Raw genomic sequence first — 285,434 nt, forward strand, 5'->3', positions numbered from 1 at the left:
GGTAGAGGCTGAGGAGTCTGTGACCCAAGTCAGGGACCCACTGGGGGCTCAGTATACCAGGAAGAGCTGAAGTGGGAGCCACTGAGCTTCCTATGAAGCAATCACTGCTGTCGGTTTATACCAAGACCACAGCTTCCACCCACCAGAGAACAGCGACTGCCGTAGCTGCGGTGCCCAATGGCTAAAACCAGGTTGGCAGTTAGGCAAGAGACAGAAGATGACACTCGACCTTGAAGCCCCTGCCCTGGTATCCGAATAATACATAAACCTCAACACAGAACACCGCGAGAAGAAGACTGGGAGGAGAGTCCTAAGAGAGTGAGTTTAAAACTGGAAATGATTGCCTTGTCGTGAATTGGCATGGTTTATTATTTATCTGCCAGTAGTAGAAATGGAGGCCGAAGAACCAGGTTGAGAAATAAAGAAAATAATGTACTTCCTCACCTAAGTCTGTGGCCTGAGGTTGTAAACAAGCCTGCTGTACAAGGAAAGGTCAGAACGGTGGGCTTATGAGGGGAGCTCCAGCACCTTGCAAGGAATGACCTGATTTCTCGAGACTGAGTTGGAGGCCAACTCAGAGTTGTAACACCAACTCAGACATAATTTGCAAAGATCATGTAGTTGAAAGCAAAGGTCTGCCAATGAGCCAAGATAAAGTCAAATAGGGCATCTGATGGCTGTGGGTAGAGGAGGGGTGTGGAGGAGGGAGGAGCCTTACCTGGAGCTCCCTTCTACAGTGTGGAAGAGTCTGGGGTTCTAGGAGCCTCGCAGGATGTGTTCTGAGCTGAGCAATGCCCTACGTGCGTGCTGACTAAACTGGAGAAACTGGAACTGATTTGAGGACATAGAAGTATTACATCCATTTATCTTTGTCCAGTTTGGATTCAAAACAGTACTTATTTATGGACCATCCGTCCCAAACTATTTTTAACTTGCAAACCTAAGCACCATTAAAAACTGGGCCTAAAAACACATTTGAATGATTCCACCTCACCTAGGAACAGGCTGGGATCAACCATGATTCTCAATATTTTTGATCTTACCCGTCAATATGTATGGTGCGTGAGTGCCCAGTCATGTCTGACTCTTTGCAACCCCACGAACTGTAGCCTGCCAGGCTCCTCTGTCCATGGGATCTTCCAAGCAAGAATACCGGAGCAGGGATTTCTTCCAGGGAATCTTCCTCCTCCAGGGAATCTTTCTGACCCAGGGATTGAACTCCTGTGTTTCCTGCACTGCCAGGCAGATTCTTCATCACCGAGCCACCTGGGAAACACTTACTTGTCAATAATGAACTACCTTTTTCTTCTAAGAAGCTTATGCCACAAACTCCTGGGAATAGGCTGTGAAAAAAATGTCTCATGATGCCCATATACCTGAAATAAAATTTGCAGCATGTGCTTAGAGCTAATAACTGAAGGGATATCTTTGGGGCTCCTTGATCAAATTGCACTGGAAAATGTGAGTTGTGTGGGGAAACTGACAGTGCCAGAATTCAAAAAGGGTAGATTCTGCATCCATCTCTGAAGTTATAGATCTCAGGTCAGTTTTCTCTGTTGGAGCCTGATTTACCTGTGCTGTGACACATGGCTAGGAGCTAGTCATTTCAATTAGTATTGGCAATCTGAGACTTTCTGGTGATCAGGACCCAAGGTCCTGGAGTCTTGTGACCTTGTTGAAATTCTAGGCCATCGCTTTCTAATTGTGTGACCTTGGACAAGTTATTTAATTTCTCTAAGCCTAGATTCCCCTGAAAATAGGGGATACCTTTAAGTGAAGTTGTGATGAGAAATGAAACAATGCATGTCAGGTTTGTGACAGCTGGTGCCGGATAAGGACTTAATAAATGTTAGCTATTGCTGCAATCATTATTTTACTTGTTTTGTATGTAGGCAAATCTTGCCTTAAGTAAAACATAATGTATGAAAATCTAGATTTGCAAAAAAGGTTAAATGGGGGTTGTTGGCGTTACAAAAGGATTCTTCAGTTAATGAAAGAACTAATAACAGGATTTCTTTCAGGCAGTCCATTTCCCAGTATGTTTATCTTTTTAACTTTTAAAAATAATTTTTATCTATTTTTTATTGGAGTATAATTGCTTTACAATGTTATGTTAGTTTCTGCTGTACAACAAAGTCAATCAGCTATACGTACACACATATCCTTTCCCTCTTGAGCCTCCCTCCCACCCCTCCTCATGCCATTCGCTAGGTCATCGCAGAGCACTGAGCTGAGTCCCCTGTGCTATACAGCAGGTACCCACTAACGATCCATTTTACACATGGTGGTGTGTATATGTCAGTCTGACTCTCTCAGTTCCTCCCCCCACCTTGTGCCAGTATGTTTAAAATGATTTGATTCACACAAAACAGGGTTTATACATTTGAGGAACATAGTATATAAGGCAAAGGACATCTGTAATATACAATCACTCAGGACAGGTCTGAACCACTATGTCAAGTTAACAGTAACAGCCGTGGGTATGTCCCTCTACCCCTTATAAAAGGATTAGATGAATTCTCAGTGATTTCAAAGGGCAAAGCTGGGAACAATGGGTCGAAGACACAGCAGGGCAGGTTTCGGTTCAATATATAGGAACAGTACCAAACTACTGCTGTCCAAAACCTGAATGGACTGTCTCTAAGGTGGCATATTTCCAACAATTCATGCAAATTCATCTGTTCAAGTAAATTCAACATTTCAAGTAAAAACTAGATATTAACTTGTCAGGACAGTTGGAATGACTATTTCATGATATTAGGGAGGTGTTTCCTAATCCTAAACACTCAAAATATGCAACTATTAATAGATTGACTCTCTGCCTTGAATACCAGGAATAGGTTGAGGAAGGAGGTAGAGAGAGGCTGTTTGGGAGGAGGGGTGGAGATAAAGGAAATGAGCTGGAAAAAATATTGCTCCTCTGGTTTGGAAGCACTAGATTAAATGACTTGTAAGATTTCTTCTAACTTAAAGATTTTGAAACTCTCAAATTATTTCACCGCTGTTTACTGTTCGGTCACTCAGTCATGTCTGATTCTCTGTGGCCCTATGGACTGTAACCTGCCAGGCTTCTTTGTCCATGGAATTTTCCAGTCAAGAATACTGGAGTAGGTTGCCATTTCCTACTCCAGGGGATCTTCCTGACCCAGGGATTGAACCCAAGTCTCTCACTGGCAGGTGGATTCTGTACCACTGGCGCCACCTGGGAAGCCCCCAAATTGTTTCACAGATGCTATTTTAACCATATTCCTGGGAGAATTTTCCTATTTTAGTCGTGGAAAACTAGAACATAACACCTAAAGTAAGTGGTAAAATGGGAAAAGAATTAAGATATCTCGATCTTTTTGATTTTTGATCTCACAGCTTTTTCTCAGCTATGAGAATGAGAGTTGGGTAAACAGAAGATAAAAGTAGTCTTAAAGCTAGAAAGGGTGAAAATCAAGTCAACTTGGAGCACAGTGAAAAATAAGCTCAATCAAGTTTCCATATTACTAGCTTTAAAGGTATAGCACCATTCCTGGAAAAATACTTCAGAGTACTGTAATCAGCCTTCTTAAGTGAACAATGCAAAGAAATAGAGGAAAACAATAGAATGGTAAAGACTAAAGATTTCCTCAAGAAAACTGGGGATACCAAGAGAACATTTGATGCAAAAATATGCACAACAAAGGACAGAAATGGCAAGCACCTAACAGAAGCAGAAGAGATTAAGAAGTGGCAAGAATACACAGAAGAACTGTACAAAAAAGTCTTAATGACCTGGATAAACATGTTGGTGTAATCACTCATCTAGAGCCAGACATCCTGGAGTGTGAAGTCAAGAGGGCCTTAAGCATTGTTGTTGTTCAGTTGCTAAGTCGTGTCCGACTCTTTGTGATCCCCATAGGACTGTAGCCCGCCAGGCTCCTCTGTCCACGGGATTTCCCAGGCAAGAATACTGGAGTGGGTTGCCATTTCCTTCTCCAGGAGATCTTCCTGACCCAGGGGTTGAACCCGTGTCTCTTGCATTGGCAGGCGAATGCTTTACCAACTGAACCACCTGGGAACAAAACTAGTAGAGGTGATGTAATTCCAGCTGAGCTATTTCAAATCCTAAAAAATTATGATGTTAAAGTGCTGCATTCAATAGGTCAACAAATTTGCAAAACTCAGCAGTGGTCACAGGACTGGAAAAGGTCAGTTTTCGTTCCAATACCCAAGAAAGGCAATGCCAAAAAATGTTCAAGCTACTGGATAATCGTACTCATTTCACATGCTAGCAAGGTAATGCTCAAAAGCCTTCAAGCTAGGCTTCAGCAGTATGTGAACTGAGTGTGTCCAGATGTACAAGCTGAGCTTGGAAAAGGCAGAGGAACCAGAGATCAAATTGCCAACATCTGTTGGATCATAGAAAAAGAAAGAGAATTTCAGAAAAGCATCTACTTCTGTTTCATTGACTATGCCAAAGCCTTTGACTGTGTGGATCACAACAAACAGTGAAAAATTCTTAAAGAGATGGGAATACCAGGCCATCTTACCTGCCTCTTGAGAAATCTGTATGCAGGTCAAGAAGCAACAGGTAGAACTAGACATGAAACAATGGACTGGTTCAAAATCAGAAAAGGAGTATATCAAGGCTGTATATTGTCACCCTGTTTATTTAACTTATATACAGAGAACATCATGTGGAATGCTGGGCTGGATGAAGCACAAGCTGGAACCAAGTTTGGCAGAAGAAATAGCAATAACTTCAGGTATGCAGATGATACCACCCTTATGGCAGAAAGTGAAGAGGAACTAAAGAGCCTCTTGATGAAGGTGAATGAGGAGAGTGAAAAAGCTGGCTGAAAACTCAACATTCAAAAAACTAAGATCATGGCATCTGGTCCCATCACTTCGTGGCAACATATGGGGAAAAAAATGGAAACAGCGACAGACTTTATTTTCTTGGGCTCCAAACTCACTGCAGATGGGGATTGCAGCCATGAAATTAAAAGACGTTTGCTCCTTGGAAGGAAAGCTATGACCAACCTAGACAGCATATTAAAAAGCAGAGATGTCACTTGCTGACAAAGGGCCATATAGTCAAAGCCGTAGTTTCTGCAGCAGTCATGTACAGATGTGCAGTCCATGGGGTCACAGAGTCGAACATGACCGAGCGACTGAATGACATCTGTAATCATACAACTAAACCAAGACTGAACGTATGGAATCAGTGTCCTCTTTTAATGAAACGCCTAGAAGAAGAATCTTTGACCTGGTCAACCTACGTGTCTTTCAAATAAAGCTGATCATCTGGCCTTTGAACCGATAAGTTTACTTTGGCCATACGTGACCAGATCACATGGCTGTTTCCATTCCCAAGTCTTCTGTTATACAAAGACTACTTCCCTTGCGGTGGACACCAGCTGGCAGGACAAAGGCAGCCCTGCCTAGAGAGAAAGTAAAAAGCCAGTTATGAGAGGAGAACTACTTTGTGACATAGATTTCATTGGTTACCTAGGAAGTGGAGAAACTGGACACTAACAGGAATGGAATGCTACCTCCTGGGCTGGCCACAGAACCTGCTACTAGTAGATGAGAAATCAGTGCAAAGGGTGATTGTCAGCCAGGAAAAGCAGGAAGCTACCTAGTGTCACAATCAGTCATTCTAAGAAGGAGAGGAAGAAAACATGGGGGTGGGGGTGAAGAAATACTCTAGTTATACAAACACTGATACTGTCTTGGGGGGAGAATCTTTCCTTTGCTGTAGTCCAAGAATTGGCACAAAAGGCAGCATGCCTATGGCCTCCAGTGCCCTCCATAACCTAACCTGCCTCTGCAAGAGCATCCCTGTGTGACCCCTCAGAGGGAAGCAGAGGGAGGTGAGTCGTGAAGCTGCCCCAGATTCTGTGCTCCGGGTGGAGAAGGCCTCAAGAAGGTGAAGGGATGAGCTAATCTGAGCTTTCTGGCCCCATTTCCAAGGAGGAAGTGATTAGTGGAGAGGCACCTGGGACCTGCTCCATTTCAGGAAACCCGGTTATGGGAACTGGTGGGACACAGACTTGACTCAGGACCCGAGAGAAGCAGTTAACCCTTCTCTATTGCCTGCATGAGAAATAGGCTCTCTTAACTGTTTCCCTGGGGGAAAGAAACTGCTCAAGGGGGGTTAGTTTTGCAACAGCCTGAGAAAGAGGATATTTTGCACTTAAGCGCCCAGGGTCATTCCTGCAGGGCCTTTGAATGCTCTAGCGGAGCCTGGGAACAAGGTGGTTGCTGTTCAGTCCATAAGTCATGTCTGATTCTTTGCGACCCCATGGACTTCAGCACTCGAGCCTTCCCCGTCCTTTGCTATCTCCTGGAGTTTGCTCTAACTCATGTCCATTGAGTTGGTGATGCTATTCAAGAGGGTGGGAACAAGTTAGTTCCTAAGTATCCAGGAATGATATACCCAGAGAGGGCACACTCAAAAGGGAAAGGCAGTTGCACAGTTCCTGAAATATCACTGTCCACCTGGTAGCATTTCCTTGGGTGTTCTGGTTCTACTCAAACCCTTGGGTTTGGGTCAGAATCAATCCGGGGCTCTTCAGATAGGGTCTCTTTGGCCAGACTGGGGATTTCTTCTCAGAATAAACAGCATGTGTAAAGTGGGGATGCAGTGCCCAAACAGTGACCCAAATCCTGAGGTAAGTAGATGAATGCAAGCAGTCAATATGCCACTAAGTCTAAGGACTGGTTGTTGCTGGACTATAAAGAAGACTGAGTGCTGAAGAATCAATGCTTTCAAATTGTGGTGCTGACGAAGACTCTTGAGAGTCCCTTGAACTGCAAGGAGATCCAATCAGTCAATCCTAAAGGAAATCAATCCTGAATATTCATTAAAAGGACTGATGCTGAAGCTGAAGCTCCAATACTTTGGTCATCTGATTCAAAGAGCTGACTCACTGGAAAAGACCCTGACACTGGGAAAGATTGAAGGCAAAAGGAGAAAAGGGGTGGGCCGAAGATGAGATGGTTGGATGGCATCACCTACTCAATGGACATGAATTTGAGCAAACTCCAGGAGATAGTGAAGGACAGAGGAGCTTGGTGTGCTGCAGGCCATGGGGTTGCAAAGAGTTGGACACGACGTAGCCACTTAAAGACAACAATAACTAAAGACTGGGGAGAACTGGCCTCCTGAAGACACTGCTCATAAGACTGAACATGTTCGGAGCAGCATCCAAAAGCTCCTTCATTGACCTGGTTGACTAAAATGAACTTAACCTCACATAGATCATTTCATTTCTTTGGGCCTCAATTTTTTCATCTATCGGGTATCACTGATAACCTCTACAATCCTTTTTGTCTCTAACACTCCACTAGTTTGAGGATGGGCTCTGAGTAAATACAGTTTTAATAATGGGGAGTCAGTCCAATAGTATATAAGGTTCTAGACCCCAAACAGAATGGGGGCACACACTGATAGGTGAAATAAGGGTGGGGACTGTGGCTCATTCAAGCCTTAGTTTGTAGGGAGATGAATGTATCTGAGGTCATTGCCCCAGCTTTTGCACGGACGGGTTGGCTTCTCCTGGTCATGTTGATGTCCCTATACTGCAGAATCCTGAGACAAGCAGTTAGGCAGGTCACAACCATGTGAGAGATGCACTGCATAGCTGTATGGAAGTGGAAGGAGTGGTTAAGAGATTTTTATTTCAGGGGCTTCTCCAGTGGTCCAGTGGTTAAAAATCAACACAAAAATAAACTCAAAATGGATTAAAGATCTCAACGTAAGACCAGAAACTATAAAACTCCTAGAGGAGAACATAGGCAAAACACTCTCTGACATACATCACAGCAGGATCCTCTATGACCCACCTCCCAGAATATTGGAAATAAAAGCAAAAATAAACAAATGGGACCTAATTAACCTTAAAACCTTCTGCACATCAAAGGAAACTATTAGCAAGGTGAAAAGACAGCCTTCAGAATGGCAGAAGATAATAGCAAATGAAGCAACTGACAAACAACTAATCTCGAGAATATACAAGCAACTCCTACAGCTCAACTCCAGAAAAATAAATGACCCAATCGAAAAATGGGCCAAAGAACTAAATAGACATTTCTCCAAAGAAGACACACAGATGGCTAACAAACACATGAAAAGATGCTCAACATCACTCATTATCAGAGAAATGCAAATCAAAACCACTATGAGCTACCATTTCACACCAGTCAGAATGGCTGCGATCCAAAAGTCTACAAGTAATAAATGCTGGAGAGGGTGTGGAGAAAAGGGAACCCTCTTACACTGTTGGTGGGAATGCAAACTAGTACAGCCACTATGGAGAACAGTGTGGAGATTCCTTAAAAAACTGGAAATAGAACTGCCTTATGATCCAGCAATCCCACTGCTGGGCATACACACCAAGGAAACCAGAAGGGAAAGAGACACGTGTACCCCAATGTTCATCGCAGCACTGTTTATAATAGCCTGGACATGGAAGCAACCTAGATGTCCATCAGCAGATGAATGGATAAGAAAGCTGTGGTACATATACACAATGGAGTATTACTCAGCCATTAAAAAGAATACATTTGAATCAGTTCTAATGAGGTGGATGAAACTGGAGCCTTTATACAGAGTGAAGTAAGCCAGAAAGAAAAACACCAATACAGTATACTAACGCATATATACGGAATTTAGAAAGATGGTAACAATAACCCTGTGTACGAGACAGCAAAAGAGACACTGATGTATAGAACAGACTCTGTGGGAGAGGAAGAGGGTGGGAAGATTTGGGAGAATGGCATTGAAACATGTAAAATATCATATATGAAACGAGTTGCCAGTCCAGGTACGATGCACAATACTGGATGCTTGGGGCTGGTGGTGCACTGGGACGACCCAGAGGGATGGAGTGGGGAGGGAGGAGGGAGGAGGGTTCAGGATGGGGAACACATGTATACCTGTGGCAGATTCATTTTGATATTTGGCAAAACTAATACAATTATGTAAAGTTTAAAAATAAAATAAAATTAAAAAAAAAATCTGCTTTGCAATGCAGGGGATGCAGGTGCAACCCCTGGTTGAGGAACTAAGAGTCCACATGCCATGGATGATGCAACTAAGACCTAATGCAGCAAATAAAAAGTTGATTATTTCATATTCTGGCTCTGCCATTTACAAACTCAGTGTCATACAACCTCCTCTTTGGACCTCAGTTTCATCATTTGTAAAACAACTACAACAATACCTCCCTTATAAGGTTGGGAGGACTACTTAAGATAAATGAAAGGTGAAGGCCAATTAGCACAGCAAGTCCCCATCAAACTCTGCTGACTACAGTGGTTTATATGGCGGCAATCCCGATGGCAGGCCCTCAGGTCACAGGCTCCCTTCCTCACTTGTGCCTGTGTCTGGTCCCTGGCTACCTCTGTTAGGCATTCGTTAACTCTAGGATGATGCTCGATGTTCCAGTGCCTGTTCAGCCCTGAAGTTCACTCCAAGGACAAGGGCTTGAAGACCAGCTCATTCTACACTGGCACTGGTTCTCCACCCTTCCTGAGAATCCCAGTGTCATTCTCAAGGTGGGGCATTTTCTGCTGAGCCAACACTTGCCATAGGGAATATTTTAAACAGCCATCTTGCCATAGGAAATATTTTAAATAGCCATCTTCAGTATCTTGGTTTCTCACCCATCAAATAGTGAAGATAACAACGATCTCACAAGGTACTTGCGAGAGTAAAATAAAAATTATGTAAAGAGCCACTGGCTATCTGACAACAGGCTGTCAGTCATTCAATCTTAGCTCCCTTCCCCTTGCAATCACCTTCCTGAAGGGGACACTTGAGAGAGAAGAGAGTGAGGGAGAGGAAGGCACCAATGATTTCCCAAATGTCAGCTCTCTTAGCAAGTCCCAGATGGTATTATGATGAACTTACCATAAATATAATAAAAGCCGTTTTTCTCTACTAGGTCTACCTGTGAGCAACAGAGGTGGGGAGGGTGGTCCACAGCACTGAACAAAGAGGAAGAAGGCTATGACCCAGGGCTCAGTAGACATATACTCTGGAGCAGGACCAAAGCTGTGTATGGGACAGGCACTCTGCCAGCTCCCCTGCCTGTTTTGCCCAGTCCTGGCTTCTTGGAGCTGGGGTGGAAGAATTTTCCCTGAAGGAAAGCAGCCAACACCCTGCCCCACCCTCCTCCTTGGGTGGAGGACTCTGCCAGGCAGGACTCTCTCTCACTAGTTTTCTTTTGGATGTCTGAGGAACCAGCTGCCAAACTGTCAGTTTGGGCTCAAGCCCCTCTTACCTGTCCCTCCCTGACCAGCCCTGAGCTCACCGGCCAGAGTCTGGAGGACTACCTTTTTTTCCATCAGTTGGGAATGCTCTCCCGAAGCTTCTCCTGTGAGCTAGAGACTAAGAAACCCTGGTCCTGTCATTGGCATATTTAAGGCGCAAACGTGGGGGGCTTGTTCCTTTCCAGATCCTGACTATCGCTGGCTGGCACCCCGGGATTAAGCTGGGGACCTGCTCGGGACAGGTTGCCAGACAAAATACAAGTCTTGAATTTCAAAAGTCCAGTTTTGAATTTCAGACTGTAGCGTGCCAGCCTCCTCCCTCCATGGGATTCTCCAGGCAAGAGTACTGGAGTGGGTTGCCATCTCCTTCTCCAGGGGATCTTCCCGACCCAGGGATCGAACCCAGGTCTCCCGCATTCCAGGCAGACGCTTTAACCTCTGAGCCACCAGGGAAGCCCTTTTTAGTACATATATGTCCCAAATGTTGCATAGGATACAGGTATGATTAAAATATGTTTAAAACCTGAAATTAACACGTAACTCCTTTTTATTTGCCAAAGTCTGGGAACCAGAGGCTGGCTTGGGGCACCTGGAGCAGCCCCACCAGAAGGTGAGACTGTTTGTTCGGAGGTCAGGCACCGGCTTGGGTATTCCGCATCCGGCACTTCAGCCCCTCTCCAGGCGGAGGCAAAGGGCTGAGGGCTGCACCTCGCGGCGGGACCGTGGGAAAGTTCTTTCGGGAGGAAGGAGGAGTCGTGGCCTGGCCTCATTCCTGCTCGCCCACAGCCTCGGCTGCCACCCGCGGGCTCTCCCCATCGCCGCCGCGCGCCCAGCCATCCGCCCACGGACCGCCGCCGCCACTGCGGGGCCCTCCCCGCCGCGCCAGGCAGGTCCCGGCTGCGCTCCGTGTCTGGGGGGAGGGGGGCCGAGTGCGCAGGCGCAGCGGGCCGGTGGGCGGGGCGCGCGCGCGCTGGGGCGGGGGAAGGGGAAGGGACGGCGTAGGGCGGCCCGACGAGGGCGTGGGCGTGGGCGCAGGCGGAGGTCGTAGCCCCAGCGGGCGCCCGGCCACTGGGCGTGGTTGCTGCTCCCGGTGCGGAATGGAGGGGCCGGCCGTGGCAGTTTGCGAGGTGATGCCGGAAAGGGAGAGAAAGCAGAGGAGGACACTCTGAGGAGACGGGTCTTGTGAGGAGGCCGAGAAGTTTGGGCAGAGGGGTCTGGCGTTGCCTGAGGGAGAAGGAAGGTTCGGGAATGGTAGGATTCGGTTCAAGTCAGCCTGATCCTCGCGGGGTTGTGAGGTGCAGATGAGACGCGAGGCGTGGGAGCGCCTGGGCAGTCAAACCTGGGGGGCGCTCAGAAGTAGTCAGTGTGTGGGGGGAGGGGCATGGCCGTCCGCTGAGCGCGGGTGTCGCCCCCATCTGACGCCTAAGAAAGCTGCTAAGGAAGCTCCAGGGTTTGCCACACCTCAGAGGACGCTAGGGTTCGAGCTCGGGTGGCTCTCCCGTGCCGGGAGAGCGCGCGGACAGCAGGGATGGGCGCGCTGGGCGGGGGGAGTCGAGGCCAACTTGTGCTCAAGTAGGGGCGAGGGAAAGCCGGGTCAGGCCCGCGGGTCACCAGAGGTGTGAAGGGGATTCCTGGGCCAGGGCCCAGAGCAGCGGGGTGATGAGAACCTGCGGTTCGGACGCCTCAGTAACCCAGTTCAGGCCACCGTGGACCCGAGGTGCTCTGGAGGGCGGGACTGAACACCTCGCACAGAGTGGCCGCTTTCGTTCATTCGTGACAGAGTTTTCACAGCCTTACCTGATTGAATTCTTAACTACTGACCTCGTAGTTAACTGTAAACCGTAGACGGATTAATTACTAGGCATTCAGTTCGGTCGCTCAGTCGTGTCCGACTCTGCGACCCATGGACTGCAGAACGCCAGGCCTCCCTGTCCACCGCCAAGTCCCGGAGCTTGCTGAAACTCACGTCCATCGAGTCGGTGATGCCATCCAACCATCTCATCCTCTGTCGTCCCCTTCTCCTCCTGCCTTGGCTCTTTCCCAGCATCAGGGTCTTATTCCAATGAGTCAGTTCTTCATAGAAGCAGAACCCATAAGCTGTGGGTTCTATCCTAGATTCTGTCATCTGTAAAATCTAAACCTCCAACTTTCTTTGACAACAAAGAATCCAGGAAGATTGGGAAAACTACTGCTAGCTAGTACTTAATTACTTGTTTGTTGTTTAATCACTGAGTCATGTCGGACTCTCTTGCGACGCTATGGACTGTGGCCGGCCAGGCTCCTCTGTCCATGGAATTTCCCAGGCAAGAATACTGAAGTGGGTTGCCATGTCTTCCTTCAGGGGATCTTCCTGACCCATGGGTGGAACCCAGGTCTCCTGCATTGGCAGGCAGACTCTTTACCACAGAGACAGATCAAATAGAACCATAGGCTACAAGAAGTTGACCTGAAGGCACCTCGAGTTTTCCCAATTTTCCTGCCTTTGTTGTCAAAGAAAGTTGGAGGTTTAGATTTTACAGATGACAGAACCTAGGATAGAACCCAGAGCTTCTGACTCACAGGCTAGTGTTCTTTTCCCTACTGCTCTCTCATTATGGATAAAGAAACTGCAGGAAAATCTGAACAGAGGGAGCACAGTAAGTCGGAGGATGTGTGAGGGAAAGTGTTACTGTAGAAAAGCCTGAAAACCATCCTTACAAACTGGTACAAATTAGGATCTTAGTTCCCATGTTCTCATGCTGAGTTCTTTGTGCCTTTAAAAAAATGGGGGTTAATAATTTTTGCTACAGGTACCTCAGTGTGGAAGTGACAGTCTATTTTCATAAATAATCATGGAAATTAAATACAATATATTTTATTTTAAAATTATCAAGATTGAATGTTTTACCAAGATATCTTGGAGACCTGTTCAACTTACAATATTGTGTGCAGATGACTTTATTAGAAATAATAGCTAATATTTTTTTAAGCATTTACTATCTGCCAGGCACTGTGTTAAACATTTTGAACGTATTGTTTTGCTTACCTTCGGCAGCCATCACATGTGGTAGATTTGCCCTCACTTTTATTAGTGAGGAAGCAGTGCTACAGAGAAGTTAAGCGACTTGCACAGGGTCACGTGCTAGTGTTTGACTCATCAGGGTTTCAAACCCAGGTATCTGCTTCCAAAGTCAGTGCTCTTAACTAGTATTCTGACCCTGGGAAATGTTGATACAATGAAAAGTAAAGATTCACAAGCAGATGCCATGATTATTCATAATCTTCATGTTGACTTATGTTTGGAAAGGAAAAAGAAACAGGAAAAACAAACTCCCACTTAATTTTTCCAACTTATTATTTCCAGATGAATTTATCCTTTGAATAAAGCAATTTGTTGTCTTCATTTCCTGTTTTGGACATTGTTTTGAATTTCACTGTCTCCTTTTTATGTCACTCACCTAGCTATGTCTTCTGTTTAGACACAATGCTTTGTTCTTAACAAATGTAAATCTGACATTTTGCAAGCAAGAATATTATTTTTTGGAAATGAGAATTATTAACTGTCTCATACAAGTTTATTATTACCATGATTTTTAAAGACAATTGTGGTTTCTTTGAATTGTGCCCTTTCCAGATTTTGAAATATTTAATAATTTATCGGAGGTGTGAAACAGCAGGAGTATCAAAGGGAGCATTGCTAGAAGGACAGCTAGTGATTTCCATAGAAGCATTAAATTCTAAGCACCAAGCAAATACTCTTCACTGTGTAACAACTAGTAAGTGGAGGAAGAAAAAATATTAATTTCAATCTGTTTTGTCATGTTTTATGTTATATTTTATTTAAAAGTTTCAATTAGTGTTTTATCATCTTCAGAATTGTTCCATAATTAAACTTAAATTGTTCCATAATTAAACTTAAATGATTATGAAATAAGTATCTGGTGATAGATTTATAAATCTGTCATACAGGAAAGGTGAGTAGAATGACTTATCAGAAGATTATTTATTTTACTGGTTTAAATTCCGATTACTCAGAAACCATCTAACTTTTGCTCTTGGTTTTAACTTCCTTTTTCACAGCTAAATTACATTACTTTGAATTTTATCTCTTTTATACCCAGCCTTTGGTAGTTGGAAAAGAGCCAAAAAATGAAAAGAAATGAAATGATGAATGGTGCATACTTTGATGATTAATTTGAAAATATATGTTTCTTCCATTTGGCTCTTATTATTTTGTCATTTAATTTGCAGTTAATTTGAAAATACATGTTTCTTCCATTTGGCTCTTGTTATTTTGTCATTTTTTGCCTGTATTCTTGGAAAGCTGATGCATTGAGTGGCCCTGATAACTAATTTTCTTGAATTTGTGAAGTGAAAACTTTTTTGTCTTGCTTTTTTGGTGTGTATGTATAAGTTTATTGAAGGATATTTTGGAGTGAAGTTGTCCTGTTAGCCTTAGAGGACTCTCAACTGAGTCCCAGTTGAGACCGGATAGTAGGTTAGGCTCTACAAGACATTTCACACTTGAACTGAATGACCTGTCTTCTCTTTGTGTACCTGGCAGTAAACATCTTCAAGAGGGTGTGATAGTTTGGTTTGCTGTTAACTCTGCGTGAACTCCCTTCTGACTGGACAGAGTTCCCACCATTCCTGAGAGAGGTAGTTAGCTACACGGCGAGAGTGATGTTTTTCTGCATATGGTTGTATTAGCTTGTGCACTGATCATGATCCAATAAACTGTGGTCAGAGTGGCAGGGTGATTTCACTCCAAGCAAAGGACTTGAGCCACACAGCTTTTGGCAAGAAACTGAATTACGTAGACATTTTGAGCCTAATGGACCGCTTCAGTCCATCTAGTATAAGGAGCATTTCTCTTCTGTTTATTCTCTCTGATCTTTATATTTTTATTCTTTTTGGCAGGAAGAAAGGTGATATGTGCTTGTCATGAAACATTATAACATTTTAGAAACGTATACTATGGATGGGGGCTTCCCTCATAGCTCAGTTGGTAGAGAATCCACCTGCAATGCAGGAGACTCCAGTTCGATTCCTGGGTTGGGAAGATCCACTGGAGAAGGGATAGGCTACCCACGCCAGTACTCTTGGGCTCTCCTTGTGGTTCAGCTGGTAAAGAATCTGCCCGAGGTACGGGAGACCTGGGTTTGATCCCTGGGTTGGGAAGATTCCCTGAAGAACGGAAAGGCTACTCACTCCAGTAGTCTGGCCTGGAGAATTCCATGGAATATATAGTCCATGGGATCGCAAAGAGTCAGACATGACTGAATGACTTTCACTTCACTTCACTTTGTATTATGGAAAGTGAGACTCTTCAGTAATCTTACCGCATGAGATAATGATTAACATGCAGTATGTATTCTTCTAGATTTTTATATGCATATGTTCAGAGTCTCTCACCAAGCGGATAAAAAACCAGATTGCCAGCATTCTGGAATTTGAGAGATCGGGGGTGGGAGGTTGTATCTTAGCATTCAGTGTTTATGTTCACTCAGTCCATTTGTTTTTATTTTTTTTTAATGGAATTTAATTTTATTTTATTTTTAAACTTTACATAACTGTATTAGTTTTGCCAAATATCAAAATGAATCTGCCAAGTCCATTTGTTTTTAATGTACAACTTAAGTTCCCAGCCCAGAGACCCGTGTTTCTATCTTTTCACAGAATAACTTCTCCCCAACCCCTTACCAAATTTAGGAGGGACCAGTCCTTAGAAGGCTGAGTGGAGAAGGGAATTTAAAGATTTTCCTACTTCTTAAATTCATTTTTTCACCTGACTCCTTATTTTGGATCCCACCTCTACTTCCAGAGTTTCCTGATACTGCCAGTTTTGAGTTTGGGGGGATTTTTTTGTATATTTGGTATTGTTTCTTTACCTTTGCCTTTTTTGGCTTATAAGTCAGTTTTTTGGTTCTTGAGACCTGAATCCTTTCCCACTAGTTCTCTGGCTTTTCTGTTTCTATTTGGTTGGTGCAAATCTAATTGCAGTTTTGGACCATGAATTTTAAATCCTTACAACTAGGCTCAAACACATCTTTATTAATCGAAATCGGAACCATTACAATCAACAGATTTCTGCCAAATGAGAAATAAGTTTGTTTATTCCTATAGTGTAAAAATCTGTGCTTCAGGCTTCGATGAACTCTTGGAAAGCATTTTCTTCCTCCTGCTGGTTGTGGAGGCATTTTCCCTGCAAAAACTTGTCAAGATGCTTGAAGAAGTGGTAGTTGATTGGCAAGAGGTCAGGTGAATATGGCAGCCCACTCCAGTACTCTTGCCTGGAGAATCCCAGGGATGGCGGGGCCTGGTGGGCTGCGGTCTATGGGATCGCACAGAGTTGGACATGATTGGAGCGACTTAGCAGCATCAGGTGAATATGGTGGATGAGGCAAAATGTGGTCCAGTCATTCACCTTTTGAAGCATTTGTTGTGAGACATACAGTCGGGCATTGTCGTGGAGAAGAATTGGGCCCTTTTTGTTGACCAACTCGGACTGCAGGTGTTGCAGTTTTCCGTGCATCTCATCGATTTGCTGAGCGTACTTCTCAGATGTAATGGTTTTTGCTGTGGTTCAGAAGGGATTGTCCCAACCCAGGGATCAAACCAATGTCTCTTAACATCTCCTTCATTGGCAGGCGGATTCTTTACCACTAGCACCACCTGGGAAGCCCCAAGAAAGCTGCAGTGGATCAAATCGGCAGCAGACCACCAGTGACCGAGACCTCTTTTTGTTGCAAGTTTAGCTTTGGGAAGTGCTTTGGAGCTTCTCAGTTCAGACACTGAGCTGGTTGTCATATAAAATCCAGTTTTCATTGCACATCACAATCTGATCGAGAAATGATTCATTGTTGCATAGAATAAGAGAAGACGACCCTTCAAAATGACAATTTTTTTGATTTTTGGTCAGCTCATGAAGCATCCACTTATCAAGCTGCTTCTTTGTTCCAGTTTGCTTCAGATGCCAAGCAATCATAGAATGGATGACATTGAGTTCTTTGGCAACTTCTGTAGTAGTAAGAGGATCAGCTTTGATGATGACTCTCAATTGGTTGTTGTCAACTTCTGAAGGCCGGCCACTATAGTCCTTTTCTTCAAGGCTCTTGTCTCCTTTGCAAAACTTCTTGAACCATCACTGCACAGTCCGTTCGTTTGCAGTTCCTGCGCCACATGCATTGTTGATGTCGTGAGTTGTCTTCATTGCTTTACGATCCATTTTGAACTCAAGAAAATTGCTTGAATTTGCTTTTTGTCTAACATCATTTCCATAGTCTCAAATAAATATAAAATAAACAGCAAGTAATGTCATTAGGAAAAAAACCAAACCAAGAAATGAGCATTAAAGCAATGTATAACATAACTTCATTTATTTAAAAATGTATCCCAATATCAGATGGTAAAGAATCTGCCTGCAGTGCAGAAGACTCAGGTTGATTCCTGGGTCCAGAAGATTCCCTGGAGAAGGGAATGGCTACCAATCCAGTATTCTTGCCTGGAAAATTCTATGGACAGAGAAGCCTGGTGGGCTACATCTGTGGGGTCGCAAAGGGTTGTTGGATATGACTGAGCGACTAACATTTTCACTTTTTTTTACTTTCCAATATCGAATGGCAACAATGCAAACCTGCAGTAGCTTTTGCACCAACCTAAAACAATTTTATTAAAGTCCTCTCTCTTATTCTGTATCTTTGTGGGTTTATTACTTCTAAAAATATTCCTTTTCTATTGTTTTATTGAGATTTCAGGAGGGAGTGAAAGTAGATATGTATGTTCAATCTGCCATCTTTATCTGAAAGTGAGTGATGTCATTGGCCTGAAATCTCTGATGATGAAGAATGACATTCATTACCTAGTGTTGCTGTAACAAAGTACCACAAACTGGGTGGTTTCAAGTAAATTTATTCTCTTACAGTTATGAAGGCCAGAAGTCCACAGTCAAGATATCAGTAGGTTTGGTTCCTTCTGGAGGCTCTGAGGGAGAAATCGATTCCTTAGCTCCCTCCTACCTTCTTGTAGTTGCCAGCAAGGCCTTGGTGTTCCTTGACTTGCAGATATATTGCTCCAGCCTCCGTCTCTGTCTTCATATAATGTTCTCCCTTGTGTATATCTGTGTCTTCACATGGCCTTCTTATAAGGACACCAGTTGGATTTAGAGCCACCTTAATCCAGTATGACTTCATCTTAACTTGATAACGTCTATGAAGATCTTCACCCCACTCCAGTACTCTTGCCTGGAGAATCCCATGGGCAGAGGAGCCTGGAAGGCTGCAGTCCACGGGGTCGCTAAGAGTTGGATACGACTGAGCAACTTCACTTTCACTTTTCACTTTCATGCATTGGAGAAGGAAATGGAAACCCACTCCAGTGTTCTTGCCTGGAGAATCCCAGGGAAAGGGGAGCCTGGTGGACTGCCGTCTATGGTGTCGCAGAGAGTCAGACATGACTGAAGTGACTTAGCAGCAGCATGAAGACCCTATTTCCAAATAAGGTCATATTCACAAGTGTTGGGTCTTAGGTCTTCACAGTCTCTTTCAGAGGTACATAATGCAACTCACAACAAATCAGAAAATTTTATTGCTGGAATGATCCATCTGTGAGAAGCTGAGAAATGACTATATATAATTTTTCCTATCATTGTTGAAGGCTGTAACAATTGCAGTGTTTTCCAAAATGTGTGTTACAGGATGTTTATATGAATTTTGAGAAAGGAGTTATGCAGTCATCTAAACTTGGGGGTTGCTGGTTAAAATCAAATGAATTCTGTCATTTTAGATCTCAGAACTTTTAATATGCCAGAATGGACTGTGAATCTTTAAAAATGGGCTCTAGTATATAGCATTTCCCAAACATATGTAACCTTGTAGTTTTTTTTTAATTATCTTTTTTTGTTTGTTTTTATAACCTGACTTTTAAAAAAAGTTTTCTTTATTTAATTTTTGATGTTCTGGGTCTTCATTGCTGCGTGGGCTTTTCTCTAGTTGCAGAAAGCGGAGGTTACTCTCCATTTGCAGTACACAGGCTTCTCATTGCATTGGCTTCTTTTGTTGTGGAGCATGGGCTCTAGGGTGCGCAGGCGTCAGCAATGAGCTCAGTAGTTGCAGCTGCCAGGCTCTAGAGCACAGGCTCAATAGGTGTGGTGCATAGGCTTAGTTGCTCCGAGCCAGGTGGGATCTTCCCAGATCAGGGATTGAACCTGTGTGTTCTGCATTGGCAGGTGGATTCTTTACCACTGAACCACCAGGGAAGCCCGTAAGTCATCTTCTGTTCTATAAAGAGAATTTGGGGCAATGTTGTTACTTAAAAATACCTGTTCTGTCATCTTTGCATTTGAAGGATAGCACTTTATTACTTTAGTACAGAAAGATTGGAAGCATAGCTGAAAATCTGTGAAGCAGGCAGGATGATTGTTTTCCCTGCACGTGTTCACCCCAGGTGATCTATTTCCAACAATTTGTTGATAGGATACTTGTTAAAACTAAGAAAGGATGTTAGAGCAAACTGTGAGATGTGCAGTTGAGAAGCATCATGGACACACTGTGGGACACGCAGGTTGTGGTTTGTTTCTTGTAAACACTCTAGCTCCTCATTGATCTCTAGTGTCAGCCTGCCAGCAGTGTCCCAATCCCTGTCCCAGTGGCAAGTCACCTACTCCTTTAGGTCAGAACTAGTGTATGCCTGTGAAGAACACTAAGTTTAAAAATGCTTTTTGTTAAATTAAAAAACTGTTAAATTTTTGTTAAAGGAATTTTTCATTTAACTAAATTGAAATAGCCTCATGTATTAATAGCTAGTAGCTACTGTATTGGGCTTCCCAGGTGGCGCTAGTGATAAAAAACTAGCAGGAGACTTAAGCTGCTGGATTTGATCCCTGGGTTGAGAAGATCCTTTGGAGGACGGCACAGCAACCCACTCCAGTGTTCTTGCCTGGAGAATTCCATGGACAGAGCCGCCTGGCGGGCTGCAGTCCATACGGTTGCAAAGAGTTGGACATGACTGAGTGACTTAGCATGGCCGCACGCACAGCTACTGTATTGGACAGCACACATTTGGAGAATGATATTGCCTCTTACTCTAGATCTAGATTCTCAGCCTTTTTTCCCTGCCAGAAGAATACATATTTCTTGAGGTATAGACACGTTTCCATTGGTTCTTATGGCAGTGATTCTTAGATTCTTAACTATGGGGTCACATCACTCTGGGGGAAGGCACGTTCTATTTGGGGAAAAAAGCTTCCAGGTGGTTGAGATCTTCCCCACCCTCTTAGGGGCCTGTTTCCTCACTTACCCTCTAACCCTGAAGAATTATTGTTCTAGGTGTTCTAATGTTCTGATTTAGAACTCTGCGTACAGAAGATTCTTACCTGATAGTCTGGTAAGGAATAACTTTACTAAAGACTGAATTGGTTAAAAGAAAGACCAAATATGTTAATTGAATCTTATACTGGAATATGACTTATTGGCATGAGATACTCTGGTTATTAGCCACAGTTTGCAGTCTTCCTGTGATTTTTTTTCTATCAGGAATAGTAATATCCAAGAGGCAGCCCTGGTATTTAATATGGGTAAAGGAGTTGCTGTTTGGTTCTCCTCTCGATGAAGTTATTCTGCCCCTGAACAGTTGGAGCCTCCAGTACTTCTTTGGTGCTTTTTGTTAGTTGTTGTTCAATCACTAAGTCGTGGCCAACTCTTTGTGACCCCATGGACTGCAGCATGCCAGGCTTCCCTGACCTTCACTATCTCCCAAAGTTTGCTCAGATTCATCTATTGAGTTGGGGATGCCATCTAACCATCTTATCCTCGGCTGCCTCCTTCTCCTTTTGCCTTCAATCTTTCCCAGCATCAGGGTCTTTTCCAATGAGTCAGCTCTTCACCTCAGGTGACCAGAGTATTGGAGCTTCACCTTCAGCCTTTCCAATGAATATTCAGGATTGATTTCCTTTCGGATTGACTGGTTTGATTTCCTTGCAATCCTAGGGACCCTCAAGAGTCTTTTCCAGCACCACAATTTGAAAGCATCAGTTCTAAAGCATTCAGTCTTCTTTTGGTCCAACTCTCACATCCATACTTGACTACTGGAAAAACTATAGCTTTGACTATATGAACCTTTGTCGACGAAGTGATATCTTTGCTTTTTAATACACTGTCTAGGTTTGTTACAGCTTTTCTTGCAAGGAGCAAGCGTCTTTTAATTTCACAGCTGCAGTCATTGTCTGCAATGACTTTGGAGCCCAAGAAAATCTGTCACGGTTTCCACTTTTCCCCCTTCTATTTGCCATGAAATGGTGGGACCTGTAGGGAAAGAGCAAATTAGCTAAGAAAGTGATGAATTAGCCAAGAGAGCGATGGTCAAGCTCTCTCGCCCCATGGACTCTCGTGCTCTCACCCCACGTTCTGTAAATACCTGATTATGTAACAGCTCAGATCACTTGTAAGAGCTCTGTGCATGCACATCACAATGTACCGGCTTGGCCACACAGGCCACTTCTGTTCTGTAAACATATATAAGCTCCACCTGAAACACCATTGTGTCCGCATTATGGCTGTGTTGTGGCTGAGTTATGGTGTGTCCACTGGGTCAACCATGAGCGACTACAGCATGTCTGCTGTTGCTATGGCTGCTGTGCCAGTTGGGAGAGAATAAACATGTCTGCAGTTCCTCCGGCTCCTTGAGTTTTCTTGCAGCTTCCCGGCTCATGCCTCAGCGAACAGTGAGATACAGCAAGACAGGACCTGATGCCGGGATCTTAGTTTTTTGAATATTCAGTTTTAACCAGCCTTTTCACTCCTCTTTCAGCCTCATCAAGAGGCTCTTTAGTTTCTCTTCACTTCCTGCCATTAGAGTGGTATCATCTGCATATCTGAGGTTGTTGATATTTCTCCTGGCAATCTTGATTCTAGCTTGTGAGTCATCCAGGCCAGCATTTTGCATGATGTACTCTGCAAAGAAGTTAAATAAGCAGGATGACAATATACAACCTTGACGTACTCCTTTCTCAATTTTGAACCAGTCAGTTGTTCCATGTCCTGTTCTAACTGTTGCTTCTTGGCCCAAATATTAGTTTCTCAGGAGACAGATAAGGTGGTCTAATAGTCCTATGTCTATTAAGAATTTTCCACAGTTGCGATTCACACAGTTAAAGGCTTTAGTGTAGTCAGTGAAGCAGAAGTAGATGTTTTTTGGGAATTCCTTGCTTTCTCTATGATCTCTATGATGCTCATTAATAGTGACCAACTTTAAGATATTCTGTATCTATCAGCAGTGATTTCAGGCTCCCATATAATTCTTTAGATAAAATCCATTTAATTGCTTCATTTGTGATACTTTGTGTTCTGTTTCTTGCAGTTGCTGCTGCAGGAAGCATTGATGGTGGTTTGGTCCTCAAGAAGTTCCTTAAAGGTAAAGAATTATACCCAGCCTCTACAAGATTAAGTCTCTTCCAGTCAATAAATTTGGTATTTTCTGAAACAAACAATATAAACTGAAAGATAGGGTTGTCGGATACAGCAAATAAAACTGACTCCCACTTACATTGGAATTTCAGATAAATAGTAAATACCTTTTTAGTATACATATGTTTTATGCAGTAGTTTATCCTGTAGTTTATCTAGAATCCTACTGAAAGATGATCTATAAAATTGTATAGATACAGGAAAAAAATTGTCTAGGCTAAGGCAAGATACCTAGGTCACTGTTCTCTGAATACTTTGTGTACACCCTCAAGCAAAGTTTTCCCAGATATGAAATACAATCTTAAGTATTTGTTTCCATCTATCTCAGAGGAATAGTATATAGAAAATACTTTTACTATAAATCATTTTGGCCAGTGTTAACACTGTTTTACACATGTCAAAGTTGGTATGGTTTAGGCATTTTCAGTGACCTTGATTTTAGAAGTTTTTTTTCCTTTGACTTGAGAATAATCTACAACCAAAGGACATGCATTAGTTTAAGGAGACCAGAATGAGTTGAGAACCACTGTGCTTTCCTTTTTAATCTTTTATGGCTGTGTGGTTTGTAACTATTATCCAATGGGCCTGTCTTTTCCTGAGGGCTAAATTTACAACTTTTACAAAATAATTTTTTAAAAGAAACTCTTCCCACTTAAATCTGAAGTAGATTGTAGTGTTTTTTTAAACTTATGTTGTCATTCTTTAAGAAAATATGCCATGTATTAAATGTAGAAACAACCAAAAAGCTACATTAGAAGGGTATAATGTTATAAAATAAATGTTTGTGAAATGTATCACCATTGGGCTTTTTAAAATGGCATGGTTTCTTAATGCTTTTTAAAATACAATCAATTTAAAATTTTAATTTATACATAGATTTCCAGTAATTCAATTGCTAAAACCAAAGTATCTGCCTTTATCTTGGTCATATCAAAGAAAAAAAATATAAAGACATAAACATATAGGAATCATTCTGCCTTTTGAAATTCTTTTTTGAAGTAATTTTTAGTTTACCATGGGGATTTTAAAGTGCTCGTTTGTTAATTTAAGGGTCATCAGGTGTATTCCCATTTGCCTTTGAAATTTTCTTGGCCTTCTGAATCTATTGATATTTTCCACCTGTCTGTACCCTGGATCTCTAATAGACTTCAGCTTTTTGCTCTGTGGTTTTAACTTGTTTATATTCTGCTTGGTGTGCATACATTTAAAAGCAGTAATTATTAAGGAAATGTAATAAAACAAAAAAAATAAATTGAGATTTTTGTTCTTCACTCTATAGGAGATATTCTGTGGGAGCTTGGGTAGATTTTTCTCCCTGTGGTGACAATCAAAATGATGATTTATTGAGTACTTACTGTTTACTTAGCTTTGTGCTTGACATAGAGGGGTTACACTGGTAAACATGATATATTTGGTTTCTCCCCTTAATCCCACATTTAAGATATCTTAATTATTTAATTATACTGCCTTCCAAAGCCAATGCCTGGAAGAAAGAGGATTGGCTTACTGTCCTGGAGAGTTTGCTGCAATTCTAAGACTTTTAGGAAATCTGAAGTCAACTTTAAGAATCATGAATTGACTGCCTCAAAATCATCCAGTCCATTTATCAGTCTTTTAGTTCTCTGCTTTTTTGGATTATGCCATTGAGATGATGCAAAGAGTGGAAAGATCATTCTTAATGCTGCTGCTCCATTTAAGTGTGTGAAAGTGCTTTGAAAGAAATGAAAATTCATAAAAATAAAAGAGAATATGTCATTAACACCAGAGAGGAGAAAGACTATTTCCTGCAACATAAACCTGTATGGCACAACGAGTGGTTAGATCATACATAATGTATGATCTTTGACTAATCTTTGACTAATATTTGTGAAAGTGCTTTGAAAAAAGTGAAGAGCCATCTAAGTACAAGGAAATGGTTTTATGGTAATTGTTAACACTCAGGAGAAGGTATTGAGTATAGTTTATGGAATAACCGTCTATTTATTATGCTAATATAAACTTTAGGCAGTTTGTGTCTTTTTTACTTAATTTGTTATTTTAACAAATTTTGTGCATATTTATTTAAACTATTTTCATATCCATGTGATAAAGTTGAGGTGGCTAACGTTTGTATAAAGAGGAAGTACTGCACATCAAGTACACAATAAAAGTTGAGTCATTTGCTCACCGTCATCACATTTAGTGGCCAACTGTAGCCTGTCTTCTCTCCAGCTGTTAGGCCTCATAATATTAGCTTCCACTCGATAATGCTATTTATTCTTACTAATTAGTAACAAAAATAACTCAGTGAAGCTCACAAAGGAAATTGTCTAAGATTAAGATTTGAATCCCTTAGCTCTCTGGTTTATGTACCATTAATTATGCCTTTATTACTATTGTTATTTAACATTCCTATAACATTAGCAAACTGCTTTAAATTGGTCCTTTCACAAATCTTTTCACTATTAATTAACTTCATCAGTATGTCTCTGGTGGCTGATGGATTAACCATCAAATTTCCTGGTGATAAAGAATCACATACCTGTACAAAATTAATAGTATGCCTCTGAATTCAATTTGTTAGCTGTTAAATCCTTTTCATTGCTCAGATGATTTCTTTCAGTGTCCAAAAATAAGGTCTCCCCTCTCTCTAGGGGAACTTTTTCTCTGGCTCTTGAATACTTCAGATCAATTCCTATACAAACAGGCTCCTATTTCTGGGTGTTTTCTTTATACTGGATTAATAAACAACAGATGAGATGATTAGATAGCATCACTGACTCAATGGACATGAATTTGAGCAAGCTCCAGGAGATAGTGGAAGACAGAGGAGCCTGATGTGCTGCAATCCATGGGGTTGCAAAGAATTGGACGCAGCTTAGTGACTGAGCAACAGCAACAGCAATAAACTATGACCAAGATAATCTCCCTGGTTTCCTACCTCTCTAATAGTTTATGTTCTTTTAAAATTTTCTTTCTTCTCTGTCCCTAATGATCTGTACTTTGTCCAGTAAACCTTTATTGAATCTCTGCCTTGCCACAAGGACATTATAATAAAATACAGTGTGAAAATAAAATATTGTGTGATAAGTACTATGTAGTGCTTCTTTGGTAACACAGAGGGTATTCCCTAAAGTTCAGTCACCAATATGCCTTTTTTCCCTTTATTATTCTTCATCGTTATTCTACGTTTACTTCAGATATCTTCTACTTTTAAGGCTTTAACTGTCATTTCTGTGTTGACAAGGCTTATTTTTTCTCTCTCTCTAATGTGTTTCCAGCTTTGATTGTCAATTAAATTATTCTGTTTGAGGGTTCCTCTGAAATATCATATGCAGCGTATCTAAAACAGGGTTCATTTTGTTTCACTTGCTGTGTAATCTCCATTGATGTATCTCCAGTGATACTAACATTTTCATGATTCTCCAGGCTTAAAATTTTCAGCTTTTTGTTTTTGAGGGGAGGGGGAGGCTTCTCCTTTTCTTTTGTCCATTATCTAACATAATTGAATTTTTGGTTAGTTCTGCTTTTATAGTGTGGCATTATTTATTAAATTATATATTAATTTAAACATAGCTTTATGTCCCTCCCTTGTGCTGTTCTGTGCCCAATTGCTCAGTCAGTGTCTTGGCAATCCTTTGGACTGTAGCTTGCCAGGCTCCTCTGTCCATGGGATTTTTCAGGAAAGAATACTGGAGTGGGTAGCCATTTCCTCTTCCAGGAGATCTTCCTGACCCAGGGATCAAACCCACATCTCCTGTGTCTTCTGCATTGTAGGCAGATTCTTTACTGCTGAGCCATCAGGGAAGCCCCATGTTCCTCTCTTAATGACTCCCAATTGCTTATTAAAATAAAACACCTCAGACTCTATTTGAGGTTCTCTGTCAATTAGAATAATCTTCTGTACTTTGAAGGATGATGCTCATTAAGATAAATTCTTATGTGTTTAAAAATTCATATTCTTTCATATCAATATATGTACTACTATTCTTCATAGTTATCCATTTATGTAGAAATCATTTACATATTCCTTTATGAGTATACTTATCCATGTATGTAGAATTAATTCTATCATAAATATCTGTTTTGTGAAACATGATAGTTTTAACTTATTCTTGCCCAGATCTAGAAACTACTTCCTAACATGTCCTTAGTGAAGAAAAGAAGGAAAAGAAAGGTAGAAGAAAGTGATGAGATGGAGGAATATGAAAAAAGGCATATAAAAGGTCTTTATTTCACTGTCTCTTCTAAGCATATTATTTTTACTTGTTTTTTAATCTTATTTTAAATATTTCATCACTCTCATGTTTATTGACATAATTTAGCTCTTTGCTAAAATATAGTTTGGCCAGTTATTTTAAAAAAATGTTCATATATTTTTCCCAAATAAGAAAATTTAAAGCTGGTTTTTTTTTTTTTTCCTTCCCTTTCCCCTTCAGAAGACTAGATAGGAATACCAGCCCTTGAAACCAGGGAAGATGACTTTGCTGTTGATGTATGGTCATATGGTTATGATAGTTGAGCTTTTGCCTCTTTCCTGCATTCCCCCATTTGGGCATCAGGGAGAAGACTTCAGTTTTGTCTTCTTTTGTTAATTTGTTGGGAATGGAGGTGAGGAGTTGTGCTTTTCGTACATTAGAGATCTGATGTGTCCAGGCTTGCTCAGTGTTGAGTGAGAAACTCACACTGGTGAACTCTTAAATGTCTGGCTCAGTGTATATTTTTAAAATCCAAGATTCTCATATTCAAAAATTTAAAGTCTATTATAATTTTATATCTTACAAGGTCAACAGCTCTAAATCTCACTACTTATCTAACACTTTTTCTCCCACATATGTGTTCTGTAGACATGACCTCATTCTCGAGAGACAGGTCAGACATAAGTTGTCACCATTTCTATTTCAGAGATGAGGAAACTGCGACTTACCTCAGTCTCTGATATTAAGTTTAGAAGTCAGGGAAGGGTTTGTGGACTTAGGTCATTGTTTATCCTGTGAGTCCACACTTAATCTGCAAGTTTTTGATACATTCTAAATAGTCTCTTGATGCTAAATTTGCATAACACATGGCAAGATTTTATAAAGAGAAGATTGAAGATCAAAAGAAGTTAGAATAAATGAATTTCTCCTGTTTCTTTAATATTTAAATATGCCCTTTAATTGGCTTGAGGAAGTTCTCTTTTAGTCCTAGCTTGCTGAGTTTTTATTAGGAATAGATGTGGGCCTTTATCAAATATTTTTTTGCATTTATTGAGAAGATCATATGATTTTTCTTCTAGAGTGTTAATATGCTGAATTACGTTGATTTTCAAATGTTAAACCAACTTTGCATTTCTGGGATACATCCCAGTTGGCCATGATGCATTATGTATCCTTTTTTTTTTTTTTTTTTAATTTTATTTTATTTTTAAACTTTACATAATTGTATTAGTTTTGCCAAATATCAAAATGAATCCGCCACAGGTATACATGTGTTCCCCATCCTGAACCCTCCTCCCTCCTCCCTCCCCATACCATCCCTCTGGGTCGTCCCAGTGCACCAGCCCCAAGCATCCAGTATCGTGCATCAAACCATTATGTATCCTTTTTATGTATTGTTGGATTTGATTTGCTGACATTTTAAAAATAATTTTTCCATCTGTGTTCATAAGAGATACTTACAGTCTTCTTGTAATGACTTTGTCTTATTTTGGTATCAGAGTAATAATGACTTCATGGAGTCAGTTGAGATTTATTCTCTGGTCTTCAATTGTCTAGAAGAATTTGTGTGGAAAGTATTATTTCTTCTTTAAATACTTGGTGCAATTCATCAAATGAAGCTATCTGAGCTTGATTTTTCATTTGTGGGAAATACTTTAACTACAAATTCAATTTCTTAGATAATTCCAGGTCTAGGGAGGTTATTTATTTATTTTGAGTCAGTGTGGGTAGTGTTTACCTTTCAAGGAATTCGCTCATTTCATCTAAGTTGTTATATTTATTGGCATAAAATTGTTCATGATATACCCTTATTATCCTTCTATCCTTCTAACACTTGTAGAATATCACCTCTCTTACTTCTGGTGTTGGTATTTTATTTTTGTTCTCTCTCTTCCTCGCTTCCTCTTTCCTTACAGCCAGTCTGGCTAGAACCATATTCTTTCTGCTCTATTTCATTGATTTTCACTCTGATCTTTTATTCTTTCCTTTCTTCTGCTTGTTTTGGATTTCTTTTGCTTTTCTGTTGATAGTTTTCTAAAGTGGAAGCTGTAATCACTGATTTGAGACAATTGCTTTTTACACTGAAGTCATGATACTCTTTTAAATAGTTCCAAAGTTTTAAAATTGTATTTTTTGTTATTATTATGATTAATCTGGAGTTTATTTTTATTTCTGATACAAGTTAGGAATCTAATTTAAATCTTTTCCTTTCCCCAATAATTTGTGTTATTTTTCTGTCATAAACCAGGGCTCTGTATATGCTTGGATTTGTTTCTGGGTGTTCTAGTGTTTATGTCTGTCCCTAGGGAGAAATATCAATAACCTCAGATATGCAGATGACACCACCCTTATGGCAGAAAGTGAAGAGGAACTAAAAAGCCTCTTGATGAAAGTGAAAGTGGAGAGTGAAAAAGTTGGCTTAAAGCTCAACATTCAGAAAACGAAGATCATGGCATCCAGTCCCATCACTTCATGGGAAATAGATGGGGAAACAGTGGAAACAGTCTCAGACTTTATTTTTCTGGGCTCCAAAATCACTGCAGATGGTGACTGCAGCCATGAAATTAAAAGACGCTTACTCCTTGGAAGGAAAGTTATGACCAACCTAGATAGCATATTCAAAAGCAGAGATATAACTTTGCCAACAAAGGTTCGTCTAGTCAAGGCTATGGTTTTTCCAGTGGTCATGTATGGATGTGAGTTGGACTGTGAGGAAAGCTGAGCACCGAAGAATTGATGCTTTTTAACTGTGGTGTTGGAGAAGACTCTTGAGAGTCCCTTGGACTGCGAGGAGATCCAACCAGTCCATCCTAAAGGAGACCAGTCCTGGGTGTTCATTGGAAGGACTGATGCTGAAGCTGAAACTCCAGTACTTTGGCCACCTCATGCAAAGAGCTGACTCATTGGAAAAGACCCTGATGCTGGGAGGGATTGGGGGCAGGAAGAGAAGGGGACGACAGAGGATGAGATGGCTGGATGACATGACTGACTCGATGCACAAGAGTTTGGGTGAACTCCGGGAGTTGGTGATGGACAGGGAGGCCTGGTGTGCTGCGATTGATGGGGTTGCAAAGAGTCAGACACGACTGAGCGACTGAACTGAACTGAGGCCAGTATCATAGAATCCTTATTTCCTAAAGCTTTAGGATTGATCTTGTTCTATGGTAGAGCAAATTCTCCCTCCTTGTTCTTTTTTTACTTCTATTCTTTTTTAAAATTTTTAATTGGACGATAATTGCTTTACAGTGTTGTGTTGGTTTCTGCCATACACTACGTGAATCAGCCATAAGTATACATGTCTCCTCCCTCTTGAACCTCCCTGCCACCCCCTCCCCATCTTGTCCCTCTAGGTTGGCACAGAGCACTGTTCTTGTTCTTTTCCAAAATTGTCTTTGTTTTTTAAAACCAGGATCTTGCCTGTGAACTTTAAAATTAATTTTTATGAAAAATCTTATTGTGATCTTGATTGTTGTTATTTTGAATTTTGGGGCTTCCCAGGTGGTGCTAATGGTAAAGAACCCCTCTGCCAATGCAGGAGAATAAGAGATGCAGGTTCAGTGACTGGGTCAGGAAGAGCCCACGGAGGAGGTCATATTAGTACTGGGTAGAAGGGCACAGGTGATATTAGGCATCTGTGTCTTGCCTTTCTTTAATGAGATTACTTAAAATTCTATTATTAAGTATGATTTTATATAGTTTCTTGGTATTTGCTCCTTGTCAGGTTAAGGAATTTGTCTTCTATTTTTAATTTGTCAATAGTGTTTGTTAGAAATGAGCATTGTATTTTTAAAGTGCTTTTTATACATCTTTTGGGATTATGATATGGTATTTTAAATCTTTAATCTACTAATTATGATTATGGTGATAGACTTTCTGATAAAAAAAGTCTTGTGGGTTGTATAACAATTTTATCATATAATTATTACATATCCTAGATTTAGCTTTTATATTTGTATTCCTGGTGAGATTGGTTTATACTGTCTTTGCCTATTTTGGTATCAAGATTATACTAACTTTGTAAAATGAGTTGGATAGATTTATCCATTTCTGTTATCAAACCTTTTGTATCTGTTTTGTGAAAATTTGGTAAAACTACCCTGTAAAAAGGAGATGATGGTGTTTCTAAAAAGGAGATGATGGTGTTTCTATTAGCAAGATAGTAATGGAAGTAATAGCACAAATGAGGAGAAGGCAGTGGGACCCCACTCCAGTACTCTTGCCTGGAGAATCCCATGGACGCAGGAGCCTGGTAGGCTGCAGTCCGTGGGGTTGCTAGGAGTCGGACATGACCGAGCGACTTCACTTTCGCTTCTCACTTTCATGCATTGGAGAAGGAAATGGCAACCCACTCCAGTGTTCTTGCCTGGAGAATTCCAGGGATGGGGGAGCCTGGTGGGCTGCCGTCTATGGGGTTGCACAGAGTTGGACACGACTGAAGCGACTTAGCAGCAGCAGCAGCACAAATGGAGTAGCTATCATGGTCAACAAAAGAGTCCGAAATGCAGTACTTGGATGCAATCTCAAAAACGACAGAATGATCTCTGTTCGTTTCCAAGGAAAACCATTCAGTATCACAGTAATCCAAGTCTATGCCCCAACCAGTAATGCTGAAGAAGCTGAAGTTGAATGGTTCTATGAAGACCTACAAGACCTTTTATAACTAACACCCCAAAAAGATGTCCTTTTCATTATAGGGGACTGGAATGCAAAAGTAGGAAGTCAAGAAACACCTGGAGTAACAGGCAAATTTGGCCTTGGAATACAGAATGAAGCAGGACAAAGGCTAATAGGGTTTTGCCAAGAGAACACACTGGTCATAGCAGACACACTCTTCCAACAACATAAGAGAAGACTCTACACATGGACATCACCAGATGGTCAACACCGAAATCAGATTGATTATATTCTTTTCAGCCAAAGATGGAGAAGCTCTATACAGTCAGCAAAAACAAGACCGGGAGCTGACTGTGGCTCAGATCATGAACTCCTTATTGTCAAATTCAGACTTAAAATGGAGAAAGTGGGGAAAACCACTAGGCCATTCAGGTATGACCTAAATCAAATCCCTTATGATTATACAGTGGAAGTGAGAAATAGACTTAAGAGACTAGATCTGATAGATAGAGTGCCTGATGAACTATGGACGGAGGTTTGTAACATTGTACAGGAGACAGGGATCAAGACCATCCCCATGGAAAAGAAATGCAAAAAAGCAAAATGGCTGTCTGAGGAGGCCTTACAGATAGCTATGTAAAGAAGAGAAGCGAAAAGCAAAGGAGAAAGGGAAAGGTATAAGCATCTGAATGCAGAGTTCCAAAGAATAGCAAGGAGAGATAAGAAAACCTTCCTCAGCGATCAATGCAAAGAAATAGAGGAAAACAACAGAATGGGAAAGACTAGAGATCTCTTCAAGAAAATCAGAGATACCAAAGGAACATTTCATGCAAAGATGGGCTCTATAAAGGACAGAAATGGTATGGACGTAACAGAAGCAGAAGATATTAAGAAGAGGTGGCAAGAATACACAGAACTGTACAAAAAAGATCTTCACGACCCAGATAATCACGATGGTGTGATCACTCACCTAGAGCCAGGTATCCTGGAATGTGAAGTCAAGTGTCCTTAGAAAGCATCACTACAAACAAAGCTAGTGGAGGTGATGGAATTCCAGTTGAGCTATTTCAAATCCTGAAAGATGATGCTGTGAAAGTGCTGCACTCAATATGCCAGCAAATTTGGAAAACTCAGCAGTGACCACAGGACTGGAAAAGGTCAGTTTTCATTCCAATCCCAAAGAAAGGCAAGGCCAAAGAATGCTCAAGCTACCGCACAATTGCACTCATCTCACACACTAGTAAAGTAATGCTCAAAATTCTCCAAGCCAGGCTTCAGCAATATGTGAACTGTGAACTTCCAGATGTTCAAGCTGGTTTTAGAAAAGGCAGAGGAACCAGAGATCAAATTGCCAACATTCGCTGGATCATCGAAAAAGCAAGAGAGTTCCAGAAAAACATCTATTTCTGCTTTATTGACTATGCCAAAGCCTTGGACTGTGTGGACCACAATAAACTGGAAAATTCTGAAAGAGATGGAAATACCAGGCCACCTGACCTGCCTCTTGAGAAACCTATATGCAGGTCAGGAAGCAACAGTTAGAACTGGACATGGAACAACAGACTGGTTCCAAATAGGAAAAGGAGTACGTCAAGGCTATATATTGTCACCCTGCTTATTTAACTTATATGCAGCATATATCATGAGAAACGCTGGGCTGGAAGAAGCACAAGCTGGAATCAAGATTGCCAAGAGAAATATCAATAACCTCAGATATACAGATGACACCACCCTTTTGGCAGAAAGTGAAGAGGAACTCAAAAGCCTCTTGAAAGTGAAAGAGAGTGAAAAAGTTAGCTTAAAGCTCAACATTCAGAAAATGAAGATCACGGCACCTGGTCCCATCACTTCATGGGAAATAGATGGGGAAACAGTGGAAACAGTCTCAGACTTTATTTTTCTGGGCTCCAAAATCACTGCAGATGGTGACTGCAGCCATGAAATTAAAAGACGCTTACTCCTTGGAAGGAAAGTTATGACCAACCTAGATAGCATATTCAAAAGCAGAGATATTACTTTGCCAACAAAGGTCCGTCTAGTCAAGGCTATGGTTTTTCCAGTGGTCATGTATGGACGTGAGAGTTGGACTGTGAAGAAGGCTGAGTGCCGAAGAATTGATGCTTTTGAACTGTGGTGTTGGAGAAGACTGTTGAGAGTCCCCTGGACTTCAAGGAGATCCAACCAGTCCATTCTAAAGGAGATCAGCCCTGGGATTTCTTTGGAAGGAATGATGCTAAAGCTGAAACTCCAGTACTTTGGCCACCTCATGCAAAGAGTTGACTCATTGGAAAAGACTCTGATGCTGGGAGGGATTGGGGGCAGGAGGAGAAGGGGACGACAGAGGATGAGATGGCTGGATGGCATCACGGACTCGATGGACATGGGTTTGGGTGAACTCCGGGAGTTGGTGATGGACAGGGGGGCCTGGCATGCTGCGATTCATGGGGTCGCAAAGAGTCGGACACGACTGAGCGATTGAATTGAACTGAACCCTGTAAAAAAAAAAATTTGAACCTGGTATTTTGGGGGTGGGAAGAGGCGAAAAAGGAATTCTTTTTGATAATGAACGTGTTTTCATGTTGCTGCTAAGTTACTTCAGTCGTGTCCAACTCTGTGTGATCCGTAGACGGCAGCCCACCAGGCTGCTCCGTTACTGGGATTCTCTAGGTAACAACACTGGAGTGGGTTACCATTTCCTTCTCCAATGCGTGAAAGTGAAAGTGAAGTCGCTCAGTCATGTCCGACTCGTAGCAATCCCATGGACTGCAGCCCACCAGGCTCCTCTGTCCGTAGGATTTTCCAGGCAAGAGTACTGGAGTGGGTTGCCATTGCCTTCTCTGGTTTTCATGTTAAGTTTTCTATTTCTCCCAGAGTCAATTTTGGGTGTATCCTTGAACAACGTGGAGGTTGTGGTGCCAACCCCCCACACAATTGAAAATCTTCATACTATTATCTCTGCTTCAAAAACAGATGAATGGATAAATGACTCATCCAAGGACAGGAAGCTGAAACAGTTTAGATAAAATTAGGACTCAAACCCTAGTTCTTCTGATTTCACATATTGCAATTGCTAATCAGATGTGGACTTTTCCCTACACTTAAGTAAAGACCTGTAAAATGAAAATACAGATACTATAGTTATTGAAAAAAAAATAGGTGTGTAAGTGGGCCCACACAGTTCAAATGCATGTTGTTCAATGATCAACTGTATATATATTTCTTTTTAAAAATGCATGCTTGCACACACATATTATATTTTATTCTTTTCATTCATTATTCATTCATTCATCCAGTACATATTTATTGAGCACCTGCTATATGTTAGGTATTTCATCTTAATTTTCAAATTAATTGATATTAAGTTATTTATAGTATTCCTTTTTTATTTAAAAATATATGTACTCATCTCTTTGGGGTTCTTGGTTTTTGTGGGGTTTTTGCCTCCTCTTTCTCTTGATGGTGGTAATATAACACTAGTAGCAAGTATTTCAAGACCTGTTCAGAGTCACAAATCTAGCAAGTGATCGAGTGGGATACATGAGCCTAGACAGACTGGGTCCAGAGGCTTTGTCTTGGGCACTGTTCCATAGTATTTTGGTCTATTTTACAGTATACTGTTTTGCTAGAAGTTTGACTACTGTATTAGCTTTTCAGATAATCAACTCTGTTTATGCTCAACAGATGATTAGATACTAATTTCTTTTTTCCTTTGACAACTTCTCACTTCATTCTCATACCACTTGAAGAAATCTACAGCTTGGGTCATATTTGGTGGTTGAGTTTTCAAGGTTGTGTGAAGAGGCACGTGTAAGCTTGGAAGAATGATCGTGTTTTCCTCCCATTTTCAGCCTGCATCTTTTTGTCTGGAGTACTGTGAGGCTTAGGTGCATATTCCTTTGTTAGGGACTTTAGTGAGCACATCCTTGTTGACTCGTTTGCTTGCTGATGAGCCAACAGGTTATGCAGTGACAGCTCTTCATCTCTGCTTTTTGAGGGAGTTAATGAAGATTTGACACTGTTTCTGAAAGTTTGCTGATTCTCTGTTAAAATGTCCTGCTTTCTATTTCCTTCTTTAAAGCATGTCTGGAATTGTTTCCCAATGTGGAAATAATTAGCCAATTTAACTAATGACAACAAGCCACAGAGCCAACCAAAGAAATTTTCATCTTTTGGCTTAATTCACCTCATTTCTTTAAAATGCTCAGTATTACTACTTTGTTCACTGGTTAAAGGCAAGAAAACCAAATAGTTAACTTGTCTGCTGTGTCTCTTGGGAAATAACGATGATAAACAACCAAATCTTAACTTTTGCCATCATCAGAGAAATTATTTTTAAGTGGAACTTTTTGTTACAGAGCAACATAGCCCATTTTAGAAAATGAGGGGAAAATAGGGAAAAGGTAAAAACTTCTCATAAACTTCCATCGCATGCATTTTTAATATAGCTGTCATCACAATACATACACAATTTTGTCCTACTACTTTTTTCCACTTAACATGTGAGCATTTTTCATGTTATGACAGTCTCCTAGTAATTATTTTTAATGGATAAGTTGTCCATAAGAAGATAAATCATAAATTAATTAACCATTTTATATTTAAGCTTTTAGGCTTGTTCTTTCTTTTTTACCATTACTATGAATATCTGTATACTGTAGTGATTAAGAACTGATACTGTATGTCCTTGAACAAGTTATTTGATCTTTGAAAGTACCTACCTCATCAAGCTGTTTTGAGGATTACATGAGATAATACACATAATGCATGTCGCATAGTGATTATTCTGAGTAAATAGTTTTCAATAAGTGATAATTAATGTTAATGTCCCTGGGATAAGCATCTTAATGCATACAGCTTTTTGCTTAATTGAAAAATTTAGGATTAATTTCCCGAAGTAGATTTAACTTGATCAAAGTCTGTATTTTTATGGCTCTTGAAATGGCTTTTAAAAGGGTTGCATCATGTAATAGCGTTTGTAAATGAGATACTGGGCTTCCCCAGTATCTCAGTAGTAAAGAATCTGCCTGTAATGCAGGAGACATGGGTTTGATCTCTGGGTCGGGGAGATTTCCTAGAGAAGGAACTGGCAACCCACTCCAGTATTCTTGCCTGGGAAATTCCATGGACAGAAGAGCTTCGTGGGCTACAATTCCTAGGGTCACAAAAGAGTTCAACGTAAGTTAGCAACTAAACAACAGTAATATGAGATATTAACTTCCTGTACTTTGCTAGCATTAGGAATTTCAATGACTTAAAACTATTTTAGCCAGTTTACTAGTTAATGAACAAGTATATAGTTTTTGTGAAATATTTATTTGGCTGTGCCACATCTTAGTTGAGGCATGCAGGATCTTTTAGTTGGGGCATGTGGGATGTAGTTCCCTGACCAGGGATTGAACACAGGCTCCCTGCATTGGGAGTGCCGAGTCTTAGCTATTGGACCATCAGAGAAATCCCTGTAGTTTTAATTTGTATATTTTTTGAAACTTTTTATGTGTTTGCTATATATTCTTTGTTTTTTTCTGAACTTTTCCCATAATTTTAGGGAAAAACTTCTAGCTTAAAATAAATTTAGTCATTGTCTGTGTGCTATGGTTTGAATGTGTGTGTCCCCCTAAATTCATTTGTTGAGATCCTAATGGCCAATGTGGTGGTATTAGGAGATGGGACCTATGGGAGTAGCTTAGGTCATGAGAGTGGAGCCCTCACAAATGGGACTAGTGCGCTTAGAAAAAAGACTTGACAGAATTCCCTAGGTTCTTCTGCCATATAAGAATACAATGAGAAGTCTGCAATCCAAAAAAGAGAGCCCAGAACCTGGCCATGCTGGCTGGCACTATGATCTTGGACTTCCAGACTCCAGAACTGGGAGAAATAAATTTTTGTTGTTTATAAGCCATTCAGTCTGTGGTATTTCATTATAGCAGCACAAATGGAATAAGATACTGTGTAAGTTGTATTTTTAGGCTTGACACCATACTGTACAAATGATTCAGATTCACTGTTATAATGCCATTTTGCACAGTTGGCTATGGAATGATAGAGCTAATGTAATGACTTCCTAAATCTCATTTTCTTCTAATACTTTACTGATACATGAATATCACTGTGGATGTTCTTGAAGAATCGGAATATTATCTAAAAATGTCCTTTAAATCAGTGGTCCCCAGCCTTTTTGGCACCAGGGACTGGTTTCATGAAAGACAGTTTTTCCATGGACCAGGGGTGGGGAGATGGTTTCAGGATGATTCACATGCATTGCATTTATTATGTACTTTATTTCTCTTATTATTTTATCAGCACCACCTCAGATCATCAGACATTATTAGATCCTCAAGGTTGGGGACCCCTGCTTTAAACAACAGCTATTTGTTTGATGATGTGCTTTTCCAAATGAAAACTGTCTATACATATATACTGAATGTTTCTCTCTACATATAATATTCATAGAATTTAATTAACTCTAAATAGGCATATATAGTGATTAAAAACAAAAGCTTTAGAGTCAGCCAGCCCTAGTCTTAAATCTCAACTTTTACACACTATTTAAAATAGTTCTGTTTGTAATAGTATCAAAATACATGAAACACGTAGGGATAGATTTAACATAAAAAAAAATAAAAGATCTCTGCTGAGAACTGTAAAACATTGCCAAGAGAAATTAAACAGTATTTGGAGAGATATATCATGTTCATAGATTGGAAAGTTCAATATTGCTAAGATGTCAGGCAAAGGAGAAAGGGAAAGATATAACCAGTTGAATGCAAAGTTCCAAAGAATAGCAAGGAGAGATAAAACCTTCTGCCTTAAGTGAACAATGCAAAGAAATAGAGGAAAACAATAGAGTGGGAAAGTCTAGAGATCTCTTCATGAAAATTAAAGATAGCAAGGGTATCTTTAATACATTTCATGCAAAGATATTCACAATAAAGGACAGAAGCATTAAGGACCTAACAGAAGCAGAGGAGATTAAGACGAGGTGGCAAGAATACACAAAACTGTACAAAAAAGGTCTTAATGACTTGGTTAACTACGATGGTGTGGTCACTTACCTAGAGCCAGACATCCTGGAGTGTGAAGTCAAGTGGGCCTTACTACAAAAAAAGCTAATGAAGATGATGGAATTCCAGCTGAGCCATTTCAGATCCAAAAAGATGATGCTCTTAAAACTGCTCTCAATATGCTAGTGAATTTGGAAAACTCTACAGTGGCCACAGGACTGGAAAAGGTCAGTTTTCAGTTTTCATTTCAATTCCAAAGAAGAGCAGTGCCAAAGAATGTTCAGAGTACCATACTGTTGTGCTCATTTCACATGGTAGCAAGATACTGCTCAAAATCCTTCAGACTAGGCTTCAACAGTACTTGAACTGAGAACTTCCATATGTACAAACTGGATTTAGAAAAGGCAGAGGAACCAGAAATTAAATTGTCAGCATCCGTTGGATCATAGAAAAAGCAAGATAATTCCAGAAAAACATTTGCTTCATTGACTATGCTAAAGCTTTTGACTGTGTGGATCTCAACAAACTGGAAAATTCTTGAAGAGATGGAAGTACCAGTCCAGCTTACCTGCCTCCTAAGAAACCTGTATGCGGGTCAAGAAGCAACAGTTAGAACCAGATGTGAAACACTGGACTGGTTCAAAACTGGAAGGAGTATGTCAAGGCTGTATACTGTCACTCTGCTTATTTAACTTATATGCAGAGTACATCATGCAAAATGCCAGACTGGATGAATCACAAGTGGGAATCAAGATTGCCAAGGGAAATATCAATAACCTCAGATATGCAGATGACACCACCCTTATGGCAAAGCAAAGAGAAATTAAAGAGCTTGATAAAGGTGAAAGGGGAGAATGAAAAAACTGGCTTAAAACTCAACATTAAAAAAATGAAAATCATGGCATCTGGTCCTATCATTTTATGGAAAATGGAAAAAATGGAAATGGTGACTTGGGGAAAAAATGGAAACAGTGACAGATTTTATTTTCTTGGGCTCCAAAATCAGTGCAGACAGTGACTGCAGCCATGAAATTAAAAGATGCTTGCTCCTTGGAAGACAGATTATGACAAACCTAGACAGGGTATTAAAAGCAGAGACATCACTTTGCTGACAAATGTCCGTTCAAAGCTATGGGTTTTCCAGTAGTCATGCACAGATGTGGAGAAGGAAATGGCAACCCACTCCAGTACTCTTGCCTGGAAAATCCCATGGACGGAGGAGCCTGGTAGGCTACAGTCCCTGGGGTTGCGAAGAGTCAGACATGACTGAGCAACGTCACTTTCACTTTTCACTTTCATGCATTGGAGAAGGAAATGGCAACCCACTCCAGTGTTCTTGCCTGGAGAATCCTGGGGATGGAGGAGCTTGGTGGGCTGCTGTCTATGGGGTCGCACAGAGTTGAACACGACTGAAGTGATTTAGCAGCAGCATGCACAGATAAGAGTTGGACCATAAAGAAGGCTGAGCACTGAAGAATTGATGCTTTTGAACTGTGGTGCTGGAGAAGACTTTTGAGAGTCCCTTGCATAGTAAGGAGATCAAACCAGTCACTCCTAAAGGAAATCAACCTTGAATGTGCATTGGAAGGACTGATGTTGAAGCTGAAGCTCCAATACTTTGGCCACCTGATGTAAAGAGCCAACTCATTGGAAAAGACCCTCATGCAGGGCTTCCAGGTGGTTCAGTGGGTAAATAATCTGCCTGCCAATGCAGGACACATAAGACACATGGGTTCAATCCCTGGGTCCCAAAGATCCCCTGGAGAAGAAAATGGCAACCCACTCCAGTATTCTTGCCTGGAGAATTCCATGGACAAAGGAGCCTATTGGTCTGCAGTCCACGGGGTCACAAAGAGTCAGACACAGTTGAGCAACCAAACAACAACTGATGCTGGGAAAGATTGAAGGCGAGAGAAGTGGGCAACAGAGTATGAGATGGCTGGATGGCATCATCGACTCAATGGAAATGAGTTTGAGCAAACTCTGGGAGATCTTGAAGGGCAGGGAAGCCTAATGTGCTGCAGTCCATGGGGTCACAAAGAATCGGACACAACTGAGTGAACAACTATAACAACTGGTGGCTCAGATAGTAAAGAATCCACCTGCAGTGTGGAAGACCCAGGTTCGATCCCTGGATCAGGAAGATCCCCTGGATAAGGGAATGGCTACCTACTCCAGTATTCTTGCCTGGAGAAGTCCATGGACACAGGAGCCTGGCAAGCTATATATATATATAGTCCATGGGGTTGTGAAGAGTCAGACGTGACTGAGTGACTAACACTTAGTGTAAATAGAATTTTTATACGCGGGAAGGCAAAAAATTTATGTGACTCACTTATTGAGATTTTTTTTATTGGTGTTTTCTGAAACCAAACTTGCAAAATATCCAAGGTATGCCTGTAATTCATTTCTTTTTATATCTGACTAGCATTCCATTACATGTATACACTCTTCTTATCCATTCTGTTGTTGGACATGTGGATTTTTCCAGTTTTTGTCTATTTTTAATAAAGCTGCTATGAACAGCTGTTGTAAATCTTGTTTTGGACACATACTTACATTTCTCTTGGGTAAAATGAAATTGCTGGGTCATGGCATAGGTATGACCTATGTCATGGGTTTCTTATGACAGTTTCATAAGAAGCTGTCAATTTCCAAAGTGGTTGTACTATTTTACACTCCCACCAGCATTATATCAGAGTTCTGATTGTTCTGTATCTTTGCTAACTAACATCTGGTGTTTTTTAATTTTAACTATTCTGGTGGATTGTGAATTTAATTGACATTCTCTGGTGACTGATGATGTTAAGCACTTCTTCATGTGCTTAATGGCCACTCAGATATCTTCTTTTGTGAAATATCTATTCAAGTCTTTGGCCCACTAAGAAAAAAATAGCTTTATTGAAATCTAATTCATGTTTCATACAATTTATTCATTTATAATACACAATTCAGTGGTTTGGGGGTATATTATTAGTTTTTAAGTTGTGGTAAAATACACATCTGACATAAAATTTGCCACTTTAACTGTCTTAAAGTATACAATTCAGCATCACTAATTATACTCACAAGGTTGTACAACCAACACCATTATTTCTAAAACATCATCATTCCAAACGGAAACTCTGCAACCATTCTCTGGTAACCTCTAATCCACTTTCTGTTGCTATGAACTTGCCTAGTCTAGATAGTTCATATTTGTAGAATCCTATAATATTTGTCCTTTTTATGGCATATTTCACTTAGCATAATGTTTTCAAGGTTGATCCACGTTATAACACATATCAGAACTTCATTCCTTTTCATGGCTGAATAATATTCACATACATATCACAGGCTTCCCTGGTGGCTCATCAGTAAAGAGTCCATGTATTCTTGCCTGGAAAATCCCATGGACAGAGGAGCCTGGTAGGCTGCAGTCCATGGAATTGCAAAGAGTCAGACACGACTTGAGTGACTTCACTTTCACTTTTCACTTTCATGCTTTGGAGAAGGAAATGGCAACCCACTCCAGTGTTCTTGCCTGGAGAATCCCAGGGACGGGGGAGCCTGGTGGGCTACCGTCTATGGGGTCGCACAGAGTTGGACATGACTGAAGTGATTTAGCAGCAGCAGCAGCAGCAGCTGCAATGCAGGAGATGCAAGTTTGATCCCTGGGTCAGAAATATCCCCTGGAGGAGGGCATGGTATCTCACTCTAGTATTGCCGGGAAAACCCCATGGACAGGAGCCTGGTGGGCTGCAGTCAGTCCATGGGATCACAAAGAGTTGGACATGACTGAAGCAGCTGAACAGGCATATCACAGTTTGTTTATTTATTCATAAGTTGATGGACACTGGGTTGCTTCCACCGTTGGATTACTGTGAATAATGCTGCAATGAAAATTGGTGTACAAGTATCTATTTTAAATCTCTGCTTTCAACTCCTTTAGGCATATCCACAGAAGTGAAATTGTTGTATGACAATTCTATGTTTAGCTTTTTGAGGAACTCAAACTTTTTTCCATTATTTTACATTCCCATCAACAATGTTCAAAGGTTCTAGTTTTACCACAGACTTGTCAACCTTTGCTATTTTCATTATTATTTCACTGAAGGATAGTTGACATACAGTTATTAGTTTCAGGCATACAACATAGTGATTTGAATTTATATACATTACAAATTGATCACAATAAGTCTACTAATATTCTGTTACCATAAAAAGTTATTACAGTATTTTAACTATATTTCCTATGCTGTGCATTACATTCCTGTGACTTATCTTATAAGTAAGGCTTGTATTTCTTAATCCCCTTCACTTATTCCACCCACTTCCCATCCTCCTCCCGTCACCATCATCATCATCATCACCATCCTAGTAGCTGTGTAATGTTTGGCCCTCCTTGTCTTTTTTCTAAATCAGGATGATTTTTATTATGAAGATTTAAAGCTGTTTTTATATTAAGGATGAAATCCTGTTGCCTTACATGTTTTACAAGTATTTTCTTACAGCCTGGCTAAGTTACTCATTTCTTAACAGTCTTTTGATGAGCAAAAGTTGTTTGTTTGTTTTTTTAATTTTGATGAAGTTTATAAAATTTTTTCTTTTATAGTTACTTATTTCTGTGCCCTAAGATCTTTCCCTGCTCTTAGGTTAAAGGATATTCTCCTTTGTTTTCTTCAAGAATCTTCTTAGCTTTTATTTTTAGGTCTATCTTCCATCTCTAATTTTTGTGTGGGATGTATCGGAGATGTCAAGATTCATTTTCTTCCTTTATACACATCTGGTCATTCTAGGAACATTTTTTGGAGATTTTCTTTTCCTCATTGGATTGTTTTCTTGCTTCTATTTAAAAAAAAACAAATGACCGTGTTAAGTGTGAACCTATTTCTGACTCCTCATTACCATATATTTTCCTATTTTTTGAAAAATAACCATTATTTTCTAAAGTGGTTTGAGGGGAAAGTTGAGGGGAAGTACAAAGAATTCTCATAAGCCCATATTCCCATTTTTGGACTTAAGTTTTCAATTCATTTGGGTAAATACCAAGAAGCATGATTATTGGACCATATATTTTCATATAAAAATGCAAAACTGTTTTCCATAGTGGTTGCAGCCGTGAGTGAGAGTTGCTGTTGCTCCACATCTTTGTCAGCATTTGTTGTCAATGTCATCAGTGGGTTTTGGCCATTCTGATAGATGTGCAGTGGTACCCTGTTTTAACTTGCATGTGTCTAATGACATAATAATGGGAAGCATTTTTTCATATGCTTATTTGCCCTCTGTATATCTTCTTTGGTGAGGTGCCTGTTCAAGTCTTCTACTCATTTTTTAAAAACTGGGGTGTTTTCTTATTGTTGAGTTTTAAGAGCTCTTTGTATATTTTAGATAAGTGCTTTATCAGATACATCTTTTGCAAATATTTCCACTCTGACCTACCTTGAGATTGTCTTCCATAGAGCAGAACTTTTTAATTTTAATGAGGCCCAGTTTATCAATTATTTCTTTCATGGATCATGCCTTTGATGTTGTAGCTAACATGTTATTCTGTTCCATTGATCTATTTCTCTGTTTTTTTCACCAACACCACACTGTCCTGATTACTGTAGATTTAAAAGTCTTTATGTCAAATAGTGTCGGTCTTCTGACTTTGTTCTTCTCCTTAATATGGAATTGGCTACTTTGGTTCTGCTGCTGCTCCACATAAACTTCAGAGTCAGCTGGTTGATATTCACAAAATAACTTGCTGCAATTTTTATTTGGATTGTGATCACTCACCTAGAACCAGACATCCTGGAATGTGAAGTCAGGTGTCCTTAGAAAGCATCACTACGAGCAAACCTAGTGGAGGTGATGGAATTCCAGTTGAGCTATTTCAAATCCTGAAAGATGATGCTGTGAAAGTACTGCACTCAATATGCCAGCAAATTTGGAAAACTCAGCAATGGCCACAGGACTGGAAAAGGTCAGTTTTCATTCCAATCCCAAAGAAAGGCAATGCCAAAGAATGCTCAAGCTACCGCACAATTGCACTCATCTCACACGCTAGTAAAGTAATGCTCAAAATTCTTCAAGCCAGGCTTCAGCAATACGTGAACCATGAACTTCCAGATGTTCAAGCTGGTTTTAGAAAAGGCAGAGGAACCAGAGATCAAATTGCCAACATCCACTAGATCATGGAAAAAGCAAGAGAGTTCCAGAAAAACATCTATTTCTGCTTTATTGACTATGCCAAAGCTTTTGACTGTGTGGATCACAATAAACTGTGGAAAATTCTGAAAGAGATGGGAATACCAGATCACCTGACCTGCCTCTTGAGAAATTTGTATGCAGGTCAGGAAGCAACAGTTAGAACTGGACATGGAACAACAGACTGGTTCCAAATAGGAAAAGGAGTATGTCAAGGCTGTATATTGTCACCCTGCTTATTTAACTTACATGCTGAATACATCATGAGAAACACTGGACTGGAAGAAACACAAGCTGGAATCAAGATTGCAGGGAGAAATATCAATAACCTCAGATATACAGATGACACCACCCTTTTGGCAGAAAGTGAAGAGGAACTCAAAAGCCTCTTGATGAAAGTGAAAGTGGAGAGTGAAAAAGTTGGCTTAAAGCTCAACATTCAGAAAACGAAGATCATAGCATCCAGTCCCATCACTTCATGGGAAATAGATGGGGAAACAGTGGAAACAGTCTCAGACTTTATTTTTCTGGGCTCCAAAATCACTGCAGATGGTGACTGCAGCCATGAAATTAAAAGACGCTTACTCCTTGGAAGGAAAGTTATGACCAACCTAGATAGCATATTCAAAAGCAGAGACATTACTTTGCCAACAAAGGTCCGTCTAGTCAAGGCTATGGTTTTTCCTGTGGTCATGTATGGATGTGAGAGTTGGACTGTGAAGAAGGCTGAGTGCCGAAGAATTGATGCTTTTGAACTGTGGTGTTGGAGAAGACTCTTGAGAGTCCCTTGGACTGCAAGGAGATCCAACCAGTCCATTCTGAAGGAGATCAGCCCTGGGATTTGTTTGGAAGGAATGATGCTAAAGCTGAAACTCCAGTACTTTGGCCACCTCATGCGAAGAGTTGACTCATTGGAAAAGACTCTGATGCTGGGAGGGATTGGGGGCAGGAGGAGAAGGGGACGACAGAGGATGAGATGGCTGGATGGCATCACTGACTCGATGGACTTGAGTCTGGGTGAACTCCGGGAGATGGTGATGGACAGGGAGGCCTGGCGTGCTGCGATTCATGGGGTCTCGAAGAGTCAGACACGACTGAGCGACTGAACTGAACTGAACTGTATCTAAAGATCAAGTTGGGAAGGACTGACATCTTGACAACATTTATTTAATCTTCCTATCCATGACATGGAACATCTCTCCATTCAGTTCTACTCTCTTTCATCAGAGCTTTATAGTTTTCCTCATATAGCTCTTACACATAGGTTTTGGGTTGTTTTTTTTTTTTTTTTTTGCCTTATATCTAAGTATTAATATTTTGGTTTTTAACAGTGCTAATGTAAATGGTAATGTGTTTCTAATTTAAAATTCCACTTGTTCATTGCTTGCATATAGGAAACCAATTGACTTATGTGTATTAACCTTGTGTCCTGCAAGCTTGCTATAACGGCTTATTAGTTCATGTAAATTTTTTAAACCAGTTTGCTAATATCTACAAAAAGTCTCCTGATATTATGATTGTGTTGACTCCATAGGTCAATTTAGGGAGAATGGTTTTGTTGTTGTCATTCAGTTGCTCAGTCCTGTCTGATTCTTTGTGACCCCACGGACTGCAACACACCAGGCTTTCCTGTCCTTCACTGTCTCCTGGGAGTTGCTCAAACTCATGTCCATTGATTTGGTGATGCATCCAACCATCTCATACTCTCTTGCCCCCTTCTCCTCCTGCCCTTAATCTTTCCCAACTTTTCCAGTGAATTGGCTCTTTGCATCAGGTGGCCAAAGTATTGGAGCTTCAGCTTCAACATCAGTCCTTCCAATGAATATTTAGGGCTTATTTCCTTTATGATTGACTGGTTGATCTCCTTGCTGTGCAAAGGACTGTCAAGAGTCTTCTCTAACACCACAGTTCAAAAGCATCAATTCTTTGGCACTCAACCTTCTTTATGGTCCAGCTCTCACATCCGTACACGACTACTGGAAAAACGATATCTTTGACTATACGGACCTTTGTTGGCAAAGTGATGTCTCTGCTTTTTAATACCCTGTCTGGGTTTGTCATGTATGGATGCGAGAGATGGACTGTGAAGAAAGCTGAGTGCCGAAGAACTGATGCTTTTGAACTGTGGTGTTGGAGAAGACTCTGAGAGTCCCTTGGACTGCAAGGAGATCCAACCAGTCCATTCTGAAGGAGATCAGCCCTGGGATTTCTTTGGAAGGAATGATGCTAAAGCTGAAACTCCAGTACTTTGGCCACCTCATGCAAAGAGTTGACTCATTGGAAAAGACTCTGATTCTGGGAGGGATTGGGGGCAGGAGGAAAAGGGGATGACAGAGGATGAGATGGCTGGATGGCATCACTGACTGGATGGATGTGAGTTTGAGTGAACTCCGGGAGATGGTGATGGACAGGGAGGCCTGGCATGCTGTGATTCATGGGGTCACAAAGAGTCGGATGTGACTGAGCGACTGAACTGAACTGAACTGAACTGGGTTTGTCATAGCTTTTCTTCCAAGGAGCAAGCATCTTTTAATTTCATGGCTGCAGTCACCATCTGCAGTGATTTTAAAGCCCAAGAAAATAAAGTCTGTCACTATTTCCATCGTTTTCCCGTCTATTTGCCGTGAAGTGATGGGACCAGACACCATGATCTTAGTTTTTTGAGTGTTCAGTTTTAAGCTACCTTTTTCACTCTCCTCTTTCACTTTCATCAAGAGGCTCTTTAGTTCCTCTTCACTTTCTGCCATTAGGGTGGTGTCATCTGCATATTGATATTGTTGATATTTCTCCTGGAAATCTTGATTTCAGCTTGTGATTCATCCAGCCTGGCATTTCACATGATGTACTCTGCATATAAGTTAAATAAGCAGGATACAATATACAGCCTTGACATACTCTTTTCCCAATTTGAACCAGCCCGTTGTTCCGTGTCTGGTTCTAACTATTGCTTCTTGACCCAAATACAGGTTTCTCAGGAGACAGGTAAGGTGGTCTGGTATTCTCATCTCTTTAAGAATTTTCCACAGTTTGTTGTGGTCCACACAGTCAAAGGCTTTAGCATAGTCAATGAAGCAGATGTTTTTCTGGAATTCCCTTGCTTTCTCCATGATCTGGCAAATGTTGGCAATTTGATCTCTGGTTCCTCTTCCTTTTCTAAACCCAGCCTGTACATCTGCAGGTTCTCAGTTCACATATTGCTGAAGCCTAGCTTGAAGGATTTTGAGCATAACCTTGCTGACATGTGAAATGAGCACAATTGTATGGTAGTTTGAACGTTCTTTGGCATCGCCCTTCTTTGGGATTGGAATGAAAACTGACCTTTTCCAGTCCTGTGGCCACTGCTGAGTTTTCCAGATTTGCTGGCATATTGAGTGCAGCACTTTCACAGCATCATCTTTTAGGACTTGAAACAGCCCAGCTGGAATTCCATCACCTCCACTAACTTGGTTTGCAGTAATGCTTCCTAAGGCTCACGTCACACTCCAGGATGTCTGGCTGAAGGTAACTGACCATCCCAGTGTGGTCACCTGCGCATGCATAGCCCAGCCCTTGGTCAAGGGCTCATGGAGAACACAGGGAACTTCCACACCAACTTTTGGTACCCAATTCTGTGTAGCTCCTTCCTCTCCCGTGCCCTGCCTTGTAGATTTCAGGTACTCTCACAACCATGAACTCTATTCCCCGTCTCCTCAGCTTAATGAAATCACTGTGCTCTGCCTGAGCTCCAGGTCTGTCCTCCATGAGGAGGAAAATTTCCCCAGGCAGACATCCAGAGGTTCATCTCATGAGTTTCCCTTCTCTCAAGGGTCATAGTCCTGTGCTATTTATTATCTAGTGCCTAGTGTATTTCCTCCAGTTTTATAGTAGTTTTTGGTGGGAGAACTTATTTGATACTGTTATTTCATCATTGGAAGAAGTCCCAATATATGATTTTGATATGTGTTCACAGTGCCACAAGACTGAAAAATTTCTATCTACTTTAATAATTGAACAGTTGTATCAAGAGGTAGTTTGATGTTAATGATTATGTCATTCTTTCCCCCCTGTGTCCTTCCTATCTTAGCAAAGTGGTGCAAATGTAAACTCATTTTTTCAAAGGGCATGCTGGTTTATTTAGTAGTTCTTTAAGCAAAGGCTTATGCAAAGAGTCGGACATGACTGAGCAACTGAACTGAACTGATGGAATAGAAACATTTTAAGTTTCTCATTATTTAATAGTAGTTTGGCTCTCTAAAAGTCCAGATTCAAAATTAATTTCCTTCAGACGTTTGAAAATAGTACTCAGTTATCCTCTGGCATCTGGCATTGTTGATGAGAAGTCTAACTCATGTTTCTTTTGGCTAATTTGATTCTCTTTTGTAGCTTTTAGGGTTTCCTCTTTACCCGTGTTATTCTGGGTTTCATTGTGATATGTGTAGCTGTGTGGTTCAGTCATTATTCTGAAATTTTTTTAATTTTAATTTTTTTAGTGTTTCATTTGAATCAGTTCTAATGAGGTGGATGAAACTGGAGCCTATTATACAGAGTGAAGTAAGCCAGAAAGAAAAACACCAATACAGTATACTAACGCATATATATGGAATTTAGAAAGATGGTAACAATAACCCTGTGTACGAGACAGCAAAAGAGACACTGATGTATAGAACAGTCTTATGGACTCTGTGGGAGAGGGAGAGGGTGGGAAGATTTGGGAGAATGGCATTGAAACATGTAAAATATCATGTATGAAATGAGTTGCCAGTCCAGGTTCGATGCACGATACTAGATGCTTGGGGCTGGTGCACTGGGACGACCCAGAGGGATGGAATGGGGAGGGAGGAGGGAGGAGGGTTCAGGATGGGGAACACATGTATACCTGTGGCGGATTCATTTTGATATTTGGCAAAACTAATACAGTTATGTAAAGTTTAAAAATAAAATAAAAAAAAAATAAAAATCTATTCTTAATGTCTTTTATCTTTTCCTTCTTTTAATTGATATATAATTCAGATGTCATAAAATATACCATTTTAAAGTGTACAGTTCAGAGGTTATAAATATATGCACAAAGTTGTACAACTATCATTGCTATTCATAACATTACATTTTCATCATCCCCAAAAGAAATCCTGTACCCATTAGCAGTCATTCCTCTTACCCTTACCCCCTGTCCTTTGGCAAATACTAATCTACTTTCAGTCTTTATGGATTTGCCTATTCTAGATATTTCATATAAACAAAATAATATGATATGCGGCCTTTTGTGTCTGGCTTAATGAAGCATAATGTTTTCAAGATTCATTCATGTTAGTATGTAGCATGTAACAGTACTTCATTTCTTCCTATGGCTGAATAATATTCCATGTTTTGTTAATCTGTTCATCATTTGTTGGACATTTGGGTTGTTTCCACTTTTTCCTATTATGAGTCATGCTTCTATGAACTTTCAACTGCTGCTAAGTCACTTTAGTCGTGTCCGACTCTGTGCGACCCCATAGACGGCAGCCCACCAGGCTCCGCTGTCCCTGGGATTCTCCAGGCAAGAACACTGGAGTGGGTTGCCGTTTCCTTCTCCCTTTTAAATATGCTCTTAGAGTATCTGCCATCCATAGGGCTTTCATTTCAAACACTATCTTTAATTTCCAAGATTTCTAATAGAGTTTTTTTTGGCCATTGCTTTCTGTTTAATCAATGGCAGTGTATTCTTATTTCATGACTTCTTTTTCTATTTGAGGATATAAAATATAGAGCAGCTATTTTTAAAAATATATATATATATTTATTATTTTTGGCATGCTGGGTCTTTGTTGCTGCGCATGGACTTTCTCTGATTGTAGTGAGTGCTACTTTTCTTTTTTATTTTAATTGGAGGCTAATTACTTTACAATATTGTGGTGGTTTTTGCCATACATTCACATGAATCAGCCATGGGTATACATGTGTTCCCCATCCTGAATCCCCCTCCCACCTCTCTCCCCATCCCATCCCTCTGGGTCATCCCAGTGCACCAGCCCTGAGCACCCTACCCTGTCTCATGCATCGAACCTGGACTGGCGATCTATTTCACATATGATAATATACATGTTTCAATGCTATTCTCTCAAATCATCCCACACGAGGGCTATTTTTAACAAAAAGTCGTGGACTCTAGGGCATGAGGACTCAGTTGTTGTGGCTCATGGGCTTACTTGCTCTGCGGCAAGTGGAATCTTCTTGGACAAGGGATCAAACCTATGTCCCCTGCAATGGCAGATGAACTCCTATCCACTATACCATCAGGCAAGTCCTAGAGCACTTACTTTAAAGTTCCTTTCAGGTTGTTTTATTAATTCTGTTTCCTCTGGTATACACTCTGTCGGTTGATATGTGTCATATTTTTCATGTTATTGGTTTTGTTGGTTGGTAATTTTTAGTTAAGAGCTGATTTTCCATGATCCTTTTGTCCTGAACATATCCTACATGGCAGCCTTCCAGTAGGAGGTTCTCTGGATTGCTGAGCCCTTATTGGCAGGGCATATATCTTGGACTAAAACTTTGCTTAAGTGGCAAGATAAAAAAGCTGTTGTATCTTAATAGAATATACTGTTCTAGTCTCATCTGCATTTACATCCTTGGCTCTAAGGCCCTTATCCTGCATCACTGATGCTGCTGCTAGCTTCACTTGACTTGTAACCAACCCTCAGGTAGACAGGTACCAAATCTTTGGCTTTTGTTCATGTTTTGTTCTCTCTGTGGCTCTTGCTTTTAAACCTGTTGTTGCAATATTGGGCCTATGTTTTTTTTTTTCCAGTCCATGCCCCAAACATGGGACATCTCTTGTCCTTACTTACCACTGTGGACTCTCTCTCTTTTTCATTTCTGAAGATCAGGGAAGAATACAAAACGGAGTACAAAATGAAGTAGAAATGTATACCTTGGAATACAAAATGAAGCAGGGCAAAGGCTAACAGAGTTTTACGAAGAGAATACATTGGTCATAGCAAACACCCTCTTCCAGCAACATAAGAGATGACTGTACACATGGACATCACCAGATGGTCAGTACCAAAACCAGATTGATTCTATTCTTTGTAGCCAAAGATGGAGAAGCTCTATACGGTCAGCAAAAACAAGACCGGGAGCTGACTGTGGCTCAGATCATGAACTCCTTATTGCCAAATTCAGACTTAAATTGAAGAAAGTAGGGAAAACCAGTAGACCATTCAGGTATGACCTAAGTCAAATCCCTTATGATTATGCAGTAGAAATGACAAATAGATTCAAGGGATTAGATCTGATAGGCAGAGTGCCTGAAGAACTATGTATGGAGGTTTGTAACATTACACAGGAGGCAATGATCAAACCATCCCAAAGAAAAAGAAATGCAACAAGGCAAAATGGTTGTCTGAGGAGGCCTTACAAATAGCTGAGAAAGGAAGAGAAATTAAAGGCAAAGGAAAAAGGAAAGATATACCCATCTGAATGCAGCATTCCAAACAATAGCAAGGAGAGATAAGAAAGCCTTCCTAAGTGAACAATGCAGAGAAATAGAGGAAAGACAGAGATCTCTTCAAGAAAATTAAAGATACCAAGGGAACATTTCATGCAAAGATGGGCACAATTAAGGACAGAAACGGTATGGACCTAATAGAAACAGAAGAGATTAAGAAGAGGTGGCAAGGATACAGAGAAGAACTATACAGAAAAGATGTTAATGACCAGATAACCACAATGATGTGATCACTCACCTAGAGCCAGATATCTTGGAGTGTGAAGTCAAGTGGGCCTTAGGAAGCATTACTACAAACAAAGCAGGTGGGGGTGATGGAATTCCAGCTGAGCTATTTCAAATCCTAAAAGATGATGCTCTTAGAGTGCTGCACTCAATATACCAGCAAGTTTGGAAAACTCAGCAGTGGCCACGGGACTGGAAAAGATCAGTTTTCATTCCACTTCCAAAGAAGAACAATGCCAAAGAATGTTCAAACTGCCGTACAATTGTGCTCATTTCACATACTAACAAAGTAATGCTCAAAATTCTCCAAACCAGGCTTCAACCATATGTGAACTGAGAACTTTCAGATGTTCAAGCTGGATTTAGAAAAGGCAGAGGAACCAGAGATCAAATTGCCAACATCCGTTGGATCATAGAAAAATCAAGGGAATTCCAGAAAAACATCTGCTTCATTGACTATGCTAAAGCCTTTGACTGTGTGGACCACAACAAACTGTGGAAAATTCTTAGAGAGATGAGAATACTAGACCACCACCTTACCTGTCTCCTGAGAAACCTGTATTTGGGTCAAGAAGCAACAGTTAGAACCGGACATGGAACAACGGGCTGGTTCAAATTGGGAAAAGAGTATGTCAAGGCTGTATATTATCACCCTGCTTATTTAACTTATATGCAGAGTACATCATGTGAAATGCCAGGCTGGATGAATCACAAGCTGAAATCAAGATTGCCAGGAGAAATATCAATAACCTCAGATATGCGGATGATACCACCCTAATGGCAGAAAGTGAAGAGGAACTAAAGAGCCTCTTGATGAGGGTGAAAGAGGAAAGTGAAAGGCTGGCTTAAAACTCAGCATTCAAAAAACTAAGATCATGGCATCCAGTCCCATCACTTCATGGCAAATAGACGGGGAAACAATGACAGATTTTATTTTCCTGGGCTCCAAAATCACTGCAGATGGTGACTGCAGCCATGAAAATTCAGGACTGATTTCCTTGAAGATTGACTGGTTTGATTAATTAAAATTGATTTCCCCCCAAATAGCTACTCATTCTTTAAGGAAATTGTTAAGATTTCTAGAGAATTCCAATTTATTGACAAAACTTTTTCTCATGTATCTACATTTGTTTTCCCCATTCTGTATTGTATTACTACTTTATAGGATTCAGGAAAATTTTTTCTTATTTCACAGAAAGGTAATTGAATCACAGGAAAAAAAAAAGGGGGGGCATTGCCCTAGGTCAGAAAGTCAGTCAGTGGTAAAACCGAGGACTGATGCAACTCATCCTAGTTTAGTGCCAACTTCATTAAACTTCAGTGCAGCATAACCTTGCTGCCATGTTATCTTGGGCTTTCTGACTGAATTGTCCTTGAAAAACAAACTAATGGCAAGAAAAATAGTACCCATTAAGATTGGTAGCTAGAACTTGATCTTGGTAAAGTTCATACTTTCTGAGATGGTTAAAACTTTATTAGATACATAGTATGAATGCTTTAGAAAAAAGTTGTGCCATTATTATAGGATATATTTTATTATTAAAATTTTAAAGTTGAATTCTTGTGTAGTATCAACACTGTCAGCCTCATTTATAAGGTAGAACTTGTAGAGACTGATATATCTTTATTCATATTTAATTTTCCATTTAACACTATTGTAGAGGGGGACTAAGGGATAGCATTTTATAAAATGAGAAATTTGGTTTTTTTCCTTTTATAATATTACTGCCAGAGTACAGAAAGTAGGAAAGATAGTGAATACTTTGAGGTTCTGTTTGTTGACTATGATCCAGGACACACTGATACTTTGTGTAAAGAGTTCTAAATTGATGTATATAAATATACCAAGTAGTTAATTGACAAATTAGTGAGAGTTTGCTTTTCTTTGTTAAAGACTACCTCTTAAAGGACAGACCATACAGTATTAGATCAATGCCTGAGAGGGCTATTCTTGAATTTTTCTGCTTTAAGTTCTAAGTTAGCTCACTTCCTGGATTTGTATTATTAAACAGTGAAGTGAGAAATAGATTTAAGGGACTAGATCTGATAGAGTGCCTGATGAACTATGGACAGAGATTCGTGACATTGTACAGGAGACAGGGATCAAGACCATCCCCATGGAAAAGAAATGCAAAAAAGCAACATGGCTGTCTGAGGAGGCCTTACAGATAGTTGTGAAAAGAAGAGAAGCGAAAAGCAAAGGAGAAAAGAAAAGATATAAGCATCTGAATGCAGAGTTCCAAAGAATAGCAAGGAGAGATAAGAAAACCTTCCTCAGCGATCAATGCAAAGAAATAGAGGAAAACAACAGAATGGGAAAGACTAGAGATCTCTTCAAGAAAATTAGAGATAAGAAAATTAGGGAACATTTCATGCAAAGATGGGCTCGATAAGGGACAGAAATGGTACGGACCTAAAGGAAGCAGAAGATATTAAGAAGAGGTGGCAAGAATACACAGAAGAACTGTACAAAAAAGATCTTCACGACCCAGATAATCACAATGGTGTGATCACTCACCTAGAGCCAGACATCCTGGCATGTGAAGTCGAGTGGGCCTTAGAAAGCATCACTATGAACAAAGCTAGTGGAGGTGACGGAATTCCACTTGAGCTATTTCAAATCCTGAAAGATGATGCTGTGAAAGTGCTGCACTCAATATGCCAGCAAATTTGGAAAACTCAGCAGTGGCCACAGGACTGGAAAAGGTCAGTTTTCATTCCAATCCCAAAGAAAGGCAATGCCAAAGAATGCTCAAGCTACCGCACAATTGCACTCATCTCACACGCTAGTAAAGTAATGCTCAAAATTCTTCAAGCCAGGCTTCAGCAGTACGTGAACTGTGAACTTCCAGATGTTCAAGCTGGTTTTAGAAAAGGCAGAGAAACCAGAGATCAAATTGCCAAAATCTGCTGGATCATCAAAAAAGCGAGAGAGTTCCAGAAAAACATCTATTTCTGCTTTGTTGACTATGCCAAAGCCTTTGACTGTGTGGACCACAATAAACTGTGGAAAATTCTGAAAGAGATGGGAATACCAGACCAACTGATCTGCCTCTTGAGAAACCTATATGCAGTTAAAACTGGACATGGAACAACAGACTGGTTCCAAATAGGAAAGGGAGTACGTCAAGGCTGTATATTGTCACCCTGCTTATTTAACTTACATGCAGCGTATATCATGAGAAACGCTGGGCTGGAAGAAGCACAAGCTGGTATCAAGATTGCCAGGAGAGATATCAATAACCTCAGATATGCAGATGACACCACCCTTTTGGCAGAAAGTGAGGAAGAACTAAAGAGCCTCTTGATGAAAGTGAAAGAGGAGAGTGAAAAAGTTGGCTTAAAGCTCAACATTCAGAAAACTAAGATTATGGCATCTGGTCCCATCACTTCATGGGACATAGATGGGGAAACAGTGGAAACGGTGTCAGACTTTATTTTTTTGGGGCTCCAAAATCATTGCAGATAGTGATTGCACCCATGAAATTAAAAGACACTTACTCCTTGGAAGGAAAGTTATGACCAACCTAGATAGCATATTCAAAAGCAGAGATATTACTTTGCCAACAAAGGTCCAGATGTCTAGTTAAGGCTATGGTTTTTCCTGTGGTCCTGTATGGATGTGAGAGTTGGACTGTGAAGAAAGCTGAGCACCGAAGAATTGATGCTTTTGAACCGTGGTGTTGGAGAAGACTCTTGAGAGTCCCTTGGACTGCAAGGAGATCCAACCAGTCCATCCTAAAGGACATCAGTCCAGGGTATTCATCGGAAGGACTGATGCTGAAGCTAAAACTCCAATACTTTGGCCACCTCATGCAAAGAGTTGATTCATTGTAAAAGACCCTGATGCTGGGAGGGATTGGGGGCAGGAGGAGAAGGGGATGACAGAGGATGAGATGGCTGGATGGCATCACTGACCCGATGGACATGAGTTTGGGTGAACTCCAGGAGTTGGTGATGGACAGGGAGGCCTGGCATGCTGCAATTCATGAGGTCGCAAAGAGTCGGACACGACTGAGCAACTGAACTGAACTGAACTGATTTATTAAAAAGTATAAGACTATCAGTTAGAACTAGCAGCTCAGATTTCTGGCATTGGACATGACCTTGTGGAAATGAACTGAAAATACAAATTGATTTAGTGAATTTTCAATTTGTGTAAAATTGAAAACATGAGATTAAATGTCTTAACCCCATAAAGTAATTCTAAATGTTCAATCAATTTGCTGATTCATAGCCATTTCCAGTTGTATTTAAAACTCTGCAGATAATCTTTTCATCAGGGAAAAGCCTATTTGGCTCATCAGTTTAACGGACAACTCCAGAAACTCTGGTGCTTATCCAAACTGCTTGTTCTCTATTGTTGCCATTTCTTCTCATACAGATATGCAATCCGTACTGCCTGGATTCTTTGCGAACCTGAACTGGACTTCAGAGGAGGCCAGCCATTCTCAGGACACATCAGGGCTAAGACCCTTCCAGATGACTTTTGAGGCAAGTTTTGCTGTGGTTCTATAAATTAATGATGTTTTGATTCTTATTTTTCTACAAATGTAATAACAGGAAATAAAAGCGTAGGTCCTTTATAGAATAAAGTTGAAATAAGGTATTGGTTCCCAGACTTCCCTGAACAGATTTTAAATCACTTGGAAGCTTTGAAAATAGTGATGTTTGTGTTTTACTCTAAGAGGTTGTCATTTAATTGGTCTTGGGTGTTGGATTAGTCTGCTTGGGCTGCCATAAAAAAAAATACCACATGTTGGGTGGATTAAACAACAGAAACTTATTTTCTCATGCTTCTTTATGAAGTTAGAAGTCCACGTTCAAGGTATCTTGTCACCATTTGCTCACATGATCTTTCCTCTGTACATATGTGGAGAGAGAGCTTTCTGGTATCTCTTCCTCTTCTTACATGGACAGTCCTATCAGATTAGAGGTCCACACTTATGACCTCATTTAACCTTATGACATCCCTAAGGCCCTGTCTCCAAATAAGTCAAAATGGTGGCTAAGGCTGCAACAGATGAATTTGGGGGAATACAATCTGGTCCGTAAGAGGTGTGGCCTGGGCTTTGGAATATTTTTAGAATCCCAGATAATTCCTAATGTGCAGGTGAATTTGAGAACCACTGAAATAAACCATTATTTGATTTTGGACCTCCTGAAGAAGAAAGCAAGAATGGATGCCCAGTGCAGATCCTATTTAAATATTTTTATTAGGTTGGTTTAAAGATTTTTATTGATTTGTTTGTAGCCCTGATTTGTGAGAGTGACAATTGAGTCCTCCATTCCCATTATCAATTCTCTGATCTTTCCTTTCTTTGAACTGGTGGAGACAAAGAATACGTTAAACACTCTCCCAAAAAGCACGTGGGAGGCTGTTCTCCATGTTGGAACAATTATATCCTTCTTCTAAAAGGAAATGAACATGGAATCAGGACAATAGATATCCCTGGCTGTGCCATATCTTGTTTAGGGGAATGAAGGGTAAACAATTTGGAGCAGTTAATGGTTAGTCAAACAGAGGCAAAAAGAGAAGGGGGCAGCAGAGAATGAGATGGTTGACTAGCATCACCGACTCAGTGGACATGTTGTTGTCCAGTCCCTCAGTCGTGTCCAACTCTTTGCAATCCCATGGACTGCAGCATTCCAGGCTTCTCTCTCCTTCACTTTCTCCTGGAGTTTGCTCAAACTCATGTCCGCTGAGTCAGTGATGCCATCCAACCATCTCATCCTTTGTCGCCCCCTTCTTCTCCTGCTTTCAGTCTTTCCCAGCATCAGGGTCTTTTTCAGTGAGTCAGTTCTTCCCATCAGGTGGCCAAAGTATTGGAGCTTCAGCATCAGTCCTTCCAATGCATATTCAGGCTTGATTTCCTTTAGGATTGACTGGCTTGATCTTGCTGTCCAAGAGACTCGCAAGAGTCTTCTCCAGCACCACAGTTCAAAAGTATCAGCTCAGCCTTTTTTATGTTCCAACTCTCACATACATACATGACTATTGGAAAAACCATTGCTTTACCTATATGGACCTTTGTTGGCAAAGTGATGTCTCTGCTTTTTAGTACACTGTATAGATTTGTCATAGCTCTTCTTCCAAGGAGCTTTTAATTTCAGGGCTGCAGTCACCATCTGCAGTGATTTTGGAGCCCAAGGAAATAAAGTCTATCACTGTTTCCATTGTTTCCTCATCTATTTGCCATGAAGTGATGGGACTGGATGCCATGATCTTCATTTTTTGAATACTGAGTTTTAAGCCACCTTTTTCACTCTCCTTTTTCACTTTCACCAAGAGGCTCTTTAGTTCCTTTTCACTTTCTGCCATTAGGGTGGTGTTATCTGCATATCTGAGGTTGTTGGTATTTCTCCTGGCAGTCTTGATTCCAGCTTGTGATTCATCCAGCCCCACATTTCATATGATATCCTCTGCATGTAAGTTAAATAAGCAGGATGACAATATACAGTCTTGACATACTCCTTTCCCAATTTGAACCAGTCCAGTGTTCCATGTCTGGTTTGAACTGTTGCTTCTTGACCCAAATACAGGTTTCTCAGGAGACAGGTAAGGTGGTCTGGTATTCCCATCTCTTTAAAAATTTTCCAGTTTGTTGTATTTAGCATAGTCAATGAAGCAGAAGTAGATGTTTTTCTGGAATTCCCTTGATTTTTCTATGATCCAACGGATGTTGGCAATTTGATCTCTGGTTCCTCTGCTTTTTCTAAATCCAGCTTGTACATCTAGAAGTTCTCAGTTCATGTACTGTTGAAGCCTAGCTTGAAGGATTTTGAGCATTACCTTGCTAGCATGTGAAATGAGCACAACTGTATGGTAGTTCAAACATTCTTGAGTTTCCCTTGTAACTCAGCTGGTGAAGAATCCACCTGCAATGAGGGAGACCTGGGTTCGATCCCTGGGTTGGGACGATCCCCTGGAGAAGGTGAAGGCTACTGCTCCAGTATTCCGGCCTGAGAATTCCATGGACTGTATAGTCCACGGGGTCGCAGAGTCAGGGACTTTCACTGTCACTTTCGCTTGAACATTCTTTGGCATTGTCCTCCTTTGGGAGTGGAATGAAAACTGACCTTTTCAGTCCAGTGGCCACTGCTTAGTTTTCCAAACTTGCTAGCATATTGAGTGTAGCACCTTAGCAGTGTCATCTTTTAGGATTTGAAATATCTCAGCTGGAATTCCATCACCTCCACTAGCTTTGTTTATAGTGATGCTTCCTAAGGCCTGCTTGACCTCACACTGCAGGTGAATGACCACACCATCGTAGTCATCCAGGTCATTAAGACCTTTTTTGTACCGTTCTTCTGTGTTTTCTTGCCACCTCTTAATATCTTCTGTTTCTGTTAGGTCCTTTATGTTCCTATCCTTTTTTGTGCCCATATTTGCATGAAATACTCCCTTGGTATCTGTAATTTTCTTGAAGAGATCTCTAGTTTTTCCCATTCTATTGTTTTCCTCTATTTCTTTGGACTCTTCACTTAAGAAGGCTTTTTATCTCTCCTTGCTATTCTTTGGAACTCTGCATTCAGATGAGTATATCTTTCCCTTTCTCCTTTGCATTTCGATTCTCTTCTTTTCTCAGCTGTTTGTAAGGCCTCCTCAGAAAACCACTTTGCCTTATTGCATTTCTTGAATCTGAGCAAATTCTGGGAGATAGTGGAGGACAGAGGAACCTGGCATGATGCAGTCCATGGGGTTGCAAAGAATCGGAGAGGACTTAGCGACTGAAGAAGAACAACAACAGTTACAAAACTATTATTGTCAGGTAGCAAAAAAAAAAAAAAAACAAAGCCACTTGATTCCAGTGAACCAAGGAAAACAGTGCTAGAAAAGGAAATCATGTGTTTTACTCAGTCTGAACAAAAAGTGATAATTCTTATACCTAGCATATGTATTATTTAAGCCTCCTGACAACTTTATGAAGTGGCTAGGACAAGAATTTCAGAGAATTTGACTGTCTTTCCCAAGGTCATTCCATAGTTAAGTGACAGAATCTGAATCAAAGTCTTACTCATATTGATCAGTGCTGTTTCAATATTTATTCATTCCGTTAGATACCTCTGTTTGTTCAGGATAGCTTCACTGTCCTAGAAAGAGTCCCAAGATGTTACTTGATCCCAAGGAACTTGCAATCTAGGAATATCAAGGAAATGACAGATAAGTAAACAAATAATTACAATACAGTGTAATAGAGATTTTTCTGGGTATAAGGAGTTCATGAAAGAATAAAAAATTATCATCAGAGTGATAAAATTTCTTTTTTTTCCCTTATTGCAAAAGCAGTGTTTCTCTCAAGAAAATCTAAGTGTACATTGAGAGCATAGATAATTTGACTTAATCAAGGTGCATGTCTGGGTTCATATCTTTTCACATAAGAGTGGGATGTTTCAGTTTAAGGTTTCCAGAACGGTACACCTCCAGTCTGGCTGTGGAAATTGGTGATTGGAAATAAGTAGAGGTCAAGGTCATTGGAGTTGAGAAGGTCAGAGAATTTTGGGACCAAGTCCTCACTTAGACTGGTCATCTGCTTGGATGTGGAAGTCAACCAAGATGATGACAGGACTTAGAGTATAGAGGACAACTGCGCTTAGTGCCAGTTAATCAGTTGGTGATAGGTGGGGAGAGGTGAGAGTGGTATAACCTCAGAGGAACAAAGATTTCTGAAAGCATTTGTTCTGTTATATCTGATGGTCTTTGATACTTAAATGAAGAGAATGGGGAGAGGAAAAGGGGAGGTTGTGAAAAGATTTCATACGTGTATACTTCAGGTGGGGAGAAGGGTCAGGTAGCAAGGTTTACAGCAAAGGCTAGTGAATGGAGACATCCGTGAAAAGGCAGTAACAAGTGATCCACTGCTTTGGGCATATGGGGAAAGCTAATTCCAGGGAAGACTGAGGGAAAACTTCATTTAAGAGAGATGCTAGTGGGACTTCCCTGGTGGTCCAGTGGTTAAAACGCTGCACTTACAGTGCTCCCACTGCAGGGGGCGTGCATTGAATCCCTGGTCTGGAAACTGAGATCCCATGTGCAGTGCCAGGTGGCCAAAAAAAAGGTTGCTGGGTTTTGTGTTTATGCTCAGTCCTGCACCTTGGAGTCCATTAGGCTGGGTGATATGTCCTTCAAAAAACAATTTGATTTTGCAAGATCTTGACAGATTTATCCATTTTTGTATTCATTTTTGTTATAATAGTAAATGATACAATGACTAGAGATATACATGTAGACATAAAAACATCTATCTCTGTGTTTCTCTTATCATCCATCATCTGGGTATTTACCTATTTAAGCAAAGAAAGAGACGCTGAAATTCTCTTACAAAGTCATATAGAGCCCGTAACGGCATAAGTTTATATTTAAAAATATAAAATCCCTCCCATAATCTATCATATGATTAGACTTGTATTTAAGGATAACGACTGAAACATATGATTCAGTGGTAATTTTTGCTGCCCAGGACTGGCAGCATATTTTTTTCCTGATACCATATAAGTTCACTGTTTCTGAAGGTACGTTAGGCCTGGGTACTGGCTGTAAAAGATTGTGTAGTGTCTCTTCCTCCCTCCCCCAATCTCTCTCTTTCTCTCAATAATTTATCAGTAGGTCTTAAAAGGAGCTATTTGTTTTGTGTTAACTATCCTCTGCTGACCTGACATTATTTCACTTTATATTCTCAGTCTGGATTAGGTGCCAGTCATTCCTGTGTATTTTTTTAGCTTCTCTTATATGTTTAAATCATAAAGCTTCTTTACATTAGCATATAAATTATTTATTTCCTCTTTCTCTTCTACTTAAGTGTAACCTCTTCAAATTTAGAGATGGTTTTACTTATCTCTGTAAACCTAGGCACATAATAAACATTAAGTGTTTTATCAATGAATAAATACATATACATATTCAGTAATCATATGTAAGCATTGCCCATAAGGTTCCATAAGAAAGAATGATAGATTACATAATATCTGATTCATATAGCTATATACAGAAAATGAGCTTTCTTGGAGAGGTAGCATTGTATAGTGAAAGGTGGGCTTTGGAGTTCTCAGATCTAGGTTTGAATCCCAATTCTGCAAGCTAATTAGCTATGTGTGACCTTGGACAAATTAATTAGCTTCTTTAGTCTCATTATCCTCACCCATAAAATGGGGATATCTTCTACTTGTATGTAAACTGCTTGGCATGTAGCAGGTGTTCAGTAAATGATAGTTCCCATCATTATTAATTGTAGACCCTCCCTGGTAGCTTTTCAAGGAACTTTCACTTGTTTGGTTGCCTTACTGCTAGATATAATTAAGCCCTTTATATGATACACCCTATAATCACTAAGGTTACAGAAGTTTGAAACTGTTCCAAGAAATTGTTTTTGAAGTGTTAAGTATGGAAAATGCTTTAAAGAGACCATTGCTTTTCTGCATTTGAACATTTTATAATAAACATTTTAAAAATAAGGATATGACTGATATGTATGCTACAGTTAGTGTTTAATTACTACTACTTACACATGTTAATACTCCTAGATTTGCTTCCAAATTTTCTAATAATCCCCATCCATTTTTCTAATATTTTCAAATATTTTTATAATAGTTATTCTAATCATCCCCCCCATTGCACAGTTATTGATCTTTTTTCAGTGAACTTATAAAAAAGTATTATAATAATTTATTCTTCTTTATTAGCTATTTACATGGTTTTTCTTTATTGTGTTGAGATTTTGAGATTTGGGACCTTTTTTCTCCTTTAACATGTACCTAGTACATGAGTTTGTATTCTCTGAGCCACTAATAAAAACTTACTGATTTCTGACTCTATTTCCTCTTCATTAACTTCTCTAGTTTTTAGGAGACACCTTCTAACTATGGTTTTAAGGACATTATATTAAATGTAAAGAGCTTCCCTGATAGCTCAGTTGGTAAAGAATCCGCCTGCAATGCAGGAGACCTCAGTTCAATTCTTGGGTCAGGAAGATCTTCTGGAGAAGAGATAGGATACCCTCTCCAGTGTTCTTGGGCTTCCCTTGTGGCTCAGCTGGTAAAGAATCCACCTGCAATGTGGGAGACCTGAATTTGATCACTGGGTTGTAGTGTAGGAAAGTGGTTAAAGCTAAAGCTTTGGAGCCAGATCAGCAAGACCTTGGCAAGGTTGTTTAATCTCTTTGAACCTTTTTTTTTTTTATTATGGAGGGCTTCCCTTGTGGCTCAACTGGTAAAGAATCCATCTTCTATGCGTGGGAGACCTGGGTTCAATCCCAGTTTCATTCACTTTCACAGAACACAGACTTTCTGACTTTTGAGCTTCTGCTTTACAGCTTTTCCTTAAAAATAAATGGATGAACAGATTAAGGTTTAAAAATAGGTTCTTTTTAATGTCTGCTCCTTTGACTCCATTGAGATTCTTTGGTTTTTTAAATTTTATTTATTTATTTTTGGCTGTGCTGAGTCTTCATTGCTGATATGGGCTTTTCTCTATTAGTGGCAAGCAGGGGCTACTCTCTAGTTGTGGTGCGTGGGCTAACTGCAGTGACTTCTGTTGGAGTGGAGCGCAGGCTCTGAAGCACATGAGCTTCAGTAGTGGCAGTGCCTGGGCTCTAGAGCACAGGCTCAACAGTTGTGCTGCACAGGCTTATTTGCTCCAGGGCATGTGGGATATTCCCGGATCAGGGATTGAACCCATGTCTTCTGCATTGGCAGGTGGATTCTTTACCACTGAGCCTCCAGGAAAGCCCCATTGAAATTCTTAATACAGATTGACCCTCATTAGGATAGTAGAGTTAAGCTAGGATTACTCTTCTCAGCTCCAATCTAAATTACTTTTTTCCCCCTGGATGTCTGAAAAGCTTTCTGAGGTGTAGTTATTTTTATAAGAAGAAATATCATAATTTAATTCATTTGTGCCCTTGAGTTTGTGCTTATGTGGTGGATGTTTTTGTTATAGGCTGATGTAAAGCCCAGGACTTTGACGACAGATAGTCTGGTTATAAAGAATTTTTTACGCAAAATCATCACTGTGCTCCCCAAGGTAAGCTGTTCTTTCTGCACAATAATGATTCTCTTGTTTAAGTCATGTGTTTTTAAGAGACCTCTGCTCTGTAGGGCATGGGAACATCTGATTGGTTCTCTTTCTTTTTATGACAGTGATTAAAAGTTTTAATATTGAATTGGTTTGGTTCTTGTGTCTCTAAGGCAGGCTTGGTATTGGCCATGTGACATCTTTGAGAGCCTGTGGATATAGAGAGAACTTTGTTTTAGATTCATATTTTCACTGCCTTACTGTTTTATTGTATCACTTTGAATACCTCGTTTCCCTCCTTTGTGCTTCTTTTTTCTTTTAAACCTGGATAATAAACTGCTGATTATCTCCTTTTTTTCTAAAGTGACTATAAGAGTAAATAAGGAAATTCTGACTTTAAACTCAGGAGAGCTAAAATTTTTATTATTACCTGTAGTTATAAATGTTCATAAAGTCACAGCAATAAAGTATGCTGTATAACTTTCCCGGTTTTTCTTGCAGGTTTCCTACTATTTCTGTCTTAAGCAAGATTCGGTATTTATTGTTAGCCAGTCTCTATTCCAAATGTTCACCACATATTCATTCATTCAGCTCTCCCAGTACCCCTTGTGAAGTAGGTTTTATCATCATCATCCCCATTTTACAGCCCAGGAAACTGTGGTGCAGAAGTTAAATAACTTGCAGAGCCACAATTTGAAAGGAGACAGTCTGGCTCTGCTGCTGCTGCTGCTAAATCACTTCAGTTGTGTCCGACTCTGTGCGACCCCATAGACGGCAGCCCACCAGGCCCCGCCATCCCTGGGATTCTCCAGGCAAGAACACTGGAGTGGGTTGCCATTGCCTTCTCCAATGCATGAAAGTGAAAAGTGAAAGTGAGGTCGCTCAGTCGTGTCCGACTCTTAGCGACCCCATGGACTGCAGGCTGCCAGGCTCCTCCGTCCATGCGATTTTCCAGGCAAGAGTAGTGGAGTGGGGTGCCATTGCCTTCTCCCACTGGAGTCTCTTATTACCCATGATATTATGTAGAAAGAAAAAGTATAGGTTGAAGGTAGAAAATAATTACAACAGTAAAGTAAACTGGAGGGAGGACATTAGAGTCCGATGGGGATAGGAGAAGAAAAAAACAAAGAAAAAAAGCTTGGAATTTCCATATATGAAAACAATGGAAGAAATAGAGAAACGGATAGTTCTTTAAGAAGGGGAGAAGAAATACATTAGGAGAACAGCAGAGAACAAAGGGTAATATTTCCTCATCAGTTGAGTTCAGTTGTTCAATTGTGCAACCCTACGGACTGCAGCACACCAGACTTCCCTGTCTATCACCAGCTCCTGGAGCTTACTCAAACTCATGTCCGTCGAGTTGGTGATGCCATCCAACCATCTCATCCTCTATCATCCCCTTCTCCTCCTGCCTTGAGTCTTTCCCAGCATCAGGGTCTTTTCAAATGAGTCAGCTCTTTGCATCAGTTGGCCAGGTGGCCAAAGTATTGGAGTTTCAGCTTCAGCATCAGTCCCTCCAATGAATATTCAGGACTGATTTCCTTTAGGATGGACTGGTTGGATTTCCTTGCAGTTCAAGGGACTCTAAAGAGTCTTCTCCAACCCCACAGTTTGAAAGCATCAGTTCTTCGGCGCTCAGCTTTCTTTATAGTCCAACTCTCACATCCATACATGACTACTGGATAAACCATAGCTTTGACTAGATGGACCTTTGTTGGCAAAGTGTTGTCTCTGCTTTTTAATACGCTGTCTAGGTTGGTCATAGCTTTTCTTCCAAGGAGCAAGCGTCTTTTAATTTCATGGCTGCAGTCACCATCTGCAGTGATTTTGGAGCCCCCCAAAATAAAGTTTCTCACTGTTGCCATTGTTTCCCCATCTCTTTGCCATAAAGTGATGGGGCTGGATGCCATGATCTTAGTTTTCTGAATGTTGAGTTTTAAGCCAACTTTTTCAGTCTCCTCTTTCACTTTCATCAAGAGGCTCTTTAGTTCTTCCTCACTTTCTGCCTTAAGGGTGGTGTCATCTGCATATCTGAGGTTATTGATATTTCTCCCAGCAGTCTTAATTCCAGCTTGTTCTTCATCCAGCCCAGCATTTTGCATGATGTACATAATCTGTGACTAATTAGAATTCTAAGGTAGAACTCAGTGTATTTAGGATTCAGAATTTGAACACAGACAGGTGTTAACTATGTTTAGGGAAATTGCAGTGGAGGAGGGGAAGATGATATAAAGAGTATCTTCTTTAGGAATTGAGTATGGAAGCTTTTAATCTTTGTTCTGGTTCATGTTAAATATCACACCCCATTTATTTTGCAGATTAGATTTAATTTCAGTGTAAAGGTAAATGGAATCCTCTCCATGGAGATTTTTGAGTAAGTCCTTAATCCCTGACTTAAGTTTATGTAATGGTTCTACAGTTTTTCTGTTATTATTGTCCTATTTCCAGTGGGTTCACAGTTTGATTTCTTGACTCAAAGTCACTTTGAAACTTATTTTCCAAGACCCCCACATTTTCTTATTTTCTAGATTAGTTTTTTTAATGAATAAGTAGATTAAACCTTTCATGCCTTTCCCTTTCACTGGAATGAGTAAACTTAAAAATAACCATTTCCTCTTGGTTGTGTGTGTGCTCAGTCACTCAGTAGTGTCCAACTCTTTGTGACCTCATGGACTGTAGCCAGCCAGACTTGTTGTACATGGAATTTCCCAGGCGAGAATACTGGAGTGGGTTGCCATTTCCTATTCCAGGGGATCTTCCTGACCCAGGGATTGAACCTGTATCTCTTGAGTCTCCTGCATTGGCAGACCACTGCGCCATTCCCCTTGGTTAGTGAAGTGAAAGTCACTCAGTTGTGTCCAACTCTTTGCAACCCCATGGACTATGCAGTCCATGGAATTCTCTAGGCCAGAATACTGGAATGAACAGCCTTTCCCTTCTCCAGGGGATCTTCCCAACCCAGGGATTGAACCCAGGTCTCTCGCATTGCAGGCGGATTCTTTACCAGTTGAGCCATAAGGGAAGCCCAAGAATACTGGAGTGGGTAGCCTATCCCTCCTCCAGGGGATCTTCCTGACCCAGGAATCAAACCAGGGTCTCCTGCATTGCAGACAGATTCTTTACCAACTGAGCAATCAGGGAAGCCCCTTCCCCTTGGTTAATTGGTTACCAAATTTCAGTCATCTCTGGAATTGGTACTAATGCACCTAAATTTGTATCAGGCAGAAATTTGTCTTAGAGTCTTTAATATACGGCTTAGCTTTTCTTTACTTTGCAGGGCAGAGAATGAACCTACTTTGAACCTGTCGAATGGAATTGCTCTTGTCGTAAACTGTCAGCATTACCTGAGGTGAAGGGGAAAGCCTTGTTGTCCCACTCCATTTTTTACTATTATTATGAGTATGAATGTGGGAAGAAATTGAAAATGGTCTCAGTTGTCAATTCTTAGTGCCAAGTGTCAGAATCTCTGTAAGAAAAGTGAAAGTAAAAAAATGTAAGCCATCTGTATTGAAAACTATTATTATTCCTGGCTCCTTGAATGTATTCTTATTTACCTGAGGGCATGCATGTTCCTTCTTCTCTCTAAGCCTTAGTTTCTTCTGTGAATGAATCAAAACAAACTCTGCTAATTCCAATTCCATTTAGGCATGAGAAGAGAGAAATGACTTTAAAAGGTTACTTGCAGTCTTGGATAGAGAGATACTATGAATACAAAGGAATTCTTTGTATATTATTGTTTGTGTGTTAGCATTTTACATAGGCTTAGAAATCATCTTTCTTCCACCTCCACCTTTTTAGACTACAAAAAAAAAAAAAAAAAATCCATGGAGGAGGTGGAAAATAAATGGAATAGAACCCTGTGCTTTGCCTTCTTGTGCTATATCCAATTACTGCAGAATCCAAAGTGAACATGAATTATAGCAAGACAAAGCCTAACTTATGTTTAAGTCCAACTAATTTATTCTTTCTTCAGTAGTTTCTGCCTCTGCTTTATGCCCTGAATCAATACTGGTAGCCATAGGATCTTAAGGCTTGAAGAGGCTGCCTGTGGTTTCTCAATCTGTTTTCATACTCTTGCTCAAAATTACCTCTCCAATTAGAATATGTTTATTCCTTAATATTTGCAGGAAATAAAACCCTCATCCCATATCTTTCTTTAGTAATCTTCTAGCATCATACAATCCCTGCAGGTAGACAGCTTGCTATCATAGATTTACTGAAAGAGTTTAAGCCTCTAAGCTAGTGTTTATGGACATATTTCCCTGGGTGACCTGGTTAGAGAAAGGGGGAAAGGTTTATTAATATTTTTTTTCTGTTTATAAAAGAGCTCTCAGAAAGTAAACAAATACCAGATTTCACAAGATTCTTTCTAAGAGTGGAAGATGTTCCAGTTTTTTCTGATCACTCCTATCAAATAGTAACCTAAGACTTCTTCAGGGGAAAGTGCAGCATATGTAAAAGCAGACATCTAAGAATCACGAGGCCAGTTTTAGGCCATTTGTGATTCAGGGACCGCTGACCCATACCCCACCTCCACCATGCTGATCTTTGAATTATCTTGGAAACTTCTGCTCAGAACCACAGAGTAGTTATAGTAGAGGAAATAGACTTTTGAGAATATAAAACTGCCATTAGCGGGAGCAAAAGCAGGAGCCACGTTGCAATTCCTGAAATGCCAATTTGTCTACTTTTTCCATTGCCTGTGATTCACTGAGTGGGACACAAGTTACTTATTCCAGCAAAATTTATGTGGTGGATTATATGGTTATGCATATGCTAGAGGTTATAAAAAGAATCTTGAATTCCCTTTAAAATAATTTCTTAAGAGGGAAAAAGGCGAAATTTGTCTTACCTGCTTTTTTTTTTGACAGTACACCAAAATTTGACACAACTGAATTACCCTGCAGCAGAATCCATCCTGTGCTGGGACATCCAGTAATGCTCTTCATCCCTGATGATGTGGTGGGAATGGGCTTGTTGGGAGAGCTGACGCTGACTCCAGCCGTGGCTCTGTGTCCTTGCCCGAAGGTCTTTTCCAACCAGCTGAACAGTATCTCTTCCGTTTCCATATCCTTTTGATGACAGAGTCCATGAAAATTTTCAAATTCCTTGCCTTTGAAAATGGATTTTTATATTTCAATCCTAGGAAAGCTGCTAGCATATAAACTCTGTATGTATAAGCTGGTATGATTTGTATAAAAACAAAAATCCAATATGAAAGCTAAGCTTGCAAATTTGTTCAAGAAACTGAAAACTATAAAATATGACCCATGTGCCACCCGGTTTTCATATGGTCCAATGTGACCAGAGCAGGAGTGAATGATGCAAGTAGGAGCAGTGAGGCTGGAAAAGTAGTTTGGAGTTGAATATTTTGGATCTTGAGTGCCACACTAAGGAATGTGAATTTTATTGTGTGTATAATGGGAAACCAGTTAATGTTTTAGGAATCGCCAGCAGCCTTATACAGGGTGGGTGGGAGAGAAAAGTCAGTAATCACTAAGTACATAAGTAAGTGAACTGGGTGAGAGATATTAAGTGCATGAACTAAAGGTGTGATGAGCATGGAAAGGAGAGGTATCACTGGAAGGAATCAACAAAACCAGGTAACCAGTTCCCCGATTTGGCTAGGGAGAGATTAGGGGCAAGAAGTAGCTAAAGTTGCTGTCAACAGCCCTATATGTAGAAGATACAGGGTGGATATAGATATATGGAGATATAGATATATGGAAACAGAAAATAGATGGGGAAGGATTCTTTTGGGGGTGATAAAAAATATCCTAAAACTGATGGTGGTGATGGTTGCACAACTTTTTGAATATACTGAAACCAATTTAATTGTACACTTTAAATGGGTGATTTGTATGATATGTAAATTAAATCTCAGTAAAGCTGTTGGAAAAGATTTCCATGGATGGCTGACAGAATAATGATGCTGGCAACAAGATGAAAATTATAAATAGCAGATCTGAGAAGTAAAGAAGATTAGTTTAGCTTTACATATGTTGCATTTATGTTGCCCGCAGAACATGTTTTAAAAATAGCCATATAGAAATTTTGGTCTGGAATTTGGAAGTGGTCAGATTTTTAGAGATATAGAGCCTCAGTGTTTTTTCCATAGGTGAGTGATTATGGTATAGTATATGCTATGGCTAGAATGACACAGGAGTAAACAAGTATATTGTTTGAAGGATTCTCACACTATATGTGTGTGAACTTTAAGTGATATTTACATTTACTATGAATACTGTTATGGTTGAGTTTAAATCTGTCTCCTTACCTGTGTTCTGCTTATTCCTTGTATTTTATTTTCTTTTCCTTGAAGGCAGACTGGATAAGGTGTAGTTGTGTACTATAAAACCTAAAGCTATCCCTAAGTTAATACCACGAAGAGTTATAACTAGTAAGTCAAAAAGGGGGATAAAATGGAATTATTAAAAATACCCAATCCAAAATAGAATCCAAAAATAGAAAAGAAGAAAAAGGAAATAAAATACAAGGAACAAACAGAAAATACATAACAAGATGATAGATTTAAATGCAACCATAACAGAATTCATATTAAATGTAAATAGTTTAAACAATCCAATTAATTAAAAGACATTCACACATCCTGACTCTTCAGATACACCACTCTTATTCTTAGTTTGCAACACTTCAAAGCTCCCTGGCTCTAAACAGCGAATGTGTTGGCCTCAGCTCGTGCGTTAACGCCTTCGTGAGTTTGTGGGAGAGTTCACTTATAGACACTGCCTCCCTTTGCTCTGTTGTGACTTTCAATAATGTCCCCGTGCCCACTGAATTTTAATCTTCACACTTACTGCCTCCTGTTTACCTTATTAAAAAGAGGATTAAAACAGAAAAATGAAAGAAAATATATATTCTGAGCTTATTAGCTTTGGTCCAGGGGGACAAAAAGAGCTTACGCAGTGGTTCTTAACTGGGTTCTTTTGCCCTCAGAGGACATCTGGCAATGTCTGGAGACATTTTGATCCTTATGACTGGAGGCAGAGGTGATACTGGCATCTAGTGGGAGTGGGTGGAAGCCAGGGATGCTGCTTTAGCATCCTGTAGTGCACGGGACAGCCCCACAGTAAAGAAGCATCCGGCCCAGAGTGTCAGTGTGCCAAGGTCGAGAAACACTGGGTCATAGGGAGGGTGTGGGTGGGACTAGAAAGTCAAGGGGAGGAAACCATTTTAGAGGCCTGTCTTTCTTAGTCCTGGTTAGAGAGTAGGTTGGAGAAGGTGAAGCATTTCCTTCTCAATCTGAACATACTCGTACTCACTGGAAAATATTCTTTGGTATATGTTTTTAATTAAGGATGCATCACATGGTATTACAGTTTATTGGTTTTTATGTGTGTCTCCCATACTGTAAATCTGACTTGAAGGTAGGTATTAAATCTGTATATTCATGTTTGTATCCCCAGAATTTAGTATAGTATCGTGTTTAGCCTGTGTTATTAATACCATTCAAACCTATGATTTAAAGAGTAGGATCGATAAATAAACAAATTGTCCCCATACTGTACTGGTAGCTTACACTCGTTAAACGTGGAATAGATTTCTGAAGATTCTAGTGGTTCAATCTTTGGTGACTCACATCTATCCTTAATGTGGAAAGGGCTTAATATGTAATTGCCTGGCTTGCTAGTTTATTTCTGAGTGTGTGAACCAGGTCAGTGTTGCATTTGTTTTTTGCAAATGAATACATAATCAGAAAAAACTAACATTTTGGAGTTTTCTTTAGCCACTATACATATTTCTGTATGGACCTTCAGGTCTGCCTCTGATATTTCCAAATTCAGAGCAGCCAACTACTCCTGTCTTCAAAGACGCCTCTTATTTCATTGACTGGAAGAAATACCACTTGTGTATGGTGCCCAATTTGGATCTCAGTTTAGACAGGGGTAAATCTCTCTCTCTGTCTTTGTTTGCATAGGAATAAAGAACTCTGTAAAATATTAGAGAAATGCAAGAAAACATAAATAGCAAATATATATAAGAATAGGACCTAGTGATCTGATGGCTTAGGTTGAGGGTACAGGTAGGAGTCTGGCTAAGTCTGAGAGTCCACGTGAAGTGAGTCATACAGGTGTCAACAGGCAAAGCCCCACCAGAGCCTAACTGTTTTGGTATTACGTGTTAATGCTGGTTCCCCTCTCATTTCTACTGCCTCCTCTATTCCTGGTCTCCATGAAGTAGGCAATGGGCCTTTACTTTCTAGGGATTTGTTCAGAAGGTTTCTATTGTACCTTAATCTGTCAACTCTGGAGTTTTAAAAAGGTTATTAAAGTTGCAGTCACATCTTTGACCTATTGTGGAAGAGAAACATTTCCCAATGAAATCAGAAAAATCCATATAAAATTACTTAGAAAAAATATACTACTACATAAAGGCAAGGCAGAAGTATCAGCCATATAGTAATAAACCTGGGAAACTGACTGTGCTATTCATATAGAGCCTAACCACATTGGCTTTGGGTGAATCATGCTGAAAATTGGATGCTTAATAATTCGACCAACAAATGAAACTGAGAAATAGGAATATGCAACCATAAGCTGATGTCTAGGAGTTTTATATTCTTGAACTTGACTTTTGTTAGCCAGAATCCTTTGATATTTAAAAGACAGTCTGTTCAACTGGATCCTGAGGAATTTCACCAGTAGGGAGGAGGTATTCAGGGAGGAGTTATTCTAGAGTTATAACTGGTATGAGAAGATTGAGGCCCCCTGATACAGGGATGTATCTCTGAGAGAAAGAATCTTCATCTAGGAAGAAGGCCTCATGGTGAGGCTCTTTTCTCTTGAGTAGGTAGTTTTTCCAGAGGGTGGCATGAAAGGAGGTATCCTTGGACTCCTGTAGGTAAGTGGTTTCGTGAGGAAAGTATGCTTGGTCTTAATAAGGCTGTGGCCACAACTGTGGGCTGGCTCTTGTTTTTTATATTAAGAAAGGCCACAGACACTGAGCTAATAGTGGAGGTGAAGATTAGGTGCCCAGGCGCTGAGGAAGACATTATGTTTAACTGGCCAAGAAATGCCAACGATGGCCTCTGTCACTAGCCACTCAGACCTCTGGCAGCACTTATATAATGCCATCAGTGGGGGTGAAGGGTTTCCTCTGCTGTCTTGGTACCCGAGTCCAAATTCCATTTTCTCTTCCTGGCTTTGACCCTTGTTAGGGGGTCTTAGTAACTTGAATGGTGATTCATGTTCCTCTGAAAGTGAGGCAAGTGAATGAATGACATGTGTTATTGTCTGTTAATGTTTTTGTTTAAACTGAATTGGACCACATGGATTGTACTTTAAAAGATTAAGGTGCTAGAAAGTGACTGTAGGGATCAGATTACATGGGAATACAAATATCAGATAGCATTGTGGTTAAGAGCACAGATTTTGGGATTAGTCTAAACAGTTCCATCACCTACTGTCTCATGTCGGGCAATGTATTTAACCTATCTGTGCCTCTTTTCTTGTCCATAAAAGAACCTAAGACTAGGTCCCATACCATAGTGCGGTGAAATGTAAATGTTGAGATAGTTCACGCCAATTTCATGTGGTACATGGCATGTAGTGAGCATTCAATACAAGTTAGCTCTTTTACTAGTGATACCCACATCTTACTAGCCTCTTACTGCTGATACCTACCTTAGAAAGTAACTGGAGGAATGAATTTATTGTATAATGCTTCTCAGTTAATTCTAAGGAATGCTGTTCGGTTTGCATTTTACACACCCAGTTGTTATTTTGATGTTCTTGTGAGTCACTATTATTTTCTTCCATCATGTGGGTAGAGAAACAGATTCAGGAGGAGAAGGGAGTGTTCAAATTTAGATCTATCTCAGGCCCCTCTTTGTTTGAAGCATAGGTTGTTTATTCACTTAGCTTTTTGAGGGCTTTACCTATCTTAGGATATTCTGTAATATCTCATCCTCTAGGTTCGGTGCTTCCAGATGTGAGTTATCAGGTGGAATCCAGTGAGGGAGAAGATCAGTCTCAGAATATGGGCCCCCAGGGACAAACTGTGCTGCTTTTTCTCTTTGTGGATTTCTACAGAGAATTTCCAGGCCAGAAAATGGAACTCTGGGGTAGGTATAGAAGAATGGGGCTGCCAGTTTGGATGTGCTTAAATGTTAAGAGAATAAATAAAAGAGACTTGGGGACTTCCCTGGTGGTCCAGTAGCTAAGACTCGATGCTCCTAAACTCTCCAGTGCAATCCCTGGTTAGGGAACTAGATCCCACATGTGTCAACTAAGAGTTCACATGCTACGACTAAAGATCCCACAACAAAGATCAAACATCCCATGTGCTGCAGCTAAGACCTGGTGCAGCCAAACAAATCAATAAAAATATTTTTAAAAGAAAGGAGACTTTACATGAAGCATAAATCTGAATAGATATGCTTCTGTAGAATAACACATTTCAGTGAAAAACTTAAATAAGTTAAATTATATGCTCTGTGAGAAAGATCTATATCTTGAAGCATCACCTAGATGATGACAGTCCCAGATTTGGTTGACCAGAAATCAGCAGACACTTCCTGTTGGTCCCTACAGAGTATATTACCTTAGACAGGTAGTTCTCAACCTCAGCTGCACAATATATTACCTGAGGAGCTTCTAAAAAATGCCCACGCCTCATCCCTAGAGATTTGGGTTTCCTTGGACTGAAGTGGGCTTCAGGTGTCAGTATGTTTTTAAAGCTTCTCAGGTTGGAGTACTATTCACCATCCTCCTGCTTTCCCAAGTACAATCAAGAAAAGCTATCAGTCTTGGCCTTAACACAACATCTCAAATTCAGCACAAGGAGGTGTGGGAGTGCATTGGTGTGAATGGCTTTGTGGGACTGCCACATCGACCTCTGGAATAGGACAAAGAGTCCTTGTTCAGGCATACAGATGCCTTTGGCATTTATCTAACCGATAGGTAATAACCTGCTATCAGAAGGTTCTCTCTGTTAAAGCTGTGATTTACATCCTGTTTTGTGCTCCATGAAACACATGCATCAGAATCACCTGGAGTATTTGAAAATGTGCAGCTTCCTGGGCAAGGATTTACTCAGTTTTGCTAATGTAAATATCTGTATGGCTCAGGAATATGCTTTTTTTAACAAAATTCTCAGGTGATTCCTAAACATGGTACAATTTGAAAACCACTGAATATAAGAGTTGATGCTTTGATGAATTGTGGTGCTGGAGAAGACTCTTGAGAGTCCCTTGGGCTGCAAGAAGATCAAACCAGTCAATCCTAAAGGAAATCAACCCTGAATACTCATTGGAAGGACTGATGCTGAAGCTCCAGTACTTTGGCTGCCTGATGTGAAGAGCTGACTCATTGGAAAAGACCCTGATGCTGGGAAAGATTGAGGGCAGGAGGCGAAGGGGACGACAGAGTGAGATGATTGGATGGCATCAGTAACTCAGTGGACATGAGTTTGAGCAAACTCTGGGAGATAGTGAAGGACAGAGAAACCTGGCGTGCTGTAGTCCATGGGGTTGCAAAGAGTCGGACATGACTTAGTGACTGAACAAATAAGAGTGGCTTATGCATTTGAATCCAGTAAAGTCTGAGACATAAAGTTAAGTGTTCCTCAGTGCCCTCGGAAACTCTGAAGGAAGTAGCAAGAAGTGGAGCTTCTGAATGTCTGGGGAAATGTTCACAAGCCTCCCTTTCGGGGCTCCTGACATGTTTCTGTGTTATCCTTCCTTTGTGGGCCAGTGTTTTTTCTTAAGACTTTACTCTCTAGGCATTCCAGTGCTGTTTGGTGTGGCCCTGTTCCCACTGAGTCATAAGAAAAATGAGACAGCTTACAACCCCAGATCAAAAGAGCTGACATCGACTGGTTCCAGTTATTTGTTGAACCTGTGGGATTCTTCCTGCTGCCAAGCTTCCATGCCTCTCCTCCTTTTCCCCACCATGTAGATAATCTTTAGGAGAGAAGCACTGCTTTCCTGGGCTCCGGCTTGCAGCTCTTTGAAGAGCTAGTGTTCCCTGGTGCCCCACTGTTCCATTCATTAAGATGCTGGAATGGAAACGTAGAAGAGAGACAGTCTGTGAGGCTTCCAACTAGGAGGTCAAACGTGAAAATGCCTAGGGCTGTTTGTTACCTGCTTCTGCTCGCCTGGACAGAGGCTCTTAAAAGAAGCAGCTAAGTATGGTGGAAAGGACTTCAGGGTACAATCAAGAGACCTGGGGTTAATTTTTAGTTCTGCTATCAAATTCCTTAATGACTTTTGGGAAGCAAGTCACATGAATTATCTGATCCTTCCTTTTCATATATTTAACATGAGGTTGTTGGGTGAGGTGCTATCAAAGCCCTTCCAAGTCTAAAGACCCTCTTAAGATGTAAGATCTAGTATTTTTAGGCATTTTTTTTTTTTAGGTCTGCTATGTTCAGTCTTCCCTAGGATGATATAAAGTCTGGTACCCATCCTGAATCCTATTAAACATACTTCCTCAGAAACCAGGGTTACCTATCGTTCTTCTAGAACTGTACTAGTTTGCACACCTCTGTTTAGCTTGACTCTGAAGGCCTGCAGCATTTCAGGTAGTTGTAAGAAGTATTAGATGAAATTGAAATTCATCACTGCATCAGTAAACAGAGCAGTTATTATCTTAAAATTTCTGGGGCTTCCCTTCTGGTCCAGTGGTTCAGATGCTGTGCTTCCACTGCAGCAGATTGGGGTTCAATCCCTGGTCAGGGAAGTTCTGCATGCCATGAGGTGCAGCAAAAAATAAATTTTTAAAAATAAATAAAATTTCCTTAGACATCTGAGAGTTTAGGACTAGCTTTTGAAGAAGATGCACTGTAAGGGTAGGTAGATATAGACACATGTAGTAATTTTATAGATTATGTAGTGATTTTATTTTCTTTTCCCCCTCTTCTTTTTCATATCCTTGAAAGCTTTCTCCAGAGCTCCTTTTAGGAAACAGATTGTACAGAACTACAGTCTGTTTCCATGTGTCTTAAAAAAAATCACTGAATTGGCCTTCTGCCTACCTTGTCATGGTAACTTTTCTATGATTAACTCGTTATTTTGCCACAGTGTTAAAGGCATCTGGTGGTATAAGCAGTTTTAGGAATGAAACTATAGCTTTTCAATTAAATGACTGCTTTCAAAGGAGGTCTAACTGATTTCTTAAGGCTATTCTTAGGACCAAACTATAGAAAATAGTAATCCAAATGATATTGTCATAGCAATAGTGATATTTTCTGAGTATTGCAATGTACATCCCAAAACACTTCCTATGTATTATCCCAGTTTATCTGCACAGAATACCCATGATAGCAAGTGGTAAAAGCCACTTTCTGCAATAAAATGAGAAGCGTTTGAAGTGACGTGGTCACTATTAGTTGGTAGTAGAATCGACCGTGGAGTCTGTGTTCACTCCAGTTCCAGACCCCTTTTGAGCAGAGCACGTACTACCTTCCCCTCCAGGATAGCATCACGGTGCCTTGTGGTAGAAAATGTTCCTTCTGACTTCCATTTTAAACACAGCCCTGAGAAAAGCATGCCAGCCTTACCTTTGAGCAGACCATCCAGAGTAGAAAAGCACTGAAAAAGAAAGATTAAGAAGCATTTTCTCCAGGTACCCTGAAAAGTAAATTTGTCTTCCTCTATTATATTCTTCCTCTATATCAGGATCATCAATGCTAAAGTATTGTTTAATGATGTATTTTGCCCATCAACCTCACGTGTTAGCTTTTCTGAAGGATGCTGAGCAGTGGTGCCTGTGGTTACTTTATCGGAGATAATCCCCCATTTAAAAAGACTATACCAGAACTTCCCTGGTGGTCCAGTGGTTAAAAATCTGCCTGCCAATGCAGGGGACACAGGTTTGATCCCTGGTTGGGGAAGATCCCACTTGCTGCGGAGCAGCTGAGCCCATGCTCCACGACTACTGAGCCTGTGCCCTGGAGCCTGGGAGCCACAACTACGGAGCCCATGTGCTGCGACCACTGAAGCCTTTGCCTAGAGCTGGTGCACCGCAACGAAGAGTAGCCCCCACTCAGCACAGCTAGAGAAAAGGCAGTGCATCAGTGATGACCCAGCTCAAAACAAACAAAAATAAATAAGTAAGAAGACTACACCGGGAGTTCTCAGAGTCATCTTTGATACCCTGACAGCAACAGCGGTGCTCACCCGCAGTGACACTCCAGATAGTTAGACGTACTCTCCAGGAGGCTTTGCCTTTCCTTTCGGAGTCACTGGTGTCACTGTTTAGAGTATGGTGTATATTTCTGTTTCTGATGTGAATTAAAGAGGATCCTTCATCTGATTCTTCAAACATAATATTCTGCACTTTTAGTGAGCTTTCTGTCCTTTGTAAGTGGAAATTGGGTAGGTTTGTAAGTTTTGGGGTGTGTGTGTGTGTGTGTGTGTGTCTAAAAAAGCAATTATTTGTGGATGGGTGGAAGTGGCCTCTTCTGTCAAGAGGCCTCTTTGTCATCCTCAGCCGTGACTCAGAGCACATGAACAGCAGTCTTGAAGTGGTCATTCTCACTCAAGGTTACCAACATTCTCCCTCTCCTTAGGAGTCCACACTTTGCTCTCAACTCATCTCAGGGCCATCCTCAGGGAGAGCCACAGTGTGGTGCAAGGTTGCATCCAGGCCGCTGTGGACCAGGCCTTGGAGCAGCATCACCAGGCTGTCAAGGTAATAAGAAATCCACAGCTCCCTTTCTCCTCCTCTCTCTCAGAGAAAGACAGAGTATCTGGCAGACGGGGGCTGAGAGCCCTTCCTCCCTTAATGCTTCTTCCTCTTCTCTTTTGTCACCTGGGCTGATCTTATAAACTGCCTCTAGCCTTGGAACTCAGGCTTTAGTCTAGACGGATCACTGTAACCACTTGCTTAGTCTTACCTCCTTATAGGTGAGTTTGAGTAAAGAGGGGCAAAATAATAGACGGGGGAAATGGCTGACGATAAACCTTTTTTTTTTTTTTGAGAGCAAGTTTTATGTTCTTTTTGGAACATGTGACTGACTTCATTGTGTTTCTTCACAAGCAGAACGGGCTTGGTTCTGCCTGCCCGTCAGTTGGTTTTCAGCACTCCTATATGCCAGGGGACAGGAAAACATTTATAATGGAGGAACAGTGCACACTGAACTCAGGACTCTATATTAATTCTAGGTAGTTTTACACATTGAACTAACTTGTATATTAACTTACAGTGCCATTAATGTCTTCTCTCTCTCACACACTGAGGTGCTTTATTATTCTAACCATAGTGAAGTGAAAGTCACTCAGTCATGTCCAACTCTTTGTGACTCCAAGGACTAGCCTGCCAGGCTCCTCTGTCCATGGAATTCTCCAGGCAAGAATACTGGAGTGGGTTGCCATTTCCTTCTCCAGGGGATCTTCCCAACTCAGGGATTGAATCCAAGTCTCCTGCATTGCAGGCAGATTCTTTACTGTCTGAACTACCAGAGGGGCCCTAGAATATTTATTCTAGGTAGTTCTACACATTGAACTATCATTGTATATTAATTTATAGTGCCATTAATGTCTTCTCTCTTTCACACACCAAGGTGCTTTATTATTCTAACCATAAGTTCTAGACAAATTGATACCATATGCATGCACTTAGCCTGAAATTTAATTGAAGTATAGTTAATTGATAAGGTTGTATTACTGCTGTACAGCAGAATGATTCAGTTATACATACATGTACATGCTTTTTTAAAGAAAAATTCTATTCCATTATGGTTTATCACAGGATATTGAATATCGTTCTCTGGATTATATAGTAGGACCTCGTTATTTATTCTGTACATAAAAGTTTACATCAATGCACCTCTCTCTTATCTATATTTCCCCTGCTCACACATGCTTCTAGAGCTACTGTTTCAGTAAATCTTAAATTCTCCCTCCATTTGCTAATCCTTTATAGCATCACTTTGTCTTCATATCTGGCTTTCTGAATTCCTCCATCTTGTATACTTTTGGTAACACATTTATTACTTAACATGCCCTCCTTTTCAAGCAAAAAACAACCACACTGAGAGTAAAGCTTGAAGCGTTTTATTTTTTAATGGTAAGTATATCTGCTTTATTGCCCAGTGTCTTACTGCTTGTCTTTTCTGAATATATCTATGTCAATAAGTCACCTCTGTGAAAGGAGATAACATTTTTAATGTATTTAAATTCCTTAAGTGTCCTTTATATGTCACGATCTTAGTAAGTATTGTTGGTGGAAGGGGAAGCATTATTGAAATCCTGCTCTGACTCAAATATTTGGTCCCTTTAGGATTCTCTGAACCAGCAGTTTCGGATTATTATAAACTATGGTCTCCCCCTTCCTTGTTTCATTCCCTAGGCTCATCAGAAACTACAGTCCTCACTGTCAGTGGCTGTGGATTCCATCATGAGTATTATGACTGGAAGCACAAACAGCACCTTCCGGAAGACCTGCCTCCAGATGCTTCAGGTTGGTAAGGATTAGAGATGCTTAAAGGTGTGGGGTTTTAATGACATTCTGCTGCCTCTCTTAGTAATACGTGCAGTGCTCTTAGAAACATTATTTACTTTGATCCTACTATGATTCTACCTAAGTAAGTGTTTTATGATGTGTTCATTGAATAGAGAGTGATGTATGTACTATTTTATAAATGAGAAAACAAGTTATTTAGGATTTCTGTTTCCTTTAGGTCATACAGATGATTACAAGCAGAGCTAGGATTAGGTCATGAGTCCCAATTTCTTACTGAAGAGTGTTCTATTACATCATGGTGACAGAATATATTGGAAATAACTGAGCAACAATAAGCATTACATATGTTTGGCAGTTTGGAATAGTGTAACAAGGTTTGGAATCAGAGGCCTGAGTTCAAATCTTGACTCATTTACTTATTAGCTATGTGGACTTAGGCCTGTACTGAGCTTTTCTGTGGTTCATCTACAAATTAGAAAAAATAGTAGTATGTCACAGGGCTATTATGAAGTTGAGGGCTAAATGTGAATATGTGTAACACATGGTAGATTCTTTAATAAATGTTGGTTTCTTTCCTCCCTTCCTCCCTTCCAATGTGTGTTGACCAACTGGTATTATCAGTGGGGTAACATTCATTCCGTGTCAGTTGCTTCATTTTGTGTACTTTTCTCTTGAGAAAATAGTGTAATATAATTAATAAAATTTATCACTTAACTTTTGCATATTTATCTCATATATATTATATAATTATAGCCAAAGTATTCTATATTAATATATAATTTGACCTTTTCCCTTGTTTCAACAGTCTTAAAATACTGGTTAACCACTATTCCACTGTGTTGGTTTAATATAACTTAATAAACCATTCCCCTACTGACAGATATTTAAGCTGTTTACATTCTTTCTGCCAATAAATAGTTCAGTTAATACCTGTATGTGATATCTTGCTTCTTTTGAACCATTTCCTAGAAAAAATTTCTATAAATGGAGTTAATGGGTCAAAGTGTATAATACCTTTATAATCTAGTGCATCTTCTCACAGCTTCACCTTTCTGGGTCATGTGGGTAGCACAAGGTATTAAGAAGGACACTATACTGGCAATCCTAAAGTTAGCCCTAAATTTCATACTAACTGGCTGTGAGATCTTAGGTAGGTCACCTCTCCTGTTTGAATTTCAGATTTCTCATCTATAACAGTGTGTTGTATTAGGAGACTACTCAGGTCCCCTTTAATATCTTACAATTCTATACTAAAGTTGAGGCTGTTACCCATTCCTTATAGATGCAAACTACATTACTGTTCCTTTCCTCCCTGAAAGATTTATCTGGGGGAAAAAGTTCCTATATCAGCCTTCGTTGTTCAGTAGATACCTTTGCTCTCTTGGAACTTGTTTTAGAGGAAAGCAGTTTATGTAACCTCTTCACAGACAGATGGCTCTCTGGGATATATAATCTCCTACAGAGATAGGAGAACAAAGACCTTGTGTGATTGATCTCACTTAGGTAACAGAATCTGGAAGATATATAGGAGCCACAACCGCCTGTCCCATGTCAAGTATCCCCGACCTTCCTTCTGCTTACTCTGTGTCCATGGGAACTAGGGAAACTTCTAATACAACATGAAGGATGTCATTGGTTTGCCTTTCTATCTGTCTCGTCCTCTCCCCATATAAACTTCCTGTGGGTACTCACCCTTTGGTTGCCAGAACTGGAACTCAGCATGTTCTATCTCTGGCCCTTTTTAGGCAGCTGACACACAGGAATTTGGGACCAAGCTGCATAAATCATTTCATGAAGTCACCCAGCACCGATTTCTTTACCACTGCTCACAGGAGGTGAAGCAGGTAAGTGTAAAGTAATAATCAGTACTTTGGTGAAAATCTCCCATTTGATATATGAGAAACCTGAATACACAGGGGTTAGGTGTACTGCTTTAGGCTGCACAATCGGAGGGTAGCCTTTCAGCAGGGAAGCCTGTGGTTTAGAAAAACTTCATAGAACATAGTATTACATAGAGGTTAAGAGCATGATTAGCAATGTCACTTGAATTCCATTTCTGCCACTACCTAGTTTGCATGGTATTATTATAGAAGCTATTTATTCCAACTCTCAGTTTCTATAGCAGTAAAATAAAAATGATGCATACCTAAAATGATTGTTGTAAGGTCTGAATAAGAGAATTATGTGAACTACCAGCACATAGCTACTTTTATGATGATGATGATATGATGGAATTCTTATGTTTAGTTTTGCCAAATAAAAAACAAACTTTTATCTGTTCACCTTTTTGGATACCAGAGATATAGAATTATATTAGTTGGCGTCTCTGCCCTCAGGGGGCTCAAATAGTTACCGGCTTCTCTACTGAGTGATATTTCCTGATTCTAGGTGTAGGTAGTAATAGTGTTCAAGCTGAAGCCCACCTTTCTGACTTTCTTGGCAATAATCAGCAGTACTGACTTTTTTGGAATTGAAGTATAAGATGAGTAAATAAAAGAGATTAAGGGGGAAATTATGATGCTGTGGCGTTTGGCCAAGATAGAGTAACAGGGACCAGATTTACCCTCTTGCCTGAAACAACCAAAAATCTGGACAGTAACAAAGAGTACAGCATATGAAACAATGGTTCTGAAGACATTGGACCTCAGAAAATGGATGGGATAGTCATTCTTGAGAGACGGAAAGCAAATGAATTGAGCTTTATGATTGCCCTCACACGCCACCTAGAGAAAGCACAGAGGCTGTGGAACAGGGAGAGGGAATCCAGGCAGAGCCCAGTGGTCTCCCTGAATTGAGTAGATGAAGCTGGGGATCCAGGGATGCCAGTGCAGCTCAAGTTTTCAGGGCAGAGTAGCAGAGAAGAGAGAGCTCTCTTTAGTTCCTCTCTTTAGTATTCAGTTGAATACTGGTCAGTTCATTCATGTGAAAAAACTGTCCAGGTAAAGAACCACTCAGAAGGATTAAAGGGAACAATAAGCAAAGCTTACACAGGGCCAGGAATAGTGCTTATTCCCATCAACCAGAGAGGAAAGTCTTATAATTGATAAGCACCAGGTAAGATACTGGGCTTCCCTGGTGGCTCAGTGGTAAAGAACACTGCCTGCAGTGCAGGAGACACAGAAGATGTGGGTTCTCTCACAGGAGATGGCTGGGTTGGGAAAGCCCCCTGGAGAAGGGCGTGGCGACCCACTCCAGTATTCTTGTCTGGGAAATCCGATGGACAGAGGAGCCTGGCAGGCTACAATCCATGGGGTCACAAAGAGTTGGACACAACTGAAGCAACTTAGCACACAGGTAAAATGCCAAGAATAGTCTTGCCTCAGAAATGGAGAGAAATTACATCCACAATAAGCACTCCTTGGTTCTGCTTAACAAAGCTCAAAAGCAGCAGCAAGACCTAAAAGGATAAAGTGGTTTCCAACTAATTCAGTGGCATTTCAGAGAAAAATTCAAAAATATTTATAAGGGGGACTTCCCTGGTGGTCCAGTGGTTAAGAATCTGCCTTGCCATGCAGGGACATGGGTTCAATCCCTGGTCAGGGAACTCAGAACCCTCAAGCCACAGAGCAAATAACGCCCTGCTGCAGCTGTCAAGCCCACGTGTGCTCCAGAGCCTATGCCCCGGCTAGAGAGCACAAGTGCCGCACCTGCTGAGGCCCGTGTGCGCTGGAGCCCATGTCCCGCGGGAAGATCCCAGGTGCCGCAACGAAGACCCCACGCAGCCAAATGAATGTATTCTTAAAGAATATAAGAATGCAAAAATATCCAGCACCCACCAAGATAATGATCATACCGCCTTGAATTTGATAAAACAATTCACAAGCATGCTATGAAGCTGGAAAATACAGCCCACATGAAGAGAAAACTCAGTGGATTGATCAGTCAGTCAAAACTGATCCAGAACTGACATGCAAGATAAAATTAGTAAAAAAACAGTTATTCTTAAAATTGTATTCCATATGTTCAGGAAGCTAGATAAAAGGTTGACCATATTAGAGATATGAATGGTATAAAAAAGGCCCCAAACAGATTCTAAAGTGAAAGCTGATGTCTCCAAGGTGAAAACTGCAGTGCGTGCAGCGCTGGCCGCAGCGGCGCCTCACCTAGGGACACAGAGCTTAGAGTAGTGATGACAGAGCGCTGAGCCTCTGCGGGCTGTAGGTGACGCTGCACAGCCTAGCCCATGTAGAGTTAGAGAATCTGAAGAAGCAGCAGAGGCAGAAAACATGTTTGAAGAAATAATGGCGGAAGTGTTTCCAAATTCGATGGAATGTATAAATTATACAGATCAAAGAATCTTAAACCAAGCCCAAGAAACAAGGAAAACTACACCAAGGTACATCATAATTAAATTGGTTAAAACCAGTGGTAAAAAGAAAATCTTAAAAACAGAGACCAGAAAAACCCCAACAAGAACAAAACACCAAAACCCTTCTTTTGTTACAAAGATAAGGGTTACAGCAAGTTTCTCATCATAAACTGTATAAGCTAGAAGAAAATGGAGTTATAATACTGAAAAAAATAACCTGTCAACCTAGGATTCTTTATCCAACAAAAGTGTCCCAAAAATCAAATATGAAAAAAAAAAATAAGTGTCCTTAAAAACAAATAAAAACAATGACATACAGTGAAGCTTCCAACTAGAATAAGAAGAGCAAATTAAATATAAAGAGAAGTATGAAATAATAGAGTTGGAAGTCAGTAAAACAGAAAAACAATAGAGAAAAAAATCAGTGAAACAGGTGATTCATTGAGAAAGATGATTAATAAGAGAGAAGACACAAATTGCCACTAATATCGCAAATTAGAGAAGTGGCATCAAATATTAAAAGAATTATCAGGGAATATTATGAATATTGCACTAAATTTGACAATTTAGATTAAATGGAAATTTCCTTGAAAGACATAAATTACCAAAGTTCACGCAAGAAGAAAAAGCTTCTATACCTGGTAGCTTTATACTATTAAAAAAGTTGAATTTTTAGTTAAAAATCTTACCATCATATTCAGATTATTTTAAAACTCTCAAAGCTCACTAGTAAGAAAATAAACAACCCAATTTGTTTAATTGGCAAAATATTTGAACACACATTTTACAAAAGAAGATATACCACAGCAAATAAACATACAAAAATATGCTCAACATTATTAGTCATTGCTGCTGCTGCTGCTAAGTCACTTCAGTCGTGTCCGACTCTGTGCAACCCCATAGACGGCAGCCAACCAGGCTCCCCCATCCCTGGGATTCTCCAGGCAAGAACACTGGAGTGGGTTGCCATTTCCTCCTCCAATGCATGAAAGTGAAAAGTGAAAGTGAAGTCACTCAGTCGTGTCCGACTCCTAGTGACCCCATGGACTGTAGCCTACCAGGCTCCTCCGTCCATGGGATTTTCCAGGCAAGAGTACTGGAGTGGGGTGCCATTATTAGTCATTAGGGACGTGCAAATCAAATCCACAATTGAGTAACATTTCACATGTACTTAGAATAAGAAGACTAACCATACCAGGTGCTGGCAAGAATGTGCAGGAACAGGAACTGGAACTGTTATACCCTAATTGTAGGAATGAAAAATGATACCACCACTTTGAAGAACAGTTTGGCAGTTTCTTAAAAAGGTATATGTAACTTACCACACAGCCTAGCCATTCTACTGCTAGGTGTTTACCCAAGAGAAATGAAAGCGTATGTCCACACAGAAGTGTCTGCACCAGCATTTATGGCACATCTACCATTTCTGTAATAGCCCCAAACAGGGAACAACCCAGTGTCAACAGGTAAATGAATAAACAAACTGTGGCATATCCGTTCAATGGAATACTACTCAGCAATAAAAGGAATGAACTTTTGATACACAGTAGGTTGGATGAATCTCTAAACAGCCATGCTGAATGAGAAAACCTGAAAATACAAGAGTACATAGTGCTTGACTGAATTTATACACAATTCTATAAAATGCCTGTTACTGTATAGTTACAGACCAGTGGTTGTTTACAGATGGGAGGTGTAGGAGTTGGAAGGAGTGAGGAGTTATGAAGGGCAGAAGAAACTTTTCAGGGTGATGGATATGCTCATTATCTTGAAATAGTGATGTTTCACATGTACTAATACCTAGAACCTATCAAGCTGTATTTTATAAAGATGCAATTTATTATTTGTATGCAAGTTATATCTCAGTAGAGTTGCTGTAAAAAAATTACAGACACTGTTTTCTGAGAGAGTAACACCTCTTCTGCTTCTCTCCCTCTCCTGTTTGCCCGATCAGATGGGGAGGTTTAGACACCGAGGCACCCAGAGACCACAGCATCTCATGGGTTTGCCCGCCCTCCTCTGCTTTGTAACAGGGAAGCCCCTCTAAGTGCCGCCTTCACCACACTGGGTTTTCTTGGCTGTACATCCCGGCTCGAAGCACCTTCCTAGGAAAGCATCAGCTGGCTCACTGCAAATACTCTTTCTGGTTTCCCTGCAACTTGGGAAACTGCTGCCCACAACCTGAGCAAATAAAGGCTATTACCCATTCTATCAGTTTCCCATGGATATTGTAACAAATTACCATAAATTTGGGAACTTAAAAACAAAAGGAATTTATTATCTCTCAGTCTGGAGTCCAGAGGTGTGAAACAAGGTGTTGGCAGGACCATGCTTCCTCCACTGGCTCAAGGGGAGAATCCTTCCTTACCCCTTCCAGCCCTGGTGGCCCCAGCTGTTCCTTGACTTGTGGTCACACAACTCCATATGGCTGTTCCTTTTTGTCTCTCAAATATCCCTCCGCCTTTCTCTGGTAAGGACACCTGTCATTGGACTTGGGGCCCTCTGTAAATCCACAATGATCCTATCTTGAGATCCTTAATTATGTCAAAGACCCTTTTCCCAAATAAGGTCACATTCACAAGTACTGGTGGTCAAGACCTGAACATTGGGGGAGCCACTACTCAATTCACTACAGCCATCCACAGCTTCAAGTTTCTAGGCATAGATCGAGGGTGAGGTGTGTGGCATTATCACGGGACCTAGGAAACGGGCAAGATCTAGAAGTGTTCCAGCCTGGGAAGTCCTTTTGCTTGGGTCTGTCTGATAGCCCAGTGAGATCTGAAGAGGAGATGATCGGACCTCCTTTGCCCCTTTGTGTTTCTATAGTGATGGCTCACAGCCTCAGGGCCCTTTATAGCCCAGTAAGCTTGGCAGATGGCTCGTCTTCCACGGTAGTCATAGGTCATGGAAGGAGGAAACATTGAATCCCTCATCTGTGCCAAGATTTCCACCTTAGTCTCCACAAAAATCCTATGAGGTAGGTTGTAGTTTTCCCATTTTATAGATGAAAAAACTCGTTAGACAACTTCTCTAATTTGCCCAGAATCACACAGTCACTAAGTGGCAAGTCTAGGATTTATAATGAGGGCTCCTAGATCTGAAGCCTAGTAACATTTTTACCATATAGGACTGGATCACAAGCCTGGGAAGATGAACAGTGACCAAAGGCATCAAGTAGAATCCATACTACTTTACTCAAGATCATTACCTGCTCCCTCTGATAATGGCCATTTAGTGATAGCTTGTTACTGGCACACGAGTGGCACCTAGTGGCTATAGCTAAAAACTACAAGAACAATGATGCTAGGTCCAATTCTTTTACCTCTGGACCAGTCCCTCAGTTTCCACTTCTAAGCAGGCGAAATAGAATAGCTGACCTCTTGAGTAATACAGAATAAAACCATCTATGGCTATTGTATAGTTTATGGAGAAATGGAAGAAATGAAAGAATATTTAGAGTTTTATAGAAGATATTTGTGGAAAGGTCACTCCAGGAGTGGAGATTTTAAGCCTTGGTGTTGAAACAGAGGACAGTTGGCCATGAGACAAGACAGTAATCTTGGGCTAACTGTCACATTTGAGTGTGGGGACTAAAAACTTAAATCCAGAATAAGTAGGAGCAGTAGCAAGAAGAACTTTCTAAGGAAAGGTATCATTTCCTGGTGGTAGATCAGAATAATGTCTGATAGAGTGTTAAATTCAAGGAGGTCTATCCTGTGGAGAGGGCTGCCTCACCTGGGGAACTGATGATGAATGGGGGTGTACAAGATCCCCCTGGAACTCAGAGATTTATATCTGAATTTAGATATTTCTTTGGTGTGACCAGTTTCAAGATAAGGTAAAGGTTTGTCTATTACATGAGATTTTCTAGGCTGGAGTGAAGTAGAATAAGCTTTCTTTCAAAGAAGGAAAAAAATGTTTGGAAATTTTCCTAATACTATTTCTTTTTTTCAAACCTTTAAGGCCATCTTTAACTCTTCTATGTTCCTTGGAGTATAATTACTTAAAAATTAAAACTGGCTTTAGTAAACAATATATGATGGAATGCATTGAGCTATAATTCACATACTATAAAATTTACCATTTATACAAATTCAGTAGTTCAGTGGTTTTAAGTATATTCACTGTGTTTTCCAGCCATCACCACTAAATTCCAGAACATCTCCATCATACCAAAAAACAAAAACAAACAAACAAACAAACAAAAAAAATATATATATATATAAACTGTACCTAATTTGTAGTCAGTCTCAGTTCTCCTATTTCTTGTCCCCTGGGAACCACTAATTTACTTTTCTCTCAATGGATTTGCCTATACTGGGTATTTCATATAAATGGAATTGTACAATGAGTGGATTTTTGCGTCTGGCTTTTTTCACTTGGTGTAATGTTTTCAAGGCTCATCATCCACGGTATAACAGGTAATAGTACTTCATTCCTTTTTACAGTTGAGTAATAGTCCATTACTCATTTTAGTAATAGTCCATACCACATTTTAAAATCCATTTATCAGCTGATGGACATGTTATTTCCACTTTTTGGCTATTATGAATAATGCTGCTGTAACATTTTTTGTGTGTAGACATATGTTTATAATTGTTTAGCAGATAGCTAGTGAAAGGTTGTTGTTGAATCACGCGAATACACCGGGATTCTTGGCCCCCGGAGGAGAAGAATTCAATCCGGGGCCAGAGACAAGGCTTGATCGCTCAGAGCTTTTGTGTAATAAAGTTTTATTAAAGTATAAAGGAGATAGAGAAAGCTTCTGACATAGGCATCAGAAGGGGGCAGAAAGAGTACCCCCCTGCTAGTCTTCAGCTGGATGTTATATAGTCACTAGCAGTCTGTTAATGAAAGAAAGGAATGTCTTAAAATTCTGAATGGCACCAAATGGTTTATCCTGGGCCATAAAATGATTAACTTGAATCTTAAAGAAGGGCAGACCACCATACAAATAGTTTCATTTACATAGATTAGGGGAACAATATCTGAGTGTAACATACTGGTTTGTCGAGTAGGTTCTGGGCCAAGAGGCAGAACCGACTTGGAGGCAGAGTTTGGGGTAAAGGCATAGTACATTAGCATAGCTTAAGACAAACATTTCCATAAGAAAAAGGCATTGGTTATTATCTCTAGGCTCAAGAATAGCTAACTTCAGGCGAAACCAGGTGTCATTATGGCAACACAGTATTTTAAGAGAAACCTCCCTTTAAATTTGTATAGAGAAGGAAAAAAATATTGCTAGTTTGTTTCCTCCTGCCGCTTAAGAGAGATAAAAATGTCTGACACTTGCAAGCTATTTCTTCCATTTGGAGACCCCTCTCTCCTTGGGGACCCCTAGATTTCCTATCAACCTGCCTAGGAAATGACTCTCACTAGGAGGAGAATTGCCAGGTCATATGATATAACCTGGTGGTTCAGACAATAAAGAATCTACCTGCAGTGCAGGAGACGTTGGGTTTGATACCTGGGTCGGGAAGATCCCCTGGAGAAGGAAATGGCTACCCACTCCAGTATTCTTGCCTGGAGAATTCTATGGACCAAGGAGCCTGGCGGGCCACAGTTCATGCAGTTGCAAAGAGTCAAGACACGACTGAGCGACTAACACTTTTTTCACTTTTTCATAACTCAAAACTGTTTTCCAAACTGGCTGCGTTACTTTACTTTCCCACCAGCACTGTACAATGGTTCCAATTTTTCCACATCCTTATCAATAATTATTATTTATTACAATTACTACCATCACACTGGGTGTGAAGTGGTACCTCATAGTGGCTTTGATCTGCATATTCCTAAAGAACAATAATGCTGAGCATCTTTTCACGTGCTTATTGGCCATTTACCTCTCTTTGGAGAAATGTCTATTCAAATTTTGTCAAACCCATTTTTAAATCAGGTTGTTATTTTACAGTTGAACTAGGAGTTCTTTATTCTGGATACAAGTCCCTTATCAGATATGATCTTCAAATATTTTCTCCCATTCTTGTGTGTTGACTTTTCACTTCCCTTTAAGTGTCCCTTAAAGCACAAAAGTTTTTAATTTTGATGCAGAGGATACCTGTTTTTATATATTTGTATTGAAAAACAAGTAGCTCAGAGGATTGGGTTCTGACCTTTGTTTCTCTGTCCAAATTGAACCAAATAGCAGGGCTCTGAAAGGCTATGGTGGTGGTGGTGGTTTGGTCGCTAAGTCGTGTCCGACTCTTGCGACCCCGTGGACTGTAGCCTGCCAGCCTCCTCTGTCCATGGGGATTCTCTAGTCAAGAATACTGGAGTGGGTTGCCAGTTCCTTCTCCAGGGGATCTTCCCGACCCAGGAATCGAGCCCAGGTCTCCTGCATTTCAGGCTATACAAGACTATAAAATGTGCCCTGTGGTTTCCCGTGTTTGACCTCAGTCAGTCATTCGTTTAGCACTTGGCCTGTGCAAGGCACTATGCTAGCGTTAAGAGATACAGACGTGATGAAAGTGGAGTCGCGCAGTCGTGTCCGACTCTGCGACCCCATGGACTGCAGCCTACCAGGCTCCTCCGTCCATGGGATTTTCCATGCAAGAGTACTGGAGTGGGGTGCCACTTCCTTACTCTTCAAGGAATTTAAGATGTAGAAAATGGACTTAAACACGTAAAATGATGAAAGGGGGCATGCAGTGCCTATCTCAGAGCCCAAGGAGCAGAGCAGATAGTAGATGAGCGACTGGGCCTCAGGGAGGAAGGAACTGCCTGGAGTCAGCTGCAAGAGCTCGGAAGGAAGGAGGGAGCCTTGATGGCGGGAGCTGGGGAGGGGGTTCACGAGTCAGGAGGAAGAGAGGGTCCAGGTGAGGGAGGAAAGCCCCTGGGGTCCACAAAGCCACCAGGCCTCACTGGGGCTTGTTCATGCTTCTGCAGAACTCACCTAGGACTTCTAATTTTTTAAGCAGCTGCTCCCAGAGAGAAATGAGGCAGAGCAGAACACAGACGAGGCACATGAGAACAGCAGCCTGGAGCTCCTTGCAGGTAGGATTCCAGCTTTTCAGGGGAGCCCTGGATCAAAGCTGGTTAGTAAAAAACGTGACTTCAGAATTTCAGACTGTGCCTTACACCACAGCAGTGTCCTTCCAGGACATGGCTGGCTCCCATAAGTAGGGTATTCTGGGGCAGCGGCTATTGTACCGAAAGCTGGTACAACAGGTCTAGAAATTTGTTTGCATAGTTAGAGATAGCTGCACATGATGGGGTGACGCGCTCAATGCAGTCAGTTCTTTTGTGTCTTTTCTCAGTCATTTGTGTTGACACTGTGGCTCTCCCTGGTTGGGTTACTACTCTGTTTAGGGCTATGGAATCTGCTCCTGAGTGCAGACACCCCCTCAGCCTCCATGAATGTTATGGGGGAGGTAAAAATGTGTGTGATGTAGCAGTGATTCTACTGTCTTTACCCCTCAGGGCCTGCAGCAGCAGGTGTGCGTGTGAAAAGAATCATAGACACTGGTGCCTGAACCTGTATGGTGCAGGAGCCAGGCACTAGTCTGAATTCTGAAAGTATTATATATAGTAATGCTCTTAATTCTCAGAATGATACTATGGTACTATTATTATCCTCGTTTTACAGATGAGGAAGCTGAGGCCCAGAGATGTCAGTAAACCTACCTGAGTTCGCACAGCTTGTAAATGACAGAGCCAGAACTCGAACCCAGACAGCCTAGTCTGGCTAACAGAGCCAGACCAGTGGGGATGTACTGTCAGACAAAACAGTGCCTAGGCTTGAGGGAGCTGGGCGACTGATTTCAGCATCATGCTTTTTTGGTGAAACTTTCCAGGCTAACAGCACATGCCGCATGGTGTCTATGCTAAGGTCTTAAGATGTGTTTCTGAATCATTCTATTGAATTATATTTTAAATGTGGGGGCTATTCCTCCTGAAAAGAACTGTGCAGTGAAGGCTTGTATAAATTTAGATTTGGCAATTTAAAAGAATGGAAGCGTATCACCAAACACAGTTTAGTATTCACCACACGCAATTCAGTATTTGTGCAGTGAAAAGATAAAAGAGTAAGTTTCCTTAGAAGAAAGAGGGCTTCCCTGGTGGCTCAGATGGTAAAGTATCTGCTTGCAATTTGGGAGACCCGGGTTCAATCCCTGGGTCAGGAAGATCCCAGGGAGGAGGAAATGGCAACTCACTCCAGTACTCTTGCCTGGAGAATCCCATGGACAGAGGAGCCTGGCGGGCTACAGTCCATGGGGTCGCAGAGTGGGACATGACTGAGCGACACTTTCACTTTCTTTAGAAGAAAGAAATTAACATTTAATTCAGTACCTTCTGTGCACCCAGGGAGATGCGAAGCTTTTAGTGACCAGTCTTTCACAGTGACGCTTTGTGGTGGGGAACACTGATATACTTAGCAGGAGGAAGATCTGAATTTCAGCCTGCTGCCCTTAAAGCCCATGCTTTCTCTACTGAGTATTTATGATCTGGTGGACCCGCCCAGAAGAGTGTTTGAGCTGCTCTGTCTTACAGAGCTTCAACTCTAGTTGCTGTCAGTCCTGTGTCCCATGTTGGTAGCTATGCTGAAGAAGATCAACAGTGTGTGATGCCTCAGGTCCATTCCCTGAAGAGCCTTCAGTTTGTCAGTTCTTCCCAGTCTTCCTGGCTTACTGCTCAGTGGCTACTCCATTCTTTTAAAAATCTACCCAGTCTCTACCCAACCTCCTCATTTAGCCTCCTACTTCACTTACTAATCTCTTTTTTCCATCAGATGAGATCAGTCGCTCAGTCGTGTCCAACCCTTTGCGACCCCATGAATCGCAGCACGCCAGGCCTCCCTGTCCATCACCAACTCCCGGAGTTCACTCAGACCCACGTCCATCAAGTCAGTGATGCCATCCAGCCATCTCATCCTCTGTCATCCCCTTCTCCTCTTGCCCCCAATCCCTCCCAGCATCAGAGTCTTTTCCAATGAGTCAACTCTTCGCATGAGGTGGCCAAAGTACTGGAGTTTCAGCTTTAGCATCATTCCTTCCAAAGAAATCCCAGGGCTGATCTCCTTCAGAATGGACTGGTTGGATCTCCTTGCAGTCCAAGGGACTCTCAAGAGTCTTCTCCAACACCACAGTTCAAAAGCATCAATTCTTCGGCACTCAGCCTTCTTCACAGTCCAACTCTCACATCCATACATGACCACAGGAAAAACCATAACCTTGACTAGACGGACCTTTGTTGGCAAAGTAATGTCTCTGCTTTTGAATATGCTATCTAGGTTGGTCATAACTTTCCTTCCAAGGAGTAAGCGTCTTTTAATTTCATGGCTGCAGTCACCATCTGCAGTGATTTTGGAGCCCAGAAAAATAAAGTCTGACACTGTTTCCACTGTTTCCCCATCTATTTCCCATGAAGTGATGGGACCGGATGCCATGATCTTAGTTTTCTGAATGTTGAGCTTTAAGCCAACTTTTTCACTCTCCACTTTCACTTTCATCAAGAGGCTTTTTAGTTCCTCTTCACTTTCTGCCATAAGGGTGGTGTCATCTGCATATCTGAGGTTATTGATATTTCTCTCGGCAATCTTGATTCCAGCTTGTGTTTCTTCCAGTCCAGCGTTTCTCATGATGTACTCTGCATAGAAGTTAAATAAACAGGGTGACAATATACAGCCTTGACATACTCCTTTTCCTACTTGGAACCAGTCTGTTGTTCCATGTCCAGTTCTACCTGTTGCTTCGTGACCTGCATACAGATTTCTCAAGAGGCAGATCAGATGGTCTGGTATTCCCATCTCTTTCAGAATTCTCCACAGTTTATTGTGATCCACACAGTCAAAGGCTTTGGCATAGTCAATAAAGCAGAAATAGATATTTTTCTGGAACTCTCTTGCTTTTTCCATGATTCAGTGGATGTTGGCAATTTGATCTCTGGCTCCTCTGCCTTTTCGAAAACGAGCTTGAACATCTGGAAGTTCACGGTTCACGTATTGCTGAAGCCTGGCTTGGAGAATTTTGAGCATTACTTTACTAGTGTGTGAGATGAGTGCAATTGTGCGGTAGCTTGAGCATTCTTTGGCATTGCCTTTCTTTGGGATTGGAATGAAAACTGACCTTTTCCAGTCCTGTGGCCACTGCTGAGTTTTCCAAATTTGCTGGCATATTGAGTGCAGCACTTTCACAGCATCATCTTTCAGGATTTGGAATAGCTCAACTGGAATTCCATCACCACCACTAGCTTTGTTTGTAGTGATGCTTTCTGAGGCCCACTTGACTTCACATTCCAGGATGTCTGGCTCTAGGTCAGTGATCACACCATTGTGATTATCTGTGTCGTGAAGATCTTTTTTGTACAGTTCTTCTGTGTATTCTTGCCATCTCTTCTTAATATCTTCTGCTTCTGTTAGGTCCATACCATTTCTGTCCTTTATCAAGCCCATCTTTGCATGAAACGCACCCAACTTGTACTCCGCCCACTGCCAGACCCTTACCAGCATAGGGCCCACTCCTCCAGGGGGCATTACTCCTATTTTCTCGGTGCCATCAGTTATTCCTTCGGCACCTTCAGCTCCTTTTCTGAGTTCTCTCCGTCAGAAGGTCCATCTTCCGAAGGACATCGCCCTGATCTTGACCTTCTCCCACCATCTCCCTCATGCCGCAATCAGGATTCTCAAAAGAGCAAGCTGCATTCTGTTTCCGTCTCTCTCTTTTGTTCCCTCTCTAATCCAGGGCACTGCTTTTCCTGTGCCTCTGAACTGCACGGCTCTCGTTTGGGAAGGCCTCTTAATTACCAAATTGATTGTGCATTTATCTGTATCATACCTGGACTATTTGCAGCACTTGGCACTGTGAGACTGTGATGCACCAGGTTCTCCTCATCGCTTACCTTTTCTCTTTGACTAGCTTCCTCTGGCCACCCCCAAACAGTGCTCACACCGCACCCCCTCCCTAGCTGCTCTCTTCCATCCCAGGCGCTGACTGCTGCCTCTGGGAACGAGACTCATCAGTTGGTATGACGAGTCCAGGTCTCTCCTGAGCCTTAGATGGAGACCTGTCTGCTCCATATGGTGGACCCATATGGTCAACTTCCTCTCTCCTGGTATGTTGCCCTCTGCACACACACCCAAGATCAGTTCTTCTTTCTTTAGTCTGTGTCAGGATTAGTAGCACCACAGTCGACATATCTAGTTTTTCACATTAGAATCCTGAGATTCATGTGAGATGGCCCTCATTCTAATGATTCACATCCAGTCTACCACCAAGGCCTGTTGATTCAGCCTTATGAATACTTTTGACTCCTCCATCCTCACTGCCTTCACTTCTGGGGTCTTGAGGTCTTCCCTCCTCTAACTTGACTCTAAGCCACATGTTTGACAAATGATGATTCTGAAATACAAAATTAACAATGTACCTCATTTTAAAAGTCTTCACTGCCTTCCAGTTTCCTATAAATAAAAATCCATTTCTTAGCCTGCCCTGATTCCCACTGACCCATTCAGATTCATCTCCTTGAATCCCCATCTTGCATTTTATGTAGGATACTGCTTAATGCATTTGTGTGTTTGCCAAACTCTTTCAGCCAATTCCCTTCCTCGACCTGTCAGTCCAGTGTATTTCTCTTCATCCTTCAAAACCCAGCTCAGACATCTCAAGGAAACCATTCTTCACTTACAGAGATGGTTAACAGCTTCTTTCTGTTTTACCCCCTGGACTTTGTACACACTACTGCACCCTTCCTAGTACCTGTGAGCTGCACCTAGGAACAGCTTGTTGATCTACGTTCCCAGGACCTGCTCAGGAAGAAGCTATAGATCCAAACACCATAGATGTAAACTTAAAGTTTGCACTGCCAACTGAAGCCTGAGCAACAAAGGGGGAGAGAGGTGAGGCCAGGCTTTCCGGCAGGTAGGGAGGAGCTGGATGGTGCAGACTCCACGAGGAACGTGTCAAGTGACCGACTTGGCGCGAGCCCCAAGTAAGGGCTTGGTTCAATCCCAGATGTCTTTCCGGGCCCAGCTCTGTGGGGACAGGGAGACCCCAAAGCCAATGTGCAGCCTCAGCCTGATCCTGTAGACCCGGTGGTGCCGAGTTTTAATGCGGACAGGACCAGTTGAGAGGGTTCTGAGGTGGGAGAGCTAAGAGGGTCTGAATCTAACTCCTCCCTTTCTCCCAGGCTTTCCCCAAGCACAGGACAGGAGAGTGAGATTAGCGGGTTTGTTTTCTCCTAGGGACCGGAGAGCAAACAGAAAACAAGAGGCTTAAGAGAGGCAGCCAAGGCATGGAGCAGACGCGGGCCTTCCGCTCTGCTGGGGCCTTGAACCCTTCAGAGGCCGCCTCGCGCCGCGCCGAGCCCACCGCGGCCCCGCTGACCTTTAGCAGAAGCAGGACGAGCTCCGGGAGCGGCCTGGAGGTAACCGAGCTAAGGTCGAGTCGGGAGGGCGGGGACCCGGCCACGGCCGAGGGGTCCTCACCCGGGTCCCCTTTCCTCCTGCAGGACGCGCTATGGCTGCAGGAAATTTCCAATCTGTCCGAATGGCTGAGTTCTGGGCCTGGGCCCTGAACCTGCCCTCTTCCCCGCGCTTCCACGCCCACCCAGCCGCCACCCGGGTCGCCTGTTCTGTGTTTTTCAATAAACCTGCTCCGCACGTGCAGCTTCTGCTTCAGTGTGGGGGCGGAGTCGGGGGCGGGGCCGGGGGCCGCGCCGTCGGATGACGTCAGCCACGCTTCCGGCAGGCGCGGGATCGCGTCACTGCGGCGCGCCGCGGGTCCAGGCGCGATGGCGGCGCTGGGCGGGGACGGGTTTCGCCTGCTGTCGGTGTCGCGGCCAGAGCGGCAGCCCGAGTCGGCGGCTCTGGGCGGTCCAGGCCCCGGGCTGTGCTGCTGGGTGTCTGTGTTCTCTTGTCTCAGCCTCGCCTGCTCCTACGTGGGCAGCCTCTACGTCTGGAAGAGCGAGCTGCCCAGGTGCGGGGGCTGCGCGCGCTGCCGGAATCCGCGCCTCCGCGGGGCGGGGCTGTGGGCGGGACTTGGCGAACAGAGGGCGGGGCCGCGCCCTCAAGGGTGGCCGTGGGCCCCTTGAACTTACTGCCTCCTTCTTAGGGACCATCCTGCAGTAATAAAGCGGCGCTTCACCAGTGTCCTGGTGGTGTCAAGTCTCTCGCCCCTCTGCGTGCTACTCTGGAGGGAACTTACAGGCATCCAGGTGCGAAGGAGGCGGGGCAGAGGGCGGCGGGCGAGCGATCTCGGGACTCTAGGGGAGGGAGCCAGACTGATGCCCCCTTTCCTGTGGCTCAGCCAGGCACATCCCTGCTCACCCTGATGGGATTCAGGCTGGAGGGCATTTTTCCAGCAGCGCTGCTGCCCCTGCTGCTGACCATGGTGAGTGCTCCTGCTGTATCTTTCCTTCTCTGCTCTTCGTTGTTAGTGAGACCCTCCTTTTTTTCCTAATCCTTATTGTGCCCAGCTGTTGATTGATGAGAGACAAGAATTGTGAGATGGCCCAGGGCCCTCGGGTATGCATAGGTGGGAAATCCTGGCAGAAAACAGGAAGCTTGAAATCTGAGGCTGTGTCTGGACAAGGGCAGTGGATTATGAGCCTTTCCTTTGATCGCTCCTGTTTTTCTGTCCTCAGATCCTTTTCTTGGGCCCACTGATGCAGCTTTCCATGGATTGCCCCTGTGACCTGGCAGATGGCCTGAAGGTTGTCCTAGGTGAGTCCTCAGGGCCAAGGGAAAAAGTAGGCAGTCCAGGATAATGAGGAGAAGGGATCAGTGCGCTATGTTGGGACCTGAGATGTTCTGTTTCTCACCAGTAAAATGGGAACACATATCGGGTGGCCTCTAGGAGTTAGTTCCTAATGTCCAGTGAAGCCTGTAGGAACCCCTAGCAGTATTTGGGATGGACAAGAAAGCTTGTCCGTTGCTTCCCTTGACCTTGGTTTCCTAAAAGAGAGCTGGTCCTGGGCAAATTTTGATGTTTCCAGAATTTACTGTCAGGATACTTTGCCTCAGCTACTATTGCATTTCCCTTTCATTTTCCTTGAGATATTGTTTTATACTAGGTCTGATAAAGTTTGAATTTTAATCTGTTCTCCCAAGTATTTATGGCCAGGGAAGGTTGTGGGAGAGGGGCCCTTGAGGCCTCTGGGTCACTTTGTTCAACAGCTAGTCTCTCATGGCTTGTCCTGAATCCCCTCCCTAGCCCCTCGCTCCTGGGCCCGCTGCCTCACAGACATGCGTTGGCTGCGAAACCAAGTGATTGCCCCCCTGACAGAGGAGCTGGTGTTCCGAGCCTGTATGCTGCCCATGTTAGCACCGTGCACAGGCCTGGGCCCTGCTGTGTTCACCTGCCCACTCTTCTTTGGAGTTGGTGAGTTTGTCGTGCCTGGTCCTGTTGAGATGGTCCTAGCAAGGAACCAAGAATGGGAAATGGGGGCCAGGGGAGGGCATGTCCAGCAGGCTGGGAGGAGTGTGACCTGGTTCTCATCTTCCTCTCAGCCCATTTTCACCACATTTTTGAGCAGCTTCGTTTCCGCCAGAGCAGTGTGGGGAGCATCTTTTTGTCTGCAGGTGAGTCCTAGAGAGCTGGCCTGGGGCAGTCCTGGGTTGGGTGTGTGAGGGTGCCCCTGATAGTCACTCTGGAGGAAGAGTTGGGAACTGAGGGCTCTAGTATTGGAGGGGCTGCTGACCACGGGCTTGGGGCATAGAGAACAGCCTAGGTGTTGGGGCAGGCAGCCAGGGGAAGGGGGTGTCTCTGGCTGATGGGTGTGCAGTGCTGGGGCAGGAAGGGCATGCAGGTGTGGTCACTCGAGGCCTCCCCGTCTCCAGCGTTCCAGTTCTCCTACACAGCTGTCTTCGGTGCCTACACTGCTTTCCTCTTCATCCGCACAGGTTGGTCTCAGTCTCTCACGGGTCCCCTGGGGCTCAAGGGCCCACAAGAGTGGGTGGGAAAATGGGAATCTGTTTGTTCTAGGAGCAACAAGTTTCTTCTCCCACAGTCCTTGAGACAGGCTGAGCCAGGGTCCTCTGCCTGGTGCTGTTTGAGAGGTGGAAGCAGAGGCCGTGTGTGAGGGTGGATGGGTGGCTGTTGATCTCCTGTTTCGGGGGATGAGGGTCTTAGCCCTGGAAGGGCCTGGGGAGGTAGTGGGGCTGCTCCATGAGCTTCTCTGTCTCCCCTCCCCAGGACACCTGATTGGGCCGGTTCTCTGCCACTCCTTCTGCAATTACATGGGCTTTCCTGCCGTGTGTGCAGCCCTGGAGCATCCGCAGAGGCGGCCCCTGCTGGCAGGCTATGCCCTGGGTGTGGGACTCTTCCTGCTTCTGCTCCAGCCCCTCACGGACCCTAAGCTCTACGGCAGCCTTCCCCTTTGTGTGCTTTTGGAGCGGGCAGGGGACTCAGAGGCTCCCCTGTGCTCCTGACCCATGCTCCGTACACACTCCTATGAACTCTCACGGGCTTCCCAGCCCCTCCCAGTCAAGGGGTACTTCAGGGGAGGAGCTGGCGGGAGGCCCCGAGAACTCAGGAATTTTTGTAGGGGATTGAAGCCAGAGCTAGTTGAATCCCAGGGACCAAGAGAAAGGAGCAGACATCCCAGGATGTGGCCCCTCCTGAAAGGGCCGAGGAGCAGCCGGGAGTGAGGGGCCACGGGGCTGGGCCCCGGAGCCGAGCACTGCTGCCTCACCTGGGACTGCCGCTTCCCTGCTGCTCTGTCCCCCCTGCCTCTGAAAAGCTGCTCGGGGGTGGAATTTACAGAAACCCCCCAACTTCCCAGGGTTTTCTCATTGTCTTTTTGCATCAGGACTTTGTATTGGGATATTAAAGAGATTTAACTTGGGTAACATGGCCTTGGACCTTTGGGGATTAGTCTGTGTGGGGTCTTGGGAATATGCCCTGTGCCCCCAGCCTGCCCTGAACACTAACCTCTAGGCAGGTCCACCTGTGCCCAGGTCCCTGGAGCCCTGGACAGGATGGGGGCCTCTGGCTGCCCTCAGTCTGCAGTGTGCTTCCTGAGCCAGGCCCCAGGTCCTCACCAGGCGGGACTAGGTGGCACGTGCAGGCTCAGCTCATCTGGGCCCCTGCCTTCTACCCGGGTCAGAGTTGGGCCCGTGCCCTGCCCCCAGCAATGGAGCCTCCAGCCTCAGAGGGTGGATCATCCACTGTGGGCCTTCCACCAGGACCTCCTGGCGTCTGCCAGCCTCACACCACAGAGGAAGCAAGTCTAACCCGAAGAGGAGTCCGCCCAGGCAGCGGGGAGGGGCGGCCGTTCTGGCGCTCTCCACCTCACTCTGCCACGCGCTGTGCTCCTTTGGCCCCTGGAGGAACCCAGAGCAAAGGCCCAGAGAGCATGCGCAGCCCTGCCCAGCAACACTGTAACTCAGGGCTCTTTCTAGAACCTGGCAGTATTTTATTTGCTCTTCCTCTTGTTTTTAGAACGGTCCTTATGTTCTCATTCCTCTGCCTCTAGGACACCTCTCCCTGCCACACACACTTTCTAAAAACATTCGTCAAAGAGTATTATCCCTTTAGGTCCCATTCTAGACCTGAGGTTGTCATGAGTCCCCTTGCCTGAGGCTGGGGGTTGAAGAAAAGGATTCGGATGTACGTCACTCCCCAGGGTGCCCCCAGGTTGGCTATGACTAGACTGGCTCTGAACGGGCCTTGTGACGGGCGTGTACTGACCTCGCTGGTGAATTTTTCTCTCCCCAAGCCTGTGTAACCATTGTCAAGGAAGCCAAGGAATTGTGCACAGGCGGGTTTCAGAGGGCATGTCTGGGATCTGAGAGTCCAGAAGAGGCAGTCCAGGCCCAGCCCAGAGCCTCGGAGCAGCCCTCAGCACTCTGCAGGTGCTGGCAGGGGCCGGGCCCCGAGGTCAGGCTAGGGCTGTCCCTCCACGTCCTTCCACGCCTGCCTAGGAACTGCCCGGGCCCCACCCCACCACGACTCGCGTCCTGACCTCCCTGCAGGGGGTACATCAGCGACCCAGGTGGGCGGGGCTGCTGTCCCCCCACAGGTGAGGGCACTGTGGGACGGGCTTGGGGGGTCTCCTGAGGCCTAGTTGGGGGGGGTGTGGACAGGGCTAGACCCTGGGGCTCAATCCAGTGCTCCTGAGCTTCCCACACCCAAGGGTCTTGTCTCCAGAAGGCACATCTGCATCTAATTCTGAATCGGATGGGAAGTTAGTCCCTGCTTCCCAGGGGAATAAAGCAGTGTGTAATTGAGAAGCAAGTCTACCAACAGCCTGGGCTTGAACGCTGCCTCTTACCAGCTGTGGGGTCTTGGACAAGTTATTTAACTTGCCTGTGATTCCATTTCTGCATCTATAAAATGGGCAAAAGTTGACTCCTTGAGTTAATAGGTGTTAAGTATGTAGAACAACAACCCCTTGCCCAGCCCAGGCTCTTAGTAACTAGCTAACACCCTATTTGGGGTGTGTATACAACAGACACTTAAGAATCCGCCTGCAGTGCAGGAGACCTGATTTAATCGAGGCCAGGGTTTGATCCCTGGGTGGGGAAGATCCCCTGGAGAAGGGAATGGCAACCCACTCCAGTATTCTTGCCTGGAGAATCCCATGGACAGAGGAGCCTGGTGGGCTACGGTCTGTGGGGTCAGAGGCAGACATGAGTGAGCGGCTGACAGTCGTCACTGGTGTCCTCGGCGCCTTCCTAGGAGGAGGGGACGGCCCCCCACTCCCGTCTGGGGCAGCCCTGCCGCCTGTGCTCAGTGGCACTAAGACCGAGAGTGGAGGGCGGGGAAGCCAGTTTTATTGAGCAAAGTTCTGTGACCTGGGCCTCAGGTCTCCCCTGCAGGAGGTAGCACCCCTAGGTCTGCTCCCACGGGCCCCAGGCCCACCTGCACGCCCACCTGCAGTCTCCAGCAAGGAGGGGACCCTTATTTGGCAGGAGATGAATATGTGAGCGACTGTCGATCACAGGGAAAGGACAGATGGTGGGAGGTGGGAATGGACCGCCACAGGCAGTCTCTCCTGCCGAAGAGCCGCGGACAGGAGCTGCAGGGCCAGGCCTTCCTGGCCGGGCCTGCCCTGGCAGCACAGTGTCCTGAAGGCAGGGGCGGGGATGGTCAGGCTGCCGGTCTCGGGCATGGTCACTCGATCTCCAGGATGAGGTCGTCACCCTCCAGCGTCATGTCCTTAGTCACGTGGACCTTGCGGACAGTGCCCTCCACGGGCGAGGTCACTACAGTCTCCATCTTCATGGCGCTGAGCACACACAGGGGTTGGCCCTTGGTCACCTTGGCCCCTGCCGCCACCTTGATGTCTATCACCTTCCCGGGCATGGGTGCCCCAATCTGGCCCTTGACGTCCTTCAGGGCCTTGGGGTGGAAGTGCATCTCCTGCAGGCAGGGCGGACAGCACGTGAGGCCCCAGCCCTGCCCGTCCCCACCGCCTGCCTGGCCCGGGGCAGCTGTACCTTCATGGCCTGGCTGTCCTTGACCAGGATGGACCGCAGCTGTCCGTTGAGCTCGAAGAAGACCTGCCTCTGGCCCGCCCGGTTGAGGTCACTTATGGCCAAGGCTTTGATGTGCAGCGTCTTGCCTCGCTCCAGCTCCACCTGCAGGGAGGCCGCCGGGAGGCTCAGAGCTGGGGGAGGGGAGGGGCTGGCGGGGAGAGCAGCCCCTGACCCAGTCCCAGGCAGGCCGCCCACCTCCCCGGGTCTCAGCTCCGCACTTGTAAAGACCTAGCTCCCCAGTCTCTTAAGGGTACTGTGTGAACCCCCAGCTCACTAGGCCAGGGGACAGGCACATCAGAGCCCTGGCACCCTGGAAGTGCTGGGGTCCCTAGGGGTGGCCGCTGTGCAGCGCAGGTAGGTGCCAGAGCCACCGACCTCAAACTCCTCTGCAATCTTGGGTCCCTGCAGGAAGAGGCGCGTATTGAGGCTGTCCAGGGGGCCGAAGGTGGCAGTGAAGTCCTTGAAGTGGGCAAAGACGTCGGGGTACATGGCGGCTGAGAGCACGTCCTCCGGGGTCACCTCCTCCCCGTGCCGTTCTGTCAGCTCCTTCTCCAGCGCCTGCAGGTCCAGGGGTGGGAGGGAGGCTCCCGGCCGGCCCTCCACCCTCGGCAGGTCTTTCAGCACCTGGGATGCAGAGTGGATGGTCAGGCCTGGTTCCCAGACGCCCTTCACTGCGCCGCCCCCCACCATGGAGCCGGGCCTTCCTGACCTTGGAGCGAAGGGGCTCTGGGAAGCCCCCGTGGGGGATGCCGATGTAGCCCTGCAGGAACTCCACCACCGAGCGGGGGAAGGACAGCTCCTCTGCCTGCGCTTCGGCCTCGGCTCGGGTCAGCCCGTTCTGCACCATGAACTGGGCCAGGTCCCCCACGATCTTGGAGGAGGGCGTCACCTGAGGAGAGGGGACCCCTGGGTTTAGGGTACCAGGCACCTTACGGAGGCCCCGCGGCAAGGGTGGGTGGGCCTGGCTCACCTTGATGAGGTCGCCCAGCATCTGGTTGGCCTCCACGTAGGCTTTCTTGACCTCCTTGAACTTGGAGCCGAGCCCCATGCTGTGCGCCTGGAAGTGCAGGTTGGTGTACTGGCCCCCTGGGATCTCGTTCTCGTACACGTCCGAGTTGCCAGACTTCATGGTGGCCGTGCAGTCAAAGGCCGCGTACAGCCCCCGGGCCCCCTCCCAGTACTCGCTGTAGTCGAACACACGCTCCAGGGGCACGCCTGCAGGGACACCAGACAGGGAGGCTCGGGTGTGCTGAGTCCCAGAGGCCCCTCCCGGGACCCCAGGCCAATCAGGCCCCATCGCAGACGTGGGTGATGGAAGGCCTGGCCTGGAGAGGCCACCCTGACCTCCAGGACGGGCAGGGCTGTGGCTGTGCCTACCTGTGTCCAGGGGCGTCCCTCGGGTACAGGCCACCAGGGCCCCCATGCTGGGCTGTGATGTCATTCCAGACATGGAGTCAGCCGCCACGTCCACCACGTCAGCCCCCGAGTGGGCACAGGCCAGCATGGCTGCCACGCCCGCCCCTGACGTGTCGTGGGTGTGGATGTGCAGCGGGAGGTCAGGGAAGCGGTCCCGGAGGGAGCTGACCAGCATGGTGCAAGCCGTGGGCTTCAGCAGCCCAGCCATGTCCTGAGGGAAGCGGGGAGGAGAGACAGTGAGGGGCGGGCACACGGTGTGCCCAGCGGGGGTGAGGAGCGTCACGGCGGGGAGGCGGGGCAGGGGGCAGGCTCCCAGGGGTGGGCTGGGCGGGCACCTTGATACACAAGATGTGGGTGCCGGCTCGCACCAGCTCCTCGGCCAAGCCCATGTAGTACTGCAGCGAGTACTTGGTGCGGCTGGGGTCGGACACGTCGCCCGTGTAGGAGATGGCGGCCTCCACCACGCCACCAGCACTGCCTGCAGCCTCCATGCCCAGCAGCAGGTTGGGCAGGTAGTTGAGGGAGTCAAAGACTCGGAAGATGTCCATGCCATTCTCCTTGGCCACCTCGCAGAACCTGAGTGGTAGGAGTGCTCAGGATTAGCGCCAGCCCACCCCCTCAGCATATCCTTTGCAGGCTCCTGGCCCTCTTGCAGGCCCTGGGGAGTGAGATCTAAGGGCCGGGTCTGGCGGGGGCACCAGGGTGTGTCCATGGCGTGGCTAAGCCTCTCTCGGGCAGCCTGGGCCAGGCGGGGTCACCCCAGCGGCATCCGGCAAGCAGCAGAGCCGCCCGGTGCCAGTCACGGGCAGTGCGGCTCCGTCTGCCCGAGTCAGAAGGACTGCTGGGGATTGTTTGCTTTGCCAAGGCATGGCAGGCTGAGGAGATGGAGGCCTGGGTTCCAGCCGCAGCTCCGCACATGTGCGCTGGGGCTCATCTGCCCTCCGGGGGCCTCCCTGGAGCCCTCCCAGTTCTCTCGTTTGCCGCCCTGGCTGGGCACAGCTACTGAGAGGCTTGGTTTCTGGCCCACTGTGGGGCGTACAGGCCTCGCACTGGGGCCCGAATGGCACACCCCGCCCAGGCTCACTTGAAGACCACGTTGTCGGGGTAGTTGGTGTAGCCCACGGCATTGGCCCCCCGCAGCAGCATCTGGAATGGGATGTTGGGGACGAGCTCCCGGAGCTCCTGTAGCCGTCGCCAGGGACACTCGTACAGGAAGCGCATGGCGACGTCAAAGGTGGCTCCTGCACCGGGACCAAGAGGCCCAGGTCAGCCCCTTGCGTCCCGGGGGCCCTGCTACACCCCACAGCCTGGGCCTCCGGTCCTGACAGCACCCTGTTCATCAGGGTCCCTCGCGTCCTGGGGGCCCCGCCACGCCCCGCAGCCTGGGCCTCTGGTCCTGATAGCGCCCTGCCCATCAGGGTCCCTCGAATCCTGAGGGCCCCGCCACGCCCCGCAGCCTGGGCCTCCGGTCCTGACAGCGCCCTGCCCATCAGGATCCCTCGAATCCTGAGGGCCCCGCCACGCCCCGCAGCCTGGGCCTCCGGTCCTGACAGCGCCCTGCCCATCAGGGTCCCTTGAGTCCTGGCCCTGACCCCTGCAGACTTTCCTTTGCTGGCCCCTCGGGACCACTCGGGCTTATGGTGTCCTCTCTGTGCCCCCCTCACAGCCCTTACCCCCCTTCTCTGTGCCACAGCGCGCCAACAGGCTGGCATCTCCTCTCTCACCCTGAGCTGCCAGGGTTTCAGCTCTGCGACCTCAGGTCCGGCACCAGGTCCAGGAGAAGGGACACAGGTCACCATTTGCTAAACCCGCGAACGCCTTGCCTTGTTCACTTCCCACGGATTTCCCCAGGGTTCCCACCTCCAGCTTGTCCCAGAGAGTGACCCGCCTGCACTGTGGGGCCCACATCCCTCCCTCTTCCAGCCTACCTCCCCAGTTCTCTATGCTGAAGAGTTTGTTGAAGCTGTGGGCAACGTAGGGGGAGATCTTTTTGAGATCGTGGGTGCGCACGCGCGTGGCCAGCAGTGACTGGTGGGCGTCCCTGAAGGTCGTGTCCATCAGCAGCAGCCCCTCATGGTTCCGCACCGCTCGAGCAAAGCCCTCGGGCCCCTCCCGCAGCAGGATGTCTCTGAAACCCGTTGGGGGTGGGCCTAGGGCAGAGCGGGGCATTAGCACCCACCCTGCAAGTGCCACCGTGTCACCGCTGTGAGGTGGCAGAAGGGATCTCACCTACCTATGGGCACCACAGGGACGATGGGGTCCGTGGGGTTGGGGCTGGCCTTGACAGGGATCGGAGTAGTTGGGCCATTCACCATGACGTGTCCTGGGGAGAGTGGGCGAGGGTCAGGGCAGGCTGGCCCAAGCCTGAGTCGAGGGCAGAAGTTAGAGTGGCTGGGCCTGGGGCTGGGGGCACTCCTCCAGGACCCCGGGTCTTCCAGCTGGCCCCTGTCCTCTCCAGAGCCAGGGCCTCCTGGGTCAAGGCAGTGGGGACCTAGTGACAGCCACACGGATGGAGAAGCAGCCTCTGAGATCAGGAGCAGGGGCAGGGGGTCGGGGTCGGGGTGTGAAGCAAAGGAGGAGGCGCGTGGCCAGGCTGAGGATGGGGCGGGGCGGCCAGGTGGCTCTCTGGGTGGGGGCGGAAGCAAGGCATCTTGAGGGGAGAGAAGGGAGACTCGGGCGGACCGAGGTAGTGCAGCAGCTTCTGGGCCCGGTTCTGTGCGGGCCGCAGCTGGAACAGCTCTGGGTTCTCGTCGATGAACTGCGTGTCCACGGTGCCTGCCAGGAACTGCTGGTTGTTGAGCACGTTCTGCAGGAAGGGGATGTTGGTCTGCAGGACAGAGGCGGGTGGGCGGGTGTCACCGTGCAGTTTGGCCAGGGACAGGAGGGGCTGGATGTGCCGCCCCGGGGGCAGGGCTCCCCAGGCTGCAGCGCAAGCCTCCCCATGAAGTGGCCGTCCTGCCCCGCCTCACCACCCCACCCAGGTCCTGGCGGAGCCCCCAGGCCATCAGGGGCCTGAACCCACCCCCCTACCCTGCTCGCCTTGGAGCCTGTGCTGAGTCCCACGTCCCCACTCCTCAGGGATCCTTGGATTCGGCCTTTCCTGCAGCACCACCCCTCCCCGCCATGCTTCCTCAAAGGGGCCCCAACCTCCAGGGACCCCACCACCGCACACAGCATGCGTCCCTCCTTCCAGTTAAATCCACCCTCCTCCTGCCAGCCACACCTGCCGGGATGCCCTCTCCCTGGGCTTCCAAGACTTTTCGCTCCCCTCTGCCTCCTCCCTGGTTCCCCCGGGGCTCCTCCCACCCCTGCAAGACGGGGGCTGTCACCTGGCCCCTCCTCCTCACCCAGCGCTCTCTCCTGGGGTGGCCCGTTCTGGCCACCAGCTCCATACCCCACGTGGAAGTGCCTCCTGGGCACCTCTTCCCGAGTGCTCCTCACACAAGCTCTTCCAGTCCCAAGTCGGCCTGTCTCCCCCAGGCCTCCCCTACCTTCCGCTGCGTGCCTCACCACCCACCCGGTTCCCAAAACCTGCGCTCATCACCTTCACCACTCCTGTGCCACTGGACACACCAGACGACTCTATCACAGCCGTCTCTGGATTCCGTGTCCCCTCGGCCTCAGGCCGTGCCTTCTGCCGGGCTTCGCCGTCACGGCCACCTCTGGTCACGCCAGACTTGCCCTGTGCGCTCACACCGCCCCGCCTGCTAGCTGAGCTCCTGCTGGAGGCCTGAACTCAAAGACCTTCCCGGTCCTCATCTCCTGCCCTCACGGCGGAGCCGGACACTCCCTTTCTAGGACTCCACGGGACCAGCTGTGGGAAAGCCTCGCTCAGCCTCGTCATTTGCAATGCTCTCAGACCCGGGAGCGCTTTAGAGGCAGGGGTGCTGTCCAAGGGGCTGGTGCTCACGTGCTCTGCGCACAAGGGCCCTCCATTCTGCTCATTAAACAGCTGGGTGACAGCGTGAAGCCACGGCAGGGCTGAGCCCAACCTAGAGGCCAAGCAGGGGTCGGGTGGGAGTGCCTGGGAGCCCGCGCTGCGGGAGCTGCCCCAGGACACGACTGCGAGGTTAGTGGACGCGACTCCAGGGTGCGTGCGCCTGCGGCTGCACGCCTGCGGCCTGGCTGTCACTTCAGAGAAGGCAACTTTGTGGGTTGCACACGCGCGATCCTCTGGCACCTTCCATAGGAAGCCCAGGCCCAGCAGGCCCCAGGCCCTGAGGCTGCTCTGAGAGATTCTTTCTGTCCCCAGGGCTCTCGTCTCCTCCCCCGCCAGCACCCATGGCAGCCACCGCAGAGTGGGGCTGGCCAACATTGCCTCATGCCTGCCGGGTGTGACCAGCCTGCCTGTCTGTCCCTGAGACTAGTCTGTGCTCCTCCTAAAATGGGGACATTTCAGCTGGGCCAAGGCATGGAATCTGAGACAAGAAAACCAGTTCAACCAGCTAAAGAACCTAGTGCATCCTAGAGGTGGCAAGGATGCTAAGAGGCCTCCACGTCCCGCCCTGCGTTTCCCTTGGGTAGACCCCTCCTCCTCTGTAATTTCTGGAGGATGTCACCCCATCCGTCTTCCATGGGGGAGTAAGCTCCATGCGGGCAGGCAGGCCCCTATGGTTCCGGATCTATCCTAGCTCCCCGCCGAGCTGCACGTGGTGGATGCCAGTAACATGTTGAGAGTGAATGAAAACGTTCTTGATGGGGAGAAGAACAAGGGAGTATCTGATGCCACTGAGCAAGAGGTGACCTGGGCAAGGATCCAGAGCCTTCATTTTACATATTCAACAGCCGCGGAGGTCTGAGGAGTGGCAACAAAAAGCATGCTTTCCAGCTGCCTGAGCCCCTTACAGGTCACCTCCTCTCTTCCCCTTTCACCCCATGAAGCACCAACAATCAACACTCCTTAGCCTGAATAAGAAAACTGTCTCAGAGGTTAAAGAACTTGCCCAAGGTTACCGGGTGTACCAGGCAGGATTAGAAATCCAAGGAAATGGCAACCCACTCCAGTATTCTTGCCTGGGAAATCCCATGGACAGGGAAGCCTGGCAGGGTACAGTCCATGGGGTCGCAAGGGCTGCACACGACTTAGCGACTAAACCACCACTGTTTCCCAGAGTAGCCTGAGAGCTAGGAGATACTTGGGGGAGGTGGTAACTTCCTTGTTTCCCTGCTGGGCCCAGACGAAAGACGAGGGTGCGCGTTCAGCTTCAGAGCTCTCAGCGCTCCCAGCCGAGCCCGGATCTCGGAGGCAAAAAGCGGGGAACTCGACCCCGCCCCGACACACCGCGGGAGCCCCGTCTCGTTCCGGGCCACTCTTCCACGGAAATGGCCCGGTAGGAACAGAAAGGGAGGGAGGGGCCGCCGGCCAGGCCAGGACCCCTGACGCATAGCTTCAAACGGCGTGCCACCGCCGGCCTGCCGGGAAAGCGCGCCGCGCAGACCAATCGGGCCGGAGGCGGAGACCGGTTGGCTCCCGAGCTCGCCCGGTGGGGCGGGGAGCCTGGGAGGAGGAGGGAGGGGCCGGCACGGGGGCGGGGCGCGGTGCCAGCCCGAGGCCGAGCCCTCTTCGCCCCACCCCACGGGAGCCCGGCCGGGGGGCATCGCCCCAGCCCTCCCCTCCCCCCGCAGGGCCCGTGCCTGTTGGGGACCCTCCACGTGACTTGGTGATGCAGAACGGTTATGACCTTCACCGTGTGTCTGTGAACGCGAGGGTCCCAGCAACAGTGCGGGTTTGCACCCGGCCCTGCCGGTGGGTGCGGGGATGTGTGGGAGTGTGGGCATGTGTGGGTGTGTTGGGGAGGGTGCCCAGCGACATGTGACAAAGACTCTCGTCTCTGGGAGATGGTGAAGGGGCCCGCGAGCTGGCGCTTTGTCTGCCTGTCTGCAGAGTGACGGTTCGCGCAGCGGCAGCAGGCGCCCGTGCGGTGCAGGATGCCGGGGCGCCAGGGTGGCCGGGGGCGCGCGCGCCTGTGCCCGGGTGAGTGCGCTGCGGCAGCACCGGGGGGGTGCGCGGCGGGTCCGCGCCGGCCCGGGCCTCGGGCGTGACCAGGAGCCACCCGTGGGCGCTGCAGTGGCCGCGTGTCCGGGTGACCTCGGGAGCCGGCCTGGACCCGGGTGGATCCCCGCGCGCCCCTCCCCGTCCGCTCTCCACGTGCGTGTCCGCGGTGCGCGTGCTCGTTGGCGCGCACCCGCCAGCCTGTCGCTGCTGCCGCCGCCGCGAATCGCTCCGGGAAAAGGTGCCGGGAACCGAGTGAGCCGGGGCCGCGGGCCCGAGCGCCATGGGCCGGAAGGCGCGCGGAGCGCGGCTGGTCAGCCCCGGGCCTCATCCCCGCGGGAGAGCCGCCTGGAGTCGGCAGGGGCCGGCCGGGCCCACGGGGAGGCCGGCCCGCGCCCCCTGAGCTACGGACACCAGGTGAGGGGGCCGTGGGGGGCAGTGTGGGGAGCGGCCGGGGAGGGGCGGGGGCCCCCCGGGAGGGCTTGGGGAGGCACCTTAGCCGGCGGGGGAGGGGATGGCGCCGAAGGGATGCTGGCGAGTCCAGGGGACGCCAGGGGAAGGAAGTTCCGGGACCCTCCCTGCGCTCCCGGCCACCTCCGCTTCCTGCTCACGCCTCACCTTGTCCCCAGAGCCTGGGCTCCCCCTCACGGCTTGGGAAATGTGACCTTTATTCCGGGGGCCTGGCTCTGCAGGCCCCAGCCTGCTCTCAGCTTTGGGGGACCCCTTGGGCCTTTGACCCTGACCCCACCCCCAGGCCAGGCTCTGGAAGCTGCCCCCCACCCAAGATCAGCCCGGGGGCAAGTGGGCAGTGGTGCCAGCCCCACCTGTGCCTGGGCTGTGGCCCTTCCTACAGGGCGCTCACCATGGCCCCGCCGCTCCTGCTGCTGCTGCTGGCCAGTGGAGCGGCTGCCTGCCCACTGCCCTGCATCTGCCAGAACCTGTCGGAGTCGCTCAGCACCCTCTGTGCCCACCGAGGCCTGCTGTTTGTGCCGCCCAACGTGGACCGGCGCACGGTGGAGCTGCGGCTGGCTGACAACTTCATCCAGGCCCTGGGACCGCCGGACTTCCGCAACATGACCGGGCTGGTGGACCTGACGCTGTCCCGCAACGCCATCACCCGCATCGGGGCCCGCGCCTTCGGGGACCTGGAGAGCCTGCGCTCCCTGCACCTGGACGGCAACAGACTGGCGGAGCTGGGCGCGGGCAGCCTGCGGGGCCCCGCCAACCTGCAGCACCTCATCCTCAGCGGCAACCAGCTGGGCCGCATCGCACCGGGAGCCTTCGACGACTTCCTGGGCAGCTTGGAGGACCTGGACCTGTCCTACAACAACCTGCGGCAGGTGCCCTGGGCCGGCATCGGCGCCATGCCTGCCCTGCACACCCTCAACCTGGATCACAACCTCATCGACGCACTGCCCCCGGGCGCCTTCGCCCAGCTCAGCCAGCTCTCCCGCCTTGACCTCACCTCCAACCGCCTGGCCACGCTGGCACCCGACCCGCTCTTCTCCCGGGGCCGCCACGCTGAGGCCTCGCCCGCGCCGCTGGTGCTGAGCTTCAGCGGGAACCCCCTGCACTGCAACTGCGAGCTGCTTTGGCTGCGACGGCTGGCGCGGCCCGACGACCTGGAGACCTGCGCCTCCCCGCCCGGCCTGGCTGGCCGCTACTTCTGGACGGTGCCCGAGGGCGAGTTCTCCTGTGAGCCGCCCCTCATCGCCCGCCACACGCAGCGCCTCTGGGTGCTGGAGGGCCAGCGGGCCACGCTGCGGTGCCGGGCCCTCGGCGACCCGGCGCCCACCATGCACTGGGTTGGCCCCGATGACCGGCTGGTGGGCAACTCCTCCCGAGCCCGGGCTTTTCCCAACGGGACCCTGGAGATCGGGGTGACGGGCTCCGGGGACGCGGGGGCCTACACCTGCATTGCTACCAACCCGGCCGGCGAGGCCACGGCCCGCGTCGAACTGCGGGTGCTGGCTCTGCCCCATGGGGGGAACGGCAGCACCGAGGGGGGCCGCCCAGGGCCCTCGGACATCGCGGCCTCAGCCCGCACGGCCGCGGAGGGCGAGGGCACGCCCGAGTCAGAGCCGGCCGTGCAGGTGACAGAGGTGACCGCCACCTCGGGGCTGGTGAGCTGGGGGCCGGGGCGGCCAGCGGACCCCGTGTGGATGTTCCAGCTCCAGTACAACAGCAGCGAGGACGAGACCCTCATCTACCGGTGAGGGGGTGCTCTGCAGTCCAGGGCCCCCAGCTTGGGAGCCGCCCTCCTCTGAGCCGGCTCTGCCCGCTCCGGGGAGGGCTGGCCACCTCTCCTGCCTCTGCTCTCTCCTGGGGCTTCCATGCACCCCTTCTCAGCTTCCGAGCTGCCTGGGGGTCGTGGGGGCTGCAGGGGGAGGGGAGGGGGGAAGGGGGGAGGCTGTGCCCCACAAGGTCTCAGGCAAGGCTGGCAGGCGGGGCTCAGGGTGCTGGCGTCTGTGTTTAGGCGCACGGGCTTAGCCACATGGGCACTGCTGTGTGATTTTCCGCAGCCTCTGAGGCCGGCCCGGGGTAGGCCTGGGTGTTAACGGGCACACCTGTCTGCCCTGCACCATCTCCAGGGCCACACGTGCCTGTCTGTTTTCTCTGCCTTCTGAAGTGAACACACAGGCTCCTGTGGGCCTAGGGAAGGGGCTCTTCAGAGCTGGGACCTGGGGGCATGTGGTGGGGGGAGGGCAGTGGGCTGTGAAAGGAGCTTCAAGGCCTTGTGGCCCTGGGCAGGGGGAGGGTGCGGGGACGGGGGCTTGGACCCCAGGCCTGCTGTCTGATCCCCTGCCGTTGCCTGCAGGATCGTCCCGGCCTCCAGCCATCACTTCCTGCTGAAGCACCTGGTCCCGGGTGCCGACTACGACCTCTGTCTGCTGGCGCTGTCACCCGCCGCTGGGCCCTCTGACCTCACTGCCACCCGGCTGCTGGGCTGTGCCCACTTCGCCACGCTGCCAGCCACACCCCTGTGCCACGCCCTGCAGGCCCACGTGCTGGGCGGGACCCTGACTGTGGCCGTGGGGGGCGTGCTGGTGGCTGCCTTACTGGTCTTCACTGTGGCCTTGCTGGTTCGGGGCCGGGGGGCCGGGAACGGCCGTCTCCCCCTCAAGCTCAGCCATGTGCAGTCGCAGACCAACGGAGGCCCCAGCCCCACACCCAAGGCGCACCCCCCACGCAGCCCACCGCCTCGCCCCCAGCGCAGCTGCTCCCTGGACCTGGGGGACAGCGGCGGGTGCTATGGTTATGCCAGGCGCCTCGGAGGGGCCTGGGCCCGACGGAGCCACTCTGTGCACGGGGGGCTGCTCGGGGCCGGGGGCCGGGGGACGGGGGGCAGCGCCGAGCGGCTGGAGGAGAGCGTGGTCTGAGGGCTGGGAGACCGCCTTGGGGGCCGGAGGGTACAGGCAGGCGGCCTCCTGGCCTGGTGGGTCAGCGTGGCCAGAGAGCGCCCCCTGGCCCTCCCCTCGGTGCCTCAGGCAGGACAGGGGCCCTTGCCCTGGTTCTGGCCTGCAGTCAGGCAAAACGGGACAGGTCCCTGTGACAGGTGCTCACGGCCTCCAAGTGGGGGCTGCAGCCGCCAAGTGGAAGTCTTGTTTGTCTTTATAATAAAATTATTGGGGTCACCTCAGTGCTAGTCTCCGGTCTTGTCCTGCCCGGCTCCCTGAGGGGCCTGTGGAAGCACAGACAAGCGGGGTCAGGCTGGGGCTCCCAGGCCTGTGGAGGCGGCCCCAGCAGCCTGGGTGCCCGTGGGCCCTAGGGTGCCCCGGAGAGCAGGCAGCTCTGTGCCCACATCTATATGCAGAGGACGCCCCTTCCTGGAGCGTGCGGCCAGGACGCTCGCCTGGCGTGGGCATCAGTGCGCGCAGGGCAGCAGCGGGAGCCTGTGGGGGACGGCCCAGCCTTCCGGGCAACGGGACCTGAGCTGGTAACTCAGAAAGTCCCCACTGGCCCCTGCTGGTGACAGCGTCTTTCCCCATTGGCCAAGGTGCCTTCAGGATTTGTAATGTCAAACCAAAGGGGCTGGAATCACACCGCCCTGCTCTCAGTCTGGGACCCCTGGAGGGCTCCTGTCAGGGGTGCAGGCCCCGAGTGGGGTCTTGGCTCTCAGCTGCTCCTGACGCCCCTCTTACTGGACACCCCGGGGCAAACACCAGGGGGCACCAGGCCCCCATGGCCACAGCTCTGGTCCCCACCTCGAGGAACCAGGCTTGGGGCGGCGTGCCCTGCCCTGTCCCACCCTCTCCGGGCGCACATCCCCACCAGCCCGTGGCCCAGATGGCCTCCTCTGGGAGCAGCCTTCAACCACTGCTCCCAAGCGTCGGCTGGGAGGAAGCTGCAAACACACCCCAGGCACGCGTGGTTCTCCGCTGGTGCCAGGAGCACCCAGGCGCTTTGAGAACATGCAGGTGCCCGGGCCCCGCTGTGGAGGGGGGTGTGGCACCCCAGCCCGCGGGGCTGTACCTGTGCTGAGGGGTGGTGTGCCTTTCTGCCTAAGGCCTGCTGTGCCTCTGATGGGCAGCCTGGTGAGAGCTGGTGTGGTAAGGTGCGCGTGTATGCGTGTGCCGGCTGAGCTCACACACGTATGCATGGTGCTGACACACACGTGTGCCTGCCCGCCCAGCCCCGGAACACATACCTGGATGTGGCCCAAGAGAGAACCTGGTTTAAATAAAGTGAAGCAGGGTTCAGCGAAGAGGAGCAGGAGAGCGTGAGCCGCGCCAGGGCAGTGTGGAGGGCGGCAGGGCCGGTGCCCGGTCTGGGCACGCACCGGGGGGCACTGGGGCCCCAGCTTGCTGCCAGCCTCCCACCTTCCTTGGCCTCTGTGGCCCTGGCTCCCTCCTCCACCTTCTGGCGTGAAGGCAGTGGGAGCTTGGGAGCCCCCTAGCCTGTCGGATGGGTGGACAGTCCTCTGGCCCGGGGTCACCAGCAGGACAAGAGCACAGGGGTGGGCAGGTGAGGGGTGGGGTGGCCGGGCCCCCCGCTCGCCAGTCACCTGGCCCAGAGCAGCCCCAGATGCAGCCTGCTGCCATGCCACATCCTGACCACATGTGCAGAAAACAGCCCCTGACAGGGTGCCCCAAGGCTCTTCACGGAAGCACAGATCCCCCAGCGCCGGGAGACAGCCCTGTCCTGTGAGGGGGGCTGAGAGGGGCCACTGCCCCGTGGGCTCCTCCCTCCCGTCTGCTTTTTGAAAAGGTGAAGGGGATGGAGGAGGGCTGAGCGAGGACAGCGCTGCCCACGTGGCCCAGACCCGGCGCCCAGCCTGGACCCAGCAGGGCGGGAGCCACTGAGAAGGCAGGGGCTGCGGGGTGCCGTGCGCGGTGTGGGGACTCGGGGGGCAGCTCCCCCACCGTGGGCTGGGCAGTGTGGTTCCCTGCCCCCGGCCCTGCAGCAGGTCTAAAGTGGCGTATGCCCAGGGCAGGCCCACGGCTATGCGGAGGCACTGGCCTCGGACACAAGACAGCCTGCGGCAGTGACTTCACCTCCAGCTATGGACGCAGGTGACAAGGATGACCCAGAGGCCAGGGGCATCTTGGGCCTGCAGCCGCTCACCTTCACGCCTCGGACTCGGAACTCGGCAAGGGCTCTGCTCATCTTGGTGGCGGCCGTGGGGTGGTCCTTGCCGTGGGCGATGACCTTGACCAGCAGGGAGTCATAGTGGGGGGAGATGACAGCGCCTTGGAAGGCAGAGGCGTTGTCCAGGCGGATGCCCATGCCCTCCCCGCTCCGGAACACCTGCGGGCAGAGGTGGCCCAGTCAGGCCCAGGTCTGAAGCTGGAGTCGAGATGCGGCACCCCCGTGGCCCCAGGCTGGACCAGCATGGGCCGGCAGGGCGCCAAGAGTCACGCACAGGTGACCCCCAACTCTGGTTTGAGGAGTTCTGCTTCATTTCTGCCAGCAAACCGAGGGGCACCCCACCGGCTCTAAGGGCCACAGTCACGGTTTCCTCCTCCCTGAGAGGAGCTGGCAGGGTGGGGAGCATGGGCCCCGCCAGCCCCAGGCTCGAGGCCCCACTCACAGGGCTGACGCGGAGCCAGCAGGACACGGATGGGCCAGACCTGCCACCCGCCTGCTTGACCAGCCCTCTTGCCTTTCAGATTCATTTGTTCACTCATTCAGTCCACAGCGCGTATGCCCACCTCACGCCAGGCACTGGGGACACAGCAGCTAAAACAGAGGCCCTGCTCGAGCAGGGCTCCCAGCCTGCGGGCCGAGGGGACAGACGAAGGAGGAAATACACAGACGAGTGACCAGGGCGGTGCAGGACGGAGCCAGGCAAGGCAGGCAGGCTGAGGGGGCCCTTAACATCCAGTGATAGGGAAGGCCTCGGGGTCCCCCGCCTCCCCTCCCTGTCAAGTGGGAGACGGAGGAGCAGTGAGCCGATGAGAAACGCTGGGACCAGACGCAAGGAGATGCACGTGAGCCCACAGGCCCAGACAGGGAAGCAGAGGGCAAGGGTCAGAGAGGCGGCTCAGGGGCACATTCGGGGGCTCCCAGGAGTCCCACAGTAGAGACTCAGGGTGGGGGAAGGGGCTTTGGGCGTGAATGCCCGGGGTGGGGGCCTCGTGAGCAGCACCAGCCAGGGAGACGGGGAGCGGGAGGGACAAGCCGGGGGCCTAGGGACACGCACTGCACCGCGTTTCCGCGTCTAAGGGACACAGCCTGTGCTCGATAAAAAGGAACTTAATAAAATATTTAAGCGTGAACACTCAGCTGTGAGCAGGAACTGTCAGCTAAAAATATTCTGTGGTAAACCAGGCTCGGAGGATCCAGGCCTCGGAGGTGGAGCTGGAGCGGGGCTGCCCCTGCCCGCCGAGGGCAGGCTCGATGGGGCGCCCGCTGGACAGCGCTCCGGCCTGGGAGCAGGCCCCAACCTGTGGACCTGGATCCTTCCAGAAACAGCCTTGGCGGCAGCTCTGCCTCAAGCTAAGCAGCTGATGCGACTCTCAGAACCAGATTGTTCCCCACCCCGCCCGGCCGCCCCAGTCTCTCCTCTCGGGCTCAGTGACTGAGAATCACCCTCCTGTCCCCCCGCTGGTCTGCTTCCCCAGAGGCCTGGGCCAGAGCAGGCAGCGGGAGGGCCGCAGAGTGCTGACTTGGGGCCAGAGGTATTCTTAGCCGGGGCGTGAGGCAGGGCCGGGGGCCCAGCCGGCCCGAGGGCTCCTGCCTGCAGCCAGCCCAGAGGCGGGGGCGGGGGGAGCCCCCCCAGGCCCCCTCTCAGCCCCTGGCCCCCCATGCCCCTGCTCAGTCTCTTCCCTGTACCCACCATCTCCCGGACTCCTGCATGCATCCCTGACGGGTCCCCTGGCCCAGGCCAGCCCCTCCGCTGAGACCTCCGGGTCCTCATCCCTCGTGCGCCCGGCTCCTCCACCAGGCTGAAGGCAGGACCGAAGCCAGCGGGACCGCTCAGTGGGCAGCGAAGCTTTGGGTCTTTGTGAGACGAGTCGAGGACCTGGGCTCTGTTTCCGGGGATCCCGCACTTCGCTTCACCCAGCAAACCTCCCTGTCCCAGCCGGTGGCCTTTCCGGCCTCCATGGCAGCCTCTCCCAGGAATGCTCTCCCCTTTAGTGCTGGACGGCACCTGGCTCCCACGTATTCTAAGTCAGCTTCCAGTCAGCTCCAGTGAGGCGCCCCCTTCACTGCTGGGCCCACAGGCTCCCTCGTGCCCCCCGGAGAAGCGCCTTCGCGCAGACCAAGCCAGGCAGCAGGCTCCGGCGGAGGCGGCCTACCTCGATGCGGCCGGTGTCGGGCTGGAAGCTGCGTGCGGGGTCCTCGGTGGTAACCCGGCACTGGATGGCGCAGCCGTTGATGCGGATGTTCTCCTGCCGGAGGCCCAGGTCAGGCAGGCTCCGGCCCTCGGCCACGTGGATCTGGGCGTGGACCAGGTCCACACTGCAGGTGGGGGGAGGGACGGGGAGGGGGGCAGCGTGAGGCCCCCGGCCCTGCCTGCTGGCCCTCACCAGCCTCCTCCTGACCACGCCCGGGCTGAGAGCCCTGCAGGGTCCGCCTGAGGAGGACGGTGGCTGGAGGAGCAGCTGAGATGTTAGCAGCGCCCTGGGCTTGCCCCCCAGCTCCTCCCCCCACTCTGCCCTGCACCCTCCCTGTCCCCCTGCCTCCCCCAGACCCTCCCGAGGTCAGACCCTCCCTCTCAGAGCGGTACTGCTACTCTGTATGTGGTGGGTGGGGTGGGGGTCGGTTTGCCAGAGAACAGGGCTGTAATGAATGAATGGGGCCACAGCTAATGGAGGCTCCACACTTGTGGGCACCGTTGTGGTCAGGTGCCACCCTCCTAGGACCTGCATTGCAGCTAGGCTTGTCCCCAAGACCCCCCACCCTGCCCCAGAGAAGATCTCAGAGTACAACCTCCACACGAGCCTGGTTTTCTAAGCACACCCTCCCTGATTGCCATGCTCCTAAGGACAGCAACAAATTCAAGTGGAACAGCTGTTAAAAAACTCCGGGTTTTAACTTTATTGTCACTGAGGCTGTGGTAAGGACAGCCGGGAAACGCTGCTGGCAGACCCTCCTCAGTGTTTGTACGTCAGCAGCAATGATGACCACTGTGCATCGCCACGCGTCCACGCCGTGGACTGTGGCTGCGCCCTTCCCAAGCTTTACCTCCACAGAAATGCTCTGAGAGCCGCCAACATCCCCATCAGAGGACGAGCCTGAGGGTCAGAGAGGCTGCAGCCCAACCAAGCTCTATGCGACTCGTGACCTGGGAGGAACCTGCGCCTGAGTCTGTGTCTCTCTGACACAGAAGAACCTCTGCTCGGGAGCAAGCAAAGAGCTCGACCCTTAGCAGGACCGGCTCAGGGCAGGCTCAAGATTGATGAAAAATTTCCAGCATCGTGAAGGGGAAAGTCTCACGGGGCCAGAGGGTGAGGCTGGAGCATGTGGTCAACTCAGCCTTGACCTGGAGACAGGGAGGACTCTGGGGGCTCTCACACATGCCAGGTGAGGGCAGGTGCCCCAGCAGCGTCCTCAGTCTCAGGTTGGGTCAGAGGTTGAAGAAGGAGCAGTCAGGAAAGTTCCATGGTGGGACGGACTGGCCCAAGGCCAGGGCATAACACTTTGACAGCTCAACATATGTATTTTGAAACGAAGAGAAGCCATATTGTTTATAAAATGGGCAGGTTTTTTGGGGAAATGTCTCTATGTAATGCTTGTGGGAGGACCAATCGGTACAGGTGATCTAGAAAGCTCTTTAGGTGGTGGTGGTGTTCAGTTGCTAAGTAGTGTCCACTAGCTGGTCACTCTCTGTGACCCCATGAACTGCAGCGTGCCAGGCTTCCCTCTCCTTCACTCTCTCTCTAGGTGAGATGTTGCTTATTTATCGCTCAGGTAATCCTACTAAAGACGCGTGTCCTCAGAACTCTTCAGAGAGGTGGGCAAAGATTTAGGCCCAAAGATGTTAAGTGACACACCCTTAAAAGCCACAAAAGTAAAAAAACCACCTGATTGTTTAAAAATAGAGGACCATGGAGATCAGTTGGAAACCTCCCAGAAGGTGGAACAGTGTGCAGCCACTTCCAAGAATTGAAAAAATAATGGGAACCCCTTAGACAAACATGACATTTGAAATGTAGAATAAAAGTCATATACAAAACATCTCAATTGTGTCAAACTACTTATACAGTTAAGTAAATAAAGATGGAAAGAAACCAAACGATTTAGCGTGGGCTTAGGAGATACAGCACAGGGCTTGAGAGGACCAGCTGTGCGACCTCAGGCCACTCTCTTAACCTCTCTGAGCCCCGGTTTTGTCATCTGCAAATTGGGGCTGACTGATGCCTTGGGGATGCGCAGCGCACAGAGCCGCCCGCTGGGAGCCTCCCAGCGTCCTGGTTCCGAGCAGCGGGGCCTGAGACCTGTTCGTTTGCTCCTTTGTACAAACTCTCACAATGGCATGTGATGCTTGTATAATACTTTTCATAAAAAACGAAGTACACGGGTCCCTAACTATTCTCCATCAGTGGACAGCGAGCTCCCCAGGAACCCCCGACGCGGGTTTTACACGAGATGTGGGAGACGTCCTTCCCATCCCCGTCCCCGCCGTGTGCAGCTGCGCCTGGCCCCAGAGGCCGCCCCGCCCTGCCCCGCGCCGCTGGCCGCGCCCGTGCTCACTCGGTGATCTCCTCGGTCACCGTGTGCTCCACCTGCAGGCGCGAGTTGACCTCGATGAAGTAGTGCTTGCCGTGCTTGTCCACCAGGAACTCCACGGTGCCCGCGTTCTCGTAGCCCACCTGCGGGGTGGCTTCGTTAAGCAGGGGTCTGTGGTGAGCGCCCAGTGGGGGCGCAGGTTCATCCACTGGGCTGCTTCCATAGTAAAACAGACTGGCCAACCCCACCCCACCCGACAGCAGGCAGAGGGCCAGCCCTGCCCCCGGGGGGTGAGCGCCCAGCCCCCGCAGCTGGGCCCGGCCTGGACGTCTCCCCAGGCCTCCCGGGAGCCTCTGAAGGCTGCGCCCAGCTTGTCCAGGTGAGACCTGAGCAGAGCTCCCACCGGCCCAGATGCTACCCTCGCCCCTAGCGGTTCCTCAGCTTTGGGACATGGGCCCCACCCGTGTGTACCCTGGCCTCTCCTGGATCCTCCTGACGCTTAGAGGGTCTTCAGAAAGCTCCCCTCAGCTTTACTCTGCCATCGCCTCTGGTTACTACCCAAAGAGACGCCATCTCAGAGGGACCTCATCAGAGGTCCTGTACCTCAAAACACACGCCTCATTCTAGCGTCACTTCCGGTCCCACCAAAACCACACCCTAGACTTCACTCCCTCAAATCTGTTCTAGAATGAGACACTTCATAAGCCAATAAATAAGACCAAACTCAAGGCAAGAAAACTCCTATGAAAGAAGCAAAACCTCAACTATAATCAGACCCTAATCAACGCCTCACGTTAGCCATGGCTGGAGCCTCACTGGCTCTCTGTTTGGGGAAGGTCCCAGCAGCGTCTGTAGCCTGGGGCCTGGGCTGCCTGGGAGCCTGAGGGGGCTCAGCCCTGAAGGGGAGAGGCCCAGGGGCCCACTGGGCGGAGGGGACAGTGGACCTGAAAATACGCCCCCTCAGGGCTCTGGGAGGCCGAGGCCGGGGCAGGGTGCCTGGCCTCTGAGTGGGGCTGGGGTCAGGGGCACCAGAAGAAGAGAGAGCGGGGCCCCTGCTCCAGCCTGGCCGGCCCACGGGCGCTCATTCCGCAGCCCCCAGAGTGCAGACAGGAGGCGGCGGCCCTGAGGCGTGAACAGGGTGCAGTAGACGGGATGCCGGCCAGTTAGGCATGAGTGAGAAAGAAACGCCTGAACTGAGGAAGAAACGCCTGAACACCGTTCCTTAATCCTGACGGAAGCCCCTGCTGCCCCCCGGAAGCTTGGTCTGTGCTGAGGAGCGCTGAGGCAAGGCCAGCGGCTCTCTCTCTCCCTCCTCCTCACGGCCCTTCCAGTCTCCAGGCCTGGCCTCTGGGCCCAGTGCCTCCGCGACGGCACAGCGCAGATCCCAAGGGCCTGGCATCGGCCCCCTGCCTCCTGTCCTTCCGGAGTCGGTCACCCTGGGCCTCCCTGTCCTGCAGCAGCTGGCCACCCTGGGCCCCCCGTGACCGCCAGGTGTGAGGCTGTGTCCGCGGGAGCTCAAAGCAAGCCGGGAGCAGGCTCCTTGTCTCCACTTGGGGAGGAGGCCACTGCGCCGTGGCTCTCAGCTCTGTCCCCTGCCCCTCACCTGCTTTGCAAGCTTGACAGAGTCGCTAGTGAGCCGGGTGCGCAGCTGGGGGTCCAAGTGGGCAGCCGGGGCGATCTCCACCACTTTCTGGTGCCGCCGCTGGATGGAGCAGTCCCGCTCATAGAGGTGAAGGATGTTTCCGTACTGGTCCCCTGGGATGCGGGTAAGCCGGGCTCAGCCCCCAGGGGATCTGGACACCCCTGAATCCCCAGACGAGCACCATGGCTGTTCAGCACTGCTCCCAGGGGTGGCTCAGCAGCGGCTCCAAACAGCACACCAGGCCTCAGGTCTGACCAGCCTGGCACCCGCAGCCCACCTTCCTGGGGAAGGTTCCACAGAGGAAGAGCTCCTGTAGCTTTCCCAAAGCCCAGGAAGACCAGGGGCCCCCACTGCCTCATGCTGCTGCCCCCGGAACGCCCAACTCACCCAGGATCTGCACCTCGATGTGGCGTGGCTTCTCGATGAACTTCTCCACGAACAGCGCCCCATTCCCGAAGGCGGCCAGAGCCTCCGAGTAGGCTCGGGTGTAGTTCTCCTCCAGCTCCTGGGAGGGCAGGCGGGGGCCCAGGAGACGGTGGGGCCTGAGCTCTGTCTTTCCCCCAGCACCCCTCTCCCTGGTCCCTCTGCAGGTGGCCGCCCAGCCTCAGCTTCCGCTCACCTCGTAGCTGTGCACGACCCTCATGCCGCGGCCCCCGCCCCCGTAGGCGGCCTTGAAGATGATGGGGAAGCCGTAGGTGTTGGAGAACTCGTGGGCCTCGTGCAGGGAAGTGATGGGGGCATCCGTGCCGGGCACCACGGGCACTCCTGTTGGCAGACAGGCAGGTCAGGCCACAGCCCGCCAACCCCACCCAGACGGCCCCTCGCGGGAGCTAGGCAGCCCCCACCCTCACCTGCAGCGATGGCGATGGCCCGGGCCTCCACCTTGTCGCCCATCTTGCGGACCACCTCGGGGCTTGGCCCAATGAACCGGACCCCAGCATCCTGGCAGGCCTGGGCAAAGTCGGCCCGCTCCGACAGGAACCCGTAGCCTGGGTGCACAGCGTCCACGTTGTTTTCCTGGTGGGCGGGCGGGGGTGGTCAGAAGGGATGAGCACCCCTCAAAGCCCTTCACACAGCTCCCCAGCCCTGTGGCCCTCCTACCTGCCTCACCTCACTCGCTCCATTCACTCACTCATTTACCCATTCACTCATTCATTCCTCAGTCACTCATTCATTCAGTCACTCATTTGCTCATTCATTTGCTTAGTCACCCATGCACACAGTCAGTCATTCATTCACTCAGTCACTCATTCAGGTAGTCACTCACTCATTCATTCACTCATTCATTCACCTTTTCACAGGGACTTTCGGCCAGGGAGCATTGGAGATGGGAGGGAGAGCGGGGCAGGCACAGGACCCAGTCCCAGCTCTCAAGAGTTCCCCATCCCCACCTAGCCCCTCACCTTGGCGACCTTAATGATGTCTGGAATGTGCAGATAGGCCTGCACCGGGGCGAGACCCCGGCCGATGAGGTAGGCTTCGTCAGCTTTCTGTCGGTGCATTTGGCCCGTGTCCTGCTCCGAGTAGACAGCCACCGTGCGGATGCCCAGCTCCGTGCAGGCCCGGAACACGCGGATGGCGATCTCGCCTGGGGGGTGGGGACAGGGTAACAGGACAAGAAGTTAGATCCTGGAGTCCCAAGAGACGCAGAAACAGGGGCAGGAAGCTAGGGCAGGCCCCACCGGGCTCACCTCTGTTGGCCACCATGACCTTCTTGATGGGCTTGTACTCCAGGCGCCGGACATTGGGCGAGGCAGCGGTGGCGGTGGAGGTCCGGCGGATAGCCAGGAGCCTCAGGCTCCCTCGGACAGTCCGAAACTTCAGCATCTAGGAAGGGAGGTCACAGCCTGCTTAGAGCAGCCCCACGGCAGCCAGCACCACCGCTGCCTCAGTTCCTGGCCAGGCCCGGCATTCCCTGAAGGCTGACTGGCTATAGCGAAGGGAAGAGAGTCATCCCCAACCGGCATCCCAAACTCACCCTCATACTCTCATACTCTGAATTCTAAAGCACCACATTTCAAACTTTTACAACAATTTCAGAGGCCAGCAAGCGGCCCTGCGTGACCGCGGTGTGTAAGGCCAGTGTCAGTCCAGGCTGCCCCGGGCTTTAGAACCTCCGGCCCCACACTGACCCCTTCGGCCTCCCTCAGGGTTCTGTCTGGCTGGGCAGGGAGGGTGACAATGGAGCTCCCCAGGAGAGAAGCTGCAACAATGTGCCCTCCGGAAGTGCAGCCTCTACTCAGAAAAAATGCAGATTTCTTCAAACTGCAGGAACTGTCCTTTCTACAAGGGCTACTCAGTAAATTAGTCATGAAAGCCAGCTGAGGGCCAGTGAAACCTGCCAGTCACAAAAAGACAAATACTGCGTGATTCCACTTAGATGAGGTTCCCAGAGTCACCACATTCACAGAGGCAGACAGCGGGAGGGTGGGGGCCAGGGGCGGGCGGTGGGGGAGTTAAGTGTTTAAAGGGGACAGAGTTTCCGTGCCGCAGGACAGCTAAGCCCAAGCGCCACACCCGCTGAGCCCGCGCTCTGCCGCTCCTGAAGTCCACGCGCTCTAGAGCCCGCGCCGGCAACAAGAGAAGCCACCTCAATGAGAAGCCCGCGCACCGCACGCAGAGCCCCCCTCTCACCTCAACGGGAAAGGGCCCACGCGCAGCGAAGAAGACCTAGCGCAGCCACAGATTAATTCATTCATTCATTAAAAAATAATAAAGGGGACAGAGTTTCCATTCTGTGAGATTTAGAAGTTCTGGAAATGGCCAGAGGTGACGGTTGCACAAAGATGTGAGTGGATGTAACGCCACTGGCCTAACTATACACTTAAAATCAGTTACAAGAGCAAATTACGTCACACACATTTTTTCAGAATGAAAAGAATTTTTAAAAAGCCAACAGGGCAATCTCCCTCCCAGAATGCAAAACATCTTCGGAGATTGACCATCCCCCTCATTTCACAAATGACGAAAACCAAGGCCCGGAAAAGCTTTAAATGATGTGGTCAGAGTCACACAGCTTTTATAGCAGAGCCCAAACTGGCATTTGGTCCTTTTCGCCTGCTCCAGGGCCTCCACCCAGCTAAGCCTGTCATCTATTTCTTCACAAAGTTTAAATGCCTGACTCATCCATTTTAAGTAAGAAACATTATAGGCAACGCTGGTAGCTCAGGTAGTAAAGACTCCACCTGTAATGCAATGCAGGAGACATAAGAGATGTGGGTTTGATGCCTGGGTTGGGAAGACCTCTGGAGAAAGAAATGGCAACCCACTCAGTATTCTTGCCAGGAGAACTCCCATGGACAGAGGAGTCTGGCGGGCTACAGTCCACAGGGTCACAAAAGAGTCGGACACAACCGAGCGACTAAATCACCACCAAGGAACATAAAAATCTATTCAATAAATCAGATACTGCTAAAACCTCACAGTGTCATATCGTGGCCAACAAGACGGAGAAGGGGAAATAAAGACCAAGTAGAAAGAAAAGAGGAGAAAAGAAATAAGGAGATAAATAGAAGAAAGAGAAAAAGAGGGAAGCCCTTCAACCAAGGGGAGAGAAGGCAGCCCTTCAAGCATCAACCGCGCCACGCACAGCACCAGGCCAGGGCAGGAACGTCTCAGCTCTCACAGGAGGCCGACCCCGGGAAGGAGAAAAGAAAAGGGCAAAACCAGACAGAAATAGGTCCTTTCAGATCATGATTAGTGCCTCATGGGCAAGAAAACAGGTAATTTTTTGGCGAATTACTGGCAGGAACCTGAACGGGGGAAGCAGCAGCCACGTCCAGATCTGAGCTGCAGGGCACGCACCCCAGGAGAGTAACAGCCACGGCCAAGGACTCGAGGGCCGCCTCTTCAACCTGTCTGTGGGTCCGAGGGAAATAAGCCAAGGTCTAGCTGACACCAGTGGAGGAGATCACAGCAGGAGCCCCCAGGACCTGCTCACAGTCAGTGCCAAAGTACCAGCTGGGCCTCGGACATGTGACTTCCACACCTTCCTGAAAACCACTGAGCTTCCAACGGTCTCCTGTCAGCTCCCCCTCACAGGTCTACCAGCAGCACCGGCTGCACCAGCTTCCGGCTTCAGCCACCCACCCAGCTGGAGGGGAGTGCTTTCCCGGCAGAGCAGCCTGGAGCAGGCAGGCCCTGGTGGTCAATGGCGCACACCCCAGGGGGCCAGTGTGGGGATGGATCTTGCCCCCATCCTGGGCACCAGATGCCTGCTCTGCTCAGGGCTGCAGGCGGGAATCTGTGGGACGACGCAGAGTAGAAAGAGCCCAAATGGCCATGAGGGTCAAGTGAAGAAAGGCAAAGTGTTCTCCAGGACAGGTGTGAACAGCAGATACAAGTGGCTAATGAACTGTTGACAGTCCCACCTCACCAGAAATCACCACGTTCAAAGGGGAACAGGGGGTGTTGCTTGTGCCTATGAAACTAGCAACAGAGTTGTGATCAATCAGATTTAGTGCTGCTAAGGCCTCTGGGCCTTATTTTCTTGGGCTTCAAGAAATCACTGTGGACAGTGACTGCAGCCATGAAATTAAAAGATGCCTGCTTCTTGGAAGGAAAGCTATGACAAACCTAGAAAGTGTATTAAAAACAGAGACATTACTTTGCCAACAAAGGTCCGTCTAGTCAAAACTATGGTTTTTCCAATAGTCATGTACGGATGTGAGAGTTGGGCCATAAAGAAGGCTGAGTGCCGAAGAATCGATGCTTTCAAACTGTGGTGTGAAGAAGACTCTTGGAGTCCCTTGGACTGCAAGGAGATCAAACCACTCAATCCTAAAGGAAATCAACCCTGAATATTCATTGGAAGGACTGATGTCAAAGTTGAAGCTTCAATACTTTGGCCACCTGATTCGAAGAGCTGACTCACTGGAAAAGACCCTGATGCTGGGAAAGACTGAAGGCAGGAAGAGAAGGGGATGACAGGATGAGATGGTTAGATAGCATCACTGACTCAATGGACATGAATCTGAGCAAACTCTGGGAGATAGTGGAGGACAGAGGAGTCTGGTGTGCTGCCGTCCACGGGGTAGCAAAGAGTCGGACACAACTTAGCGGCTGAACAACAACAAGCCCACTGGGAAGCAGGCCCACAGGCAAGGTCTAGAGATCAGGGCAGCTCTCTGAAAGCAGTTCACAAAACCTATCAAGAGCCTTTAAAATATTTATGCCCCTTGGTCAGGCCATCACCAATCTAGGAACCCAACCCCAAAATATTCTAAAATGGGAACCAAGATGGATGCAGAAAGATGTTCAGATCAGCATTATTTACAATAGCAAATGACTAGAAGCCACTTAAAGAGCCAATATTAGGGCATCAATACAAACGAACATTATATAACCATGGAAAATGGTGGCAGAGTTTTGATGACATGGGAAATGCTTATAATATGATGCTTTTAAAAAAAGATAAATAATATGATCTCATGAAGTTTTATTTAGAGCAAGAAAAATAACTAGCAAGAACTCAGCATTCACTTACTCCTATGTTCTAGAATTGGCAAGGTGTTTCTTTTCTTCCTTATTCCTTCTCTTTCTCTACATGTTCTATGCAACGGTTTTTCCAGTAGTCATGTAAGGATGCAAGCTGCTGCTGCTAAGTCGCTTCAGTCATGTCCGACTCTGTGCGACCCCATAGACGGCAGCCCACCAGGCTGCCCCGTCCCTGGGATTCTCCAGGCAAGAACACTGGAGTGGGTTGCCATGTCCTTCTCCAATGCATGAAAGTGAAAAGTGAAAGTGAAGTCGCTAAGTCATGTCTGACTCTTCGCGGCCCCCATGGACTGCAGCCTTCCAGGCTCCTCCGTCCATGGGATTTTCCAGGCAAGAGTACTGGAGTGGGGTGCCATTGTCTTCTCCGAAGGATGCAAGAGTTGGACCATAAAGAAGGCTGAGTGCTAAAGAATCAATGCTTTCGAACTGTGGTGTTGGAGAAGACTCTTGAGAGTCCTTTGGACTGTAAGGAGATCAAACCAGTCAGTCCTAAAGGAAATCAGTCCTGAACACTCATTGAAAGGACTGATGCTGAAGCTAAAGCTCAAATACTTTGGTCACCTGATGCGAAGAGCCGACTCACTGGAAAAGACCCTGATACTGGGAAAGACTGAAAGCAGGAGGAGAAGGGGACGGCAGAGGATGAGATGGTTGGATGGAATCACTGATTCAATGGACATGAGTTTGAGCAAGCTCCAGGAGATAGTGGACAGGGAAGCCTGGCGTGCTGTAGTCCATGGGGTCGCAAAGACTTGGACGCGACTTAACAACTGAACCAAACTGATACGTTCTGTATTTTCTCCAGTGGGGATTATTATTTATAATCAGAAAAGAAAATAAAGAAATATATAGAGGAAACAGAAGACCTTTACAGAAAAAAGCCAAGAGGAGTTCCTGAAGCGTCCTTCTCAGTGAGGTGACTGGCCTTGGCTTCCATCCTGTGAAACAACCCCTTCTAGGGGGGCCGGCCTCCCAGAGGGCTCATCCCACCGCCCACTGCATCTTCCTCACCGGTTGGCCAGGGAAGCCCGCTACAGGTCTTCCCCCCCGTCTGCAGGTGGGCAGCCTCACAGCGGGTTCCACTGGCACGGAGACTCTCCACCCCCAGGGACGAGTCATCCTGGGCAGGGAGGCCTGCTCTTTTCTTCCACGAGGATTCGTTTATCCCTTCAGATTCTCAGGCACTTACGCATGTCTTATGAGTAAATAGGTCATATTCTCTCCCCACCCCTACCACACACACTTCCTGATCCCTTTTCCAATGAAAAGAGAGATCCCTGGAGGCTCTGGTCAGAGGGTGGGGGTGCGGAGGGAGGACCAAGAGCCTCCCCAGCTCAGTCAGGAAACAAGAACCATCCAGCCCAAGACTCTCATACTCTTTACATTTGACCCTCACAAGTGCTTTAGACAGCAAGGATTTCCTTGGCATCCTGCTTTACAAATCAAGAACCTGGGTTCTGGGCACTGGAGGTGGGGGACCTCTGAACACCCTGGAGCTCCGTGTCCCGTGCAGAGGGAAGCAAGCACAGGCCTGGACTTGACCTGGGGTTCGGGGGCAGGCAGGCAGATGTTCGCAGAAGGGGAAAGGTCACTATCGTTCGCTGAAGTCAGAGTGGTGGTTGAGAGTGGGCAGGGGGCAGCCACGTCCACCAGCGGCAGCCCAGTGTGAACCCGGAGTCAGCGGGCTGGGCCTGCCCCGCGCCACCTGACCTTGGGAGACCCAGGCACCCCAATTCGTCCTCTGTGAAAGAGGGCAACACCACCCCCAACCTGGGCAGGTCGACCTGGGCTCACTGACAGGGGCTGCCATCACCGTCTCCCCCCGGTCCTTCCTCCCAGACGAGCGTGGGGTGCGTGAAGGAAGGCCCTCTGTTGCCCACCCTGCAGGGTGCTCATTCCCGTCCAGACCAGCAAGGCAGCGCCGGCCCAGGGGGTCTCGCTGGACAAGGGTGCGCACGCGGACAGCAGACGGAAGACCGCCAGCTGACAAGGGGGCCCGGGACACTCACCCCTCACCAGCCAAGACCCGGTGCTGCTTCTGCTCTGCCTGAGGCGGTCACTGGCCCAGAATACAAAGTTCTCCCGCCCAGGCTGCCAGAGGCTGGGGCAGCTGCCAAGGCTGAAACTGGGGGAAGGGGCGCCCGGAGCAGGGGTGTCAGATGCCTGGGAGCACAGGGGAGGCAGGGAGGCTGGGTCACGCAGGTAGCAGGAACTATGCAGCCTGGGGCCCGGCTCCTCTATCCCCAGGGACCCGGACAGACCAAGGAGGAGGCATCCCGAGGCCAGCAGTGGGGGTCAGTCTGCAGGTGGAGCGGGTCTGGGCGGCTGGCCGGACGGGGCTCTCGTGGACGACAGAGGGCATGGGTCACAGGTCCCTAACAGAGGGCATGGGTCACAGCCCCTCGCAGCCTGGACGCAGCCCCGCAGCTCGGTTCCTGGCTCAGCCACACGTGACCCCACCCCCCATCGGCAAAGCCAGGCCTGGGTCTTGAGGACACAATGGTGACTAAAACCACCTCTGCGTTCCCAGGACATCTCAGAACTTGGTCAACCCAGCACCCAGCCTTCTCCTGAGTCAAATCCCCCTCGCCTCCCAGACCTGAGGCCCAGGAGGTCCGGCTGCCCGGCGCCTCCAAAGGCCTTTCCTGAACCAGCTACAGCTGGGAGAAAACCTCAGGACAGACTGGGCCGCCCCAGAGGCCTCCCTTCCGGGAAGTGGGGCCCTCGTGGGTCGAGTGTGTGATCGTTCACTCGGGGTGTGCTGAGTCTGGGGGTGTGGGTTGGGCTGATGGGAGGAGCCGGGTGGGCAGGGCTCCGGGTGGCAAGGCAGGAAGCCAGGCACCTGCTGAGACTCAACACCTGGCGAGACCCGCGTGGAAACAGAGGGCCTACGGGGGGAACAGTGGAGAAGGCCTCAGGGCACCGACTTCCTTCCCCTAGTTCTAGAGGCAGGAGCTGCCTCTGGTGTTCAGAGGGGCTCTCCCAGCCTGAGATCAGGCTCTGGCACCCTGGAGGGACCTGGTACCAGGCTCTCCTCACAGCGCCACTTTCTCAGCGCTGGCCTCCCCTCGAGCACTGCTCTGAGAGCATCCTCATCACCTCACCGCAGGGTAGGGACCCGGTGGCGGCCCCCGTCACAGGAGGGCAGTGTGGGCAGGGCCAGGCGCTCACCGCAGGGCCACACGGCACCTTGCTTTGGGGTTTTGGTTGCGGGATAGGAACCCAAAAGCCCTCAAGGTCGTTGACAGTTTAGTGGAGAATTGTCCTTAAAAAACTCCGAGTGGGGAGGGAGGTGGGAGGGGGGTTCAGGATTGGGACACGTGTACACCAGTGGCGGATTCATGTTGATGTATGGCAAAACCAATACAATATTGTACAGTAATTAGCCTCCAATTAAAATTAAAAAAAAAAAAACAAACTCCGAGGCCCCCGTTAACCAAACTTGACACCTTGGGAAGCCCTGGTGTTCCATTGCATCAGTGGACCCTCCCCAGGCTGCTGCAGATGGGACTCCCTCACGGGCTGGGTCTCTTAGCAGGGAGAGGACCCTCAGAGGCGGCCAGGGACCCGCCAGCCTCAGGTCACCTGCCTCAGGAATACCATGTGGCCTCAGTTAGCGCTGCGGATACACGTGAGTGAAAAACCTCCCTTTCTGATCTCAGAGGTGGGAGAGTGACAAGCAAGAGAAGGCCACGGCCACGGCCCCAAGATCCCTTACCTGGCTGCCGTTCCAGAGAGCCGACAGGCCCAGAGCGGCCCGTCTGCTATTTTTGCAAATGCCAGCTGACAGATCCCTTTCCTTGGCCCCGGGTTTGTAAGTTAGAGACAGGGAGTGAGGCGGCTTTGACTCTCACTTGGGACGGGTAAACAACGCCTCGCCAGCGAGAGCGAGCGGGGAGCTGGGAACACCTGTCTCTCCCCTGCTGCCTCTCAGCATGACTCCCCAGACAGTCGGCTTCGCTTCCAGCTCAGTCCCTCCCCGGCACTGAGTGGATCAGCTCAGTGTTCTCCTTCCAGAACAGAACAACGGCGACAATCCATCCGACGGTCCGGTCAGGAGCATGCCGACAACAACCTGCGGCTTGAGGCGGGGGAGGTCTCGACCTTGTGGGCCGGCCTGCTGACCTGCCCTGCGCTGACCTGCCCCTGCGGCTTCTACAGCCTCCACGCTGGCCAAGCTCCAGCTCTATCTGTGCCAGGCGCGCGGGGAGCAGCGCAGCTGGAAGGGTCTCTGCTCTTCCCAGGCCCTGGGATCTGCACGTACTCACTCAGGTCGTCCTCACAGCTTTAACAGAAGGAACCAGACATCGTGAGGTCAAGTCACGCTCCAGGTCACCCAGCAAGGCCAGTTCTGACCCCGATCTGTACACCTCCCTCCAGAGCAAGAGTGCTGACTCTTTAGGGCAGGGGTCCCTAACCTCCGGGACCAGATGCCTGATGATCTGAGGTAAAGTGGACTTAATAGAAATAAGGTGCACGATAAATGTCACGCGCTTGAATCATCCTGAAACCAGCCCCCAACACCCCGTCCATGGAAAAACTGTCTTCCGTGAAACCGGTCCCTGGGGCCGAAAACACTGGGGACCGCTGCGTCAGGGCAGAGGGAGTCCTCACCTCACTAAGGGAGGAAGTCGGGGCTTTCATCAGAAGCACAGCCTGCAGGCACTTGAAAACCAAAAGCCAAAAGCCCACTCCTGATGAAAACGTGTCACTGCCTCAACTTGGGCAGGAATCCCAGTGGTCTCAGCACTTCCCACCAGACAGCAGGCTAACGGCGCTGGCAACCGTGTGTCCCCGCTGAGCTACGGCAGCTTCAATTTGTCCAATAAATCATCAAGATGTCTCTAGAAGTCCCACTACGTCGTGACCTAAACTACATCTCCCAGGCTGCCTCTCGCAACCAGGAGCAGTGCAAAATTCCGCTGTTGAGCCATCACCGCCCAAATGGTGGTCCAGACAATACGGCCGCGGGGCTAGGGCAGCCACGCTGGGGTCAGGGTCAGCAGCCACCTGAATGACCGCTGTGGCCAAGCGGCGGGCCCAGGAGTGCTCCTCAGAGGGGTTGTATTACTTCCGCCCTAAATACCCGTTCTTCACACAGCATCTCCTGCAGACGCAGTGGGCAACTGTGGGCGGCAGACAGAGGAAAGGAGAGCCACAGTCCTGCTCCGGGGGTGACTAGCTGGTGTGTCAGCTTTGGAAGCCCACAGCCTGCACTGCCCATCCCCAGGCCACAAGTCCTTCGGCATATCCACCTCAGACGGGGGCTGGAGCCGCCAGACGGGAGGTGGGGAGGGGGCAGAGGGGAGAGTGGGTCAGAAACAGACCCCGGAATCTCCAAATTAACTAAGGAGGCGCCTTCCCATACAGTGACTTCCTACCCACTGCCCCCTACACCGGCACCCCCACCGGGCTCTGTCCCTGGCCCCCAGAGGCCCCCAGTGGCTGGCTGCCAGCAAAAAAGCAGGTCAGAACCGGAAAAAGAGAGTTCTTGGCAGAGGGCTCCACGCTGTGGCAGAAGCGAGCCGCTGACGGACGGGGCCCGCTCTCGGGGAGCCTTCGTTCCAAGCAGCTCCGTGCTGTCCTAACCGTGTCCGATGGAGGCCCCGGGCTGGCGGCCAGCGGGACAGATGCAAGGGGAAGACCGCCTGAGCTGCCAGGCTGCAGCAGCTGACATCAAAGCACCAGCGAGAGGACAGACCGAGGCTGCGATTTCGGAGTAGGGGCAGTTGAAGGGAGGATACGAGACACAGGGAAAGTGACAGAAGAAGAAGAAAGGGGCGTGGGGATACCAAAGGCGGGAGCAGACGCGGAGCGGAAACACACAGGGCCCGGGGCAGCACGGCCCGGCCCCTACCCCGAGAGGCAGTTCCAAGCTGCCCCGCCACCGTGTCTCTGTATCGCCCTGGTCAATCTTTGAGTCAGGGGGCAGGCAGAGGGGAGAGGGAGGTACAGTGACAACTGAAACCACGGGCCCTGTCTGGGCCAAAGGGACCTGTGGACGGGGAAGCAGGGAGGTTCAGGGAAAGAGGTTGTGAGGATCCTGGCAGGCAGGCGAGGGTGAGGAGAGGGCTTGTGGGCACAGCAGTGGCTGCCCCGTCCCAGCCTCGTATGTGGGCAGGGAGACCAGGTGGTGCTAGTGGTAAAGAACCCGCCTGCCAATGAAGGAGACCTAAGAGACGCGGGTTCAACCCCTGGGTCAGGAAGATCCCTCAGAGGAGGGCATGGCCACCCGCCCCAGTATTCTTGCCTGGAGAATCCCAGGGACAGAGGAGCCTGGTGGGCAACAGTCCATGCGGTCACAAAGTCAGACACAGCTGAAGAGACTTAGCACGCACACGTGCAGACCTGCAGGGAAAACACTGCCCCCTGGTGCAAAAGGAGCGCTACTGCCGACCTGCACAGGCGCCTGGACGCCGGCTGGCTCACAGAGGGAAGGCAGTAGCCTGAAATTCTCCACATGCTTCAAGACCACACAGAAAGGCCTTCCTGCACACCCCCACCTCCCCAAACTGCTCAAATACCCTTCTTCAGGGGGCCATTCGTCTTGAGCAAAGCTCTGTCACTCTCCCTGCCACAATCCACTGTCCTCTGGTTTGTGTGCGTTCTCAGCGAGGCTGTGTCTGGGAACTTGATGCTCCAGCAACTCACTGACCGTCTCACCAGATGCTGTGAGGGCTTCCTGGACGGGACTCTCTGTCTGTTTCGCCCCTCACTGTCTCCCTAGCACCATGTCCAGTGCCCGACACCAAAATGAGCTGTCTGGGAAATGAATGAGTGAATGAATGAATGAGTACTCCAGGCCACACGAACTTGCAGAGTAATGTGAGCGCCTAGACGAAGATAAATAAGGCATGGCCCCTCCTGGGAGCAGCACACGCAAGCCACTGGGACTGTCCCTGACACAGAGATAAGAGCCCAAAGTGTTGACAAGGAAGGTCAAAGGGACAAGGTCAGCAAACAAAATAGCTCCCAGATGGACAGTGGAAACCAGGACAGTGTTTCAGGGCCGAGTGGGGTGACAGGCACTAAAGCCTAGATTCTAAACATGGCTGGACAATGCTCTGCAAGGAGACACCTAAGCACATCAGGCGTACAGGTGGTCCGGAAAACTCCCCAACACCTCCATGGCACACTCACCCCAGCTGGAGAGTCACAGAGGATCTTGTCCCCCCTCGCTCACCCAGGTCACCCCAATTTCAAGGTGGAGGAAAGTGGACACCAGCGTTTGGGCTGAATTTTTGTTCCCCCCGAAATATGTGAGAGTGCCAAGCCCAGGGCTTCAGAAGGTGACTCGCTGGAAACGTAATCCGCAACAATGAGGTCGTTAGGGTGGGCCTCACCCAGTCTGCTTGGTGTCCTTATAAAAGAGGAAACGTGAACACCGAGAGACACAGGCGAGGATGTGGAGACTCAGCGAGAAGACAGCCTCATGCCTGGAGAGAACGCCAAGGGCTGCTGGAAACACCGGAAGCTGGAAGAGATAAGGAAAGATCCTCCCCTAGAACTGTCAGAGGGAGCGTGGTGCTGCAGACACCCTGACTTTGGACTTCCGGTCTCCAGACTGAGACCACACATCTCTGCTGGCGGAAGCCATCCCAGGTTTGGTACTTTGCTAAGGCAGCCCAGGGAAACAAACAGACCTGTGTTGCCCACAAAAGACTGGAACCTGTAGAGACCCTAAACTAGGGACTGGGGAGCACGCTGTGTTAAAAATGCCCCCTTGGGCTTCCCAGGAGGTCCAGCGGTGAGGACTCTGGGCTTCCACCGCAGCGGGAATGGGTTCCACCCCTGTCGGGGAATTAAGGTCCCACAAGCTGAGAGGTACACAGCCAAAAAATAAAAAACAACCCTTCTCTCACCTGCTCAGCTTCAAGCAGGTCACAGCAGGGGCCTTCAGAGCGTGGAGCTATTTAGGACTGTGATCAGCACCCCCTCTGGGACAGGGAAGGCCGAGTGGGTGGCAGCAAAAACGAGTCTGTGCTGAACAGTGCCGATGCCAACATACAGCTGCATTGAGAGTGGGCAGACTTGGCAGGAAGACCTCCTGAAGAAAGACACCAAGGGGATAAACCAAAGGATAAGGAAGGAGGCAGGTCAGGCATGGGGACATCAGGAGCAAAGGCAAAGGAGCAAACAGCCTGGCAAGCGTCCACTGAGGCCAGAGGCAGGCAGTGAGCTGCCCGGGAGATGAAGGGCAGACACTCGGACTCCAGGTCACCAGCCTGCACATATAGCAAGGGGCGCAGACTCACCCTCAACTCCAGGGAATACGACCCAGGAGGCCAGGCAGGGGAGGAGGGATTTGCAGTTTAGAGGGGCCGCTCTGGCTGTTCTGAGGAGCCTGAATTTGAGGAGGAAAGACTAGAGGTGGAGGAGGAACAAGGAAGATGTTCTAACACGCATGTTAGTTGCTAAGTCATGTCCGATTCTTTACGAGCCCATGGACGGTAGCCCACCAGGCTCGTCTGCCCATGGAATTTTCCAGGCAAGAATACTGGAGTGGATTGCCATTTCCTTCTCCAGGGGATCTTCTCAACCCAGGGATTGAACCTGGGTCTCCTGCATCACAGGCAGGTTCTGTGCCGTCTGAGCCCCCAGGGAAGCCATTCTAACACAGGCAAGAGAAAATGAGGGCAAGAAACACACTGGGGGTATCACCTCTGGACCTGTCAAACAACAGTGAAGAGGCCGCTGGCGAGGGTGGCTCTCGGTTCCTGTTTAAGGGGAGGGGTGAACAGGGGCGATGCCAAGTTAAGGAACATAGACGCGGAAGTAGGCAGAGGCAAGCAACTTCCATTTTGACCCTGATGAGCTGGAATTAACCGCGAGCTCTTCAGCTGGGGAAGCCAAACAGGCTGCTAGGCGTGAGTCTGCCATGTCCTGAGCAGGAGAAGGTCTGGGGGCCCCTCCTGCTGGGAGAAGAGAGCAGGATGGATGGATAGGGTGGCCAGAAACATCCACTAACCAGGACCAGCCAGGGCCACGGAAGTGTCATGAGAGCTGAGGTTCCAAGGAACGTTCAGTGTCTAAGGCAACAAGAGTCAGTGGGAGGCGGGGTGGTGTCCATTGCAAACTCTCAATGTCTGGACTGTGGTTTTGAACTGTGGTGTTGGAGAAGACTCTTGAGAGTCCCTTGGACTGCAAGGAGATCCAACCAGTCCATCCAAAGGAAAATCAGTTCTGAATATTCATTGGAAGGACTGATATTAAAGCTGAAACTCCAATACTTTGGTCACCTGATTCGAAGAACTGACTCACTGGAAAAGTCCCTGATGCTGGGAAAGATTGAAGGTGGGAGGAGAAGGGGACGATAGAGGATGAGATGGTTGGATGCCATCACCAACTCAATGGACATGAGTTTGAGTTAACTCCAGGAGTTGGTGATGGACAGGGAAGCCTTGCATGTTGCAGTCCATGGGGTCGCAAAGAGTGGGACACGACTGAGCAACTGAACTGGACTGAATGTCTGGACAAAGATGTCAGGAAGGTGGAAATAAGAAGAGAGGTGCAGGATGAGCTGGGTACTAGGATCAAGGGACACTTTTTTTCCCTCTTTTTCTTTCTTTTATGAAACATTTGAAAAATACAGACAATATAGCCAGTAATATAAGACCGATAACCCCAGAATAAACTGTTATCAGTACACTGACTTAAAAGCTCTGTGGTAACAGTCAGGTCTGGTGAATGTGTGAATCAAACACAGGGGTTCATTTCTACCCTTCTGCAATCCCACTAAAACATCAGTGAAAGGGAAAGTCGGTCATTCGTGTCCGACTCTTTGCGACCACATGGACTATACAGTCCATGGAATTCTCCAGGCTAGAATACTGGAGTGGGTAGCCTTTCCCTTCACCGGGGGATCTTCCCAACCCAGGGATCGAACCCAGGTCTCCTGCAGTGCAGGCGGGTTCTTTACCAGCTGAGCCATCAGAGAAGCCAATCAGTGAAAGGATCTTTTTTGTTGTTGTTGGCTGCATTGCGCGGCTGGTGGGAAATTAAGTTCCTCGACTAGGGATCAGACCTGGGCCCTCGGCAGTGAAAGTGTGGAGTCCTAACCACTGGACCGCCAGGAAAGTCCCCAAAGGATCTTTCTTTAAACAGTACAAACCCTCAAGGATAAAGAATGGGAAAGCCCAGGGCAGCAGATAAGAGAGGCCGTGAAACTGGACGATGCACAGCATGTGGGCAAGTGACAATGAGCGAAGGGTGGGGAGCATGCAGAGGCAGTCACAGCACGAGCGAATGTGAGCCGCAGCCTCCGGGGAGACTCAGGATTCACTGGGTTGAAGGGCTTCCCTGGTAGCTCAGTTGGTAAAGAATCCACCTGCAATGCAGGAGACCCTGGTTCGATTCCTGGGTCTGGAAGATCTGCTGGAGAAGGGATAGGCTACCCACTCCAGTATCCTTGGGCTTCCCTTGTGGCTCAGCTGGTAAAGAATCCACCTGTAATGCGGGAGACCTGGGTTCATTCCCTGGGTTGGGAAGATGCCCTGGAGAAAGAAAAGGCTGCCCACTCCAGCATTCTGGGCTGGAGAATTCCACAGACTGTATAGTCCATGGGGTCGCAAAGAGTCGGACACGACTGAGCGACTTTCCCTTTCATGCGCAGCTATAATCTACGGGGTTGAGGGGCCCGAACCCCTCCCCGCCATGCCAGCAGAGCCACAGGAACAGCAAACGGCCTCAGCCCTGCGGAGTCTGGGACAGTCACTCCCTGAATCCTCGCAACGACCCCTGCGACTGTCCCCCTGCGTTCCCCGGTCTAGAGTTGTGGACACTGGGACTCAGGCAGGACAGATGGGGTCACATGCCCAGGGCACGCTGCTAGGAAGTTTAGAGCTGGGTGGAGTGGTCACAGGCATCCAGAGCCCCACTCCTGACCCACCAGGCACTGGTGCCTTTCAGAAGAGAGACGGTCCCTGGAAAGGCACCCCCGCGGCATGCGACCCAGAAGGGTACCCCACAGGGCCGAGGATAGCAGGGGAGACCACAGAGTCCTCATTCTACAAAGCGGCTCTCACGTGGATGGCCAGGGAGCACCCTGAGGGCTCCTCTCCAGGAGCCCGCCAGCCCAGGATGGACGTCCCGTGGCTACTGTCATGCACTGGGTGCCTGAAGAAAGGGTGGCCTGCAGCCTTCTCTCAGGATAAGGACCACCGGTCCACAAGCCCCGCCGTGCCCAGACTTTCCAATCGGCTTTAGCATGAAGGGACAGCCCAAGTCATCAGATGTCTGAGGACAGAGCTGAAAAACCCCCGAAAACAAATTGGGAATAAAAACACGGAACTCTGAGGAGAAAGTAATAGAGAGAGCAGATACTTAGTGGGGTGAAGAAAAAAAAAACAACTATAATTAATCTCAGAGAAGTAAGAGAAGCTATTGCATTAAGAGGCGGCAGCTATTTTAAAAAGGCAACGAGAAAGAGCTCTAGGGAATTAAAAATAGCATCACAGACATTTTTAAACATAATAAATAGAAGAATCAGGAGACAGTCGAGGACATCACCCAGAAAGCATTACAAAAAGACTGACACATGGCAAATCGGAGAAGAGGTGAGAAAATGGGAGACTGAGTCCAGGGAGCCCACTCTCGGGGAGCCCCTGGTGGGGGGTGCAGGGCAGAGTCAGCCGGCAGCGCCTCTTGGAGCTAAGGGACGCACCCTTGGGTGGTGCAGACCCTCTGAGCCCCAGCTGATGCGAAGAGTGCTGCCTCCAAGTGAGATGGGGGCATCCTGTCAGCTTCCTGTATTCATTCTCGGTGGCTTAAAACAACCGAGATGTTCACTTCTGGGGGCCAGAAGTTCTGCATCTGCTCCGCCGGGCCCAGATTGAGGCGCGGGCAGACACACCCCCTCCAGAAGCTGCAGGGCAGTGTCTTTCCTTGCCTCCTCCAGCTTCCGGGGCACCTCTGCTTGTGGCCGCATCACTCCTGTCTCTGCCTCTGTCATCACTTCTAGAACCGCACCTCTCTTTTGAGGACAACTGAGACGGCATTTAGGGTCCCCGGATAAGCCAGGGTCACCTCCCCTGTCAGAACCCTTCACTTCGTCATTTCTGCAAAGACCCTTCTCCTTGATAATGTGCCACAGATGATGACCTGGACATCGCTAGGGGCCGTCATGCAGCGCACTAGACTCCCGAAGACAAGAAGGCGGTCATGGTGGCACTGAGGCACTTCTGAGGGAAACTCTCACCAACTTCAAATTGGCACTTGCCATGGGCATTTGCCATCTACCTCTACAAGGATTAAACCGTGTGCTGCTGCAGCTGGTGACCTTCAACACGTCCTGAAAGGAGTTCAGGGTAGGGAGCAGGAATGAGGCATTCTGTGCTCCGGGAGAAACCGGCAGGACAGGTCTTCAGACGGTTAGATATTTTCAGGAGCTGATTTTATGAGCCCAATTCTTGTATCTCCCCATATCTGGAAAAGGGCTAATATCCTTCATGGTGACGACCATTTCTCCTGACTAGCCAAGCTTCATGAGACAGTAGAAACCTTCTGGAAAGTATGTGCCTCATTGCATGTAATCCCCCCTCACCAAAATCACACTTTCCCCCCAACTCTTCATGGCAGTCTCAGGGCCACCTGAGGTGCTGTCTCCAGGGCTGCAGTCCGCATTTTGCTCCAGAGAAAATTTAACTCACAGTTCTCACATTATGCATCTTTTTAAAGTTGATACACTCTCCAACCTAGAATTCTCTACCCAGTTAGACTGTCAATCAAGTGTGGGGGCAAAACAAAGGTGTGTTCATACAGGACTTGGCCAAGGAAGTCTTCCCACCCACGTGTGCGTCTGTCCAGGAAGCTCCTGGGGGACGCGTGCTGACGAAACAAGGCAGTAAACAAACCAAGACGAGAGGCCTGGGGGGCACGGAAGGAAACCGGGGTCCTCAGGGGATGGCGCAGGCCCTGGTGGCTGCGGGAACGGCTGCTCCAGACAACAGCACAAGCCAGCAAGCTTCCCGGCGTGCGGCTCCGAGGGGGATGGGGGCTCTACAACAGACCAAAAGGCTGGATTACCTGATATCTCTGAAAGAACACGGAGGAGGTGGCAAGTTACAGCTGGTCTGGGGAAGAAAGAATGAGGTAAAAAGTAACTCAGGGAAACAGAAGTTGTACAGGGAAGTGTTATCATGTATACACTCAGTGGTCTCAATGGTCAAAATTTACTTCATTTTAATAAGGTTAAAACTGGAAGTGTACTTTAAAATGGTTACATGACCATGCGGGAAGGATTGGGGCGGGGAAAGTGGGCTGTGGGGGTGGGAGTAAAAGCAAGCTATACCTTGTGGCACCCCACTCCAGTACTCTTGCCTGGAAAATCCCATGGATGGAGGAGCCTGGTAGGCTGCAGTCCATGGGGTCGCTAAGAGTCGGACACGACTGAGTGACTTCACTTTCACTTTTCACTTTCCTGCATTGGAGAAGGAAATGGCAACCCACTCCAGTGTTCTTGCCTGGAGAATCCCAGGGATGGGGGAGCCTGGTGGCTGCCATCTATGGGGTCACACAGAGTTGGACACGACTGAAGCGACTTAGCAGCAGCAGCATACCTTGCAGAGGAGGAGCTCAGGAAATAGAGCCAATGGTATGGAGACAGGAGGGTGGGCTACGAGGAGTTAAAGGATGGAGCACCCCCAGGAGTTCAGCTCAGGTGAAAGACGGGCCTTGAACTGGATGAACAGTGCCCCCTGCTCTGAGTCCCAGTGTAGAACAACCCAGTGCCGGCCGTGGGCAGCCAGGAGGGTGTGGCTGGTTGGGACCCAGGGGACCATCTGAGGCACTGACCCTGCCAAGGGCTGAAATGACCAGTGGCTTCTGTGTCCCGGCTCTCTAGGCTGAGACATCACATTCTGAGAGGCACAGCCAGGGAAGGAGCAGCCCAGGGACGGTGGACCTGCAGTCAGACCTGAAGTGTGCTCCTTGTTCACACCCGAACTCCTGGTTAGCCACGGCTGCTCCGAGAGGCAGGATGAGACTTTAAGAAAGTCTTTTTAATAAAGACAGGATGAGATAAGCTTTAAGAAAAATAGCTGGCTGGTCAGGTCAGCAAAAGAGACTGATTAGAAAAAGAAATGACATTTCCCTCTGAGGAGGTTTAAAACTTTTTTCTGAATGAGTTGATTTAGGTCAAGTGCGTCTTCTGGAATAACAAAACATTAGACTGATTTATGAGATTTCTCGGGCTTCTCAGGTGACACCAGTGGTAAAGAATCTGCCTGCCAATACAGGAAACTTAAGAGATGTCCACAGAGTCGGATGCAACTGAGCACCTGAGCACACACACACCACGAGATCTCTTAAGTTTCTCTTCTGATTTAGCTGTATCTTGGGGTGTTCCTATAACAGGTTGTGTTAATATTCTTTCTTTAAAGAAGAAAAGCAAAAGTTAGATATATTTGGAATTTAGATATTAAGTATATTTTACTTTGGGCTTCCCTGGTGGTGCGGTGGTAAAGAATCTGCCTGCCAATGCAGGAGACACAGGTTCAATCCCTGGGTAGGGAAGATCCCCCTGAAAAGGGAATGGCAACCCACTCCAGTATTCATGCCTGGGAAATCCTATGAACAGCAGAGCTTGGTGGGCTGTGGTTCCTGGGGTCACACAGAGTTGGACACACCTGAAGCACGAATGTATTTCAGTTTAAGATGTGCCATGACAGACTTCCCTCCATGCTTCCCCTTCAGGGGGCATGGGTTGGATCCCTCATTGGGTAACCAGGATCCCGTGTGTATTGCCAAGAAATTAAAAATAATAATAATTTAAATAAAGTGTATGTGAGTCAGAGACTGGTAGTTCTTAGCACAACCTGGGCAGAGAAATGTGAGTGGCAAGACTGATTACTTCAGTCTCCTCCTGGGCACCTGACTCTCTTCTCAACCAAGATAAAGCCACTGAGCTAAGGGCTTCCAGATTCAGCCCACTGAAATGCAAACTGTTCAGTGAGAATTTGAATTTCAACTAAACTGCATTCTTAGAAAAACATACAAGTATATCCCATGCAATGTACGGCACATACTTACAGTGCCGAGTTACGGGTTTATCTGAGATTTGAACTTAATTAGCTAGCCCGTGTTTATCTGGCAACCCCAGCACACCAGCGGTGCTGAGGCCCCGACTGGATCTGAGAAAAACACATGTGAAGAGAATTCCCAGATGTGACCTAACAGGGCAGGGAGCACACAGCGGGAAGGCCTCAGGGGTCCAACAGCCTGGGTTCCGATCGGGGCTCCGCCAAGCCCACCTAGTTCTGGGCAGGCCGCATGACCTCCAGGCCTTGATTTCTTCACCTGTAAAATCAGCATCAATGACAGCCATGTGCAGAGCCTGCGTACAAAGATCAAACGAGTTAATGCGTGTAGCGTGCTCAGAAGAGTGTCTGGCACATAAATTGGCCTTTATTATAAATGTCAGTTTTCAGTATCAGCAGTACAAAGGCTGAAGTGGGGACCGGCCCTGCTTCTGACGGGCAGAGGTAGGCAAGGCTGAGGCCGTGAAGGGGCACCAGAGGCAGCCGGGTGAGGCCGGGCTATGCAAGAAGCACCTTGTTTGTGAAGACGACGCTTTGAAGCACAACCGGACCCCCATAGCCTCCTCAGTCAAAGCAAGCTGGACCACCTAAGAAATGAGGTCATCCCACTCAGGCACATCCTCTGGGTGAGGACCTGTGGGCTGCCCACACAGGTGCCGCTGGCCCTACTGGCTCCCTGGCGCTGCCCTTTCCAACGCTGGGCTCAGTGACAGTGAGCTGGCGACGTGAAACTGACCCCAGTGGGCGTCTGGACACGACAGAAATCAGCAAATGCTACAACTAGAGCCCTTTCCTCACCTCCCTGGGACCCACAGTTCAAAGAACAACCAGACGGGCTGAGCATCCCGCAGTGACCTAAAGAAAGGCATTGAGCGTGGCCTGGGTGAGGGGTACCCTTCTCCACTTTCCCTTTAGGCTACAGAACTCAAATAAAGAGGCTTCTGGGGGAAGTTGATAGTGATACAGTCTTACTTCAGGAAACAAGAAAACTCTCAGATAAGCTGTCTAACTTACACCTAAAGCAATTAGAGAAAGAAGAACAAACAAAACTCAAAGTTAGTAGAAGGAAAGAAATTATAAAGATCAGAGTAAAAATAAATGAAATAGAGACGAAAAATAATAGAAAAGGTTGATGAAACGAAAAGCTAGTTCTGTGAAAAGATAAGCAAAATTGATAAGCCTTTAGCCATAAAAAGGGGGGGAGGGCTCAAATCAATAAAATTAGAAATGAAAAAGAAGTTACAGGTGACACCACAGAATACAGAGGATCATAAGAGAACACTGCAAGCAACTGTATGCCAATAAAATGGACAGCCTAGAAGAAATGGACAAATTCTTAGAAAAGTATAATCTTCCAAGTCTGAACCGAGAAGAAATATAAAATATGAACAGACCAGTCACAACTACTGTAACTGAAACTGTGATTTTTAAACTTCCAGCAAACAGAAGTCCAGGACCAGATGGCTTCACAGGTGAATTCTATCAAATATTTAGAGAAGAGTTGAAATCAACTCTGAATATTCTTTGGAAGGACTGATGCTGAAGCTGAGGCTCCAACGCTTTGGCCACCTGATGCAAAGAGCCTACTCATTGGAAAAGACCCTGATGGTAGCAAAGATTGAAGGCAAAAGGAGAAGACGGCAGCAGTGGATGAGATGGTTAGATAGCATCACTGACTCAATGGACATGAATCTGAGCAAACTCTGGGAGACAATGGAGGACAGAGGAGCCTAGCGAGCTGCAGTCCACAGGGTTGCAAAGCGTCAGACGCGTCTTAGCGACTGAACAACCACCACCTATGGTCAATTAATCTACAACAAAGGAGACAAAAGTATACAATGGAGGAAAAAAAGTCTCTTCAATAAGTGGTGCTGGGAAAACTGGACAATTAGCTGTAAAAGAATAAATTAGAACATTCTCCAGTACTGTACACACACAAAAAAATTCAAGATGTATTAAAGACCCAAATATAAGATCAGATACTTAAAACTCTTAGAGGAAAACATAGGCAGAACACTCTTAGACATAAATCACAGCAATATCTTTTCAGATCCACCTCCTAGAATAATGAAAACAACAACAAACAAATGGGATCTAGTTAAACTTAAAAGCTTTTGCACAGCAAAGGAAATCATACAAACTAAAAAGACAGCCCTCAGAATGGGAGAAAATATTTGCAAACGAAGCTACCAATAAAGGATTAATCTCCAAAATACACAAACAGTTCATGCAGCTCAATATAAAAAAATCCCATCATAAAATTGGCTGTGTGCTGTGCTGTGCTTAGTCGCTCAGTCGTGTCTGACTCTGCGACCCCATGGACGGTAGCCCGCCACCCTCCTCTGTCCATGCGGATTCTCCAGTTAAGAATACTGGCGTGGATCACCATGCCCTCCTCCAGGGGATCCCCCAACCCTGGGATCGAACCCTGGTCTCCCACATTGCAGGCAGATTCTTTACCATCTGAGCCACAGGGAAGCCAGAAGATCTAAATATTTCTTCAAATAAGACGTACAGGTGACCAAAAAGCACATGAAAAGATGCTCAACGTCACTAATCATCAGTTCAGTTCAGTCACCCCGTCGTATCCAACTCTTTGAGACCCCATGGACTGCAGCAACACCAGGCTTCCCTGTCCATCATGCTAATTACCAGAGAAATGCAAATCAAAACTACAGTGAGATGCCTCCTAACACTGGTCAAAATGGCCATCATCAGAAAATCTAGAAACCATAGCTGGAGAGGGTATGGAGAAAAGGCCACCCTCCTACCCTGGGGGTGGGAACGTAAACTGGCAGAGCCACGATAGAAAACACTACGGAGGGTCCTTAAAAAACAAAACACGGAGCTGCCAGATGATTCGGCAGTCCCGCTGCTGGGTGTTTATCCGGAGACAACCACAATTCAAAAAGACGCGTGTACCCCAGCGTCCACTGCAGCACTGCTTTCAACAGCCAGGACACGGAAACAACCCAAATGCCCATCTGCCAAGGAACGGACGAAAGGGATCGGCGCAGATACACCAGGGAATACTACTCAGCCGTAAAAAGAGTGAAGTAACGCCATCTGCAGCAACATGGCTGGACCTAGAGACTGTCACACTGAGTGAAGTCAGACAGAGACAAATATCATATGATACTGGTTATATGTGGAATCTGAAAAAATGATACAAGTGATCTATGTACAAAACAGAAGCAGACTCGCAGACTTAGAAAACGAACTCACGGTTACCAAGGGGAAAGGCCGCGGGGAGGGACAAATCAGGGATTTGGGACCAACACAGGACACACTATTATATGTAAACTAGGTAATCAACAAGGACCTACTGTACAATACAGGAAACTCTGCTCAACATTCTGTAATGACCTATGAGGGAAAAGAAGCTAGAAAGGAGTGGATGATGTACGTGTATAACTGAATCACCTTCCTGAACACCTGAAACGAACACAGCATCGTAAATCAGCTGTGCTGCTGTTTAGCAGCGGAGATGTGTCCAGCTCTTTGTAACCCCAGGAACTGCAGCCCCCAGGCTCCTCTGGCCAGGAGCCTGGACAAGATTTCCTAGGCAAGAATACTGGAGTGGGTTGTCATTTCCTTCTCCAGGGGATCTTCCCAACCCAGGGACTGAACCTGCATCTCCTGCTTGGCAGGCTGATTCTTTACCACTGAGTCTCCTGGGAAGCCCAAATCAACTATACTCATATATATATATATATATATATATATATAAAGAGCCCTCTGTGTCTTTTGTAAGTCTCTTGTATAGAGTGCTTAATTCGGTCAAAACATGAGGATGAGCTAAGGAAGAAATGAATCAGAAACTCTCCCTACACTCAAGGCAGTTCAGAAACCATTCTGCAACACTAATGAAACTGTGAGAACATCACGATAAAGATTCCTTTGGTAATCTCATTTAACAATGTGAAAATTAGTCCTTGCTTTTTAGAGAACAGATTTCCTTGTTCATATAACCTTGATATCTTTTCTCTCCCCACCCCCACCCCCCCCATCTCTCTTTCTTAAGCAACAGAGGCCTTTGCAGGTTGAAATGTGAGGATTTACAACAACAGCTGTTGGATATACATGTCAAATGTCGATTCTATACCAGAACTTACCCTGTCCCTCCCCCATCCCAGATGACACACACTCCCCAAAACCCAATACCTCTTGTCCTCTGTCCCCAGAGAACTAGGGCTTCAGTCTGGGGGTCACTTTTGCCCTTCTCTTTCCTACATCTGGTCAAGAAGGCCCATCAGTTCTTCCTCTGAAGTCACTCACATCCTCCTTCCTTTCATTTCCACTAACCCACCCCTGATGGCACCCTGTTTACTACCTGAACTACTGTAAAAGCCCCCTATCCATGACCATTCATTGCCACTGGCTGGCTTTAGCTAGCAATTCACGCTGTATACCAGGGAGAACACCCCAAATGCAGGATTCCTTTCACTCTCTTTTTAAAAAACCCTGCTACGACCTTTATCACCCACAGGTAAGAATCTTGCCTCCTGTCATTAGTCCCACCTGCCTGTCAAGCCTCACTTCCCACCATCCCTCAGCCTCTGGGGTCCTAACACCAGCCAAACTGCTTCCTTCTCGTTCCCAAGTGGTCCAAGCACGCTCCCGTCTCCCGTCAGAGCACTCCCTCCACCGAGACACTCCCCACCTGGATGCCCTTTTCTCTGCACAAAGCCTGCTCCTGGCTGGGTAATTTTTTTTTTCTCTCCCGCCCAAAATCCCACCAAAACTTTGTTGTTGCTAAGTCGTTTCTGACTCTTTGCAACCCCATGGATTGTAGCCCACCAGGTTTCTCCGTCCTTCACTATCTCCCAGAGTGTGCTCACATTCATGTCCATCTCATCCTCTGCCGCCCTCTTCTCCTCCTGCCCTCAATCTTTCCCAGCATCAGGGTCTTTTCCAATGAGTCTGTTCTTTGCATCAGGTGGCCAAAGTATTGGAGCCTCAGCTTCAGTCCTTCCAATGAATATTTAGGGTTGATTTCCTTTAGGATGGACTGAGTAAAAGAAATTTTTGTTTTTAGATTTTTTTTTTTTAATTGGACCATTTGTTTTTCCAAGTCTTTACTGAATTTGTTACAATATTGCTTCTGTTTTATGTTTTGGTTTATTGGCTCTGAGGTATGTTTTATCTTGGCTCCCCAACAAGGGACTGAACCCACACACCCCCTGCATCAGGAGGCAAAGTCTTAACCAATGGCCAACCAGGGAAGTCCCAACAGGTTTTTGTCTTTTAAGCTGTCAATCCCCAAAGACAGGAAGACCAGGAGGGGAGACCACAGGAACATCATGGCCCTACCTGGCAGTGGGAAGGCTGATCATCTACCAATGTCCACCACAGAATCCAAGAAAGGGTAGGGAACTGTGAGCCAGGTCCTGGGATGAACAGGCTGATATGTACAGTGGAAGCTGGTGAGAGCTTCTGAGAAGCAGTTAGACCCTAGATACTCATGCTGCTGGAGACCACCCTCCCCTGCCCTCTCCTGAAGAACAGAGGTCTGCTCTCTGGAGAGGGCGAAGCTCAGGGTCTGCACTGGGAGTGCAACGCACGTCTGAGGGCCGGGGTACTCTGTCAGAAACAGGAGGGGAAGGTTAAGTGAGCCTGTTCATCCCGTCCCCTCGCCCACTCAGCCCCTAGAGCACAAGCAGCCAGCCCTTCCCCTCCTCCAATACCTGACCCAGCCCAAGAGGGAAGACCTCAGGATATTGACACTGAGGTTCCCCAACAAACAGCATGCCTCATCACCACTGTGCAAGCGGGAAGCTGGACTCCCAGGCAGTTTTTAGCCCCTACTACTAATTGTGAGCAGGCAACCAAAGATCCCTGGGCAGCTGAGAACAGATTCCTTCAAAGACAGAGACCAAAGAAAAGCAGCAGAAAAAAAGCAATTTGGAGGAAACAGTTAATGCAAGGAGGAAAAAACTTAAACACAGCACTAATATCCTCAAAGAAGCAAGAGATTACACAGGTGAGACAATAGGATGCTTGCATATATTTTTAAAGACCTAGTCAGAGAGCAAGAAAAGCTCTTGGAAAGAAAAAATATGATGGGAAAGACAAAAGAAAAAAAAAAATCAATAGAAGGGTTGGAAGATTAGGTTAAGGAAATCTCCTAGAGACTGAAACCAAAGGACAAAGAAATGGAAAGTAGGCAAGAAAGGGGAAAAAATGTGAGGCCATTAAGAGATCCAAAAATTAAATAACAGTTTCAGAAAGAGAGGACAGGGAAAACACAGGGGAAGAAATAATTCAACATACCCCCAGGACAGGAGGTCACGTTTCCACATGCAAGTATGCATTGAGCCAACAGGATGGACGCATGCAGACCCACACCACGCAAGGCATGACATGTCAGATGCTGTAAGCTTTCAGAAAGTGGGGGAAAGGGGGCACAAAGAACCCGAAATCAGCAAGGTTCGGGATTTCTCAACAGCAACTTGGGAAGATAGAAAGGTACAAAGCAGTCTTCAAAACTGCAAAGGGAAAATGATTTCCAGCCTGAAACTCTCCATCCAGTGGAACCATCAATTATGTGTGAAGGTGAAATAAAAAGAAAGAACAGGGCTGCTACGACTGACTTCCAGGTGATGCTTCTCAAGGAGCTACTATGGATGAGCCCCCACCCCAAACAAGGGGCAAACAGGCCGGAAGGGAGCAGGAGCTGCAAGAAGAGGAAAGCAGAGGTGCCCGCAACGCAGCACATAGAGGGGGCACCAAGTGAGGCATGGACTACTCAGAGCTGCTTCCCCGGGCCGCTTCCCTCAGGGGCCCTGAAGGAGAACGGAGCCAGTACGCGCGCTGATGGGACGCGGCCTCTGGGTGAACCTGTGATGAAGGCAGCATGAGGGACACTTGAGGCCCGAGGCCTTGCCCCTAACTGACATGGGAATACTAAAGTATGTGCTCCTCCATGACTGCTTCTCCAATGTTCCCAAGGTTCATCCGTGTTGCTACAGGTAACAGGACTCCATTTAATTGCCAAAGAACATCCCACTGTACAGACACACCACGTTTTGCCAACCCATTCAGCAGACATTTCGGTTGTTCCTGCTTTTTGGCTATTATGAATAACACCGTGGTGAGCACTGGTGTACAAGCTTCAAGCCCACATATGTTTTCCTCTCTTGGGTATATACTGCTGGATGGTATGGTAACTCTATGATTAACCACTTGAGGAACAGGCAGACTGTTCTCCACAGTTGGGGCTCCATTTTCTATTTCACCAGCAACATGTAAGTGCTCCAATTCTACATCCTCGCCAAAACTTGTTATCATCTGTCTTTGTGATCAGCCATTCTAGTGGGTATGAAGTGGTATCTCAGTGTGGTTTTGATTTATATTTCCCTGATGACCAATGATGTTGAGCACACTGGCCATGTGGACATCTCCTTTGGCAAAATGTCTACTCTGAGTCCCTGCGTTTGGATTATTTATATCTCTCTTGTTGAGCTGTAAGAGTTTAAAAAAATATATATTCTAGACACGAGTGCCGATCAGATACATGGTTCACAAAAACTTTCTCCCATTCTTTGAACTGCCTTTTCACTTTGATACTGTTCTTTGCTGCACAAACGTTTTTAATATTGATGAAGCCTCATTTATCTATTTTTAAAATTTTATTGTGTGTGTTTTTGCTGTCGTATCTAATAAACCACTGCCTAACCCAATATCACAAAGATTTATGACTGTGTTTTCTTCTGAGAGTTTTATACCTTTAGCTCTTACATTTTTGACTTTGATCCACTTTGAATTTCATGTGCGGTATGAGGTTGGGGTTCAGCTTCATTCTTTTGCATCTGGATGTCCAGCTGTTTCAGCACCATTTGTTGAAAAGACTATTCTTTCCCTATTTTAAATTATCTTGGCATTAATTGGGCTCTTGTTAGAGCTCAGCTGGCTATAAACGTAAGGGTTTATTCCTGAGCTCGCAATTCTAGCCCATGGATCTGTATGTCGGTCCTTATGTGACTGCCACAGTGCCTTGATTACTGTAGCTCTGCCGTAAGCTTTCTGTGAGTTCTCTATGTTCTTTTTCAAGATTCTTTTGGCTGTCTGGTTCCCTTACATTTCCATGTGAATTTTCGGCACATTCTGTCATCTGCAAGTAAAGGCAGCTGGAACTGTGAAAGATATGACATTGAATCTGTAGATCAATTTAAGGACAGTCGCCATCTTAACAATATTAAGCCTTCTCATCATGAACATAGGGAGTCCATTGATTTATTTAGGTTTTCTTTCATTTTTCAACAATGTTTTATATGCTTAGAAGTTTTTCACTTCTGTTAAATTTATTCCTGAATATTTTATTCTTTTTGATGATACTGTAAATGGAATTTTCTTCCTTTCCCATTGACTGCCTCTGTATAGAAATACAATTGACTTCTGTGTATTGACCTTGTGTCCTGCAACCTTGCTGAACTCCTTTATTAGCTTTAAAAGATTTTAGTGACTTCCTTAGATTTTCCTATATAAGATCGTGTCAGCTGTAAAGATACTTTTACTCCTTCCTTGCCAATCTGTATGCCTTTCATTTCATTATCTTTCCTAATTGCCCTTAATGACTAAATCTGAACTGGTGACTAATTTTGATTTGGAGACAGCCTCTGCCCAAAGGGCAGCGGCTGCCATGACCCTTAGGAGGGCCACACTCTGCTTGTCACACCTGTTGATTTGTTTCCACCAGGAACGAGCCTTTGGGAGGTTTCCTGGTTGGTTCCTCTCCTCTCACCTCCCTGCATCCCCCTTCTCTGCTCCAAGCCAGGGAACCTAAGGCCTGTGGATAGAGGCACCTGGGTCCCCAGACTGGCTGGCGTCCTGCAGGTTCAGCCAATGGGAGGCCTGAAGGAGAAAGGAGCCTGGGAGCAGAGAAACATGGGTTCTGATCTTCCCCAATCTTTACCCTCGATGCCACAGTCCTGAGTCGGGATGCATCCAGCTGCTCTGGCAGTCCCGGCTGGGCGCTCTTGCCTCCACACTGTCAACCCGCCCTGGAGGCTGGAGGAAACACTCACGATTTCCTCTCCGCCCCTACCAAGCCTAGAGGTTGCAATGACTTCCCACTGTGGCTCATCCCTGGGTGCCTCAACCTCCCTTGTTGGGTTCCTGATTGTCTTGGCTGATTAATTCAGTTTCTCAGAATCAATGCATGACTATCAACCATTCCCGGCAGCCTTTACTGCTATTCTGCTAAACACCCACGCCCCAAACATCCCTACAGAGGGAGGCCCAGAACCTCGCTCAGTGTTAAAACCTGGTTCCCTGGTAAACTGATCACCAACACACAGGCTCCACGAGCTGAGGACATGGTGAGGGAATTCGGTGGCAAAAAGCTTCCATTCCTGGAAGGAGGAAAGTAAACAGCCACCCAGACAGGACATGACCTTGACTATGGCTGCTGCTGCTTTCTCTCCTTTTTCTTGATTCCCTACAAAAGATATTCCTTTACGGCCCCTTGATCTGACCTTTCACTCTGCTTTGGAATTTGAGCACAAAAACTGTCCAGAGGTTTCCCAGAGACCAAGTCCTAGGCATCCGCTACTGCTGGTTTAATGCTAATGACCACAGTCACCTGGCAAAGCGTCAGGAGCACAGATTGTGCAGACTTTGTGCAAGCCGTTTGTGCAGGCTTGCTGCCGAGTGCCAGCCATGGCATTAAGAGCTTCAGGTTACCTCATTTAACCACTGAGAACCTTGTAGGGTGAGTAGTAGAGCCCCAGCTATGTAAGTAAGGGAACAGAAACTCAAGATTCAATAGGTTGGCCATGGTCTCCAAGCTCAAAGGCGCTCGCCTTCCATTCTTTCCATCATCCTAAGCTGTGTCTCAGTCATGGCCCTGCTCCCCAGGAGTCTGCTGTGGACAGATTTAAGGTCTACCATCCTGGGATTTCCCTGGCGGTCCAGTGGCTAAGGCTCTGCACTCCCAGCGCAGGGGGCCAGGATTCAATCCCTGGTCAGGGAACCAGATCCCACATGCCGCACCTAAAGATCCTGTATGCCTCAACTGAGACTCAGCACAGCCAAATAAAAAATAATGAAAATAAAGTATTTTGTAAAAGGATCTACCATCCTCCCTAGATTATCCGTCACCACCCTCTCTCGCCCCTGCCTGCCACCCCCAAACTATTCCTCCCTGACCATCAAGCTTGCCTCACGTGGGCAGGTAGGGCTGCTTCCCCCACCAGCTGGGCCAGCGTCACACCCACGCCTCGTCCCTCCAGCACAGCTTCTCCCGCAGGCGAACTGTGCCCACTGGTCCTGTGCCCATAGGTGGTGAAAGCCTGACTGAGCACCCAGCTGAGCAGAGCAGGAAACCCCCCCGGGTTGTTTTGAAGTTTCGCAGCGATGGCCACAGGCTCACAACCACACACCGGCCTTTACCCTGCAGGGCACGCCCGGGGAGGGGAGGGGGCAGGGTGGCCGCCATCCGGTCCGGCACCTACAACTGCAGGCCCTTTCACCTACTGGGCAGGTTCTGAGGAGCCAAGACTCCCTCTCTGCCCTCCAACAGCAGCGGGCGTGATCCCTTGAAGGTAACAGTGTCTCCTTCAACATCGAGAAGTTAGATTGCTGAAAATCCTCCAGGGAGGAAGGAACCTTCCAGCTGAGGACTTTAGACTTCATGGAAAAACAGTTTGGGGACCTAAGGTAGTAAATGAATTACGAAAACCTGGGCGACAGACTGCCTTTCCCACCTTCTCAGTCCCAGCCTAAACGTCCTTCTCCTGGAGGCCCTCTTAGTGCCTCCCACCCCTCTCTGAGGGAAGACGTCATGTCTTATGATAATTACAAAAACAATAATAATAATAGCTACAAATGTCTGCTGGGCTTCCCAGGTGGCAAAGGGGTAAGGAACCGACCTGCCAATGGATTAATGCTGGAGACGCAGGAGACACATTTTGACCCCTGAGTCAGGAAGATCCCCTGGAGGAGGAAATGGCAACCCGCTCCAGTATTCTTGCCTGAAAAATCCCATGGACAGAGGAGCCGGTGGGCTACAGTCCATGGGGTTGCAAAGAGTTGGACGCGACTAAGCACGCACAAGTGCCAGGTCTGGACGAGGCACCAGCCAGGTCTCCTGACACTTAGGAGGCGGGTATTATCCCATTTGAAACTTTACTGAGTGGCAACTTTGTTGCTGTTGTTCAGCAGCTTGCATACTATAATCATATTTAACAATATTCTTAAAGCTCTCTGCAGTTTATAAAGTGCTTTATCTTTTTTTAAGATTATTTTTTTGATGTGGATGATATTTTAGGCCTTTATTGAGTGTGTTATAATATTGTTTGCTTTATGGTTTGGTTTTTTTGGCTGCGAGGCACATGGGATCTAACCTACACCCCGTTTGGAAGGTGAAGTCTTAACCGCTGGACCACCAGGCAAGTTCCTAAAGTACTTTAATGGACACTCTCATTGGGCTTCCCTGGTGGCTCATCTGGTAAAGAATCTGCCTGCAATGTGGGAAACCTGGGTTCGATCCCTGGGTTGGAAAGATCCCCTGGAGAAGGGAAAGGCTACCTACTCCAGTATTCTGGCCTGAAGAATTCCATGGACTGTACAGTCCATGGGATCGCAAAGAGTCGGACATGACTAAGCAACTTTCACTTTCAGACGCTCTCATTTGCTACTAACAGGAACCTTGACTAGCCCAATGGCCAGCAGCATCTTCACAGTTTCATTTTCAAGACAAGGAGAATGGCCTTTCTGGCCCCATCTGCCCCCCCGACTCCAGCACCGCCTCCTTACCTCCCTGCCGCCTCAGTGTTCTGTCCTGAAGCCCACTTACCATTTCTGCCCACTGCGCCAGCACCCCGGGAGCTGGAGCTTTGGCAAGATAAAGGGGGAAAACAGCCAGGATCTGGGGGCGAGGGGGAATGGGTGACAGTTGGGTGAAGTCAGGCAGAAGCCTCCCCGCATTGAGGGCAGAGCCCTGGTGAAGTGAAGGCAGGGGCCACACACCTTCATACACCAGCTGTGGACCCAACACCATGTGATTCCACGCAAAGGGCAAGGTCTGACAGTCAGAAAACTCAGGTTCAATTTCCAGCTTTGCCACCATATAACCTTGAGGCTCAATCTACCTCTCAGCACCTGTGTGATACTGTAATCTATAAGAATCATATAACCTGGGTGGGTTTTTTTTGTTGTTTTTTCCAGGTTCCAGAGGGCAGAGCTCCTAAAGCCCCTGGAATTTCCTGAGTGGCATGGGAGACAGGAGCAACTTTTCTCATTCATAATTAGCCCCTTTCAATCACACCTGGGATTATGCTAATGCGGTGACTCCTGGGAAGCCCCTAGACAGCGTCAGGATGGGGGTTGGTTGCCAGAGGAATCAACCCTGCGATTAGAAGTTTGGAACTTTCAGCCCTACTCCCCTACATGGAGGGGCGGGACTGGCCTACCAGACCCGTGTAAGGGAACCTCCATAAAAACTCCAAGCCATGGACTTCAGAGAACTTCCAGGTTGGTGAATCCACCCGTGTGCCAAGAGGTGGCGCAGCCCCATCCGTGGGGACGGAAGCCCCTGCACCCCGCATCCTTTCAGATCTTGCCCTATGCACGTCCTGTGCACCTCAGACAGACTGTTCACGGCATCCTTTATAGTAAAACTGCTAATAGCAAAGTGCTTTTCTCAATTCTGTGAGCAGTTCTAGCAAATTACGGAACCTGAGGAGGAGTCAGGGGAATCTGATGCACAGCTGGCTGGCTGGACGTCCAGGAGGCCAGCTCTACAATTAGTGTCTGAAGCAGAGGCTGTCATGTGGGACTGAGCCCTTCACCTGTGGCACCTGCACCAACCCTCGGCGTCAGAACTGATTCAGTGTCAGAACTGAATTGAATGGGAGGATACCTAGTTGATGTCTGCAGAGAACTGGAGAATTGGTTAGTGCAGGGGAGAACCCCACATATTCAATGTCAGAAGTGTTATGAGTGAAAAGCAGTTCACACTCATCAGTCCACCTATAAAGCAGGCTTACCTGCCCAACCAAGAGCAGACTCACATAGAAGAGGCCCTGATGCCGGGAAAGATTGAAGGCAGGAGGAGAAGGGGATGACAGAGGATAAGATGGTTGGATGGCATCATTGACTCAATGGACATGAACTTGAGCAAGCTCTGGGAGATGGTGAAGGATGGGAAGCCTGGCATGCTGCAGTCCATGGGGTCGCAAAGAGTCGATCATGACTGAGCGACCGAACAACAACAATCTGCCCAACACAGAAGGCTGATGCGTGAGTGACCTGTTGTATCTGAAACTGCAGACCATGCCTTCGGTTTCATAAAGTGTAAACTGCAAAACGTCCTCAATGATTAGATTTCATACAACCAGAGCCATCAAGTGTTTATCAAGCACTGATTGCCTGTAACACATACTCGATGGACAGAGGATAATATAGAACATGACCTGTGTCTTCAAGAAACTTTCTGTCTGGCAAGGAGACAAGACCAGTACGTCTGAAATATAAGAACTATTTAACACCTGGTGTACGCAAAGGAGGTGGCAGAAGGCAGCTGAGGAGAGCTGGGTACGGTGCCACGGGGGAGGGGATTTGACTCGTGCTCAGAGGAAGGATCCACTCGAGAGGTCCTGGCAGGTTGCAGCACCTGGCACCTGGGGTGTTGGCGGGCGGTGGGCAGTGAGAGGCAGGGGCCTCCTCTTCCTGCAAGCCTGACTAGTTTAGGGTCAGGGTCAGGCGTCATCAAGTAGATGCTGATCAAGTGAAAAGTCTGGCATGGAATCAACAGAAAATGAAGTTGGAGAGGTTCAGTGAAATGAGAAGCAAAGAAAAGGCACTCATTCATTCATTCGCTATTGATTGAGCGTTTGTAACACGCCAGGCACTTGGACAGAGAGAAGAGGTCCCTGCCATCATGAAACTGACATTTCATTCCAGTCAGGAGACCAAATACACAAACAAGATTGTTCAAGATCCATCCAGATTAGTAAGTACTGACGACCTCATCTCTGATTCCTCCTCATGCCAGGCGTCTCTTCGAGTTGCCTGACCAAGAATAAAGTCAGAGGAACCACATCCCTTCATCCCTGGTCCAGGACACTAGGGAGAAAAGGCACATTCCTTATCAACTTCTGCTCCTGGGAAGTTTGGGACAAAACAAAGGGAACTGCATGTCCATCCCCTTCATCTATTCCTTGAACACAAACACACCACACACAGCCAGTCTCTCCCTTCTCCATCAATCTTTATCCTGTGACCTGGAGGAGAGTTTGGCCTGTTTGCAGTTGAAGATAAGAACCAGAAGCCATCTGGGGCCCGTTTCTGTTTTTCCTCCCCGTAAACTGAGGGAAAGGTTTTGTTCTAAGCAAATGGGAGAAGTCCTCCCTGCTTACACCTGAACTGTGAGTCTGCTCAAACGCCAGAAAGCTGGCCTCCCAGGAGGCGGTGCCACCTGCTTTCCATTCACTGCTGTCTAGGATACAATCACAGACTCACGTCCAGAGGAGAGCTGATCTTTCCCAGGCTCCTAAGGGAGAGCCAGGCCTTCCGGCTCGGGGCTCCAGCGCGCTTCATCCAGACCCGAGTGAGCCAAGGACGTGCATCTCAGCACGTGTGCGCTTCAGGTCCCTGGCCTGGTGCTGTGCTCAGAGCAGACGCTCCCCCTGACTGCCGCCAGCTGCACCATCTCCGCAAGGGACCCCAGGCAAAGGACCCAGGTGGCCTTTCCCCTAAATGCTGCCACCACACAAAGGCATTCTAGCCCAGAGCTCCAGGACCCACGGCCCATCTTCCTCTGTCCCTAGGTCTTGGGCAGAACCCCTTCTGACCGTCGGTAGGGTTTGTCTTCCTCCGGCTCCTCGGTTTTGCCCACCCCTGACCAGTGTCCCCACTGGCCCGTGAGCAATGGTCCAGCCCAGCCCTCCCGGGTTCCTGCCCCAGAACCCACCTGCCGTCTCCTTTCCCAAGTATGAGAAGGCTGCCAACTTCCAGAGAGGAGAGAAACAGCGGCCACAGTGCATGCACGCCCCCCCAGGAGAGCAACCTGGAGGCGCTGAGGGTGGTCCCCTTACCGCGGCAGCTGGTCCGTAGGGCCCAGGGAGGCCACACTGTCCTCGGTGCCGGAGCGAACACCCAAGTCTGGGCCCTCTGCCCGCTGCCTGTTTATAAGTGACGTTCTGGGTTAAGCCTCTGTCAATGACTTTCCAGAATTGCCCCCTCCCTTACAGCTCAGGGGAGAGAGAGGCTGCTTGTGAGCCAACTTCCAACTCATGACTAGACCTTGAACAGACTGTTTGAGAAAAGGCAAAAAACACAAAATCAGGTCAGGGGTGAGCTGGGAGGAGGCAGTGAAAAGCCGCTGCCCGAGGGTTCTGGCGGAAGGATTAAAGGGCAGTGTGTTTGGGTTTTACAGGGGGCGGAGGAGCAGGCCAGGGATGGAGAGCTGGGCAGGAGAGGGACCTTCTGGCCTAAGAAAAGGAGCAGAGGATCCCCCGGGAGAAGAAAAACTGAGGCATCTAATGTCCTTCTCCTCCTGCTGAGTCCTCGGGATGGCTCAGGCTGTCCCCTGGGAACAGGTGACATCATGTGGCCAGGAGACTGGATTTCTTGCAAGGGCATATGTCAACCTCGTGGCTCTTATGGGCTGTTGACCTGATGTGAGCAAGGGTTTTATTTTTTAAATTTAATTTTTGGCCACACTGTGCAGCTTGCCCCTGACCAGGGATTAAACCTGGGCAACGGCAGTGAAAGCACCGAATCCTAACCACTAGGCCACCAGGGAACTCCCTTAGCAAGGTTTTAAAATGCTTGCCCACACTACTGAGCCCACCCAGACCAGTCCATTTAAGGTACTGTTCTCCCAAAGACCGGGCCAATCAAGAACAGGAACAGAGCGCCCACCCCCTGGGCGCCACCCGCTACCACCAAAACAAAAGACAAACCAGCCTCAGCCCTGACACGTTCTTGGAGGAAGCAGAGTCAATAACTCACTGTCCTAACACTTTGCTTAGTGTCCAGAACCCAAGGTTAATTAGTCAGAGAGGGCTTTCTCTGGCTCCACGTGTCATGGCAAGTGGTGCCCAGCTAACGTGGTGTGCTGAGCCTGCTAAAGAAACGGGGGCACGCTGGCCCCTAAGTCAGGCAGAGGTCCACATCACAGGAGCCTCCGGGAGCCCACAAATTAAGTGAAAGCACAGAGGGGCAGGGAGCTTGCTCAGTCCTCTAGGATCCAGATCCTGACCCACACAGGTACTTCTGTTTCCACCTCGTCTCCATCTTTCTCCAGAGCTGACAACAAGTAGCCTCGTGACTCCCCTCTGGCCCACCAAGGCAGGGTGAGAACCACTCCTAGACCCTGCAAATTATAGGCAGCTGGAGATCCTGGGAGATGAGGCCAGAATGACATTCCAGTGAAAGGCTCTATCTGGGAACAGAAAAATGGTTCGTCATCTGTAAAACGGGGATTAACAACACATACCTTGCACAGTTGTTTGTGGGAGCTCAAAGGATCTGGTTATTATGAATAGCCACGTTCTATTCAACAGCAGCAGGAAAGAGATCCAGAGATAACCCTGGAGGATAAGAAAGAGGCTGACAGGTGGCCTGGCAGGGAAGCAGGAAGAAGTGTTCCGGGAAGAGGGAGCGTTGTGACCGGGAGGCCACCTGGCTTTACGAGTTCACAAGCCACGTGCGGCCTGGTGTGGCAGGGACACCAGTTGCCACAACAAGGCTGGAGAGAAGGCAGGCTCCCCACCCCTCACCTGCATCACAGAGACACGAAATCATCGTTCCTGCTGTTTTCAGTCTAAGTGGAACAGAACTTCCAGCACTGGAAGTTGCAGCAACTAACTTCCTATGCAGTTGTGAAACACCACCAAGGCCACCAATTACTACTTCTTCATGGCTGTTTTCTTTAACTTAGGAAACAGAAGTGGAGGAGGGGAGGAAGGGTCTGCCTCAGGTAAACTGATGGCAAAGTTACTCACTGCTGCTCTGGTTCATAAGGGTTGCTCGGACATGGAAACAACGCTGTTGACCATGGTGTGACAGACAGACTTCCCACCAGGGACTCTACAGAGGAAAGACACTGGTCTGCACTTGGCTCCCTGGATGGGGAAAGGTGGGCAACGAGAGGCAGATCCTGCTTCCATCCCAAGCCTCTTGTCTCGTACCACCAGAGCAGCTGGCCCCCTGTATGGCTAACGGCCTTGGTCCCCTGTTCTCTACCAAATCCAGCCACAGAGGCACTGCAAGTCTGTGACGTCTATGGAGCAAAAGCAAGCAGACAGACTGTCTTCCATTTATGCAAAGAGGAGGTCAGGTCATGTACATACTGCTATTTTCAAAATGGGTAACAACAGGGACCTACTGGATAGCGCAGGGAACTCTGCTCACTGTTATGTGGCAGCTTGGATGGAAGGGAAGTTTGGGGGAGAATGGATACATGTGAGTCCCTTTGCTGTTCACCTAAAACTACCACGACATAGTAAACTGGCTATACCCCAACACAAAACAAAAAGTTTAAAGTCTGGAAGAAAAAAAAAGAGAGAGCTAATAAGGAATGCCCACCAGGTAACAGAAACAGTGCTACGTGCTATGGAGAAACCAAGACAGAAGGTGATGACCCCTGCACTTTAAGAATTCACCATGCGGAAGGTAGAGACAAGACCTAGACGTGGCGAACGAGCTTCCACCAGCAGTTAATCACCATGGATTACACCACAGGGCGTAAGGTCCCAGGGGCTGTCTCCAGGCCTCTGTGAGCTCTTCACACCCTCAGAAGGATTCGACAAACCCACCACTTTGAGATGTCAGTTCTAGGCCAATGAGCAAATGTTTCTGGATTGACCTAACCCAACACTAGTGTTAAAGAGCCTCACAATTTCCATGAAACCCGCATTCTCCTCCTCCTCCACTGCGCACACCATCCAGCACCACACCTCCCCTCACCCAGCGCCGCACCCTGAGCTCTGGGAAGTGTGCTGAGCTGCAGCTCCAGCAAGTAATTCCCGCTTTGACTTAAAAGTTGACATGACCCTTCGAACCTTAGTTTCCTCATCTATAAAACGCAGAATGTTCTGAGTCATCTTATAAAGCTGCTCTGAGAGCTTAATGAGGTCATGGGTTTTTGAAATGCCTAGAGAGCCTGGCACATTAGAGATGACCAGAAAAGTGATCCCAAGGGTCAGTCCTTATAATATCAGAGTTAATCCTTCTCTCTTCTCATTACATCCTGGGGCTCAAGATAAAAGAGGCAGTGACACGGAAACAAGCCTGGGAGCCAAGAACAGAGCATCAGTCTCACGCAGGATGATGACTGGAAGGAGCTGTGAGTCAGAACAACCCTGGTCCTCCCTCTGCTACCCTTAACAGTGTTGGGCTGAGAGTCACTTTGCATACCGGGCTTCAGTTTCTTCAACCAATTAGGCCAGGGATAGTAATAACCATGCCTCCTTCACAAAGGCAGTGTGGATTTTACAAAATAATAAACCATAAAACCTTTACTGCAGCGCACTGTGCTACCCAAGTGCCAGGCCCTATGGAGACTCAGCCTAGTTGAGAGGAGAGAGTGGGGATGAGGGGTAAACAAGATGAAGGTAAATCAATACACAGTAAGACAAGTATCAAAAAGAATAAAATTCAGAGGAACAAATTTAATGAAAGAAATGCAGGCTGGTTTGCTGAAAATGAAAAAAGTATCATTGAATGGCTGTAGAGACCTAATCAAAAGGAAAAACTCCTCACGTTCATGGATCAGAGACTTCAGTGTTAAAATGGCAATACTCCCCCAATTGATCTACAGTTTCAATGCCTGCCATCTCTATCCAAAACAACAGCTGACTTTACTGGAAATTGACAAGATGATTAGAAAATCTACATGAGGGGACTTCCCTGGTGGTCCAGTGGTTAAGACTTCGCCTTCCAACACAGGGGGTGCAAGAGTTTGATCCCTGGTTGGGAAGCTAGGATCCCACATGCTGCTTGGCCAAAAAATAAAAAACAAAACCAATATTGTAACAAATTCAAATCAAGTCTTTAAAAAAATTGTCATTGTTCAGTTTCTAAGTCATGTCTGACTCTTCTTTGTGACCCCACAGACTGCAGCATGCCAGGCTTCCCTATCCTTCACTATCTCCCTGAGTTTGCTCAAACTCATGTCCGTTGAATCAGTGATGCCATCCAACCATCTCATCCTCTGTTGCCCCCTTCTCCTGCCCTCAATTTTTCCCAACATCAGGGTATTTTCCAATGAGTCAGCTCTTAAATCAGGTGGCCAAAATACTGGAGCGTCAGCTTCAGCATTAGTCCTTCCAATGAATATTTAGAATTGATTTCCTTTAGGATTGACTGGTTTGTTCTCCTTGCAGTCCAAGGAACTCTCAAGAGTCTTCTCCAACACCACCGTTCAAAAGCATCAATTCTTTGATGTTCAGCCTTTTTTATTGTCCAACTCTCACATCCATACATGACTACTGGAAAAACCAAAGGACCATACAGACCTTTGTCAGCAAAGTAATGTCTCTACTTTTTAATACATTGACTGGGTTTGTCATAGCTTTTCTTCCAAGGAGCAAGTGTGTTAATTTCATGGCTTAAGTCACCACCTGCAGTGATTTTGGAGCCCAAGAAAATAAAATTTGCCAATGTTTCCACTTTCCCCCCATCTTTTTGCAATGAAGTGATGGGACTGGTTGCCATGATCTTAGTTTTTTGAATGTTGAGTTTTAAGCTAGCTTTTTCACTCTCCTTTCACCCTCATCAAGAGTCTCTTTAGCTCCTCCTTTGCTTGATGCCATTAGAGAGGTATCATCGGCATTTCTGAGGTTGTTGATATTTCTCCCAGCAACCTTGATTCCAGCTTGTGATTCATCCAGCCCGGCATTTTGCATGATATATTCTGCATAGAAGTTAACTAAGCAGGGAGACAATATAGAGATTTGATGTAGTCTGTTCCCAATTTGGAACCAGTCCATTGTTCCATGTCTGGTTCTAACTGTTGCTTCTTGACCTGCATACAGGTTTCTCAGGAGACAGATAAGGAGGTCTGGCATCCCCATCTCTTTAAGAATTTTCCACAGTTTGCTGTGATCCACACTGTTGAATGCTTTAGCATAGTCAATGAAATAGAACTAGATGTTTTTCTGTGATTCCCTTCCTTTTTCTATGCTCCAACAGATGTTGGCAATTTGATCTCTGGCTCCTCTGCCCCTTCTAAATTCAGCTTGAACATCTGGTAGTTCTCAGTTCATGTACTGTTGATGCCTAACTTGAAGGATTTTGAGTATTACCTTGCCATCATGTGAAATGAGCACAACTGTATGTAGTTTGAACATTCTTTGGCATTGCCTTTCTTTGCGATGGGGATGAAAATGGACCTTTCCCAGTCCTGTGGCCATCACTGAGTTTTCCAAATTTGCTGGCATATTGCGTGCAGCACTTTCACGGCATCATCTTTTAAGATTTTAAATAGCTCAAATGGTCCACATAAAAAAACTCTTAAAAAAAATTAAATCCACATTTAAATGCAAAGGATCTAGAACAGCAAAAAATAAAATAATAATAATGAAAAAGCACACAATTGAAGGACTCATACTTGCCAATTTCAAAACCCACTACAAGGTTACAGTAATCGAAAACAGTGTGGAACTGGGATATGGACAGAGATCAGTCGAGTGGAAATGAGGGTCCAGAAAACTCTCACATTCACAGTCAACTGATCTTCAACAGGGCATCAAGACAATTCAACAAATGGTGCTGGAAAACACCTAGATATACACATGCAAGAGAATGAAACTGCACCCCTATCTCACATCATCTACAGAAACTCACACAAAATGAATCAAAGACTTAAATTTAAGGTCTAAAACTGTAAAAATCTTAGAAACAAATATAAATCCTTGTGGCTTTGGATTAAGCAATGGTTTCTTAGCTATGACAGCAAAAGCACAAGCAATCAAAAAAAAAAAAAAAAAAAGATAAACTGGCTTTGTCAGAACGAAACTTTTGTGCTTTCAAGGACCCCAGCGAGAAAGTGAAAAAGACAAACCACAGAATGGGAGAATAGTTTTATAAACCACATAATCTGATAAGGGTCTAATATCCAGGATATATAAAGAACTCTCATAACTCAAAACAAAAACAACACAACTAAAAATGGGCAACAGATTTGAATATACATTTCTCCAAAGAAGACATACAAATGGGCGGTAAACATGAGAAAAGATGCTTAATATAATTAGTCTTAAGAAAATGCAAATGGGAGTAATTTCCTTTTTTAGGAAGTAATATTTTCATATTCTAGAACTAACATCAAAAAAAGATGTCCTTTTCATAAAAGGGGAACTGGAATGCAGAAGCAGGAAGGCCAGACATACCTGGAGTAACAGGCAAGTTTGGCCTTGGAGTACAAAATGAAGCAGGGCAAAGGCTAACAGAGATTTTGCCAAGACAATACATTAGTCATAGCAAACACCCTCTTCCAACAACACAAGAGATGACTCTACACATGGATATTACCAGATAGTCAATACAGGTGAAATCAGACTGAAATCATACTGATTATATTCTTTGCAGCTGAAGACGGAGAAACTCTATACAGTCAGCAAAAACAAGACTGGGAGCTGACTGTGGCTCAGATCATGGACTCGTTATTGCAAAATTCAGACTTAAATTGAAGAAAGTAGGGAAAACCACTAACCCATTCAGGTATGACCTAAATCAAATCCCTTACGATTATACAGTGACAAATAGAAGTGACAAATAGATTCAAGGGATTAGATATGATAGACTGCCTAAAGAACTATGGACAGAGGTTCATAACACTGTACAGGAGGTGGTGATCAAAACCATTCCCAAGAAAAAGAAATGCAAAAGGGCAAAATGGTTGTCTGAGGAGGCCTTACAAATAGCTGAGAAAAGAAGAGAAGCCAAAGGCAAAGGAGAAAAGGGAAGACATATCCATCTGAATACAGAGTTCCAAAGAATAACAAAGATAGATAAGAAAGCCTTCCTAAGTGAAGAATGCAAAGAAATAGAGGAAAACAATAGAATGGGAAAGACTAGACATCTCTTCATGAAAATTAGAGATACCATGGAACATTTCATGCAAAGACGGACACAATAAAGGACAGAAACGGTATGGACCTAACAGAAGCAGAAGAGATTAAGAAGTGGCAAGAACACACAGAAGAACTACACAAAAAAGATCTTCATGACCCAGATAACCACGATGGTGTGATTACTCACCTAGAGCCAGACATCTTGAAGTACGAAGTCAAGTGGGCTTCAGGGAGCATCACTACAAACAAAGCTACTGGAGATGATGGAATTCCAGCTGAGCTATGTCAAATTGTAAAAGATGACGCTGTGAAGGTGCTACACTCAACAAGCCAGCAAATTTGGAAAACTTATCAGTGGCCACAGGACTCAAAAAGGTCAGTTTTCATTCCAATCCCAAAGAAAAGCAATGCTAAAGAATGTTCAAACTATGGTACAATTGCACTCATTTTGCATACTAGCAAGGTAATGATCAAAATTCTCCAAGCTAGGCTTCAACAGAAAGTGAACTGAGAACTCCCAGGTGTTCAAGCTGGATTTAGAAAAGGCAGAGGAACCAGAGATCAAATTGCCAACATCCGCTGGATCATAGAAAAAGCAAGAGAATTCCAAAAAACATCTACTTCTGCTTCACTGACTACGCTAATGAGCCAACTCATTAGAAATGACCCTGATGCTGGGAATGATTGAAGTCAGGAGAAAGGGATGACAGAGGATGAGATGGTTGGATGGCTTCACCGACTCAATGGACATGAGTTTGAGCAAGCTCCGGGAGATGATGAAGGACACCTGTCGTGCTGCAGTCCATGGGGTCGCAAAGAGTAGGACATCACTGAGTGACTGAACAACAGCAGCAATATTTTCATAGCTTTTTCAGACAATTGTGGATACCAATGTTTGGTACTATATCAAAACTTGACAAATACTAAATTATAGTGTGAAATATGAAACCCTATGAACTTTACTGTTATGTTAAAATCCACTGGCCTTTCTTAAATTCCAAGTGGGCCTCTTCCCAACATAATTTTGTGAATTCATATCCTGGTCATTTGGAAAATATCAGTTTACTGAATTATGCTGGTCTTCCAGATGTTGAGACACTTTATAATAAAATGCCAAGATGGCATAGGTGTCATATTACCAATCTCATCAGAAAACTTTTAAGTATTGAGAAGCTGTCAAGCTCAAGAGGATGGATATAAGCTTTCCAAAATTCTAATTTTGGCTTGAAAGCTCTAATTTTACCATTGGCAACAAATACTGTTAGTTGTTTTCTTTGAAGCAACAGACTCACTACATTCATTTTCAAGAGAAAGTTTGTCAAGTACCCAAGTCTGACTAACCATGGCTACTAGTTATTTGCAAGTGAAAATAGCATCTCCTGGAAAAAGGGGTTTTTGAGTTACAAGCTGAACTAAAGTTACAAGTTTTCAGCTTGTAACTCAAAAACCCCAGAAGTGCTTTCCCTTGAGCCAACCAATACAGTTCATTTACTTCCCATCTCAACACACAGAATGTCAAAGACCTGCATAAAAGCATACAGAGGTAATAAAATGAGTTCATTTTACTGCTTCATCAAGACCAGTCTTAACTGAAGCTGGCTTTTTTTTGGCCACGCCACATTGCATGCGGGATCTTAGTTCTCTGACCAGCGATCAAACCCGCGCCTCCGGCATTGAAAATGCAAAGCCTTAACCACTGGATCGCCAGGGAAGTCCCGTAAGCTGGCTCTTTTGAACTCCGTGTGTGTGGAGCTGAAGAGATCCACCCCAATTCCTCTCAAGCCTCCAGCCATTTGCCCACCGTTTCTTATGCACCATTGGTGCAAACGTGAACACAGTGAAAAAGGCAAGTAATTTCGTAGTATTATATGAAAATCTGACTCAGGGGCCCCTCTGAGGACTTGCAGGGACCCGGGGACCCCACTTGAGGAACTAGGTCTAGGAGGCCACTCCCTGTGGACTGAGAGAAGGAAAAACAACTTTAAAATCAAGCAAACAGGATTCTTCACTTTGTGACAGAGGAGGTAGCCGAGGTGAGCGCAGTGCTGTGATTCCCGCACTGGGTCAGGGCAGGTGGGCTGACCTCAGCACCCTATATTTGACAGGCTTAAAGGGCCAAAGCACTGCAGCTGAGTAGATCGCTTCCTGTGATTTCAAAGTCTCATAGACAAACTCTCTGCTTGTTTTCTCTCAGCCCTGTGCCACTTTTCCATTCCTTTGCCCTCGACACAAAAGAGGTGCATTCAGTCTCAGGATTGTTCTCCAGCTCAGCACTAGACTGGGTGAAGCAGGATGCATGCGGCTGGGGAAGGATGGCAGGAGGCAAAGAAGAAAGACAAGAGGACAGCAAATGCATCACCATGACTCTGCCCAGCTGCCCTCGGTCCCAGTTCACCTGGCGGGGGGGGGCCTTCCTACCAGTTCTCTGCATTCCCTCCCAGCCCCTTCCTGCCAGTCAGAGCTAGCCCAGATTCCTACCAACCAGCCTCTTAGGTCAATGTGAACAGAAGGGTTTTCCCCCTTTTCCTTTCTGCAAACTAAGGTCTCTTGGTAGGAAAGGCCCCCCTCTCAGCACCTTAGCTATCAGCTCCCACCCAGCAGCGACCAACACAAGACTCCATGTTGGCTCAAAGCCTTATCCTCCCAGGATCCCAGTAAAACAATGTGAAGTCAGGGTGGGAACGGATTTCTCATTTGTGACTAAACTGTTAGAACTGCAGCGGCAGAAAAGCTGCTGGCCTGGGAGCTGAAAGAAGAAAACAGAGCCATTCAGGCCCGAGGGACAAACAATAGGCCTTTATTCTATTTTCCAATCCAGGCTGAGAGCAGCTAGACAGAGCTGGAAGCCCTGCGGGGAAGCCCCCAGCTGCCCTAGGATACATGGAGTCCCAGGCAAATACTTGGGGAGCGGGAGGGCAGGGGAAATTCCCCACACTATATAAAAAAACTTGAGTCACTCAAAAGGAGTATGTCAAAACTATTTTGGCCACGCAACCTAACACAATCCTACATATGAAATACTGTGGTCAGCAGTGGAAGCTGCCCTCCTGGAATGGAGACTGGACTTTGGGCCCAGGGACAACCCCACAGGACACCTGGTTGTCCCTGCACAGGGTAGAGGGTTGAGAGCACCACAAGGGACTGATGTGGATCCCAGTCTAGGTTCAGAATGTTACCTCATGGAGAACAATTCCTCGAGAGGCACTGGGCCAAGTACTAAGGCTTCCATGACAAATATCCCAAAGTCTCTGCTAAAGGACCAGAGAAGACCATCAGGTGGAATGGCCCCTTGCTCCTTGCTGGAGTCACAGCAGGGAACCAGAAAGACACCCTGATCTCCTGTCCTCAGGGAGACAGACAGAAGGCCAGCTGCTGTGTAACTGCAGCCTTGATGTAAGGAGAGTACCTTCACCCGATACCATGGCAATGATACCGTGGGCTGGTCAGAAGCAGTACCACCCGGGGTCCTAGGGTGCGCGGGAAGGTAAAGGGCTCACCTGGAAGACAGATCGGTAATCAGGCCAGACAGAGAGGGGGCGTGGCTCCAGCCAAGGAGGGTGTGGCTGCCATAGCTCTTCCCACCCCCACTGGGGTTCACTGAGAGTTTGAGCCATGAAACCTGCCCACAGCTCCCTGTGTTCTGGGAAGATCCACACCCAGCGGCTGCCTGCTGGGAAGCAGATAACAGCACAGCGGGGGAGGCTTCTCCTGGCCCTCTCGGGTGAAGGTACTCTCCTTACATCCAGGCTGCAGTTACACAGCAGCTGGCCTTCTGTTTCCCTGAGCACAGGAGATCAGGGTCGTCTTTCTGGTTCCCTGCTGTGACTCCAGCAAGCAGCAAGGGGCCAAGGAGAGGGTGAGCACTCGGTAAACCGATGGGTAGCAAGTGCAAGTGTCTCTCAGCTACACCGTGGCCCCTGCAGCTGGGGCTATCTGCTGACAACCCAGGGCCCAGTGCAGGGGTCCTCCCCTCCATGGGGGCTGGTGGGAAAGGGGCAGTAGGCCTCAGCTGGCCTCGTGGGGAACAGTTCTTCGAGAGGCACCGGCCAGGTTCTGAGGCTTTCCGTGACAAATATACTGATGTCTCGTGCTAAAGCAGTAGTGAGTGATCAGGTGGGATTTCCTGACCTTGAGGGGCGAGCACTGGGGAGGCGGAAGGATGGTTCCGGGCCACCGAGACCCCAGATTCAGCTCACTCCCCTTTCTCGGCCCTCGCCTAGGCACCAGCTATTGCTTCATCTTTCAGCATTTCAAGCTAAGTGCTAACTACCCTTCCTCCCCATAGCAGCTCAGTCTCTCCCAGATGCTCTCATAACAGCAGCCATCCACCTCTGCTCCAGTCGCTCCTGTTCTTCATCCCCTAAACTAACACATCAACCAGCACTGCTTTTAGCCACCAACAGATTCTGCTAGAACTCCCTCTACTGCCGGTGGGACAGGCTAAAAACCAATGAGCTTTCTGAGGGGCCCAGATGGCCTCCTTCGCTCTCCCGTCAGCCCCTAGGCTTTCTGTGCATGGGCCCCGCTTTCCAGGGAAGGCACCCAGATCTCATTCACTGAATCCTTCCTGAGTGCCCCCACCACCCCACCCAGCCCACTGTCTTTCCCTGGCGATGGGCAGCCCAGGTTCATGGCTATGGATGGAGCACTTGTTCTGCTGGTTGCCAAGCACATTTATTCATGCAGTCTGTGCTCCAAAGACGGTTCAGTGAAGCCTGACACCCCAACTGATGTGGCTGGTCAGGGGCAGCGAGTAGCTCCCTACACAGCCAGGCCTGAGACCATGGCTTACTAATCTTGGCATCCCAAGCCCAGCAGGGCAGGAACCCGGGCAGGCACTGGCTAAATGTTTAGAGAACAAATAAACCCTGAAAGAAGAGAACACGGCACTCCGAATGTATGGGAGACATGGTAGCAGAGCACCAGGGTCCCAGGCCCAGTTCTTTGTGACCTTGGGCAAACCATCTGCAAAATGAGCTCCCTGACCCCCTGAGGAATGTCATGGGTCCCCTGCTTATAGTAAAGGCCAACTCAAACCAGTGTAGATTTCCAGAGATGGCCCCTCCCCCTTCCCTACCTGGGATAAAGAGTTCCAGGATGTGGAAAATTGACAAGCCAAGAAAAGAGGTCAGGTCTGAAATTCCAGAAGCTGCAAGGAAAACAGGAACAAGGTCTGCAAGGGCTGATCACATTTTCTAGCGGTTGATGTGTTTGTTGCTTTGTACATTGTTCTCGGGCTTTGTCTGGTATGTCTGTGTTTTGCCTAAGCTAGACCTAAGCTTCAGAGTAATCTAACACCTACATAAATTCACGTCAACTGCTCTGAAATAAGGAAGTTGCTGACAAAGGGAAAGGGTCTGGAAAGCTGTTGGCATTCTGAATAACCAGGGAAAGATGATTTTTTGGCCTGAACTTGGGTGACCTGGGGCACCTCAGCCCCCACCCCCACCCCACCTCCCAGGCAGCAGCAGTACTCACAGCCCAGGGCAGGCAGTGGGGAAGGTCGGTGGAAGGGCTGCCTAGAGCCTGGGACAGTCTGAGCACCTCTTGCTACAGGGAGAGGAGAAACTGGAATCCTGGCAGCTCTCCCCTAAGTTAGCACGTGTTCCTGTCCACCTTTGAGCGCCCAGCCTCCTCTGAAAAATCTTGAGTCAAAATGTCCCAGTCTCTAAAGCCTGTGAGCTCTCTAGGTGGTAAGGAAAACAGCAAGTAAAAATCTTCTTTCCTCCTCCTGAGTACTTCTCCATTAAAGGAAAATTCTCATAAGGCAATCAGAACTCCTGTCTCCACCTGCAGCTCCTGCAGAAGGGAGGTAAATAAACCACCAGGCCTGAGTCTACGAAAGCCTGCTCTGCTGCTAATACTTCTAGTCTCTTTCAGGGATGGAGAGATGTGATGGGTGAGAAGATGAGAGTCAAAAGAACAAATAAATAAGAGTGTGAATAAAAGCCTTCCCGGCCCCCTAAGCCTCCACATGTTCTGCTCACCCTGGCCTCAGAGCAGAGCCCCCGCCACGTGGAGAGCGCCCAGGACAAGCTCTCTGGTCCAGAAGCGCCTCTAACACAGCAGTTCAGAGAGGAGCGAGGCTGAGCCCCGCAAGCCTCCAGCACCCACATGGGCCTCCAGCACCCACAGAAACCAGAGAGCTTCAGGAGAGTCCCTGGGAAAGACTCAGACAAGGCTGGCATCATGGGTCCAAGTGGACTGTTTCAAGCCACCAGGTAAAAATAAATGAATGGCAGGACTTCCCCGGTGGTCCAGTGGTTAAGACTCTGCGCTCCCAGTGCAGGGGCCTGGGTTCTGTTCCTGGGTGGGACACTAGACCCCACATGCGCAGTGAAGATCCTGTGTGCCCCAGCTAACACGGGGCGCAGCCAAAACAAAAACAAAACCGCTAGCCCTTCAACAGGTAAATACATGCAGACGCTTTTCCTATTTTCAGATTCCCCTTCACTCACACCCTTCAAGAGCATCTTTGCAGAGCCCTGGATGAGTCTTCCTGTGCTCAGTCAGGGACTCTCCAGAGACCTCCAACAGCTGGACAAGGTGGGAAGGAAGGAGGAGCCGTTGCCCGGAGGGAGGAGCGAGGGGCGGGGGGACAAGGTAGCGACAACAGCCCAATGGGCTCCTGGCCAGAGGCAGTGGACGGCCGATCCTGAGGATTACTGCTAGGAAAAGGAGACAGATGAAGGGGAGGGAGGCCCTAACTCCCATCACCAAGAAAACAATGAGACTTGGCAGCAAGGGGCCTGGTCCCTGCTCCCCCTGGAGTTGAGGTCAAAATTGAAATCTAGGCCTCAGCCCTTTGGGGAAGAAGGACTGTGTCACTCACGAGGAAAATGAGTTTATAAAACAGGCATTAGGTCAAAGGCAGATCGGTGACGCAAACTTCCGCATGTGATACTGGATTGACCACATCAGATACAGCCGTGAGGACGTAGGTTACCACAGTGCCTGGCGCTGGTTGAATGAATACTATGTGGGGAATGAATTTGGACTGAGGCTGGTTCTGTCTGGAATAGTCAGAGCAGCAGAGGCAGAAAGAGGGTGTGTATGCAGAATTATCAGGGACAACTAAGCTTATTTTACCATGGAGCCAGGACCCCCCACGCCCCTGGGCCCGCAGCTGGGGCACAGAGTGAAGGGGAGGAGGAGGGGGAAACGCAAGGGAGAGGTGCTCACGGGCTCTACCTGCCAACAAGGTGAATCCCAGCTGGCTCAGGAGACGCCCTGAAGAGAGGTGCCTGGCTGCACACCAGCAGGGCCATCAGCCCCAGCTCTGGGAATATGGGGCTGGGACAAGTACAAGGGACCGGCAGAAATGGCACGGACCTAAAACCGTGTGCATAAAAGTGGCAGTCACCAGAAGGCCTGTCTCCCAGCTTCAGAAAAGGCACAGGGCTGCTCTAAACAACGGCTTCCTGTCAATCCCGGCCTCTCAGAGCCCCTCCTGTCTTCATCCCACCATCCTGTAGGCAGCCTCGCCCAACTGGCTGTCTTCCTTCTACCTGGGTCAGAATTTCGACCTCCTCAGGGAATGGCCTTGGGCTCACATTTGCTTTGCTCAGTGCAGAGAAATGAGATAGAGGAAGTGTGGGCAGGATGCCTCGTACTGAGTCCTTGGCACAACTGCCCCCCACCTGCGTCCATTTATACACCTGTCTCCTCTGCTTCTGAGGAAGACGACCCCCAGGGCATCGAGGACTGTGGCCACCACGAACCTAGCTGGAAACCTCAGCTGCTTGCTAAGAAAATTTCTCCCCTCCATTTCTTCAAGCCCTTGGGCAGGATTATCTTTATCTTTGTTATGGCCTAAAAGAAGCATTCCAGAAAGGAGACAAAAGCAAAAGAGAACAGAGGCCAAGGATGATCTTGTAAAAGAGATGAGAACCAAGATGTTTGAGCAGAGAATCCTGCTTTAGGACCCCAGGCATCACTCAGAGGCTGGGGCGTCGGGGGAGGGAAAATAAAAGGAAGACACAGGCTTTGCGAAGGACTCAAAGCACAGCAAGGATCAAGGGGAACATACCACGCACAGCATGCCGCGGCAGGGAGTGCTGTGTCCTGCTGGCAGTGCCCAGCGCCAGGGCATGGCTTGGGTAACGGGCAGGGAGGCGAGTCTGAACCTGGGCTCTGCCGCTTCATGGCTGGACAACTTTGGGCAAGCAGTTCACCCCTGGAGCCCCAGTTTCCTGAAGGTAACACCTTCTACCTCCAGAAGAGAGCAGAGCAGAGCGGAATGAATGGAGCTGCCATTACTATTTCACTGTTGTATTCTTTTATATAAATTAAGTTCTAAATGAGGAAAAAACAATAAACCCGCAAATACAAATCACCCGAGAATTCTGACCTCATTTTGCCCACACTTAGGAACTCTCCCTGAGAGTTTTAGCCTGACAAGGCTCTACAAAGAGAAAGTTACCCCCCCACCACATCACTCACAAAGGGGGTTGTTCCCTAACCCCCCAGCTCAGTTAAATAGGAAAAAAAGAGACCCACCATCTTCCCATCTTCTTAATTATAATTTCTCTGTGCTTGTGAATGAGGTTGGGGGTCCTTTTGTCTGCATAAAGCCCACCCAGCATCTACAATCCCAGAACAGACTTTCTGAAGAAAAAGGACCTCAGACAGTATTAATTTAACTCAGAGGGAGAGGACGGAAATAGGCTTTGGGGCTTGAAATCTAAATAAACCAAATAATGACAAGAAGGACAAAGAGGTGGCTATAGAGAGATGTATTTTCATTCAAAAAACAACTGTTTCATCCTACAATTAAAACGTCCTCTTGCTCACCAGCTCAGGTAGGAAGAACAGTGGCCATCAGCTCTGCTGCCCTTGCATCTACACCTCCAGGGAGAAATGCCCGGTCTTCTCTGCTCCACCCTTTCACCTCCTGTCTCTGGCCCACATTCCCACCTGGCTGCCGGTGACATGGGCATGAATCATTCACTGTCCCCAGGAAGCCGAGAGCCACTGGCCTCTCCATCACTGAGACTTGTTAGTTTCACTCCAGGTCCTGGGCTCTCCCCTCACTCTGAAGAACTGTCCTGCCCAAGTTTGCTGTTATCTACAAAGGGCGTTTCAGACAAGGATGCAGAGAGTATGACAGCATCCTCACTCCTGGAAAATAACTCCCAAGAGAAAAGCAAGGCACAGGTCAATGGCATTAGCTTCAGAGACAAAATGGCCAATCACTGCTACCAGGTCTCAGCTCGAGGCTGCTGGGCTACGGGGCAATGGGGTAAGGGGACCAGCTGCCACCGCGAAGGCAGACGGGTGAGTGTCTCTGCCGTGCACAGAGAGAAAAGGAGGCGTCTTAGAAGCCTACCACTTCCTTTCCGCAAGAGCTGTGTCATAGGTGAAGGTTTTACATGGGTCACAGAAAAGCACACAGTTTTGGAATTCAGAAAATGACGAGGCCAAAAAAAAAGTGAGAGAGAGACAGAAAAAAGTTAGGAATTAAAGGGGTGTTGACTTAGCAGGACAAACGGCTAACACTCTTCTCCCTTCTTATTTGCAAACAAGATAGGCAAGGTATTTGGGCAAGATGCATCCTAGGCTCCTGCCTTGGAGAAGGTGAGTGAGAAGTTTTGGCAGGAAATGATGAAAGCCAAGCCAACTCCAGATGCGGGGAAGAAGATGAAAACGACAGGGCAAAGAGACTTCAAGTCGAAGCTCCTGGGCTTCCCCGGTGGCTCAGTGGTAAAGAATCCTCCTGCCAATGCAGGAGGCCCAGGTTTGATCTCTGGTCCAGAAAGATCCCACATGCTGTGGAGCAACTAAGCCCACGTGCTACAACTACTGAGTCCGTGCTCTAGGGCCTGGGAGCCGCAGCTACTGAGCCGGGTGCTTCAACTACTGAAGCCGGCGCACCTGGAGCCCGTGCTCCACAACAGGAGAAGCCAAGAGAAGCCAAGAGAAGCCCGTGGGCCTCAGCGAGAGAGCAGGCCCGGCTCAGCGCAACCAGAGCAAAGCCCGCACAGCAGTGAAGACCAGCACAGCCATAAAGAAATAAAGAAATAACATTTTTTTAAAAAGCAGCAGCTCCTTTGCAGACAGATGGAATTGTTTGGAGACCTCTAAAAGCTAAAGGCCACAGTCCAGGCAAGACCATGATATGAATTTCTTATCATTAGATACTACCTTTGTGATCAGAAAAGGCAAGCCAGGAAAAAAGAATATACACAGCTTACAAATGTAACGTGTAGAGCTCTTACTCAAAGGCGCATACTTTAGGGGATATTATATTTTGAAACAATCTGGAACAATAGGTAATTATAGCTAACGTGCAACTGCCCACACTAATAAGGCGGGAATAGCAAGCACAGGTAATTCAACAAATATTTATAGCATACTTCTTAAGTGCCTGGCAAGGTAGGGGAAGAATTTCTTTTAAAAAATTGTATTGAATTGTATTGAATCATGGTAAATTGAAATGGTCAGAGACAGCACATGACCACAGAGAACTGTTTAGCACGTGGGCCTGAAAATGTACATAAAAAGTGAGTACAAGCACGTGCAAAGCGCACAGGTGCACTGCCGAACAGCAGGGATCAGTCCAGTGTGACGGGAGTAGCTTTCAGTTTGCTTCTTTAGAACCGTTCCTTAGTTTCCTGTCCCTATTTTAACCACTTTACAGTATACACCTCAGTGCTTTTTAGTATATTCAAAAGGTTGTGCAACCAGAACATATTCATCACCCACAAAGAAATCTGGTACCATTTACCCCATTCCCCCACTTCCCTGCCTCCTAGCAACCACCAATCTACTTGCTGTCTCTATAAATGTGCCTATTCTGGACATTTCGTGTAAGTCTCATACAGTGTGTAGCCTTTTGTGTCTGACCTCTTTAATGCAGCATAATGTTTTCATGTTCATCATGGCTGTAACAGGTATCATTCCTTTTTCTGGCTGAATACCATTCCATCAGTTCTGGATAGACCACATTTGTTTATCCACTCATCACCTGATACACATCCAGGCTGTTTCCACTTTGGGGCTACTATGAATAATGCTATGAACATTCATGCATATGTGACATTTTAAAATACATTTTAAAGACATTTTAACCATCCAGGCTGGCCTCCCTAGTTATGCTTTAATTAGTCAAGAACTTGAACCCTATTCACTCCAGAGTTTGGCTCCCAATCACACCACTGTACTCCTTCATTTTCATTCTCTGATGTGGAAGGTAACGGCAATCCAGAAATGGGCTAGCTGGCAGAGGAAAGCCTCGGAAATTTAAAAGCCATTGTCAACGATCTACAAACGTGAAGAATCACAGCATGGATAGAAAACCACTTGATTGAGCTCCTTCCTGTCCCCACGACCCAGCAGAATGGAGTTTACAGATAATCAGTGGTAAACTCCACGGGCTGACCTTTTAGGTCCTCTGATGAAACAATGATGCTGTGATGCGCATTCATGCTGCTAAATGAAACAAGGACTGACAGGTGGGCAAGTGCTTCCTCAACCTCCAGCACACAACAGGCTTTCAGTAAAGGCTCATCTGTTCATAATAAAGTATAGAATTTAGGGTGCTAACTTTGGGTTCTGCTCTGCCCACTTGGTAGAGTTGGATGATGTCAAACCTACTTAAGATGAAAGAGTGGTGAGGAAGGCAGGAAAACCAGAGCATGAAAAAATAGAAATGTTTGTAGAATTAGGACTCAGAAAGAACAGAAAAAAGTTACGTGAAGAAACAGGAAGGGGAAAGCCTAAGAGAATGACAACAAACATGAGGACCTATGTCCACAATGGCCCAGAGAACAGACTGATGGCCTGTGGTGAGCACAGCACGACAGGCAGACATCAGAGGGACCAAAGAGGACCACCTGGAGAGGGACAGAACCACTGAGGAGGCAGGAGAGCTTCCGGGGCCTCTCCCTGCCAGAGGGGAGGGAGCTGGAGAGCTGAGACCCAGTGGGGGAATGAGACCCCCTGCAGGCAGGACAAGGGAGAGGGCAACCGATGACACTGAAAAAGGCAACGCTCCACAGCCCGGAACATGCCAGAAATGTGATGCTACAACTGCGAAACTCGGAAGGCAATTTATAGAACTGAGGCAATAAAAAATGCAAAATTCATGTGAAGAAAGTGGGAGGCTAGGAGCATGAATAAAGGAGAAGATGAAAAAGAAACAGGTATTTCAGAGGAAAGTTGTCTTTTACTTTTTTTATGTAATTATAAACGGAGTTCTACAGAAAGTAATATAAACGTGGGAAATTATACCTGTATACTTATGAACACACCAGTGAGAGATGGGAACCTTCCCAGAATCCTCCGACTTATTTTATTTTGTATACATACAGGGTAAACTGCAGTTAGATTTGGTCAATTGTGGTTAGACTCGATCATACGCATGTGGCATGTGTGCTTAGCTGCTCAGTCATGCCTGACTCTTTGAGACTCCCATGGACTGTAGTCTACCAGGCTCCTCTGTCCATGGATTTTTTCCAGGCAAAAATATTGGAGTGGGTAGCCATTTCCTCCTCCAGGGGATCTTCCTGACCCGGGGGTTGAACCGAATCTCCTGTTGTTGTTTGGCTGCTCATCGTGTCCAGCTCATTGTGACTCCATGGACTGCAGCATGCCAGGCTTCCCTGTCGTTCACTATCTCCCAGGGTTTTCTCAAACTCATGTCCATTGAATTGGTGATTCCATTCAACCATCTCATTCTCTGTTACTCCCTTCTCCTGTCCTCAATTTTTCCCAGCATCAGGGTCTTTTCCAATGAGTTAGCTTTTTGCATCAGGTGGCCAAAGTACTGGAGCTTCAGCTTCAGTATCCAATGAATATTCAAGGTTGATTTCCTTTAGGATTGACTGGTTGGATCTCCTTGCTGTCCAAGGGACTCTCAATAGTCTTCTCCAGCACCACAGTTTGAAGGCATCAATTCTTCGGCACTCAGCCTTTTTTGCTGTCCAGCTCTCACATCTGTATGTGACTACTGAAAAAAACCACAGCTTTGACTATACGGACATTTGTCAGCAAAGTAATGTCTCTGCTTTTTAATATGATGTCTACGTTTGTCACTGCTTTTCTTCTAAGGAACAGCGTCCTTTAATTTCATGGCTGCATCTACTGTCCACAGTGATTTTGAACCTCAAGTAAATAAAAGTCTGTCACTGTTTCCATTTTTACCCCATCTATTTGCCATGAAGTGATGGGACCGGATGCCAAGCCAGCTTTTTCACTCTCCTCTTTCACCTTCATCAAGAGGCTCTTTAGTTCCTCTTCACTTTCTGTCATAAGGGTAGTGTCATCTGCATATCTGAGATTATTGATATTTCTCCCAGCAATCTTGATTTCAGCATATGCTTCATCCAGCCCAGCATTTCACATGATGTACTCTGCATGTAAATTAAATAAGCAGGGTGACAACATAGAGCCTTGAAGTACTCCTTTCCCAATTTGGAACCAGTCCATGTTCCATGTCCAGTTCTAACTGTTGCTTCTTGACCTGCATACAGGTTTTGCAAGAGGCAGGTAAGGTGGTCTGGTATTCCCAACTCCTTAAGAATTTTTCACAGTTTGTTGTGATCCACAAAGACAAAAGCTAAAGCGTAGTCAATGAAGCAGATGTTTTTCTGGAATTCTCTAGCTTTTCTATAATCCAATAGATGTTGGTCTTTGCTGAGCCATCAGATCAGATCAGATCAGATAAGTCGCTCAGTCGTGTCCGACTCGTGAGCCATCAGGAAAGCCCAATTGTGGTGAATTTCAGCTCCTAGCACAGTAGTATCTACCCACCCCAAAAGCAGGCAACTGTGCCATTGTTCTTGCAGTACCTTGCACAGAGCTTATGGAGTCAGGGTGGGTAGAAAGCACTCTGTCCCCCAAATACTGAGGACAGGACACTTAGGATTGCTGCTTCTTATCACAGAGGTGCAGGCTAAGCAGCAGACAGCCATTGCCGTTGCATCCCACCCCCCCACCCCCCCACTCCCCTCAACCCTGCCCCACTGCTACAAGGCCCTCCTCCTCCAGCTGAAATGACTGCCAGGGAATTTTAAAGAGCCCGCACCATCTTTTCCCCTACTTCATTTTTGGTTCTTTCTTCTTTTGGGAGCCAGACATTCAAGACTAGGAAATTTTTTAAATTGTATTTACAGAAAAAAATAGAAAGTGATTGTGCATGCCCAGGGAAAGGGCTTTTCCAGGGAAAACATCTGGAAAGACTTTTGGTTTACACCTAAGGCTGATGCTTGGCACAGAGACAGCCCACAACAATCAAACAAATAAAAACAGAAAACCCTGGGAAAAGGAGAGAATGATTTCCAGAGTTATCACATTATTAGAATCAACTGTCTGGTGTTCAACAAAAAAATCACATGGCATACAAAGAAAGAAGAAAGTATGACCCATTCAAAGGGGAAAAAACGAATAAAACCTGTCCCTGAAAAAGATGTACATATGTACATACAAACTAGACAAAGACTTTAAAACAAGTGTCTTAAAGATGCTCAAAGAACTAATAGAATATGTGGAGAAAGCCAAAAAATAAATGAAAATACCATATCAAGAAAGACAGAAAACCTTAAAAGAAACAAACAAAAGAAGTCTGGAGCTGAAAAGCACCATAACTGAAATGAAAAACTCACTAGAGGAATCCAAAGTAGATTTCAGCAGAGGACAGAATCTGAAATTGAAGGTAAGGCAAAGGAAATTATCAAGCCTGATGAACAGGAAGAATAAATAAAGGCTGAATAAAGGTGAACAGAGGCTAAGGTTGCTGTGGGACCCCCTCAAGCATACCAATATACACCCTGTAGGCATCTCAGACGGAAAAGAGAGAAAAGGACAGAGAGGACATCTGAAGAAATAATATCTGTAAATGTCCTACACCTGGTGAAAGACATAAACATTCAAGAAGCTCAACAAGCTCCAGATAAGATGAAGAAGTCAGAGACCCATACCAAGACTCACTGTAATCAAACTTTCAAAAAGCAAAGAGAACTCTGAAAGCAGCAAGACAGAAGCAAACTGTCACATCCAAAGCATCATCAATAGGTTAACTGCAGATTTCTCACACAGAAACTTTGGGCGCCAAAGGCAGTGGTTCAATACATTCAAAGAGCTAAAAAAACAAAACAAACCTATCAACCATAAATTCTATATCCAGAAAAACTGTCCTTAGAAAATGAGGGGGAAACTAAGATATTCCCAGATAAATGAGAGCTGAAAAAGTCTGTGACCACTGGAGCTGCCTTGTAAGAAATGCTCAAGGAAAGCCTACAAGATGAAATAAAAGTATACTAGACAGTAACTCAAAGTCATATGAAGAAATCAAGATCTCAGTCAAGTTAAGAACACTGGCAATTATAAATCTAGTACTATCCTAACAATAGTTTGTGACTACAATTTTCTTTTTCTACATCATTTAAGAGACTACAGTGGACCCTGAACAACATGGGTTTTAACTGTATGGGTCCAGTTGTATAAAAATATTTTTCAATAGTAAAAACTACAATATTACACAGTCCGTGGTTGGTTGAATCATGGATACAAAGGAACCTGAGATACAAAGGGCCAGCTTTAAGTTACACATGGGTTAACCTCTGTACTGTTCAAGGGTCAACTGTAATACATTTTAAGAAAGAAAATTATTAGTGGAAAAAAACTAGTATTACTGTAACTCTGTAACGTCAAATCTTGTTTTCTACATAATTTAGTAGACAAATTCAATTACAAAATTATTAGTTTAAGTTTGGGGGCACACAACATATAAAAATGTAATCTTATGACAAACCAACTAAAAAGTGGTAGGAAGGGAGCTATAAAGGAGCAGTTTTTGTATGGTGTTGAAGTTACACTGGTATAAATTTAAATTAATGTTACAACTTTCGAATTTTAAATGTAATCTCCATGGTAACCATAAAGAAAATAGATACAGAATACACACAAAAGCAAATGAGTTAGGAATTTCAACATTTCACTACCAAAAAGCTACTAAATACTAAGAAAACAGTAACACAGGAAATGAGGGGCAAAAAAGGTATAAGTCATATAGAGAACAGACAGCACAATGATAGAAATTTAAGTCCCTCCTTATGAGTAATTTCTTTAAATGTACATGGATTAAACTCTTCAATCAAAAGACTGGAATTGGCAGAATGGATTAAAAACACATGATCCAACTGTATGCAGCCTATAAGAGAGTCACTTGAGATCTAAAGACACAAACATGTTCAAAGTGACAGGATGGGAACAAGATATTTCATGTATAGCAACCAAAACAGAACGGAAGTAGCTATTCTAATATCAGACAAAACAGACTCTAAATTTTAAAAAAAGTTAAAAGACAAAGAAGGATATTATATGTTAATAAAAAGTTCAATATAGCAAGGAAATATAACAATTGTAAACATTTACACAGCTAATAAGAGACCATCAAAATATGTGAAGCAAAAACTGACAAAACTGAAGAGGTATGTAGACAGTTCTACAATATAGTTAGAGACTTCAGTACCAGCAAGAGATAAAACAACCAAACAGAGGACATAGAGGACTTACGCAACACAATAAACCAGGCAGATCTAACAGACATAAAAATCACACTACCCAACAACAGCATAATACCCATTTCTCTCAAGTGTACATGGGACATCTTCCAGGACACACCATGTATTACGACACTGATTAAGTCTCAACTGATTTATACTCAGTTAATAACTGAGTATAATTTATACTCAGTTAATAACTCATAGAAAGTTATTTTCTCCTACCATAACAAGATGGAAGTTAAAAATAATAAAAGGGAAACTGGAAAACTCACAAATTTATGGAAATTAAGCCACATACTTTTAAACAATCCATTATTCAAAGAAGAAATCACAAGGGAAATAAAATGCGCAGAGACAAATGAAACCAAAAACATGACATACCAAAACTTATGTGATGCAGTGAAAGCAGTACTGGGGGGAATGTATAGCTACAAATGCTTATGTTAAAAAACAAGAAAGACCAGCTTCCCTGGTAGCTCAGTGGCAGAGAATCCAGCTGCCAACGCAAGAGACCTGGGTTCAATCCCCGATCCAGGAAGATCCCACATGCCACGAAGCAACTAAGCCCGTGTACCATAACAACTGAGGCTGGGAACCTCAACTGTTGAAACCACATACTGAAAGTAACGAAGCCCCAGCCCCTAGAGCCCGCGCTCTACAATAAGAAACACACCGCAGCGAGAGGCCTGTGCACTGCAGCAGAGAGTAGCTCCTGCTTGCTCCAAAGAGAGAAAAGCCCGAGTGCAGCAAGGAAGACCCAGCACACCCAAAAATAAATAAACAAAATTATTTCAAAAAAAACAAAACAGGAAAGACCTCAATCAACAACCTAACTGTATAACTTGCTGCTGCGGCTGCTAAGTCACTTCAGTCGTGTCCGACTCTGTGCGACCCCATAGACGGCAGCCCACCAGGCTCCCCCGTCCCTGAGATTCTCCAGGAAAGAACACTGGAGTGGGTTGCCATTTCCTTCTCCAATGCAGGAAAGTGAAAAGTGAAAGTGAAGTCGCTCAGTCGTGTCCGACTCTTAGTGATCCCATGGACTGCAGCCCACCAGGCTCCTCCGTCCATGGGATTTTCCAGGCAAGAGTACTGGAGTGGGTTGCCATTGCCTTCTCCAACTGTATAACTTATGGAACAAAAAAAAAAAGAGAAGAGCAGCTAAGCCCAAAGCAGCAGAAGGAAGAAAATAATAAAGATTAAGAGCAGAGATAAATGAAATTGATAACAGAAAAACAATAAAGAAAATCAATGAAACCAAAAGTTGCTTCCTAGAAAAAGATCAACAAAATTAACAAACCTTTAGCTAGATGAACTGAGAAAAAGTAAAAAAAACTCAAATTATTTGAAATCGGAAATGAAAAGGGGGACATTACTACCAGTCCTACAGAAATAAAGAGGATTGTGACAGATAACTATGAACAATAGTACACCAACAAACGGAATCACCTAGATGACATGGATAAATTCCTAGAAACATAAAATCATCAAGATCAAATCACAAAGAAGTAGAAAATCTGCATTGACCTATAACTAGTAAGGAGATTGACTCAGTATTCAAAAATCTCCAACAAAAAAAAATCCTGGATCTGATGGCTTCACTGGTGAATTCTACCACACATTTAAAGAGGGAATACCAATGCTCCTAAAACTTTCCAAAAAATTGAATAGGAGGGGACACTTCCTAACTCATTCTATGAGGCTAGCACAATCCTAAAAACAAAGTCAGAAAAAGACCCTACAAGAAAACTACAGATCAATATCCCTTATGAACACTCATGTAAAAATCCTAGAAAAATATTAACAAACAGAATTTAGAGGCATATTAAAAGGATTATACACCAGAACACAGTAGGATTTACTCCTGGAATGTAAGGCTGGCTCAGTATATATAAAGATATATCAATGTAACATGCCACATTAACAAAAAGGAAGAAAAGCCACACGATCATCTCAGTTGATGCAAAAAAGCATTTACTAAAATTCAGTACCCTTTCAGAATAAAAAACACTCAACAAAATAGTAATAGAAGTAAAATACCACCACATAATAAAATCTATTCATGACAAAACCACAACAAATACCATACACAATGGTGAAGACTTAAAGCTTTTCCTAAAATCAAGAAGGATGCCACTTTCTCGACCCTATTCAACATAGTTACTAGGAGTTCTAGCCACAGCATTTAGGAAAGAAAGAAAATTTAAAGGCCTCCAAATTGGAAAGGAAGAAGATCTGTTTGCAGATATGATCTTACATATAAAAATTCAAAAGGTTCTACCAAAAAACTGTTAGAGCTAATAAATGAATTCAGCTTACAAAGTCAGCACACAAAAGACAGTTGTATTTGTATACATGAACAATTAATAATCTAAAAAGAAAATTAGAAAACCAATTCCATTTACAATAGCATCCAGAAGAATAAAACACTTAGGAATTAACCAAGGAGGTGAAAGACTGGTACAATGCAAACTATAAAACATTGCTGAAAGAAATTAAAGAAGACATAAATAAATGGAAACTCATCCCATGTTCATGGATTGAAAGACTTCTGTTGTTGTCGTTCAGTTGCTCAGTTGTGTCCGACTCTGTGACTCCAAGGACAGCAACACACCAGGCTTCCCTGTCCTTTGCCATCTCCTGGAGTTTGCTCAGTTTATGTCCACTGAGTCGGTGATGCCACCCAACCGTCTCATTCTCAAGACTTAATGTTGTTAAAATGTCAATACTACCCAAAGCAATCTACATATTCAAAGCAATCCCTATCAAAGTCCTAATGGCATATTTTTTGGTAAAAATAGAAAAACCCATCCTAATGGTATCTCAAGTGACCACAAATAGACAACACAATCTTGAAAAAGAAGAATAAAACTGGCCTATCACAAAGCTATAGTAACCAATTACAGTGTGTTACTGGAGAAGGAAATGGCAACCCACTCCAGTGTTCTTGCCTGGAGAATCCCAGGGACAGGGAAGCCTGGTGGGCTGCCGTCTATGGGGTCGCACAGAGTCAGACATGACTGAAGTGACTTAGCAGCAGCAGCAGCAGCATTGGCATAAAGAGAGACATATAGACCAATGGAAGGGAATAGAGAGCCCAGAAATAAATTCTCACATGTATGGTCAAATGATTTTTGACAAGGCTGTCCCAAGAGTGTTAATCAGGGAAAGGACAGTATTTTCAACTAATAGTGTGAGGAAAACTGGATATCTACATCCCAAAGGATGAAGTTAGACTCTTACCCATACCATATATGGATCAAGGACCTAAATGTAAAACCCAAAACAACAAAACTCTTAGAAGAAAACAGGACAAAAGCTTCATGACTTTGGACATTGGATTCTGATATGACATCAAACCCACAAATAACAAAAGAAAAAACAAATTCAACTTCATGAAAATTTTAAAATTTTGTGTATCAGAAGACATTATTCACAGAATAAAAAGGCAACCCACAGAAAGGTAGACAATATTTGCAAATTAGATATCTGATAAAGGGTTAATAATCAGGTGGTTGGGTGGTAAAGAATCCGCCTGCCAATGCAGGAGACACAGAAGACGTGGGTTAGATCCCTGGGTCAGGAAGATCCCCTGGAGTAGGAAACGGCAACTCACTCCAGTATTTTTGCCAGGAAAATTCCATGGACCGAGGAGCCTGCAAGCTGCAATCCATGTGGTCTCAAAGAGACACGACTGGGCACACATGCAACCAGAATACAGAGAGAAACTCCTAAAACTCAACGGCAAAAAAACAAGTCAATTCAAAAATGGGTAAAGGACTTGGATAGACATCTACTCAAAGTAGATGCATAAATGGCCAATGAGCACATGAAAAGATGGAAAGTATAATGCCAGTTGTCAGGGCCTGGCAGGGAGGGGAAAATGAAAGTTACTGTTTAATGGAGAGAGTTTCTGTTTTACAAGAGGAAAAGAGTTAATGGGGAGAGATTGTGAGGTCGGTTGCACAACAATGTGAAATGGACTTAATACCACTGAACTTTATACTTAATAATGGGTGGGAGGGGAAAGTTTGTGTGTATTTTACCACAATAAAAAAAAAAGGAAAAATAAATAAGTAGCCTTATTCAGACAACATAGTGTGTGTTAGTCCCCCAGTCACGTCTGACTTTGCGACCCCATGGACTGTAGCCTGGCTGTCTGTGGAATTCTCCAGGTAAGAATACTAGAGTGGGTTGCCATTTCCTTCTCCACAGGATCTTCCTGACCCAGAGATCAAACCCAGGTATCCCGCACCGCAAGCAAATTCTTTACCGTCTGAGCCATCAGAGAAACCCCAGGCAACAAAAGGACAATATTAAAAAGTTTTTAAGAAATACAAAAACAAACAAGACTGAGGTCAGCCTGAAACATCAATTTGGCAGTTGCAGAATGACAGCAGGATATTCAGTCTCCCCAGGAATGCAAAAAATGTGTGAACTATGGGCAATTTCAGAAATGGGAAGGCCAAAATAGTTAGAAAAAGATCTATGTGAAAGTAGGAATCTGCAGCCAGAGTCAAAGGGGACCGGGGACTGAAATAGGATAATTTCATTTCGAAAATCACTGAATACATTGTGCCATTAATAACTGTGCTATCCTGCTCTCAAAAGCAGCTCTATCTACATAGTGAATGCTAGAGTGGACCTAGCCCCTGGCAAGACCCACCTGGTACAGATGCTGTTGTTCAGTTGCTCAGTCATATCCGACTCTTTGCAACACCATGGACTGCAGCATGCCAGGGTTCCCTGTCCATCACCAGCTCCCGGAGCTTGCTCAAACTCATGCCCATGGAATCGGTGATGCCATCCAACCATCTCATCCTCTGTCGTCCCATTCTCCTCCTGCTTTCAATCTTTCCCAGCATCAAGGTCTTTTCCAATGAGTAGACTCTTGGCATCAGGTGGCCCAAGTATTGGAGCTTCAGTATCAGTCCTTCCAATGAATATTCAGGGTTGATTTCCTTTTCAGATTGACTGTTTTGATCTCCTTGCAGTCCAAGGGACTCTCAAGAGTCTTCAACATCACAGTTCAAAAGCATCAATTCTTCAGCCCTCAGCCTTCTTTATGGTCCAACTCTCACATCTATACATGACTACTGGGAAAAACCAAAGCTTTGACTAGACAGACCTTTGTTGGCAAAGTAATATCTCTGCTTTTTTAATATGCTATCTAGGTTGGTCATAGCTTTCTTCCAAGGAGTAAGCGTCTTTTAATTTCATAGCTGCAGTCACCTTCTGCAGTGATTTTGCAGCCCAAGAAAATAAAGTCTGTCACTGTTTCCAATATTTCCCCATCTATTTGCCATGAAGTGATGGGACCAGATGCCATGATCTTTGTTTTTTGAATGTTAAGTTTTAAGCCAGCTTTTTCACTCCTCTCTTCCACCTTCTTCAAGGCTCTTTAGTTCCTCTTCACTTTCTGCCATAAGGGTGGTGTCATCTGCATATCTGAGGTTATTGATATTTCTCCCGGCAATCTTGATTTTGACTTACGCTCCATCCAGCCCAGTGTTTCTCATGATGTACTTTGCATATAAGTTAAATAAGCAGGGTAACAATATACAGCCTTAATGTACTCCTTCCCAATTTTGAACCAGTCTGTTGTTCCATGTCCGGTTCTAACTGTTGCTTCTTGACCTGCATCTAGGTTTCTCAGCAGGCAGGTAAGGTGGTCTCGTATTCCCATCTCTTTAGAGAATGAAGAAGAAGAAGAATTTTCTACAGATTGTTGTGATCCACAGTCAAAGGCTTTAATGTAGTCAATGAAGCAGAAGTAGATGTTTTTCTGGAATCCTCTTGCTTTTTCTATGATCGAACGGATGTTGCCAATTTGATCTCTGGTTCAAATGTCTACAAAACCAGGAGGGGCAGACCCCAGGGATTCCATCGTCCATTATAAACTCACAAAGTGGCCTCTTGGACAAATCAGTGTCACGTGAGTTTGAAATGAGTGAGTCAGATTACCTGGCCGGACCCCAGCATCAATGTACTACAATTCTGATGAAACAGCCCAAACCACCTCCAAAATATCACTGTGATGCTGGTGGTCTTATTCTCAAATGTGAAACCCGAAGAGCCATGAGAATGGAAGCCATATCCCTAGGGACTCCATCTCAGAACCACTACTTTAAACAAGAGATTTTCTACCTGGACTAGATAACCATTCATCTCTCCTGCTAAAAACAACTAAAAATGCTAGATAAAATACCTTTTATCTAAAGGTATCTAAAATACCTTTATGTATATACATTTAATTTTTATTTCTTAAAAGCATAGACAAGTTAGCAAGAACCTAAGGAACACCACTTGGACCAAAATCTGAACAGAGACAGAAACCCAGACAGGCAAGTAAACATTGATATTTTTGCCCTGAGGGCACTGGCAGAATCAAGGCAAACCTGTGATTCAGCTTTCAAAGTGTCAAAGGGCACATGGGCAGAGCCCAGAGCCCACCCAAGGTGGGAGGTCAAAAAAGACCTTACGCCAGTGAAGCTGGGACTGCCAAGGATGCTCCCTCAGAAAATGAGTCAAGCAGAAATAAATCTGATCTACTCCTCCTCACCCCCAAAAGCTACCTGCATGAAAAATCAAGTGTCTCTCTCTTGGGCACTGAGCAGTTGGAAAAACAAAAAAACTCACCCTAAGAAGTTGCAATCACAAGACAACCATCACAGATTTGTGGTTCAAATTTCCACCACACAGGTGGTCAGAAAACAATGCTCTATACTGTTGGTGGGAAGAAGCATAAATTAGTACAACCACAAATAGAGTTTTGTATAACCAGGAAGAGTTAGACATGGCAGAAATTCCACTTCTAGTTTACAACTTGGAGAAACCACATAAGAATGTGCACAGCAGGGTTACTCCTAAGAGCAAACCCACGGGAGCGGCCGACAGGCTTCCTGGCAGCAGAAAGGATGGGCGCATGTAGTGCATTCACTCAGGAAAGCTGCATGGCCGTGAAAACTAAAGGAGTCACACGTGTTCCTGGACGGGAATCCAAATGCAACGCGAAAACTACAGTACAACTCCAGGTCTATGATGTTCAAAGCCAGGCACAGCTAAATAATACATTATCTAGAAATTGTTCATGAGTGGCAGAACTAGCGAGAAGATCAAAAGAATGATTACTACAAAAGCAGAACAGTCGTGGGGGTCAGGGCACTCAGGGGACTTCTATGGTCATAACCTTTTATTCCTTAACTTGGAGGAAGGGAACATATATGTTCATTGTATTATTTTGTTGTGTGTGTGTGTGTACTTGTTTAACATATGTTTTCTGGGGACTTCCCTGGTGGTCTGGTGCTTAAGACTCTGTGTATTTCCAATGCAAGGGATGTGGGTTCCATCCCTATTTGGGGAACCAAGATCCCACTTGCCCGGTGGTATGGCCAAAAAAAAAAAAAGTCTTCTGTGTGATATATTTTGCAATAAACATACGGCAAAAAGAAAAAAAAAAAAAAAAAACTATGGAATGCTACACAGCTGTTAAAGAATGAGGCAGACATCTGTCCTGATATGGGAAGATCTCCAAGACACACTGATAATGAAAAGCACACAGGCAGAGAGAGAATGTAGGAGGGAAAAAAGAACGGAAATATACTCTATTTTAAATGGCCACATTATCTCTAAAAGGATACGACACTTTAACCAGCTCTAAGGAGCTGAATCAGGTTATAAGGTAGAGAAAGCAAAAGATTATTCTACATTTAGACATTTGTACCAGGCGCAAGTAGTACTGAGCTAAAATATATAACTTTTTAAAGTCAAGTCCTAATCCTTTGGGTTGCTGCTTGGTAACCTGTTAAAAAACTCTACCAGGTCCAAGTGTGGTGCCTCTAAAGCTGTTACCTGGGTCATACCTGAGCTTCCTTGGCCTTATCAGTAACTGTTTCACCAAATCTCAGGTTTCAGAGTGGAAGGTCCTCTGTCATCTCACAAGATTTCATGGCAAGGGTACAACTCCAGCCCATCGAAACCCAGAATCCTACAAAGATCCTGTGATGTTGTGATATAATAAGAAATACATGTTTGGTCTTTGTCCTAGGTTCTTGGCGCAAGAGTTTCTAAAACCCTTGGAATTTCCTGCATGATGAGGTGAGAGGAGCATCTTTTGTTATTCGCAAAACTCCTTTTCAACCACCTGCATTTATGTTAACACACTGACTCTAGGTGAGCCCCTAGATACAGCTTCAGGATGCAGGCAGGTTGCCAGAAGAAGCAACCACGTGATTAGAGGATTGGAATTTTCCGCCCTTCCCGCCAGACTTGTAGGAAAGGGAGAGGAACTGGAGATTGAGTTAAGCACCAATGGCCATGATGCCCACACAGTGGAATCTCCATAGATACCCTAAACAACAGGGTTCTAGCAACTTCCTGGTTGGTGACTGCCAGAAGGGTGAGGCACCCCAGCTCCATGGGGACAGAAAATCCTATTCCTGGATCCTTCCAGACCTCACCTAAAGTACCCCTGTATCTGGCAGTTTATTTGTAACCTTTAAATTAAATCAGTAAATATAAGTAAGGTGCTTTTCTGAGTTCTATGAGCCATTACAGAGGAGAAGGGGACGACAGAGGATGAGATGGTTGAATGGCACTGAAGGAGGAAACAGACAGAGCTGGACTCCATCGTAGGCCAGGCTGCGAACATTAGGCTACACGCATGGTCACCCTCCCAGTGGACTCTGAACTTTGTGCCCGGTGTCTATAGAAATGGCATACCAATGGAAAATCAAAACCCCAGATAAAAGAACCTCAGGACTTGTACTTGGACTCTCCTTTATTCTTGCCTAAAAGAATATGCTAATTATCTCTGTAACAGAACAAAGTCATAAATTCCATTATGTTTATCGGGATATGACCACAGGCCTATTGATAAATATCCACTGTTTACCTAGTCTTGTGACACATGAATCATGGGTTAACTTTGATCGTATCTCTCTTTTACCTTGTCCAGACTAGTTTCAAGGAATTTGGGGAGATGGGTTTGAGCAAGTACACTTAGGGTATATAAGGTTTTCACAAAAACTGGTCGGGATCCTTGGCTAAGAGGAGACTCTGCCTTGGGCCCGCCGGTGTAATGCAGTGCACTCCACTGCCTGCACTGTCCTGCTGAGTGAGCTTGTTTCCCGGAACGCGTGGCTACAACAGCATCACTGACTCGATGGGCCTGAGTCCGAGCAAGCGCGGGGACTTGGCGGACAGAGAAGCCCGGCATGCTGCAGTCCATGGGGTTGCAGAGAGTCGGACACAACCGAGTGACTGAACTGAATTGATGAGCCATTATAGCAAATTATCAAACCTAGGTGGGAATCCCCTATTTATAACCAGTTGGTCAGAAGTACAGGTAGTAGTTACTATACAGGTGGCTGAAGTAGGGACAGTCTTGTGGGACTGAACCCTTAACCTGTGGTATCTGCACTAACTCCAGGTGGTTAGTATCAGAACCAAACTCAAGTATAGATCACCCAGTTGATGTCAGAGAATTTGTTGGCTTTGGAAAAAATAGCACACATTTGGTGTCTGAAATGTTGTAGGTTAAAACCACCATCAAAGATCCCTGACTGGGATCCCATCAGCCACTTGGGTTTACTCTGCTGGGCTGGCTGATCTGGGACAAAAATTTCAAAAAGGCAGTGACTGAATCATCCCTCTGGGGCCATGGGGCTGCTAGGAACAGCTATATTCCAAATCCAAAACCCTCTGCCCCAGAAACGTCCTTCATCCGCCCACTGGAGAGAAAGCCTCTTTAAGCTGTGTGTGCTCTCCAGCTGGAGAAGTGAGCCATGAAGGGAAAGAAAACTGACTGGGGTTGTAAAAACAACAGAGACAGGCCAACCACAGGACTAGACCCAGACCTTTTCTAACTTGTGACTTCAGGCTCCGTGCCCTTCCCTCTCATCAGCACGCATGCCACACCCCACCCTGGTCTATTCTAGTGTTTTCTCCAGGTAAGTTTTCTCAAGATTAACTACTCTGGTCTCAGGAAAACTCAGTCTGCTCAGGGAATTCTGAGTTCGGCTTAATAGCTCATCTCCAAAGATGGCACCCCATTCCAACTCCCTATTTCTATGCCTTTCCACTTCCCCTGCAGAGGATGAGATGGTTGGAGGGCATCACCGACTCAATGGACATGAGTTTGAGCAAACTCCAGGAGACAGTGAAAGAGAGGGAAGCCTGGTGTGCTGCAATCCATGGGGTAGCAAAGAGTTGAACGTGACTGAGTGACTGAACAAAAGCAACGACCACTCCCCCTGACGTCAGTCCTTTGACTGTATGAATGGGTTGCTTTTCCTGCTCAGCATTTCAGGATGGAGGCAGAGTTGCAAATTAGAGCTCTCCAAGTCCTCTCTCCACGCTGCCCCACGACAACCATTCTTTTGTGTTCGCTTCCTCCTTCCCATGGCCACCCCTTCCCTGGTCCACGCACGCAGCAACAGCAGGTCTGAATTGCAGCAATGCCCTCTCAGAGCTGGTTCCCCCCCGACCTCTTGCCTCTCCCCATGCCAAGTCAACCAGCCCACTGCCGCCAGAGTTTTCTCAAAACCCCATTCACCTTTGGCGGGAGGTGGGTTTGGGGTGGGGGTGGGCAGGGGTCACCAGCTCAAGCATCTCCACGGCTTCTCGCCTAAAATACCAACAGGCAGCTAGACACACACAGAAGCCCCCAGCCCTGATGCTCACTACTCCCCAACAGTATCCGTTCTGTCAACTAAGTGCCAGGGTCCTGGGGGTTCAGCGGAAAACAAAGCAGACACAAATCTCCATCCTCATAGATCATCCATCGCCTGCCTCCTGCCAGTGAGGCTGGGGGCATCACCCCTTCAAAGCCTGGCTTTTCTCAGCACATGACTTTGCTCCCTGTGCCACTGCCTGGGTGCCGTGTCTGCCTCTCCACCAACCCAGATGTGACTCTGGGCCAATTCTCCCAAGACATCCTTCCTGACCAGTCCTCCTCCCACCCAGTCCCTGCAACCCACAGGCCCCTGGCCTCACATGTTCTGCTCTCCACAGTGAATCCTCCAGGAACTGTCCCCCACGGGCCCCATCCCCACAGCCACCGCTAGGACGTGTCCACTAAGTGCCGGTTCACGTTATTTCACTATATCCCTCCAATAAGCCCCCTGAGGAAGGTCTTTTTTTTTTCCTCAAGTTTTAAACTTTTCGTTTTGTTTTGGGAAATAGCTGATTAACAATGCTGCGGTAGTTTCAGGTGAACAGTGAAGGGACTCAGCTGTACATATTCATGTATCCATTCTCCCCAAAATCCCCCTCCCATCCAGGCTGGTAAATAACACTGAGCCGAGTTCTCTGTGCTATACGCTAGGTCCTTGTTGGTTATCCATTTTGAATAAGCAGTGTGTACATGACCTTCCCAAACCTCCTAACTATCCCTTCTCTTGGCAACCATAAGTTTTTTCTAAGTCTATGAGTTTCTTTCTGTTCCATAAGTTTATTTGCATCATTTTTTTTTTAGATTCCACATATAAGGGATGTCATATATTTCTCCTTCTCTTTCTGACTTACTGGACTCAGTATGACACTCTCTAGGTCCATCCGAGTTGCTGCAAATGGCATTATTTCATTCTTTTTAATGGCTAATATTCTTTTGCATATTTACATGTCACATCTTCTTTATCCATTCCTCTGTCAATGACATTTTAGGCTGCTTCCATTTCTCGGCTATCGTAAAACAGTGCTGCAATCAACAGCGGGGTGCACGTATCCTTTCGGATCATGATTTTCTCCAGATGCATATGCCTAGGAGTGGGACTGCAGGGTCATATCGTAGCTCGATATTTAGTTTTCTAAGGAATCTCCATACTGTTTCCCATAGTGGTTGTACCAATTTACATTCCCACCAACAGCCCATGAGGAAGGTCTTACTGCCCCTATTTTACAGATGAGGAAACCAAGGCTCGCAGAGCCTACGGAACTTGCCAGAAGTGACAGGCTAAGTGGTAAAAGGCTAAGCCTGAGCTCCCTGACTCAACCATGGCTATACCACTTCCCTGGTAATTTTCTACACTCATCTTTGCATGGAGCATCTCACTGGCCACAGAAACCGTGCTCAGTAAATGGCAACTGTGACTGTTCTCCTCAATCAGTCACCACGAGAGTGAGCGTGAATTCTGTTCCGGCACACACATCCTCATCTCTTCAGGACAAGCCACCTCGGCCGGGGCCATGTGGTCGGATGCTCTGTGGCCTCACAGCATCCAGCAGCTGTGCCTACCACAGATGCTCAGCAAAGGCTTGAGGAGGGAACAAACGGTTCCTTGGAATAATGCACAGTAGCAACTTTCGCCTTTCTTAAACCATTCAGTCAGCTGCAAAAAGTCAGGATTCGATCACGGGAGATTTATTCTGCCAAATACTGAAACTGCCATTTAAGAATACCAGAAGTAAAAACGGATGGAAAGATGGTTCGGATCAGCAAAAACAAAAACAGCTGTTTAGCAACCGACTAGAATAAAATAGTAAAAATCCAGAAAGGCTGAGGAAAGCCGTAAGGTCTTAAGCAACATGGCAGGGGGGAGAGCCCTGCCCTGAGTGAAGACTCCCACAAGCGCAAGTGACAACAAACGGCGTTGGGGCCAAAGCAGCCAACACCGATCAGGAGATCAAATAGGAAGTCGGAGAGTTTCAGGTTGGTCTTTTCAGACCTGTGTGCAGGGACACTGAGACATCACGCTCTGATATTCTGTTGGGACAGCAGGAAGAACTCAAGGCCAGGAATCAGAATTGCTGCTTCCCAAACATTACTTTGCCAACAAAGGTCCGTCTAGTCAGAGCTATGGTTTTTCCAGTGGTCACGTATGGATGTGAGAGTTAGACTGTGAAGAAAGCTGAGTGCTGAAGAATGGATGCTTTTGAACTGTGGTGTTGGAGAAGACTCTTCAGAGTCCCTTGGACTGCAAGAAGATCCAACCAGTCCATTCTGAAGGAGATCAGCCCTGGGATTTCTTTGGAAGGAATGATGCTAAGGCTGAAACTCCAGTACTTTGGCCACCTCATGCGAAGAGTTGACTCAGTGGAAAAGACTCTGATGCTGGGACGGACTGAGGGCAGGAGGAGAAGGGGACAACAGAGGATGAGATGGCTGGATGGCATCACTGACTCGATGGACCTGAGTCTGAGTGAACTCCGGGAGTTGGTGATGGACAGGGAGGCCTGGCGTGCTGCGATTCATGGGGTCGCAAAGAGTCGGACACGACTGAGCGACTGAACTGAACTGAACTGAAACACGGCTCTGCCTCTTACATAAGTCTCTGGACCCCTCCGAACCTCTGATCCATCATCCCTGACAATGAAATCATGACCTTAACCTGTCCCAGGGAGAAATGTCCAATAAAGAATAAAACTATAAGGAATATTATTAACAACAAAAGCAACAGAACATCAGCAGTTGGTTCCATAGCATCCTGGGGTACGCTGAGATTAGACCCCAGTATTTGTTGAAACTTGATGGCCAACGGGTAGAAGCGAGGCTGTTATTAGCAGATGACAGTAGTTGCTCCGTGTTTCTAGAGGTAAAGGTTGATTCACCTTTACGGAAAAAAAAGAAAAAAAACTTTTGTTTTCTTTCCTGTGTTGTAATTCCATTCTGCGATTCCCAAGCATTCAGTAAAACTTTGTGAAATATCTGATAGTATTTTCAAAAGATGTACTTTGAGAAGTTATGTGATAGATCTGTTTGCGTAGATCTGAACGCAAAATATCAACAGTATGAGGAAAGAGGACACAGCTGAGATGGGTAGAACTAGGTTACATGAAGAAGAGTAAATAGACAGCTGGCCGAGAAAATAAGTAATCCAGGTAGATTTCATTCAACAAATATTTTTTGAGCCCCAACTATGTCCAGGTTTGGCGGAACACACAACAAGCACTCCTTGCTGCTACTGCTAAGTGGCTTCAGTCGTGTCCGACTCTGTGCGACCCCACAGATGGCAGCCCACAAGGCTCCCCTGTCCCTGGGATTCTCCAGGCAAGAACACTGGAGTGGGTTGCCATTTCCTTCTCCAATGCAGGAAAGTGAAAAGTGAAAGTGAAGCCGCTCAGTCGTGTCCGACTCTTAGCGACCCCATGGACTGCAGCCCACCAGGCTCCTCCATCCATGGGATTTTCCAGCCAAGAGTGCTGGAGTGGGGTGCCATTGCCTTCTCCGAAGCACTCCTTAGGTATTTCTAAAAGTACTTGCAGAGGGAACTTGGTAAAAGAACTCCTACAGGTTAAGTATGAAAGTAGCTTGAGTAATTGTCATTTAGGGACTATATTGACATGTTCCTTGGTCAGGAAACTAAGGTCCCACATGCTGTGGAATGACGACAAAATGTTTTTTAATTAAAGTGGTTGTATCATTTAAAAAAAAAAAACAACCCTTCTGATGAATTGCTTATCTCTTTCTGCTTTCAAGATTCTTTGATCATGGCATGTCTGTGTGTGAATCTCTTTAATTTTATCCTACTTGGAGTTCACTGAACTTCTTGGGTACCTAAATTATTATTTTTCATCAAATTTGAGAAGTTTGGGGCTATTATTTCTTCAAACTTCGTTCTGCTCCTTTTTCTCTACCCTCTTTCTAGGACTCCCATCATGTGTATGTTGCAGATGTCTGAGGCTCTGTTTGTTTTCCTTCACTCTTTTTCCCTTTTGTTCCTCAGTGTTTAATCTCAATACACCTATCTTCAAGTCTGCTGATCCTGAGAGTTTCCTGGCGGTCCAGTGGTTAGGACTCCACGCTTTCACTGCTAAGGGTGTGGGTTCAGTCCCTGGTCAGGAAACCAAGATCCCACAAGCTGCATGGCAAGGCCTTTAAAAAAGGAAAAAAAAAAAAGGGGGCAAAACAAAGTTTGCCATTTCTTCCACTTGCCCAACTGTGCTGTTGAGCTTCTCTAGTGATTTTTTTCACGTTAGTTACCATAATTTTCAACTCCAGAATTTTATTTCTATCACTTACTGATCATATTTGGTGAGGTACTGTTCTCATACTTTTTTAGTTCTTTAAACATATTTTTCGGCAGATGATTTAAAATCTTCTGCTTAAAGTCCAAGGTCTGAGTTTCCTCAAGGGATGGTTTCTACCGATTGCATCTTTTCCAGTTGTACATGCCATTCTTTCTTGTTTTTACATGCCTCATAATTTTTTCTTGAAAACAAGATTCAGCCATTTTTCTTGAATAAATGTACCTTGGATTGCTGCAAGCCTTTGGTTAATTTACAGAGTTCTGAACAAGCTGATATTGCCAGTTATTGCCAGTTTTCTTTTCTTATACAGAGGACTATCTTTCAGAAGTCCTTATTACACCATTCCCCAGGAATCTAAATCTCGTATGGCATTTAAAAAGAGGTTTTCATACCCATAAACAACTTTTTGAAATATATATGGGTAAAAGAAGGCTGATACTTAAATACTCTATACTTGATCTTAAGCTCCAAATAGTGTTATAAATGCCACATTGCTCTAAATTTTTCAAAACTCTGATTTAAAAGACACAGCAAAAATTTTTTAAACACATAATTTTATAATCCCAGCATCCAGAAAAAAAACCTGGAATAACATTTCCAAATAACAAATGAGGTGTTGACATTCCTAGATAACCAAAAGTAAGGTGTTATACACCTTGTTTTACCTTTCTCCAGTAAAAGCATCATGGCTCCTGTTCTGTGGGAACGGATCAGAGCCACAGTTTGATAAGGTATGTGGGCTATTTCTAAAGCTGCACTGTATGAGGCAATAAAAGATTACATATGTTGCAATCCTTTTCTCATGTACATTTTGGTGGTTTCACTTTTTTTTTTAAAGAGTTACTTACTTATTTACTTTATTTATGGGCTGTGCTGGGTCTTCACTGCTGCACTTGGGCTTTCTCTAGTTGTGGGGAGCAACGGCTACTCTCTAGGCTTCTCATTGGGGTGGGCTCAGTGGTTGTGGCACACAGGCTTAACTGCTCCATAGCGTGTGGAATCTTCCAGAACCAGGGGTTGAACTGGTGTCCCTTGTCACCTGCAGGCAGATTCTTTACCACTGAGCCAGCAGGAAAGCCCTTAAAGAGTCTTTTTTTTTTTTTTTTTTTTTTTTGGCTGCATGGCATGTTGGATCTTCATTCCCCAACCAGGGTTTGAACCTGCAACCCCTGCACTGGAAGTGCAGCATCTTAACCACTGGACCACCAGGGAAGTACCGGTTTCACATTTCTTTTTGCCATAAAAGTGCTGGTCCGAACAGCCGGGTATGTCTGTGTGCTTATCCCATTATACCTTAGGTGACATTTTTAGAGCTGAAATTGCCATGTCAAATGTTTTTTTTAAGGCTTAGGTTTCAACTATCCTCTGCCACTTAATGCCCTGCCCTGTAGTGGAGCACATTTTCCTCTCCTAAGCTGGAATTTTACTGTTTAAAATCAGTATTAGCAGATGACAAGTAAGCATATGAAAAGATGTTCAACATCATTAGTCACCAGAGAAATTCAAATTGAAACCACCATGAGATACTACTACATACCTTTTAAAATGGCTAAAATGAAAAACACTGACCATCTCCAGAGTTGGTGAGGATGGAGGTACCAGCTCACTCGCTGCAGGTAGGAACGTAAAATGACACGAGCACTTTGGAAAACGGCTCGGCAGTTTAAGTTAAACACACACCTACCACACCATCCGGCCACTCCACTCCTATGCCTGTGCCCAGGAGAAAAGGAAGTATGTGACCATACAAAGATTTGTACACAGAGGGTCAGAGCAGCTTTATTTAAAATCGCCAAAAACTGGAAACAACTAAAATGACCAACAACAGGTGAACAGGCAAATCGTGGGATGTCCACTAACGGAATATTACTCAGCCGTTGAAAGAACTGTTGATACACGCAACATGGGCAAAGCTCAAAATAATTATGCTGAGTGAATGAAGCCAGACAAAAATGGAATACATACCATACGAGTTCACTTACATAATATTCCAGAAAGTGCCAACTAATTTATAACAACAGAAAGCAGTTAGTGATTACTTGGAGATGGCAGAAGCAGAGAGGAGTGAGTGGGAGGGATAACCAAGGGATACTTTTGGACAATCACTATCTTAACTGTGCTCATGATTTCACAAGAGCATGCATATGTTAAAATATAAATCATACACTTCAAGTATGTGCAATTTTTATGTTAAAAATACCTCAATCAAGCTGTGTAAAAAAAATAAGACAAGACAGTATAGGAATGTATAAGAAAATTTAAGAGTCAGTTTATTAGATTTACAGGACTATGGAAGATTTTGTTAATCAGAAAACTGCAGTAACTAAAGGACGCTGAATATAATTCATAAACTCAATTTAAAATCTTCATATGAGTTAAGATTGCAAATGGATCAAGTGTTAACCCAAAGGCCCCTTAAAATGATTGTGAACATTTTCTAGAATCACAAATAGAACAGAAAGATTTGTAGGCTACACTTAAAAGTTAAATGTAAAAGACTGGCCCTTAAAGGAAGAATGAGATTTTTGAGTCTGTGACTTAAACAAACTGAAACTCAATTTTTTCAACCAAAGTTACTTCTGAAAAATCTTTGCATTACACAGAAATCCAGGGTAAGGGGATAAAAAAAATCTCACCCCAACATGCCACTCACCAATCACCCAAAACTAACCAAGTCACTTAGTCTCTCCAAACCTCAGTTTCCTCATTCATGAGAGGAATGTTTTCCAGGATAAAGAATCTACTTATTATGAATGATTTAAGATTAATAAATTTTGTATTGATAAAACAGCACGTTAGAAAAAGCACTCAGAGAAGCATACAGTGATGGGCAAATCGAAAAGATTAGCAACACGGATCTCAGTCTATAGCAACTGCAGCCAGACCCTGGGCTGACCAGTGACAGACATTGCAGGAGGTGACGCTCACATCCTCAGAGACAAAGCATGACTCAGCAATGACTCAGCACGGCCAGACCATGGAATTTTCCCCAGGCGTCAGCCAGGATGTCAATAAGAAGAGGAGCTGCGGCATGGCATCTGGCCCCTGCAACACACAGCTGGTGGAAATGTACTTATAGCAGCCCTGGACATCCCAGCCTGCCCCATCCTGCCCCTGGCCTGCAGGCAAATCAGGATGAGGGGTGAGCAATGGCAGCAATGTGGCATGTTGAGATGACCAGGAGCTTTGCCTTCTGGCATTAAAAAAAAAAGCCACATCCACCTCCCTCCAGATCACCAAGGAGACGGAGAGGAGGAGGACAGGGGAGGGCAGGAACCTTCAATGGCAGAGTCTTAGTTACGGTAACTAAGCAAAGCTCTGGGGACTCAGGAAGGATGCAGGGACTGAGAAGCCAAGCAAGCTTTAACAAATTAGATGATCTGGGAGAAGAAGGCCCTTCCTGGCGACTAACTTTCCTTTCCAACGGATGGATTTGGGGAAGACACACAATAAAAGATGACAGCCCGGTGGGGGGTTGGGAGGGAGAGGAAAGGGGTCGGAATCTTGGATTTTGCTCATTAGCTTCCTCTGGGCCCCAGTTTCTCAGTTCCATAAGGGAGGTGGTTTGGGACCGTCACCCAACTGCCCCTCTTCTCCTCACAGGGATGCCAGTCAGAGTGACAACATTCACTCTGTCAGCCAAGACGGGAGGCCGAGAGCAGAGAGGACAGGCCAGTGGAGTCTGCGGAGGGTAGAGTCTGTCAAAGGTCCAGGGGCATTTCCACTCATGCCATCTGCCTTTACACTCGGCCCAAGCAAATGCCATCTCGGGGTGGAAAACAGCCACTGCTGGCCCAAGACCTAGGATATGTGAGGACATGGAAAAATCTCAGGATGGAGAAGAGCTTATGGGTCTTGAAGGGTCATCTGAGAAAAATCCCCGGGCAAAGGAATCCCCATGCTGAGCACTGGCCTGAGCTCTGGGCAATGCAGTCCCTGAGCCAGGAACCCTGGCTGCGAAACGGGGGCAGCGGCTGGCCGGCCTCTGGGTGGAGCAGGGAGGTATATCAGCGTCTGAAATGCAGGCGGGCCGCTGCACGAAGCCAAGACCATGCCCGGCCAGGGCGCGCTCTCAGACCATCAGGGGCCTCGGAATTCAGGCTGAGAGGCGCCAGGGTCGGTGCAATCAGTGGCGTCTCCTGCAGGAGGGGCAACCTCAAGAGCAGGAGGCTGTCAAGGGCTGTGCTGCCACATGGAGGGCCACCGGGGGAAGAGGGGCAAGTCCACCGCCCCCACCTGCATCGTTTTGGGGACACGCGTCTGGTGCTGCTTCAGCCAGCCAACAGAGCCACCCCCTGTGCTCGGCTGCAGCCTCCCCAGGTCCCTCTGCCCAGCTGCCTGCCCTCCACATGGACTCAAGGGGTCTCATCAGAGGCTGCCTGGCCCTACAGGGGGGCTTCCTGAGGTCCTGAGGAGCCACACCCGTCTCCCCCTGACAGGCCTCCCAAGCCACACCCTTTCAGAAGTTGGGCCTCCTGCTGAGGCGGGCTAGCTGCCAACTGGGGCCAGCAGGGAGCCAGACACCGCGGTCTTGTGAAAACCAAGAAAACCAAGAGCGCTGGGAACAGACAAAGACTGCTTATATTTTCCAAAAATCGGACTGCTTGGCCTTTTTTTATTGATTGAGCTTGATCACTGATGTGCCAGGGCTGCTAACATCTACAGCGGCTGCTCCTGGAGACGACCCACGCACATCCCACTGACCTGGATCCAGGCACAGACTTACCCTCAGTGTTTTGTCGGCTCTTGGGAGGCAGGCACTATCTAAATAAAAGAAGAAGACAGTGTTACCCTGTTTCTCTCCAAGTGCTCCCCAGAGAACCCAGGCGAGACAGGAGCACACACTTAGAACCCAGAGCAGACCTGCTGCTGTGCTTCCGCCCCCCGCCCCAGGCCCGCCCCCTGATCTCAGGGAGGGGTACCTGGGGGTGGGCGGGGTGAGGGGGCACCCGAGCTCTCCCATCCAACTAGGCTCCACTGCTTGGCCACCCACTCCCAGGACCACTCAAGGCTTGTCTCCTCCTCCGTGAAATGGGAGTGACAGCTCCACCCAGGTCGGAGAGTTGCCAAGGAGGCCACACATGCTCCAAGGGCTGGCACCCGCCTGGTACAGAGGACGTGCTCAGACCTTAGCCGATGGGCCCAGTAAGAAGCATTTAAGCAAAGCTCTTTTCTGGCACCCCCTACACAAGAAGAAGAAGTTCCAGAAACTTCTCTTCTTTGATCTGAAGAGCCTGGTCCTCCTGCCCACTCCATCTAGCCCGAGGCCCATCTTCTCTGCAGAGCCTTCTCCAACCCCTAGGCACTGCCTCCTGTCCGGTTCTCTGAGCCTGGTTCCTGTCTTCTCTGCAACCTGACACCCAAACGAAGAAGCCTTAGGGTCTCCTATTTCACTGACTATGTCCTCAGATCCTTTCCTGCAGAGAGCAGCACCCCTCCCCCGCCCACTCCACACACGAAGAGCACACCCTGTGCTCGGGCCCATGGGAGCCCAGACAGTGGCTCCCGACCACTTTCTGCAGTTTACAGACTGACCGCTTGATTTTGAATGACCACACCTGTCCGTCAGCTTTAACTACCAGTCAGAAAAGAGCAAAATGGAGACACAGGCCAACGCACCATCAGATGAACTAAGTCCGTATTCCGAGAAAAACAATTGCCTTGGTAGATTAGGTCAAGACTGAAAATGAATATTTGGGCCATTCAATTCATTAAAATACTTCTTGAGCACATACCCTGCATAGGCACCGTGCCAGAAGGCACAGGCTCTGCTCCCCAAGTGCCAAAAAGCAGGTTGTTGGGGGCGAGCTAAGAGAGGTTAACAACAGGATAACACATGAGAGGGACCCAAGCAGGTACCCTGAGCCTGACAGTGTGTGGCAGACCCCAGCTGCGCCCTCTGCTAGCTGTGTGGCTCTGGGGGAGTTATGCACCCACAGCTCCTCATCTGTAAACAAGGAGCTAACAGTTCTTTTGTTGTAGGGTTGTTGTGATAAATAATACATAAAAGGGGCTTAGCAAGGTCCCTGCCACCTCATAGTAAGAGCTCAACAAAGGCTGGCTTTTACTATGATGAGAAATCATTATTTATCATCATTATGATTAAAAGAGAGAACCCAGGTCCAACTCAATAGATTCAGCAAGGCTTAATGCAGAAAAGTCTGAAGAGTAATTTTGCCAGGACAAGATAAGAGGAAAAGGCCTGCAGAGAACAAGGTCACGAGGAATAAAAGCAGAAGAGGGGGCAACAGCAAGTCATCTCAGATGAGGCTGAGGCAGAAGAGGGTACCTGCAGGGCCAAGTGGAAGAAAAAGCCCAGGAGGTGGGGTCCCACCTTTCCCTTCAGTAAGAGGACATGGTTTCCTCTTTTCGTCATCTTCCCACCCTCCACTATCAGCCCCAACTCCTTTGACAGTTTGGCAAAGTTTCCACAGCTGAGACTAGAGGCAGTTAGGACAGAGGGGAAGACAGGGTCAAGCGGGCCCAGGTGAAGCTTCAAAGAGAGCAGGCAAAACGCCCCACTTCTGTGAAGGATGTCTCCAGGAGAGAAACTAGCCCCCGAACAGGCACACTTTCCAGATGGGGGGAGGAGGCCCCGCTCAGAAGAGTAAGATGCTCCTGGGAGACAGCCAGAGAGAAGGCCCATCTATCCTCAAGGGCAACACCGAGGTGCGTGAGGTGTCCCACTCACACAGAAGGGTGCTGGAGAGGGATGTGGACGGCCCTGGGATGCCCAGGCCCTCCGCCCAGGTCCTCCGATTTGTGACAATCATCCTTGCAGCGCCAGAAGGGGCTGCAACGTGGAATGAGACCTCAGTCTGCAGTCCCACAGAGCCCTAGTCCCCACGCCCCGGGGACCAGGGTGTCAGGACAGACACCGAGCACAGCACCCAGGGCTCCGGAAGTGAGACAGAAGAAAATAAGGCAGTGGACCAGAAAGAAAGAAAAAGGCAAGCCGCCTGTACAGGTGCATCAAAGGCAGGAGGGATCCACTGGGCTCACAACCCCATGGCAAACCCCTCTGAGGGGTGATGCTGGCGGTGAGAGTCGATTGAGCTGGAGCAGGCTTCCGTAGAGAAAGAGAGAGACATAAGGTGCAGAGGGGACTTGGGGTAAGCTGGGGAAAGTCTGAATGGCCGCCTAATTTAAACAACAGATATGAGCAACTACAGTGAGCAAAGCCCTTTCCTTCAGGACAGGCCGAGCAGCCACTAAAAAACTTCTCACAAGGACGCCTGCTCACAGGTTGCTTATTAGAATACAAACAGCAAACTGTAGCTCAGGCCTGCTGCTTCTGGGCCCTCAGAGCCCAGCCAAACCCCCTGGCGCCTCTGGACCCAACCTCACTTCTGACTTAGCGAGCATCCTCGCCTTGTTCCGTCTCCTGCAGAGGTCTCTGCTCGGGGACCAACCAAACGTCTCACTCTACTGGGAACCTGTTTCCTCCACATTCTCCTTCCACCTTCCTCAGTCTTGCTCTGGTAGGTTCTAGTTACTTAAAACTCACCTCTACTTCATCGTAAAACCCTGGCCGCTCGAATCCATCACTGCTTCTTCACTGCTGGCCCCAGCAGAATCAAAAGGCTCGCAATTCACCTCTTCCATGGAGCCTTCCCCAATCCATGCCCATCCAGCCCCCAGCCAGTCCAGTTCTCCTCTCCCTGGCCTTGGTATCTCTCACCCTGATGTGCCAGCCTCTACAAAACTTCCTCCTCCACGTCCTCCTTGGGCCATACCTCGCCCACACCCGCTCTCCACAAACATCTACAGCATGCTGACTGGCTGCTTACGTTCTGTTTCTTTTCCTCTCCCCCAACCAGTTTGTTGGCAGTTCTGGGGCACCTCATCTCCCAGGTCTTGGTTCATGCAGCACCGAGTCTAGGGCTCTGAACATGACAAGTGTGCAGAGAATGCGAGCAAGGGTTCAAGAGTTTAGATGAAGAGCGGGCAAGCAGAAAAGCCGTAGCTGCAAGCAGAGAGAAATGCTGAGCACATCCATCCCAGCGTAAGTGTTTGCAACACAGGCAGGGGAAGAGTGAGGGGGAAGCCAAGGCTGCGGGTGCAGGGGGTGAGGGAGCAAGCGGAAGGCTGACCTCTTGGTAAAGACTGGGGAGGCTCTGGCTATGATCTGGCAAATATTGGCACCTCTGTGAGCCTCAGTTTTCTCAGCTAAAGAATGGGGATCCCTGGCCTACTCTTTCTTTCTTAAAAATCAAATTTTTAAGAATTTCAAAGGTGCCAGGGGCCGAGGGACCTGACCTGGCCCCAGCACTTGTGAAATGAGGAAAGGAATCCCCAGAAGTGAAAGAACTCACTCAGAGTACACAATTCAAGACAAGCTGGGAGAAACCTGTATGGCAGGTCCTCCCAGACCGGGCTTCAGCCTGCATGCCCAGGAGGGCATTTCCCCAGGCCCAGCTGCTACTCACTGCACTTCGTAAACTGCTAAAAGCTGTAGAAATAACGGACTGCGCCCAGCCCCAGCTCCTCCTAATCACTGCTCCTGGGCGCCCCAGGCTTCCACCTCTGCAACTAAGTGGAATTATAAGAATGCCCCCCAGGGGTTACTAGGAGGATCCTACGGGAAGCAGAGTGCAGGCACTCGGAACACGGAAAACCCTCTCCTTACACGCCGCGGCTTTCTTCAGAGCTGAGCAACTTCCAGTATGATGGGGGACACTTGGGCTCCGGACTCTGACAGACCTGGGTTCGAACCCTCAGGGACCTCGCGCGAGGCATCTGAGGGCTCCGTGCCCTCAGCTTCTCCATCTGCAAAATGGGCCCGAGAGCAGGAATAAGGCCGCCAGCGGCCCCCCTGGGCGCGGGGCGGACGAGGCCGGGCGGTGCCCGCGCGGGGAAGATGCCCGCCGGCTGGTGAGCCGGGAGGACTGGGGCGAGGGATCCGCGAGGAGGGGTCCCAGGGCTGGGCGGAGGGCTCGCGCAGGCAGTCCCCCGCCGGAGGGGGAGGGGAGGGGCGGCGCACGTCGCGCCGCGTCGCGCGCCGCCCGCCGCCGTCTCCTCCAGCCGTCACTCGTGGAGCCCGCGCCGCCTTGGCGCGCGCGACCCTTACATAAGCGTCCCCCGCGGCAGCGCCGGCGCACGCCCACCCGCTCCGACCCGCTGCGGGAAGCGGGAGATGCACAGCGCCGGCGGCACTCACCTCCTCGCTGCCGCCGCAAGTCGTCGCCACCGCCTCTACGGCCGCTGCCTCCACTGACAGGGAACAGCTGCGGTCTCCGCGCAACCGAACTTGCTGCAGTCCCAGTCCCGCCTTACGGACTTCCTATTGGCTCAGGCAGCCCAACCCCTCCTGCTATTGGACAGCACTCTCCGTCACTCACCGCTCCCTGCCCAGGACTCCTCCCTACGCCCGCCCGCCCGTCACGTTTAAGCCTTGGCGCCCCACGTTAGCCCCGCCCCTCGCGTCCCCGGCGGGCCACTTGATTGGTGATGAGGCTGGGGGAGCCCGCCCCTGGTACAACACCGCCTACTCCCTTGTCTCCAGAGCCCCACGTGGGCCGCAAGGCCCCAGCCGCGCCCCGCAATAGGCGGAAGTGGCCGTGCTTTGACAGGCTGTGATTGGCTGTCGGCGGGGGTGGGGCCATGCGATTCATTCACTCGAGTTGCACGTGTCTCCCAAAGCCGCAAGCATAACAGATAGCAACCCGGCTCTGGGTTCGGGTACACTCAGATATGCGCTAGGGGGTGGAGGAGAAGTCGGAGAAAAAGGGTTTGCGAAGGGCAGGAGGAAGGAAATGGCGCTTGTGCCACACGACTTGATGTGATTGTGTCTTTTAGCAGCTGTGGTGGGGGGGGTGATGGCGATGGGGAGGAATCTCGGTGTGACCTTGGACACGTGACTTCCCTTCTCTGAACCTCAGTTTCCTAGTCTGTAAATCGAGGCCACTCAGAACCTAGAGAGTTTAGAAGGCTTGGTTGAACGGAAAGTTTCCAAAACGGGGCTCTGTGCCAACCAGAGGATGCAGAAGTGACCAAAACAAACCAAAATTACTGCCAGTGAGAGAAGATAGATGACTTAAAAAAAAAAAGAGCGGCCCTGAACAGGTCTCAGCAATAATGCTTTTAAGGGCGCAAACACTGTTATCAGGTAAGAGAATTAACAACTGCAAAGATAGTAAATCAGTTGTAAACTTCCACTTTTGTTTCAATGATAAAGATTAGCCTAAAGCACTTTCCTGAGCTATTTTGCACCTCACTGCTGCCCCACCCCACCACCCCAGGTGCTCAACCAATAGATCAACTGGAAGCTGTCAACCTTTGCCCCAGTTCTATGGTGAATTCCCCTCCATTCAAGCCCCTTCATGAACAGGCATATACGACCCAAGCCAGTTCATGAATATGTAGATACCCTTAGCTTAAAGCTTTCCCAATTTTGCTGTTCAGGGATACATCACTCTGAGAAAAATCCCCAATGTTCTTGCTGCAAATAATAAATTCTTCCTTCTCCAGATCTTTCGGCTGAACCAAGAGATGGACCCCGTTTTCAGGGAACATGGGCTCAGTGCTGGCTGGTCCCTGTGAAATTCTGAGTCTGGTGGCTTCACTCAGGTTCAGGTGAATCTCATGTCAATACCACCAGGTGGAGGTCTGAACAAAGAAACTAATTGAGAACTAGATATGGACAGCTGTGAACAAAGTGAAAATGTTAGTTGCTCAGTCGTGTCTGACTGTGCGACCCCATGGACTGTTGCCTGCCAGGTTCCTCTGGAATTCTCCAAGCAAGAATACTGGAGTGGGTTGCCATTCCCTTCTCCAGGGGGATCTTCCCGACCCAGGGATTGAACCCAGTTTCCTGCCTTGTAGGCTAGATTCTTTACCATCTGCTGTTGCTGCTGCTGCTAAGTCGCTTCAGTCGTGTCCAACTCTGTGCAACCCCATAGACGGCAGCCTACCAGGCTCCTCTGTCCCTGGGATTTTCCAGGCAAGAGTACTGGAGTGGGTTGCCATTTCCTTCTCCAATGCATGAAAATGAAAAGTGAAAGTGAAGTCGCTCAGTTGTGTCTGACTCCTAGCGACCCCATGGACTGTGTAGCCCACCAGGCTCCTCCGTCCATGGGATTTTCCAGGCAAGAGTACTGGAGTGGGTTGCCATTGCCTTCTCCTTACCATCTGAGCCCCCAGGAAAGCACCATTTCAGAAAATGGACTGCTGTGAACAAAAGTAGTATGGATTTTGGACAGTTAGCTCAGACATATAAATGAGTTGAAGTCTGATTAGGAAGCAAGACATTCCTCCATCCAGGCTCTCTCCTACCTCCAGGTTGAGTTCCCCTGGAGGCCGAAGTTGGAAGGGGTGTTCTACCCCAGACAGAGAATACTGCCCAGGCAAAAGCCTGAGTGGGGAGTCCAACGTGGCTAGAAAATGCATTCCTCCGTGCGGGCATCTGTAATACTAGAGACAGAATCTAACTGGGACAAGGTGCTGGTGGGAAACACAGATTGCTGAACCCCCACCTTCCCTCCCACCCCAAACTGTTCTTACGCATATTATCCACCAACTCAGAGGTCTTAGAATCACCAGCACAATATTACTGTCAACTGAAAAAAGATGCACAGAGTGAGAGTTGTGTGTGAAGTTTTATTTGGGGCAAAATGAGGACTGCAGCCCAGGAGACAGCGCCCCAGATAGCTCTGAGAAACTGCTCCAAAGAATTAGTGGGGGGAGGTCAATATATAAGTGTCAACTACAAATTGCCACTTACCAAGAACACTGCCAATGACTGAACAACAAAGGCATTTGCCATCTGCCTCTACGGAGATTGAATCCCTTGCTGCTACAACTGTTGACCTTCAGTAACCCCCAAGGGAGTTCAGGGTGGAGTCAGGCACTCTGTGCTCCAGGGAATCTGGTGGACAGGTCTTTAGATAGTTGAATGTTTTTAGAAACAGATTTAATGACCTCAATCCTTGCATCTCCTCATATCTAGAGAAGCACTAAATCCCTTCATGGTGACATCAGATCCTCATGACTAACAAAAAACCTTTTGTAAATTGAGTGCTTCGTGGTATCTTCACCAAAACCTTCTATTTTGACTTTCCCCCACTGCCGCTTTGGAGCAGTCTCTCAGAGCTATGTGAGATGCTGCCTCCCGGGCTCCAGTCCTCATTTTGCCCCAAATAAAACTTAACTCACCGCTCTCAAGTTATACATCTTTTTTTAAGTCAACATAAGATTTTGGTGAACAGGGAGTTCAATGCAATCAAGCACTTATCTTACAAAAAGTTTTCTGCTTGTCATGAAGAGCTGATGTCATCATGAAGGGATTTAGTGCTTTTCTAGATATGATAAGCTCCCCTAGTGGCTCAGACAGTAAAGAATCTGCCTGCAATGCAGGAGACCTTGGTTTGATCCCTGTTGGGAAGATCCCCTGGAGGGGGGAATGACTACCCATCCCATATTCTTGCCTGGAGAATCCCATGGACAGAAGATTCTGGTGGGCGACAGTCCATTGGGTTGCAAAAAGTCAGACACAGCTGAGTGACCAACACACACAGATATGAGGAGATGCAAGGATTGGGGTCATGAAATCACTTCCTGAAAGTATCTATCTAAAGACCTGTTTATTAGATCTGATAGAGTGCCTGAAGAACTATGGACAGAGGTTTGTGACATTGTACAGGAGGCAGGGATCAAGACCATCCCCAAGAAAAAGAAATGCAAAAAGGCAAAATGGTTGTCTAAGGAGGCCTTACAAATAACTGTGAAAAGAAGAGAATCAAAAGGCAAAGGAGAAAGGAAAGATATGCCCATTTGAATGCAGAGTTCCAAAGAATAGCAAAGAGAGATAAGAAAGCCTTCCTCAGTGATCAATGCAAAGAAATAGAGGAAAATAATAGAATGGGAAAGACTACAGATCTCTTCAAGAAAATTAGAGATACCAAGGGAATATTTCATGCAAAGATGGGCACAATAAAGGACAGAAATGGCATGGATCTAACAGAAAGAAGATATTAAGAAGAGGTGGCAAGAATACACAGAAGAACTATACAAAAAAGATCTTCACGACCCAGATAATCACGATGGTGTGATCAGTCACCTAGAGCCAGACATCCTGGAATGTGAAGTCAAGTGGGCCTTAGGAAGCATCACTACAAACAAAACTAGTTGGAGGTGCTGGAATTCCAGTTGAGCTATCTCAAATCTTAAAAGATGATGCTGTGAAGGTGCTGCACTCAATATGCCAGCAAATTTGAAAAAATCAGCAGTGGCTACAGGACTGGAAAAAGTCAGTTTTCATTCCAATTGCTAAGAAAGGCAATGCCAAAGAATGCTCAAACTACCACACAATTGCACTCATCTCACATGCTAGTAAAGTAATGCTCAAAATTCTCCAAGCCAGGCTGCAACAGTACATGAACCATGAACTTCCAGACATTCAAGCTGGATTTAGAAAAGGCAGAGGAACCAGAGATCAAATTGCCAACATCTGCTTGATCATCGAAAAAGCAAGAGAATACAATAAAAACATCTACTTCTGCTTTATTGACTATGCCAAAGCCTTTGACTGTGTGGACCACAACGAACTGTGGAAAATTCTGAAAGAGATGGGAATACCATACCACCTGACCTGCCTCCTGAGAAATCTGTTTGGAGGTCAAGAAGCAACAGTTAGAACTGGACATGGAACAACAGACTGGTTCCAAATCGGATAGGAGTTCGTCAAGGCTGTATTTTGTCACCCTGCTCATTAAACTTCTATGCAGAGCACATCATGAGAAACGCTGGGCTGGAGGAAGCACAAACTGGAATCAAGGTTGCCAGGAGAAATCAATAACCTCAGATATGCAGATTACACCACTCTTATGGCAGAAAACGAAGAAGAACTAAAGAGTCTCTTGATGAAAGTGAAAGAGGAGAGTGAAAAAGTTGGCGTAAAACTCAACATTCAGAAAACTAAGATCATGGCATCTGGTTCCATCACTTCATGGCAAATAGATGGGGAAACAATGGAAACAGTGTCAGACTGTATTTTGGGGGGCTCCAAAATCACTGCAGATGGTGACTGCAGCCATGAAATTAAGATGCTTGCTCCTTGGAAGAAAAGTTATGACCAACCTAGACAGCATATTAAAAAGCAGAGACATTACTTTGCCAACAAAGGTCCATCTAGTCAAGGCTATGGTTTTTCCAGTAGTCATGTATGGATGTGAGAGTTGGACTGTTAAGAAAGTTGAGTGCTGAAGAAATGATACCTTTGAACTGCGGTGTTAGAGAAAACTCTTGAGAGTCCCTTGGACAGCAAGAAGATCAAAACAGTCCATCCTAAAGGAAATCAATCCTGAATATTCATTGGAAGGACTAATGCTAAAGCTGAAACTCCAGTACTTTGGCCACCTGATTCGAAGAACTGACTCATTTGAAAAAACCCTGGGAAAGATTGAAGGCAGGAGGAGAAGGGGACGACAGAGGATGAGATGGCTGGATGGCATCACGACTCAATGGGCATGAGTTTGAGTAAGCTCCGGGAATTGGTGATGGACAGGGAAGCCTGGCGTGCTGCAGTCCATAGGGTCACAAATTGTCAGACACGACTGAATGACTGAACTGAACTGAACTTAAAGACCTGTTACACCATTTTTCTGGAGCACAAAGTGCCTCCTTCTCCATACTGAACTCCTTTCAGGGCATGTCGATGGTCAACAGCTGCAGCCACACGGGATTCAGTCTCCTCTGAGGCAGATGGCAAATGCCCTTGGCAAGCACCAGTCTGTAGTTGACACCACTTAAGTCCCTCTCTAGGGAATGGAATCCTCTATATTGCATTGCTAGTATTAGAAGCTCTCCAAATGGCTCTAATGTGGGTCAGTGTTAAGACTCGCAGAGAGACCTAGAGAAGTTATTACCCAGACTTCCCTGGTGATAAGAATCCCCTGGGGCTCTTTAAAAATGAAAGGGATTCCTGGACCCCAGGCCTCTCTGGATTCTGAGTCACAGGGTGGGACCCAAGATTCTATTTAGTTTATTTTTTTAAACAAACCACAACCTGTGAAATTGATTCCTGAGGCCCAGGAAGCTTGGGGAACTTGGCTGAGTTCCTGGGAGATGCAGAGGAAGATGATATGGGAGAGACAGGCTGAGACAAGCCTGTGGAGGGCTGGCTGGGAGGCGCACAGGCCTCTGGAGGGAGTGGTCCCAGGGCAACTGCAGAGCAGCTCAAGGCTTCTATTAGTCTGGGAGCATGTCTGCTTTCACGTTCGTTTGTTTTTAATTTAAAAATTATTTTTTTATTAATTTATGGCTGTGCTGGTCTTCACTGCTGCAGGGGCTTTCTCTCGTTGCAGCGCGTGGGTTTCTCATTGCAGTGCTTTCTCTTGTTGCATGGACTCTAGGGGCACAGGCTTAGTTGCTCCCTACATGTGGGATCTTCCTGGATCAAGGATCGAACCCATGTCCCTGGCATTGGCAGGCAGATTCTTAACCAGCGAACCACCAGGAAATTGCTTGCTTTAGTGTTCCTAAGTAACTTACTTTTGGGAAAGTTCTTGGTTTTTATCTTCTGTACTCCGATTCCCTCCTCACACTCGAACATCACTTCTACAAAAGATGAGTTTGGCACACTATAGATGCTTAATATATAGTTTGCAAATGAAGGAATGGAAATCATCAGCCCATATGTAGTGTTTGAAACTACAGAGGGAATGGGACCATCTCCAGAGGCTGAGTAGAGTCCGGTAGAGAGGGGAGTCCAGACAACACCACACTTAAGGGGAAGGGGAAAGTTAGAGAGAGGGAGGCACAGGCTGACAGGGAGGAGGGAGGTGTCAACAGGGCCAGGAAGGAAAATGAGGTGACAGGGACAGTGTGATTCCTTCACTCCACAGTCATTTTAGCTGCACCAAGAGACATACAGTGAGAACAAGGTACTTTCCCGTCCCCTGGCTGCTCCCAGACCAGTGAAGGCACACAAAACTCAAAGCACTCCATTTCAAAACAGTCTGGTGCTATGCTAGAGATAACGGTCAGAGTGCTCTGACCGTCCAAAGAACTCCTTACTCCATGAGAGGAGGCTTGGAGGACTTCCTGGGGGAGGCAAAGTTGATAGCTAGACAGATACATACACACATAAACCAAGCTTTTATCAGATGAAGATATTGATAAAAAGGACCCCACACATCGCCCAAGCAAAGGTGAGGGGCAGCATGTTGGGGTCAAGGCATGGAGAGGGTCAGCGAGGACAGCTCGCCATCAAGTGCAACCTGAGAGGGGCTGTGGGGAAGGCCAAGAGAAGGACTGAGAAGGCTTGGCAGAAGCATCCAGGTCAGTGGGGGCTCCCAGATAAAGCCATGAACCCCTCAAACTGTAGCAGTCACTATAAACCCAGAAACAGCACACCCCTCTGTGTTTTCTACTCAGAAAGCCAGATTTGCCCTGAGAGCTCACAAGGACAACCTGGATGTCCCAGATCTCCTGTCCTGAGATGACACAAGAAAATCACTTTTTTTTTTTAATTAAATTCTAGCAGTTCGAGCTGAAACCCAGCCTCACGGCTGGTGAGATCTCAGGATAAACTCTTACTGATGGGAAGACAGGGTGGGGCGCTAGGCTGTGGTGAACGTGCCCCCTCTCTGCCTGAAGAACAGCCCTTCTCTGCAGGCTGGATCGTGTCTTCTTTCTAAGCAGCAGGGAGCCCTCAATGGGCTGGGGATGGTTTAGGAGTAGCTCTTCTGTTCTTCTTTGTAAGTTTCCCTCGCCTCGCCACCCCCACATCCTCAAGGGGCCCAGGCCACTCCACCCACGCTTTTGTGATGAATCCCCCAGACACAAGTCCATCCTATCATAGGGTCTCTACAAGTCGGTCAGACCTTCCACCTGCCAAGGTAGTTCCAGGTCTAGCACCTCTCCAGGTCCATATCAAGGGCTCTGCCCATAGGCTGAGGCAGAGAAGGGTAAGGTCCTCCTCCTAGCTCTGAGCCATAGCTCCCCTGGACCTCCCACCATCCCTGAACAGGTACACTGTACCCATTTTGCAGGTGTGGATACTGAGGCTCGGAGAAACAAACCGATGACTCTCTGGATCACAGAGTTATTCAGAGGCAGAGCTGGGACGGAACCTCCAGTTCACTGACCCCCAGATTGTGTTCTTTCTGCTCCACTGGCCACCTCAGTATAAAACAGAAGACAAGAATGTTTAGACTTCAGATTTCAGAGAAAGAACTTTGGTTTGAAATTTGACTCATAAGATCACAGTCCTCAGAGGTGGGAGGGCCTTGAGCAATAATATTTCCAAGACTTCCCAGGAGAAACAGATCTCCTGGAATGTGATTGTACAGACAGCTTTTCAGGCCACTGCCCAGACCTGTCTATGCCAGGGGCTTGTGATGGGGCTCAGCAACTGGTATTTTTTTAACAAGGAAAGTCTGAGGTACCCTAGCTAGACCCGCCCAGCTCCATTTTACAGACCAGGAGACAGGCTCAGACAGGAGAAGGGGCAGACCCACCACTGATAGTCATCAGGTCCTGCATATTTGGAGGAAAAAAATGCAAGAGCACCCATCTGACCAGTGCTGGGACCCTGCAATTATTGATACATGTTTTGTCTAAACTAAGACTAGGGGCTTCCCTGGTGGCTCAGTGGTAAAGAATCCACCTGGCAATGCAGGAGACACAGGTACCATCCTGATCCAGGAAGACCCCCCACTGCAAAGCAACTAAGGCTGTGCTCCACCACTCAGCCTGCGCTCAGTGCTCGGGATCCGCAGCTACTGAACCCACGCATTCCAGAGCCTGTGCTCTGCACCAAGAGAAGCCACCGCCGTGAGCAAATGCCCTGCAGCCAGAGAGTAACACCTGCTCGCCCAACTAGGGCAAAGCTTACCCAGCGATGAAGACCCAGCACAGACAAAATAAATAAATAAAATTGTAAACTGAGATTAATCCTCCCGATTTCTCGGCGTGCGGCCAGGACCACATACACAAAGCCCTAAGCGCCATGCCTGGCTCAGAGCGTGGGAGCTTTTGTAAGCGTCTTTACTGTTGGGTAAGATGGTACGGGGAGAAGGCGATGGCACCCCACTCCAGTACTCTTGCCTGGAAAATCCCATGGATGGAGGAGCCTGGTAGGCTGCAGTCCATGGGGTCACGAAGAGTCGGACATGACTGAGCAACTTCACTTTCACTTTTCACTTTTATGCATTAGAGAAGGAAATGGCAACCCACTCCAGTGTTCTTGCCTGGAGAATCCTAGGGACTGGGGAGCCTGGTGGGCTGCCGTCTAAGGGGTCGCACAGAGTTGGACACGACTGAAGCGACTTAACAGCAGCAGCAAGATGGCACAGAGAATCCCGAATGAACTTTTTGGCCAAGCTAATATTTATCCTTCCCTTTCTCTGATTTCTCCAAGTGCTAAATTGACCAAACTCTCTTGTTGAACCTAACACCCTGGCATTCCAGCTTCCTCTGGAGAAATGAAGACCAAAACAATAGACCATTGTTCTGAAGTAAAAGAACTAGTCCCCCACCCAAATGTACTGTATTACAAGACCTGCTCGGGCAAAGAAATAATTTATATTATCAGTTGAAACACACGCAAACACTTAAAATTAAATATGTATATCTGTGGGCTTCCCAGGTGGCTCAGCGGTAAAGAATTCTCCTGCCAGTGCAGACGTCACAGTTTGGTCCCTGGGTCAAGAAGATGCCCTTGGAGAAGGAAATGTATTCCTTCTAATTCTTCTTGTCTGGGAAATCCCATGGACAGAGGAGCCTGGCAGGCTATAATCCATGGGGTCGCAAAAGAGTCGGACATGGCTTAGCGACTAAAACAACAAGCAAACAACAAATGTATACCTACACAGCCCCCTGCCCTGTTTCTGGTGGGCATCACATTTTCAAGGAAAAGTCTAGTGGCACTAACCATTAGGCTCACGGTTCTGTCTGATCATCCTGAAGGGTGCATGAAGGCTGGGGTGAAAAATGGGGGCCGGTGGGGGTGGAACACACATTTGCTGAGGACTCTGTTTGCTGACCTGACTCTGCAGGACTACATTCAGGGCCCATTACTGACTGTGTCTCACTGGGTAAGTTTCTTCACCTCTCTGAGCCTCTGTTATTTCATCTGAAAACGTGATCACAGAGGTAAGGCTCCCGGAGTGGAGGGCCCACTCCATCCCCGTTATCTTCAGGATCAGTCAGATTTCTTCCTGGCCCTGGAAGGAAGAGCAGCAGCCAGTCTGCCTTTCCAGCCTTTTCCCACCCAAAGGGTAACTCTTTCTTCTGTTCCCAGGCTTTGGTCACCCACAGGAGCCTGCCCCCATCTCTTCTGCAACAGTCCTCCACGCCCTTGAGGCTGGGCTCCAACGCCACCTCCTCCAGGGAGCCTGCCGGGATTCTCCCAAACCAGATAGGGTCTCCCATTCTCTTCTGTGCTCCCTCAGCACTGGGTGTCTGTTTTAAGGTACCTTCCTTGATGTACATGAGAATTCCTCCTTTTCTGGGGGTGGAAATTCTACCCTGCTCCCCTTGGCCTCCCTTCTAGCCTAGACATCATCAAAACAAGATCTTGCTCACAGTGTGTGGGTTTGGAGCAATTTCACTAGATCAGTAGTAAGAAAGAACTGGGCAGCCTGCCGCAGTTTGCAGCCTTGCGTGTATCTAAACCTCACAGCAACCTCAAATGACACCAGACATTTAAGTCTCGGACCACCTTAGGGAAGACTGTGTTTCATGTTAAGGCATACGTTCTGCACCACTCCCCTGCCAGAACACACAGACTTCGACTTCTGAAACGGGGCTACATCTTCAATGAATGGGCAGTGGATATCCTTTCTTACTGATGTATAAAATAATGCTACCTTTCCATCAACACCATCTTAGATTTGATGAGATAAAATAGCATCCCTTTTAATAGCTGAGTAAGTCTAGGCACGTGAGGTTAAGCTGCTCACTCAAAGCACCTAGCAGGACTTCCCTGGTGGTCCAGTGGTTAAGAATCTGCCTTCAAATGCAAGGGACGTGAGTTTGACCCCTAGTTGGGGAACTAAGATCCAACATGCCAAGGGGCAACTCAGCCCCTGTGCCTCAAGGAAGAGTCCATGTATTGCAACTAAGACCTAACACAGCCAAATAAATAGTTTTTTAAAAAAAGCACATAGCTGTCACAGCCACCGTGATGACCCCCAGTGACCCAGCCTCCCCTTGTGTTCATGCCCTTGTGGGTCCCCTCCCTTGGGTACTGACTGGACTTGGGAGCTACCTTGGAGGAGCAGAATACGGCAAAAGTGATGGGAGGTTATTTCCAAGTTTTAAATTCTGCAAAGAATCCGACCTCTGCCCACCTGCCATCTCTAGCCCTCTCACGTGTTGGCTCCCACTGAAGCCAGCTGCTGTGATATGAGTTGTCCTTGGTAACTGCCAACAATCAGCAAGAAACTAAGACCCTCAGTACAACAACTCACAAAGAAGTAGATCCACCCTCAGTCAAACCTGGAGGTGACTGTAGCCTCCTGACTGAAGCCTGCGAGGGACCCTGGGTCAGAGGCCCCCGCTAAGCTGTGCCTGGATCCCAGACCCACAGGAAGTGAGGTTATACCTGAGTGCTGCTTTAAGCCACCAAGTTTGGGGGTAGATAGTTACAGAGCAATAGACGCATAATTATCTCTAATATTGAAGGCCAAGCATTGACTCTTTCATGTCTTGGGGACAGAGATAAAAGAGATGTTGTCCTAGCTGTCAAAGGATATCAAGTGTGGCGGGATGTGACTGCTGCTACCATGTGTATTGGGAGGGCCAGAAAGGGGGCTGCGTCCCTAACCCAGCTGAAGGGTCAGGCCCGCTTCCAGGGAGCTGCCAACCAGCAGGTTCTGGAAAGGTGAGAGCTCACCCACCGGGTGACAAAGGCAGGGAGGTAATGGGGAGGGAAGGAAGAGAATATATTTTCTCCTGGTCCTCCACGGATTTGTGGATTTGGGAAATTGTTGTAAGATTACACACTTGGCAAGAGGGTATCTGGCAGCTATAGGCGTGACGCAAGAGCGAGTGATTCACCCTCACACGTCTCAGAAGCCTGTGAGTCATCAGCAAGCTCTTAACGGGAGGATCTGACCTAACTGCGCGGCAGGGAAGGTGTTGATGATTGTGTACTGGTTCTGTTGCTTTTTAACCAGGGTCAGGGTTGCTCTGTGGCTCAGGTGCTAGGGGTGTGGTTAGGGTTGGAGTGATGGTCACAGTCCACCTCTAAGACAGGCTGGGGCAGAGGGTCAGGGTCCCTTTCATGAATTCCCTTCTTCACATTGGCCCTCCCTTGGCTCCTCTGGCGGTGAGTGGGGGGAAGGTGGGGAGCGAGCCTGGCAGATAGCAAGAGATCCTGAACGCAAGGAAGGCCTAGAAATTCTGAGAGAGGAGAAGGAGCAAGACCAGGGGTATAGGATGCGCCAACAAGAGCTCTTGCAGCCAGCACTTCCCTGACCCCAGACAGGGCACCCCGGCATCACCCCAGACACAGAGGACGCAGGACATCTGCCCCTGCTACCAACACCAGGACAGGAGAGCAGAGTGGTTGGAGCACAGGCTCTAAAGCCAGGCTGGCCAGAGCAGGAGGCCCAGCTCTGCCGCTTACTGGGTGTGCTTAATCTGAGCCTCAGTTTGCCAATCTACAAAATGGGGAGCTAGCAAATGAAGATAATGATTCCCATTTTGTAGGACTATCATAAGGTTTAAAGGAAATATAGGGAAGAATTAGCTCCAGAACCAGTAAAAATGCTCAAAAAATAGTGGTAAAAGCACAAAGGAGCATGGACCAGATGTGTGAGGTCCCTCACAACCCTGAAATTCTAGGATGCGAAGGATTGGCTGGCCCAGCCCAAGTACCTTGCTCCTCCCCACCAATCTTAGGAGAAAGAGCTGCTCCTGGTAGTCTTGCCCTTGGAGGGACCTGCATTCACGATTTTATTTACTGTTCACAACAACCCACTTTACAGCTGAGAAGACTGACAAAGAGGGGAAAGGATAGTACTGACTAACACCGGCTCACTTTTATTGAGCACTTGCTGCAGGCCAAGCCCTGGGCTTGGCACAGCGTCATTGCATTTAGTCCTTCTGACAACACAGGAGTTATCCATCCCTGTTACAGACAAGGAAACCAGGCGGGGGAAGGCGCCCAGCGTTGCACAGCTGTGGGTGATGGAACCACTGTTTACCTAGAAGCAGCTGGTCCTCAGAGCCTGAGCTCTTAACCCTATTCTATCGTAGAAAATTATGGGCAGAGTTAGACCTGGAAAACACCTCACACTCCGAACTTTCAGCCCCAGAACTAGCCTCTTTTTTTTTCTTTCTTTTTTAAAATTTCTGATTGTAGTAAAAATATACAGAAACATAAAATATACCATCTTAGCGATTTTTACATGTACAATTCGGGAGTGTTATATTCATTCACATTGTTGTACAACCAAACTCCGGAAGTTTCTCACCTTGCAAAACTGAAGCCCCGGAGCCATTAAACAACCTACCACCGCCCCCATTCCCCCAATCCTCCCACCTCCCCACCCCACCAGGCCCTGGCGACCACCATGCTACTTTCTGTCCCTGTGAATTTGACCATTCTAGGTTGGAGCTGTCCTGTTTCTTAAAAGCCCGTGTCTGTTTTGCTGTTGGGCCATCTGTTCTCACTGCCAACAAAATGTTTGGACAGCCAGGGCTACAAAAGTTCAGGAGAGGATAAGATCTTTAGGATGGGTTAGTCAGGAAAGGCTGCCTGGAGGAGGAAGAGGGGGAAGGAGGAGAGGAAGCCCGTACCCACTTCCCTGGGAGGTGGAGAGTGTGCTGCGTGGGTGAGTCAGGGATGCTTGACCCTGGTGGCCTGCCCTTTGGATTATGACAGCCACCTCACCAGCACCAACCTTTGTCCCCAAGGGAGCTCCCGTCAGGTGGGTGGGGGCACCAGGCCATCTCAGAAGGCCAGTGGCTCGCCGAAGGGTGAAGCAGACGCACCTGCAGCCTCCAGAATCATGGGGACAGGGCTACGCAGTCAGTCCTTGCGAGGACCACGGCCCTCCTACGGCAAGCTCCAGGAGCCCTGGGGGAGGCCTGCAGAAGGCCGACTGCGCCGGGCGCTGAGCCTCAGGCAGGGCCGTGAGAAGTCCCGGTCCTCAGATGGAGGCCCAGAACGGCTGGACACCCCCGGTCAGGAGCGGCTGCCCGGGAGCCTGGGGGACACGGAGCAGCTGATCCAAGCGGAGCAAGAAGGCAGCCAGAGGTGGCTGAGGCAGTATCAGCAGGTTTGGCTGAGGGCTGGTGGGTGGAGGGGTGTGACAAGGGAGGGGCAAGATCCCAAGCAGAGGGACCCAGAGGAGCAAAGGCTCAGAGGCAGAAACGGATGGGGCTATAGACCAAGAAGACAGAGAGCTGTCGGGGCAGGAGCTGCAGAGAGAGGTATTCCAGAGGGGCCTGAAGGTATTTGGGATTTATCCCATGGGCACTGGGGAGTCAGGGAAGGTTTTGGAGCTGGTGGGTGATATAGTCAAAGCTGTTCTGAGATGACCAGTCTGTCAGTGCGTTGGATGGTGGATTTTGCTGGAGGCACGAGATGAGTCAGTACAGCTTCCCCAGGGTTACATCTTGTGGTCCCTTCTAACCCCAGAAAAGAGAGGATCAGGACCCCTGGGTGGGCGCTGCCCGCTGGGCTCCTGCCTTCTGGGAGAAAGGGTGCCTAGTGAAGGGGCTTCTGTCTCTGGGGTCTACCACCCCCTCCTGGCTGTAGGTGGAACAGCACCTGAAGCCCACCCCTCAGTGGAGGGACCTGGGCTCTGATCGCAACCCGTCCTCTGTCTTCCAGAAGATCAGGAGAAGGTGGGAGAGCTTTGTCACCAGCTTCCCCAACGTGACCCTGAGCCGGTCAGCCTCCCCACAGCCCCCACTGGGCACCACCAGCTAAGGAGGCCACGAGCGGTGGGGACCCTCGCTGCACCCAGATGAGATGGCACGCCTGCTGCCCTACCTCTCCATGGCCCTCTGGACTGTGTGAATGGGGTGACCGCCTCTCTGTGGACTGTTCCCGCCTTCCCTAATGGCGCGCCCAGGCCTCCGCCACCAGGACAGAGCTCGGTGAAGCCAGACCCATGGCTGAGCAGCTCTGGCACATCGCCTGGTCACTGGGCCATGCCCGACCCACCCTTCTCAGCAGCTGCCAGCAGTGGGTGGGGCCTGGGCCTCCCTCCCCAACGGTGAGCCCTTCCCCAGGACAAGGACCATGTCTGGCCTGTGTCTTGTCGCGTGTTGTCGCTCTCCTCACAGTCTCCCGATGAAGGAAGTCCCTCCCTGCTCAACAGGGGAGAACTAAGGCCCGGATGGGGGAAGGGATTGCTGCCGATGGCATCTCCGGCCACACCCGCACCCAATGCCCAACACTGCGTTGAACACAGGAATAAAGGTTGCCGAGCTGAAGTAAATGATTTTCCTGCTGATGAACTGGCCCCCAGTGCTCTCCCAACCCCCTGGGGCAGGTGGTGTCCAGAGCTTCCCAGAGGATGGAGCAGAAGCCCTGGGGGTGGGAGTGGCAGGGGAGGGGTGGGTCTCCAGGAGGCTGGGCCTCACCTGCTACTTGTCTTAACCTGATTCTCCCTGTGCTGACCTCAGGCCAGCTTCGGAGGGCCTAGATCTCGCCAGCTCCCTGTCTTTGCGCTCACCCTCGAGGCAGGGCTCACCTTGAGGATCAGAGAGGGCAAGGGGCCCACTCAGGGCCACACCGAGGGGAGGGTCTGACCCCAAAGGGCCTGAGCTCCTTGAGAGACACTGGTACTTCCTGTGGGGTCCCTGGGGCTCTCCCAGGTCAAATAGACCCAAGGTCCAAGGTGAGGGAGCAGCTGTAAGCAGCCTGGGTGTGTCCTGGGGTGGAGGGGGGACCTGAGGGCCCAAGAGACATAGGGGAGGCTTCCTTGTTCCCCAGAGCCCGGAACCCTGCAGGGCCATTCAGGAACAAGAACAGTCCTGGCAAAATTTTGTCCCAGAGAGTCCCACCTTTCCAGACCAAGCCTCCAAGCTCTCCGTCTTTCCTCATTGGCCGGCCTGGTGCTGAGCGTCCAATGGGACCCCAGCCAAGGCTCGAGGTGGCAGTGGCACGGAAGTAGAGCCCCCTTACCACTCATTTGGACTGTGATATGAACGCAAAATAAACCTTCATTGGGTTAAGCCACTGATTTGGGGGCCACTTGTTACAGTCACGCCTATTAGCATCTCCTGGAAACTCGGAGAAGGCAGGACTAGTCACTCACTGCCAAAAGCTACACCTTATTGTAGGTCTCATGAAGCAGTTGTCGGATTATGAAACGGAGACCTGGAGGATGAGTAGGAGTTAGCCCAGCCAAGAGAGGGCATAAGTGTTTCCATGGAGGAAGGGGGCTGGGCGAAGGCCTCACGGTCAGAGGGTTAGACCATGTGAATGGGCCAGGACACAGCAGGTGCCCCTGGCTTCAGCTCTACATGTATTTACAGCAAATGGTCCCCCTCCATGGCAACCCACTCCAGTATTCTTGCCAGGAAAATTCCACGGATAGAAGAGCCTGGTGGGCTGTGGTCCATGGGGTCGGGCACGACTGAGCAACGAACACCCACCCCCACCTCCCCATCTGCCTGTCTCCCCTGACGTACCAGGCCTTGCCCATCCTGGTCTCATCAGCACAGAAGGCTTCACTATCATGGGCTGGGCAGGCCATTGGCAAGCAGACCCCAGAGGACGTTGCCCACATCATGGTTATTCGTGAAGGGATGTGGCTCCCCAGGGAGCCCTCCCGACATGGGCAGTCAATGTGGCCCAAGCAGAGAGGGGACTCCAGAAGGGCAGAAGCCCCAGGGGCTCCAAGTCTATCCATCCTCAGGCCAGCATCTGCCCAAAGATCACAGAAAGTCATCCTCACCGAGGGACTTTCCTGGTGGTCCAGGGCATTGCAAGGTGATGTGGGTTCAGCCCCTTGTCTGGGAACTAAGACCCCACAAGCCTTGGAGCAGCTAAGCCCATGTGCCATAACAAAAGATCTTGCACAATGTAACAAAGACTGGAAGCAGTCAAATAAAGTTAAAAAAAAATTTTTTTTAATAAAAATTAAAAAAAAATAAATACAATATGGAAATTTTACATGGGGAAAAAAAAAAAAAAAAGACCCTTGCTGAGTCAATTTCATGCTTCTTTGTTCTGTTCCCACTGCCCCCAGAGGGCAGAGCCTCCAGGCCTCTCCCGTGCTCACAGGGGTCTCAGAGCCCAAGCCCGGAACTGAAGGGGCCTGATTTCCTTCACCTCTACGCCCAGCTCCATTCCCTTTCCTGTTCAATATCCCTGCCACATGCAGCCTGTCTGTGCCTGCTCCCAGAACTGGAAGGCTCATTGCTTGTCAAGCTCTGCTCTCTCCACGTGACCTCTGTCCTCAAGAGGCTCGAAGTCCTGTGGCAGAGGGAAACAGACAGACGACTGGCTGCTCTGCTTCGAAGCAGAGCTGAGTAAGTGCTCCCTGGGCGGGGTGGTGAGGCAGATTGAGTAGGAGGCCCTGATTCCTGAACCAGTGTGAAGCGCTCTGGGCTTGGCTGGACGTCTCTCCCTCAGCTTCCTGAGGCCTGCAGCCACACCAGATGGGAGGAGGCTGCAAGCAGGCGGGAAAAATGGGGCGGCCGCTGCACTAATGTGGAAAGCAGGGGACACTGTATCCCCAGGCACCTCTCAGAGCGAGGGCAGCGAATTCAGGCTGGAAAGGCCCTCGGGGGCACAGAGATCCAGGCTGTTTACTTTACAGATGAGGAAACCGACGGCCCCCCACAGCAATCTGGAGGCCAGACTTAGGCTCCCCACTAGAACTCCCAGGTGGGAATTCTGCACCCACCTGCCCTTTGTGCTCCAAACCCCCTTCTTCAGAGTCTCCAAACTCAGTGTGTCCAGCCAGTCAGGGGGCCAGGGAAGGCCCAGGCCTTGGTGTCAAACCTGGGACCCAAGCCCCTATCCAGCAACTAACTTCTTCTGTGACCTTACTCCAGTCCTCCTCTGGCCTTGATTTTCTCCTCTGCAAAATGCAGATGATGATCGCTGTGCCTTTCCTTGGGCTGAATGGCAGGTGAGGTGGCAAGTGTGCAAAATCTTTGCAAACTGGAGTGTGTCGTGTCCTGAGAGGGAATGCCAGTATCACCCTCCTGCTCAGCACCCTCATCATCAGGCTGAGAGCAAAGCGTGTAAACGCTCTGTGGCTAAATGCCCGAGTTCTGCCACGTGATACCGGTGTGACCTTGGGCAAGTGACTTAACCTCTCTGTGCTTTGGTTTCCTCATCTGTTCCACAGAAATAGTAACGGTCCCCCCTCACCCAAGTTAATGCATGTAAAGCACTTGGGGCAGGTAGCCCTTGGTTCTTAGTAGCAAGTTCCAGGACATTCTTCCAGTGTGACCCTTGGCAGGTCCCTTTTCTGAGCCTCAGCAGTCTCCCCTGGGAAATGAGGATGCTAATAATAGCACCTGGTTCAAGGTGTCTTGGGGAAGAGATGGGTCAAAGCACACACACCCTGAGCCCAGGGCCGTGCCATAGAAGCACCCTCTCCATGAGAGTCCACGGAGCCTGTCGTGTCCTCAGCTCACCTTGGCTGAGATGGACCTTGGCAGGCCCGCCGGCGTCAGGATCCAGGAACGTGGGCCCGACCGCAGACCAGACGGCTGCCCTGGGGCCTCCCAGGAGGTGGGCTCTCCTTTAGCGCCAGAGCTGAGATGGGCGTGGGAGGAGGCCCTGTCTCCTTGCACACTGCACCCCACCCGCTACTGTGGCTGTTGCTGAACTCGTCCTGCCCCCACCCACTGCCAGGCTGTGGCTCTCAGCTCTGAGCACCAGGGACAAGCGATCCATTCAACCAACACTCAGCAAGGCTCACTCGGAGCCCTGTTCCCGCGAGGACTTCAGAAAGGATGACACACGTCACCCTCCACGCCCCCCCGGGGTGACAGTCGGCAGTGATCCAGCACTCCAGAGCCAGCTAGGGAGCAGAAATGTCCAGAGAAAGGCAAGGTTAGCTGTTGACAGGCGGGCATCAGAGCCGGCTTCGTGAGTAGGGGACAGAAGAGCTGAGTGTGGTTCACCCCCGTGGAGGGTTGGACAGGGCGTGCCAGGAAGAGGGAACAGCACATGTGAGGCATGGAGACCTGGACCAGATGGAGCGTTTGGAGAACTAGGCATGACTCAGTTTTGCTGGGGAGAAAAAGGGGTCGGGGAGGTGAGAACAGACAGACAAGGCAGAGGGCTCAAAGGACCTGGGATGGCACTTCACCTGAGGAGCCCCAGGGAGCCGGGACAGGCTTCTATAACATAGAGACATTCCCTGTGATCCTGGGAGGATGCAGAGGGGAGCAGACCAAATATTCCCATAGTACAGCTTAGAATCTCAGGGGTGTTGGAGGGAGGGAGGTGGCTCAGACTTGGACAGTATTGACATAGTCAACACAATGTAACCAGGACTTACCCAGGAGTCCAGTGGCTACAGCTCGGCACTCGGGGCTCCCAACGCAGGGGGCCTGGGCTTTAGGGAATTAGATTCTACAAGCCATAACTCAGAGTTCGCATGCCAGAACTAAAGATTCTGCAGGCTGCAACGAAGATCGAAGTTTCCACGTGCTGCAACCAAAGACCCTGCAGCACAGCCAAATAAATAAAGAAGTGTTACAAAATAAAAACAATGTAATCAATGCATATCTAACCACAGTTCTCGGTCTAACTCTACTGGGAGGGTGGTTGAGAGGTGATCAAGAAGGGTTTCTCTTCCATTGTAGAAAGCCCAGGGATGATGTCTACACTTGAAAAACCAAGAAATTGCCAGAAAAGCATATTATCTAGAAATCCAGAGGTAAATCCCACAGTAAACACCTACCCAAGCTGAAGCTGTGTGTGTGTGTTGGGGGGGTGGGGTGGGGGGTGGAGTGGGAGAAAGCAAAGGAATGCTCGAGTCCTCATAAGCTTGTTGTTCAGTCACTCAGTCGTGTCCAACTCTTTGTGACCCCAAGGACTGCGGCATGTCAGGCTTCCCTGTGCTTCACCATCTCCCAGAGTTTGCTCAAATTCATGTCCATTGAGTCAGTGATGCTATCTAACCATCACATTCTCTGCCCCCCTCTTCTCCTCCTGCCCTCAATCTTTCCCAGCATCAGGGTCTCTTCCAATGAGTTGACTCTGCATCAGGTGGCCAAACGATTGGAGCTTCAACTTCAGCATCAGTCCTTCCAATGAATATTCAGGGTTGATTTCCCTTAGGATTAAGTGGTTTGATCTCCTCGCTGTCCAAGGGACTCTCAAGAGTCTTCTCCAACACCACAGTTCAAAAGCATCAATTCTTCAGCGCTCAGCCTTCTTTATGGTCCAACTCTCTTCATAAGTGTAGACTTCTATTTTTTGAACTAAGTACATTTATTGATTCAATAATTTTTTAAAAATGAAATTAATGAAAAAATACATTTAATGTAGATTTCTCTTTTGACCACAGATTGAACCTGAGCCCTCAGCAATGAAAGCTCAGGGTCCTAACTACTGGACTGCCAGGGAATTCCCTAAAATCACTTTAAAAAGTAACACAGGACAATTGGCAAATTTGGAGTATGGTCAAGATACTAGATAATAGAATGCCACCTTTGTAACATTCCCTGAATTTGATGGTGTGGCATAAGAATATATATTTGGTCTCTGTCCCTATTTCCTGGCACAGAGCTCCTAAAACCCTAGGAATTTCCTGAGTGATAGAGGTGTTAGGAGCATCTTTTGTTATTTTTCATAAGTCCTTTTCAACCAGATTCTTTGCCACTGAGCCACTTGAGAAGTCCCATATTCACTTTATTTGGATACTAATTCAAACCATACAGAAAGAAAAGATATATGAAGTATCTGGAACTTTGAATATTGACCAAATTTTTAATGACATTAGAGAACAATTCCTTTTTTGGCAGTGAAAATGATACTATAGTTATACTGATAAAAGACTTTCCATCTTTAAGATTACTCTTACCTTTTGTGGATAAAATGATACATTACCTACTTTAAAGGTGAGGGAAGTGGACAGGAATGAAGATGAAGCAAAATCAGCCCTGAGCTGATAATTGTGAATCGGGGTGATGGGGACTGGATGAGGGTGGGCGTTCTGCTTAATTTTGTATATTTCAAGAGTCTTTATAATCAAGTTTTTGAAAAGCAGTCCTCTGTGTAAGTGGTGACCACATGGAGATGGTTAACGTACCTGAACAGCTCTGGACCCCAATTTACCCGCCTGGATGCGAGGCTGGGGGCAGGGTGCTAGTGACAATCTGGTAGATGGTTCTCAAAAGGGCTATGTCTGGTGACAAAGACGCTGTTGTCCAAGATGTTTGGGGAGACTCTGTTCCCAAGTGTTTCATAAATTGTGAACGTTGGAAAATGTATCCAAAGCAGGATGTGACTGTTAGCTACTCTGCTATTGTTGATGACGGTGATGCCCACGGTACAGGCTTGGTACAGGCTTCCCCTCCCCCACACGGTGGAAGACACGTGCTACTTCCCACTAGGACTGAGACCCTGAACCTGACACCAGGAGGAGCAGAAGAGAAGGGCCGGATGTGTGGAGTTCCAGACCGTCCTGGCCAAGGCAGGAGGGACCACTTATCTCTGTATATTTGGAAATCTGTGGGCGGTGTTTATTTGCTGGGAAGTCTGGGTCCCTTCCTCTGGGGGTGCTAGAAGCCACAGTAGCCAAAGAACACAAACTGGAGGTGGGTCTAGAGTTGGCAGCGTGGGGTGGGCTGAGGCCAGGGCAGGTCGTGGTGGGTGAGAAACAGTCGCAGACTTGGTGGGGTTGGAAGTGGCTTAGGCAGTGTGGGAGGGCCTGGGCAGCGCCACCGACTTGTTGGGTGGCCTCAGTTAAGCGTCCCCCCTCGGGACCTCAGTTTCTACATCTAAGCAGTTATGTGCAGGGTCAGACAGATCAGGTAGGAATCCTGGTTTTGCCACTTGCTTGCTCTGGTGTGGTCTTCCCAGGTGGCACTAGTGGTAAAGAACCCACTCACCAACACAGGAGATGCCTGAGACAAGGGTTCTCGATCCCTGGGTTGGGAAGATCCCCTGGAGGAGGGCATGGCAATCCAGTGGGGCTCATTGCAGGGATGATTCTGCTTTCTCATCCATGAAATGGAGACAATAAGGGGACCAGCGTGACAGTTTGTCCTCAGAAATCGGGGAGGTGACCTGCAGAAGCTCTTAGGATGGGCTAAGGGCTCCAGGAATGCTTGCTACATAACTATACTACTACTACTACTAAGTCGCTTCAGTCGTGTCCAACTCTGTGCGACCCCACAGACAGCAGCCCACCAGGCTCCCCCATCCCTGGGATTCTCCAGGCAAGAACACAGGAGTGGGTTGCCATTTCCTTCTCCAATGCATGAAAGTGAAAAGTGAAACTGAAGTCGCTCAGTCGTGTCCGACTCTTAGCGACCCCATGGACGGCACCATAAACACCGTTCAGGAACAAGACTGTGCTCAGTCTCAGTCGTGTCCGGCTGTTTGTGACTCCGTGGACTGTAACCCACCAGGGTCCCCTGTCCATGGGATTCTCCAGGTGAAAATACTGGAGTGGGTTGCCATTTTCTGCTTCAGGGGATCATCCCAGCCCAGGGATCTTACATCTCCTGCATTGGCAGGTGGGTTCTTTACCTCCAGTGCTACAAGAGATGCCACAAGAGATGTGGAAACAAAAAGCAACTCGACAGTGGAGAAGCCTGCCCAATACCACGTCATCCTCTCACCTATCAAACAGATGGTGCCCGGTGTTGATGAGAGTGTAGGGAAATGCGTGATGATGGCCGGAGTATAAATTGGTACAAGCTTTGGTGCAGGCAATTGGGCTGTAACTTTTTATTTATTGATTTGGCTGCACTGGATCTTCATTGCAGAGTGAGGGCTCTTCTCTGCAGTACACATGCTCTCTACTTGCAGCACGCACATTTACTTGAGGCATGTGGGATCTTAGTTTTCTGACCAGGGATTGAACCTGGGCTCCCTTCGCTAGAAGCACAGTCTTAACCGCTGGACCACCAGGGAAGACCCTCGGGCTGTAACTTTTAAAATAAAAATGCCGGTGCCGAGTGGGTTCACTGTAACATTATTCGTAATAACGAAACTTAAGAATAAATTTGACCCTTTAATAGGAGACTATGGTGCACAGAGTCTGACACGACTGAAGCGACTTAGCAGCAGCAGCAGCATGGTGCACCCATACAATGGAATATTCTGCAATAAAGAAAAAGTGTGGGAATTTCCCTGGTGGTCCAATGGTTAAGACTCTTCACTTCTAGTGCAGGGGGCTTGGGTTGGATCCCTGGTCAGATAACTAAGATCCCACAAGCCACAACTAAGAACCCAGCGCAGCCAGACAAATAAATAAATAAATGTGTTTTTGTTTTTTTTTTTTAAGAAAAAGCATGAAGTAGACCAATTGCACAATGAGTATAACAGTCACTGTGTAGTTCATCGCATATTTGACTCTCTTAAATGTCATCTGGGTTAATTATTATGTTATTCCCATTTTACAGATGAGGAAATTGCGTCACAGAGAGATTAAGTAACTTCCTCAAGGTAACACTTGAGGAAATAGCAGAATGAGGATTTGCATCTAAGCAGGCTGGCTCTAAATGACAAAAATAACAGCAAAATATATATGTACAGTCACAGATCTGTGTGCATAAGTGCATGTGTGCATGCTAAGTCATTTTGACTCTTTGCAACCCATAGACTGTAGCCCACCAGGCTCCTCTGTCTGTGGGACTCTCCAGGCAAGAATACTGGAGTGGGTTGCCACAGCCTCCTCCAGGGATGGAAGCCGTGCCTCTTATGTCTTCTGCACTGGCAGGCAGGTTCTCTACCACTAGGGCCACCTGGGAAGCCTGTGCATATATGTATATGCAAACGTATAAACAAACACTTGATGGAGATACTTACCTTCAGACAGCAGCATGGGGGATGGGCCGGGGGAGGGATCCACCCCATCTGTGTAGTAGAGTGTATTTTAATCCTGCAGTTGTTTTTGTTTTCCCTTTCATTTAACTCTTCCCTCCCCCCTCCCACCACCTCCACACTGACCTCTGGAATTGGCTCCTTGGCACCGATTCCTGGTGGGGGTGGGGGTGGAAGGTGGGTGCAGAGGAACAAAGAAATCCTTGATCAGCTTTGGGTTTCAAATTAGACTTTTCAAAACTCACAGCAGAAATAATACAAGCATCTCCCCGAAGAGGCTTTGTATTGTGGAGCTTTCTGTGGGAGAAGAGGTTTGTTAAGAAAAGAAGGGCTTCAGGCCTTGGAGGACTCACAGTAAAGTTTTCTGCAGTGGGAAAGAGGGGCCTGGGGGTGTTCCATGTGCCTAGCAGGTAGAAAGAGCAGATCTAGGGGCCTGAGACAGGCCCCAACCCCACACACACCTCCATTGCTGCCCACCTCCCCAGCACCTGCCCCCCATCCCCGCCTCCCAGGAGAGCTGTGAGGCCTCAGGTGAAACCAGGGGGCTTCCCAGGTGGTGCAAGTGGTAAAGAACCCACCTGCCAACGCAGAAGACAAAAGAAACTCAGGTTGGACCCTTGGGTCGGGAAGATCCCCTGAGGGAGGGCATGGCAACCCACTCCAGTATTCTTGCCTGGAGAATTCCATGGACAGAGGAGCCTGGCGGGTTGCCGTCCATAGGGTCTCAAAGAATCAGACATGAATGAAGCCACTTAGCATGCACACATGCACGAGACCAGCAAGGAGGTTGGCCTGAGCCCCTGGGCCCCTTGACAGAGGCCTGGTCAGGCCCTGGTCAGTGGCAGCTAACAGTAGACAGTGGCCGAGGTCCAGGAGCTGCGGGGCAAGCCTCCCTCAAGTGGAGAGAGAAGAGTGCCAAGTGGGGACCTGGCATACTTTTCCTGGCTTTGGCGCCATACCCAAACCCAGAGCTTCGCTCTGCCCTGGTGTAAGCAGATAGGATAGAGGGTCCCCAGGGAAAGAGAACCAGTCATGGCTTTCTTGACATAAGAGAAGCCAATTTTGGCCTAAGCCATTTTGCAATCTAAACCTGGCCACAGTGCTTGCCTTTGAGCAGCTCTCAGTAATTACTGATCTTACGGGAACCAAGGAATGCAGAAATGGAGGAAAAGCAGTCAAAGCAGTCAAGAAACAACAGTTCAGCGATTAAAGGGTCGCAGTTCCTTCCTAAGGGCTACACAGAACAATCTGACACTGACCTCAGGTGACCTGGGCCTGCAGCAGCTTGGAGCAGGACTTGGGCTTCCAGCCAGAGATTGAGGCCAGGTGGTGGCGGTGAGAACACCAGATCCTAGCCACTAGGCCAGTGGTCAGTGACAAAGATCCTGGCCCTTTGGCTTTGTGGTAAAGAATTCCCACAAAGATGGAAAGTAGTGAGACAAGTGAAGTATTTGTTATAAGGAAAAAAGTACAGTACGTGTGTATAGACACACGCAGACTTGGGGAGAGTTGCTGAGTTGCGCCTTCATGGCAGTTTGAACTACTTTTATGAGATATTTCTTCCCCATTTCCTTTGGCCAATAATTTTGATTTGCCTGGTTCACAGTCCATACTTGGTATAACTCAGGATCCTCCCATGGTGCACAGGCATCTCTTAGCCAAGACGGATTCTACCGAAGAGGCCTGTGGGTAGCCTGGCATTAGTTAACATCACTGCCCTTTGACCCTCAAGGAGCCTTTCTGTGCATGTGTGGTCGGGGAGTTCTCCTGACTTCAGGAATGAAAAATATGTGGTCTGGGCAAGGCCTAGCCTCCTGTCTTAATTGTTCTGCTATTCTCATCTTGGAGAAGGAAATGGCACCCCACTCCAGTGTTCTTGCCTGGAGAATCCCAGGGACGGGGGAGCCTGGTGGGCTGCCGTCTATGGGGTCGCACAGAGTCGGACATGACTGAAGCGACTTAGCAGCAGCAGCAGCAGCATTCTCATCTTCGAGTTTCAATCCACAGGGGACGAACCTCCAATCCCTTTACCCTGGGGGATGGGGGGCGTCTGTCTCTTTCCTCAATACATACTCCTGTATAGCACAGGGAACTATATACAATATCCTGTGATAAACCATACTGGGAAAGAATATATAAACGATTATATGTTTATTTATAAAACTCAATCACTTTGCTGTACAGCAGAAATTAACAACATTGTAGATCAATCATACTTTAATCAAAACAAAAAAGAAAGAAAAGCAACACTCTGATACACATCTTCGAGTTGTGAACTACACACTAATACCCCAGTCACCAGACTGTTGGGAACCTAAAGAATGATGACATTGACCTTCCAACAGTCAACTAAGACTTGGACTCGGTCAACCTTTGCCTCAATTCTGTATTGAATTCTCCTCTATTCAAATACTTTCATGAATATGCATATGTCATTCAAGCCCCCTTCATGAATATGCATATATGCTTAGCTTACAACTTCCCTAATTTTGCTGTTCAGGGAGATACTGCTTTGGAAAAGATCTCTCATGTTCTCATCATTTGGTGCAAGTGATAAATCCTTCCTTCTCCTGATCTTTGGCTTGGCTGTGTCTTTTGACTCAATCCCCATCAAGAGGCAAACTTGGTTTTCAGGAAACACTAGAAGAAGAGGGAAAAGGCAGGGGGAGAAACTGGCTTATTACCCATCAGTGGTTCTTAAAATTCAGTGAGTCACACAACAGACTAGAATCAAATAAAACAACACAGAATGGAATAGAAAATAGAAACAGGATAGAAAATATCAGACAGTACCAAATCAGGTTTTTTTAATTTAATTTTATTTTATTTTAACTTTACAATATTGTATTGGTTTTGCCATATATCAAAATGAGTCTGCCACAGGTATACATGTGTTCCCCATTCTGAACCCTCCTCCCTTCTCCCTCCCCATACCATCCCTCTGATCAGGTTTTATCTTATCAAACTTTTGCTCCGGATTATTGATCCAATGTTGCACTGGGTTCCAAAGTGCAATGAGTTTCCTACTGTTGACCAAGGTCAAAGATAGAGAAACTTTTCTCAAAGATGACAAAATCTAAGTATACACGGAAAGTGCCTAGTGGTAAACTTGACACTATTGGGGATTTTGCTGCTACTGATCAGAATTGTGGGCTAGGGAACTGAGTTCAGTTATTGCAGAGTTTTTTTGTACCAATTTTCAACTGGTACAAATTTTCCAAATTCCAATTTTCAAATCTTTTAAAAATATATATTTATTTATTTAACCGCACCAGAGGTCTTAGTTGAGGCATGTGAGATCTTCAAGCTTCATTGCAGCATGTAGGATCTTTAGTTGTAGCTGGCAAACTCTTAGTTGCAGCGCGCAGGATCTAGTTCTCTGACCAGGGATCAAACCTGGGGCCCCTGCATTGGGATCTGCATTGCGAAGTCTTAGCCACTGGACCACCAAAGAAGTCCCTTCAAATCTTAAACCACAGCCATTTGTTTGATTTTTGTACAGGGAGGATTTGATTATATGTCTTCCTTAATTAAAAAAAAAACAATTAATGCATGTATTTCTTAAAGGCTATCATGACTGGAAATAAAAAGAAAAAAGGACCAAAGTCTGTAGATTATCTGGGGTTTTGACTGATTGAGTTTTTTAAAAGCCACATGATTGAGAATCCAAAAGATCAGTCTCTCATCTGACCTAGAAGTGGCCAACTGCCTCTCCGTTCCAGCATGTGATCCTTCCTACACACCTCCTGGGTACAGTCAGAAAGGATCTGGGGGAAAACCATCCAAGGTGACAAGCCTAAGCCTTGCCTTCAATGGAGCTTATCATTTATTGTACCTGCTCTGTGCCAACCTGTGCAAGGCACCAGGGTGAAGATGATGACAAGAGTCCCTGTCATTGCAAAGACACTTGATAGGGACTGATAGGTATTGACCACTGTGATGCGAGATGGTGGGAACTCCAATCAGATCCTAGCCATGGGGACCGAGGGAGGTGGGCAGAAATAGCATGTAAGAAGAGGAGGGCTCTCGGGACATTCTGAAGGTTGCCCATGAGTTAGGCAGTAAGAAAGCACCGTCTAGGCAGTTGACTAAGTCCCTGAAGGGTGTGTGTGCCCCCCACCTGGTGGAGGAGACTGTCTGACTCCACCTTCCTCCAGGCCTGGGGAGTCCCCTGGCCCTAAAGGGTGGTAACAGACAAGATCAGGAGTAGGCTGAAAATAAAGGGACTTTCCTGGAGATCCAGTGGGTAGGACTCCACACATCCAATGCAGGGTGGCATGGGTGCCATCCCTGGTTGGGGAACTAAGAGCCCACTTGGTAGGTCCAAAAAAAGGAATAGACTGGATAGGGCACGGTGCTGTCCCAGGGTGAGGAAGCCAAGAGAAGGTGGGCCATCACTAAAGAGGAAAGCCAGAGCCAACTCCAAGGGACAGTGTCACTAAGCAGGTCCATGGAACAGGCATGAGGCTGTGCTCATGCAAAGGGACCAGGACGCAAGAAGCTCAGTGTTAGACGTGTCAGAAGGTTGTGTTAGAGAACTGGGTCTCCCAACAAGTCATATGCAGAAGCTCTAATCCCCCAGTGCGACTGTATTCGGAGGTAATGAAGGTTAAATGAGGTCACTAGGGTGGACCCTAATCCAAGAGGCTGGAAACCTTTAATATAGTAGCTAATATTTAATATCTACTTATTTATTCGGCTGTGCTAGGTCTTATTGGCAGCATACAGGATCTTTACTTGCAGCATGGGAACTCAGTTGCAGCATGTGGAATCTAGTTCCCTGATTGGGGGGGGGGGGGGCGGTCAACCATGAACCCCTGAATTGGGAGTGTGGAGTCTTAGCCACTTGACTGCCAGGAAATTCTCTGGCACCTTTATAAGACACTAGCACATACTGTCTCTCCATAGGCACAAGGCCACTAAAGACATAGCTAGAAGGCAGCTCTAAACATGCTAGAAAGAGGAGTTTCACCAGAAACCAAGCCTGCCAACACTTCGGTTTGAACTTAACATCTCCAGACATATGACAAAGTCAATTTTTGTTGTTTAAGTCACCCAGTCTGTGGTATTTTATTATTGCAGCCCAAGAAGACTTAGATGGATTGGGAGCAAGAGCTCAAGGTGGGGCAAGGAGAGACACAGTCCCAGCAACTTAATTTGCAGGGCCTTATGCAACACGAAAACCCTGGACTCAATTCAAAAATTATCGTGCCAAAAAAAAAAGTTATTGAGCATTTCGAGAGGGCAAAAGCTGGACATTATACTAGGCACAGGTTATACACCCATGAAGTTGGGCCTGAAGAGAGGATCAGCACGGAGGCCTTAAAGGAACACAGGGGTGGAGGATCAGCCTACACTGCAATGCGGGCGCCTTCCTGTGGGTTTTTACACAGAGAGAGCTACACTCGCACCAACTCAGCAAGCAGAAGAACGTGATCAGAGCTTAAATGGAATTACAGAGGAAGTGCAGGAAGCACAGTCAGAGAGAGATTAATTCCTCAGGAAGAGTGAGGGTGATGAGTGAGCAGGCAGCAGAGACACCTCCGTGCGATGTCCTCAACACCCTTGGCTCCTCCCCTCAGTCTCTGAGGGCAGGCCTCCAGCCGCCATATTTGTACCACGTGATGGCACTCCTGGCCAAAGGCATTGGAGTAGGGCTGATCACCTGATCCACAACAGCCAATCAGAGCTCTTCCCTGAGACTGTGGCCCAGATAGAAATTCTAAAGATTCTGTTAACCAGGTAGGTGTGGGTGGGTCTTCTCACCCATAAATAGGCTGAGAAAAGAAAGAAGAGGAAGACAGATGCTGAGCCACAGAGGGGAGCCATTAGGACTTGTGAGAAGTGTTTCAGTCTCTGATTCTTGTTCTTTATGGACTTCTGGTACCACTGATGCCCTGAGATGCCTTGAAACGCTGGATCTTTCTCTTAAATTCCCCTCTTTTGCTTTCCAGTAGTGTTCTTGAGTTTCTGTTACTTGCTGGGAAGGGCTTCACAGAGGAGGGGGAAGTATTCAGCTCAGCCCTGAAGGTTGAGCAAGAAGTAGGGAGTGGATGACATGATAGAAGAGTGGAGTTCCTCGTGGGGTGTTCTGCTGAGCAGTTCCTTCACACTCCTTCAGGTTTGCTATTTTTACATGAGGGCTCTCAGTTCCGGAGTGGGAGGCAATAATAGGAGGGAGTCAGAGAAGGAAGAATATATTTCTTTATTAAAGGATTTGGATCAGAAGGTTTCTCTGCATGTCTGAAGGGGACTGCTTCGCCCGATCCTGAGGACAGCCTCCTGTTTGATTTTCTCCTGCTTTCAGTCCCTTTACTCCGTGTGTTCATGCATCAACTCGTGACTTATTGTAATATTATTGTAACTTGTTACTCTTTGAAATCCCACCTCTGCCTCTTGCTAGTGTTTGTTCTTGGTCACATTTCTTCTTTCTTCCTTCCTTCCTTTATTTCTTTTGGTAGAAAAATTATTGTATTAGCACCCCCCACCAGATAAAAGTAGAATCTAATTATAGGAGCATCAAACACATGAACGCCTTCATCAGGTCTCATTTATATTTGTCAGGAACCATTCTGTTTCTTTAAAAATAGCTTTTCCCAGCTTTACTGAAGTGTAATTGACATAAAACATTGTGTAAATTTAAGGCGTTGATTTAATACGCTCATGTATTGCCAGTGATCCACAAAGTTAGCTGACAACTCCATCACATCAGGTAATTACCATTTCTTTTTTTGTGGTGAGAATGTTGAAGATTTATTCTCACAGCAGCTTTCAAGTATAGAATACAGTAGTATTAGCTATAATCACCATGTTGTGCATTAGACTCCCCAGAACTTACTCATCTGTAACCAAAAGTGTGTACCCTTTGACCAACATCTCCCGCTCATCCCCACCTTCCTCCAGGCCCTGGTAATGAGCACTGTATTCTCTGCTTCTATGAGTCTGACTATTTTAATTCCACACGTGGTGGTACCATAAAGTATTTGTCTTTCTCTGTCTGACTCATTTCACTTAGCATAATGCCCTTGGGTTTCATACGTGTTGTCACAAATGGCAGGATTTCCTTCCTTTTCATGGTTTAATAACATTCCATTGTGTACAGCTATCACATTTTTAGTCATTTATCCCTTGGCAAACACTTAGCTTATTTCCATATCTTGCTGGCCACATTTCTTAACCTCTCTATGCCTATGTTTCTGAATACACTGAGTTGGGACTGCTAAAGTAGTCCTCATTGTAGGGGAGTTCTGTGCTCAGTCACTCAGTTGTGTCCAACTCTTTGCGACCCCATGGACTGTAGCCCACCAGGATTTTCTTTCCATGGAATTTTCCAGGCAGGAATACTGGAGTGGTGGCTCCCACTCCTTATGCCTACTCCCAAGGGATCTTCTAGGCCCAAGGATAGAACCCATGTCTCCTGCACCTCCTGTATTGGCAGGTGGATTCTTTACCACTAACACCACCCGGGAAGCTCCCTGTAGGCGTGCTGGAAGCTTAAATGAGTAGACACGTGTAATGCTCCAAAACCTGTGCCTGGCGCTGGAGACCTTCTTTAATGTGGGTTCTTGGGACTTCCTGGTGGCCCACTGGTTAAGGCTTCACCTTCTAATGCAAGGAGTGTGAGTTAGATCCCTGTTGGGGGAGCTAAGATTCCACATGCCTTGCAGCCAAAATAAAAAACAACAACAAAACATAAATAGAAAGCAATATTGTTTAACAAAATCAATAACGACTTTAAAAATGGTCCACATCAAAACATGTTTTAGAAAATATATGAATTCTTGATTTTTAAATATTGACAAGAGTTAGGGTTAGGGTTATAGGCTGGGCCTGAAGGATTGAGAGATGACTAAGAAATGGCTTCTACTCTTACAGTGGCCAGCATCCAGCAGGGACAGGCATGGAAAGAGATAACTTCCAGGAAAGACACTCTATGTGATGTGGTAGAGGGAGGGTCCAGGCACTGTGGGCAAGGAGACTGACTGACCTGCTGGCACAATCATAGAAGGCTTCACAGGACAGGGTTTTGAAGGATGAAGAGGAGTTCACATGGAGCAAAGCAAACAGAGGGCATTTCAGGGAAAAGGAATTGGATTGAGCAAAAGCTTGGAATCAAGAAAGGCCTTGGTGCGTTTGGGAAATAGTAGGGCATCATGGATGAAGCTTAAAGTGTGTGGCCTGAGGGGATGATGAGGACTAGACAAGAGGCTGAAGTGATGGGTGAGAAAATACAATGAAAATATCTGACCTGATTTCTGCCTTACTGAGATATTTAGAGAAAATACTCCACCACCTCCCAGGCTAAAAAAAGAAAGAGCAAAGTCTTAAGAACTACCCTGAAGAAGAATCTTCAGTCATTCATTCCTCCCCCATGGAAGCATCCATGCCAGCTCTATCCCAGGCTGCCTTGAGGGGGCGGGCATGGCATAGTTTTGGAGCTCTGACGTGCTAGTCTCTGAGGGGCGGGCGGGACAGGTTATAGCAAAGTGGGGAGTGGGAGCCAGTGTCAAGACAGGAGGTTTTGTGATGGAGCTGGAGGTGGACAGTGAGTGTCCAGCCCCACCTGACGCCTTCCTGGGCTCCGTGCCCAACCCTGAGCTCATCCCCTTTCGTCTCACTAGGGCGGTTCCAGTTCTCTGTTAGCTTCTGCCCAGTATCTTACCCCTGGTGACACCTGCCACCACCTCCAAAGGCTTTCCGCAGCTGCCCCACACCCTGCTCACTCCCATAAGGCTGCGATGCCCCTCACCGGGTGTTCCATGGGGAGGGCAGCCTTGGCTGCATCTTGGGGTCCTGGGGGTGGGGGGTAGCAGTGATCAAGAGATGCATTCCTGTGGTTCTTCTGCCCTATTTTTTCTTTTCTTTTCTTTTTTGGCTCTGCTGCACAGCTTGTGGGATCTGAGTTCCGGGACTTGGGATCGAACCCATGCCCCCTGCACTGAAAGTGCAGAGCCCTAACCAGTGGACCGCCAGAGAATTCCCTTTTTTGCCCTGCATTAGCAGGGACTTTGTGGCAATGGTGCCCATGTTTTTTTGGTCTCAATCCCTAGAAGAGGCTGTGAAAGTGAAAGTGAAAGTTGCTCAGTCTGTCTGACTCTTTGTGACCCATGGACTATACAGTCCATGGAATTCTCCAGGCCAGAATACTGGAGTGGGTAGCCTTTCCCTTCTCCAGGGGATCTTCCCAACCCAGGGATCGAACCCAGGTCTCCTGCATTGCAGGTGGATTCTTTACCAGCTGAGCTATGAGGGAAGAAGCTATGAGGGAAGCCTCAGAAGAGGCTGAGCCAAGACAATTCCAGGCCTGGGGAAGTGGGAAGGAGTTTGAGGACCAGGCCCATTTAAGACTTTCCTAGGCCCCAGGGCCTGTTTCTCCTGAAGGCCACATACCAACACATCATACAAAATGGGTCCACCCTTGACAGTAAATAGAATTCTTTATCATGTTATATTGACCTGCAGTTTGCTAGTTGACAAAATACTTCTGTGAGATCAAATATTAGCTTAGATTTTCTTTCCTTATTTTGAAGGGAGTAACTTTCCCAGGTGTCAGATGTTGTAGGGCCTTTGCCAAACTAGGTTGGAAGCAATAGGCTTTTTTTTTTTTTCTGTGCAGCATGCCAGATCTTAGTCCCCTGACCAGGGATTGAACCCATGCCTCCTGCAGTGGAAGCACAGAGTCTTAACCACTGCACCTCCAGGGAAGTACCAACCCAGGCTGTTTTTGAAGAGCCTCTCAAAGAAGCTCCCAACCCCTCAGCCTTCTGGAGCCTCCCGCTCTGAGCTTCCCAGTGTCCCCTGGCACGATCCCACCCTTAGTGACAAACCTGGGAAGTCAACATTCTCACTAAAATTGAGGGACTTGTCTCCCAGTTAACGCAGCACACAGTGGGTGCTTCGTACATGCACTTTGCCTGGCTTCCCTGCACCCTTTCCTCCTGGAAGAAGGTCTAGAGATGGGGAGAACCTGACCCGGGGCCGGGAGGGCTGCCTGACCTGCCCCATGCTTCCCCGGGGCTGGGTCCCCCTTCAGAATGGTCACAGCACACACTCAAGGCAGAAACCAAGATGTTCCGCTTGGGTAACAGGACTTCGGGGAATCACATTTGGTTTTGTTTTCATGTTTACTAGCGTTTTACAATTTTTCTCTCATGAACGTGTCTGACTGCTCCAATGATGAGAGGGGAAAAATGAAAACCATGTGTAGTCTGTGCTTCCGTTCATTTCAGATGCACAGTCTCACTGCTTCTCGTGCCGAGCCTGTGAGAGAGACAGGACGGGGAACACCCATTGGGTGGGTGGGAACACTGAGGTTCTTAGGTAGATCCCTAGTGACAAGACATTTATTACAGGACTTCCCTGGCAGTACAGTGGATAAGAATCTGCCTGCCAATGCAGAGGACACGGGTTCAATCCCTGGTCCAGGAAGATCCCACATGCCTCTGAGTAACTAAAGTCCATGGGCTGCAACCACTGTTTGAGTTCTAGAACCCAAGCGTTATGACTACCAGAGTCCATACGCCTAGAGCCTGTGCTTCACTACAAGAGAAGCCACCAGGATGAAAAGCCGGCACACCGCGGTGAAGAGTAGCCCCCACTTGTCCCAACTAGAGAAAGCCCGTGTGAAGCAATGAAGATCCAGCACAAAGATACATAAATAAATAATTGCTTATAAACACTTTCATGGATTTACAGAGAGTGACAATAGCAAAAGCAAACAAACAAAAAATATTGAAGAAGAAGAAGAAAGAAACCTATTGCAAAAGACAGAGGGAGCCCGCACTGCCTCAGCAGCAGGGCTGACAGTAGGGACAGAGGCTCCGGGTCTGGGGTCGTGCTGCAGGGTGGGCGCAGCACCCGGAAGGGCACAGAGTTTCAGGAACAGAACGGGCTGGGGGGAAGCCTGGGCCCCGGGAAGGAGGCCCCAGGGCTGGACAGGTCAGCAGGCTAGGAGCTTGGACCTGAGGCCCAGGGACCCATGCGGGTGGCAAAGCCCCTAGATCTCCTTCCCACACCCCTCTGCTTCCACCGTCTCACCCCAGCAGAAGAAACACTTCCGACTTGCATTTAAGCCCTCAAGATAAAGTCCGAACTCTGGGACCCACAAGACCCTGCTTGGCCCTTCCCCTTCTCCGCAAACCCATGTGGCTCCTTTCCCTCCCCAAGTGAATTTCATTCCCTCAACAAGTATTTATGGGCACCTCCCAAGTGCTGGACATGCAAGGTTGGTCAGATCAGACGCCCTCCCTGCTCTTCCAGAGTTTACTGCCTACCAAGCTGCAGCTCCTTGGTATCTTCGGTTTCTCCCGCTTGGGATGCCTTCTCTAGCCCCCTTTGCCTAGCCTATACCTGGTCATCTTTCAGGTTTTGACTTAAAAGGTCACCTCCTCCAGGAAGCCCTACTCAGACTGGATGAGCCACTCTTCTTTTGAGCACCTACAGTGCTTTGTACTCCCTTCATCACATCATCTTGTAAGTTGGTCATAAGTTGGCCTCCTCTACCAGACTGTGATTTCCTCAAGGAAATCAACCCTGAATAGTCATTGGAAGGACTGATGCTGAAGCTCCGATTTTTTGGCCACCTGATGCGAAGAGCCGACTCATTGGAAAAGACCCTGATGCTGGGAAATATTGAGGGCAGGAGAAGGGGTGGTAGAGAATGAGAGAGTTGGATGGCATCATTGATTCAGTGGATATGAGTTTGAGCAAACTCCGGGAGATGGTGAAGGACAGGGAAGCCTGGCGTGTTGCAGTCCCTGGGGTCACAAAGAGTCAGACAGGACTGAGCCACTGGACAACAGTAACTGTATCCAATGTGATCTCATCTTGAGGTTCTTAATTACCTCAGAAAATATATTTCCTTATTTTTCCAAATAATGTTGCCGTCACAGGTACCAGGATAAGGACTTAGATATATTTTGGGTATTCTTTGGAGGGAGCACAATTCATCCCACCACATCATCCTGTCAGGGGTCAGTGACGGTGTCAAGCTCACCTACACATCTCCACAGAAAATACTCATTGAAACAGAAAAGGTGTTGGTTACAGGACTCAGTGACTGGGGATCCAAACAACATGCCCAGAACAGATGCTCGGGGGGCTTGGCGGATGGAGTGGATGAAAGAGGGGACCACAGATACTGCAGGCCAGCATCCCTGCCTCCCACAGCACCAGCCTCTCCAGAGAGGACTGAGGAAAGGCCTGGCTGCCCTCTGTCTAGGCACTGAGGCTGGGCTGTGAGCACAGCCTGGTCCCCAGCAACTGGGACCTGGTGAGAACAAGGGGCCTTGTGGGCAGCACCCAGGCTGGAGAATAAAAGGCTGAGTGATTACAGCAAGGGGTGGAGGAGGGGAGAGGATGGGGGGCGGCAGCAAAAAGGCTTTTGACCTGGGAGTCCAAGGACGCGGATGGGGGTAGTGTCCTCTCCTGGCCCCCACAGGCAGCTGGGACCCTCGTGGCCTCCCGGCATTCCCTGGAGGCTGGGACTGCCAAAGGCAGTGATGGGAGCAATGGAGGGACCATCTCAGCCCTTGAATGTGGACCCGGAGAGCTGATGGGCCTGACAGTAAGGTGGGGACAGTCCCAGCACCCCTGGGCCTCTGAGCCTCAGGGGCAGGTGGACATGTTGAGACCCAGAAGCAGAGAAGGCGCTGGCAGACAGGTCACCCTGAGCATGTGCTGGGTGGGGGCTCTTCCATCCAGAGCTGCAGCTCCTTCTGAGGTTTCCTCTGCCCTAATGCCAGTGGCAGCTTCCTCCCCAAGCAAGGAGCTCTTAGTTGCAGGGGAGGGAGGCAGCCCAGCTGGACCATAGAGAAGGTTGAGCCCTGAAGAATTGATGCTTTCAAATTGTGGTGCTAGAGAAAACTCTTATGAGTCCCTTGGACAGCAAGGAGATCAAACCAGTCAATTCTAAAGGGAATCAACCCTGAATATTCACTGGAAGGACTGAAGCTGAAGCTGAAGCTCCAATATTTCTGCCATCGGATGTGAAGAACTGACTCATTGGAAAAGCCCCTGATGCTGGGAAAGATTGAAGGCAGGAGGAAAAGGGGACGACAGAGGATGAGGTGGTTAGATAGCATCACTGATCAATGGACATGAATCTGAGCAAACTCTGGGAGATGGTGAAGGACAGGAGAGCCCAACATGCTACAGTCCATGGGGTCACAAAGAGTTGAACATGACTTAGTGGCTGAACAACAAGGCACCCCACAAGATTGCCCTCATCGACACTTGCCCAGCCTCTTGCCTCTTGCTCTCCACATCTCAGTTGGCAACTCTCCAAGGAACTGTGTCAGTAGCAATTGCTCAAGGGGCCACTTCCTTACCTGGCATAGATCAGGGAGGCAGGTAGGATGAGGCAAGGTGGGTGCCCTCAGGTGATGGGGTGATGGGAGTCCCCACTGGGAGCAAAGAGAAGTTAAAGGGCTCCTTGGAGAGAGAAAGAGCTTGGGATTTGGGGCCAGGACTCGTGGGCTCAACATGGCCCATGATTTCAGCTCTCCTGGACTTGAATTTCCTCATCAGCAAAACAATAGCAGCAGCAGCCTGGCAGGATCAACGGGGATAATGAATATAAAGAGGTTTTGGAAGATGCCTGACAGATCTCAGCTGTGTGGCTTTGCTGCTAGAATCCCTTTGTGTCTAATGTTCTGATCTTTAAAAAGTCCCTTCCTGTACATCACCAGGGGGGAAAAAAAACTGTGAACACAGAAGTGTCCAGTGGTCCCAGCCTCCTTTGCTGGCAAGAAGAGCTCTGGACCTGTAGAGGGTGGGAGGAGAAGGGAGCTGGGTGGGGACAGACCAAAGGGAGGCCAGAGAGCTCATGGCTGGAGAACAACAGTGTGAAGGCAGAAGAGGGAAGGCCCGAACAGAGAGCTCGAGAAAGAGTGGGTAGCAGCAGCAGCTCCCATTTGCTGAGGACTTGCTGTGTACTGGCCACCAGCTCCTTTAATGCTCCTCCAAGCTTGTGAGTTGTCATGTCTGGATGTGAGAGTTGGACCATAAAGAAGGCTGAGCGCCGAAGAATTGATGCTTTCAAATAGTGGTGCTGGAGAAGACTCTTGAGAATCCCTTGGAGAGCAAGGAGAACAAACCAGTCCATCCTAAAGGAAATCAACCCTGAATATTCATTGGAAGGACTGGTGCTAACGCTGGAGCTCCAATACTTTGGCCACCTGATACAAAGAGCTGAAAAAGACCCTGATGCTGGGAAAGATTGAAGATAGGAGGAAAAGGGGGCAACAGAGGATGAGATGGTTGGATGGCATCATTGACTAAATGGACATGAGTTTGAGTAAGCTCCAGGAGATGGTGAAGGACAGGGAAGCCTGGTGTGCTGCAGCCCATGGGGTCACAAAGTGTCAGACATGACTGAACGACTGAACAACAACAAAGCTTGTGAGCTGAGAGCAGCTTCATCCCTATTTTACTGACCAGGACATTTTGCTCAGAGATGTGAAACCACTTGTCAGGGATGGAAATTCAGGTTCAATTCTGCCTGACCTCAGAGCTCACGCCTACAAGACTTAGGCTGAGCCTCCAAACACAGAAGAGTTGGGCCTGCAGGTGGAACAAGCCTCAAGACGCAGAGCAGACAAGCTCCTGGCCAGGGCCTGGAGAATGTGGAGTTGTTACCGGAGCACTGGCCTCGGGGCCCAGGTTTCCAACTTGCCTCCGAAGCTCCCCCACTGAGCAGCCTGGGCCAGTCCTTCCTTTCTCTGGGTCTTAGCTCTTTGATCTGTAGACGGGCTGACTCCACACACAACATCCCAGAGGTGCAGCATCCTTTGGGCCAAACCGACCTCAGGGTGATTCCTCAACTAAGGCGCCCTTGGATCTTCAGGAACTGGTCACAGTTGTCCCAGGGGCTGATGAAGAATGTGGAGGGTCCCTGCTGGGAGACAGGGTGAGCAAGCCCACAGCCATTACAGTTCCTTCAGGAGCCGGTGGTGGAGAAGATGGTGGGGAACCAGTGATGCAGCTGGCTCCAGTTACTAGGGTGCAGGGACTTCATGACAGGCTCAAGGGAGTGACCTCTTTAGGGTGATGTGCAAAGGGAGGATGAAGCAGGATGTGGCTTTCACCAACTGGCCCCGTAGCCATACCTTAGACTCTGAGTCACACAGGACCTTCTCATTCCTGGGGAGGTTCTAAGGTCCAGAGAGTTTCCGGCCAGAGGCAGGTGATTTCTGTGAGCTGTGTCCCTCTCCCCAGGGCCACCCCAGCCTGGGCACCTGGTAGGTCATCACTCACTGGGGGGCTTACATCTTGCAAGGGACCCCAGATAGGGTGTATGCCCTCAAGGCAGAGCCTGCTCCATGAATGACTATGTGTCTCGTAGGGTTTATAGTGGGGGCTGAAGGTGGGCTGCCCTTGAGCAGGAGATGTGTCCAGACCCAGGTGAGGCGTGGGCCCTGGCTGCAGCTTGCAGTTAATTCCAGCTGTCTGGGAACCTCCGCCTGCTGTCAGTTCCCCGGTTATCTTGCTACTGGGACTCCGGATTCTGTGACACGACCCCTCCCCTCAACACCCACGCCGGGATCCACCCGTCCCTCCGCCACCGCCTCTCCCTAGCACTCCATTCACTCATTCATGCACAGAACATCTTTTTTTGGCTGCGCTGGGTGTTCATTGTGGCATGCAGGCTTCTCCTGTTTCAGCATATGTGGGCTCCAACAAACACAGGCTTGTTGCTCCAAGGCATGTGGAATCTTCCCCAACCAGGGATCAAACCCATGTCCCCTGCATTGGAAGGCGGATCATTAACCACTGGAGCACTCCACACATTTATTAAGTACCTACTGTGTGCCATGTACTGTATCAGATATACTACAGGGGAATAAAACAGATCTGTCAAAGTGTAGAGTTAAAAGAAAGGACTCTGGAGCCAGGGGGTTCAAGCCCTGGCTCTGCTACTTTCCAGCTGTGTGACCATGAACAAGTATTACAAGCCCCAATGGCCTCAACTGTAAAATAGGGCTAAGAATAGTATCTCCCCAAGGAGTTGGGGTGAAGATTCGATGCCTTAATACAATGCTCGAAAAGCACTTGGCTCATGGTAAGTGTGCCGAGTGTTTGTGGTTATTAGTCTCATGGTAGATGCATAAAATGAACTGTAAACAAATGAAATAATTGCCAATTATGGCTGGTGTTCTGCAGGGAATAAACGGTGTGCTGTGGGTGGAGGGGTAGGTGGGGTGGTCAGGAGGGTCTCTCTGAAGAGGTGATTTCTTTGGGGTGCCAACGGAGGAGGAAACAGTCTTGGCAAGAGCAAGGAAAGTGCTTTCCAGGCTGAGAGGCCAGCAAGTGAGAATCCCTGAGGTGGCAATGGCTTGGCGGGTGTTGGGAGCAGCAGAAGGCGGAGAGGCAGGAGATCGGAGGGTGAGGAGAGCGTGGCTGGTCCTTGTAAACCACAGAAAGGAGTTTGGCTTTTATTCCAGTGCGGTGGGCAGCCACACAAGGTTTTGGGGTGTTTCTGTAAGTCGTACTGGAGTGTATCACACATGTCGAAAAGTACATGGATCAGGGACTTCCCTGGTGGTCCAGTGTCGAAGACTCCATGTTCCCAATTCAGGGGGTTTGGGTGTAATCCCTGGTCAGGGAACTAGGTCCCACACCCTGCAACTAAAGACACCTCATGCCCCAGAGAAGATCCTGTGGGCCGCAACCAAGACCTGGCAAAGCCAGATAAATAAATATTTTTAAAAAGAAAGAAATGCATACTAATCAGAAGTGTGCAGTGCCACAAATTTTCACACACACAAACACACACAACAGAGCAGGAGTGGGGGATGGGGGTGTGGAACCAGCTCTGAGATCAAAATCAGAACATGAGCAGCACCCTGGAATCCCCCATCCAGGCACCTCCACCCCCAGGGTAACCTCCATGCTGACTTTTAACAGCAGAGGTAGTTCTGCCTGCTTTTTGAGCTCTCTGTAAATGGAACCATACACCATGTGATCTCCCGTGACTGGTTTCTTTCGCTCAACATTACAAGTAACACTCATCCACCCATTGCAGATGGTGGTGGCTCTCTTTGCTGTGCATCACCATGGCTGCCCCACCGCACACTTAGATGCTCACCTGTGGGCAGGCACCTATAACCCCTGTCTTTGGTGCCTGTACTTCTGTTTTTTCCTGGTCACTGAAAGGTTTTTTTAACATGAAATTGACAAGACCTCCTTTCAACTTCACTCCAGACTCCAGTTCCCATGTCAGCCCGCCACACTGACACCACAAGCAGACCAGCTTCAATCTCACCTTTTGTTATTTTTTAAATTTTTGGCTGTGCTGGGTCTTCATTACCGCATGCATACTCTTGGTGAGTGGAGGCTACTCTCTAGGTGTGGTGTGCGGGCTTCTCGTTGCGGTGGCTTCTCTTGTTTCGGAGCACGGGCTCTAGAGCACTCGGACTTCAGTGGCTGTGAAGCATGGGCTCAGTTGCCTGGAAGCATGTGGGATCTTCCTGCACCAGGGATTGAGCCGGTGTCCCAGGCATGGCAAGGCGAATTCTTAACCACTCTACCACCAGGGAAGCCCCTTCATCTTTTTCAAAAATTTTATTTTTATTGAAGTATAGTTGATTTACAATGTTGCACTAATTTCTGCTATACAGCAAAGTGACTCAGATACACACATGTATACATTCTTTTTTAACATTCTTGGCTGCTATGGTTTATCCCAGGAGATTAGATATAGTTCCCTGTGCTATACAGTAGGATCTTGTTGTTTATCCATTCTAAATGTAATAATTTGCATCTCCTAAGCCCAAACTCTCAGTCCATCCTTCTCCCTCCCCACTCTCTCTTTGTAACCCACAAGTCTGTTCTCTATGTCTGTGAGTCTGTTCCTGTTTCTTAGATAGGTTCATTTGTGCCATATTTCAGATTCCACAGATAAGTCATATCATAGGGTATTTGTCTTTCTCTTTATGACTTACTTCATTCAATATGATAATCTCTACTTGCATCCATATTGCTGCAATACCATTATTTCATTCTTTTTTAAGGCTGAATAGTATTCCATTGTATATACATACCATAGCTTTTTTATCCATTTGTCTGTCAATGGACTTTTAGGTGTTTCCTTGTCTTGGCTATTGTGAATAATGTTGCTATGAACATAGGGGTGCCTGCATCTTTTTGAGTTATAGTTTTGTTCAGGTACATGCTCAGGAGTAAGACTTCAGGGTCATATGGTAGTTTTATTTTTAGTTTTCTGAGGAACCTCCATACTTTTTTCATAGTAGCTGTACCAACTTGCACTCCCTACCAACAGTGTAGGAGGGTCCCTTTTCTCTACACCTTCTCCAGCATCTGTTATTTGTAGACTTTTTTAAATGATGGCCATTCTGACTGGTGTGAGGTATTGGTAGTACCTCACTGTAGTTTTGACTTGCATTTCTCTAATAATTAGCGATGTTGAGCATCTTTTCATGCATCTACTGGTCATCATCTGTATGTTTTCTTTGGAGAAATGTCTAATAATGTTTTCTGCCCATTTTTCAATTGGGTTATTTGGATTTTTTTTGTTGTTGACCAATCTCACCTTTTTGCTGCTCCAACAGAAGCTAGTATCAGAGTATACCATTTTATGTGCTGATGGTGTGTTTAATTCAATGCTCCCTCCTGAACCGGGAACCCTTTAGTGGCTCAGTGTCCTCATGTGGAAAATGGGTCAGTCATCCCAAACTGCAGGTGGCTGGCTATGAAGATTAAGTTAAATGAGAAATGTCAGTGAGAGCCCATGGCCCTTCCTCCTTCCAAGGAGCATAATGAATGCCCTTTGTCTCCTTTTTCTTCAGAATCCATAAAATGAACTGAAAAGGGGGTGCCCCCTGTGAGAGTGAAACTGCCTCCCTGGCTTCCCGGGGTCCTCCTGCCTTCTAGATCAAGGGTGTCCCCTCCCTGCCCCCAAACCAGCACAGACCCAGCTCCTGGACCCCACAGGTTGCTCTCAATCTCTAAGTCCCAGAGGGTAGATGATCCAGAAACCACTCCTGCCTTAGCACTCTGGCTCACCACCTGAGAACCTTGGCCCCTCCCCACCCCATCCCACCCCAGATCCTACAGATCCCCTGAGAAGCCCCACCAGTGAGGCACCCAGCCTGCTCTCAGGGTTACTGCGCCCACAGCACGTGGCACCTTCCAGCGCACATCCCAGCCCTTTCTAATGCGTGTGCGCCTCCCTGCCAGACTGCGCCGGCAGAGAGGGACCTGTCCCCCTGTTCCCGGAAGATGGAAGATCGCCCGCACCTGGCACTATGCCTAGCATCCAGCGGGGGCGTCCTAAATATCTCCTGAATGATTCATTCATTCCTTTGGAAAGAAAGCACAGACCCCTAAGTGATATGTCCTAAGAGTATGGACTTTGAAGTCACATCCACCTAGGTTCAAGTCTTAGCTGACTCTTGGCTCTGTGACCTTGGGAAGGTCATCTTACCTCTCTGAGGCTGTTTCTTTCTGCTAAAAAAGGGGAAAGAGAGAGAGAGAGAGAGAGAGAGAGAGGAATGACCACGACCCCATTAGGTCATTGTGAGGAGTGAGATGACGTTTTACCATTCAGAGAAGGGGCCACCTGCCGCTTCCTGTTTTCTGACCGGTACTTAGGAGGCGCACAGTATCAAGTCCTATTTACAGAAAAAGAAACTGAGGCCCTAGAAAGGGAACAGGATAACTAGGGGTGCGGCCGCTCAGGCTAGAACCGGGGCCTGTGGACTCGGAGCCCAGTGCTCCCGGAGCTCACTGTCAGCACATCCCCAGCTCCCACTCCGACTCATCCTGGGCCTGGGAGCGCGGGGCTGGTCTCGGCCTCGCACGACCCCTGGGATCCAGGGAGCGCTTGGGGATCTTCGGCTCAGACCCCGGAAGCGCCGCGCAGCTCCCGGGAGCGGCGAGTGCGCTCGGGGTTGTCACTTTAAATTAAAGAGAGAGCGAGCGGGCGAGCGCCAGGGAGCGCGCGACGGGCTCCTGGGAGCGTGCCCGGACTGCGGCGCAGTTCCCGACTGCCGCCCCGGCCCGGCCGAGCCCCCGGCCCGCGCCGCGCTCTTCCCAGGCGGGCGCGGGGCGACACTGCAGGGTTGGCTCCGCCGGCGACCGCCGGGCTTGGCGCCGGTGCGTGCGCGCTGCGGGAGGCCGGCGGGAGCCGGGAGCCGGGAGCCCGAGCCTGAACCCGAACCGGAGCGGCGACCCCTCCGCGGAGCCCGGGTGAGTACGCGCCCCGAGCGCGGATGAACGCAGTGCCCCCTCGCAGCGCCGGGGACCCCCCGGGCTCCGCGCGCCCCGGTCATCTGCACACTTGCGCGGATCGCACACCCGCGCCGCGCTTGCACACACACACGGCCGGCACAGTGCACGCCGGGCGCCCTTCCCCGGCCCGGCCACTCCGCGCACTGCGCATCGCCTCGCGCCCCGCACGCCCGCCCCGCGTGTGCACACACGCGGCTCTCTCGGCCATTTACACGCCTCCCCGGCGCCCGCGCTGCACGCACACCTCTCACGCTCACAGCGCCTTGCCTGCCCCCGCTGCCCCGGCCCCGCCTCGCACCTCCTTCCCAGCTCCAGGATCACCTCCCCCAACACTTCGGTCCCCAAATATCCTGGGGGTCCCCGCAGCATAGGTGCTGGGTTTTCAGGAAATGCCCCGTGTCGCACCCCATTGCCAGGAGGCCCCCGGGGAACCAAGAGGATCCTCGGCTTCTGTCTGCTATCACCAGCCTGGGTGGGGAGCTGTCCAGGGTCTCTCTGCCAACCTTTGATGCCATTGCATTTTGGGAGAGGAAGCCTGCCAGTCTCGAGGTCCTGGGGCTGTAGATTTGGGCTGAAGGTGGGGGCGAGCTGGGGCCAAACAGGGGTACCTGGAGCCAGGCCTGTGGGTGGAGGATCCCTTAGCCAGCCATCCTAGTGACCCCTCTTCCATGGGCTGCAGCGGGACTGGGTGCCCCCCCCCCCACCTCAGCCAATGAGGCCACCCTCCCCACAAAGCACCTGGCAAGTCTGTACCCTGGAATGAGCACCTCTTCCCGAAGCTAGGGAGTGGGTAACAGGTTGGACAGCCGCAGCAGCAGCAGCTATGCCTCTTACTAGAAGTAGGGAAACTGAGGCTCAGAGAGGGCATGAGACTCACCAAAAGGAACACAGCTAGTCTGGAGAAGGGTCAAGACCCAAGTCCCCAGTCTCCCCATCCTGAAATCTGAAGCCTTCCCCAAGCAACTTGGGAGAGTGGGGTCTCCCAGCCCGGGGTTCCAGCTTGGACCCTGCTTCTCGTCAGCGCTCGTGACGACGGGCAAGTAGCGTCCTGCCCTTCAGTGCTCTTACCAGTGCCTTGGGCAGAGGAGCAGCCCTCTCAGAGGGCAGCAGGGAGGGCGTGCTGAAATAACACCCGGTGAGCCCTTGGTACAGATCTCAGCACACAAATGTGCCCAGGAAATGCCAGCTCCCACCACCCTCTCCTGTTTGTACTGTGGTTTTGTGGGCTTTAGGGAGGGGACAGTGGTAGGATATGGTTATTCCAGAAAGTGGGAGGGAGTCCCTGAAAAGAATCTCAAACCTGAAGCTCCTAAAGAGGCTCCCAGTCTTAGAGATTGAGGGCTCCCCTGTCCCCACCCCCTGATCCTTCCCATTGCCTGCTGGCTTCCGGGTGAAGGGAGCCAAAAGCTTGCTAGCTCAGGGCACTGAGCAAGGACATGGAGTGAGGGGGAGTCCCTCCCCTGCCAGAGTCACCAAATTCCTGGAAAGCCACATCTTGATAAGCCCAGGAGGGGTCCTCAACTCGTGGTCAGATTCCAGTTAGTCTTGTGGTAGGTCTTCCCACCCATCTCCACCCCCGAAAGGCCTGCTCAGGAGGTGGCATGGTGGCCAGGAGCCCAGGCCCAGATCCATCGCACCTTGGAGTCAGTCCCAGTGTTGCTACTCGTAGGCTGAGTGACTCCAGCCTCATCTGTCAAAGGGAGATCCATTTACCCATTCAGTGGTCAGGTTTATATCACATGCATACGACGAGCCAGGCACCATGGGAGGCAGTTAGCATGGACTATGTCTGATTCTTACAGCAAAAGGTAGGTGTTGCTGGGTAGGTATGATTAAGACTGCATTCGAACCTAGAGGGGTTTTCAGTGAGCAAGCTCCCTGCAATTTAGGTTTTGGAGAGTTGGGGCCAGAATGAATGGATGGAGTGACGAAGGGTGTCAGGACGAGGTTCAGATGAGGGTTTGGGATGGCTCTGACCCACCCCCGCTGTGCCCCATTTCCTGCGTGTCAGAACTCAGGGCAGCTCTGGTCACGGGCTGCCCTGGCCTCGGGTGTGCCGTGTCAGCATCTTGTTCCAAGCTGGAGCCGCAGCCCCTCTGCCTGACAAACCTCCAGGCTGCCAGCAGGAGTCTGCTGAGGTTGTCGTAGTGGGTGGGATGGGGTCAGAGGGTCTTGGGAGTGGTAAGTAAAGCCATTAAGAAGGGCATTGGCTGCAGAGCTAGCTTTGGCTCGGTCTCAGCTCTATGCTTACTGGTCGGTGACCTTGGGCAGAGTCACTGACCTCTTAGCCTCACTTTCATCCTCTGTGCAGTGGGAATGAGGACAGGCTCTGCTCCCTAGGGGTCTTGAGCAAGGCCATGGGGAGGGCGTCTTTGAAGTCCACACGGGGCTCTGGCTACTAATAGACAAGGTACTGGACAGCGTGGCAGGTGCAGCTCCACCCCTCTTGGCTGTGCAGCTTTGGGCAAGTCACTTAACCTTTCTGAACCTTCCCTAACTCATCCAAAAGCCTGCTTACCACGCTCATGAACTGAGATGCTTCCAGGGGCCAGCAGGTTCTGGAAGTGAATGCGAGAGTAGAAGATGCCAGGTCCAAAGAACAGATGCCCCATCTGAAGGGCGCAGCCTACTCAGCTCTGGCTCTGGCTCTAGGGTAGGGGAGGCTAAGACCCATTATTCCTAAATCTAACTTTTAAAGGGAAGCTGAAAATCTATTTTCTTGTAAACAAACCCATTTTTCAATGGGAACTCTCCCCAGTGTTTGAATGCTGCCAACTCACTTTGAGACAAACATACCCCATCTGCAGGCTGCAGTGCTGCCCACACGATTCCACTGCTCAAAGTAGGGGGCTTGGGGGCCTTTTGGACCCTGGTGGCTCAGATGGTAAAGAATCTGCCTGCAGTGCAGGAGACCCAGGTTCGATCCCCTGAGGAAAGGAAAGGCTACCCAGTCCAGTAGTCTTACCTGGAGAATGCCATGGACAGAGGAACCTGGTGGGCTACAGTCCATGAGGTCGCAAAGAGTCGGACGCAGCTGAGCAACTAACACTTTCACTTTCACTGGACCATTTACAGGCTAATAATCAGAGCAGCTAAGGTTTGCCAAACCCCACCTCACTTCCTTCTCCTTCCTCCCTCTTGACACCCTGATAAGGCAGTCATAAACCCCATTTTATAGATGGGACAACTGAGGCTCAGAGCTAGTGAGGGGGAAAATCTGGGGTTCAAAGCTTTCTCAGGCTGCCCTCCTCCCAAGAACCTCAGCCTCTCTGTTTCCTCTCCTCCCTCCTCTTAGGCAGAGGTGCTTTGGCCTCCGCCCCTTCACAAGGGTTCTCTGTGTGACCTTCTGGCCAGGCTGAGCCTAGAGTCATTGGTGCCTTCAGTGAACGCACAGCTCCTGGGGTGTTGTGATGAGGGGAGGGGGAAGGGTGGGCCATGTGGGAGCCTTGGAAAGACTTCTTCTTGACAGTCAGATGCCCAATATGGCAGATACAGGGTTCTGTCCCCAACTGTAGGAACTTGCCACTAGGATGTCCTCAGCTCACTCTAATATGCTGCTGGCATGGGCTGTCCCAGTGCAGGAAGTCAGCTTGGGCCAGGTAAGCGGGATATAAAGCCGATAGTATGATCAGATTCCCAGCAAGACAGAGGCAGGCCGGGACATGAGTGTTCATATTAACATGTGTGTTTCAACATACCCAGAACCCCTTCTGCCAAGAATTAGGGCGTGTACCTAATTCTTGTGTACCTCGGGCGTGTACACAGTGCCTGGTTTGGCCGGCAGGTTCTCAGACACCTTTTGAAAGCATATGCCCTCCTGCAGCAAGGCACAGGGGTTAGGGAGCAAGTGTGGAACAGAATGGCCTGCACTGAACAGTTTCCTAGCTGTGTTGCCTAGGCACATGACTTCACTGCCCCGCCTCAGGGCTCTTCTGCAAACCAGAGATAATAATAGTACTTACCTCAAGGGGTTGTTAGAGGATTAAATGAGGTAATGTATATGCAAAGTGCTTACAGCTTGAGTATAAGAAGTACTTGGCAAGGTCCTTATCACCATCTCCAGCCCAGGTTCCAGGAATGAGCTTCCACTTGAACTGGCATGGGTGAAGCCCTTCCTGGTTACTATGGCCCTCCCATCACCATGACAACTTACATCTCACCGTGGGAGTAGGGGCATCGTCAAGGAACTGGGAGGGACCAAGGAGCTGTCTGTGGACCTGGGCAGGCTTTGCCCCAGGGCCCTATCCTCCCCGACTTCTCGAGGCCTCCTGCCCTGGGACCCATGGCACTTCCACATGTGCTGGAATACCCTGTCTGGATCAAGGCACCCCGCTTCTTGACTTCAAAGCTACAAATTGGGGAGAACCCTAGGATTCTAGAAAATGCTCACTCCCTGATTGGACCCCAGTCCCAAAGGGAGCCCACAGCATCCTTGAGGAGTTGTAAACAGGTTACCACCCAGGAGCTTTTACTTTCTACTGAATGGTGTTTAGATTTTTTGTGAATTGTTTGCAACATTTAAAAATCAAGAAACTGCACGTTAAACAAACACCATAATCTGGCTTTTCAGAAGATCTAGCCAGGCTAGATTGGCTTTCCTGTGGGAACAGAAAAGCAGCTGCCCTTGGGTAGACAGACACTCTGAAGGTCTGACCACCCACCTCATCCGCACCCCCCAACCCGCAGGCACCCCAACTCACCTGCTTGTAACCACCTCTCAGAACCCCAAAGGAACGCAGAGGGTGGAAACGATCCTGTCCTCGGTGTCCCTTGAGCTGAGATCCTTACAGATCACCCCAGCCTTCCTTTACCAAACGCCCACCCCATTTAGAACCTGTCTGCGAGCCAGTTTACTTGTTAGCAAACACAGTAATAAAACCATGATCAGTCTCCTGGCTTCAGGTAATGGGTTGTATGAGCTTCTAGACCATTCTAGAGTAACTTAATCAAACCTTCAGTGGTTCGTAAAACTTGAGAGTAAAGGATGGGGAGGAAACTGTCCCAAGCAGAGAAAGGACTGATAACAGAATATTGCAGAAATGTAGTATTTCCGGTTCAATTTAAACAAAAACATTTGAACTCAGTCCTGGGGAACACCTGAGGGGGCCGCTGTTGTTGATAGGATGGAAATGAAATAGGGTTGCCAGATTTAGCAAATACAAATATGGGATGCTGTTGGCTTTTGAGTTTCAGATAAATAGTGAATTTTTTTTTTTAGTATAAGCATGTCCCATGCACTACTTAGACATACTTTTACCAACAATCAATCAGAAATTCACGTGTCCCTGGGCATCTTACATTTTTTGCGTCTGGCAGCCCTGAAATGGAGAAGAGGGTGGCAGAAGATGAGACGGTTGGAGAGCATCACGATTCAATGGACATGAACTTGGGCAAACTCTAGGAGATAGTGAGGGACAGGGAAGCCTGGCGTGCTGCGGTTCATGGGATCGCAGAGTCAGACACAACTTAGCGACTGAACAATAAGAACTCTGAAATGAGGTTTCAGAGTGCTTGCAAAGTGCTTTAAACACTACTTTATTTTTTTTAAGGTACATTTTCTATGCTATTTTTTAGAGACATCCTTGGAAGTCCAGTGGTTTGTTAGGACTCCACATTTTCACTGAGGAGGGCCCAGGTTCCGTCCATGGTCTGGAAACTAAGATCTGAAAAGCCACAGGGAGTGGCCAAAAAGAAATAAAATGCTATTTTAAAAAGCTGCTACTTTTAAATGATACAAATGAACTTATTTACAAAAGAGAAACAGACTCATAGACTTTGCTGCTGCTAAGTCACTTCAGTCGTGTCCGACTCTGTGCGACCCCAGAGACGGCAGCCCACCAGGCTCCCCCGTCCATGGGATTCTCCAGGCAAGAGTACTGGAGTGGGTTGCCATTGCTGAGAAGGAGCTTATTGTTGCCAAGGGGTGGAAGGATCGGGAGAAGGGATAGTTAGGGAGTTTGGGATGGGCATGTACACACTGCTGTATTTTAAATGGATAACAAACAAGGTCTTACTGTATAGCACATGGAACTCTGCTCAGTGTGATGTGGCAGCCTGGATAGGACAGAGGTTTGGGGGAGAATGGATCCATGTATATGTATGGCTGAGTCCCCTCATTGTTCACCTGAATCTATCACAACACTGTTTGTTCATCAGCTATACCCCAATACAAAATAAAAAGTTTAAAATAAATAAAAGTCCACTACATTTGCCCAGGCCCCCTCCACCTGAGTGTGAGCACTGGATGCTGGGCATGTGTGGCGTGGCGGGGGGGTGGTGACCCTCTGAAGCCCCCTCCACTGACTCTCTTCTCCCTTCCAGTCTCACCCCCGGCGGCAGGCGGCATGGCCGTGGACGTGGCAGAGTATCACTTGAGCGGTGAGTCCCTGCGGCCAGTGAGCCATCTCACAGGACCCTCCCGCCAGGCCCGAGGTAGGGGTGTCAGTGGGACCCCAGTAACAGCCCCGTTCTACTGATAAGGATAGTCAGAGAGTTGCCCGAGGTCACACAGCCCTGGGGGCTCAGATGGTAAAGAATCTGCCCGCCATGTGGCACACCTGGGTTCGAGCCCTGAGTCGGGAAGATGCCCTGGAGAAGGGAAAGGGCCACCCACTCCAGTATTCTTGCCTGGAGAATTCCATGGATGGAGGGGCCTAACAGGCTACAGTCGATGGGGTTGCAAAGAGTCGGACACGACAGAGCAACTGACACTATCCCTTTCACACTGGATTGGGACCAGTCTGAGGTCTCTTCTATCTGTTCCAGTCACTTGCCTTCCTGTGGAAGGACTTGAGGGCATCCCCCAGGAGGCCCCTGTCCTGCTGCTCCCTAAGGTTGAGCCTGCCGTGTGGAATCCACTGCCCTAGGGCCATTCCTGGAGCCAAATGCAAGGAAAACCAGGAAGGTTGATATTAGATGCACAGGATACTGAACTCAGTGGTCGTCCAGTCTAGTCTGCTGTCTAGCAAAGGCAGCTCCCTTGGGACCAGCCTCAAGACACCAGACGCACTCAGGCTGATGGCGGATGGTGTCACAGCTGAAATGCACTCGCCATATTTTCTCCTTTTGTTCCCCTGCCCATTTACAGATGGGAGAAGGGAGGCTAAGGAAAGGGACAGTGACCAAGTAACAGACCCAGAACATGGACCCAGGTCTCCCAGGCCACAGCTCCCTATCCCTCCACCTCCTTTCCTAGCTCAGCCCCTAGCTCAGTCCCCAGCCAGCCCAGGGCAGAGCTGAAGGGCAGACCACCTCTCCCAACTCCCAGCCAGGAATTTTCACTTTCCACCTGCAGGCTCACAGGCCTTGGCCCAGGCCCTGGAGCGGCCTTCGGTGAGTGATGAAACCTCTCTGAGCCTCTACTTACTCATCTGTAAACTGGGGGTGATGCTGCCAGCCTCTGTGAGCTAACACGTGTGAAGTGCCCAACTGTGCAAACACAGCTCTCGCCCCACCTCCGGGCCTTTGCACGTGCTGTGCCTTCACCTGGAGTGCTCGCTGCTTCTGCCTGGCTGAGTCCTCGAGACCCATATGAGATTACGAGCACAGAGCTGAAGCCAGGTTGTCTATCTCTCAGCTTCCCAGTCTGTAAAATAGGGACAATAATAGAACCATCCTCTCAGGGTTGTTCTGAGGACTCAGTGGGTTAATATACAGAAAGAATTTGGAACAGAGCCTGGCAAAGTGAGGGAACAATTATTCCTAAGGCTGCTTCTCTTCATTCCTGGTCTCAGCTCAGACCTCACTTCCCCAGGGGAATTCTTCCCATACGGTCCTGAGGCTGGTACGCAATAAAATGAATAAATAAATGAGCATTAACTGTCATCGTTTCATGTCAGCTTCCTGGGGATTTGTCTGTCCTGCCCCCCATTTGTGCCAACCAGGGTGCTGGCTTCAGGCCCTCAGTCCCTGGGATCCTCATTCTCAGGGGAGCCTGGTGATGCTTAGCCCCCTTGCCGTGTCCACTGCCTGTGTGGACTGTGTCCGCCCCCTGCCAGCACCCAGGCCCCAGTGAGCCTGCTGGGCTGCCTGTGCGTCTGGGTGGGAGACTCCCCCCCGCCCCCAGCCCCAACACACACACACACTGCTGGGCTGCCTGTGCGTCTGGGTGGGAGACACCCCCCCTCCCCCCGCCCCAACACACACACACACACCCCTCACCCTCCAGTCACCAGGTCCGGCCCCTTCCCTTCCCCCATTCACTGGACTTCCTGAGAGCCTGGCTCGCTCTGGGCCCTCCTTAGCTCCTTGTTGTGGTTTTATTTATCCCACAAATTGCATTCTCGCAGCAGAAGTCAGGAGCACACAGGCTTGCTCGCTGTCTCTCCATCCACGTTTCTTCTGCCTCTTCTCTCCTCTCTCTGGTCCACCCAGCCCTTGCCTACACGCTGTGTGATTTTTACATCAAAATCACGTGGTTATACCGTGTTGGGGATTGATTTTTTTTCTTCTTCTCTTAACAATGCCTGAGACGGTTCTCTGCATTTCCACGGCAATGTCCTGATGACCTCAATTGTCATTCTCAAAGCCCAGTGACAGTCCCTCCTGAGACAGCGCCACCGGCCCCCACTGGCCCCCTCAGTCAGACCTTGGGGCTGTTTTCAGATTTCTGCTGTTATAAATACAGACTCGCTGACTCACTGCAGACAGGAAACTTGTTGAGATTTTTCCCTTAGAATAACCGTGCCCCCGCCCCCGGGTGGGACCACCGGATGCACCAGATGGTGGGTGATTTTGGTGTCATGCCCTCTTTCTGGATGAGGAGACAGGAGTCAGGGAGGCGAGGTGGCCTCCGGAAGCTGAGGCACCTACACCAGACTCTCCATTTCTCGCCCCTGTGGCCTTGAGCCCAGAAATATTAATAGATGTGTTCTTTAGCTTCTGTTAGCCTCAGTTCCCCTCTAGAGACTTCCCAGGTGGCTCAGATGGTAAAGAATCAGACCGCAGTGCAGGAGACCTGGGTTCAATCCCTGGGTCAGGAAGATCCCCAAAGTGGAGGAAGGGACCCCGTAGGGTGCTGAGAGCTGGATAAATGCCAGGGCTGAAGGCTGGGCCCTGCCCTTCTCTGGAGTGAGTGTTGTAAATTCTGGTGGAGCTGGCTGGGTTCAGCACAGCGGGGGTGGGCTGGGGCCTCCCAGCGCTGCATGACTCCGCCCCAAACGCCCCCTTCCCTCACTGTTAGCCCGGTGCTCTGAACTCTCTGAGATTTGCACACGGGCCTCCTCCCCAACCAGGGATCGAACCCCGGCACCCTGCATTGAGAGCAGAGAGGCTTAGCCACTGGAGCACCAGGGAAGTCCCTTGGCTGCACACTCCTTGCTGCTCCTGCATGTCCCAGCTTGGGTGTCCCTCTTTGCAAAACCCTCCTGGGCTGTTCTCATCATGACACCCATCACTGTCCTGTATTGATTTGCCCACCCCCGGGGACTGTGACCCACTTAAGGGACTGAGCCTGGGGCTCCAGGGGGTGCTCTCACATAGTAAGTGCTCAACGGCTGTGTGATGAGAAACCTCCACTCCTGAAACACCCTCCTCATGTCTCTGCACCCTGCTGCTGGGGACCTGTGTGGGCAGAGGCCGGGTGGGCAGTGGTCACCCCTGCTTGCTCTGGAGTCTGGCTGCCAGAACTGGAGTCCCAGCATCACCCCTTCCTGGTTCTGTGACCTTGGGCAAGTTCTTGTGTGCCTGGGTGTCCCCAGTTGAATCCAGTGTAGACGCAACACTGAGAATGCTTTAGAGGATTGTGTTTGCCAACAGTTCAGTCTTTTGCAAAATGAACCTTACTATCTCGTTGACTTCTCTTGGGGATTGAAGAGCCAGGCTTCCCAGTAGAGTGACTTAACATTTATGGTTCTGCCATGGGCCAAGCACTGTGCTAGATGAGGACCTGCCCAGCACAGCTGAGGGGGTGGTTAATTACCATTTGGGGACAGTGAGGCTCAGATAACGAAAGTTATTGACTCACCAGTGCACAAAAAGCATCTGAGCATCTAGATTTGTCCCCAAGCCCTGCACAGCCTACAGCCACCTCTCACTTCTGGCTGGAGTGTTTGTATTTGTATGTTGTTTGTTTTCCAGTAATAGTTTTATGGAGATGAAACTCACATGCCGTACACTCACTCACTTAAAAGGTACAGTTCAGTGGGCTGTAGTTAGTCTGTTGTGCAAGTATGAGCACAGTCAATTTTTAGAATATATTCATCACCCCGAAAAGAATCCCCATACTCCACACCCCCACCGTCCCCCACCAGCCCCTGACACTAATTTACTCTCTGTCTATAGGGATTTCCCTATTTTGGACATCTCATAGGAATAGAATCATACAACATACGATCTTTTGGGACTAGCTCCCTTCACTCAGCATGATGTTTTCAAGGTTCATCCATGTTGTAGCATGTATCAGTACTTCATTCCTCTTTATTGATGAATAATATTCCCCTGTAAGAAGGTACTACATTTTATTTTTCCACTTATCGACTGATGGACATTGGGTTCTTCTTGATGAAGGTTGAGGCATAAAGGGGGATCATTTCTTTTTCTCCCCCAAGCCCCCTTCCGCTTCCCCCCAGATCCCAAAAGTCTGCTTTGATTATCCAGAAGCAGCAGTCCTCTGAAGGCTGAGAGAACTCAGAGAGGCAAGAACAACCCTATCCGTGTAAAGCCTAAGGAATATTTAACTATTGTTCGCAGCTCTTCACCTGCTCTAACCAAGTGTCGCTCCTGCTAGAAACGTGTTTTTGTGGAAAGCGGCCAAAAGCAGAAATTAGAGAGTGTATATCTCATTCAACACCGGACCCCCAGCAGCCAGCACGAAACCTGAATAAATAAATATTTATTCAGGAACTTTCCTGGTGGTTAAGACTTCACCTGCAGGGGTTCAGGTTCAATCCCTGGCTGGGGAGCAAAGATCCCACATGCCTCAAAGCCAAAAAACCAAACCATAAAACAGAAGTAACATCATAACAAATTCAATAAAGACTAAAAATATGTATATATTTATTCAATGAATAAGCAAGTCGTTGCTGAACTGGGGACTCCCTGGGTGGGGATGTATAATGATTGAGAGGCCCCAATGCCCATTAATGAGAGACTACTCTGCTCTTGCCTTCAGTCATCAAGAGTCCCCCTGACTGGGAGGTGGGTGTCTACGCCGCTGGGGCACTGGCTTTGCTGGGAATTGCAGCCGTGAGCCTGTGGAAGCTCTGGACGTCGGGGAGCTTCCCCAGCCCCTCCCCGTTCCCAAACTATGACTACAGATACCTTCAGCAGAAGTATGGTGAGACCTACGCAGAGGCCAGGCAGAAGGTGAGGCTTCTGTGCTCGTGGGTGCAACGCCCCCACCCCCGCCTCCACCATCCACTCTCAGGATTGACCTCACTCCCTCCCCAACTCGCTGCTGGTTAATTTCCTCCTGTGACAGGGTCCTTTGTCCTCCTCCACATCTCCAACAGAGCCCAGCTACGTAATCAATGAATACTTGGTGAATGAATGAATGCTTTCCATTTAAAACACCCCTGGGAATTCCCTTGTGGGCCAGGGGTTAGAAGTTTGTGCCTTCACTCCCCCGGCCTGCGTAAACTGGGTAATCTGGGATCCTGCAAGTGATGCGGTGTGGCCAAATTTTAAAAGCAAAGCAAAAAAACCCCAAACAAACAAATCCTCCCCACCATCCTGTGAAAAATACAGGAAAATAAAAACAAGAAAAACCTCCCCAAAAGCCACAACCCAGAGGCAAGCTACTGTGAATTATTTTCCAATATTTTAAATCTAGGCCCTGCCCCAATCTTTTTTCCATGCATAGTTTTTATACAATGGATGTCATTTCTCCATAGAATTTAACACCCTACTCTTTTCATCTCACTTAAAGTTGAAGCACTTTCTCATATTGTTGATCAAAAACATCATTTTAATGACTGCATAAGATTCTTTTTTATGTATGTGCCATGATTTACTAAATGCCACCATAAATAATACAGTAAGTGGTTTATATGTAAAACTTTGTCTTCGTGTGGAATTATGTACTTTGAAAAGATGCCCAGATGTGAAATTACTGTATCAGGGAGTGTAAACATTTTTAGGGCTCTCTATATATTGCTAAACATTTCATCACTTGACACTTGGCAGAGGATTTTGCTAACATCATGGAGAGTTCCAGAAAGCACAGCCAGAACCTGTTACCAGACAAGGGCCCCTCATGCTTCACTCATTTGAGGTTTTGGAAGGAATGTTCTCTTACTCTGTTGGGAGGACTGTAAATTGGCACAACTTTTTCAAAGAGCGTTTTGGAAACGTGTCAAAAGCTGTCAAAGGGACTGTGTCCTTTAAGTCGAGATTTTAAGAAAGCTATCCAATGCTTCCTGGTTTACGTCTGTGAAACACAAGATGAATGTCCAACAGTAGGGGAATAGTAACATAAACTATGGCTATCCACTTAGCAGCAAATTAATGGAGCCATTAAAAAATACTATAACGAGGACCACCACCAAGGGAGATACTTACTGTACACAAGCTTTTGTTTTCTCAAATCCCAAGATCAATTTAGAGAAAAGAAAAATTTGCCTATTAGAGTTAGTGTTATCCGACAGGAAAGCTTTCTCGTGTGGTGGACTTTTTCTAAGCTTCCTTTGAGGCTGCTCCATTGTCTGTTGAGTGTCTGTGTCTAGTTTTCTTCTCCATTCCCCTCTGCTGGACACTTAGATTGCTAATTATTTTTCCTTTTCATACACATCATCTCAGTGAACATCTTTATTAGTGAAATTCAGTTCATATAATAAATAAACATTTTGAGAAAAGGCTCTCTTGTATCTTGGATAGAGAGAGAAAACTAAGTAACATGAAATAATATTAAAGAAGGATGTTTCTAAGGTATACCCCGTTTTTGCAAAAGGAGAGCTAGGAGGTGTCTTGCGTGAATGGGACTAACCACATGTCTTCAAGACCAAGCCTATTGCCCTCCGATGCTCCCATGCCCCTTCTCGCCCTAGAGAGTGCCGGCCTGGAATGCGCAGCGCGCCAGCACTAGGGGGCCCCCCAGTCGCAAAGGCAGCCTCAGCATCGAGGACACCTTTGAAAGCATCAGCGAGCTGGGGCCCCTGGAGCTGATGGGCAGGGAGCTGGACCTGGCCCCCTACGGCACCCTCCGGAAATCCCAGTCGGCCGACTCCCTGAACTCCGTCTCCTCCGTGAGCAACAACTTCGGGCAGGACTTCACGCTGGGCCAGGTGGAGGTGAGCATGGACTACGACGCCGCCTCCCACACCCTCCACGTGGCTGTGCTGCAAGGCAAGGACCTCCTGGAGCGGGAGGAAGCCAGCTTCGAGTCTTGTTTCATGCGTGTCAGCCTGCTGCCGGACGAGCAGATCGTGGGCATTTCCCGGGTGAGTGGCGGCTTGGGGGCGGGGCGGGGTGTGCCCCCGGGCTCGCAGGAGTCGGGCCCAGGCAGGCAGGGCTGCTGGGCCAGGCAGGATCTGAGGAAGGCGCTAGAGAGTTTGGACGCTGATCGCAGAGGGGAAGGTGCTGGCTATAGGGAGGACAGACCCTCCGGTCTGTCTGGGGCCTCCAGCAAACCTACCACAGGAATCCAGTGTAATTGTCCATTTGTCAATTGTGTCAGCTTCAGGTCCTGGCAGGGAAGGGATGACAGGTTCATGCTGGCTCATTTGGGGAGGGTTTGGTAACAGGACTGTTATAAAGCTGTGGTGGTATGTAGGGCGACCCCGGATGGCGTGGTACCCTGGTCCGAGGGGATGGGGGCAGGGGAAGTTACCCAGAGACCACTGTGTGCCGAGGGCCATCTGGATAAGGACTATGTCCTTTGGTTAAGGGGCGTGGTCAACTCGTAGCCATCCTGCCGAGAAGGACTGGGGGAATAAGCACCCTGACCTCCCTCCAGCTTCTGTTTTCCCTCCAGTGACCCCTCCTGGCCAACCCCAAGGGAGCCTGCTGATGTAGCCCTGGGAGGTCAGCTCCTGGGGCTGAAAGCAGTGGGGGGGAGGGTGCAGAGTAAGCTGGAAAGGGCACGAAGAGGGGCCCAGCAACCTGCTCCAGGCTTCCACTCCAGATGGCACCCCGCCTTGCCAAGAGAGAGCGAGGTCTACACGAGATGCCATACTGCCCGGCACCAGCAGACAAGGTCAGCCCAGCACGGCCTCTGACCACAGCAGAAGTCTGAGGTCCAGGGCCCAGTGTCCAGTCCTGCTTCCTGTGCTCAGAGGTGAAGACTGTCGTTCCCCTCCTGTCCCACCCTTCCCCCTCACTCCAGCAGGGTCTAGAACCAACGTAGGGCTGAGAAGGGGAGGCCAGCTTCAAAGAGGCAGTCCAGGGGATGGTTAGCAGCAGCGCCCTGGAGCCTGACTGCCTGGGTTCAAATCCTGCTTCTCTGCTTCCTTGAAGTGTGACCTGGAGTGAGTCACTTCAACACTCTGTGACTCAGTTTCCCCATCTGTCAGATGGGCATCATCATGTTTGAGGAAGGAATGCATTAATATCTGCAAAGTCCTGGGACTTCCCTGGTGGTCCAGCAGCTAAGATTGTGCTCCCAAAGCAGGGGGCCTGGGTTTGACAGCAGGGAACTAGATCCCACACGCTGCAACTAAGACCCAGCACAGCCAAATATACACAGTGCTTAGTCATGTCCGACTCTTTGCGACCCCATGAACTATAGCCTGCCAGGCTCTTCTGTCCAGGGGATTCTCCAGGCAAGAATACTGGAGTGGGTTGCCATGCCCTCCTCCAGGGGACCTTCCCAACCCAGGGATCAAGCCCAGGTCTCCTGCATTGCAGGTGGATTCTTTGTCAGCTGAGCTACCAGGGAAATCCTATATACACATATATAAATATACATATATATTATAAAAAAAAATATATATATATATGCTGCATGCTAAGTCACTTCAGTTGTGTCTGACTCTTTGCGACCCTATGGATGGTAGCCTGCCAGGCTCCTCTGTCGATGGGATTTTCCAAGCAAGAATACTGGAGTGGGTTGCCATTTCCTTATATATATATAAAGCAGCTCTCCATGGATTGTCTGTCAGGACCATGAAGCGTTTCTCTCGAGCCCAGAGCCATGCTGCCCGTGGCCTCAGCTGCCTGGAGGACCCTGGGTGGTTCTGGGTCCATCCCTTGAAGGGACAGGTTGACAGCTGCCGCCACAGCCTGATGTGCGCTGAGAACCTGGTTCACAGCACCCGGCCCATCTGCATCCCTCTCATTAGCCCCAGGGATGGGGGATGGATTGAGGGCATCTTACAGATGAGGAAACTGAGGCTCGTGGAAGTCCTTTGCCCACGAGAACCCCAGAAAGTGAGCCGGAGATCCAGAACTCGACCCCAGAGCTCTCCATCTACATGCTCATAGAGTACATGGGTGATCAGGGAGCCTGCACTCCTATGGGCAGGGGACAATCAAGAGGCTGGTTTGGCCAGAGGAAGGAATTTAGGGCTGAAGATCATGGAGAGCCTGAATGCCAGGGTCAGGATCAGGAGGTGGGCTTTGTCTGACGAAAGAGGAGCCCTTGATGCTTGAGCAGGTGACCGGGTCGGGGATGTAGCTCCCAGGGTGGTGTAAGAGTCTATCCTCAGCCCAGAGCGTGACCGGAGAGTGTGGCTCAGGACACTTGGAGGTGCCGACAGGTTTATTCCCAGAAATGCAGGCGCCTTAGCACCCCAGCCCAGCCAATCCCAGTGAATAGGGGGGCAGCTCCCAGCTTCAGGCGAGGTACCAGGGACGACAGCTCGTCTCTTAAAATATCGCCAGGCAGTGACTAAGGCAGCCCCCCCGGAGGGGGGAGCAGGGCCTGCGCATGCACCTGCCCAGGGCACTTCCCACGGCTTCCTGGGAGGAGGCCAGTGGCGCCCACCAGGCAGGACTAGGCTTAGAAACAGAGTCTTCCCATCCTGGCCTCATCATTCCATCCATCCATCTGCCCCATGACATTCAGACCGTCCTGGGCCAGGCCCCATGGGGGCTGGACATCTAAGACTTCACAGTTATCCCTCCTCACTGTATGCCTGGCCCCAGGGCTGGACTTGAACATGTGCCAAAAAGATGGCCATCTCAGCTGGCACTTGGCAAGGGTTCTGTGGAGCCATGGGCACTGAGGAGGGGAATTAGTTGGGGTCAGCTTGTCAAGCTTTGAATGCCAGCCCATGAGATGCCCACCTCTGAGAGGAGGACAGGGGGCTTTTATATCATCAGGGCTGAGCCACCAAAGAAAGGATCAACAATGAGGTGTGGGGTCAACAGAGCCCGATGGTAGCCCAGGTCTCCGGACTCCCCCATCCAGTGCTCTCTCCCTACCATGGCCCCGCCGGCATCTTCTGCCGCCTCCTCCCCAGCATCAGACCTCCTTCCACCGCCCTTCCTCTCTGCAGATCCAGAGGAATGCCTACTCCATCTTCTTCGATGAGAAGTTCTCCATCCCGCTGGATCCTGCAGCCCTGGAGGAGAAGAGCCTGCGGTTTTCGGTGTTTGGCATCGATGAAGATGAGCGGAATGTGAGCACGGGGGTGGTGGAGCTGAAGCTGTCTGTCCTCGACCTCCCGCTACAGCCCTTCAGCGGCTGGCTCTACCTGCAGGACCAGAACAAGGTCGGTCTGCCCACCTTCACGTGCCAGGATGGCGTCACGGGTATATACTTTAGATGAGGGAATCCACTGTCCTCAAAACAGCCTGAGTGCCAGCATCTTTAGGAGATTAGGTCAGTTGGTAAAGAATCTGCCTGCAACGCAGGAGACCCCAGTTCAATTCCTGGGTCAGGAAGATCCGCTGGAGAAGGGATAGGTTACCCACTCCAGTATTCTTGGGCTTCCCTTGTGGCTCAGCTGGTAAAGAATTCGCCTGCAATGCTGGAGACCTGGATTCGGTCCCTGGGTTGGGAAGATCCCCTGGAGAAGAGCAAGGCTACCCACTCCAGTATTCTGGCCGAGAGAATTCCATGGACTATATAGTCCATAGCGTCGGAAAGAGTCGGACACGACTGAGAGAATTTCTCTTTACCTTTTAGGAGATTAGAGAAAGAGAGCAATATTCAAAGAAACTCAGGTTACTGTGTGCAAATGAATGGCTCCCTGACCACTGCTTACAGCTCCTCTGCTGCTCCTACCACCAAACCTTAAGAAGCTCTACTCCTGTAGAGGTTCTGTTAGGGAAGTACCTCTCTGGCCCTCAAGTGAGTTATTTCAGACGGAGGCCAAGCTGAAGTTCAACTTCCTAAGTGTAGCAGTGCTTGGGGAGCATCACTGTTATTCAAGCAAGTGAATGTGATAGCGTTCATCGCTCAGTTTTTGCGACCCAATCGACTGTAGCCCGCCAGGCTCCTCTGTCCATGAAATTCTCCAGACAAGAATACTGGTGTGGGTTGCCACTCCCTTCTCCAGGGGGTCTTCCTGACCCACGGATCGAACCCAGGCCTCCTGCCTTGCAGGCAGATTCTTTACCATCTGAGCCAATATTGAAGCAAAGGATCTGCTCATTCCAGTCCACTGGGACCCTCTAAGCGCTACCACCACAGAATGATTTCTTCGGTCTGGAATGAGGGAATGCATTTGTTGCTACATTTGACAGGCAACCTCTGGTCCTCCTTCCAAGGCAGGACCACACCCCGTGGGAGGTGGGGAGGGTGCCATGCAGTAGGGGAGGGGTCCCTGTCTCAATCCCACCAGCTTGGTGCCCTGGGGTAAAGAGCCCCAAGAGCAGCAACTTCTCAATGGAGAAGGAAGGGCGGAAGCCCTCTGAGCCACGCACTCGTCCTCAGGCTGCCGACGCTGTGGGCGAGATCCTGTTGTCCCTCAGCTACCTCCCGACAGCTGAGCGCCTTACCGTGGTTGTGGTGAAAGCCAAGAATCTCATCTGGGCCAACGACAAGACCACGGCAGGTAAGGCCCTGCTGGCTGCCTGGCTCCTCCTCTGTGTGGCAGGTGGGAGCTACACCCTAGCTGCTAAGTCTTGGGCACCTGGGGGCATCAGCAGGTGTAGGGCCCAGTGCCAGGCTCACCATCCCTGGCCTAGGCTGGGTTCAGGAGCTCTGCATGGTGGGAAGATTAATCTAGCTGAGGAAACATGGGATCCATGGAGGGGGACAGGGAGCCCCTGGGGGAGGGATGTGACTCTGAGAGCAGGAGGCTGGGGCACTGGTTGTGAAACCACAGTGGGCAATCCCAGAGGCTAGACTGCATCCCAGATCCCAAACGGGGACCAGGGCCACTGAGTCGGTGTGGATATCAGGCAGGGCCTGACGTCTCAGGTCTGCCCCGGGCAACTGAAGACTGGGGGCTGCAGGAGCCTGACTGGGAGCCTGGGGGACCCTGGGTCCCGGCAGGTGTAGCAAGGACACCCAGTGGGTGGTAAGTGATGAGCAGATAGCGACTCGTTATTCCAGAGCAGCACGTCCTTGAGTCAGGCTCCACTGATTGGGCGCCAGGTGACTCAGAGCTGACGTTTGCGTTTGGGCCATTTATAGAGTGAAAAATGATGGCTCTGTGGAGCTCCCCCAGCATCATGCGAGGGGAGCGTGCACATGGGCTGGGAGGCAAGCTGCCAGAGTCCAAAGCTCAGCTCCTCTCTTGACATGCGTGTGAGCCTCAGTTTTCTCATCTGTAAAATAGGAAAGAAATCAAGGACTGATGGCAGAACTTCAGGAGAGAATGGTGATGGTGAAGGTTTGGGGGGACTTCCCTGGTGGTCCAGCGGCTACTATTCTGAATTCCCAATCCAGGCGGTCTAGGTTCGATCCCTGGTCAGAACTAGGTCCCACATGTCGCACCTCAGAGTTCACAGGCCACAAAGAAAATTGAAGATCGTGCCTGCTGCAACTAAGATCTGGCACAGCCAAAGAGCTTTGTTTAAAAAAAAAAATGGTGAATGTTTGGGGAGTTTGGAAGCAGTGCGCTGCTGTGACTGGGCAGGTCTACGCCAAGTGAGTGTGTCACTGGCCCTCACCCCACCCCCTCCCCGCCCACAGATCCCTTTGTCAAGGTGTACCTGCTGCAGGATGGGAGGAAGATGAGCAAAAAGAAGACAGCTGTGAAGAGGGACGACCCTAACCCAGTGTTCAATGAAGCCATGATCTTCTCTGTGCCAGCCATTGTGCTCCAGGTGAGGGGGGATAGCACAGGGGAGGGGCCCTCCACTCCCTCCAGCCTCGATCCTCAGGCCTCTTGCAGGCGGTGATGGTTGGCCCTAAGTCATCCCCTTTCTAGTCGAGCAACATGTACTGAGCACCTGCTAGGTACCTGCCCTCTGGTGGGTGCTGGGGATACGGGCACAGCTTCCTGGGAGCTCACAGCAGATAAGCAGGGAAGTCCCCAGACAGTGCCAGCCCACGAGGAACACCTAGACCTTGGCAGTCAGGCTCGGCGTGGCAGGTAGGGATAGCTAAGCTGAGATCTGGGGGAAGACAGTTCCCAGGGGAGGGAACTGCACAGCCCTAGGGATGAGCCAGGGCTGGGCCAAGGCCCGGAGGTCAGGCCCCCAGTCTCCTGAGGTTCTGCCTACAGAGGCCTGGCTGACCTCCCCAGAGGCCCTTGGCCTTCAGAAGGCAATATGCTCCAGGGAGACCCCCTTCCCAGCACAGATATCCCAGACCAAGGGTGGGAGGACTGCAGAGGATGTGGCCTGGGCCATGCTGGTAAGCTGGCTTGCCTGCTGCAGAGGATGGGGAGCTCATCATCTTCTCTTACTCTTTCCTTCCATCCGTCTTTTTTTGTGCCTTAAGCCCAAACCTGCCCCTTGGCCCTGGGGCTATGCAGAAATCCCCTGGTCTCCCTTCCTGGGACACTGAATTTGAAAACCCAGAACTCTGCCTCACTCTGGGTGTTTCAAATCCAGGCAGACATCTCAGCGTCCCTGGCTGGTCCTCCCCTGCCACTCTCATGGGGCAGGCCACCCCTCTGCCCCCTGCTTCCCCTGGGAAGTCATCCTGACACTTCTCCTGCTTCACAGCCTCTTAGAGCGGGCTGACTCTTGGGACAAAGCGGAGTGAGGGGGTGCTGAGGGGTGGGGGAGAAGAAGGAGAGAAGTCCAGCTGGGTTCCAGTCTCAGCTTCACTACTTTGATCTCAAGCAACTTCTTTCCTCCTTTCCTAAATTATGAGTCCAATATATTATCTCAGGCACAACATCAGACATCCATAAAGCTCTGACTGTACACTTTTTAACTCATTTTGTTCCTGGAACGGATAGGAACTATGATTACCACCGTTTTAGAGATGGGGAAACTGAGGTAGAAAGAGCCCAAGTCATTACCCAAGGTCACCCACCAAGCAGGCATTGAGGCGGGGCTGTGGGGTCAGAAAGGTCAGAGGTGACGATTCAGGGGAGCCATGCCTGGCACCAGGCTGGGGTCTGGGGGCCATGGGGGACCTCTGGCATCGCCCCTGGTCCCCAGCACCCATGTCACTTCCTCCCCAGGACCTGTCTCTCCGTGTGACGGTGGCTGAGAGCGGCAGTGACGGCCGTGGGGACAGCGTGGGTCACGTCATCATTGGGCCGTCAGCCAGCGGCATGGGCGCCACCCACTGGAGCCAGATGCTGGCCACGCTGCGCAGGCCCGTGTCCATGTGGCATCCCGTCCGGCGAAACTAACAGCCAGGCAGGGCTGGGGCGGGCACCGGAGACCGGCACGAGCCGAGCTCTGACACCCTTCTCTGTCATCTGGCTGGAACCATGAACGCTGGGGTCCCCGGTGGAGTCCCCATGAGCCATCATGATCCTTCTGTGCAGGCTGCGGTGGAGGAACAGGCCTGGCTGGATGTCAGGGGACCCAGGGCTGTCTCCCACTGAGGACCGGCTGTGGCTGGGCAGGGACCCTGGGAGCACAGCCAGGCATCGGCCCCCTGTGCTCCCATTTTCAGATCCCCAGCAGGTCCGTCCCTCGGCCTGGGGGGGCCTTGGCCTCTCAGAGCTCTCCACACCCCACCCCTGCTGGGAAGCCGTGCACAGGGACCCTGTGAGTCTTGGGGGCCAGATGCTGTGCGAGGCACAGGCTGGGGTGACGTGAACAAGGCCAGCCCCTAGGAGGTTGGGGAGACGAGATCCCCCTGCCCCGGTGATCTGCTCGGTGCAGATGGCGGCCCTGCCACCAGGACCTGTGGAGAGCTCAGGGGGACCGGGGGAGTGGGGGGCAACATGGGAGCTGCACTGGGAGGGGCAGGGAGAGAGCTGAGTCCCGGGCCACAGCCCAGCCTTGGCCTAGCTGGGTAGGATTGTGACCGTACCACAAACGCAGTCCTCCACCTGCTGCCGTGGACACAAGGGCCTCTCTCTGGGCAGGAGGAGGGACCAAGGAACCAGGCCAAGCGGTGGCCCGCAGGCCACCTGAGACAGCGCCTCCAGCCTCATCCTCTGTGAAATCTAATCCCTATAACCATAACCCTCATAAGGCCCAGGGGTCCAAAGAGGCCCAGCCCCAGCCCAGGCCAGCCCAGGCCAGCCCAGGGCCAGGGGACATGCAGCTGGCCAGCCCCTGCAGCCTGGGAGACCCTCCACTCTTTTCAACCCAGATCTGTGTTTCAGATCAGATCAGATCAGTCACTCAGTCATGTCCAACTCTTTGCAACTCAAGATCTGTGTTTAGCCCCACACAAATCAGGCACTGGCTCCACCATGTTGGTTGGCATCCCTCCAGGCCAGGCCCTCTGGGGAAAAGAGACACCTCCGCTGAGGGGGGCTGGGGGGCAATGGGGTGGACAGAATACAGACTGCTGGGGGCCTGGGCAAGGCCTCTGTGGGCACAGGTTCCTGAGAGGACGAGGTGGAGTCCCCAGGGCGGGATCTTGGGGAAGGGGTGGCAGGAGCGGTGGTCGGGGAGGACGTTGAGGGGGGTCAGGATGGAGTGGGGGGACAGGTTTGAAGCCCAGGGAAGGAAGGAGGTGGCTCTGGAGCCCAGTTCAAACCATCAGAACACCAGATGTCCGAGGGTGACCTCCAGAAGCAGACCCTGAGATTCTCAGGCAAGGGGTTGACAGGGGCAGAGCCATCAGGAGAAACATTTAAGGCCAGGACGGAGCTCTGGGGCAAGAGAAGAGGCCAGCAGGTTGTGGCTTCAGGGGAGCCCAGCTTCAGCCCTATGGGGAGGGGGTGCTCTGCTGTGTGGATGGCACCCCAGGGGGCTCCAGCCTGGATGCCAGGGTGGGGCTGTTACAGGCCCACAGGAGTCTTTGGCTCCTACCCTACCCTAGCTGGAGGGGAGGCGTGCCTAGCCTTCCAGGTGTCACCAAGGCAGCTCCACGCCACCGAGGCAGCCCCAGAGGAGCAGGCGGGGGTGCGCCTCTTGCCCTGAGGGGTGGGGAGGGGCCCCCAGGCCACAGGGATGGAGGGGGAGGAAACATGGCAACATGCCCCCTGGCCCACCCTCGGGTGAGAGGTGGGTTCTCCGGCTGGCTGTCTCTGGAGACCCAGGCTCACCCAGGTAGGTTGGGGGGCCCCCAGTGAGGCTGGGGGTCCCAGGGTGGTCACAGGACTGGAGGCCGGACAGTGGCTTTCCCCACCTGACACGGCTGTGGCCCAGCCCTGAGGTCAGGCCATCCACTGGGTGGAGGTCTGCGTGCCCCAGGCCAGCCCAGGGCCTGAGGACACGCAGCTGGCCAGCCCCTGCAGCCTGGGAGACCCTCCACTATTCAACCCAGTGGCTCTGCCTGGCAGGCCGTGTCATGTACCCCCACTTCGGGACCCCCTCCGCCTCTCCCCTAACTGCATGAAATGTTGACTCTGCACCTGGATGGGCGTGGTGGGGACCAAGTATGTCGACTGGAATGATTCTAGAACCAAAATAAAGCTGGGGCAGGAAGGAGGGGGCTGCCAGGGAGCCCCGCTCGCCCCAAATCACCTTTGTCTCCGGAAATCAGGCACTCAGGCCTCCGTGAGGGTTGCTGTAAGCACGCCTTCCCCTGCTGCTTGGACGCCAGAGGGGCAGGAGGCTCCCCCGTGGGGAGGTCATCCCAAGGACCAATGCCTTCAGGCTGTCAGGGCGGCTCTGAGAAGGGGCCCTGAGCCCGCCTGGCCGGGAGAATGGCCGTCAGGAGTCTCAAGGAAGGCCACTCAGGAGTGTTGCTGAGCTGTCTCAGCAAGATCAAGGCAAGAGGGCACAAGTCTCTCAGGGCAAGAGGGACAAGTCACTCCACTCGTGTCTGACTCTGCGACCCCATGGACTGTAGCCTGCCAGGCTCCTCTGTCCATGGGATTCTCCAGACAAGGATACTGGGGTGGGTTGCCATTTTCTTCTCCAGAGGATCTTCCTGACCCAGGAATCAAGCTTACATCTCTTATGTCTCCTGCACTCGCCGGCGAGTTCTTCTTTACCACCAGCACCACCTGGCAAGAGAGATAAGGCCAAAAAAAGGTGGATAAAACCCAAAGAGCCTTCCTGGTAGTAGAAACAGCATGTGGAAGGGCAGGAGTGGAAAAACCTTGGTCAACTTATCAGCCTTGCTAGAGCAAACTCAGAGAGAATGGGGAGAAGGGAACCAGAGCAAGGGCTTGGAGGGGAGATGGGCCAGGTGCATTCATTGAGCGCTGGTGCCCAGCCTGCAACCCTGCAGACTTAAGAGGCAGGTACTGTTGTCTGCTTCTTTTTTTTTTTTTTTTTTGCAGATGTGGAAACTGAAACTCAGAGAGGTTAGGTAACTAGCCCAAGGTCACACAGCCAGAGCATCTCAGAGCTGAGGTTCGAGCTCAAGCTCTCTGGCTCTTGAGCTTAGGACTCAACTACTAAACCACACTGCTTCCTTCCCCAGCTTCTCGAGGGCAGGATTGAGGGGCAGCAGAGATGCCCCTCTGGATCCCAGGCTGCTCTGGTTTTCCCCTCTCCTGTCCTGGAAGATCACAGCAAGCATGGGAGAAGGAGAATCTGGGCCAGGGAGCAGAAGGGGGGCACTGGGGGAGGGTTCCCAGGAGGCCTGCCCACCTCAGGGCCTAAGTGAAGAGCTTCTGTAGAATTCCTGCCCCCCACCCTCCCATGCCCAGTAGACAGTGGTAACAGGCCCTGCAGGAGCTCAGAAAGAGTGAAATCAGGGAAGACTTCTGGAGGAGATGGCAGAGTGGGAAGGACTGAGCGCATGGAGGAGGAAGAGAGCCTCAAGGCAGGGAAACCACCTGTGCAGGTGTCTGGGGAGCCAGATGGCCAGCTGGGGCTGGAAAGGCCAGGTGGGGCTGAGCTGGGGAGGCTTCCTGTCCGGGGTGAGTCTGAATGTCCTTGGCCGGCTGGCAGTGAGGTCCTGGACGGGAGCGGGCCAGAGGGAGGGAGACCGGGGGCGGGGGCAGGGGCACTGTAAGCAGCTTTGGGGGTCATGAGGAGGAATGTGAGCAAGCCCTGCTCTCCGTCAGTGAGGAGCAGCCCTGCTGCTTTTAAGTCATTCAGCAGGGCCCAAACCATGGTCCTCCCATCTCTTCCTGCCCCTTCCTCCCCTCCCACCCCGCCTTGCCCTGCTCCTCCAGCCCCAGGCCTCAAGGGTGCCAAGCCCCCCCTGTCTGGAAGCCCTCAGGGATAGGCCGAGCCCCACCCAAGAGGCCAGGTGTGTGGGTCGCTGGCCTGACAGTGGCAGTGGGTGGCCAGGCCTGCACGTGGGAGGGGCGGGAGGAGCCGGCAGCAGCCACGGGTGACTGCGGCTCAAACTCTCCCTTCCTCTCTCTGCCCTGCCACCCACACCTGCAGACACCTGAAGGGCAGACCAAAAAGCCAAATGGACATTCGGGCTGGGCCACAGGGCTGCCTCACTGTCCACCCCCTCCCACCCCACTATCAACCTTCCCGTCCCAGCCAGAGGGATCAGTAATAGCAAAGCAGGACAAGAGACCTGTGCCTCCAGCCCTGAGCTCCAGTTAAATGGCGACCGGAATTGTGTGGGTCTGGGGAGGCCAGACAGAAGGAAACTTAGGACAAGAAGCCCTTCTGGGTTCCACGTGCCACAGACTGAGTCTGCTGCTTACTTGTTGTGAGACAAATTCCTTCCCCTCAAGAGCCTCAATTTCCCCATCTGAAGAATGGGCATATTGGTCAAGAAGGTCTCTGAAGGCACCCACACCCCCACATACCAGTTGTGGGATCTTGGGCAAATTATCTGTCTCCTTTGGGCCTCAGTTTCCTCATTCATCAAAGGAGGATAGGAATTAAACATACTTCATAGGAATTCTCCAAGCCTGGGGATCTTCCCAACCCAGGGATCGAATCCAGGTCTCCTGCATTGCAGGAGGATTCTTTACCAGCTGAGCCACATAGGAAGCTCATGAAATGCGACAGGTCAAGTGTCTGGCGCATAGTGGGTGCTCAGTAAACGTGAGACCAGGGCTTTGGGTGGAGGGGTCCTGGAGCTCTGGGATCTGGTGTTTGGGATGAAAAGGACTTGCGGGGGGTACATTGGGAGGTTTGAAGAGCAAAGCATCTGTGTCCCCTGCCAAGACATCCCAAAGGGCAGGACGCAGGACCACGCCTCTGAAGTTCCACCTCCTCTGGCACCCACTCCAGGTGCCTCCACCCCACTCCATGAACGCCCCACACCGCAAGCCAGGAACACCAAGCAGTGCCCGCAGCCCTGCGTATTGATGGTGCAGGGAGCAGAGTGGCCACACAGGGGCAGCAGAGACTCGGCCCCGACAGCAGGGAGTTCCGGTCTCACTGAGGATGGGGGTGGGCCGTCGGAAAATGGGGCAGATGGGCCAGGGCCATGGGGGGGTCCTTGGAGCAGATGGGGGCCGGAGGGTAGTCACCTGTCTGCTGACCCCGCACTCAGGTCATGTTCTGAATTCACTCAGCCAAGCAACTGTTGTTTCTTCATTTATTTCTTTGGTTTATTCTTTTGCGTCAGCCCATCTTCGTTTCTTTGTCTCTCCCTCGCTCCTTCACCTGCCTTCCTTTTCCCTGTTTGTCCAGCCAGTCAACTGGACATAACATCCTGAGCCACGGCTAGGTTCCAGTCTGGGGCAGGACTCCCATCTAGGGGACAGAGGTGGGTGGGCCTCGGTCCCTGCCACTGAGGTGCTCAGGGCTCGGCCGGGAGAGCCTGCTTGGCTATTACATTTGAAGGAAGGACTTCCGCCTCAGGCCGAGGACCTGGGGTCTGCAGGTCAATGACCCACTGAGCAGGGTGCTGGAGGATTCTGGGCCTGGGACTGCTGGGCCTCAAAGGGCTGTCACCCACAAGCTGGTGGTGAACAGCAGCCACAGAAAACTGTAAAACAGCAAACAGTACCCTTTACAGGCCAACTGTGACCCGGGCCACCTCTTCATCCAAAACAAGCCCCAAGAAAACAGCACCATCCTGGGCCCAGCAATGTCTGAGATTTGGGGAAATTCCCTGGCAGCAGGGCAGACTCTCTGGCCAGTGACTAAATCTCCCTCTGGCAGAAGCAGGAGCATAGAGTGAGAGTGAACCCCTGGGTTTAACATCAGGGGACGTGGGTTGAAATCTCGGCTCAGGATTGTGCTAGCCTGACACAAGCCACTGCCTTTCTCTGAGCTTCAGTTCTCAGATCTGCAGAATGGGGGAATCCAATCCCTTACTCTGCTCAGCTCACAGTCTGAGCACTAGAGGAAATGATGCATATGAGGTGTGATGTTGGGAGAAAGCCCAGCTCTGCAGTCAGAACCGGGTTCCAGTTAGAGCCCTGCCTCACGCTGGCTGTGGCTCTCAGACAAGAGCTTAAACCTCTTTGGGCCTCAAGTGCCCCATCTGTAAAATGGGGCTAACACTCCCCACCTGCCAGGGGACAGAAGAGCCTCCACATGTTTGGCAGTCCATTGATGGGCGCTGTTACTATTAGGAAATGTTCAGTGAAACTCTAAAGCATGACACACATCAAGAGTGTCATGAGAGTGATTATCCCCATAGCAACAAAGGCCAGACACCTCTGCCTGACTCTTAGCTCCCTCCACCCCTAGCCTGGCCCCACCTGCCTCCCAGCCTTGCCACCCAACGCCTGATGACAGCAGTCATCAGGGGAGCCTAGGGGATGACGAGGCCGACAGCTGATTGTTGGGGGTGGGGTTCCTCCCCACCACTCCTTGGGGCGGGGAGTCCTGATCAGTGGCTACACACCCAGTCTGGTGCCAAGTCACTGCCCAGCCCTTTGGCAGTTTCGGGGAGGAAGGGGCAACTGACAGGTGGGAAGGGATGTCCTGGGGTGCTCCCTTCATCCAGGTGAGGCTTCATTCGGCCTGCTGACCGTGGCCCTGGCTGAGCCTGGAACAGGAGTCAGCGGCCTGGACTCTGCTGCTCAGCAGAGGGGCGGTGACTCTTGACCTAGCTGCCTCTTTGGGCCACGGTGAGGTTTAAGGGGGCTGAGAGTGGCTTTTCACCTCCTGGCTTTGAACTGCGTGAGGAATGATGTCATGACCTATGTGGGGGAAGATGAAAAACCCCGAGACTCCTGCCCTCTGTTTCTCTGAGCTTCAGTGGAAACAGTCCATGATCTGGGGCGGCCTTTGTGCCCATCTTATAAATATATATTTCAATTCTGGCTGCTAATAGGAGTAGGAGGCCTTCCCAGATGTCGCTAGTGGTAAAGAATCTACCTGCCAATCCAGAAGACGATGCAGTTAGATTCCTGGGTCAGAAAGGTCCCTCAGAGGAGGAAAATGGCAACCCACTCCAGTATTCTTGCCTGAAAAATTCCATGGACAGAGGAGCCTGGCGGGCCACAGTCCATGGGTTCACAAAGAGCTGGACACGATTGAGTGACTGAGCACGCGTAACTGGAGTAGGCGGTCAGGTGACAGGGAGTTTCCAGTTCAATTCTGTATTAATTCCTGGCACCCAAAGTGCTCCACCATCCAGGCCCCATTTAATCCTCAAATTCACCCCCAGGACCAGCTCCCTCATCCAACCTCACCCTTCATCATAGGGAAGAACTGCAGCACCCCTCCCCCCCCGCCACTGCAAACAACCCCCCACACACACCTCTATACCTTACACATGCTGTCCCCTCAGTTTGGAACCCTCTTCTCTTCCCCCATCTAACTGCGTTTCGCTTTTTCCTCAAGACTCTGGCCCCTCTCTCTAACCACCCCCAGCCTGAGTGTGGGGCCCTCTTCCTGACTCTCGTCCACTGCCTGTCCCTGCCATGGCTGGAGCTCTCATCACGCTGATATGTCCCGCTTGTCTCCCATTCTAGGCTGTGAGAGACTCTTTTTTTTTTGTCTGCATAACATCTTAGTTGCAGCATGCAGGGTCTATCGTTGTGGCGCAAGGGGCTTAGTCGCCCCACATGTGGGATCTTAAGTTCCCCACCCAGGGATGGAACTCATATCCCTAGCATTGGAAGGCAGATTCTCAATCACTGAACCACCAGGGAAGTCCCTGTGAGAGACTTGAACTTCTGCAGTTCAGGGTCCCCAAGCCCTTGAGCACAGGAAATAGCAAGAATTACACATGGCATCACCACCATGTACCAGACCCTGCTCTAAGCACTTTACAGATGGAAGGTTCCGTCGCTTTCCCCAGGCCATGCCCCAGGCAGAGGGGAGACCCACTGCTAGTGAGACTTCCTGGTACTGGCTGGGGGAGGGGAGGTCCAGCTGGCAGTGCCATGGACTCACCCATAAGGGCCTGCCCGGGTCACCCCCTTCCCACCTTTCCTGGAACACCTGCAGGAGGGCTGTGGGGTGTTCTGTCTCCAGGGAGATGGGGGGAGGGGATGCATATTCATTCATTCACTCATTCATTCATCCACCAAAAGTCACCAGTTCCTGCTCCGGGCCCGCAGAGACTAGGCACTAGGGACCCCGTTCCTGCCCCCCCACCAAGCTGGTGGGCCAACAGGGCTGACCCCCACCTCCCTGCTCGGCGAGAAGAGGGCCAGGAGCCTCGTCTGTCCCCGTCCATGGGGTCACTGCCCAACTACGAGTCTTCTCCGCATCAGACCGGGGTGCGCTCCTGAGGGACGTAGGCCGATCTGGGTCCTCTACCTCCTGCACCCTGACGGCCCCACAGAGCAGGGATTCAAGAAGAGTTTGTCTCGGGCCGCCTGGGTCCCGGGCCGTGGGACGGGAGGGGCAGGGCCGCGGAATGCGCCCGGCCGGCCCCTCACCTGGGCCGCCCGCCGCCCGCACTTCCTCCCGCCGCCCCGCCCCTTCCACATTCCTGCCCCGCCGGCCCCGCGGCCGCCGCTCCGCGCGCCCCGGCCCTGCCTCCCTCCCTACGTCCCTCCGCGCCCCGCGATGAAGACGGCCCAGGCCCCGATCGAGGAGGCGCCGGGCGGCGCGCGGTCGGTCAAGGTGGTCCTCGTGGGCGACGGCGGCTGCGGGAAGACGTCACTGCTGATGGTCTTCGCGGAGGGGGCCTTCCCCGAGGTGAGTGCGGCCCCCGGCGCCTCCTGCCCCCCGAGGAGGGAGGGACAGGCGCCCATCCTGCCTCCCCGCAGAGCCTGGGGTCCAAGACAGCTGTCACCGTGCCCCCAGGAGTGAAGGACTCAGAGGCATCCTCTGTAAAGTGCCAAGAACGGCACCTACCCCGGAGAGGTGTCCCGGGGCACTGACGTGGGTGGCCTGGGAACGTTGCGGGTCCTAAGAGAACCCTCGGTGGCACCCCTTGGCTAAGAGGACTGACCACTCTGGGGTGGTGAAGCTAGATCTCCTGGCTTCAAATCCTGGCTTCGGGACTCACAGCTGTGCGCCCTCGGGCAGGCCCCTTACCCTCTCTGTGCCTGTTGGCTTAACTGCATAATAGGAATAGCTGTGATGCCCAGCTCTCAGGGTCGCAGCGATGAGTGAGTTCACACAAGTCAGGGGCTGAGCTGCAGCAGGAAGGACCCACTGAAAAGTGGCAAACGTTCTTCTTAGGAGACATCGCGTCTTCACCCAGCTCTTGCCCCTACGATGGCTGTCCTGTGGGCTCAGCCTTAGAGGGTCAGAACACAACAACCTCGTCAGACAGCTGGGTTGGCACCTCAGTCTCCCCCAGCTGGGGCCCACCGTGCCTTGCTCAGCCTCTGTGAGCCTCCGATCCCTCATGAGACCTCCCTGGGTGGAGAGACCCGAGGGTGGTGGTGAGGTAGCATTAAGGCAAGGCTAAGACACGGCCCCGAGTGGTACCTGGCATGTTGTCGATGCCTGGGCACGTGGACTGCTTTTCCCTCACCAGCATGCCCACTGCCTGTCCAGGCGGATTTGTCAGCCCCAGGGCAGGGTGAGACCCACCCACTGTGCGCCCCCTCAGCCCAGTTCCCCTGGAGCCCATGGGTCCCCTTGCAGCACCACGGCCCCTCCAGTGGATCCCTGCACCCTCCGACCCGCGGGGGTGGTGGGAGTTGGATGGGGGAGGCTGGCGAGGCCGGGCCTGCTAACGGAGTCAGCCTTTCTTTCCACTGTGGCAGCATCAAGCCAACTCTTGCTTTGTGGTTTTGGGAGCTGACGTCATGTCCTTTGGCCACTCACTTTTTTTTTTTAGTTGAGGGGAGGGATGTGTTTCCGGGCCCCCAGATGCTGCCTGTGAGAACCCAAACCCAACAATTATGGCAGAGTTGCGGGGAGCTCCACAGAGAAGCTGGGCGACCTGAGGCCTGGGAAAGGGGCCTGCGAGAAGGGGCTGGATGGGGGTGAGGGGGTGGGCGTACCTCATTGCCACTGTCCTGGGCTCTGAGACATCCTCAAGGGTGAGACCCATCCCGACTGCAGAGGCTGCAGTGTGGAAATAGGCGTTTCTGGCTGATGTGAACAAAGTGTGTGTTGAAGGGTGAAGGACACTCCGGGTGGCCAGGGAAAGGGAGCACATGCCTGTCACCAGGGGGCCGGCCTGCCACTGGTCCTCCCATTTGGGGACCCGCATTCCCAGGGACCCGTCTGCCTCCAGGCACAATAGAGACACTTCATTTAAAGAAGCACAAGGTCTGAGAGCGGGAAAGGCCTTCAGTTTATAGCTGGAAAGACGGTGGCCGGAGAGAAGAGTCTGGCCTCGGGGCACAGGGCCCGCCCGTCAGAGCCCTGGCCTAGAACCCAGGTCTTCCCGGCCATGACCAGGATATCCTCCGCAGCCCCCCAGAGCTTTGCAAGCCAGAGCAGCCTCCTTCTGTCCTGGCCTTGGACGCCTCCTCTTGACAGCCCTGCAAGCCCGGGGAGCCAACAGCTAGGAGACTTGGGATCCCACATGCCAGGCCTCCTGCCTGCAGTGAAGAGCAGGCTGGGATCTGGAGGGCCTCAGGGGTCTGGAGGGCTTCAATGAGCCTTGTCTGGCTGTGGCCTGACCTTGAGTTCAGGGCTGGAGAGTAGAGAGAAAGCTCCCAAGGCAGGGGGACTCCTAGCTAGGCACCGGCCCCTGACACTTGGGGCAACAACCACAACCACAGGGCCAGAAGCCCAGGGCCCCCACAGCAGGGTCAGGGTGGAACAGGGCAGGGCACACCAGCTGACCTTCCAGGGCCAGCCGAGTTCTCCCTGGCCCCCGGCAGGGACTCCCATGGGTGTGCTTCCCAGGGGAAACTCCTGGGTCTCCCCTCTGGAGCTGTGTCTCCTATGCTATAATGGTCCATCTGTCTGTCTGTGAGCACTGTGAGGTCAGACCCAAGCATGAGTCATCTGCCCTGGTCTAGCTGGGCCCAGCCCTGTCTTTCTGCAGGAGGACGGCGCAGATAAGATTAGGTGCTTATTGGTCCTGCAGGCAGAGAGTGACCCGCCTGGGGGGTCCAAAGAACAAGACAGAAGGTGTCGATGGAGTCTGCGGGATGACATTCCAGAGGGGAGAACCCAGTCCCACTCCGTGAATGGGGCTTTCCTGCTCAGCTCTGGTGCCAGGGGCTAGAGTGGGTGACCTCAGGAGAGAAAGGTGAGGAGGGTCAGAGCCTGGCCCCTGGAGCCTGAGAGACCTGGCCCCATCCTCAGCCATCTGTCTAATATGTTACCATGGGCCGGTCACTTCCCCTCTCTGGGCCTCAGTGTCTTCAACAGGAAAATGCGGTGAGGGGAACTTCCCTGGTGGTCCAGTGGTTAGAACTGCACGCTGTCACTGCGGGAGATGCAGGTTCAATCCTTGGTCAAGGAACTAAGATCCCACATGTGGAGTGAGGCCAAAAAAGAGAGAATGGGGATAGTATCGACTTTCTAAGGTTACCAGGATCAGAGATGGTGCAGGTAAATAGCCTCACAGAGCAGATCCCTCAAGAATGTGGGTGACGGTGTTATCTCCACGGACACTTGCAGAGTCCGGAAGTGCGTCTCCTGAGAACTTCACGGCAGGTCGCCCTGCGCCTCAGATCAGGAGGGGTCCTGCCACTGTGGGCAGCCGGGCTGGGAGCTCAACAGATGTCAGCACCTCCATGGTGACAGGCTGGGGAGAGGCTGGGGAAGGGGCACCTCTTGGAGGGGTGGATGCTGCCCCTGGCACCCAGCTTCCTAAGTGGTGGGCGTTTGACCTCGCCTGCCAGCCGGCCTTCGCTGTCACACACAGATACTCGCCTCCTTTAACCAGTGAGGGCGCTGGTCCAAGGTCACACAGTGAGTGCCAGAGCCCGTCCTAAGCCAGGTGCATCTCATTCCAAAGCCCGTGCTCCTTGGACTTCCCTGGTGGTCCAGTGGTTAAGACTCTGCTCTTCCATTGCAGGAGGTGCAGGTTCGATCCCTCATTGGGGAACTAAGATCCTACATGCTGTGTGGCACTGCCAAAAAAAAAAGAAAGCCAGCGCTGATAGCCACCATGGCACCATGTCACACTGTCCCCTACCAGGCCTGAGAGGAGGGGGCAAGGAGGGGGCATGGGAAGGAGAGGGCAGCCCTAGTCTGAGTAGAGGAAGTGCCAGTGACTAGAGTCCAGGGTGGCTGACCCCAGGGCCATCCTTGACTTCTCCATCCTGCCTGGTTGCCTGCTCTGTGACCCACCTTTCTCCCCACCCTCCCCACCGCTGCTTCCTAAGTGCCCTTGAAGGACGTTGCTGACCCTCTGCTAAGGGATTGCCCCTCCCAGTGGCCAGGCCCTGACTCAGAGGACCAGCACGCAGGCAGCCTTGAAGTCCTCCTGAGTCACGGGCAGGTGAGGGCCCCACCTGGCATGGGAAGAGGGAAAAACAGGGTCCCCCAGGGCTATGGTCCCACTGCCCAGCCCTGAGCAAGGGGGCAAGACTTGGCTACCCATAAGGCAAGGGGGCCAGCATGCCACTTGGTGCAAAGGGCTTGTGGTGTGAAAACCTGCCCCCCTGTTGCTCGGCTCCCCTCTGCACAAGCTCCCCTCTTCCTTCCTGCACTTGTGTAAAAGCCCCTCCTGCTCCCACTCATCTGGCCTTTGTGGAGAGGGGGCGAGCTCAGGCTTAGCGGGCCTGGGGTGGAGGGGCCCCTGGCCAGGTGACCTCCACCTGGGGCCAGGCAGGGCAGGTAAGAGAGACAGAAATGGGAACATCCTGGTTGGATTATGAGAGGTTGAGAGGCAAAAGAGGGGACCCCCCCCACCCCCACCCCTGAAAGCTAGGAGCTCCCCAGGCTAGGCAGTGAGTCTTTATTACTTGTTCCTGAATGTCCAGAATCAGACCTGGAGAAGGTGCTTGTGAATGAATGAATGAATGAATAAGTGGATGAACAAACGTAGGTTAATGTCATTCTAGGAGGCGGGGACAGCAGGAAGGAAGGCTCGGAAATGGGACAGTCTGGACGAGGACAAAGATAAAAACAGCGGTCCTGGCACCTGTAGAATGTTAGTCTGTACCAGGCCCTGGGCTCGGGGCTCCATGTGAAGCTCCGCATTGAACCCTTACAGCAGCGCCTGCAGTGGGTACTCCAGGAGACCCACTCTACGGTCTCGGAGGGGCCCAGGGAGGTTCAGTGCCTCCACGGGGCAGGGGCACACAGCTGCAAAGTGGCCGCAACGCCACCAGCCAGCTCCCTCCCAGAAACCATCTGCTCTGCTGACTGCCAAAGGGGCTGTGCCGCGGGCATTTTGGGCTCTGACTTGGTTGCCAGGACCACCACCCTTCAGAAGCTGCCCTCTTAACCACCCCCAACCCCTTCTTCCTCAGAGCTACACCCCCACGGTGTTTGAGCGGCTCGGCGTGAATCTGCAGGTGAAGGGCAAACCCGTCCACCTCCAAATCTGGGACACGGCAGGTGGGTGCAGGGCTGGGGAGGGGCAGGGTGGGAGGAGGGGCACCACCCCCTTTCTTCTGAACCAGGGAGGCCGAGCAGCCTCCAGGGGACGGGTGTCGGCCTGAACCCTCCTCACTGTAGCCCCCTGACCCAGAGCAGCCAACAGGGTCCCGGAGACGAGGCGGAACTCTTGGCTCTCAAGAGGCAGACTGTTTCTAGCCTCCTGAGCGTTCCACCCTGGCTTTAGCTCCTATAAGATTGTTCGACCTTGACTTCTGACCTCCAGCCTCCTGACCTTGCCTGCAAGAAGGTTCAGAGTCAAATACATCAGAACTCAAAGCTAGGAGACTTCCCTGGCAGGCCAGCAGTTACGACTATGCCTTCCACTGCAGGGCCTGGGTTCGATCCCTGGTCAGGGAACTAAAATCCCACAGGTCAAAAAAGAATTCAAAGCCAACTCAGGGAATCCCACAACCCCCTTACCTTGTTGGGCTGTGACATGTTGGCCCAGGTCCCGCCTGCCTCTTTCTTCTCATCCCCCAGCTCCCCCAAGCCTAGGGCAAAACAGGTTTCTGAGTGGGGGCCTCAGAAACCCCCTACTCCTGCCAGAGCAGGGCTCTCTCAGCAAGTGGTCTCACCCAGGCGGGGGCTGGCACATCCCACAGGCCGGCCAGGGGGACACGGCCCCAAGGGGATCATTCACTGGCTGGACTCCGAGGCACGGAACTAGGCCCTGGTCTAGTTCACCCGCTCAGCTCACACCCTCCCCTGGTCTTGGTTGGGGTGACCTCTCTGATGTTGGGGACGTGCTGACAGTGGGCAGGAGATCTGGAGGGAGTGACCGCCTCCCACCCTACCAGGGCAAGTGGACTATGACCGCCTGCGGCCCCTGTTCTACCCTGATGCCAGCGTCCTGCTCCTCTGCTTTGATGTCACCAGTCCGCACAGCTTCGACAACATCTCTAACCGGGTAGGTGGCAGCGGGGTGGAGGTGGGGATGGACAGGGAGGCAAAGCCCCATAGCCAGGCCACTCCGCTCCGCCCCTGCCCTGGACCCAGCTGACTGTCAGAACCTGTCAGGCCCTGGATGATGTGTGGTCCAATGTGTTTGGCGTAACTGTGGGGAAACGGAGGTCCAGAGCGGCTTACCCAAGGTCCCACAGGGATCTGGTGGCAGGGTCTGGATGAGACTCTGACTCCCTGTCCAGTACTTCCTGCCTGCCCATGCTGCAGACTCAGAATGCCGAGGCCTTTCCACCATGACCCTGCCTAAGGATGCAGGGCGACCCAGAGACCCCTGCCTCTCCCCAGCCCTGGCCTGTCCGAGGTCACAGGAACTGCCAGCCTCCCGCAACGTGACCGCTGGCTCCCAGTGGCCGCCCAGCACATCTGCTGATTACGGTAGAGGTCCCCAGGGCTGCTCACAGGTGGTGGGGACATGGTCCCTGGAGTTCCTCTGTTCCAGCCAGCAGCTCCTACCGCCAGCGCCTCCAGGCGTGTGTGAAGGGCGTGCTCCAGGGTCCGTCAGAGCACAACCAGCGGCAGCGGTACTAACAATA

At 48.6% G+C, this 285,434-nt stretch overlaps 6 protein-coding genes across 37 annotated transcripts in view; 5 read left to right on the top strand and 1 right to left on the bottom strand.

Moving 5' to 3' along the window:
• The first annotated feature begins 11,234 nt into the window (after nucleotides 1-11,234).
• Nucleotides 11,235-100,875, top strand: RCE1 (Ras converting CAAX endopeptidase 1). Of its 23 annotated transcripts, none has more exons than XM_044943751.1 (22): nucleotides 11,236-11,375; nucleotides 13,862-14,003; nucleotides 22,582-22,635; nucleotides 56,730-56,839; nucleotides 64,281-64,364; nucleotides 66,674-66,729; nucleotides 67,633-67,704; nucleotides 69,227-69,422; nucleotides 72,112-72,262; nucleotides 74,290-74,439; nucleotides 78,888-79,009; nucleotides 80,669-80,779; nucleotides 82,528-82,626; nucleotides 92,006-92,084; nucleotides 97,270-97,451; nucleotides 98,138-98,240; nucleotides 98,337-98,416; nucleotides 98,670-98,748; nucleotides 99,239-99,406; nucleotides 99,561-99,606; nucleotides 99,865-99,927; nucleotides 100,220-100,875. In XM_044943751.1, exons 1-22 carry the CDS (start codon nucleotides 11,346-11,348, stop codon nucleotides 100,380-100,382), a joined length of 2,340 nt encoding a protein of 779 aa, XP_044799686.1. In that variant the 5' UTR covers nucleotides 11,236-11,345; the 3' UTR covers nucleotides 100,383-100,875. The 23 variants fall into 23 exon arrangements, with proteins under 23 accessions (XP_044799687.1, XP_044799686.1, XP_025142521.1 ...); XM_025286730.2 differs by having other exon boundaries at nucleotides 11,241-11,375; nucleotides 92,009-92,084; nucleotides 99,535-99,606; XM_025286731.2 differs by lacking the exon at nucleotides 11,236-11,375 and adding an exon at nucleotides 11,483-11,499 and having other exon boundaries at nucleotides 99,535-99,606.
• A 1,904-nt stretch (nucleotides 100,876-102,779) lies between these two features.
• Nucleotides 102,780-206,002, bottom strand: PC (pyruvate carboxylase). Of its 8 annotated transcripts, none has more exons than XM_044943749.1 (23): nucleotides 205,861-206,002; nucleotides 205,330-205,469; nucleotides 201,427-201,464; nucleotides 124,364-124,499; nucleotides 124,076-124,260; nucleotides 123,524-123,689; nucleotides 123,292-123,437; nucleotides 123,060-123,177; nucleotides 122,634-122,785; nucleotides 121,055-121,173; nucleotides 118,657-118,819; nucleotides 116,480-116,662; nucleotides 107,605-107,749; nucleotides 107,156-107,245; nucleotides 106,851-107,072; nucleotides 106,007-106,163; nucleotides 105,258-105,498; nucleotides 104,884-105,133; nucleotides 104,477-104,721; nucleotides 104,216-104,395; nucleotides 103,882-104,130; nucleotides 103,468-103,608; nucleotides 102,780-103,390 (listed from the first exon to the last, which is right to left on the bottom strand). In XM_044943749.1, the coding sequence occupies exons 4-23, from the start codon at nucleotides 124,497-124,499 to the stop codon at nucleotides 103,142-103,144; spliced, it is 3,537 nt and encodes a 1,178-aa protein (XP_044799684.1). In that variant the 5' UTR covers nucleotides 201,427-201,464; nucleotides 205,330-205,469; nucleotides 205,861-206,002; the 3' UTR covers nucleotides 102,780-103,141. The 8 variants fall into 8 exon arrangements, with proteins under 8 accessions (XP_044799684.1, XP_044799682.1, XP_006072745.1 ...); XM_044943747.1 differs by lacking the exons at nucleotides 201,427-201,464; nucleotides 205,330-205,469; nucleotides 205,861-206,002 and adding exons at nucleotides 135,512-135,642; nucleotides 136,031-136,215; nucleotides 158,242-158,441; XM_006072683.4 differs by lacking the exon at nucleotides 205,330-205,469 and having other exon boundaries at nucleotides 205,861-205,973.
• LRFN4 (leucine rich repeat and fibronectin type III domain containing 4) lies at nucleotides 110,600-114,554 on the top strand. Its single transcript, XM_025286748.3, has 3 exons — nucleotides 110,600-111,331; nucleotides 111,768-113,126; nucleotides 113,733-114,554. Exons 2-3 carry the CDS (start codon nucleotides 111,778-111,780, stop codon nucleotides 114,292-114,294), a joined length of 1,911 nt encoding a protein of 636 aa, XP_025142533.1. The 5' UTR covers nucleotides 110,600-111,331; nucleotides 111,768-111,777; the 3' UTR covers nucleotides 114,295-114,554.
• A 13,230-nt stretch (nucleotides 206,003-219,232) lies between the features above and the next one.
• On the top strand, nucleotides 219,233-221,101 carry C5H11orf86 (chromosome 5 C11orf86 homolog). Of its 2 annotated transcripts, none has more exons than XM_025286749.3 (2): nucleotides 219,233-219,931; nucleotides 220,492-221,101. In XM_025286749.3, exons 1-2 carry the CDS (start codon nucleotides 219,662-219,664, stop codon nucleotides 220,585-220,587), a joined length of 366 nt encoding a protein of 121 aa, XP_025142534.2. In that variant the 5' UTR covers nucleotides 219,233-219,661; the 3' UTR covers nucleotides 220,588-221,101. The 2 variants fall into 2 exon arrangements, with proteins under 2 accessions (XP_025142534.2, XP_006072746.2); XM_006072684.4 differs by having other exon boundaries at nucleotides 219,261-219,931; nucleotides 220,489-221,101.
• Nucleotides 221,102-249,287: 28,186 nt separating this feature from the next.
• Nucleotides 249,288-272,709, top strand: SYT12 (synaptotagmin 12). Of its 2 annotated transcripts, XM_044943759.2 has the most exons (9): nucleotides 249,609-249,843; nucleotides 256,207-256,263; nucleotides 257,180-257,217; nucleotides 260,996-261,189; nucleotides 262,869-263,261; nucleotides 266,259-266,474; nucleotides 267,641-267,761; nucleotides 268,847-268,980; nucleotides 270,294-272,709. In XM_044943759.2, exons 5-9 carry the CDS (start codon nucleotides 262,986-262,988, stop codon nucleotides 270,465-270,467), a joined length of 921 nt encoding a protein of 306 aa, XP_044799694.1. In that variant the 5' UTR covers nucleotides 249,609-249,843; nucleotides 256,207-256,263; nucleotides 257,180-257,217; nucleotides 260,996-261,189; nucleotides 262,869-262,985; the 3' UTR covers nucleotides 270,468-272,709. The 2 variants fall into 2 exon arrangements, with proteins under 2 accessions (XP_006072747.3, XP_044799694.1); XM_006072685.4 differs by lacking the exon at nucleotides 257,180-257,217 and having other exon boundaries at nucleotides 249,288-249,843.
• A 6,231-nt stretch (nucleotides 272,710-278,940) lies between these two features.
• Nucleotides 278,941-285,434, top strand: part of RHOD (ras homolog family member D) — a 9,519-nt gene continuing 3,025 nt past the window's right edge. Inside the window, exons 1-3 of the mRNA XM_006072687.4 lie at nucleotides 278,941-279,165; nucleotides 283,809-283,896; nucleotides 284,736-284,845. Of these exons, the coding sequence (XP_006072749.1) occupies nucleotides 279,034-279,165; nucleotides 283,809-283,896; nucleotides 284,736-284,845 (330 nt within the window). The 5' untranslated portion in view covers nucleotides 278,941-279,033. The remainder of the gene's footprint in view (nucleotides 279,166-283,808; nucleotides 283,897-284,735; nucleotides 284,846-285,434) is intronic.

This window comes from Bubalus bubalis, chromosome 5 (genome assembly GCF_019923935.1).
Source record: "Bubalus bubalis isolate 160015118507 breed Murrah chromosome 5, NDDB_SH_1, whole genome shotgun sequence".
In the NCBI taxonomy this organism is placed as follows: Eukaryota; Metazoa; Chordata; class Mammalia; order Artiodactyla; family Bovidae; genus Bubalus; species Bubalus bubalis.

Bases quoted from the DNA above. Each gene is read 5' to 3' on its own strand.
- PC (XM_044943749.1), bottom strand. From the start codon at position 124,499: ATGCTGAAGTTTCGGACTGTCCGAGGGAGCCTGAGGCTCCTGGCTATC. The intron at 124,261-124,363 runs GTGAGCCCGGTG...CCCACCCCCCAG, and splicing joins GGTCATGGTGGCCAACAGAG to GCGAGATCGCCATCCGCGTG. The intron at 103,391-103,467 runs GTACAGCTGCCC...CCCTGCCTGCAG, and splicing joins AGGACAGCCAGGCCATGAAG to GAGATGCACTTCCACCCCAA.
- RCE1 (XM_025286730.2), top strand. From the start codon at position 11,346: ATGGAGGGGCCGGCCGTGGCAGTTTGCGAG. The intron at 64,365-66,673 runs GTAAGCTGTTCT...TTTATTTTGCAG, and splicing joins TCATCACTGTGCTCCCCAAG to ATTAGATTTAATTTCAGTGT. The intron at 72,263-74,289 runs GTAAATCTCTCT...CTCATCCTCTAG, and splicing joins GGATCTCAGTTTAGACAGGG to GTTCGGTGCTTCCAGATGTG.
- SYT12 (XM_006072685.4), top strand. From the start codon at position 256,230: ATGGCCGTGGACGTGGCAGAGTATCACTTGAGCG. The intron at 266,475-267,640 runs GTCGGTCTGCCC...ACTCGTCCTCAG, and splicing joins ACCTGCAGGACCAGAACAAG to GCTGCCGACGCTGTGGGCGA. The intron at 267,762-268,846 runs GTAAGGCCCTGC...CCCCGCCCACAG, and splicing joins CAACGACAAGACCACGGCAG to ATCCCTTTGTCAAGGTGTAC.
- C5H11orf86 (XM_006072684.4), top strand. From the start codon at position 219,662: ATGGGGACAGGGCTACGCAGTCAGTCCTTGCGAGGACCACGGCCCTCC. The intron at 219,932-220,488 runs GTTTGGCTGAGG...TCTGTCTTCCAG, and splicing joins GGCTGAGGCAGTATCAGCAG to AAGATCAGGAGAAGGTGGGA.
- LRFN4 (XM_025286748.3), top strand. From the start codon at position 111,778: ATGGCCCCGCCGCTCCTGCTGCTGCTGCTGGCCAGTGGAGCGGCTGCC. The intron at 113,127-113,732 runs GTGAGGGGGTGC...CGTTGCCTGCAG, and splicing joins GACGAGACCCTCATCTACCG to GATCGTCCCGGCCTCCAGCC.